General features: G+C 34.3%; 2 protein-coding genes and 2 pseudogenes across 5 annotated transcripts; 2 read left to right on the plus strand and 2 right to left on the minus strand.

Moving 5' to 3' along the window:
- Positions 1-8,925: 8,925 nt before the first annotated feature.
- On the minus strand, positions 8,926-187,660 carry LMBR1 (limb development membrane protein 1). Of its 4 annotated transcripts, XM_031939545.1 has the most exons (17): positions 187,379-187,656; positions 152,165-152,237; positions 147,600-147,639; positions 138,979-139,118; positions 102,340-102,443; positions 70,428-70,554; positions 69,265-69,333; positions 66,573-66,637; positions 64,059-64,131; positions 49,547-49,627; positions 40,072-40,148; positions 39,577-39,654; positions 35,410-35,483; positions 35,065-35,155; positions 33,664-33,730; positions 14,984-15,145; positions 8,926-11,756 (listed from the first exon to the last, which is right to left on the minus strand). In XM_031939545.1, exons 1-17 carry the CDS (start codon positions 187,442-187,444, stop codon positions 11,671-11,673), a joined length of 1,473 nt encoding a protein of 490 aa, XP_031795405.1. In that variant the 5' UTR covers positions 187,445-187,656; the 3' UTR covers positions 8,926-11,670. The 4 variants fall into 4 exon arrangements, with proteins under 4 accessions (XP_031795405.1, XP_031795408.1, XP_031795406.1 ...); XM_031939548.1 differs by lacking the exons at positions 152,165-152,237; positions 187,379-187,656 and adding an exon at positions 145,923-146,194 and having other exon boundaries at positions 147,600-147,628; XM_031939547.1 differs by lacking the exons at positions 8,926-11,756; positions 14,984-15,145 and adding an exon at positions 23,572-23,723 and having other exon boundaries at positions 187,379-187,660.
- A 19,610-nt stretch (positions 187,661-207,270) lies between these two features.
- Positions 207,271-208,270, plus strand: LOC100925806 (annotated as a pseudogene).
- A 21,182-nt stretch (positions 208,271-229,452) lies between these two features.
- LOC100926068 lies at positions 229,453-231,440 on the minus strand (annotated as a pseudogene).
- Positions 231,441-256,016: 24,576 nt separating this feature from the next.
- Positions 256,017-279,162, plus strand: NOM1 (nucleolar protein with MIF4G domain 1). The gene is made up of 11 exons (XM_003771801.4): positions 256,017-257,183; positions 259,028-259,149; positions 261,126-261,321; positions 269,407-269,730; positions 270,261-270,371; positions 271,812-271,976; positions 273,367-273,488; positions 275,975-276,107; positions 276,713-276,844; positions 278,219-278,328; positions 278,677-279,162. Exons 1-11 carry the CDS (start codon positions 256,101-256,103, stop codon positions 278,846-278,848), a joined length of 2,670 nt encoding a protein of 889 aa, XP_003771849.3. The 5' UTR covers positions 256,017-256,100; the 3' UTR covers positions 278,849-279,162.
- Positions 279,163-288,358: the final 9,196 nt, after the last annotated feature.

The following is a 288,358-nucleotide window of genomic DNA, read 5'->3' on the forward strand; positions in this document are numbered from 1 at the left end:
CTGTCTTTCATTCTAGCTACACGACTGATCTTCCTAATGAAGCAGGGAAGAGCCCAGACCCTGGAAAGTAAAGACCATTCCCCTCCTTTGCCATCTTCAGCACAGCAGTAGAGATCCACTTCCTTGCTACCTGTTGTTACCTGCTAGTACCACCATCTCTGGGACACTGAAAATCTTCTCAACTGCTTACGTCATCCATCTCCTCAAACAGCACTTCCCATTATGTCCATCAACCTCGATCCTATTCCTCCCATGCTCCATTCCGGCTACTTCCCATTATGCCTTTTCTCTCACGCTCCTTCCATCTTCTGGGGATCACAGACCTCCAGTCCAAGATAAGAATGCATCCCTCTAGCACTGGCAGACCTCCTCTCATACTTCCCAACACAGTGATGGGGGGGAGGGTGAAGAAGAGGGACAATATTCCTTCTCCTCCACTGACACTTCTAAACTTTGCTTCTCATCATTGCTCTCCACTGAGGTTCATTCTAAGAAAACTGCCGCTCAATCTGGAACCTGATGGCACTGATGCACTGGCGATTTCCCTGCCTTTCTAAATGAGTTCTGTGTCTGATTCAGTCTTCCTTTTAAACCTAACATCTGCCATACCAACAGACATCAGGGTGCATGTTAGTCTCCTAAAAATCCTTACTTTCAAGTCAATTCCCATGACCTATTAGTTTATTACATTTAAGGTATATTCCTGACCTTACCACCCACAAATGTTCCAGTTCCATGATGAAGAATAATGAAATTTCTCAATCTGATCACAATTTCCTATCAGTTTCACAATGCTTTGTTTCAATTGCCTTGACACTCTGTGACCTCATTTTCATGGCAGACATTAGAGCGGTTTGCCACTTTCTCCTCTGGTCCATTTTACAGATGAGGAAAGTGGGGCAATTTATGTTATGTGAACTATCCAGGGTCACACATCTATTATGTTGAGGCCCAGATTTGAACTCAGGAAGATGAGTTGTCTTGACTCCAGGTTGGTGCACTATCCGCTGCATCACCTACCTACCTGCCCTTCCTATGCCCTACTATCTAAATGTCACCATGATATCCAATACCTTCACCCTATCACCCCTACCCCAGCTTTTTTCCCAATTTCAATAGTTCATTAGTTCAACTTTAGTTCATCCTCATCATAATTCCTTATGTCCCAATAGTGGATTATTCCCACCATCTTCCTCTTCCACTCTTTATATGCTTCTAAACAGAGCTTGAGGAAAGATCATAAATGTATGGCTGAATTTTCTGAAATTGTGGTTGGTAATTCCTTTAAAGTCATAAGTCCTTCAAAGTTGTCTTTAAAATTGTGTTATAAGTGATTCAAGACAATTCCAATAGACTTGTGATGGGAAGTGCCGTCCACACCCAGAGAGCAAACAATGGAGAATGAATATGGATAAAAGCATAATTTCACCTTTTTTTAGTGGTGGTTTGCTTTTTTTCTTTTGTGTTTTTTTCCCTTTTGATCTGATTCTTTTTTTTTTTTTGCACAACATTACAAATATGTATATGTTTAGAAGAACTGCACATTTAACCTATATATCAGATTGCTTGCTGGTTTACGGGATGAAGGGGGAGGAGAGGTAGAAAAATTTGGAACAAAAGGTTTTGCAAAGGTGAATGTAGAAAACTACCATTGCATAAAATACTATTAAATTTGTTTATTAAATTTAAACAGGAAAGAAAACATTGAAATATTTAAGATAGGCATAAAATTTATCAACTATCATGGTAAAGAAGTTAAAAGCTTGGAATATTCTGGAAGAATATGGGATTACAAACAAGAAATTTAGGAAAAAAACATCTAATGAAATGACTATTCAAATATTCTTGATAAAAATACCAGTGCTGAGTAGAAAATCTTTCGAACACAAAACTCAAAAACAGCATAAAAAAGGTAAAATTTTAAGGGACTCAAAATTGTAGAAAAAAATCTCCCCCAAAAATTATTATATAAATTGTTCTTCTGGTTCTAATTTTACATAGTTCATACAAAGCTTCTTAGGTTTCTTTGAAATAATCTCCTTCGTTATTTCTTATAGCACAGTGGTATTCTATCGCATACATCAAAACTTGTTCAACTATTCAACAATTAGAAGGAATCTCATTTCTAACATTTTTGCCACAAAGCTTAAATATTTTTGTATATGTTTAAATTTCCTTTTGCTTAAAACTAATTACTAATTCCCCATCAATCTACTTCCTCTTTTTTCTTTTCCTTTCCTCCAATCACCCACCTATTGGGTGAAATGTATTTCTGAATCTAGCTACATGCTTATTCTTTCCTCCTTTGACCAGTTGAGTGAAGTTCAAGTGTGTGTCACCTACTACCTTTACTCCTTTCTCTTTGTTGTTCGGACTTGTATTTTAAGTAATTTCTCCCATTCTTCATATTGAGCATCCACACACACACATTACTTTCCTTCTTTCTTGAAGCATAAAATTATTGCCAAGTCCTCTACTTATTAGACTCTATAATCCCTGATAATAAGGTTCAAGGGCACTTAGAATACAAAGTTTATCCTTTAGATCCTTATGATCGCTTAACTTATGTTGACCTTTTTATGCTTCTGTTTTTTGAGTTTCATAGTAGTTACTCAGTTCTGGTCTTTTCATCAGGAATTCTTACATTGAAGGTTCATCTTTTCCCCTATTAAAGTATACTGTTTTGTTGGCTGTAAGCCTACACTTAATTGTCAAATCTAATGACAATTCTGAAACCAAATCCAAGGACCTTTTCTCAATTTTTCTTTCTTGACCTCTTTTAGACTTAGCACTGTTAACCACCCTTTTCTGTTACTCTCCTCTGTCTGGTTTTTCTCCTATCATACTGCTGCTTTTCATTCTCCTTTCCAAGAACTTCATCCAGGCCATACCTGCTAACAGCGTTGTCCCATAGGGTTCTGCCCTAGGCCAGTTTCTTTCCGCTCCCCTTCACTTCATGACCCTACAAGCTTCCATAGATTGGTCTAATGCTTCCTATCCAGCCCTAACTTCTGGGCTGACCTAGCCTCGCATCTCCAAATCCCTATTAGGCATCACTTCCTAGAACTGGATGTCCTGTAGACATCTTACACTCAACATGTCCAAAACTGAATTCATTCTCTTCCCTCCAACTTTATTTACACTCTTCCAAACTTCCTTATTATGGTCAAGGACAATCATCATTCCCCTAGTCCCTTAGGTTCACAACTTACGTATCATCCTTAATTCCTCTTCCTCTCTCATCCCATACATATCTCATCTGTTGTTAAGGCCTGCTCATTCTACCTTTATCTCTTGTATAAGTCTGGTGCAGGCCTTCATCACCTTGTACCTAAACTGTTGCCAATAGCCAATGGCTGGCCTCCCTGCCATGAGCTTACAGTTCCCCTATTCCAGCTGTCAAAATGATCTTTCTAAACAGGTCTGGATTGCAGCAAATTCCCACTCAACAAACTCCAGGGGCTGGCTCCCAGTCATCTCCAGGACTAAATAGGAAATATCTAGTGTTCTTGTGTTCAAAGCCATTCTTAACTTGGTGTCCCCCTTCCAGTCTTCTTACTCCTTGTTGCCACCCCATATACTCTTTGATCCAGTGACACTAATCTCACTGATAATTTCGAACAAGATAGTCCATTTCCCAACTTCCATTTTTACTGTCACCCTGTCACCCATACATGGAATGTTCTTCATCTCTATCTTCTAACTTTCCTGAAATTCCACTTTCTACAGGAATCCTTTCCAAATTCCTCTTAATTCTAGGGTCTTCCCTCTGCTTTCCAATATATCTAGTAGGTAGTAGATAGTTATTTACACATTGAGAACAGGAGCTTCTTGAAAACAGGAACTGTATTTTACCTTTGCTTGTATCATAATAATGTAATATATTGTCTAGCATATAGCAGATGCTTAAACATTTATGTTTGTTGCATTATGTTTAATTCCAAGTTCTCTGTTCCTTTATGGTGGTGGATTCTAAATCATTTGGGGGCCTATGGCTCTTCAGTATTTGAATTCTTTCTGATTCTTGCACATTTTTTTCTTTTGACTTAAGAGTTTGAATTTTAGTTATAATGTTCTTAGGAGTTTTAATTTTGAAGTTTTTTTTTTTTAAGGCAATGACTGCTAAATTTTATTTTCACTTTACCTTTATTCAGAATTTCTATTCTTTTTTAATCATAATTTTCAAACCATCTATTGATTGTTAAATTTTCTCCTACATTTATTTAGATCTGTTGTTTTTACTATGACATATCTTACTTTTTTTTTTCTATTTTTCTCAGCCTTTTGACTTTTCAGCATTTGTTTCTTATGAATTCATTTAGCTTCTATTTGGTCCATTCTAATTTTCAAAGAGTGTGCTGCTTAAGCAAGATTTCTAACTGTTGATCTTTCCAATTTTCTTTTGTAGTTCTCATTTTTTCCCCAGATGCTTTGATTTCACATATAAAAACATTTTAAACAGTTTTTTAAAACCTTGCTTCATCTCTTAAAAGAATTATAGCTCAATTTGTGACTGAGTTGTATTTTTGAGAATTTGTTAGTAAGCAAACTTTTATGAAATTTTTTTTAAAAAATTTCTATTGAAATTAGCAATGTTAACTACTGAAAATAAAAGTTCTTTCCATTAAGTAATTTGCATTCTATACATAAAAGATGAAAACCAGAGGAAAAGGGAAGGAGGAAAGCAAAAGGACAAGGTAAAGTTCTATGGAGAGTCAGGAATGCAATTTGGAAGGAAATGAAGATATTCATCTTTCTTAAAATGGAGATTTGGGGAGGAACCAGCCAATCAGAAGGAAAGAATACAGGGCCAAAGGGGATTTCCAAAGTGACAAGTAGTCCATGGGAATAATAAGCTTCCACAATGAAAAGGTTTCTGGGGCAAGATAAAATCCAGTGAGAAAGTCTTAAGCCTTAGATGATGTTTGGGTAGACTTTTGGGAGTCATTCTCTTGCTATGTGACTTGGGCATGTTACCTTAACAGCTCTTTATAGCAAGGCTGTTTTTTTGTTTGCTCATTTTTTCAGCCTCCTTCAGATATTTTCAGAATTTATTAGCAGCACAATTTCTGTGCACTTGTGGAAGGAATGTCTGGGCTGGTCATGCTGTTATTTCTTGAGGATGTTAAATATTGCATTAGTCCAAGATCTTAAGGACAGAACGGCTTATGCTCCCAATCACAGTCTGATCCAGGGTAAAGTTGAGCTCTGTAAGTTCCTGACCTAAGTGTGGAAATGAGCAATAGTCTGTAGATTTACCTACAAGGAGTTTCAGGATATTGCTATTGGACTCAGCTATTATCTGCCCACTGGAAAGTTATGCTGTTTCAGTGACAGAACCTTTCTGGATCGAAATTCGTGCCCTGGTTATTCTTCTACAAGCTTCAGACTTGGCTAGATGCTATACTCTTGGGATATGATCCATACAGCTACTGCTGCCTTCTAAACTTTCTCCATGCTCATTACTACACCACAGTAACACTGAAAACACTCTTTACCCCACAAGATCATCTCTAAAAGTCCTCCCTCTTCAGTCCTCCCTAGACCTACAAACTCAGAACTGGTGAGTGAGCTACAAAGCTGCCAACTGGCAATTCCTGCATCAGACTCAAGACCTCTCTTTGCTGGATATGGGAATCTCTACTTGATTTGGTTCATTGACTTTCCTGGAACGCGCCCTGGAGTACTCCCAGCAGACTCCCATCTGCAGCATCTGCAGGCCTATCTCTCTTTGCCAATCTGGGCTAAAAAAAACAATGGCCCATTCTTTTCTTGGATTTCCCAATCAGGCTTTAGGTTAGTGTGTTTTATAGATCTGTTTGGAAGAGTGAAGAAAAGTTAAGGAGAAGCAATCAATGGACAGAGAGTGAAGCAAGAAAATGAATATGACAAAAGAAGCAATTTATTTAAGATGGAATGACATCGCATGCATGGAGTTTGCCCAAGTAAAAACAGCATGAAATTAAGAGATATATGATCTCAAATATAACACTCTCACTGGGTTCTGACTGTATATGAAACAATTTTTTGGAGAGTGTTTAAAAGTTTGCAAAAGGAAAATTTTAAAATATGGAAAACACTTTCAGTGGCTGCAAAAGATGTTGATATATAAACTGCAATTACATTTTTTGTTTATACTCATTATGAATACTAAATTAAATATTATATTCTATTTTTAATTAGTTATTTTTGCCAAAGGAAGGAAAACAAGTAATAATTATTATTACTCTTCAGTGGTGGTTCTTGAGGTTCTAATATTAATATTTGCAAACATTAGATGTGGGGTGGAGTATGAGATTGAAAAGTTAAGGACTAACAACTAGGTTGCTTAACCTAGTTGATCCTAAATTTCCATAAAATAAAATAAAATGTATTATGATAAAATGGTAATATATTTTTTAAACTTACAAATAATTTGAGTCCCAAATTCTAAAGTAAAAAGTAATTAGTAAAGTGACTAGAATATAGAGTTAAGATTCTATTAGGCTGACACATTAAAAGTAACATGAAGAAAATAAAAATATATTCTTATAAACATCTATTATCTGAAAAGCAAATTTTTAATTTGGGTGAGTTGAAAAGGGAATGTTAATAGTGGTAAATAGAATTTAAATCAAACAAATGCTTTTTCAATGGTATAACCATTTAAATACCAAAATTTAAAATAATAAATAAGGCAAATTAGGAAAAAATATTTCAAAGATTCACTTCTTGCCTATTGAAATTTTATCCATTTTATGGACAAAGCCACAAAAAGGAAGCTAAAATTAGCTTATAGATTTAACATATGTGTGTGTATATATATATGTACATATATATAAATATATTTATGTATATATGATAAATATCAAGGAAGATACAATATTAAAACTCAAAATTATCTTTCCTATAGTTGTTCTAGGCTTTTTGCACAGAAAGCATCAAACTTTTATAATATTATATATGTTTTATATGATTTTTATATCATATATAACAGGTTTTATAACATAATTTTAAGTAATATTGTATTTTTGGAGATTTACCACAAACAAAGAAATTTCAATAAACAGTTACTGACAAGGGGTCTCACTTCTAAAAATTTCTAAGGGCTAAATATTGAGTAAATAAGGACTGACTGTTTTTTACAGTCCTACCCCCATATACACAATAACATTACTGTGATTTTTTTAAAAAAAAGGTTATCTTATAACTCTTATATAATCCAATAGTGGCCAATTTTTGTGATTATTTTTATGTTTTCTAACTGCAAACTAGAACATTGAATTAGCCAAATCATGAAAGGGAAAAGACATTACCAATACAGGCACAACTTGCAAATCTCTGATGGACATAATCAATTGTTAGGACATTGGCCATGTCCTCTTTATATAATTTCCTTCTCATTTATAATTCGTGATCAAGTTCCTTATAGATTCACTTTCATGGATCTGATGGACCTAAAAAGAATAAGAGAAACTGGAACTGTTTGGATATTTCCCTAACTTTTTGGCTGTTAAATCATGTTGGACAATCACCCCTACTTCTAAAATATCTATCAGTACTACTCTCAGATACAGACTCTAAATGGATCATGGGTCTATTCTAATAACCTGGTTAATGGAGATTTTTTAATGCTGAGATACATAGGCCCACAGATTTACATTTTTTAGCACTAAGATTTTGCCTATAATAATAATTTTAACTGACTTCCAAAATTAAATTATTTCAAAAGTTGACTGAGTTATAGACCAATAAGCCTTTTACAGTAACTATAAGTTAAGTTTAAGTTAGTAACAACTATGTTAAGTTAGTTATAACTGTCTAAGATTGATATATCCTTATCTAATGACAGTTGAAATTTGAGAAACTTCATTTATTCCCCTTCCCTTCAAAGAGGGATCAGTGATAGAGATAGTTTACTTTTCTAGTTAGCAGAGTTAAATGGGATAGGGGAGGACAGGATGTGGGAACAGAGGCTTGAAGTCAGGAAGATTCATTTTTCTAAGTGATACTTCTTAGCTGTGTGACCCTGAGAAAGTCACTCAACTTTGTTATCTCATATTTTTGAAGAAAATGACAAACTACCCTATTCTCTTTACCAAGAAAACCTAAATGAACGGTCCCAAAGAGTCGGATACAACTAAAATGATTAAACAACTACAAAAGAGATGATTGACCATTACATAATATAAATCAAAATAACCTGTAATACATTTAAACTTTTGTTATGGTTGTATTTAAGATTAAAAATTTTTTTTCTTTTGTACTTCCAAACCAAAATATGAAATGACTTTTTGTAAAACTTTAATTTCTAAGACATAGTAAATCAGTCACACTCAAAAAAGTATCTCAGAGGAACAAACATGACCAAAAGATAAAACATCACAGTACAATCTATAAACAAGAATCATTTACCAGGGAGTTCAAAAATTTGTAAAGTAATATCACAACAGTGTGATTTTAGTTTAAAAGTTTAAAAAGTCAATACTGTAGATGTACTTACATTTTTCAAACGAAACAAAACAAAAAAAAAAAAAGATCATATTACAAGAGTCCTGCCATTGTGCATAAAATACTGTGCTAAGAACAACAAAAAACCACATACTATTTTGGTCGTATTTACGGTACACTGACAAGAGCAACAGAAAAAAAAAAAGACTATGTATCACAACAAATGAGGCAGATGTGATGTCACTAAGATCAGCTGCATAAGCACCTTTAATGTAACTTAAGAGAGAAAGGAACTAAGAACATATTACCTACACCTAGAAGTAATTTATGATAGTTCCAAGGATATTTTAATGAAATATACATGAATTGCATTGCTTTCACACTTAGCTCTGAAAGGAATTTTGTATGGAGAAAAGGTTATTTGTATACAGAATGTACATTAAGCTGCTTAAATGGATGTCAAATTTGGGTAATATCATGACAGAACAGTAGAAATTGGTTCAAATGTCTTCAGCAATTTATTAAAAATAGCAAAGAACCAATTAATAATGATCTAGCATATTACACTGCCTTCTCTCAGGTTAAAGTGTCTTTCTCCCACTTAAGTGTGCTAATCCAAGAAACCTTTGTGACTAGAGTGATTAGCATTCCATTTAGTAGATATGGGGACACAGGAAGGCATGATAAAACAACCACTAGATTTAGTATAGCCTCCTATCAATGCCTATCCAAAAGGAAATGAAAAATACATGTAATTATAAACTCTGGGCCTCTTTTCTGTAGTAATACCTCTCCTTTTCCATTTAACAACTGAGAAAAAAAGAAGATTATGATGGAAACACTCAGTCATAATGCTTTCTTATCCCTCCTGTCATAGATCAGTGCAAAAAAATAAAAAAAAAAGTGTGTGGCATGGAGGGAAGGGCTCAAACAGATGAGTTTTAAAAGCAAATGTCTCAGAAGCAATTTGAAAAACAAATTTTCTAAAATATAGTGGTTGTTTTTAGGATCCAAATCTCTTGTGATTATGTAGTAAGCTGTGAATCATTTAATGATCTGTGCTCATCACAATCACCATCATCACTTCTGAGAAACATTAAAAAAGATTAAAACAAGAAAAATTTATCTCTGCGTACTTTATATTACTTGCTTCTTCCTCATATCAATTTTGGAAATTAAAAATCTCTAGACATTTCAAAAACTTAATAAAAAGAGACAATTTCTGAAAAGATAATTTACTCACCATTTTTTTTGACAGAACTCTTCCCTTGAGTGTACAATGCAAAAGCTAAAATAGACACTTTTAATGATCACACAACATAATCATCTAAACTTTTGAGTATATTTCCCCTCTTATAGTCTTAATCTGATCTTATCTATTAAATCCAGTTTATAAATCCTTTAGGCAGGGACTGTAATCCAATCTCCTATATAATGCATTGCACATAACTGATGTTTAAATTATTATTAATAGTGAAATAAGAAAGCAGTAGCAAGACAGCTGATCTTTATTAATAATCTATGTACTTAATATTCGTGGTACTATTTCTATTTAAATGAGACCACTTCAGGAAATTTCACTAGTCCTAAATTCAGTGTTTAGAAACAGTGGGTTTTTTTTTTTTTTAAACAAACTTATATTATGTCTTTGACAAGCTTTGGATCTCTCTGAAGGGAAGGGAAAACAGAGCAGTAGCAGGCTGCATGGAACTGGAGTCTTACAAAGTTAATGTCATTTTCTTATCATTGGGTCTAAATAAAAATTTTAAATGCCAAATATACACATTCCAGTTTTATGGAAATACACACACACACACACACACACACACACACCACTCACTCATACACTTCCTCAAGTTCAGCAATGTGAAAAACAATCATTTTAGTAACCTCGTCTGAACACAGACAATCTATTCCCATACACATAGTGCAGGTGTGTATATATAAATTGCATATATATGAATTGTGTGCAAATGTGTCCATATTATACATTTTTTCATGCAGAATTCCGGGCATTTTACCCATATATGATAATGTTGAGTAAGATTTTCTATTTTTCAACAAATGGCATTACAGTCAGCAAAATCATCTGATAGAAATAGATAATTTAAAAAATTATTACTTAGATCCCACTGCACTGCAAAACTTTTCTTACATCAAGTCTGTTTATGCACTGATTGTAGATGCCAGATTTAAATCTATAATCCTGACATTTGAGTTATTAATATATGAAATACTAACATAAGGATAAAAACCTCAGTGATAAGAGGCTTATTACACCAAGTACTTCTGTTGTATCAGTTTTTAGGCCATATAAGAACAGGGAAATGGTTTTACCTTACCTAAGGACCAAGATACCCACAAGTACTTGGAGCCTATGAGGTAAAATCATGATTACAGTGGAATTCCCACACTGGCCACTATTACAGGAGGTAATATTGACTAGAACAGACACAGTTTTATTGAGTGAATGTGACTACATACTACTTACTATAGCTTATTCTAATGCAAAACATAAGACATTTCTGTGGCTCTCTAACAAACACAGAAGGCTCAGGTTTAAGAAGAAAGTTTGTCCCTTAGGCTCATCGGCTGATCCACACAGTCTCTACTAATTACCAGAAACATAAGCTTCTATTATTGAAAATTAAACCTAGAGAAAACTTTAAGAAGCCATTTCCAAATATTATTCTGGAATGCTCATCATTAGTTCTGATGTAGCTTACATTACAATAACTGGCATTCGTGAGCATTTAAAACTGCATTTTGGGTAAGATCTTCACTTTTACTTTCAAGAACACCTTCTATTAATGTTTATATAACTTTTGGTCCAGTTTGTGATGGACATTCAATGAATCTGTTAAGTATCTCAAAATCTGTTATAAAGTACATTTTCATATTAGGCAAAGACAGGATTTTCCTAAATATGGTAATAAGGATGTTACATCCATTGATGTAACATACTCGCAGAAAAGGAATTCCAAGTTCTTCTGAGGTTCCAGTCTTCAAGGAATCTGTATAACACGTAAGTACAGAGTAGATCAAAAAGTCAGACTAGAAAAAGGTGAATCTGAAGTAACCAAGTTCTCATGAGTACAGTGTGGAAAAATGGCATTTACAAGCTGGAGCTCAAAATATGAACCAAAAATTAGTACAAAAAATATTTTGATGACAGTGACAGGAATGTCATGAGGTCAGAGTTTTCAGTTCTTCTAACTGTAAAAGATTATCAATTGTCTCTCACAGTGATTTCTGATGCCCATTTGCAGAAGGTTTGCTTGTTTCCGAGTCTCTTGCATTGTTTGAGAGTTGAAGTTTGTGAAGACCTGCACAGACATTACAGATGGTGAGAAGAGAAAAAAGATATTAAACACAAGCTATCTCTGACTTTTAGGATCTGACAAAGTTTCATGGCAAACTGAACACAAATCACTAGCATCACCATGAGGTTACAGTCATTTCCCAAACAATATGTTTGCTACTCTGCACATGCTTGGTTGCTCAAGAGAAAGAACAGGGTGACAAATATTCTCTTTCTTTCTTTCACCAGGAGAATAAGGAGGTGAAATCAAAAGAGAATGCCCATGCTAACAAAGTTCTAAACACTATAATAGATGTTTTACAAAATGTAGGAGGAAAGTAGTTTTTGCGAGCTTTTTTTTTAAACAACTTAAAATTTGCTTGTATCAACTTTATTTTCTAAACATTCCAACAGATTAACTTTCCTTACTGATTTCTCAGCAACAAATCATCTGAAACAAGGTATGGAGTAAGAAGAGAGCTGAATTCAGAGTCAGATGGCCTGAATTTGTGTCTGACCCCACTACTTTAGCTTGTTGTACAGATTCTCTTGTCCTCAAATTATACATCTGCAAAATGAGGGCAGTGAATTAGATGATCTCTAAGGTCCCTTCAGCTCTAGAATCAATGAATTGGTTCTTCCTTTTCCTCCAAATCTGACATCACCTACTTCACTGCTCAAAAAGCTGCAGTTGTTCCCCCTTAAAAGAAAACATCTTCATAAAATGCCTGACCCTCCCACCTTTCTAAAAATATCTCATATAAATGCCCACACACTCTGGGTTCCCATACATGCTGCTGCCTGAAGAAGGCCTCTCCCACACTCCTCACAACCATCATGGGAGGGAGGTACTAATATTATCCCCATTTTTCAGAGGAGGAAACTAATGTCAAATGATTTGCCTACAGGCACACGGCTAGTGCCAAAGGCTGAATCTGAATTCAAGTCTTCCCAACTCCAGTCCCAGCATTCACTCTATCGCACCATCTATTATGAGGAAACAATAGAGAGACTGAAAGGCAATTCATTCCTCCAAGGCACTTCTAATCCTAACTACGTTTTGTAGAACCTGTTTTTATAAAACAGCATATTTGCCCAAAAAAATTTAAACAGCATCAAAACAACTTAGCAAAGAAACAAAAAAAGGATTCTACTAAACCAAAAATTAGGAGAATGCCAAATATTACAATTCATGAATCAGCTACTGTTGTAACCATATTCGAAATCTAACATTTAAAAGTAGCATACTTGAGTTCAAATGTATAATTGTAAATGTGATGTAAAATTAAAAACAACAACAACCATGAATCCTACTTTGCCCACAACTCTTACAGATTCTGCTGCCCCCTTTATCCAAAAGGCTGACATAAGCACAGGTTACCTTTGATCTTAGTTAAGTAGTATTTTACCACTTTTATGGGGCTTTCTTGGAATAATCCTTCATCTACAAAATGATCTGTCTAAAACCCTTCATTCCTAAGGTAAGGAATCCAGTCTAAGCACAATTATTCTCACTCTTGAAATGGCTGTACATGTTTGGGGGGCAAGGAGTAGGGAGAGAAGATCACCAAACATTCTTAGTCTTGGTAAATTACATGAGGAGTGAGGGTTTGATGTTAAGAACAGAGCCAAGTAACTGTTAAAATGTTCAAATACAAATAAAGGGATTGGTCAGTGGATAGGAGTAAAGGAAAAGGTACCAGCTTAAATGGAATAAGGGTGAAAGCTCTTCTTAGATTTATGATTAAATGCAATCAATCAGCAAACAGTTATTAAATTCCTCCTATGTGGCAAACACTGTGCTAGGTGTTGGGGAAAATGATCTTCCTTGTTAAATATTTCTGAGTCAAATAACACAGCAAGGAGGTTGGCCACCTATGATTGAAATAAAATGTAGGTGTGCATTTTCTGACTCAACTTTTCAGGGTAAAGTGGAAGGACTGAGTGCTGCACTGGGAATCGCCCTAGATCTGGGTCACAATCCCAGGAGTAAGTCACTTGCCAAGAGGTATAGGCCTAGATAAATTGCTTAATCAGCTTTTTTTTTTTGGATCATAAAAAAGAGGAAGTATATGTGTGTCTTACAGGGTGGCAAGCCTTTGAGTTCCTTAAGATTCTGCTTTCTCTTTTGTGTGCTGTCTACTGACTATTAAAGTGCTAACATAAATGTCAGTTGCTATTATTATTGCATAATACTTTAGGTACATGAAGTCTTGGGTTTGTTTGGGTTTTTTGAGAATGTTAAAAACAAAAAACAAAACCTGGAGCCAATATGGAAATAAGTATGACATAAGATTTATACTTTCTACCAGAGTTTAAAAAAAAAAAAAGGCACCCAACAACTTGATAATATCAGCAAACATTTACTATGGCATTTACTATGCCAGGTACTATACTTCACTCTATAATCATTATCTCATTTGATGTTCACAACAACCGTGGGAGGTAGGTCCTATTATTATATCCATACCACAGATGAGAAAATTGAGACAAACAGAGGTTACGTGACCAGCTTAAGTCACACAGTTCCAAAATATCTGAATCCAGATTTGAATTCATGTCTTCCTGACTCCAGACCCTTGACAATTTTAACAGTGATTATAAGTCAAATAACAGAGAATTCCCTCAAATCTGAAATAAACTTTGTCCCTAGATTATAACAAAATGCTTATATTTTTACATTGGAATATTATTTTATGTACAGAATTATGGTTCAGCTACCATCATAGAATATCTATGCTCTGAGACCTCAAATCACGTTACCCAGGTATGGGAGTGGCCTGAAGCTCTTTAAAGTGGTACCAATAAGAGTCCAAGTTCTGGCATGTTTTAATAATAAAGAATATATAATATATTAGAATAAAGAATAAGAAATACAGATCCCAATTAAAGTAACTGTCCAAGGAACTGATGAAACTACATAGTTAAGTCAAGGGGAGTGTTATGGTTTTATAGTTGAGTACCTAATAGCAAAGCTTTTCTTTAAACTCCTTAAGTATAAATCATCCTAATTTGGACTCAAAAAGCCTATTACCAAAAATTAGATTTATTTAGTTTATAAAGAATGTCATATTAATGTCATTACTCTGAGGCTTTTAAAAGCAAAAGAACTGCACTTTGGGACCTGGCTGGATACTTCAACAAGGTTTTATACACTCTGATCTCTGGATTACAGGAGACTTAAAATTAACTAAAAAGTCATGAATTAGCATAATAAACACATACATCATTCCCCTTTAAACCCCAAATTACCTAAGGCCTTGAAAAGTTCTTCCCTTACAGCAGAGGTGAACTTTCTGACTAGACACAAAGTTGTCACAATAGCAAACAGCAAATTGTAGGATAATACAATGTAGAAATTCCCCAGCCAGTTAAATCTTCCAAAATCTCCAAGAAGATCAAACCTAGTAATTCCTGTTAAATAAACAGAAGAATATGACTCAATAAAATTCAGCATAAATATTTATTAACAATATTTAAGATTATAATGTAGGACAGTATACAATTGTATGCTTTTTGTAATTTTTAAAAAATCTTTATTACTTTTGATTTTCTACTGGGTCGTTTAAGGCATTTGATTAAATTTGTACAATTAAGAGGAGATCCATAATAATTTACTCCACCATTAACATCAGAGTTATTTACAAAGCAACAACGGGAAGGACAGGTGCTTAAATATCATCCTCAGATAGGAATTTGAATTAGCGTAGGATGTCATTAGTAAAAACTATGCTTACTGCAACCCAAATTCCCTAGGGCAGCAGCACACACGTGCAGGATGAATGATGAGCAATTCAACTACAGGATGATCAAAAATAAAAGAGTGGGATGAGAATAAGAGGATTTTGAAGAAATACAAGGAAAAGCAATGAAGAATAACTGTAGAATTCTCTGAAATAACCATGAAAACAGTCGAACTTAGAGTACAGAAATCTAATAGCTTGGGGAACAAAAAGGCAAAGCTAAAATTATATGCTTGGCCAACTTTAACCATAGCCAACAATTAAAGAGCAGTTTTCACATAGAAAGAGCACTGTATGGACAACTGATCAAAAATTAATTGCTTTTCTGTTAAATCCACTATCATCCTGAAGAGAAATGTCAAGTCAACAAGTATTAAGCATCTACTATGTGCTAAGTGCTGGAGACATAGAGAAAGGCACAGCTCCTTACATCAAGGAGTTCCCAGACTAATGGGGGAGACAATTTACAAACAACCATTTATTATATATTAGACAGATACAGGATTACTGGACATAATCAATAGTGGGGAAGCATTGATATTAAGAATGCCTTAGAAAGGATTCAAGGAGCGAAAAAGTTGCAGACACAAGGGTCGCTGAAAATGGGGGGTTTGTGTAAGGAAGAAGGAAGTCAGCATCACTGGAACCAAAAATAAGGGGTTAGTGAGTATAAGGTATAAGGAGTCCAGAAAGGCAGAGGGTACCGGGCAAGTTACAGGGGTTAAAAGCCAAACAGAAGATTTTGTACTCGATCTTGGGGGTAATAGGGAGCTACTAGAGTTTACTGAATAAGGGATTGACATGATTAGATGTGAGCTTGAAGATCATTCTGGTGGCTGAATGGAGGATGGATTAGAATAGAGAGAGAGACAAATCAACAATGACAACATACTGGATGTAGGGAGTGACATGTTGAAGAATTCAAGATGATTCCTAGGCAGTAAGCCTGGAAGACTGGTAATATAGTGTTATCTTTGACAATAGGGAAGTTTGAGGGGAAGATAATGGATTGAGTTTTGGACATAATATTGAGTTTAAGAATCTATAGAATATCGAATTCTAGTTGGAGATGTCCAATAGACAATTAGAGATACAAGACTAGGTTAGCAGAAAAGTTAGAATTGGACAAGTAATTTTGAGAAAAATTAGCATAGAAATAATTGCATCCATGGGAGTTGCTGAGATCCCTAGTGTAGTATAGAGGAGAAAGAGAAGTGGGCTTCTGCTACAGCCCTGTGGCCATCAGCTCTTAGCACGTGGGACTTGAATGAAGATCCAGCAAAGAGACTGAAAAGGAACAGTCAAAAGGTAAGAGAAGTACTGGAGAGACCAATGTCACAGACAATAGAGAAGAAAATTATCAAGGAAAGGATAATGATATGGTCAAAGACTACAAGGAGGAGAACTGAGAAAAGTCCACTAGATTTGGCAATTAAGAGATCACTGGTAACTTTGGAGAGCATAATTTCAGTTGATATCAGAAACCAAATATCAGAAAGGCCAGAAGACCATGAGAGGAATAGAAACAGAAGCACTTTTATACACCAATTATCACAAGATGTAGAATGAAACAAAAATGTTCAGGCAAGGACAATGAAGCAATCTGTTTTATTTGACTAAATTGCTTACAAAGTTTTATTTTATAAAACATGTTTGGGAGAGAAGGGAAAGAGAAAGCAGTCTAGTAACAAGTTTGCCAAAAAGAAAAAAGAGGGATATTGAAGAATATTTTAAATGCACAGAACAGAAAGAAAATAGAAAAGCAGAACAGTTTTGAAAATTACATACTGAATTTATCATTTGCTTAAAAGAACAAGTTGGTATAGAGATTCATATTTTGTTGTTCATTCCTTTTTTTTTTTTTTTTTTTTTTTTAATTCAGTTGTGTCCAACTTTTCATTACCCCATTTGGGTTGTGTTTGTATTGTTTGTTTGTCAAAGATATGAAGTGGTTTGCCATTTCCTTTTCTAGATAATTTTACAGATGAGGAAATCAAGGTAAAAAGGATTATGTAATTTGCTCAGAGTCACACAGCTAATCAGTGTCTGAGAGCAGATTTAAACTCAGAAAACTGATATGAACTCTGAGAGAGGAGCCTCTCCCAATTCTTAGGCTAGCATTCTTTTGCGCCACCTAGCTGCCCAGAGATTCATATACAGTCCTTTTTTTTCTGTTCTACTTTGTTTATGGAAATATTCATTATGTTGGTGTTGGGTAAAAGTAGAACAAAAATAAATAAAACTTTCAAATGTGTGTGTGTGTGTGTGTGTGTGTGTGTGTGTGTGTGTATATATATATATATACACACACATATGTATATGCATACATTTGAAATACTAAAAACACTGATGACAGTCATGTATTATAGAGGTGTTCAAAGTAACATAATTTAAGAGTATAAGTAGTATGGCTAGTCAAGAAGAAAAATTCTTGCTTAAAAGAGATCCAAATACTATTAACATTTCTTAAGAATTCTTAGTCTATAGTTCTAACCAGTAATCAGGCTGCACATCTATAAAAGGTAATATGTGTCAAAATACAGATGGTCTTCCAAAATATCATCCAAAGATATTCTTTTCCACTAAATTCAATATGCATCTAATCAATCATTTCCTTCACATTAAGTTCAATTTAATTTTGTGTCATTAGTTCTCTGACTTTGTGACATATTCCCAACTCTAAAAGTTTCCACAAGCTTTGTGCTGTACATCCTGGGCACTTGATACCAATCTCTCTACTCCAGTGGAAGTTCAATAGTCTATAACTATGCAACTTAGTAAAAGTTGTGCCAGAAAAGGAGAAGGAAGTTAGTAACAAGAATGAGTTGACAATTCTATAAGAGTTGAAAATTATGTCAAACAAGAAAAAAAACTTTCTACTAAGAGACCTGGGGGCTCACTACCTTTTGTAATTCCTTACTTAGTTCCAAGGAGTCAGGCTCAAGTAGCAGAAGGAACTATTTAAACAAAGATTCTCTGTTTTATAGGCTTATTGGTTTCTAGGAAAACCAGGAAGAAGAAAAAATAGTCTTTTCAAATATTAGTAAAATCAAATTGAGGCCCATAAACCCTTACACTAATAATCCCTATTAAACATTACATTGAGAAAACCTCTATGTAACTCTTCAATTTTGATAATTTTCTTCTAAGATGAGATATTCAATGTCCCCATTTAATGGAATTTATAATCTTAGTGTCTAAAATGATAAAAATCTCTAAGTGCGGGGGGAAAAAAAACTATGTTGTTTAACTAAAAAAAATAATTCAAAACTTCTAAAATGCAAAATACATTGAAAACCAGTACTCCAAAGCCTATATTGTTATATAAAATTAACATAAATTAGGACATTGCATTTTAACTTTTCTTACTGATTTTTATTTTATATTTCCTACTTAGTGGTATATGACTACATATTTTCTCTTTATAAAAGTTCCTGAAAATGATGATGAATAACAAATCTTAATCAGAAGTTCATTCTATTCAGCTGTATTTAACCCTAAAGTCAGGGTGACCTCAGGGTATGGCCAACAAGACAAAACTCTCTTCTATCACATATATAACAATAACTTCTTCCCTGCATCACACTCAAATACGTTGTACATACAATTACATGAATGACAATCACCCTTCTATTTCAATCCACAAAGAAAGAATATATAGAACCAAACTTTTCATTTAAATAAGATCTTATTACTTCACTCTACAATACCACAAGTCAACAGAATTTATGTTTAACCCACCTGAGTCAACTTTTACTTTCAGCAAGCATATTCATGTTCATAACTAGTAAAGAAGTTGATGTAATCTGTATATTCTAATACTATAAAATGCTCATTAAAACATGACTAATAAATCATATTTTCTCAGTGTATTACAAATGCAAATAAGATGGTCACAAATTCATTTCCATAACATGATAACAAGTTGTTCTCAAATAACTAATTTTCAAAATTTCTGATTTCTGCAAAGAACACACCCAAACCTTTTACAAATCAATTTATAAATCAAAAATTAGGCATGAATCCATTCTTCCTTCTGGAAACTCAAATATTTAGTTTGAGTATTTAAAGTGTTTATGGTCTAAAAATTCTAACAACTATGTGTTCTCAAAAAATATTTTTATTTTCATAAAAGTATGATGTTTTATTAGAAACTATGAAATAATTCTGATATTACTAGTTTTTTTGTAAATTGGCTTATTGTTAATCATTTGATTAACTGAAAATAAAAATAGGGGGATTTCTACTTTTGATGAAGGAAACTTTTTTTAAAAAGTGCCTACTTTAAACTTTTACTAAATTTGCAAAGTCTACAAACATACAATGAAAAATACAATATTCTCATTAGCTCTTAAGTCATTAAAAATACCAAGCAGTGATCAAATTATGAGGATAACACTTTATTAGGATTAGAAAAATGCAAAAATCTTTTTGAAAAACAAAAAATCTTGAACTTCCAGAAAAGGAAAAAAACTATGGCTGAAGGGGGCATAAAACTATCAGAAATTTAATTTCTAGGCAATTTGATATTTTAAAAAACCCAGAAAAGTAGATCAGTGGAACAGCCTAGATAAGCAAAAAACAAAACAAAAACAAATATCATAACCAACAATAATCCAGTGTTTGATAAATGCTATTTGTTAAGAGGATTCCCTTTTTGACAGTCATATTTGGAATACTGGAAAGCAATTAGTCAGAAATTAGATTTTGACCAATATTTCACACAACATAATACCAAAATAAGTAAAAATGGATGTAACCTAAATATAAAAGTTTGCCCATTAAAAAAATGAAAATGCTAAAAATCAAGCACCTTTTAAAACTATGGCTATAATAAGAATCCTTAACCATACAAAGAAGGGATGGAAGTTATGAAATTTTAACTACAATTTTAATTATATAAAATTTTAAGTTTTGCACAAATAAATTCATTTAAAGTAGAATTAAGAGAAAATGGTAGATTTCTTTTTCTTTCTCATAGTTTCTTACCCTTTTGATGACTTTTCTTGTGCTGAATAACAAATATGGACAAATATTTTAAAGAATTGCACATATTTAGCACATCAGATTGATAGTTGTCTTGGGAGAAGGTGGGAGGAAAAATTGTGATACAGAGTTTTGTGAAGATGAATATTGAAAACTATGTATTTGGAAAAATAAAATACTATTTTTTAAAAAATGGCAGAGTTGAAAAATATTTGTGCCAAATACGATTGTTAAATCACTATCCTAGACTTCAATTTGGAATAGAGAAAGAAATGAGTAAAACAACCCTTTTGGCTCTCCAATCTCATTATTGGGCATATACCCAAAGGAAATAAAACCAAAAATAAAATGCTATACCAAAATAAAGTTCGAATATAGTAACAAAATATTCATAGCAGCACTCTATGATAACAAAGAACTGGAAACAAAGTAGATGACAATATATTGTGTAGGAGATGTAAAAAAAAAACTATGGTATGTAAAGATAATGGAATATTATTTTGCTATAAGAAATGGCAAATTTAAGGAATTTAGAAAAATGGGAATATTTATTATGAATTGATTCAGAGGGGGAAAAAAAACAACCAAGAGAACAACATATTACAACAACTGTGACAAGAGTAAACAAAGTTAAATTGAAAAAAAAATGGAGGAATGGTCAAAACTAATTAAGATCTAGGGGAAAAAATAAAGCCTACCTCCTTCTTAATGGAAGAAAGGTAGGTAACTAATAGTATAGAAAACTGTATACAATGTCAAGGTATGACAATGTGTTTGCTTATTTGTTTTTCTATTTTGCTTCTGATCTCTGCTTCCTTTAATCTACCCTCCCTCCTATCAATCTCTCCCTTTCTTTTTATCTCTTTCCCCTCATATTTCCCTATAGGGCAAGACAGATTTCTGCTACCTCTTTGAGCCAATTCTATTAAGAGTAAGATTGAACTGTTGCTCCCCACCTCTACTCCCCTATCATTCTATCCAGTGTAAAAGTTCTTCTAGTCACACTTTTTTTTAAGTGAGATGATTTACCTCATTCTATCTCCCTTCCCTCTTCTCCTAGGGTATCCATCTTTCTCACTCCTTAATTTTAAAAAAAATGATCCCATCACAGTCAACCTATACCCATCCTTCTATCTGTATAAATTCTTTGAATTAATTAATTATAAATAATGATAAACTTCTTAGAAATGTTAAGTATCATTTTCCCATAAAGTAATGGAAACAATTTAAACATTGAATCCATCATGATTTCTCTTTACATTTAAGCTTCTCTTAAATCTTCTATTTTAAAGTCAAATTTGGTATTCAGCACCACTTTTCATTCATAAAGAATGTTTTTAAATGCTCTATTTTATTAAATACACAAATACAAACCTTCTTCACCTTGGAACTGTGAGCAGGACCTCTATATTCCGCTATCACAAGTGCTAATGAGCTCCTCTTAGCTCTTGGTCTGTGACATGCAACGATTACACCCACTCCCAAGAAAAAGTTACACCACTCCCTGTAATCTAATCTTTTGGCTACTTGTCTGACCTCACTATTTGCAGGTTGAAGGCTCCAGCTAAATCTGCTGCTGGCATTGCCAGGGCATGACCAATGCTATGCTCTAGGATTGACCACCATTCCACTGAGATGACATTTCCTGCTAACCTAACTTGTCCTAGGCTGGACATCCTTTTGTTGCTTCTGACACTCTAGAATTCAATTTGAGATGTTATTTTAAAATCATTTGGAAGGGTATTTGGGAGAGATTAGATGAGTTCCTCTGCCATTTTAGTTCCATACACATTTAATTGTTTTCTAAAGAAAACTCTTCCCAGAAGAAGATGGGAAATGAGACTTTGATATAAAGACACAACTTTTTATTTAACATTAAGCAGTGAACCACTTTTTGTACAGCTCAAATTAAATTTCACTAGAAAGATTGCATTTAGTTTTAAACATTAAGTAGGGCCAAAGTTAACATGGGAGACTATGAAGAAAGAGTAGGTACCTATCTCACAAATACCCTTTGAAATAAATAGTGGAAGGATGATTATTTCTATTTTATAGATAAAGAAAGGCTTAAAGATAGTGTCTTATCCTTGATTAGACAACCAGTAAATAACTGAATTGTGGTTAGGAAGAGGAGGAAAAGGTGGGTTAACAATAAGTTAAGGACTACTTTATAGATCTTTTCATTTCTGTTTCAATCACTTAAAACTTTACTTATTCAGAATCATTATTGTGATTGGCATTCAATATGCCCCCCCCCCACTAGAGCTCTCACCTACCTTTTAGGTCTAATTTCAAATTATTACCTTTCAATCGCTCTCTAATAAAATTTACTTGGAGGCTATTCCTCATACAGGACTTCCACTTCTATACCCTTACATGAAGAGTTTCCTTATGTCTTCAGTGCCTTCTCTGCTCACCTTTAGAACAGACAGACACGAACATGTCACATCCTGAGCTTCTTGCAAAGTATAACTTGGGTATTAGCTCCAATATATGGTCTCACATGACTCCCTGCTGAAATATATGTTCTCTCCATCCTGAAATTACTTTGTATATATTTTGTATTATTATTTTGTATAACTTTTTAGTACCCCATTCTCCCAATGGAATATGAGCACCTCTTAGGTTGATATAGCTTCAGTACCCAGCACACAAACTTAACAATACTTTGTGAAGTCTATGTTTATTGCATTGTTTAATTGAGATCTGATATTCCATGACTTAGTTATTATTGGAAGAATACTAGTATTAAAAAAGATGATCCTAGATTGTAAACAGGTGACGGGGTTCATTAAAAAATCTGCACAATTTCTCCAAAGATCACTAAAAAGGAAATGAACAAATTATACTTGGTTAGACAGTATAATGAAAAGAAGGCTGGGCCTGGAGCCAAAAAGTCCTGAGTTCAAATCCCACCTCAGACAATTATTATGTAACACTGAATAAATCGTTTATCTTTGTCTGTCTCAGCCTTCTCAACTGTAAAATGGGAATAATGATGGCTCCTACCTCCCAGAGTTGCTATGAGGAACAAATGAGTTTTTTTATTTTAATTTTCATTGTTTATTTTTTATATTTTTAATGGTATTTTATTTTTCCAAATATATGCAAGACAGTTTTCAACATCCATCTTCACAAAACCTTGCATTCCAAATTTTTCTCCCTTTCTTCCCCCTTCTTCGTTCTTCAAGTCAGCAAGTAATCTCATATAGGTTAAACATGTGCAATTCTTCTAAATATATTTCTATATTCAATTCATCATGCTGAGCAAAAAAAAAAAAAAAAATCAGATCAAAAGTGATAAAACATGAGAAAAAAAGGAAAAAGCAAAAAAACCCCACAAGCAAACAAATAACAAAAAAGTGAAAATACTATGCTTTTAACACAGTGCCTGATACATAAGTTCTTAATGACAGTTTTCTTCCTTCCTCCCTCCATGATTCAGAGTCCATATTCTCTGTATTTCTCAATTCATTTGTATGATCAAGAAAAACAGCTTAGTACAGATGTCATAAGACTTTATAATGTAGAGACTGTGCTTTGATTTCTGCCAGTATCTACATACCATAAGCACTTCATAAATATTTAGTAGATTGAGTATTTCCTATAATTATTATATATTATAAATTATAATTATTGTTATACATTAATTATTATATTGTATTATAAATTATAACATAAGACAATAAGTCACATATTTTTAGCGTTCTTTGAGCTAAACAGATTCAACAAATATTTATGAAAGGCATACTGTATGCAAAGCATTATTTTAGGTTATTAGAAAGATAAAAAGTTTAGAGAATAAAATGTTCCTGACCTCATGGGACTTAAGAGTTTCTTAAGAGAATAAAAAACATGGCATTCAGGACAAGGCACAATAAATGTATTTGGGAAATACAGAACAAACTGGTACATGAAATGAAGTCTGAGAAGGAAGGTTGTCTTCCACCAAGGGAACTTGAGATGACATACAGGAGGAAGTCTCACATAAGAGTAGGACATTAAAGGATAAGTAAGAATTCAACATTTGAGGAAGGGGAAGGAGGACATTGCAGGATAAAGAACAGTGTAAACAAAGGCATGGTAAATGAAAGTGTAACCTTTTTTCAAATAGTTTGTAATTTCTTATCTGTGTTTGACAACAGACTCTTGTCAATTTGCTCATAACTTTTATAAAATATCCTAAGATTAAACATACTACTTCTTCAAAAATAAGATTCACATATTATATAATATCAGAATAATTTCTCAATTTTTGCTTGTATTTTTTGGCAGGGGACAGGGAACGAAGAGTTGGAGGATATCAAAACTCTTTATTTTATCAATGAGTAATACTCCCAAAATGGGGCACTTCCTTCCACTGAACACTTTTTAATATTATGATGACTTTTTTTTCTTCCTCATTGAAAATACATAATCTATTAATAGTCTCCTTAATTGGTCTGAGCTCTTCTATGACTTCTAGTTCTTTCAGCATTCAATATTCTTGGTAATGTTTCTGTCCACAGAGCACAAACTTTTATTTTTTGTTTAGCCAATTTAGGCATATTTCAGTTTTTCACAGTCAATTTGAATGTGTTTCTATCTTTAAAGAAAATAAACTCACAATTTAATTATTTTAAAATTTTACTTACTCTGATTACTTTTTCTTAGGAATATCCACTTAACTCTCATTAGTTTTCTTAATTTTTAATCTTAATTTTTAATGCTATTTAAGTATTTAATAATGCTAACTTCATTCCTTTCTAAATTTTCATTATTTTCCCCTTGAGTGCATTATATTCTATGTGGAAAAAATAGAGCAAACTTCTTTTCTCCACTCTTCTTAAAATGATTGTTAAAATGTTATAAATATCCAGAAGTAGGTTTTTGTTAAGTTTTCTAAAACTTGAAAATGCTAGTAGCTATCTAATAATTGCTTTATTAAAAATAAATAAAAATCAGTCTCTTGAATACTATACATTTTACCATACACTTTAACATTTAATAGCTAGTTTAAGAGAAAACAATTCCTTATGTTAGATATCATAAAACTTCCTGAACTATAAATAGACTATTATCTCTCAGGCTGATTCCAAGCACTTTCTTAAGTAGAAACGTTTTTTTTTTTTTTTTAAAGTTTCCTGATTCACACTTTTATTAATGCAATAAACTAATTCTAGTAGGAAGACCAGGAAACTACATGTTTTGGTTAAAAATAACATTCAGATATCTAAACTCTAATTTGGGGGGAGGGGAGAATTTCAAATCTTATCCACTTCTATCTTACACTGGTCTGAACAATGGCAAGGAAAGGAGAGGGAAGGGAGTAATTAAAAATAAAGCATCATTGTAGAACACCATGCAGTTCCTATAATAAGGACTTTAAAATATACTTGAGATGCTCAGATGTATGCACAGACAACTACAAAAAGACTACACTGAAAGACAAATAGAAATTGAAAACAAATAGAAAAAAAAGATTCCTACATTCTCCAAGGAGAAGTAAATATAGGAGTTGGCAACTGTCAATTTCATTATTTGTTCAAATGCAATAAGAATATAATTTTATGGGGCCCTAGTCATCTTGACTTGTATTTATGAAAAGCATACACAAAAAGACCACCATAAAGATAATTGCAAGGCATGTGCCAATATATATGACATTTAAAGTAGAGAAATTAAAGGCCTGACAAGAATACACAAAAACCAAATCAATATGTAACTTGACACTTGGTTTCATTGTGAAAATGAACATGAGAGAGCTGTGAAGAATATTTTGGAAAACAGCCTCATTAATTTCTTAGTCCCAAACCCTATAAACTATCAAAAGCCCCACTTATTGTATACCACAAAAACTTTATTCAAGACAAGAGTCAGAAAATATTAGAAATGGCAAGTATTAATTATCACAATAAAATGTAATGGGCAATTCTTGACAAACAATTGATTATTGACAAGTTTATCATTTCAGAATCAGATATTTATGTATAGTCAAATCATCAAACTAGAGTTCAAAATGAGAGACTGTGTGTAATAACAATAGCTCCAAACTGAAAAATGGGTAATTAAATAAAAAGCTGATTCATTTTCACCATTTCTTTCAACAGCTTAAGCACCAAAGATCTTTAATTATTCTTGGCATAAATCACACCTTACCTTAATTTCTGGTTCTGATCTCTACATTTTTACACATAGTCCTGAGTCTGACTAAATTACTTCCGAAGAGCCTTTCCAGTGTGATCCTTCTGCAAACTCTTTTCAAGTGAAAAATTCAAATTATTTCTAAAACAATTATGGTACAGACAAAAATCTAAGTAAGGCTTTGCTTTCCCCAATCCCAACCTCCTAACTCCTAAAATTGGTTAATGTATTACTCCCGTGGTACTCCTAATACTGCTTGCCATTTAACAAGTGGTGACTGAAACAAAACAAACTGATGCTATCTAATCTCAAAAAAGTTACAGTTGTTGGATAACACTTCTTTTTTTTTTTAATTTTTATAATCAGTTTCCGAAATTACTGTTCCAAACTTTTTTTCTCTCTTTAAATCCTATTTCACTTCATTTCTCAGTACATGAACTTTTCAATGAAAAGACTAAGATCATATAATGAGGAAATAATCAGGTTTTTGTGATTTCATCTTCTCTCTCAATTCTTCTAAATGTCTGAAACTTCATTTATTTATCTCTTTCTTCCTCTTCCAGCCTGGAGGGAAAAGGTAGCCTTCATCTTTGTGAAGCCTTCTAGCTACATCAATGGAAAACACTTCAATATTTCCGCTCAAATGGATCCTTCTCCAACCTATAAAAAAACTTGTATTTCTTAAATTCCAAACAAAAAAATCCTTTCTTTGACTCTATTTTCTAATCGTATTGGTGGCCATATACTCTCTCTTATTATTAAAATTCTTCATTGCAAAACTTGTTCTTCTTTAAAATTTTGTTTTTAATTTTTATAAGTATTATTAACCTGATGAACACTAAACATAAATTTACAAAGAAGAGAACAAGTTTATATACGTCCAATCCCTAAACACTTATTAAGAACCTACTATGTGTTGGCTCTGTGCTAAGTGCAAGGGATACCAAAAGAGATTGAGAAAAGTGATTTGCCCAAGGTCACACCACTAGTGTCTGAGGCTGGATTTGAACCCAGATTTCTCTGACTCCAAGTCCAATACTATCTCCGCTATGCCCACCTATTACCTCTAGCTTAAGAAGATTTCCAGTAAAAAAGGAAAAAAACCCAAAATTTTAGTGGAAACTTCAAAGAAGCCAGGGAGGACTGAAGGAAGGAGTGTTTCCCAAGCATGAGGAACAGCCACAGAGAATACCTGGAGCTGAGAGATGGAGTGTTTTGCTCAGGGAACATGCAGAAGGTTAGTGTCACTGGATTGAAGAATATGTGTCAGGGAGTAAGATGTAAGAAATTAAAGAGACAGGAGGAGGTTATTAAGAGAAGGTTTTGAATGCCAAACAGGGAGCAACAATGCAGCAATAGGGAGTCAACTGCAAATCTTTAGCACATAATTTTTTAAAGTGTGTAATAAAATTCAATACCTCAGTTTCAATCCTGTTTTATCTGACCCTCTGAACTTTTTCTCTTCTCTTTACACAATTTAATTAATGTTTCATCAGTGTTCTTGTCTTTTTCTTCTTCTTTTTTTTTTTGCATCATCATAACTAGCCCAGATGTATCCCATCAATTCTCCACCCAAACCTTTAAAGTCCATCCATGTAGCATATGTATTGGCCATATTTAAAAATATACATCACGTTCTGCAAGTCCACTACTTCTCAATCAAGAGATGGCAAGCATGGTTTACCACTTATCTTCTGGAACCATGGTTAGTCAATACATTGATCATAGTTCTTAAGGCTCTCAGAGCTATTTTTCTTTACAATACTTGAATCATCTTAAATTTTTTTCTCTTTTTGCTCCCAGTATTCTGCATCAGTTTTTATAAGTCTTCTGAAGTTTCTTTGAACTCATCTCTTAGAGCAGAGGTGTCACACTTGGAGCCTACTGGCCCATAATTCAAAGCACAACACGAATCAGATTAAAACATAATTGAGCAATGTTTAAAAATACAAAAATTTTAAAAATAAAATACAGATAATCTTAATCTGAGTTTTCCTAAATTAAATGTAGCCTAGAGGGATCCATTTCTATTTGAGTTTAACACCACTGCATTATAGCACAATAATATTCAATGCATTCCATAATTCAATAATTTGTCAAACTATTGCCCAATTAATGGTCATGCTGATAGTTTCCAGTTTTTTGCTACAAGGGAGAATATTAGGTGGTGCAATGACAGAAAAACAGGCTTGGAGTCAGAAAGACTTATTTTCCAAGTTCAAAATCTGGCCTCAGACATATATTAGTTGTGTGACCCTGGGCAAGTCAATTAACTGTTTGCCTCGGTTTCCTTATCTGTAAAATGAGCTGAAGGAAATGATAAACTTTCTCTTTTGCTCCTTTATCTTTGCCAGAAAAAAAAATAGGGTCACAGAGAGTCAGATATGACTAAAAACCACTTAATAATAGAATGCTATCAATATTTTTGTATACCTGGACTCTTTCCTTCTCACTTTTATCTCTACCAAATGTCTAAAAAGAATAATTCATACTAATCACCTTTACCTTCTTTCCATCCACTTTCTTCCTTAACTGTTTGCAATCTGTTTCCATCCCCACCACTCTGCTGAAAAGGTCCTTTCCAAAAGGCTGTGTGGCAGTATTCAGTTACAGTCATTTCTTTATAAGTATGAGCTAGCAACAATGGAAGCTGACCATCTACAACTAATTTTGGGGAATGTGAAACCACCTTCCACTTCCAGCAGCTAGTTCTAAAAACACACACCAGAAAATCTTAATGCTACAAATTTTGTGTATTATATGGAAATCAAACAGCTGTGTGTCAATATTATACCCATTAAACTGAACCCCTGAGCACCTGTGCTATACACAACACTGGGCTTGGAATCAGAGGTTCTCCATTAAAATCTAGCTTTTAGCACTTACTACCTGTGAGAGACTGGGCAAGTGATATTTCTCTGTGTTTCAGTTTTCTCGTTTATAAAATGAAGGGATTCCAGATGTAAATCCTCTAATCTAAATGCTAATTCCAAAATGAAGCCTTCCCTGAATCCATCCAACCCCAACCTGGAAAGTAGTCTCTCCATCATCAATCTCATATTATTTTGACTAGTTCTCACCTTAGCAACTAACTAATCACATTCTCCCTTCTAACACTTATTTGTGTATATATCTTTCTTTCCTTTTAGTTTCTAGAGGGCAATATCTGTGCTGTATCTATGTTTGTATTATAAATAACACACAGTACCTGACATATAGTTGGCTCTTAATAAGTTGTGAGTTCAATTAATCTGAATATTTGTCAACAGATTTCTGATCATACAGAGCCAATCAGCCTTACTGTCCCAGGGAATTTCTCAAAATTTTATGTCCTTAAATTTGAATAGTCCTGAATTCTTAATTATCAGAATTTAAAGAATTAAAGTTTATTTAGACAATTTCTTCTAATATTTATCTACAGATTTTTACACTCAGAAAACATATGTTTAAATGGTCTACACAATAATTCAAACATATATACTCATGTACAGTATACATACATATAATTACACATATGTGTGTGTAACATTGTTTATCTTTAGCCATGAGCCATAAGAACCAACAAGTGACAATCAAGAACATAAAATAAATTTGTTTCATGTTAATGTATATATACTTTTTTAATGTTATTAATGATTTTTCATTATGAATACAAATAAAATCTTTGTTATCAATCAAATGTTATATATTCATTTAGCAATTAAACATTTGGTCACTTTTATTTTTCATTTTAAAAAGTATTTGTGAAAGAGTCATTTCTTCCAGTGTTAGATAAAAAGAACTGGAGAAGGAAAGATTTAGAGATACATTTACAAAAGCCCACATAAAGCCCTTTTCTAAAAAGACTGGTTTTTAAACAGACTCCCCTCATAAAGGAAACAAAGAAGAATAATCCACTTTATCTCCCTTAAGAAGATGACAGATTGTATGGGCACTGGAAGAGAAATGTGTGAGGAGGTGATTAAAACAAATTTAAGGAGCATTTGGGAAACTGACAGAATTGTTGTCTAAGAATACAATATTTAATTGTATCTTATATGCAGAAAATATATCAGAAAGAAAGCAAGGTAGTTGTTAAATAACGATTAAACAGAGGAGTTGGTCAAAATACTTTAAAATCTATTGATATAATTTTAAAAATGTATTCAAGAATTTTATTTTGACACAATGGAGACTTTCCTAGAAATATCTATTTGATCTAATTTACACATGAATTATTTCTGGGAATCCTTTTCACCTTTAGTTAAAAGAGATTTTGAAATAAAGCGTACAAAATATCTATAAGTGTTAGTTATATCCTCAAGGCAAAACACATAGCATGTAAACAATTAAACAACTAAAAACATGCTTTTTGGTCAGAATTTATTTTTACTCAGAAAACTTAATATTAGAAAAAACTGGACATTTGTATACATTGACAAGACTATGATCACCTACTATGGTCATCTGCCAATCAATTAAACAAATTAACAAATAATATAGCTAAAAAGTCCTACTTATAAAATTTTGAGGCCATCAAAATCTTAATTCTAAACATGTCTAAATATCCAAATAAGCTAAAAATGACATCTTTAAAGAATTTTAGCAGACATTTAAAATAATGTTTCTTTGTACTTTTAGTGGACTATAACATCACAACTATTATTCATTTCATTCATAAGAATGTAGCTATGAAAAAAGAATGTAGATATGATTAACACAACTTAATTCTCAATGATATATGCAGTATATTGAAAATATTTGACAAAGGTTTCAAATGTTCCTGAAACTAATATATATTTTTATAGTTCCATTTTTCTCTTTTGTGTGAAAAATCTATCAATAAAACATGATCTTTTCTTCTTGAAAAAAAAAAACTAGATATCATGATAGTCACCAAGTAAAATAACTCAAAATTATGTAATTTAATTCTAATAATATGTTATTCATTAGCTATTGACTTGTTTTTAAGGTAAACATAGAATGCTTTGACTTTTGAAGCAAAAATATCACTGCTTCAAACTATTTGCTCCAATACAACTAATATCCAAATTCATTTCAGGACTGTCTATAATTTAAAAAGTAATTATTTTAAAAGGAAAAACTCATGTTATTATTTTTCTCACTATAGCTTACATTAGGTCTTAGTTACATTTCAGTCTAAACAATATCGTACTGTTAATTGATTTCAGAGGCATATGACACTACACTGATGACCAGGATTTACTGGGAAGAAGCTCTGAAATAAAGAGAACAATTGTAAAGCTTGATATTCAGTTGTATTTAACAACTCTACCCCCTATCTCGTAGACAACACTAGATGATCAAAAATCCTCAATTATACTTAAGTACAATATTCACAATTGCCTACATTTTATCTTCTTAAATTCAAATACTCAATTCTAAAGGGTTAATATTTGAATTATTTGATAACTTTCTCTAGTTTGCCTTTCCCATAATTCTAAAACCCAGGGTTTTTTTTCTTTTTGCCTAGAATCTTGCTTTTTTAATACTGTGAAAAGCCTCTATGAATCTGTTTAACGTATTTATTTCTTTTCATCTATTCAGTGCCATTGGGCATAACATGTAATGCAATCCAAGTTGATATTTTGCAAAGCACCACATGACTCACTGTACTCTAATGCACTCTATTAATCCTGTTTGGACAGCTGGGTCTGGGCATTTGTTAGCTGCATTTTAATTGTCCTATCTTTCTTTTCCTTTCTTCTGTTTTATTCTTTTATTTATCTCTATGGCAAACTATTCAGGAATTTCATTTGTTGGTCTTCAAAAAGTGAGTTTTGTCATTAATTTGTTTTCTTTGTATTAGCAACAGTGCACAGTGTGTGCACTTTTTTTTTTCCAGAGCATCAGTTCATATTATTACCAACAGTTAATCTTAAATTACAGTGCATAAATGAATTATACAAGTGCTAAAATGGCATGGTGTGTGCAATACCACAAAAGTTATTTGTGAAATGTCATAATACAAATAGTCAAATTTGATTTCCAATCACTAAACTGTATATATTTCACATTTCAGAGATAAACACACCACAGGCAGATGTCAAAACAATGACATACTATACTTAAAAGCCAAGGTAATAGAAAAAAAGAGAGAGAAAAGAAAGCCATATTAGCATTTAGAATAGTTCTTTGTCATGTTTATACAAAGTTTTAACTTTTACTAAAGATGAAATTATGTGTGAGAATTTTGGGCAAAACTACAAAGCTTTGAAATTTCTTGGCACAATCTACATTTTTCCCTGATAGATGAGTTTTACATAAACAACGGAAGTTCTATAAAAGCTTAAAAACTAAGGCCCTTAATATCATTACCAACTTTAAAATTATCAATTCATCTTATTTACCTAATGGCATTTCCAAAAATTCCCACAAGTTAAGGTGTATAGATTTTTAGAATCTAACATAGTTTAAGTAAAGAAAAAATTTATTTAGAAATAACGTTTTGTGAAAGATTCAAGAAGGAAGCATTCTACATATTGCTTTGTAAAAGACAAGCTGATAAAAAGACTAGTTCAAATATGTGTACACAAAGGAAAATTTTTCTTTAATTCAAAATATCATTGAAAATCTCTGTAAATCCAAAAATTAAAACCATTAATGACCTGCACATCTCTATGATGGTAAAATATACCTTTACTCAGTATTAACTTCCTGAAATTTTAATGTTTTCTGAATTTAGCTTAAATATTATTTCTTTTGTCACAAACTTTAAAAAATGTTTCTATTATATTTTCTTCCCATTAAAGAATCTTTGGGTCTATAGTTTGTTCAATAGAGGACTGTAAAGGTGATATGGTCATGTGAAAACATTCATATAATTTGATGAGACAGCACTACCATGTGAAAAATGTTTGATCTTTACTTTAGAAAGTTGCTGGTCTTGTTCCTATCATTTCCAATTCTTTGCAGGTCAAATTGTGATTATATAAGAAGTAAGTATAAAATAAATAAAATAATGATGATGTGTTTCAGGAAGTGATCAAGTTTTTAAGGAAAAAATTCCTAACTAAAGATCACATGTCAAAGTGTTAACCAAAGTTCTCAAAAGTAGAACGAATTTTCAGTTAAACTTACCCAAGGTTCTTGACATCACAGGTAGTGCAGAACTCAAGACCAAGAGTGAAACACAATTTCCAATTATCTGTTTCAGGAAAGAAAAAAGAATTGATAGTTAAATAGTAGGTGGAAGAAAAAAAATTATTAGCTAAACTTCTAGAAAATTTGTAATCTTGAATAATTTTTAATGAAATTTTATAATTTTAATATAGAAATGAAAAGCCAGTAAGAAACCCTTTTTCTGAGCATACACTTAACATTACATCCTGAATTCCTAAAAGATATTTCAAAAATACCATATTAAAGCTATCACTTAACCCTGTCACTTAAGAGATAAAAGAATATGATTTATGGAAGTCAGTACTGATTATGAACTTGATGTTAATTTGAAAAAAATTGGTGTTGATTTAAAATATATATATATATATATTTTTTATATTCACTTAGATGTGACCTAGACCAAAAAAAATCAAAATAGCATCAAATATTCTAAATTAATTTCCACTAATTTTCTCATTTCTTTAATACTTATAACTTAACAAATAATCATAGGAACAAACCCACATATATTCTACAAATTAATCCCCCATTTATACCAAGCTTTGTAATTATCTTATATTTTGAAATACAGTATATTATTAAAACAGATTTTTATATTAAAATAATCAGAAAATACTAGCATTTTCAGACAGTTAAATCAGATGTTATGTCTCTCTTAAGATAGATCTAAACGTGTCTTCCAAAATGTTTTAGCAAAACAAAATCAATACTTTTAGGCTTTCTCCAGAACTTTTCCAATAATCAAATAAAACCATCCATATGAAACAATGCAACAGGAAAATGTTAATTTTTCTTCTCAATTTGTTATTACTTTAACAAAATGTTTGGACATTTTGTTTGAATTACTATATAAGATTTTGGGTTTTTTTTTTTAAACCAGTGTCAAATTGGGAAAGTCAAATTAACTTCAGGTGGCAAAATGTAACTGAATAGAACCCTTTAGTCTTATTTTAATTATTCAAATTTGAAATGCTTTGTCTCTACTACTTGTAGCAACTAAGTTCTTCAGATTTCAAACAAGCTCCTGAAGTACAGTTAGCACAATCAAAGTTACTCATTAGCAATACGTTTTCATTGAGGGGTCTGGGGAGGGGGGGAAGGAGTCCTTTCACTAACTTTTCTATAGCCGGTTAACAAGCTCTGCTATTTCAGGCGTTTTACAAGTGAATGGATGCCATCCAAACTAAACAGAGCACATCCTTTTTCCCACTCATTCAGCATTTTGAAAATCTTCCAGTTTGTGTTTGCGCAGCTTACAAACAAATACTGATCGCAGTAAATGAGCCATTCAGGGCAATTACTAAATAAAACAGTCAGTATGTCTTGGGTGGCAAATCACCACCTCAGTCTTTACCTTACCTTTGTCATAGTTGTGTCATCCTTCCTGGGAGTAAAGCTCCCAAAAAAGCGGAGGCTGTAGAAGCCAACGACAGAGGACACCATAAGGTAACTGTGAGAATCAAGGAGAAAAGCTCTCCAAAGGAATGCAAGTTTCACTTCGGTTCTCAGCAGTCTCCGAAAAGCCTTAAGAACCAAAGGAAAAACAAAACAAAACAAAACAAAAAACACTTCGAGTGCTTGAGAAGAATTGTGCTGGTCTATTCTCCCCCTTCCCAGGAAAGTGTCTTAGTAAACTACCAGTGTCCCAGAAAACTAGACAGAATACTTGCTAGCAGACAGAATTCCTACTTTTAAAAAGGATACAAAATCAAAATTATTTCAAGTGCTGCTCCCACAAAACCAAAAGTAGAAAGGGAAGCATTTCCTATGCCGGGTCCCTAGAAAGAAAAAACATCAAACCTTTCAAAATTTCAGTGGTACAGACATTTAGTTTTCTAAATTTAATAACTTTGATACATGTTGAACTTTTATAAGAATTATTACTTTTTGGGGTAAAGAATCTTCTAAGGACAAATAAAACAGGATATTTAGAATACAGCTTCTTCGTTTCACTCTTTAAGATTTTGAATTACTTCATTATACTAGCATATGTAATTTATTTACTTATCATGTAAGGTGCTCAAGTATTAACATACTTTTAAGAGAGAAAAGGGGTTATATTGCTATTTTAGAAGAAATTGGGGATGGGAAGAGCAATCATTGAGGGAAAAATTAATAAAAACTAATATAATCCCACCATAACAGACTGCGTAGTCTTGATGCTGAAATGTCATAACAATGATGCAATTTAAAATATAAAGCACCATGCACATTTCTTTGTGACAAACAAAAACTCCAAAAGCAAATGGGTATGACCAATTTGTTCTTGTACTTTAAAAAAGAAAACAAATTTGCTATTCCCCAAAGCTTTCTTGAAACACAGCTCAAAGGCTAAAAAAAAAAAAAAAAGAAAAAGAAATATATCTCCCTGTCTTAGTTATTCAGAAAATACATGAAGAATACCTCAAAGCATATCTTCAACCATAATATAAATTTTTAAAGAAGAAGGAATTATGTCCGTAATTTAAGAAACCAGAAAACAACACAAATATTAAAAATAACAGAGACTAGTCAATCAAAAGAAATTCAATGTTTAAAAATGGGAAAAACTATGGAGCCAATTCAGTTTGTCAAACAAGAGGAATATTTTTACATATAACAAAAAGGATTGTTCATGAAAGTTTCTATACCAAAAAACTGATTAGCCTACTTGTGATTTAATAGCAACTATTAAAAATAGCTCATGGTCATTTTATCATTATTATAAAGTGTTTTTTTTTTTAAGCCTCAGAATGAAATTTGAAAGCATAGCAATTCTGGGCTAATGAATAAAAGGGAGTCTCAATATGAAATTCTAATGCAATAATCATACATGGAAGAGAGAGAAAAAAAAATAAAGGGAGTTTGGGTCATATTAGAAAACTCAATCCATGTTAACAATAGGATAAAAGCTAAATGTCACATAAGCAATCAAATATAAATTTAAGACTAATAAATAAGTCATATTGGATGTAAATACAACAGTCAGGTTTAGTTAAAAATCAAGGAGTAAAACCCATGACACAGACTAGGAATCTATCAGCTTTCCTTTAATCAAACCAGGGTAGAGAAGAAGGAATTTCAGGAACTATTTAAATGATGGGGGGAAAGCAGTTCAGTTGTCTGGGAAAGAAACATTTCAAAATTCCCATAGCATAAGTGGGACAATGTACCTCTGCTGATCAAGAAGCTTCAGTGGCTTTCTGTTGCCTTCACAATAAAATACAAACCTGCTTTTGGCATAGAAAGCTCTTTTTTACACTCATGACTCTGAATTCCTACAGAGTGATACCCTATTATCCCAATTTATATCCCATTACAATATCCCACTGTAGGTGCCCTTACATAGTATTTCATATACTGCCTTTGGACCAGCTGTCCCCTTCATCTTGTTATGTTCTCCCTTTATTCAAAAGTTTCTTAATATTCCTAGTTCCCTTCAAAGTAACCTCCTACATAAAGTCGTCCTGAATTTCCTCACAGACCTTCTGCTCCTCTGGATTTATTGCTTATATATTTCCTTCTTACTTACTAATATGCATTTTACTATGCCTAATTCTCCCCACCCAGAACATAAGGTCTCTAAAGGCAACTGGAGTGCTTGCTGTTTGTCCCTGGGTTCTCAGCATCCAGCTCATGCCAAACATGCAATAGAAATTCAATGATTTTTTACTGAGCTGAACTGAAAATAGCAAAACTAAGGAAAAGGCCTGGAGAAGAGTGAGTTCATTCATATACCCATTCTTCTTCAATGATTCATTGGATCCATGACCTTAATAATGTGAGTACTTAATATCTACACTTTCTCACCTTTGGTAAGACTGATGCATGCCATGTATCTAGCCTGAATGATAGAGGCCTTCTTCTAGACCTCTTAATGTCAAGTAGGGGATAGCATAGTCAGCAGAATGTCTATCTGTAATCCTTGACGTTTTACATCATTCTGTATTTTTTATGGTGGTGTTTGCACACATCATTGGTAATGTGCTAAAGATTATTTATATATATTTATATATATATATAACACATATATTATATATACTTATATGTCTATATCTATACCTATATCTATATATATCTATATCTATATCTCTATATATATACATATATATATATGTGTATATATATATATATATACATATATATATATATATATATATATATATATATATATCTTAGACATCACTCCAGTGACCTACAATGTTGGCTCTTTACAGATTATGATATTTTCTGACTTGCAATTTAGAACACTGGTAAAAAAAAAAACTAATATTCAAAAATAGGTTTTTGTTTTATAGAGAATTCTAAAGTTTTGTTGGGCTTTTTTTAAGGTATGAATCTCCCAAATGCAATCTAGCTCTCTTCCTCCTATTAACTCTAAATCCAATTCAATATTTACCTATAATGTCCATCCAAGACAGAGATATTGATGCATCAGCTCAGCCCCTCCATTCAGCAACCATTTATTGAGCCCATATATAATATGCAATACTTAACTGACTACTGCGTACCTGCTTCTCTCTAAGAGTACAGAAGGAACATGAAGCCTGGGAGAAATGAAATAGTCTAGAATACTTTTTTGGAAAATTTTGTGTCAAGTTAAAAATTTAAACTATCTACTATGCAGCAACAAGGTGTTATAATAAAAAGAGGACAATAGTCAGAGATGGAGAATTTTTAACAACTAAATTTGTTTTAATAAATATTTACTGGGAACTCACTATATACAAAGTACTAGAGAACAAAAAAAACTAGTCTCTGCCCTCAAGAAGCTTACATCTCCAAGAAAGGGCTTTGAGAGTAGAAGTTAAAAATAATCTCTCAAGACATCAGTTTCTTCATCTATAAAATGAAAGGGTTAAGGTAGATAATTCTGAGGTTTCCTCTGGTTTCCTATATTTTGCTCCTAATATAGGTTAGGAATTTCATAGTAGTGACCTCTGTCTTTAGGCTATAATAGTAGGGATGGAAGTGAAGGAGATGAAGAAGTAGCAGGATTTCAAAGTTCAAACACTAAAATGAGCAAAAAAAAGTACTCAGTGATTCCTTTTTAAAGCAGCCACTCTGATAATAATTTTAATGATACTGTTTACAAAAACACAATAGAAAAATTGCTTATCTGAGTGATAACTAGTGATTAATCAGCACTCATTACATAATTATTAAAACTTCTCTACAAATAGGAAATTTTGTGGTATTTATTTTATTTAGTATCTACTTTATTTAGACACAAATATGTGTGTGAATATGTATTTTGTGTTAAGTATCTTCTATATCTTCCACAAAGTCTTAATAAAGACTAAAATTAGTGGCCAAGTTCTCGAAGGGACAACCATGTTGGAAAGATCCAGTAACAGACTTAGTGGTGCACAGCAAAGAACAAAAAAAAAATTTATAAAAAAGCAAAGAAAAGATGAACACTTCTGAATAAAATGTGTAGTATTTATTAGATAGGCTTTCTTGGAATGGGAAATTAATTGTGTCTTATTTTGAATCCTCTCTTATACTCCACTGTATATATAGCAATGATTTTTTTTCTATTTTGTACTTAAGGTTTAAATAAACAAAAAAAATTTTTTAAAAAGAAAAAGAAAAAACTAAGTTATGCTGTCTTTAAATGGCAAAATAAATTCTAGACTATCTAAATATAAGCCATATATCTGAATAAAAATGATACTTACCATTCCAATAAAAAAGTATATTGGGAAAGAGGATAATAATCGTAACAGGCTATGAAAAATTCTGATTTTTGCACAAAGAAAAAGATATTAAAATTCTCAATATATTATGTTAAATAGATAAAAACTTTATTTCAGTTTTACTGTCTGAAATACTCCAAGGACAAACCCAAGTACTTCTGTAAAATAAAGGGGTGGTGAAGTTTTACTTTACCCTTGATCCCTTTGGCATTGCAGTTTCATCAACCAAGAGGCAAAGAATGTTGCAGGCAACAAGCAGGACTGAAATAGACTGAAAATAACAAAGAGGATGTTAACTATGGTAGAATATTATTCAATTAAGCTCATTTTCATTATAAGGCAAGACAGCTGATTTTGCATAACTTTCTTCAAGTAATATATTAAGCAGATCCCTTTGAGATAACTGGCAGATATCCATTACAAGTGAAGAAATCTGAAGCTCCCAAAGATCTGAAATCTACATTCAGTTTGTGAAGAAAAACTTTTGGCATGCTGAATAAGATAGATATATTCAAACTTTTCAAGTGAGAAGATACTTTTATTGAAAAGAATACTAGTAAACTACACTTTTACTTAAAAGTTACCTACTACAATTCATTTTAGAGCCAATCTGAAAATAAATGAATGAATGAATGAATGAATGAATAAGCAATGTTTTGCTGTTCCCAAGCCATAAAGAAATTCTTACTGTTTCAATCAGAAGAAGAACCATGACAGCAGGATACACCAAATTTCGTTCCCAGGCTGAAGCCTTTTTTCGTCTCTCTTTTCAAGAAAAGAATGAAAAAGAAATGTAATGATTCAATTTCAGTATTTACTGTAATATTTGCAGTTGATCATAGATAAAGAAATTGCTTTAGGTTTCTTTCAACCAAGTTACGGAATAGAAATCAAGAGATTTTTCCCCCCATTCAACAATTTGACCCTGTAATGACTGATCTCTGAAAACATGTTTAAGGGTTTTTTTTTAAGTCACCATATTGAAACAGAGACAGGATTATTTCCTTTAAAAACTACAATTCTAAAAGCAGTATAGTCTAATGCATGAGTAGATGACCCAAAACTTGTTAATCATTAGTAACTTTTCACATTTCAGCTCATACACCTGACTCAGAACTAATTCTCCTTTTCTTTAACTAAAGAGACTCATTCCTTTCCATAGAATGTAAAAAATTAGTGTTCTAATTAACTTGGGAGATTAGCTAACCCAAATAACAACCGAAAAGATCATTTCTTCACCAACCAAAAGAAACTTAGGACAAATTGCACATTATAGCTTTTCAATTAAATAAATTTTACTCTTACCCTACCTAATCAAATCCAGGATAAGGCAATAATTAAGAAAAAGGTCCATTCCCACCCCACACAAAAAAGTATTTTTATATCATAATTTTCACTAAAACAAATCCATGAATACAGATCTTAATGAAAATCTTTCAAATGCACTGATGGAAGGAAAAGTACTGTTTCTTTATATATTTTTCTATATTATTGAGTTATCCATGGCTTTTTAAGGCAAAAAAGGGAGAGAGTATTTAAATGATTTTGGAAGAACATACATGATAAAGTAATAAAAATTCTCTCCCCTTCTACTCCTTCCCATCAAGGAAAATTCCTCAAATAGGTTTGTTGCATTAGAGAAAGGGATAATCACAGCCTAAGACTTAACCAAGAATTAAAGAAAGGTGACTTCTTACAACTCTCTCCTACTGCCAAGCAAAGGGCTTTAACTCAGTCAGCCAATAAACATTTATTAAGTACTATGTGACAGATGCTGTGCTAAGTGCTTGGAGATTAAAAAAAATAAGTCCCTACCCTCAAGGAGTTCACAATTCAATGGGGAGACAAGAAAACAGACATGTACAAGTTCTATGTAGGATAAATGGGAAATTATTAATAGAGGGAAGGCACCAGGGGGAGGGCAGGATATGTTTGGACCTGTACTTTAGAAAATTCCTTTGTCACTGAATGGAGCATATAGTGGGGAGAGATTTGAGGCAAGCAGACTCACAAGCAATCTATTACTACAGTCCTGACATGAGATTATGAAAACTTGAATGAGAGTGATGGCAGTATTAAGAGTAGGGCATGTACCCAAGAAATCCTATGAAGGTAAAATCTATATACTCTGGCAACAGATTAGATAGGGGAGGGACAGTAAAAAGCTGAGGTTGTCTCCTAGATTATCAGCCTGAGGAACTACACTGATGGTGTTGCCCTCTATAGTAATAGAAAAGATAGGGATGAAGAGGATAGCAAAGGGAGAAAGATAATAAATTTAGCTTTTTAGACATATTGCATATAAGATGTCATTCATATCAAAAAGTCTGAAAGGAGAGATTGGAGGTTAGCACACAAATAGATTTGAAAATCAGCAAAGACATAATAATTAAATCCATGGGAGCTGATGAAATCCCCAAGTGAATTAGTACTTCAGAGAAGAGGCCTTGGATAGAACTCTAAGAAACCCGGGTGGTCAGAGGAAGTTATCTGGATGAGAATGTAGCAAAGGAATCTGAGGAACAGTCCGAGGAGGAGGAGAATGAGAAGAAAGTGTTGCCCCAAAAAAAATCTAGAGAAGAGAGTAAAAAGGAGATGATCAGCAGTGTCAAAGGCTGCATAGAGAGGTGAGAAAGAGGCCTGAGAAAAGGTCACTGGATTTGGCAATTAAGAAATCCTTGGAGAAAGCAATATTGAAGGAATGATAAGATTGGAGGTCAAAAAGAGAAGGAAAGGTGAGAAAGGAGAGACATCTGTTGTAAACAACCTATCCCAAAAGGCCAAAGAGCTACAGAGTATTAGCTAGTGAGGATAGAAGAATCAAATGAAGGTCGTTTGAAGATGAAGGAGACATAAGCGTATTTGGAGCAGGCAGGGAAGTAGCTGTAGATGGTGAGGGATTTAAAATAAGCCAGACAACAGGAATCACAGAGACAATTTGCTAGAAGAAATGGGATGGGATGGGACTGATTGCTTGTCCATGCAGAAAGGTTTGTCTTGGCAAAGAATAGGGTCACCTCTTTGTGTGAGACAGGGTCATTAGTCAGTGGGGAAACTCTAGGTGAGGTATAAGACCCTTTAGCCCAGAGGAAACCTGCTAACAATGTCTGGTTCAGCCCCCATCTCCCCTAAGGGCTCTCGGTCTTCCTGAGAAGTCAGAGGACGGTGACAACCTGTGTTGTGATTGAAGCAGAGTGATAGCAGGTGGAAGTAATACCAGGTGGTAAACTACATACAATAGCAAGTTGTTTATGTGGTCCCACGTGCTCAGTGTTGTTTTTGTTACATTATAAAAAGGGGAAAGTCCTTGAAATAAACAGACTCCATTTTTCCACCATACTCAGGAGTCCCACCTCATCACTTCGGGCTCTAGAAAGCAGGATACAAAGGGTGAAAGAGGAGATAGTGGCAGAAGGCATTTGAGTGACACGAGATCATGAGGAACAGAGAAGGAGCTCTGAGTCAAAGCCCCAATTTTTTCAATGAAATACAGCATAAGGTTCTCAGTTGAGATGGGAAGGGTAAGGGAATTATGTAAAGTTTGAAGAGAGATGAAAAAGATTTAGAAAAACCCCTGTGGAGAGTGGAATAATAAGTTGATAGGGAAGCTATGGCAGGATCATCTAGCAGTAGTAAAGGCTCAGTGGAGGTTTCATAACATAAATCTGCAGCAGACCCAGTCAGAAAAGTTGTCGGGTTTTCTTCAACATCAGATTATGTGTAGGAACAAATGCTACAAATGGTGGGAGTCCTCCAAAGCTGAGGCTCAGCAGATTACAAGCACTGATGTGACAAAGGAGCCAGAAACTAAAAAGAGGACAGTGTAGAGCTGAAGTAATCTGGGCAGGGGTCAAGATGAGGAAAAGAAAAGGGACTGGAAGAGATCATGGTGTGGGCAGAGGAGGATTTGTATGGGAAAGCAGGAGGAGAAAGGGAAGCCACGAGATTAAGGGCAGATGAGGGGCTTCAGAGGTCTTGAGTCTAACATGGAGGCATTTGTGAGTGATGGCAATATCAGGGATTGTCCTTTGTATATGGCCAAGGTAGGATGTAGGTCTAGGAAATGGGGAGGTCAAGAAACTCGGCAATTGGGTGTTGGAAGGCATTTCAACATGTACACATCATCCACTGTTATGAAAGCACGAGTCAAGAAGAGAGACTACAGTACAAATATTGAAGTCCTTGGAAAAGGAAGAGGGTCCTGAAGGTCTGCTGTAAGACAACAGCTAGTAGGACTTTGGGTAGAAAATGTGGATTGTATGAACCTCAAAAGAAGCAAAGGTTATTATCCTCAGCAACGAGATCAACCAAATCATTTCTAATGGAGCAGTAATGAACTGAACTAGCTATGCCCAGAAAAAGAACTCTGGGAGATGACTAAAAACCATTACATTGAATTCCCAATCCCTATATTTATGCACACCTGCATTTTTGATTTCCTTCACAAGCTAATTGTACAATATTTCAGAGTCTGATTCTTTTTCTACAGCAAAATAACGTTTTGGTTAGGTATACTTATTGTGTATCTAATTTATATTTTAATATATTTAACATCTACTGGTCATCCTGCCATCTAGGGGAGGGGGTGGGGGGCGGTAAGAGGTGAAAAATTGGAACAAGAGGTTTGGCAATTGTTAATGCTGTAAAGTTACCCATGTATATATCCTGTAAATAAAAGGCTATTAAATTTAAAAAAAAAAAAAAAAAAGAAAAGAAGCAAAGATTATTGAGTCATGGGGACAGGGAGACAACACAGAAGTCTCGATGGGGAGCAAGGAGCATTCTAATTTCCCCACCTCAATTTCTGAGCCCAGAGGAACAGAGGAAGAGAAGAGGGTAGCCAAGGAGGACATGTCATTGCAGAAGTCAAAAGATAGAAAAACTGGAAGAGGAAAAGACTTTAAGATAAAGGCAATTCTGTTGCCTATGTACAACAAGCAATTCAGAGAACATGGTGGAAGGGACAAGCAGTTGAGATTTGGTGGTGAAAGGATTAAAGAGATAGGAATAATAAATCAGGTAATAGGAAATGGGTTTTGAATGATTACCTAAATATGTTCAAAATTACCAAAATGGACAGAGTATGACCAAGTATGAATTGCATTCAGTCATTTTTCCAGTCGTGTCCAACTCTTCACTGACCCCATTTGGGGTTTTCTTGGCAAAGATACTGAAGTAATTTACCATTTCCTTCTCCAGCTCATTTTATAGATGAGGAAACTGAAGCAAACAGGTTAAGTGACTTACCACTTAGGGTCAAGCAGCAAGAAAGTGCCTAGGCCAGATGTGACTCAAGGCCCAATCCTGTCCCCTGAATCACCTAGCTGGCATCCTGTATGAATATGCTTAACCACTAAATGGAAGACAACTTTCCCTTTCCCAAAGGAGCTGAACCAGGTATGTGATTGCAGCATGAGATCTCTCTTCTTCTCTTCCCTCTACTGGGAATGGGAGGCAGCAGCAGAAGATGTAATTTCCACTTGCAGCCACCTTTCCTCTTCCTTTTTTATCAGGGGATATACCCAGCAGGAGATGGAAGAACATAGCATTTTACCTATGCTCTTCTCATGGGAGGCTGGGGATCAGTTAAATTCAAAAAGAAATCCAAGTCTTGCTGCATAGGGGAAGGTCACCTAATCATGTCCTGATCCATGAAACCTTTCCTCTTCCCCTTTTCTCAAGTAAGGCTATTCACAACAGGAGGGAAAAACCTTGGTGCCCATGATGAAAGAGAAGATAACAACAAAAGAAGAGACCCTAATTAAGTGTGACGCAGTAAAAGAAAGGGATTCAAGACAAAGAAGACCAAAGTAAACGTCTTCAATTTAGTCTAATCCCCAGTATATAGGGAAACCTAGAATTTACCTTCTGAGGTCTCAGTAACTGCTGAGATATCTCTCTGCATATGTCTACATCTAATCAAATATTTCAGGCCCCTCTGGCCATCTGGAAAAGCTAACTATTAGGAATTATATACAAAAAATTACTAAAATATGCATGCCCTCTGACCTAGAAATACTCAAAAGAAATCAAAAAAAAAGGGAAAAGTCCTATAGATATGCAAATATTTATAGTTATTCTTTTATAGTGGTGAAAAAAACAACTGTAAACTAAAAGGATGTCTATCAGTCGGGCATAGATGAACAAATTACAATATTTAAATGTGATGGAATATTGTTGTTCTGTAAGAAGTAAGGAAATTGGTAATTTCAAAGAAACACAGAAAGACATATGTTAATTTCTTCTCTGGTTCTCAATTTCTTCATCTATAGATTGCACTTAATTTAGCTAATATCTAAGGAAGTTAAATCCTCATTTTTGGCTTCTTAGGTTTTTTAAGCTTACATAGGGAAATAATGGGTAACTATTCAATAGTAAAAGGCATAAAGCCATTTAGAAAATATTTTATTATTATATCAATTACATACTCTAACCAGCACACAACCTTAGTGCAGCCATAGAAAATGTAAAAACCCATAAAGAAATTCCTGTCAATACAACACAAGTTAAAATAGATGCAGAAAGATCTGTTGAAGAATCTCTTTCAGCTACTCAAAACTAAACTATAAACCTGCTCCAAAGATAAGTAGGACATGCTGCTTTACACATGTTGTTTTCTCAGTTGATCCTCACAACAAAAAAGTTCTAGATTCACCAGACTCTTGGGCTCTAATCTATAAACATAAAAGCCCTGTTCTCCTGGAAACCTTTAATATACGGAGGGACCTGGAAATAAGTTTAGAAAAACAAAGTCCAATTTTTATCTACCATAATATTTAAAACATTTCAAGGAATAGAAATATCATTTCTTTTACTTTTTCATTTAAAAGTGACAAATAACTTTTAATATCCTAATTTTACCTATAAGCTATATAACTCAATAATGTTGGTTGGGGAGCAATGCTATAATGTTGAAAGATCACACAACTTGAGTCAGAGACCTTGGCTTGAATAGAACATAAGTTCCTTGAGGACAGGAACAGTTTTATTTCTATCTTTGTATCCCATAAATCTATGATAGTTCCTGAAACATAGGAAGTACTAAATAAATGTTTCTTGACTACCTAAGTTTTAATTCTGTCATTCCCTTAGGTAAATAGTCTAGTAACCCTTTTAGACCTTAGTTCCATTATCTGTAAAAACGACTTTGAAAAGATATACTAAATCACCTATAGGCTATGATGCTAATAATCAAAATAAATAGTAGTGTGGGAAGTCACTGTTTACTAGTGCCCTCCTGAGGAGATACTACCTAAAAGCAACTCAATTATTTCAAGATCACACCTTCCATTTATATTTCCAATCTGACATCCTATATTCTTTTCCTTGACTATTAGAAAATATCTTTTCAGTAAAATGCATGCATACATTATATACATTATGTATGTGTGTACATGTTAGAAATCTTTTCCCCACCAAAAAGATGTTAATTTGCCCATAAATCTACAAGGAGGCAAGAAAAACATGCAAGAATAATACAGGGTACTAGAATAACGAGAGAGAGGAATTGGGAACTGTTAGGAGAAGTCATTTCACTCTTCTCTGCCAATTACATGTAATTACAACTGATCCTAGAAAACAATGACTTTGGGTGTTGCCATCATGACGTTGCTGTAGTTTATTCTGCTCTCAAAAAGCATCATGACATTAAGGAGGTGATGGCATGACATGCAAGTGAGTTGGATTTATAGAAGGGAGGGCTGTGCAAGGTCACCTGCCTTATTTTTCCCTCCAGAACCACCTGGTCCAGTAGCCAGATACAAACCAGGACGACTGAAAATGGTCCTAGATGCAATGGGAAACTTTGACCTTTTTAAGCTAGAGTCTTCAATGGGGGTCTCAGTCTGATTGAGGCTCACCCAATCAGTGATTAAGGATAGGGAGCAAATGAGGCAAAGGATCTCCTCTTTCACCTACTACAAAAAAATCTACTAAAGTAAATAAATGAATGAATCTGGGAGGGAAGACCCTCAAGAGTTTCCACTGCACCCAGCTGGGATAGATGGGAAGAGAAAGTTATTGGACTTGAGTAGACTAAAGAACTAAGAGGTAAGGACATGTGATGTAGCAATCCCTGTTCCCACTGTCTTTCTAGTCTAGGAAGCAGCATAGCAAACTGGAAAGGAGGCTAGATGCAGAGTAAGCCCTGGATTTAAGTCTCTTCTCTCACTTTTCCTAGCTGTATCAGAGGACAAGTTATTTAATTTCAGTTTCATCAACTAGAAAACAGTAATTACAATTTTACTCCTGTCATACAGGGATCATACAATAAATTTATTCTATTCTAACAACCTAAGTTTTTACCATATTACATTTTCCCAAAATATTCTTCTTGGTAATTGCCTCAGTTCTTTCTTACACTTGATATGCAAAACTTTTTTGAGAATATCCTTTTCATAGTTAAATTAAAGAGCACTATTGTTAATTCAGATTTCCTGCATGAATTATCAAGGCAATTCAAGGTTACATCCCCTAAATGTCATCCAGAAAGGTTAACATTAGAAAGTCAAACAGGGAAGGAGCTGAATTCAAAATCTAAGACAATATGCTTGTCCATGTATCTTTCATTCTCTCAAGTATCAAATACAAATATGGGATATTGTACTAATCATCATTTTTAAAAATTATTCTATTTTTATCTTCAATCATTCCTCACAAATTGTTTCCCAACCAAAATCCCATCTTTTAGAAAAAGTCTTTCCCACACCCTCTTAATTCCAGTGCTTTCCCTATTATTTCCTATTTATCCTTTACATAACTTGCTTAGTATTTATTTGTTTGTAAATTGTCTTCCCATTAGATTGTTGCTCTCCTAGAGACAGGGACTGTCTTTTGTCTGTTTTTGCAACCCTACTGCTCACCACAAAATAAGTGCTTAATAAATATTGGTTGATTGGTTGGTTCAATATATGACAATATATTAAAATAAATTAAAATCAAACATTTAAAACTTTTCCCTGGGTAAAGAAAATAAAACTCCACACTAGGAAAACCTTAAGACATATAAAAAGTCTATTTGCTATAGCTCAGAGGTATGAAAATGACTTCTACTTCTAGTAGCCATTTGATTTTAACACACATATTCCATATCTAAGAATACCTTGGTATTATGACTATGTAATGCAGACAGCCTCAAATTAACAATTAAAAAATATTTCCAGGTTGCAATACAAGTAATATAATGAACCTTTCCCTTCCCTCTCCCCAGCCTGATCCATGCTCCATCCTTCTTTCCCCTGAATTAACCTTTCTTTGGTTAATATATATTTAAATACTATATCCTGGAGCTCTATAAAAATCTCAGCTAATTTAAAAAGTTACTTCGGCTCTAAAATCCATGATGATAAAGAAAGAAGGTCTGTGAAAATATAGAAACACTAAAACACTGTTAATGGAGCTGCAAATTATTCCAACCATGGGACAACAAGGGGGCTCCACCAGCCTGAAGTCGGGAGGACCTGAGTTCAAATCTAGTCTCAGACATTTAATACTTCCTAGTTGTGTGACCTTAGGCAAGTCACTTAACCCCAATTGCCTCAGCCAAATAAATAAATAAATAAATAAATAAATTACTCTAACCATTCTAGAAAACAATTAAGAACTATGTGAAAAATCACTGCTTAGAACTTGTAGAGTACAATATTGTTCTCATGCATACTCCATGGAGGTAACCAAAATAAAGGACACATATAAGTCAAAATATCCATAGTAACATTTGTTTTTTCAGTAACAAAAAAATTATAAACAAAGTGGTGACCATCAGTTGGGAAATGACTAAGCTGAAGAATATAGTTAAAAACAAATATGAAGAATTCAGAAAGAATACTGGAATACATGTAGAAATTAGGCAAAGTAAAACAAACTGAACCCCATTAGCAATGATGCCAATGAACACAATACTAAAAGGAATTTAATTGCAAATCACAAGAATCAGTCTGGTCTTAGAAAAAAGATATGGAAACACATTTCCTTTTTAGTTTGGCAGAAAATTATAAGCATATAGTACAAATTCATCCCACCATTCCCCCAAAAAATCATTTGATGTCTTTGGTCAGGGTGGAAGCTTTTAACATTCCATAAATTTTTAACTTTTTATTTTTTATCCAAATAATACTCTTCATTAAGATGCAGTAACAAGCCAATATAATGCAAAAGTTAAATACCTAATTTTGACTTCATTGCCTTCACATTGTCAAGTTCTTTTTCCAGTTCCATTACATTATACTCCACTGAAGAAGATAACCCTGTTCAAAGAAGTAATATTTTAGAAAAACACCAAAATAAACAAATGAAAAACATAAGATCATCCTTTGAAACAACACCACAAGGCATATAGTGCTTATATTCAATTAAAATCAATTGTAAACTATTTCAAATGCTGTTAGGTTCTTCCACATCTTGGTTTCAGAATAAATACAAGTATTTAAGATTATTTTAAAAAAAAAAAGATTTTTCTTTAGCATTTTAATATAACTTCTAAATATATTATTCTTACTAAGTCTGTATGTGTCCAAGAAAATATTACCTTTTTACTGGAACTTACTTCTATGTACTATTTTTAAAATTTCTTATTTTTATACTAAGAACATTAAAACTACAAATAGTGCTTCAGAAAACATGTAACTAATCATTAATGAATAATTGTTATTTAATATCAGTGTTGTTCACCATTTATTAAGTAAGATTTTGTAAAACAGTAACTAGTACACACAAGTGTATGAATTCTTTTATTATGTCATATTACTATATAATAACATTGCTGTTATATATTATATTACTATAAAACTGGGTACTTTATCTTTAAATGAAAAATTTAATACAGATACTTCATTCCATTACCTAGAACTTTTCTATAACAGATTCTTAATGGAAAAGCTAAAACATGATATCTGAAATGAAGTTAAGATAATGTGATCTATACTATTTTAGTAATAAATACATTTTCTTGCATTCTAGTTATTTAAAACTTCACGGTAACTTATTACTTTAGGAAGAAGCATGCATGACACTATGGACAGAATACTAGATCTGAAGGTAGAAGAAATGGGTTCCAATTCTAGCACTTCCACTTGTTACTATGTAACTTTAGGCAAGTCATCTCACTTTACTAGGACTTAGTTTCTTCAACTGTAAAGTGAGTGGATTCAACTGAATGAACTCTAAGATGCTACCTAGTTTTAAATCTATAATTCTTTGAATTTGAGATTAATTAGAAAAATCAATTATCCAACCATAATGGAAATTACTATGACTATAAAATCCAAATCCAGAATTCATTCCCTGTATTTTATAGACAAAGTCTCCAATATAATAAAGATTAAGAAAAACTTAGGGAGTTCTGTATGGCTTTTGAAAGGAATTCACTTTGATCATATGAATGAATGAATCAAATTATATTTATTTATAATATATTCTATCAAGAAATTATGTGAAAACATGCAAATAACTTTCACATTTGATCCTAAATCACATGTCTAGACTACATGTAAACATAAGGAAGGCCAAACATGATTTTTTTAAGGATAACACTTAAAAGAGATCATTTTTGAAGCACTAATTTTGAAAGGCACACATGTTCCAGGCACAAAAGAGGAAGTTTGTAAAATAAATTAATATAAAATTTTCATTTAATATTATTTTATCTTTTCAAGCAAATTCTGCTTTTAAAAATAGTCAATTTCTCACAGCATAATACTTAACACTAAAAGCAAAAGTTACCTTTATGAGTATAGAGTATTACATATTACTTCACTTACTTCATTAGAAAAACGATTTTGTTTGGTAGAATTTTGACTTAAAATTGCTAATAAACAAATAAGAAAATGGCAAAATGCATATAAAAAAGATGAGGCAAACTAGATTTAAGCATCATATCGTAATTACATTATTTCAAAATGCACCTAAAAAGTTCAATGTCAGCATTGTCTAGCCAATAAGTCAAATTGGTAGACAAAACCTGTATGGACTAGTCATGAAAAATTAGAAGGGATTCTCCAAGAAAACCACAAAGCAGCTCATTTAAGGTCAATTTAACGGTATTATTCTGTTTTTCTTCCAGCCCCGACATAAGATTTCACTACCTCAAAGGAAACTGTAAGAGTATCTATTTGCATTCCCCTAGGTGATTGGCAGTTCAACACCAATTAGTTCAAAATTACACTGTTACTAGCGTGCAATAAAAACAACACCTTTCATCTTTCTTACACAGGTAAGAATACCTTCAGAGCCAATAACTTTGATCAAGTAAGTATTTTTGATCCTGCCCCACCCGTCTCTTTGGATTCAGGAAAACTAATAGCTAACAGCAACTTTTCCCAGCTTTATTCTTCAGCTAAAAGACTGATGTGGGTATTGAAAATATTTCTGCTTCCAAGATATTTTAATTTCCCAAGGTCCAATATTTCTTGAAAAAATGAAAGTGCCTTCAAACTGATACTGTTCAACCATTATACTATCTATAAAAGAATATAACTTTTTATTTTACATTATAACTTCCTATTACACATTATGGTTAATTTTTAAAAACTGTCAGTTGAACACTAACATATACTAACCTAACCTAAACAAATAAAGACTAGGGAGAAATGTGTGAGTAATTTGTTAAAACAACTCTAAACAACCAAATAAGGAGTTCCTAATCTTTAATGTTTCATGGACCCCTTAAGTAGTTCTGGTGAAACTGATGAAATCCTTCTCAAAATAGTATTTTAAAATAATTGAAGAAAATACTAATTTCCAATTAAAGATAAGAGAAAATAAAAATGTAATCTTTTTTCCCCATACAAGATCATGGACCCTTTAAAATTTATACATATATCTCACCTTGGAAATCCATAGAGGAAAAGTTAAGAACCCCTGAATTAGAACCTCCCAACAAAGAACAAACCCTTTAAAATAGAAAAGATTCTCTTCACATAAGTTTGAGGTTATTATTGAAGTTTTGTTTTGTTGGGTTTTTTTGGCGGGGGGAGAGAAGAAACAGTTCTAGAAAAGTAGAACAGAGCATCCACTATTAAAATACACTTATACATGCTAGAAGAAATTTATTTTTTAATATTTTTATAAGAAATCTCTTTACAAAAGATCATGATGTCAATTCCAAAACTTTCAAATGCTAAGAATTGCTTTGGTTCACAATTTTCTTCATAATACCTATTATCCAAAATGCAACAAATTTACTAAACCATCACTTAGAAAAGACAATTTTCCTCAGAGTAAATGTATTATAAAACTTAGAAATATTGTTTATTAGTGAAGCTTTGATAAGCATTAAAAATGAAAATCTATAAGCTGAGGGCAAGAACTATCACTTTTTGTTTTTATATCCCTAGCATCTACCACAGCACCACTTATCATAATAATCAATTAATAAATGATCTGTTGATTATACATAATGTTACATTTATATACCAGATCCTGGCTAAAATTTTCATGAGGGAAGAAAATCAGGAATTGTCTTCTCTACTCCTATTTTAACATTCTAACATATTCCAATATGTATTTAAGTACTGTTTTCTGTCTAGAGTAAAGGTAAGAGTTTGGAGACCCTAGCTATCAGATACTAAATATAATTCAAAATAAAGTGTGAAATATAAATAAATTTGAATTTTAATGAAGACAAAAAGTATTAAATATCAGTAATTTTGAAATGCAGCCATAAAGAGGAATTTACTTAGTGTTCTTTTCTACTTAAGACATTAGCTGGTACTAGGTCTTTCACATGCATATACACTCATGTGTACGTATGTATGTATATATATGTGTGTATATATATATATATACATAAATAAGTATGTATTTATGTATATATATATATATACACACATATATATAGAAGTACATATACGTTGCCCTTCATGGGCTGAAAATATTATATGTCTTAAAGGCATCAGCAAGTAAATGTGCATGTAATATTCCATCTAATTAAGTCAGTCAGTTATTATTAAACACTTATGTGCCAGAGCACTGTCAAGTGCTATGGGAACAAAAGCAAAAACATTTCTAGCTCTCAAAACTCCAATTCAAATGTGGGAGATAAGATGTAATAATTAGGTACATATAAAATGGAAAGAGTTGATAGAAGATAACTGCAAAGGGGAAAGGCATTAGCAGCTTGGAAGACTAGGAAAGATCTCCTGCAGAAGACAGGATTTGAGCCAGGCCAACTAAGAATCACAGAGGTGAAGAAGAGAAGCATTCTAGGAATGAGAGACAGCCAGTGTAAAGGCACAGAGTAGAACATGGAGGCAATGTATGTGCCAAAATGTTTGTGGCAGCCCCATTTGTAGTGGCTAGAAGCTGGGAAATGAACGAATGCCCATCAATTGGAGAATGGTTGAATAAATTGTGGTATATGAATGTTATGGAATATTATTGTTCTGTAAGAAATGACCAGAAGGATTAATACAGAGAGGATTGGCGAGACTTACATGAACTGATGCTGAGTGAAATGAGCAGAACCAGGAGATCATTATATACTTCAACAATGATACTGTATGAGGATGTATTCTGATGGAAGTGGATTTCTTCAACAAAGAGAAGATCTAGCTCAGTTTCAATTGATCAAGGATGGACAGAAGCAGCTACACCCAAAGAAAGAACACTAGGAAATGAATGTAAACTGCTTGCATTTTTGTTCTTCTTCCCGGGTTATTTATACCTTCTAAATCTAATTCTCCCTGAGCAACAAGAGAACAGTTCGGTTCTGCACACATATATTGTATCTAAGATCTACTGTAACCTATTTAACATGTATAGGACTGCTTGCCATCTGGGGGAGGGGGTGGAGGGAGAGAGGGGAAAAATCGGAACAGAAGTGAGTGCAAGGAATAATGTTGTAAAAAATTACCCTGGCATGGGTTCTGTCAATAAAAAGTTATTAAATATATATATCAATACTAAAAAAAAAAAAAAAAAAAAAAAAAGAACATGGAGGCAAGTGGGACATGGAACCTGGATCAAAGAGGGGTAAAGTTTAAGAGGACTTTATTAACAACAATGCTATGTGAAACTCCTTGGTAACCTTCATAGATTATATAATGCCTTTACTCAAAAGATCAATAAAATTTCGCTGACATAATAATGTGCCTATTACCATGCCATTAAACAAACTTCTATTAAATGCCTATTGGATACAAGGCACAGATAGGAAAAAAGGAAACCACTTTCCCTCCCCCCTCAAAGAATTTATACTATAAAGCATATAAGTAGATATAAAAGTAATACAGGCAGTAGAAAGCACCAAAAGCTGGGTAGTTCCAGAAAAGTCTTCTCTAGGAGGTGGTTACTAAGCCAAGGTATGAATTATATCAAGAGATTTGGTAAGAAGAGAATTCATTTTGTTCCAAATTTTCCCTTCCTTCCCAATTAAAAAAAAAAAAAAAGAAGAAGAAGAGAATTCATGTCAAGTATCCAGACACTCATACAAAGGATGAAGTAGGATGTAACGGGTAAGAAACACAAAGCAGCTAAAATGGGAGTTCTGAGTGAAAGTAGAATTCATAAAGGTGATCAAGAGAAAGTAAGTGTGAAATGGTGGAGGGAAATACCATGGTCAGATCTTTTTCTTGGGGAAGCTTTTTTTAAGCTTCTATAAGGAAGGTGGATTAGAGACAGGGAAATAATTAAAGAAGAATGTCCATCAGAAAGCAATTACAATAGTTGAAGTGAGAAGCCATGTGGAGTTCTGGTAAGTAGAAAAGAATTGACATGGAAGTAAAATCAAAATGACCAGATACGGGTGGGCAGAGGGGCAGTGATGACAAGGGACCTAAGAGTTTGCAAACTTGAATGACTAGAAAGATGATGGTACCTTCAACAGAATTGGAAAGTTGGAAGGAATATGGGCATCAGAGAAAAATAAATGAGTTTCATTTTGGACATGATGTGTATGAGATCCAAATGGGACATTTAGTAGCAGGGAGCTAGCAATGTTGGAATTGTATTTCAGCAGAGAAATTGCTATGCTTTGGACTTTTCTATTTAGAAGTGACAAATGAATTCTTGGGAACTGATAAGGTCCCCAAGAGTGAGAGCAAGAGAAAGAAAAGGCCTGGGACAGAGCTTTGAAGAATACTCACACTTACTCTTCCTCAATCTTGCACTTTCCCAGTAGTTTATAAATTATTTCCTGTGCTTTGGGTTGTCTGTTCCATAGTTCTCCATCTACTAAAATCCTTCCCTTCCTTTTAGCCTTAATATAGTGACATCTCTTCTAAGAAACTTTCCTTAATTTCATTAGTTATATTCTCTCCTTTATCCCATACTGCATAAAACTGTGCAGATTTTTCCTTGTGAAAGAATACTATAATAGCTCAGATGAACAGCAATGAAGACCCAGGCTAGTTTTATCTGTAAAGAATAGGCAATGGAAATAAGAGAAGGTGAGAAGGTAAAACTGACAAAATTTGTCAACTGAGCAGTTACAGGAAGGTGAGAGGAGAGAAAAGATAAGGAAAAAATATTTAGGACAGAAATAAAGCAATCTGGAAAATAGAAGATTTATTGTTGGTCAGTCATTTCAATCGTGTCCGACTCTTCATCACTCTATTTGGGGTTTTCCTGCCAAAGATCCTGGAGTGGTTTATAATTTCCTTCTTCAGTTCATTTTTATAAATGAGGAGACTAAGGCAAAGTTAAGTGACTTGCCCAAGGTCATACTGAGGCTACATTTGAACTCAAGTCTTCCTGAATCTAGAGCTGGTGTGGTATTCACTATACCTCCATTACTTCCCCAAAAGTTTTTAGGGAATGATAAAAATTTCTGGGTTTGGACATCTTGAATTTGACATCACTATGGAATAGCCAGTTGAGATTTAGAACTGTAAAGATAAGAGAAATGAAGGCCAGATATGCAATTTAGAAAGTCATGTGCAAAACAATCATAATTAAATCTATGGGAATGGAAGATGTCATTGAAACAGTATGGAGAAAGAAGAGGACGCAGAATAAAGTTCTAAGACACAATCACATTTAGGGAACACAAAATAAATAATTCTGATAAAGAAAATGAAATGGAGTAATTCAGAAATTCAGGAAAAGAATAACAGATAAGTGTTCTAATAAGAGAGTCAACATGTTGCACATTATAACTTACCCCATCATGATTTCAATATATTGTAGATCGGCATAAGAATTTAATGGGAATTTGGGGGAAGTTTTATAGAAGCCACAGAAAATCTAGCAGACATCACAGAGGCTATGAGCAAATACTTAACCCAAACTTTATAATAAGATAAACACCCCATAAAAGAAAAAATTCAGACTTCTCCAGTATGAAGGGATGGCCAAACAAATTTATGCAGATTTTCCAGAGTTCAGGGACTTGTCCTGAGGAATTGTCCTGAGGAAGATCTGACCATGGTATTTCCCTCCACCATTTCACACTTACTTTCTCTTGATCACCTTTATGAATTCTACTTTCACTCAGAACTCCCATTTTAGCTGCTTTGTGTTTCTTACCCGTTACATCCTACTTCATCCTTTGTATGAGTGTCTGGATACTTGACATGAATTCTCTTCTTCTTCTTTTTTTTTTTTTTTTTTTTAATTGGGAAGGAAGGGAAAATTTGGAACAAAATGAATTCTCTTCTTACCAAATCTCTTGATATAATTCATACCTTGGCTTAGTAACCACCTCCTAGAGAAGACTTTTCTGGAACTACCCAGCTTTTGGTGCTTTCTACTGCCTGTATTACTTTTATATCTACTTATATGCTTTATAGTATAAATTCTTTGAGGGGGGAGGGAAAGTGGTTTCCTTTTTTCCTATCTGTGCCTTGTATCCAATAGGCATTTAATAGAAGTTTGTTTAATGGCATGGTAATAGGCACATTATTATGTCAGCGAAATTTTATTGATCTTTTGAGGAATTTATCTCCTCAGAGATAAATAATCAGGAAAGATAAAAAGTAATCTCAGAGGAGAAAACATTAAAATGAGGAAAATAAGAAAAGGCCTTCTACAAGAGGTTGGATCTGAGCCAACTTACAAGAGAAAGGTGAAGAGGAAAAGGCATTCTAGGAATGGTGGAAACAGAGTAAGGGCCCAAAGACAGAAGACAGAGCATCATCTAAGAGGAACAAGCCCTTTTGAGTAGCTAAAGTTGCAGAGTGTTACAAATGTGAGAAATTGTAAGATTATGAAGAGTTTAAATAGCCTTTACATTTGATTGCTATGCATCAGAAAAGCACTTTCGTAGCTGAATCAAGATATGGGAAAAGACTTAGGCAGGGAGACAAATTAGAAGGTTTTTGCAATAGTCCATTGGATGAGAAGGATCTGAGAGAAAGAAGTATGTATAAGAGATGTTAAGGCAGAAATAATTTTTTAAAAACTGGCAATTGATTGTACACGTGGGTTAACGTGAAGAGTTAAGATGACATCAAAGTTGTGAACTTGAGTGACTAGGATGATGCTAATGCCCTCAACAGTAAGAGGGAAATTCAGAAAAGGAGAGAGGGTTGAAGTATATGAAAACGAGGGAGCAAATAAAGAGAAGGAACAGTCGTGACCTTGAATGCAATTTCAGAAGACCAGTCATGACAAAAAACAGATTTCAAGGGGTTGGTAACAGAGATAAGAAAGTGTGACCACACATATAGACATGTGGCCTAAGGAGTCTGACTGTTAAAGGGAGGAAAGATTTAAAATAATCATTTGAATGGATGATAGGATCAAATAAAGAATGGAGATTTTTTTCTTAAGATTCTTGAAGACTCCTTAACTATGAACAATATCTGAAGATGACTGTGAAGGCAGCAAGAAAAGAACAACTCTATAAGAAGAGGCTGAAAATTAAGAGAGAAAGGCTAATTAAAGGGGAAAGCTGCTAAGAAATAGGAGGGGATAGAGTTCAAAGGCACAAGTTTAAGCTTTGGTGTAGGTTAAGGAGAAGGACCAAATCACCCTCTGAGACTGAAGCAAAGGAAAATAAGATGTTAATAAATTAATAATAGTGAAAAGATCTTGAGACAACTAGGTGGCACAGTGTATAGAGCACTGGCCCTATAGTCGGGAAGACCTGAATTCAAATCCAACCGCAGACACTTAATACTTCCTAGCTGTGTGATTCTGGACAAGTCACTTAATCCCAATTGCCTCACCCCCAAAAGATGGTATAAAAAATTTTAACAGAAAAAAGAAAACATCTCTTTACAGTTTTAAATCTCAAGTATCATGCTTAAAAGTGGTAAAATCTCACACATATTATCAGGCAAACAAAAAACACTTGCAATAGTCAATAAGGTACTATCATAGTAAAATCTAGCAAATATGGCATACTGTTCTAATAAGTGTCTGCTGATATTAATTATTAATTCTACCTGATCAGCAATCAAATTTTTTTCAAATAAAGATTAAATAAGAGCCAAGAATTCTTATAAGTTATTGCTTTTTGCAACTAAAATTCCAATACAGATTAAGAAATATTGACCCTAAGCATTTCATAAATAAAACTCAGTAGAAATAATAGAAACTAACACAAGGAGGCAAAGCAATTTCTTACTTTTCACAAAGATTTGATGAAATGCATAACTAGATTACACTGGATACAGGTGTATGTTATCCAAAAGAAATAGGAAAAAGAAAAGGAAATGAGGCTAGATTAAGTTTTATTAAGAAGATCCATTCATAAGGAAACAGTGGAACCAGAGAGAAGTATAATGAATAGATAAAAATCAATGAGGGAAAAACAGAAATGACTTCTAATTAGCCAGAAAGAGGAAACTAATGAGGAATTTAGAAATTGTCTAATGTCTAAAATAAGGAGATAGTGAAAGCATTAACATGCCCTTGATGAACTCAAGTCACGTGGCCAGGATTAACTAGATTCATCCTGAAAGAACTGGCTAGCATAATTTCTGAACCAGTCAGTGATATCTGAAACATCACAGAAAATGCAAGTGGTAACCCAAGACTGGAAAAGAGCTGATGTTGCCCTTTTTCAAAATAAAGAAGAGAGTCTACAAATAGCCAGTGAGTTTGCTTTTGATTTCAGGGATGATTCCAAACAGGATAATGAAAAATATGGTTGACAAATATCTAGATAGAAAAAAAAAAAAAGATTTTTAAAGGGGACAAGAGAATCATGGCAGACTAATTTCCTTCTTTAACAGGATTACTAAATTAATGGATGAAAGAAATGTTATAGATATAATTTAACCTAGATTTTAACAAAAACTTTTGATAAAGTATCCCATACTTTTCTTTTAAAGAAAATAAAAAGATATGGACTATATAACGTAGTTAAGATAGATTAACTGATTCCATCTGTTTAACTGAATGGTCAGACTCAAAATGGACTTAATTCATGACTCAGATGTCAAGGTGGCAAGAAATCTCCAGTAGAGAATCGGAGGGATCTGTGCTTTGTCATTTTAACCTGTTTATGAATAATATATAAAAGTATAGTGGGCATGCTCATCAAATTTGCAGCAATCTAGGAGGCAAAGTTAATACACAGGATAACAAAGTCAAGATCCAAAAGAACCCTAACAGAATAGAGTATTGGGGTGAATCTAATGAGATGAAATTCAAAAGAAATATCTTACATTTTGGTGTAAAAATAAATAAAACAACCCCAAAGATACAACTTTATAACACAAGATGGAAAGCATAGTAGAATAACACTTGCTCTCAAAAAAGATTATAAGGTTTTAGTGATGACAAGTACCGTATGAATCAGTAGTATGATGTTAGCAAAAAAGCAAAAACAACAACAACAAAAAAAAATAGAATGTGATCTTCAGGTACATTAAGATTCTAGGCATACATTCTCCAACTGATAAATGGTCAAAGGATATGAACAGACAATTTTCAGATGATGAAATTGAAACTATTACCACTCATATGAAAGAGTGTTCCAAATCACTATTAATCAGAGAAATGCAAATTAAGACAATTCTGAGATACCACTATACACCTGTCAGATTGGCTAAGATGACAGGAAAAAATAATGATGAATGTGGGAGGGGATGCGGGAAAACTGGGACACTGATGCATTGTTGGTGGATTGTGAACGAATCCAACCATTCTGGAGAACAATCTGGAATTATGCCCAAAAAGTTATCAAACTGTGCATACCCTTTGACCCAGCAGTGCTACTACTGGGCTTATACCCCAACGAGATACTGAAGAAGGAAAAGGAACCCACATGTGCAAGAATGTTTGTGGCAGCCCTCTTTATAGTGGCCACAAACTGGAAACTGAGTGGATGGATGTCCCTCAATTGGAGAATGGTTGGGTAAATTGTGGTATATGAATGTTATGGAATATTATTGTTCTGTAAGAAATGACCAGCAGGATGAATACAGAAAGGCTTGGAGAGACTTACATGAACTGATGCTGAGTGAAATGAGCAGAACCAGGAGATCATTATATTCTTCAACAACGATACTGTATGAAGATGTATTCAGATGGAAGTGGATTTCTTTGACAAAGAGACCTAATTCAGTTTCAATTGATCAATGATGGACTGAAGCAGCTACACCCAAAGAAAGAATACTGGGAAATGAATGTAAACTGTTTGCATTTTTGTTTTTTTTCCCGTGTTATTTTTACCTTCTAAATCCAATTCTTCCTGTGCAATAAGAGAACTGTTTGGTTCTGCACACATATATTTTATCTAGGATATACTGTGACATATTCAACATATATAGGACTGCTTGCCATCTAGGGGAAGGGGTGGAGGGAGAGAGGGGAAAAATTGGAACAGAAGTGGGTGCAAGAGATAATGTTGTAAAAAATTATCCTGGCATGGGTTCTGTCAATAAAAAGTTATTATAAAAAAAAAGATTCTAGGCATAATTTTCAGACATGGGGAAGTAATAGTCCCAATGTATTCTGCTTTCATCACTCCTCATTTGGAGTATGTTCATTTGTAGGTGTCACAGGTTTAAAAGGAAATTAATGAGCTGGAGAATGTCCCAAAGAGAGCAATCAGGCTAATAAAGGGCATTGAGACCATGTTTTATTAGGATTGGTTGAAGGAATTGGGAATGTTTAGCTTGGAGAAGAGAAGACTCAGGGAGCACCTGATACTATCTTCAAGTACTAAAAAGGCTGTCATATTGAGAAAGAATTAGATTTGTTCCTTAGCCCAGAGGATAAAGTCAGGCTTGATTTCAGGTAAGGCTCCCTAACAATTAGAGATAACTCTAAAAGGAACAGGCTGTGTTAAGAGGAGCTGGTTTCCTTTCCTTGCTGGATGTTTACCTGTTAGGTGTGTTACAATGGGTATTTCTTTTATGTACAGATTAAATTAGATAGCCACTGAGTTCTCTTCCATTTCCCAAATTTTGTGAGTATGTATTGTCTTACTGATATGTCCACAATTTTTAATGAAAAGCTTGCTTCAAAATATACAACATAAATCTCTCTCCATCACATAACTTTTAACATTAATCCTGTACATTTTAGTTCTCTCTAACTTTTGAGATAGAATAATGAAAACATTCAATCCATGTAACAATTATTTACCTAATTTTGACTTTTTTGTCATAGAAATATTCATATAATACCATAAACATGCTTCTACTAACAGACCTAATATTTTAAGTATTTTACAGTAGATAAATAACATCAAACAGTAACCATAATAATCACTCTATGATGTCTTCAAATAGGCTCAGTGAACACATTTTTGTAAGTTATTAAGACAACTTATATAGTAGTAGAGCCACAAGCAAAATATGGCCTATCAAAATGATACAAAACAAAAATGTGCTGTTGAAACCATCTTAATGACTTAAAAATGTAAAATCTATTATTTAACTAACTTTTTATTAATTTAATTAATTTAACTTATATACACTAACTTTCTTGCTCCACTTCATTTAAAGATACATTTGGCCTCTTAGCCAATATTTTTTTTCCTTACCAAATGATACTTTCAAACTTTAGAAGAATTCTTAAGCCTTAGGATTTTAAAATTATTTTTAATTAAATATTTTTTGGCCACTCCAGAAAAAATGAGGGCAGGTAGGAAGTAAGACTGACAAAAAGAGGGTTTATTTCAATCATTATCAGTACCACTACTATCCGTGATACAATTTGTCTAATCTCTTTGAATTCTAGTTACTGATTTGTAAAATATAAATAACATACATCTCAAGAGTACTCGGAGAGGAGAGGAAGGAAATTAAATCCAATATGATAAAATTAAATACATTCTACACTGCTGAAAGGTACATTTATCTTAATTCTTGGTAGTTTATATATATTTATCACATTTTATCATGGATATCTATCTACAACAAATTCTAAAAAGATTTATAAATTTAGTGCAATAATGTGAAACTAACACGGTTTTTGAACAAAATTTGTAACTCATTTATTTTTAATTACAGCTAACAACTAAATATAATGGTACATAAAAGTGGTATTAATAGTATAATAAGTCTAAGGTATTAAAAGATCTAAGAGTTTGTCCCTTGATATTTTTGATGTCTATTTTATTTTTTTTGTACAATGGTTCCAACTCTATCCTTTACAAAAAACCAAAAAAAAAAAAAAAAATCCCAGGAAAAAAACCCTTTAAAAATAAATCTAGTATCAGATGTTGTTTTTTTAACTAAACAAATCTTTACATATAATTTTACTTAAGATACATCAGAAGTATACAGTTTGGTGAAAATGACACATTTCCTGTAACATACTATTTATTTCTGAATTAAAATTAAATGTAATTTGTTGCTAATTATTTTAATCTTGGGAAAAAATTATTTATTTTATAATACAGTGAGAAACCAGCTCAGGACAAAAAAAATCACTAAAATAAAAACAAATGAAGAAAAAATTTTATCTTCATTCTTTACTAATTTCCTTTTTTTCTACTAGAGACCAATAATGCTTTATGGTCTAGTTTAAAATTACCTTCAAAACTTTATAGCAAAAATACTTTACTTTCAAGGAATAATTAAGAAATTAAGGAATAACACACAATAATTAAGGAAAAAAATAATTTTTGCACCTTATGGATACAGTATGATATAGAGGTTAGCATGTTGACTTTGGTTTAACATCTGTCCATGATGCTATTAAACAATGAATAAATCTCTTAACTACTTTAAGCCTCAGTTTCCTAATTTGTAAAAAGAAGAAAATATACCTGTAGTATATCCTTCAAACAACATTATACAATATAGGTATACTGTGTAATGTATAATGTATATATGTATAATGTATAATGAATGTACAATGTATATTGAATGTATTGTGTATAATTAAGCTTTTTGTAAACCTTAAAGCATCATATAAATATTAGCCATGATTATTGACAGTTCTGTAACTTGCCTGGATGCATGATTTCAGAAAATAAAGAATTAGAAGATTAACTCAAGCCATCAACAAGATTACATGAAATGTATAAAACTTCAATAGCCAATAACTAAAAGTTTATCTTTCGATAACAAAGGCTGAGACTTTACAAAGATGCATCAATCTGTGAAATGCATCTGCTCCATAGCTGATAATGGCACAAATTTGAACGCCTCCCTCTGAAGCCAATCACTTTGATTAAGGAAAGAATTGATGCTTCAGTCACAGGGCTACACTGTTAGGCTATGGCCTAATCTTCCCAGTTCTGATTCAAAATGTCAGATAAGAGTATTTTTGCTTATATCCTACACTATGGATTTACATGATAATTTTTGGTCTAAATATTTAACACACAAATACCATTTAGTTTCCTCTGAAGTGCTTCTTCTTCAAGTGTAATGATGTAAATTTGTTCATCCAGGTCTTCAAGAATCTGAATACAGAAATAAAATTATTAACTGATATAGTAATGTAAAATAAGTGATCATTATCTTTTAATTTATGTACAAAACTCAAAATGCTATTAAATGTTAGTTATTATTAGGCTATAATTCAGTCAAAACATTTGCAAGCTAAAGAATATATATATATATATATATATATATATATACACACACACACACATACATATATATGTATACACAAACACATTACTAAATATACAAAAAAATTGCCCCAAATGTTTACTTTACTAATTTGCATTCTAAAGAAGTCAAAAGTTATTTCTTTATCAAGTAATCTGCATTTATTTCATTTGCCAAAAGCTGAAGCTAAAGAAAACTATGGTTTTTTAATAATTACCAAATATAATAATTTCTAAAGACACATAAACAAACATTATATGCTTATACATGCTTCAAAAGTCATAATTTAAAACTAAAAAGGACCTAAAATATTTAGCTCAATAATTATTTTCTTCCTTGTATATACCAGCCTGTTGAACATTTACTTTAATTTGGCACAAATGAGCCATAAAATTCAATAGTATGTAGTATTTTGCCATTTTTTACTTTAAAAATACCATTTTGAAATTTAACTGTCCTTTATCAAAGTCAACCTGTAATGAAGCCAATTAATGAAATGCAGGAATTTAAATTTTAATATCATATAATTCATTTCCATCATGTCATAATTCCCTCTAAATTAAATGAAAATAATATTAGTCAACTTGATTATATGTGCTACCCTTCCAACCCCCTCTCCACCCTCCAATGCCCCGGGTAACAGTTACCTGACACATAGTAGATACTTGTTGATTCAACCTCATTTTTGCATTTGACAACGAAAAATCAGCAATATATTCTTTTAATTGTTGGCTTTGTTTACATCACATTGCATCTACTTAATCTTGTGATGTACAGTACAGCAATTCAAGTCAGAAGTCTTTGGTTCTAAGATCAACTTCACCTCTTTCTAGCTGCTTGATTTGGAGTTAGCCATTAAACCATTATAAACCTAAGGTTTCTCATTGGTAAAATGAGAAAAATAATACTGCCCTGACTATTTCACAATGCAGATCAAATGAAATAATACATGTGAAAGTATATTGCAAACTGTAAATCACAACACAAAGATAATTATTGTTATTCAGCCCTTGTTCTAACAGAAAAATACTTTAAAAACCACATACTTAACTATACCCCTCACTCCAAGGAAGATCTGAGAGAGGACAGAATTGCTTGAGATTAGTATTTTGCATCAGTCTAAGAGACAAACTATTTATTTCCAAAATGGAAGACCCTATCAGGTAGAAAAAGAGAATAAAACTGCTTATTTTTTAAAGTTTCTCTGAAACCAGGTCTTCACTGTGTAGTTTCATAATTTTATATAAATAGATTCCTGAACAATATAATACATATCAAATGCAAATGCAAAAAAAAAAACCCCACAAAGCCAAAAATGACTGATTTTTACAAAAATTGTGCCCTCAATCTCCTGTCAGTACAAATAATCAAGACCTTGCTTTTCGAAGTCTAACTAGATAAATAATCAATCTAATACAACATATATGTCAATGATATTGACTTAATGAAACATACTTCTAGAAATTATATTAAAATGAATGTACATTTCTTTTAAAAATTTGTACTTCTATTTATCCATACATATGAAAACTCAATTTTATGAAACTGATAAATGAGATAAAGTTAATTCATACTACATATGGATTTTTCCATTTATAAAAAAGATTTACTATAGAGGAAAAATTAATAAATTCCACTAGTACATCTAAGTCCATCAAGTAATAAATCTGCAAAGATCTACTAACAGAGAAATTATTTAGAATCACTACCAATTGAAGATTAATAGTAAAAGTCTTCTATAAATTAAATTTAAAATTGATGAAAAATTTAATTCATAAAAATAAATTGTTATATGATACAAATACATATACATATAATATGTGTATTTTGTGTGTATTTTTTAAGAATAATTCTACTAGGCAAAAAGACTAGGTAAAAAATATCCAAGTTTTCTATATTAAGTCTTGAAATACTGCAAAATTTCTATTTAGGAGAAAAATTGTTCAGAAATCATCTGCTGACTCTGAGCAATTAATTTTACCTTGCAGGATCTCAATATCCTCTTCTGTTAAATAAATATAAACATGTGATTTTTAAAGTTCCTTCCACTAAGATCCTATGATTCACCTAAAAAAGCAGGATGCTAGGCTAAAATAGGCTTATACCTTTAAGAATTAAGAAACTTTGATTTAAATGAAAAAGAAACTTTTTCCAATAAGGCTTTTAATCACAAAATCAAGGATTGCTATTATACATACATCACTAAACAGTAAGTTAAAATATAATTTTTAAAATGTTCAAATGCAGTTACATTTATTTTTGTAGAAAAAAAAGATTGCAAAATACTTACTGTTGGTTTCACCAACAATTGACCCATGACTGTAAACATTCGTGAAAGCCCAACTGGTGTGCATACTATAGAAGATAAATTGTTTACTAAGAGACAAATTTTTAGATTTCAAAGTAAAGATAAATATATTACTAATCTACGAAGGCTATGACACACTGAAAGTAAGATGATCCTTTTTAGCATTCTTATGGACTATTTAGATTGTCACTTTTAATACTGGCAAATATCATATAGCTATTTTTAACTCTTGCCTGGCACAAAATAAAATGACAAACTATTATATTATCAAAGTGAAAACATTTTAACATCAATGATTAACAATTGCTCAATGCCAACAATTAAACAGTGCTCATCTCGTTGATACCTCTTCTAAGTTAAAAGTACATTTAAGTATATTAATGGAATCACATTCTTAATAGAAAGGTAATCATGGAACATTTTAAACAAATTAAAGTTCAATGTGAGTGGAATAAGTGTGATACTGAGAAAAGTCTACATTATCATCCATGTGACTAATAACATTTTAATTTTCAACATAAATAAAAATAAATAGAAATAAAATAATACACTAGAACTTCATTCTAAGACATGTTAAAGGACAAAACCTGGTAGTATAGGTTATAGTGAGAAAAAGATACATTATGTATCAGTAGGTCAATGTGAACTTCAATATAATCAAATAAATTTTCAAACAATTGAATCTGTCTTGATTATATTCAGCCAATCAGAGAAACATGGCTTAACCAATTTTTACTATTTTTTCTCCCTAAAAGATTTCTTAAGATATTAGAAATAGAGAAGTGAGACATGCTAAATAAAAAGAACAAAGTTGCTATTTAGTGCAATAGTTAACCACATTTTTGGAATTTAAATCACTGCTTCTATAAACTTGTAATTTCTATAAAACAAAAAAGTGCTAAGATAAACTTTAAAAAATATCTTTAAAATGTTTCAGTTGGAGGTCAAGAATAAGACCTTTGTTAAAGGTGTTCCACGTAATAAAGGTCTGTATTTCACTATGCACATGAAGGAAGGCATTATCTGAAATCTAAGCATTACAGAGTTCACTCTTGACTTTGCATATATAGTGTATCTACAGCAAATTTTAATCACAATCTAAACATTGCTAGAAAGAATCTAACATAGTTCTAGGCTGCTTTACCACACTGCAGATATGGGAATGGAATTTAATTTTAACCTCTATTAATTAAAAAAAATTAAAAAGTAAAGCTGGAGGAAGATTCTTTACAAAAAACTGAAATAATTTCTAAATAAAAAGATGTCTTAGATTATGTGTACTCTCCTAATAATGCAGGTGTGTAAGTGTTGAATATATATTTAAAATTAAGAACATGGGGTTTACAAGGACAAGTTTTAACTCTACTTTTAAATGATTTTAAGTTTTTCTTGCTTTGGATCATTTAAACAGATGCTATCATTTAAAAAATAAAACATTTTTGAAAGTACATATGTTAAGCTGAAGCTTAAAATAAAATGCAATATTTGAAAACCTAAATCATTTTTTCTAATCTACTACCATATAATATATTAAATCATTACTTATATACTCAGATTCTGGCAAGTAGCAATAAGACAGAATTTAATATTTTAAAAATAGGAATGATTTTATTTATTCATTTCTTTTAAGTAATATAATTGCAATTGTATTAATACTAAATGTACTAAAAAGACTAAGCTACATAAAATTCTGAAATACATATATGAACTTATAAAATGGTAATTTTTTTACATTTACATATAAAACTATATAAAATATGAGAAAAGCTGGTAGCTAGCCAAATTTCTTACTAGATAGCAATTTCAAATGAAAATTATTGCTCATTTGGATATAGTATAGAGAATGGAAAGAACTGATAGAAATATTGCAAAATATTACTACTTCAAAGGAAAAAAATCTCTATTTAATAAAAGTAATCTTAGCAGGGTCAAGAAAAGCTAAATGAATGCTCAGGAAGGTAGAGTGAAATAGATGGGAGGTAACAGATTCAGGGCTAAAAGAAGACAATGATATAGACACAATTCAAAGCTTACATCAAGATTTGACTCTACACAATGAAAGAAAATAGCTATTGCTATACACCTAAAGCTAGACAGAGAAGAAAGCAAATACCATGCAAGTAAAGTGATTTATCAGACTAGAATACTGAGGAACCAGCAGCAAATGGAAACTACATTTTTTAACTCTTAAATTATGTATATATACAATAAGACAGATGTCTTCCAAATTGCAAGTTTTCCAATGTTGCATACATATACATGTTTAGTGTGTATATATGTTTTAACTCAATATTCTTAAATTTTGTTTTAACTAATATGAAATAGAATAATTTATTTTGTATTTTAGCTCTATATTTTTTAGCTACTAAAATAGCAAAAAGACCAACTTATATCAAAGTTCCCAAATATCAACAATCCTTCTTTTTGAAGTTTATTTTTAAAATGAACGCTATTAGATATATGAGAAACATAATTTAATGGATTCTTGAAAGAAAATGCAATTAATAAAAAAAATAGTCGAAACCTAGAAAAGTAAGAAAATCTGATCTCAAAAAAATGACAAGTTCCTGGAATCACAAGTTCCTGGAAATCTCTATTAAATTTGAGTCTTAGGATATGGGCTGATGGAGTTTGTTAATAAAACCTGACTTCCACTAATCAGAAGAATACTTACAAAGAAGTAATAAACATCCCATTAATGATATACAGGAATATAAATAAGGTAGGTAGAATTCCCAGAGATCTGTAACAAAAATATTTTAACATATGCATTAAATATTGTATATACATGTTAAGATATTAAACATTAAAAAGTTATTTAAATCTGATGAAATTAATTCAACTCAATCAAAATTTGTTAAGTGTCAACTATATGTAAGACACTATGTTGGTGAGATAAAAAGACAAAAACAAAATCTTCACCAAATTTATATTACACTGATACATACAATATGTAACATAATAGAAAGAAAATTGGCTATGAAATCTGGACCTAGGTTAAAATAGTACCACTAGTTAATAAAATCATTACTATTTATATAGCACTTTAAGGTTTGCAAAGGACATTACAAATATTAGCTATCCTCACAACCACCTTGAGAGGTGCTGTTATTATCCCTATTTTACAAATGAGAAAAAAAAAATTTTAAAAAGAGGTTAAGTGTCTTACTCGGGTCATACAGATATTAAGTGTCTAAGACTTCATTTAAATGTAAGCCTTTCTAATTCCAAACCTAGTACTCTATCCACTGGGCTACTTGAAGGTCTTTAGGTGAATCCCTTCATTTCCCTGGGCCTTTGTTTCCCACAATGCAAAAGGACAAAATTTGGTTAGATGGCTTTCTGAAGTTAGGGCTTTACAGCCCTAACTCAATGATTTTACAGATATGTAAATATACAGTAATCTGAGGAAAAGCACATTCACTGCGAGCAGGAATCTGGAAGAAGGAAGAGAAAGGTTACAGAGTTTGTGCCAATGCTCCAAAGCAGCACTGGAATGAAGAGAGTAATGGGATGTAAGACTAAAAGACAGAATGGACCAAATTAAGGACTTTATCTTACTAACAATAGAGTAAAAGGATTTAGAAAACAGAAAATTTTTGTAAAACTTTACAGAGGAAATACTTTTGTGGCATCTTAGAAACAAAAGGCTATGATCAAAACATCCTGGAAGGGTACTTCAACAATCAGCAGTGATATTAAGTATGTGGTAGACACATGAATAAACTATGCTGGAAATCATTTTCAAGTGCTGATTAAAACATATTAGAAGAATGTAAAAGTATATAAAATGGTGACCTGCCACTGAGAAGTTATTTAAAAGAAATAAATTCTTACCATACAGAGATTCCATACTGGCAGCATCATTGTCAATGAGAGCAGATGCTACCCATACTATTCCAAGAATAAGCAATGCAAGAAGAATCAGCATAACAACAGTTTCCAAAATCCGTGCTCTGATTCCCTGAAAAGTATAATCAGAATAAAATTTTAAATATCTTTTTCTATCTATTAAGTTAATTTAAAACTGCAGAATAATTCTTTACAGAGGAAAAGATGTTCCTTTACTGCAGAGGAAAAAAATCTTAAGTGCTTACATCTCTTAAGGATTCTCTAGTTGATTTTTCCTTTTAAACCCATGGGAAATACAATCACCTTAAACTTAGAAATAAAATACATTCCTCATTAATCTCAAGATTCCATAAAAACATTTTTATAACATAATTTTGCAAAGTCATTTTTAAAGATGGATTACTTAACACTTTCAGCTAAGAAAGGATATTAGCACATTTTTATCTATGATTTCAATCAAGGGAATGGAAGGTCAATTATGGCATGTAGCCAAACAACTTAGCCAGCATTAAACACAATTTAGGTACCATGTATCACTTAAGAATAGAATTTCCCATTGTAATTAGTAATGTATACTCCTCACAGTCTACAGAGCCCTCAAGTGTACAACTAAAGAACTGCTCATTTTATTTCTATACTGCTATTACATTAGTTTTATAGATTACATCATCCTTTCTCTGCACTGTACATGACATTAACTAATTCACAATAATGGGAGCATTACTTTATTGTAATTGTCATATGTATATATATGTGTGTGTATGTGTATAATTATAATTATTTTAATATAGAACTAATTTTGAAGATCAAGATGCTGTAATTTAAAACTGAGATCTAGCCATCAAAATAAGAAGAAAATAAAACAAAACTAAGAGAAAGTATTTTATTACACAATCTGAAAAATGATGCCAGAAGACTGAAAGAACATCAAAATTTTAAGACCAATATAAGCATTTTAAACTGTAATACTTACTCCTAATAATTAAGTTTATAGTCTAGTTTGTTATAAATTATAAAGCAATATGTTTTTAAGTAGGTAGAATTTATTAATAACTGAGTTGAAATTTCTTTATTCAAGAGTCTTGGAAAAAAGTTTTTTTTCCAGTTTTTGAAGGAGTGAAACCAAAATGATAAGGTACACAATTAGAACTATTATTATGGCCTAGGCACCTAATAAGTGCAAATAAAAGAAGAGAAATAATACTACTAACTAAAGAGGGCTGGAACTATGCATTGAGATCGGGACTGCTGAGCGCTGGAGGCTAACTTCTGATTGGACAATACTCTATGGGCATATGCTTGGAAAATAGTCCTTTCCACTACCTGTATTGGCTCAATGATTGGTATATAGAGGATTGTAGGAGGGACTAGGGGGTGCAGTAAAGCTAGCCAGAGACACACTCTCTGCTGTAGACGAGGAGGAAGGCGGTCGCAGAGAATCTGCTTCCATCCTGTTCAATCCTGGGTCTGGAAACCGAGAATAAAGATTAAGGACTTTTGCTTATCCTGACTCCGGCTGATTCTGGGGTGTCCTGGGTGCTAGCGCAGTCCTCACAACTAACAACAGGTATATACATAGCAGGCTTTAAGATTGGCAAAGTTTTTAACACACTGATCACATTTAAGACTCACAACCATGGGAGCTAAGTATATTTTACTGTATGTGCACATTTTATTTTCAAAGGTTTTTTTTTTCCAAATACATGCAAAGATAGTTTTCAACATTCACCTTTGCAAAATCTTATGTTCCACAATTTTCTCCTTCCCTTATCTCTACCTCCTCCCTCTCCTAGATAGTAAGCAATCCAATATAGGTTAAACATGTGCAATTTTTCTAAACATATTTCCATATTTGTCATACTGCTCAAGAAAAATCAAATCAAAAGAAAAAACACACAAGAAAGAAAACGAGCAAACAAACAACTAAAGGTAAAAATACTCTGCTTTGCTCCACATTCAGTCTCTCTTCCCATCATAAATCTATTGGAATTGACCTGAAAAACTTCATAGATAAAAAGAGCAACGTCTATCACAATTGACCCTCACATAATCTTGTTGCTGTGAATAATGTTCTCTTGGGTCTGTTCACCTCACTCAGCATCAGTCCATGTAAGCCTTTCCAGGTTTTATCTGAAATCAACCTGCTCATGATTTTTAATAGAACAGTAATATTCTATTATATTCATATGCCATTCCCTGACTGATGGGTATCCACTCAATTTCCAGTTCCTTTCACAGATAAGAGAAATTAAAGCACACAACTGATATTACTGGCCAAGTGTCACTGATCTTTTAGCTCTAAATTTTGACTATGATATTCCTGGTAGTTTTAATTTTGGAGTTTCTTTCAGGAAGTAACTGATATATTCTTTCTATATCCACTTTGCTCTCATGTTTTAAGAGATCTGGGAAATTTTCTTTGTAAAATTTATTAAAATATGGCATGTATGTTCTTTTTTTGGTCATGATGTTTATACAGTCCAACGACTTAATTTTTTTCTCCTCAATCATTTAGGCCAGCTGTTTTTCCTATGAGATAATTTATTTATTTATATATATATATATATATATATATATATATATATAATAACATATATTAATATAATATTATATTGTTGTGTGATATATAATAATAAAAATATTAAAACAAATGCTTAGATACATATACATATACATGTGTATATATATTAGCATTTGTTTTAATATTTCTTATTACATCATGCAATCATTGGTCTACTTTGTCTATTCTAATTTTCAGGAAGTTTCTTACATAGGTAAGATTTTGGAACAAGTTCTTGTACCAAACTGAACAACCTTTCCAATTCTTTCTGATTGCTCTCTATTGTTCAATTTCTTAAGTACTCACAAGTCATTTATTAAAAACATTTTAAAATTCTTATTTTTTTAACCTTTGCTTCATCGGGCATTCTAGACAAGCCTGTGTCGAGACTGTTTTTCTCTGAAGAATTGCTTGTAAATGCTTTAGAGTTATTTTCTGTGTCAAATGTTTCTGCCACTCTAATAGCTTATGATGGTGGCCGTTTGTGTGTTGTTTGCTCATTCTTCCAGCCTACTTCCTAACATCAGAGTTGATAAAAGATCTACACATTTTTGGAAGGGAAATCTGGATTCAGATCGTTACTTCTTTCTTATTGAGTGTTGTATTATTTCAGGATCACAAGAGCAGTGTCAACTGAGAACTGCAAGTTTTCCCATATTCCCAAAGTAGTCTGAACAAGAGCAATCTCATTCTTGTTCCCTTCCACTCTCCCCAGTCTGAGCTCTCCAAGTCTTTGTCCTGAGTTTGGACCTGAACAAAAACTCCTATCAGCCCCTTAAGAATGCTTCTGGATCCATAAGACGAAACAAAGGGTTCCCCTTTGGCCTAGGATTTCTGCCTTGATCATTCCTCTGGCAGGCTAGGTTAGATGCTACAAGTGAAAATTCTTCAAGCTTGGGGTATAAGCCACCTCATTGATATTGGCATTGACCTCTAAATTTCCTCCTTTTTCTACAAACACAATCAGGACCTCTCTATCTAGAAATGCCACTATACTATGTAGATCTCCTTTTTGGTCACATGATACATTTGTGACCTGGGAGTATGGAATGGATGACAAAGTTGGTACAGATTATTTGAGCAGCAAGGTCAAGAAGGAATTAAAATGAATAAAGACCAAAAATAGATGCCTTAAACAAATAACAAATCACCAATTCCATAATATCAAATTCTAATATCTGACAAAAATTCTCTAAAATCAAAAATACAAATATAAAATTTATATAGTGCCATAAAATGAACACTTTTTTTTAATATACCAACCTAGAGTTCAACTATCCTACAAGATATTTGCCATAACAGAAAGCCATCACTTCCCCACCAAGTTCTATTTCTTCTCTGCTACCCTTCATCCCAGGTGAAAAGTACAGCATCTTCTTTTCCAAGGGATATCTCAATCACCAAGCATTTTCCTAGATATCCCCATAGAGTTACCAAGAACAAAGAACACTTAATATATTTCATATAAAGATAATATAATCCTAGCTAGAATTTTCATTTGGAAAATAAAAAATTTTGTCTACAATCTTAATTTTTATTCAGAAGATTAAATATTTTCACTTAAAGATATAAGTATTTAGACAGAATTTTAACATATGTATTTTAAAATTTTAATTTATATAAATAAAATTTTATTTTAAATGAGATCAGGAAAAATGTTAGCTAAATCTTAATATATAAAAATACATAAAACAAGCTGAAATTCAGAAAACAGTTAAGAAACATGATTAAAAATATTGAATTTCACCTCACTAACATGTTATGTTCACTTTTTTTCCTTCTATTTTTTTCTTTTGTGGTTTTTCCCTCTTGTTCAGATTTTCCTCTCCCAACATGATTCATAAAGAAATGTGTTTTTTAAAAAAAATTAATGTATATGTGTAACCAGAAAAAAAACCAAAAAATTTTTAAAAGATTTTTATATTTCAATTTTTTCCTATTTTACCTACCCCCTTCCCAAGACAGCAAGCAATTTGACACAGGTTATATACATCTTTAAATGCTATTTTTAACACATTTTTAAAAACACATTTCCACATTTGCAATGACTTAATTTTCAAAGAGTTTTTCTTAAAATCTTGGAGCAATTTTCTATGGGCCAGTAATTTTAGAAATGAAATAAGTTCTCCCAATTAGAAATGAAATAACTTCTCCCAACTAATACTGAAAAAGTTTTTATTCAGCAAGTATTGATAAAGATGCCTCTTTAGTGTGATCTATTACTAGTAAATTTGAGGTTTCTGGTTAAGAAATAGGAATAATTTGAGATATGTTAACTCCTTACAATATAATTGTAATATTTCTCAGTTCCATGCCATGAAACTATAATGTTTAGAATGAATCCTCTAGAATGAAGTCCCAAAAGGATTGATTTGATAATGAATATGGCAAGTACCATTCTCCAAAGTCCTAAGAAGTCTTAAACAATGCCACTTGGCAGCCCTTTTTGTAGTGGCTTGGAAACTGAGTGGATGCCCATCAATTGGAGAATGGCTGAATAAATTGAGATATATGAATATTATGGAATATTACTGTTCTGTAAGAAATGACCAACAGGATAATTTCAGAGAAGCCTGGAGAGACTTACATGAACTGATGCTGAATGAAATGAGCAGAACCAGATCATTATACACGGCAACAACAAAATTCTATGATGATCAATTCTGATGGACATGGCTCTCTTCAACAATGAGATGATTCAAACTAGTTCCAATTGTTTAGTAAAAAAGAGAATAAGCTACACCCAGAGAGAAAACAATGGGAAATGACTGTGGTCCACAATATAGCATTTCCACTCTTTTCTGTTATTATTTGCTTGCATTTTTGTTTTCCTTCTCAGGTTTTTTCTTTCTTTCTAGGTCCGATTTTTCTTGTGCAGCAAGATAAATGTATGAATATGTATACATACATTGGATTTAATTGTATATTTTAACATATTTAACAAGTACTGGACTACCTGCCATCTAGGGGAGAGGGTAGGGGGAAGGAGGAAAAAATTTTGAACAGAAGGTTTGGCAAGGGCCAATGTTGAAAAATTACCCTTGCATACATTTTGTAAATAAAAAGCTATAATAATAATTTTTTAAAATGCCACTTGAAACCACAAAGAATAAATTTACTACATCTTCAACATTACTAAGCTTTAGATAATTGAAGGCTTCCTATCATGCCTTCTTATTCTGCCAAATTTTCTTGTCCATAGGCATTAACCTATTTGTTCATTAGCATTTGGTTGCTACATCCTCTCACTCTAAGTAGCTTTCTTTTGCTCCAGGTAGTTATTGTTTCTAAGACTTGGGCATAATTCTCCCTATACAACTCATACAAAATGCAGCTGCACCCTCCTTGTTGGATCATATTCTCCTATTAATGAAGCCAAAGAATAAGTCAAGTTAACAACTATTTATTAAGCACTCATTATATGTCAGGCACTGTGCTAAGAACTGAAGATACAAAGTAAGGCAAAAATAACTACCATCTAGAAGAAACCAACGTTCTAATGGAGTGGATGGGTGAGAACAATATTTAAAAACTATGTACATTTAAGACATAGACAAGATAAACTGGGAGTCATCTCAGAGGGAAGGCACTAATATTGAAATGGAAAGGGAAAAGTTTCTTATAAGAGGTAAGATTTTCACCAAGACTTTAAAAGAAGCCATAAAAGCCAAGAGGTAGAGGGAGAACATTTTAGGCATTTTAGTAGCCACTTCAAACTATTTATTCTGATCTTTTAATACAATTAAAATATTTTAATACTAATTATCATTAAGGTTATATATAACAAATATATGCATGCAGATACAGATCGATTGATCTATCTCATTTGGGCTTCAGAAGACTAAGGAGTTTTGTAGATGGGAAAACTGAGGCTGATAGAGTAATTAGCCCATGATCACATGACTAGAAATAACTGGTTATTAAGTCTTAAGAGCTATGTGTCTTTGGGTAAATCATTCAAACTCCCCAGGACTCAATTTCTTTATCTATAAAGTCAGGATAATATCTACAGTCACTACCTCACAGGATTATGGCCAGACTCAAATAAGATAATGAAAATAAAAGAAACTCTAAAAGTTTTTTGCAAACTCTAAAAGTTCCATATTAAGATATTATTAAATACAAGATTTTATAAATTAAAACATTAGTAACTTCTATAAGAGCAACAAATATCCTAAAAAATCATGAACAATCTTTCAAATATTTTAAATCATGAACAATTCATTAGCCATTTTCTAAAAATTCATTTTCTAGACATCACTGAAATTTCAACTTTTAAAAACAAATGCTCCCTTTAATTGAACATAAGTAGTCTCTTTAAATTCAGTTTCATTAAGCACTAGTAAATATGAAATAGTATTGCAGGGCTTACAATAAAAAATGTCAGCCATTCTTGAGTCCTATTAGTTGCAAGCTATAATTTCAAGGGAATTCTACATTTCCGCATTTCACATAAAATACAACACATGGGTGTTTTTCAAGGCTCTGACCTTGGTCCTCTTCTTTTCTATCTCTACATTCTCCCTTTGGCAACCTCATTCATTTCTATGGTTTCCACTACCAATTGTAACATAACTTAGAGTAAATCTGTATTTCTAGCACTACTTCAAACTGCCCATAAACATTTTAATGTGGCTACAACACCTTAAATTCACCATACCACAAACTGAGATCCACATCCTTCTCCCTAGCCTGTGATCTTCTCTGACTTTAGTATTTCAACAGCATTCGTTCTCTCTCTTAATATTTATAACTTTGGTCATTTTTTCTTCCCCCACCCCTCACCTTGCTAATCAGTTACCAAGTTCTATCTCTTCTACCTCATTTGGAGTTGTTCAGTTGTTTTTTTCAGTCATACATGATTCTTTCAAGTGGGTCCACTTAGGACTTTCTTGGCAAAGATATTGGAGTGGTTTCCTTCTCCAGTTCATTTTACAGAAGAGGAAACTGAGACAAGCAGGGTGAAGTGACTTGCCCAGAATCACACAGCTAGATACCAGTTTTGAATTCAGAAGAGGAATCTTCTTGACTCCAGACCCATATTCTATGCACTATGCCACCTAGCTGTCCTTTACACAATCCATTCTGTGTTCTACTAGCACTATTCTAGCACCCACCTAGAAAGCAACATTCTTCCAACAGATCTTCCAGTCTCTACTCTCTCCTGGCTCCAATTTGCCCTATGAGTCACTGCCAGACCAATCATTCTTAAGCATAGATAAGCTCCCAAAAGTCTTTAGCATTTTCCTGCTGTTTATTGAATAAGGCCTTGCACAACCTTGTACCATCTTTTTGCTTCAGATCATGCTATCCTTCCACTTCTTTTCATGTTTCCTGTATTCTAACCAACCTGGACTATACTTGGTCACATGAACACATTTCTATTCCTTCATAATTATGTTGCTTCCTATGTCAGGGGGCTCAAAAGAAGTGAGAGTAAAAGGAGGGTGGTCAGATGAGCCCATCCCATTAATTATGCTCACAATTGGGAGAAAGGGGAGAAGGGAGAATCCCAGGAAGCAAAGCTTATAACTTAACCAGGGGTCCTCAAACTTTTTAAATAGGGGGCCAGTTCAGTGTCCCTCAGACTGTTGGAGTCCCAGACTATAGTAAAAACAAAAACTTTGTTTTGTGGGCCTTTAAATAAAGAAACTTCATAGCCCTGAGTGAGGGAGATAAACATCCTTAGCTGCCGAAGCTGGCACGCGAGCTGTAGTTTGAGGACCCCTGCCAAGCCATCAGCACAAAATTCAACCACCAAAATGTTACCAACATTCCCCGAGTAGCTATAGTACAACCTCAGTCTAGTTCCATCTTTACTTTCCGGGGTGACACCTCCCCCCCACCCAAGTGTGCTCAAAGGAGGAGGTAGTTCTCCAATCCAATCTCTATCATCCAATCTGAGTCAGGCATTGCTCCAATGAAATGATACCTTACTTTGTGCTATGCTTACATCCCTCTGCAGTTCTACAACCTCCAAGAGGGTAATGTCCTTCCCCAGCCCTAAGACAGGGAGTTCCCGGGTCTGGGAAGCCATCCCTTCTTACCTCTATCACAGAGTCCCTCTCCCTTCAAGATGGCACTCAGGCACCATCTTATGCATGATGCCTTTTCTAAACCTAGCAAGGGTTAATGCTCTCCTTCACAAATAACTCTGTGATAAACCACACACACATGAATTTATTCACTTTAATATATACATGTAATTTATATAAATATATAATATATGTACATATATATATGTATATTTATTTCATATTATCTCTCCCAATAAACTGTAAATTTTATGAGTAAGAATTATTTCATATTATGATCCCAGAGATCTAGCACAGTGCCAGGCATGTAGTAGATGCCTAATGTCTGTTGACTAGTTAACCAATTTGTATACAGTACTTACTTAAATGCTTGCTGAGTTGGATTTTGTATTTAGGGAAACACAAATAACAGATTTAAACCAACTGAAATGAAATTTAGGTCCTAGGTCATGTCTTAAATAAATATTATTTCATAATATAGATAATTACAGGATTCTGGAGGATTAAAAAAAAAAAAAAAAAAGATCCAACTGGCTCAACAAAACAAAACCAAGATCCAGAAAAGTTAAATGACTGAATCATACAGCAGCCAAGCCAGTTAATTCTCCTATTTTCTTATACTAGGTTCTAAAACAAAAACTCATTAGAAAGTACCTAGTATAAGTAATCCAAACTATTTCTCTTATTACAGTATGGACAAGAGAACAAGCAGGACTTCAGCAAAAGAGCAAATAGTAGGTAAACAGTCAGCAAGCCAGGGAAATTAGTAATTAGAGGTCAGGACAAGCATGCAAGGACCAGAGTTCAGGAAAATCAGTTAGCTCAAAGATCAATAAGCAAATGAAGTCTTTTTGTTTGAGGGATTAGGACCAGACAATTAGGAAACCAGGAAATAAAGAGTTTGGAGCATTAGCAAAGGGTCTGGGTGCTGAGAAGCAGGGAGCTAAACTAAACAGTGTGAGTAACAAGACAAGAATAATTAGGCAAGCTGTAAGTACAGGTAAGTACAGGGCACTACTAGGAAGAACAAAGCTTGACAGTGGGCCCCATAAGAGAGAGAGTGCTTCCTTGTATACCTGCTCCCCAGAGGCAGAACTTGTCTCAATAGAGATAGCTCTGGGACTAAAGGTACAAGTGGGTATATGTATTACTGGTTAGAGTTTAAGTGGGACTTCTTCATGGTTCTCCCTAGCTGTTGGTGTCTCTTCTAAGTTTTCTTTCATGATTTTTTGTATTTCAATGAAGTTCTTCTCATTTTCCTTTGTTTTTTTTCCTATAACATTTTATACAGGGTATCCCAATCTCATTTGAATCTAGTACAACTTAAAATTGCACTAAGTCTTTTAGGAGACCCAGTATATCACCAATAGCCTAGTCTAAAATTTTATATAAAATTCAACTGAAAATTCACTTTTAAGTTACTTAGCATTATCTAATAAAATAAGATGGGGTATAAATTAACAAATTCTCCTTCTCATTCAATGTTAAACAATTCAATGCATACTTTAAAGTATTTTATCTTAGAATTTCTTCTTCATCACATACACTATAAAATCAAATCTCATACTCAAATGAGGTATAGCATAGCCACTATCAGTAGGATACTGATATCACAAAAAGTAATTTCTGAAATCTTTATTAACAGAAAATCAACTGAGTCAATCAACAAGTATTTATTAAGGTAGAACTTGGCTACATGAAGTGAATTTTAATAGTCAAAGAACTCCCTTAACACAATGTTTCACATCTAAATAGTCCTCCCAAAGAACAGTGAATCTAAAAGAAGCACAAGATATTCTTTCAGCTATAAACCCAAATAAAAACAACTGCTAACCTTAGTTGTTATACAAAACATTACAAAACCTATCAAAATTACTAAGTATCTTTTTACTTCTCTTATGAGTTACTTAAGGTTGTTCTAACAACTGAAAAATTCTTAAATATCTAGTAATTGTAAATACAGAGTTGGAAGAGATTTTTTCTCTTATTAGCTGTATTTTTCAAGTAACAAAGATCCTTTATGTAGTTAGCTATAAAAGCAGCAACTAAATATTATATATATAGGGTTCAGTTGATGGGAAAAAAATTATTTAGCTTTTTTTCTAACAAGCAGAATTTTTATCTTTAGAAAATTGAGAAAAGACATGATGACTACAAATAATCAAGGTAATTTGTTAAATTAATGCATTCAGTTCCATCTGACTCAGTTAAGTGCTGAAAATCAAAGAATAAAATGACTTCCTTTCTTGGTATCATTAAGATACTCAATGCCCAAGAACTACTTGGTTTTTGTAATATGTTGCTTATGATTTATAAACTTTTAGTTCTAGTACTGTGTTGAAATTAATAAAAAGCATAGCAAGAGCTTTTATCATGACCATTAATCACCAGCAGGTCAGCATAAAGACAAAAAAATCTGCCTACTGCTCATCTTTCCATTAGGAGTCAGAAGCTGAAGCTGGAAAGCCCTAAGGGGAAGCTTCCGATCAACTCCATTCTTGCATACAGTGAGCTAAAAGATGGACCAGATGTCAGGATAACTCACTGAAATACCCTTCAAACAACAGTTGAAGTAGCAAAACATCATGGCGGAGAAAGAAGGTCTCTATTGTTCATCTTAAAAAGTGAGGAAAATCTCTTTTAGATAGAAGCTGATGATCTATCATCCTATTACCAGCAATTTTACTCCTAACATATAATTTAAATTTTCAATGCTTAGAAAATTACAAATATGGAATCTTGAATAAAAGTAGTTCAAGAATTTCTGATTTTTAAACTTATTAAGAGTTATTTCCTACAGAAAATGAAATGTATATATTTCAATGAGTACTTTTTGATGAAAAATCTCTTCTGAAAGATGGTAACTCAATGAATATCAAAGGAGAAAGGACAGTTATATAGCTAAGAAAAAACATCAAAATAAAGTTTCATGTGATTAATAATCTTATTAATAAAGGCACAGGGGAGAGGGGGAAAAAGCAAAACTCACAATAGAAGTCTAAATTTTCCTATTTCTGAAACTACTATTTACCCCACATGTTATAAGTTGAACACAAATAATTGTGAAAGAGTGGTAAAGGATTGAAACACACAGATTTTAGTGATTAAAAGTCAAATACCTGAAATGAGTATGACTTACAATTGTTGTGGTTTTAATGCTAGCCAACTACATGTTTAACTATTCTATACTATGCATCAATGAAGTAAAAATTACAATGTACTACAAAAGTTCTAACAATAAGCTGATATGTTTCTATGGTGATGAACATTTAAACACAATCCAGCCTGGACATCTTGACCTCTTGCAAAGTATGTAAACAGTACTTTATACACTATGCCTCCACCCTTTTGGAAAGCCTGGGAAAAATTTCTACATTCATGGCACATTTAAAATAAATATCAAGTCCATTGTTCTCATTTAACAAAAAGGGTTTCTTAGTAACATTAAGATAAGGTTTGCTCAGTATGACATTTAGAATTACAACAAACATAAATGCTGTCATCCAGAGAAGATCGATAGAAACACTAATAAAGAACTAAAAATAAAAGCAGGTATTAGATTTTTAAAGCATGAAATAACTAAAACATGCATTTTTAGCACCTGTCAATTTTCCCCCCTTTGTTCTGAAGTAATCATTGAGAGTATGGACAAAAAGAGCTCTGCTCTTAAAAGTAACTTGAAAAATCTTTGTTTTAAAATTTAAAATTTATTTATATTGAAATTGTTTCACTTAATGCTCTATGTTTTATATTTATAAACACAAAAATGCTTCTTTGAATTGGATACTACAATAGAGTACAAAAAATGACTAAATCTTCTCTGAAAGTCTTTTCCTAGTTCTACATCCAAAGACTCTATAATTCTAGGAGGGAAAAAACCCCAAAACTTTAAGATTCCTGAAAGCCATCAAGAACTAAGAAGAAAATACTTTCACACATTTAAAACTGAAATACTAATAATAATTCCAAATGTATATATATAAAAATAGGTTGCTTGGATACAAGCATGTGATTTTTGTGTGTAGAAGAGTTTTCCCAGTATATAGCTTGCAATTAAAAATGGAAAAAATCTTCCAGATTGCAAACAAATAATTCATACAATCTTAAAAATCTATCACCTTTTAAAGCAAATTTCAAAACTGCCTATAATATCAGTGAAATATGGAGAATACTTTTGGACATTAGACTAAATTCTTTAAAATTATTTTAGGAATGTAAAAAATTCTTTAGTTTATGCTGACACAAAGCTTTCTACAATACACCATAACAATTAATTGTTTGGTCAGTAAAGCTCTTGCCTTCACTTTCAAGATCGCTTATAAACTTCAGGGAGGTTTCCATAGTAAAACCTGTTAAGACAGGCTGACCGAGAGAGAGAGAGAGAGAGAGAGAGAGAGAGAGAGAGAGAAAGAAAGAAATAGGTAAATTACTAACACCATTCCAACACACTAGCAAAGTACATGTGGAACTAATGTAGCTCAGGCTATAATTTTGAATTCATTAAGATCATATCCTGATCTGTGGGGTCAAAATATTCAACCCAATAAAATGATTTAAACACAAAAGAAATAAATTCTAAGACAATAACATACTATTCAGTCTATAAACTGTTCAAGAACAAACATGGATCAAAAAATAAAAGATGTATAGGTCAGATTTTATGATGTCACTCCAGAAAATATCTTAAAGCCAAATTTCCACAAACCTTTCCAATCTGAAAAGATCTTCAAGATCAATCCTAAAATGATGGCAAGAACTATAAGATCTAATGAAACTAGAAACTTATATTCTGATAACCATTCTGGATCAGATCCAAATTAAATTGCACTAATACGGTAATCCATGTTCCAGGGTTAGATTCAGTAAAGCACTTAAAAATGCAGTAAAAACATTACTGATATGAAATTAACAGAATCAATTTAAAAGGATATCAATTCTAAACAAAACATTATTCCCTTTCCACCTCTCTGAAATCACCAAGGCAACTAGTCAGGTCAGAAAGGCATTCCCTGCAGAGTTGCAGAAACTCAGGTACAATTTCTGACACTAGTTCCCACTTGGTTGGATCCTCAAACAAATAAATGACCTCTCTCTACTCTTTTAAAAGACCAGTCCAGCATGCTCTGCAAACGTTGCTGCCTACTGTGCAAGGCACTAGGTACAACTTCCAAGAAGAATAAGAGAATAGAGTTCAAAGGAGCTATCCCTGGCCTGGCCTTTGTAATGAGTGAAGATTGAGTCTTTTTTTTTTAAATCATATTTTGTTTTTCCCCAATTATATGTAAAAGCAGTTTTTAACATTCGGTTTTTTAAATTTTGAATTCTGAATTCTCTCCCTCTCTCCCCACACTTTGCCCCTGAAAAGAGCAATTTGATATAGATTGTACATGTACAGTCAGGCAAAATCTATTTCCATATTATTCATTTTGTAAAATAAAACACAGATTAAAAAACCAACAACACAATACCATAAAAAAATAAAGTAAAAAAATAATATGTTTCAATATGCATTCAGAACTCCTTGAGTTCTTTCTCTAGAGGTGGATAGTATTTTCATCATGAGTCCTTTGGAACTGGAAGACCCAATCTTTATAGAGGTCAAACTCATAAATTCCTAAGTAGAGCTGATGTAGATTAAAATTTAATTGGGAAATTTTAAAAAATAATAATAAGCATAAATGATATCAGTTTGTGGTTTTTCTAAGCCAAGATACAATCTATAGAGCTCTATTTCCATTTGAGTTTCTGATATTGCTTTAGAAGATAATAAACTATACTTTCCTGGCTCAAAAGCCCCCTGAAGGTTTGGTGAGCAAATTTCTAGGCATATGCTAAGAAGACCTTCCCTCCCACTACAGAGTATGAGCAGCTATACCAGGTCCCATTGGCTTAATGCCTGATGATAATTGGCTGCGAAACAAGAACTGTGCCTACAAAAGGTTTGAGTCTAGGAACTCTTATGGCCCCTACAAGGAAGGAAGAAGCATTGCTTGCCATAAATGTTGGTGGGTACCCTCCCAGGCTCCTAAGGCTGCCAGGAGAGTCGTCCTGCTGCCAGCTCTGCTGGGAACCTCATGTTCCTGGCCAAGGCTGTGACTATTCGTGTTTGACCAAAGTTAAGTGAAGAAGTGAGGAGCCCAAGCTGCTTAAGGACCATCACCATAGAGGTCCAAATTCCTTACTATGTCCCAGGATAGGAATGAGGACTGTGCTTTACTACATTCAGATCCATATGACCAAGTTCCTCTACCACACAATCTATTTAACATAAAACTACTCCTTTTCTAACCAATGCACACTAGATACCTCTTTTGACTACTGTTGCTTGACAACACTACACACCTACTGAGGTATCATTTATTCTAATATTCTTTCAGTCTCAATTATTCTCCTTAACTCATCAAGGGACTAGACCTGTAATTGCATTTGAGTATAAAATCCTTCTACCTTCTTTCTCTATGACAGTACCTTCTCTAGAACTTGAACAGAGTTGTTTTCATCACTGAAAGTTTAAAGGGACTTGTTCAGGGAAACAAAGGCAATATAGGTCATGCTTGAACCTAGGACTTTCTGATTCTGAGACCAGCTTGCAGCCTCATTATTTTATTCAGAATAAATCATTTACTTTTTGTTTTTGCTCTGAACACACATACATTCACCTTTTGTGCTTAGTAATCTTCATAAGCCTCAGGGATTTGGGACCCTTACTTAAGCTTTCCTATACTACTCATTAATGGTTTTTCTTCTTTCATTTCCTAAATTATTATATGAACCTATCTCTCTTTAAATTTAAATTTCAGAGGAAGAGAAACTTCCTATGCCTTTGCCTGTCTTCGTTTATCCTAGAAGGTTATTTTAGCATCTCTATCAAAGACAAAGAGCATCTTACTTGATTCCTGAGGAACCTATGTGGGCTAAGAAACTGTGATTAGAAAGAATATTGAACAACTAATTGGTTTAAGATCACAAAAAGAATGTGACAAGGTCATATACTGTCACCTTATTTAATTTATATGCAAAAATCATCATGCAAAATGCCAGGGTAGATGAATCAAAAACTAGAATTAAAGTTGCTAGAGAAATATAAAAAATCTTAAAATTTGCCCATAACACTCTACTGATAGCAAAAAGTGAAGAGGAATTAAGATGCCTCTTGATGAGGGTGAAAGAGGTGAATGTAAATGTAGCCTGAGGCTTAACATCAAAAAAAACTAAGACCGTGGCAATTGATATGATCACTTCCTGGCAAATAGAAGGAAGAGAAAAGGAAGCAGTGTTAGATCTTATATTCTTGGGCTTAAAGATCATTGCAGATGATGACTGTAGCCATGAAATTTAAAGACACTTGCTCCTTGAAAGGAAAACTATGGCATATCTAGACAGCATAACAAAACAGAGAGACATTGCCTTGCTAACAAAGGTATCTGCCTGTGAGAAATGAACTCTAAGGAAAGCAGAACGCTACAGAATCAATATTTTTGATGTGCTGAAGAAGACTTTTGAGAGTCCCTCAGCAGCAAGGAGATCAAATAAATCAATACTTAAATCAATACAGGCTATTCACTGGAATGTCAAATACTAAAGCCAAGTACTTTGGCCACATTATGAGATGATAGGACTCACTAAAAAAGATCTGACATTGGAAAAGATTGACGGCAAAAGGAAAAGGGACAATAGAAGATAAGATGACTAAATAAGATCATACAAACCACAAATATAAACTTAGAAAGACTTCAGGAGATAGTGGAGGATGGAAGGGTCTAGTGTACATGGGGTCATGACAAGTTGATGACCCACCCCAATATAACTTATTTCAGTATCCATAGTTTCAATATTTATAGATTCCAAGACTAGGGATCTGGTCTTGTCATTTGTTTTTAAAAAGCATGCCAAAAAACGGGCAGCTAGATGGCCTATTGGATAGAGCACTGATCCTGGAGTCAGGAGGACCTACCTGAGTTCAAATCTGACCTCAGATACCTAATACTTATTAGCCATGTGATCCTGGGGAATCACTTAACAACAGCTACCCTAACTCTGAAAAATGGCCAAAAAAGATGATGCCGATTTAACTTTTCTACTTATGCTCTTAAACCTACACCTTAAGAGTTTCTTTAGGACTGTGCTCCATCAGTTATTCATTTTGTATTACATGTTCAACATAACCCTCTCCATTGACTAATCTTCATAATTTTTCAAATTGGAAAGAAAGGTTGTTATCTATCTAATCTATTCATTTTACAAATGAAGAAATGAAGGCCTAGAGATATCAAGGAACCTTGTCAAGATCACACTACTAGACAGTGTTAAAGGCCAGGAATTCTGATTCATTTCTGTGTGTTCTACAGTACATGGCACAGTTCCTTGCCTTTTTAACAGGTACTCAAAATAATAATTCAGTGAATCTCCAAGCCAAAAGGTATTTTAAAAGTGATTCACTCCAATACCCAGACAGTGTTGCCATGCCCTATCCTTGGTGTGCTGCCACAGAAGGCATTCCTAAATTGGATACTCTGCTCATATCTCTCCTCTGACAGCTCTAGCAGGTAATAGTGAAAATATTAATTTGGTTCAATGCCATCTTCCCTTCCCACTAAATGTCAATTCTCTCTTCACAGTCCCAAAGTTATCTTTACTTACTTTGTGTGCACATAACTTTGACTTGCATTAAAACAAGAATACAATAGAGATGGTCCTTTTGAATCAGTGACTATTTTGATTTTTGTTCTTTACCTCTAGAACTTGTGCCTTGCACATCACAGATGCCTAATGTTTGCTAACCTGAGTTTTACAGATTAAAATAAGTCCCACAAAGGTCATACAGTAGAAGAAAAAGAGAAGAACTAATACAAACTCATTTTTTTGACTTCTAATCCAGCAAGTTTCATTATATCACTGAGGTTGAGGAGTAAGCTTGCAGGTGAGTACGGGATACTTTCAGGAAGTATGGCAAAAAAAAAAGGCCAATATCTTATCATTTCTGACCAAGTTTCGAGGTCAAGGTAACAAAACTGGTTTATTCTTCCTCAAAAAAAAAACAAAACTATCTTTCCATTCCATTCAAAATAGAAACATTAACCTTTATCTGTAATGTCATATTACATTATTTGCTTTCTTTTTGTTCTGAACACAGACACACACACACACACACACACACACACACACATATGAAGATTACTAAGGACAAGATATATATGTCAGTTTTTAGTTAGCTTTCCTATCCTATTGAGACTCATTGATGGTTCCTGTTTTTCACTTCCTACCTGATTATGTGTATATATTTGTCTTTAAATTTCAGAGAAAGAGAAGCTTCCTGTATAGCCACTTTTATTTAGTTTTGTTCATTCCCCATTTCCTCTAATTGGGATCCTTCATAATTACATGTTGTTGTTCCAGAGTTATCTTAACTTTTAAAGTCTGTGACCAAAAGATCAGCTTAGAAAAAAATCTGTACTTTGTGAGCTTTTCTTTCCTAAATTCTAAATACATACATGAAGCATTCTCTTCCTTGGCTATTATGAGTTTTAAAATCACAGTCATTTTTTCCATAGTTCCTCTTGCTTTCACTTACCAGTTCTATCCTATCAATCAGAGTTACCTCACTGCTGCTTCTACCATTCCAGAGATCAAGCTGTCAGCAAGGTGAGATAAAAATTTATCTTCTTTTAGCAAACTGACACTTATATTGCAATTCTCTGAACAGTTAAGGGTACCCATAAATATTACATTTTTCCTCTGTGCCAGTTTTTAGGTCTGCTAGGGGAAAAGTCCCTAGTCTACTCTCTCTGTTTCTCTCTCTCTCTCTCTCTCTCTCTCTCTCTCTCTCTCTCTCTCTCTCTCTCACACACACACACACACACACACACACACACACTCTTCTGTTTCCTCTTATTCAAATATTTTCATTCTCTATCATTATTACCTTCTCAGGGTTAGACATTTTGGGTTATGCACTTTCTTATTAATGTATTTTTCTTTTAAGTTCAGTTGCAATGGGACAAGTCAGGCCAGTTCCAATGATCTTGTAATGATGAGAGTCATCTATACCCAGAGTAAGGACTGTGGGAACTGAGTGTAGTATTTTCACTCTTTTTGGTGTTGCTTTCTTGAATTTTATTTTCTTTCTCATTTTTTTTCCTTTTTGATCTGATTCTTCTTGCACAGCAAGAAAATTGTATAAATATGTATGCTTATACTGAATTTACATATTTTTTTACCATGTTTAATACATGTTGGATTACTTGCCATCTAGACTGGGGGTGGGGAGAAGGGGAGGAAATTGGAACACAAAATTTTGCAAAGGTCAATAGTGAAAAATTATTCTTGCATATATTTTGAAAATAAAAAAACTTCAATAAATAAAAGAAATTTCAATTGCTTTTCTGCCATATCCAACTCTTTATGACCTTATTTGGGAATTTCTTATGAAAGATATTAGAATGCTTTGCCATATCCTTCTTTAGTTCATTTTACAGATGAAAAAGCTGAGGCAAACAGGATGAAGTTACTTTCCTGGGGTCACACAGCAAGAAGTACCTGAGGCTGGATTTAAACACAGAAAGATAAATCTTCCTAATTTCAGGCTCAGCACTCTATCCAGTGAACCACCTAGCTGACCCTGACTGCATCTGTTTTGAACAAAAGTATAATCTTCAACTGCCACAAGTACAGAAAATTTGATAATATGTTAAATAAGGGCATTGACTATGTTTCAATGAAATGTATTAAAATGTCAAGTTCTTTTGTTAATCCACATGTTATACAGAGGAATTTAGACATTAGATTAAAAAGAATAACAGAAATATTGTCCCTCAAATTTTTAGTTTCCTATGCAGTATTTCAAAATCCTGTGTTTTCTTCTGTCAAACCCACTGGTTACCATATGACAAAAGAAATGAGTGGCTGTAGGTGCTTTGTGACATTTTAAAAACATGGACAAAATAAAAAGACTATATATCCTGGTTAGCATATTAAAACACAAATGGCTACCTCTAAAATCCTCTGAAGATTCATCATCAAAAAACCATTAAAAAATCTTTTCTTCTGGAGACACATTTTCCTTCCATTATCATAGCCCAAGAACACTTATTATTTCCAGGAGAATAGAATTCTGCTGCATTTGTAAAAGTTGAGAATTCAACCTCCACCTATTTGCTGTCAGGTTCTTCTCTCTCCTTTATCACACATTCTTCCACTTATAAAAAAAGGAGGAAAATATTAATTGCTAGAGGTATTTTATGAGAGGACAAATACACTAATACAATGCTGTTAGACCTAAGAATTAACTAACCATTCTGAAAAACAATTTGAAACTATACAGTTATAGCTAAGTGTGAATACTCTTTGATCTATCAATACAACTAATAGGTTTATAATTCAAGAGAGCCAAGGAAAAAAAAGAAAGGGCCCATGTGACCAAAATTACTACAGCAGCATTTTGTTTTTGTTATTGTAATATTTGTATCCCCAATGTCTGGCCCAAATAGTATTAGTCTAATAAACTACTTGATTCCCTAATTGTAAACAAAGTGGTTAACCATCAACTGGAGAGTGGGCAAACAAATTATCAACTGGAGAGTGGGCATTTTAATACAATGGAATATTATTGCGATAAATGTTAAGTGGGATAGGTCTAGAGAAACCTGGGAGGTTCTAAGCAAACTTATATAAAATGATGTGAGAAAAACCAAGAGAACTATTTATGATTATAACAATGTAAAAGAAAAACTATGAAATATTATGATCAATGTCATGACCAATCACGATTCCAGAAGACTGATGATAAAATCATCTTCTCACCTCTTTGCAAAGCGGTAATGAACTTAAGTACAGAATAAGACGGATATGTGGCTTTTATTTTACATGACTATGCTTACTTGTTAAAAAGGAAAGACTTTTATTTGGAGAGAAATATTAATATTAGAGAATATATGGTAAAGATACTAAAAGAAAGAAGAATGTTAAGTAATGATTTATTTTAAAAAGGGGAACAAAAGTTCAGAAGATAAAACACATGCAGGAAAATGCTGGAATTACCATATTAAATTTTAAATATATAAAAAATATGCATGTAGAAATTTATTATTTCAAATTCAGTGATCTTTTTCTGATCATTATATAAGTTTTCATAATAATTTTTTAAAAAGGAAATATGAGATACCAAATCTTATGTGTTAGACTAACTGAACTGAGGTCCCCTTTCAACTCTGGTTCTATGCCCTAACTCACTTAAAGTAACATTCTTCTTTTCACTGAACTAAGTTTATCTTAATTATTTCTCATATTATTTTCACAAAATTGCTTTGATGCTCCTGAACCCAGCAAAGACTGCTCCCAAGATGATAGTTTCCCCAGGTCCTGAAATTACTAACTAGAGTTATGAACCTGGCAACTCCACACTCTTTATTGGATCCTCTATTAAAAACCTGACAACAGCTAAAGTGCATCTTATCCTACTATCTGTTATAGCAGGAGTATGGGAAAATGTACACAATTGTCTTCTAGGATGGTCTCAGAAAAACATGGATTTATCCAATCAGAGTGTATCCCCTGGAATTATTATCCATAATTATCAAAGCTCTTAAAGATTCTTTACATTTTCTGACAATCATAACCTCTAAGTGCTAAGTGGACCTTTCTTTTACTTATTCTCTTCAATGTTCAAAAGGTATCTTCTAGTTCTAATACTGTGTGATTTAGGGAAAAGTTCACATTTTCCACACATTCAAATTTAAATACCTCATATTGTAGGGCTATTATACTTTTCCTGAATTATAATAACAGAATGGTAACACTCTAAGTTTAGATACAAAAAAGTTTTATAAATAAAATTGCATGTTTTCTATTGTTTCCAGTATTTTTTATTATACCACCCAGAATTTTAAGGTTTTTATAAAGCTGTCTTCTGTGAATAGTCTATAATGACTAGTTACAAATGATAAAGGAGATCTACAATTAATAGTTCAAAATCTATCACCTATGATTTCATAAACATGGGTGCTTTCTGTCTGTGCTTCAATGAACAGTCCTTCTCATAGGTTATGACTAAAAAAGATTCCTTCACCTAGTGGTAAATCTTTTGATTATGAGAGAATAAATATATTCAAATTTTTAATTATAAACTTTGTGCTTTCTCATACTTGATCTTTTCTCATATTTATATACCCATGCAGAAAACCTCAGTGGTAATATCTAATGACCAGAAAAATGTTATTGTCGTGTACAAATATATTTCAGTTCATCTATTACTCCAAATCATCTATAAACATTTTAAATCAAATTGGCCTGAGATATTCCACCACTCTATACTAAACAAAAAAAAAAAAAAAAAAAGCCCAATCCAATAGGTTTGATTCCTAAACAGCATCTCTCTCTCTAAAAAAGGGAGGGTTTTGTTTTTATCCAAAATTATCATTAGTCTCTCAACTGCCAACTCTAAGAGCCTTTATTTCTTATTTTTCTTGAGTAGCACTTTGACCATCCTAGATATTCACTTCACTCTGGGTTTTCAAAACACAGCTCTCTTGATTCTATTATGTGTCTGATTTAATTCTAAGTCTCTTTTCCTGAGTCTTCAGCTGTCATCAATAATCCTAGATGGATATACTCCCTGAGGCTTTATGCTGGCTCCTTTTCTCCTCTCTTTCCATACTATCTCATTTGGTCATCTCTTCAACTCCATGGGTTCAATAAACATAATACTAATTAGTATATTTCTTTCCAAACTCTATACCTGACCTTTCAGACTTTCCTCTCCATGTCATAGCAGTCTTCTCACACTTTTCAGTTTGCTCTGATCCTAGCTTCTGCTTCTTCCCCTGGAAGTTCACTTTACCCCTTCAGTCCTTTTTTCTAAATGACCAATTCTTTACAGTAAAGTTCTCAGGCCACCCATGTCTTCATTCTTCTCTAGATTCCCCTCCTATCTTTCTAGCCTTTTTTCCCCATGGTCCCCATACAATAATATTCCCATATACTTTCCCCAGATGTTCATCTCCTTTTTATTTGTCGTTTTCCCCCATTATAATGTAAGTCTCTTGAGGACGAGAACGTATTTGTTTTGTATTTGTATTCCTAGAACTTAGTGCAGCACCTGGCACGTTGCTGTCAACCTTCATTCAATATGAATTCGAAGACTAATGACATCAGGCGGGTGATGTCTTGACTTCCAAGTGAAATGGATTTATGAGGAAGAGATGTGCAGTCACTGGTCCTACTCGCTCCTCCAGAGGTATCAGAGTCCAGTGGCAAGACGTAGATCAGAACAACTGATGTCAGCCCAGAATGGGAGACCTTGGTGTTTTTAAGCTAAGGCACATTGTAAGCTCTAAATGCTTATGTACTTGACTCTATTTAAATGATTATCAGATATATTTATTCATCTTTTCCCTTACCACCAAATGCCTATTGGATATCTTAAACTGGATGTCCTATCTTAAACTCAACATGCCCAAAGCAGAACTCATTATTTTGCCCCCAAACTTCAGTTAGCTGTGTCCTACTATGTTGGCACATCCTGACGCAAACATTTTGACTAGCTCTTCCCCCTCTCCTCCATTTCAAGATTTATTATCCTGTTTTTCAAGGAATTTTATATAATTTTGACATATAACTTTTTGATGTAAAACAGTCCGTAAGGCAGCATTTTGAATGAATGATGCCTTTATTAATGCTTACTCTTTGGAAAATACTGTGCTAGACACTGCAGATTTAAGTGAAAAAGTAAAAAAATCAAAAGAATACCCCTCTTTTTATGGAGCTCAAATTCTAATACGAGAGTCAACACATATGGAAGGTTTTAGAGGCAAGACAAAAAGAAAGGTACCATGGAGACTTCCTTAGACTATGCAAAACAAATAGAAATGCCTCTTCTTGAATATCATTCCTACTAATAAAATGACATATTTCTCACTTTGATTCACCTGACAGTTACAAGAACTTTGGTAGCAAGAAAGTTCTTTTTGGAATCTTCAGAAATTATAACAAGGACATTCTCCCCGGATGGTGGCTGCAGACAATGAGAAAAGTTGTTACGCCAATGGCTTTTGGGCTCAGGGTCTTAGCCCAACTCTATTGGAATATGAAAGGGCATAGTGGTCAAGGAAATGGTAATTTAACTTGCCTAGTACATGCTGATTCCTTTCTCTCCTTCAAAGTGTCCCACTTTTTCACCTATGCTAGTTTCTTTGCTATGAGGGTAATCATGGCTGGCATTTGTTGATCCCCCTTTCCACAGAATTTGCTTCTTTTGATGACTGCTGTGAAGCTTGGGCTGGCAGGGGGAGCATGTTCTCATGTTCATTTTACCATTGGTCACCACTAATCAGCAGTTATTAGTAATGATAGGGAAGGTGGGCCCTTTCTCCACAATATCTCCCCACAATAATGATAATGACTGAACAAAGAGGTCCAGTTTGGGGAGGCATTTTTTAAAGATATGCTATCTCCTGTCAGTACCTCTGGATATCCCCCTGCCCACTAGGTTGGCATGTCTGCTATGTGGGCAATATTTGATTAGTGGCTGGTGGGAATGACTGATTTCTTTCCACAAAAATTGCTTCCCTCCTGGTTGACAATGCTCTTAAAGTACAAACAGTGATAGTCTAATAGGACTCCTAATACCTATCCTTGATTGCATTTTGCTCTGCAGAATCAATGCCTTTTTGAGTTAATCAACTATAAGAACAGTGATATCTTGTATTATCCACACCAGGGATTTTTTAAACTTTTTTGTATCACAGGACTCTAGATGAGCCCACACATAGTAAAGCCTATGGACTCTTTCTCAGAGTTATATTTTTAAATTCATAAAAATATATATGATTAAAAAGATTATCAAAATATTATTTAAAGCATACAAGCTCAGGTTAAGAACCCCGATTATATACTTTTCAGTTTGCAAACTGTAGACGTTGATGTTCCCTCAGTTTCTTTTGTATATGTTTGTAAATAAGTTCTCATGTTTTTTCCATACTATCTTTTTCCCCTTTCTAATATCGACTCTAGCACAGAACTCTTATATTCATTTAATTCAATTCAGTCACTTTTCTAATCTTTGCTCTCTTCAATACCAGGCCTTACTCTTTTATTAACATATTTATGAACATACTGTTAGAATTCTGGTGAAGTAGTTCCACTGTTCTTGATGACTAAAACAATTTGCTACAAAATTTTTGCAGGTGCTTTCCACTGTTCATGCATTTATCCTCGGTCCAATTTCATCCCTAAATGTCCCCAGGATGACTTTGCCTAGTTGGGTCTCTGGCAAAACTTTCTTTAAATTGGTTTTGCCTTTCATTGTTTGTCTTATCGAGCAATGCTGCTCATAAAATTTCACCACCCTTCTCATAACATTTAACAAATAAATCTACATTTTGCTTTCTAAACCAATAAAGCCCTTGGCCCCATATCACATTGCCTGGCTAATCAATCAAGTGTTTGCTAACTAAGGTGCATTAGATTCTTTTAGAATTGTTAAGTCTTATCAAGATGCAAAGATTTTTGCTTTTGCTCAGCAGCACAATATTGTTAGAGAACCTATCTACATTTACAGAAGCTTATCACCAAATTGGCTGCTAAGTTATGAATTTTTAGCCATGGCTAACTTCTAAATAGAAAACTAGTAGTCGATAGAGAGGTTTTAATCTGCTTTAGTGGAAGTAGCATTCCCACTAAGGAAAACAGATACTTTAATTTTAAAATATAAATACGACGTACAAGGATCAGTCAAGAAGGCCAACAACAAACATAACTTTGAAATACTTTGTTTTTTAGAAACATCAACAAAAGTCCTAACAATTTAACATTGCAAAAATTGAATATTACAAATTTATTTAGAATAAGGATGTATAGTACTTTGAATGTTATAAATTATGTATATTTCCCTTTTTCAAAAACCTTATGCTTACTGACTCTCCCTCATACATATATCAGTTGTCCTATTACAACTTTTTTTCTCTACCCCTCACCCCTTGGAACAATAAGAATTTGTCCTTCTTGTAAATAAATTCTCTTTTCTAAAAGAAAGTGTGTAAACTAATAAATTTTTAAGTAGTTGAATTTTTAATGGCCTGAGTTTTGAAAAAGGGTCTCTCATACCTCAATCTAAAATGTTAGCTCATGTCAAAACTACCAAACAACCCTGTCGCCTTTGATGTCTCTGATTAAACAAGCTTTGTCTCTGGTTACTAATGGAATGAGTAAATGGGTTGTAATATAATGTAGCATGACTCTGTTATATACTGGTAAACATTTCATGGAGATCAGAGCATTAAAGTTGAAGTTCATGATGAATGAATGATTTTATAGGCAAATAAATATGAACTTAAATGCCAAATAAACTTAAGATTTTAACAATCCAAACTCAAGCCTATTTGGTAAGTCCTATTCACAGAGGCCCGTGGGCATCCTAATTTGAACAGAAGTTCTCGAGCCACCATTAAATGTGACATTCAATTTTGGTTACAAATAAAATTCACCCCACCAATTTTTTTCCCAATTTAGGGAATTAGAAACTGAAAGGTAGCAATAATTTCTGTTTTAATTGCTTCATGAACACTGGTCTATTGTAGCCAGTGAGTTTAATTAATAACAAAATTGTTTTTTGCTCACACCCTACAAAATTGATACCTTTCTACTTTTAATATAAATGCCTAAATAATGGCATCATTATTCTAATCACATAAAATAAATGTTAAGACTTAGTTACCTATTTAACATAATATGTATGTTAAAACATGTCATAAATTTATGTAAACAAATTCTTTTTCCTTAAACATTGTTTCAAATTCATACTAAACAGTCACAATGCTGTTTCAATACTATATACAAAAAGAGATTGTATATCTATTTTTCAGATGTCTATTATATGACATAAACATAACTAGTACATGACACATATAAATTAATCTATCCTTACATTTTAAAGTTTCTTTTTTTATAAAGGGAGAACATGTAAGGATAAAACATTTGAAGCAGGAGCCAAATCTGATTGATATTCCATAATATATATTTAATAATTTTTTACAAAACAATGTTGAAAATGTTTTAGTAATAATCATAAAAACCATTCAAGTTTTTTTAAAAAGTTTTGAATATGTAAGCATTGTTTCCTAAAGAGTACATTAGGTTTTATCAGCAATGATGCCCCCCCCCCTAAAAAAATGAGTAAGAATAGGGTGTTAAATTCTTCTTATTAGGAGCCCACATAAAAAAATTGTAAGATTGTTAAATACATTTGGTTAACTAAACACTCTTCTTTGCAAATGTGTCTAGGTTACTTTAATCAGAAAACCAATATTCTAAGTTTCAGTCTTTTAAAGGTCTATTAACAAACAGCTCCTTATTACAGTAGAATGGGAGCACTAATAGAAACCTCAGCAAAGTAGATTCTCATCCTCTTTAATCTGGGGGGGGAACTGGTTTGTGATTTGGGGGTTTAATTTTTTTTAACTTTTTAAAATTATATTTACATAAATTAATATATATTTTTATTTATTTTATTTATTACATTCTTTTACAGCAAATTTCTGAATAAGATCTTTCTTAAAGGTGAAGGGAAGACTGAATTAGCACATAACAATAGCTGGTGAAATATTACTCTATTTTCTGTAATAAACACCATGATCAAAACATCATGTAAGTTAAATTTCCTTGAAAGGTTCCCAGCAGGAGTTTTCCTTTTTGTATGTGATTTCCTCTCACCCACCAAAACCATACCAAGTATGTGCATGTGCAACTAACACTAAGCAGCACTTCCTTAATCACTCATTTCCAACAATTTATGGATGATCAGTGGCAAAAACAAGCAAAAATAATGAAAGAATGCAATGAAAGCTCAATGAGACAAACAGGCTAGGACTTCCTACTCATTTCTGTGTCTCTTTAAGATGGAGGCCTGATACAAATTAACCACTGGAAAAAAAAAAAGTCATCTGGTCATAAAATACAGTACAAGGTCACTTTTATGTAAGTTTGCCAAAAGGGACATAAACCAGGACAATTTCAAACTGTGACACAGGATAGAAACATATTAAAACAATCTTTGTTCCTCCTCTATTGTGCTGTCATGTTGCTCAGCTTTATAGACATTCTAAGCACCAGCACAGGCCTCTTCGCTTCCACCTGGTTCACCTAATTAATTAAGCAAGGAAGTTACCTCAAATTTTTCTACTATTTGCTTTTATTATCAAGCACTTCTTTTGAAGTTATTGGAGTTAACCTCTTAATCCTAAAGACTCTGTGTTGTGCTCTGAACATTTTGGGATGTCTGGATAATTTGGATAATTGGTCAGGATGTTGCTGTCGCTTACGTTAAATTTTATGCTGTTACTTCAAATACAAAGATAAGCATAAAGGTAAAGGTACCATGAAAATACTTCTGGAAAATATTTTGGTTTATCAATCTATTCTTTGACTTATATTGCCATCAAGTGGTTAAAAAGGCTAATGTTTACTAAAATTATTTAGTCTTAAGTCTTCTAAATATTTTAAATTCAAAATAAGAGCTAAAATAATACTTAAAACAAGCACAATATGCAACAATCACATTTCCACTTTCCATTATAAAAAACATTAGTTTGTGTTCATATCTCAATTTCAGAGCTCATCATGATTAATAAAATATATTTCAATATGAATACAGGTAATATTAAAGGAAGGAAGAATTAAACAGCTGTTCTCTGGACTACAGTTGTGTTGGCAAATACTTGCCTAACCTTTGGGCTCAGAGACTATATAGGATGATAATCAATATCAAAGACTAAAGGAAAATACCAGAACCAAAAACAACAATAACAAAAAAAACAGGAAAATAGTCCAAGGTTAATAAATTAATACAGGTCTGTGTGAGCTCACAGACAAAATTTATTATGACATATACAAATTTAGAGAATATATGAAGTGCATTCATCTCTAAGTTTCTCAATCATAAAATGGATTTTGCTTATTTATTAAAAACCTATGCTTTTATCAATACTCTTTATATGTTCTTAATTCTTAAGACTCTAAGGTAACGTGAAAGAGATGGTAGTAATAAAATAGAAACATACACAGTAGTAAGAAGAGAGAAGAAAGGCCATTTAATTTAGCCTTTTAAAAAAGACATAGTTAACCCCCCAGGCCTAAAATGTCCTGTTTGAATTAACATAGTCGTTTAATTAAAAACTAAGCAGAGAATTGTGCTTAGTTTGATTTTCAATTCAAGCACTGCATCCGCCCATGGTGAGTAGCCAATTTCCGCATCAGTGCAATATGCAAGGAACTGTTTTTAAAACAGTTGCCCAGGGGAATCAATAGGAGTATGGTGGGGCCATATGCCATTTAGAGAATACACCAGAAACTCAAGAACAGTAAAATAGTACTACTAGGAGGGTGGTCAAGGAGGTGGGGGGAAGGAGGAGGGAGGAAATCTGACTTAGCCCTGTTATAGGTTTGGCATTAGTCAAATGATTCTACCTAACCCACCAATTTATAGTTTCCTAACATAACTAACCACCTCCTTTTATTGCTACTATGGAAACTGAACATTACAATATCAGTCCAATACATTTCTGGATTTCAGAAAATCGGGAGGAAGAGTTTTTGTTGATATGCTAGTCAACCTATAGTAATACTTTCAAATGGTTAATATGCCTATCGCTTATCACAGCATTAAACATAAAGAAGCAAGCAATGATAACCAAATAGAAATGAGATATACAGTAGTAGTCATTCATCTACTGAATTCTGGTTATAATTTAACCTATAAGTAAAAAAGAATAACATCTCCAGGTAAATGACATCTCCAGGTAAAATACAATTCAGAACTCATACAAATTAAGTCCCTATGACCTCTCATCTTGGAAGATGAACACCTTGGAAGTAACAAAAGAAAAGCATGGTACTGCTTTTATCCATATACTTCACCTATATGGCTTTAAATATAAAATGGTAATGATTCTTTCAATTGTCATTGGGTCATTTTAAAACTGAATAGTGTGAACATTTTAAATAAACTAAATCTTCATGTAAATACTTCCTAAGTCATAATTTATACTCATTCAAGAAACTATATACTTAGCTAATTGAATTTTCTACACTAAGATTATAATTCTTTAAACTATACAATATTTATTTCACATAAATAATTTTATTAGCCTCATGCTTCTCTTTCACTAAATAAATTAATTTTGAAATAGCCATTCCAAGGGAAAAAACTCAATAATAAGCTTAAATAGTAGTCTATAGGCAAGCTGTTATAGATATCCAAGTACTTTATTATATTCCCCATATAATCTGTTTTGTAGATTATACAGAGTATTATGTATATGTGCCCACACTGGCCTGTGGTTGGTTCTTTTACTAATATGTCAACCCACAAATTAAAAATATATTAGTTTTGAAATACTCATGTCTAAATTCTCTATCATATCATTTTCAACAATGTTTATTATCTTCTTTGAGACTCAATACCCTCCAGCAATCAACAAGAATTTATTTAAGCTTCTATTATGTATTAGACTCTGTGCTAGATTCTGGGAAAACAAATACTATAAATTAAGCCATCTTGACTGACAAGGGGCATTTAAAATCTAATAGTAGAGACAAAAAAAAAAAAAAAAAAAAAACATAAGACCAAATGTGATGATGAAAAGCAAATATCCTAAATATAAAATGTTGGGATAATGATTTTGAATACATAAGAAAGCACACTCAACCTGAAATTAGAAAATCCACAACAGAATATGTGAAAATAATTTGCAAATTTAATTTACTATATAAATATGCTAGTATTATCAGTAACATACTAATAACAGACATTTACATAAGTGTTTTAAGATTTATAAAATATTTTACATGTTTTATCTCCTCTGATTCTCACAACATCTCTGAGGTAGGTGCCATTATTATCCACATTTCATAATTAATTCAGTAACCACAAGTTATTGACAATAGAGTGGTTCATCAAATTCTTGGAGTTTATATGTATTACATGATTTGTTATATATGTATCTTGATATGAATAATACTGAATTCCATAAACTCATACAGTATAGTCAGCTTCCCATTACTTCTAATTCTAAAAGAAGTCATCAAAGCCTATACCACTATCAGCCATTTTCAAGTTTTGTAGTTATTAGGCACTATTAAAAGAATTCAGAAAACTGGCAGGTGAAATACAAAAAGTGAATCTGAATAATCAAAAGTGATATCCTGGAAAGTCACAACTTAAATTCTTGAGAACTACACAAACAACAATAATTCCAGAAAACTGAGGATAAAGTATGCTCCCCATCTCTTGACAGAGGGGATGGATTCAAGATTCAGGATGGACTTACATTTCTGAAAAAGGATTAAGGTGGGATTTTTTTTGTTTTGTTTATGAATATTTAAAGGTTTGGGTTTTGTTTTAAATTCGGGTGAGAGATGAGAAAGAAAATAAATGCTTATCAGTTGAAAAAGTTAAAAAAAACAAACCTCAATCCAATCCAATAACATTTAATCATAGAGCACCATATCAGTCCCAAAAATCATGATACACACACACACACACAACACACTAGTCATTCCAGTTTAGTGATTTTACAACACAGAAATACAAAATTTTAAATCATTTACTCAAAATGACTGATACTCTTTGACTCTCATGAGAAACTAACATTTTTAAAGTTCAGTTCTTTCTATTTATGTCATATATGACCCATTCCCTTTTTAGCTCAACCTAAAACTAAAGTACTTTAAGCTCCTTTGCTCTTAGAATAAGGCCCTCATATCATGTCATATATTGATAATCTCATGGTCTTGAAGAATCTGCCACTTCTTTGCAAGCTTGACCAGAGCTTAAAAACCTGACAGGCTTTCAACTTAAAAAAGGTAATAGAGGTTCACAAGCAGGATAGCCATGGAGCATCATGAATTCTTCCAAGATTATAATAAATTTATCACTCTTTGATTTTACAGCTCAACTCTCAAAAGATAGCGACTGTTTAAAATGTATTAATGTATGTATGTATGTATTTTAACATGATTTGGACAAATATGTAATCTTCAAAACAAAAATTTAATTTATAGTATACATTTTAATGTAATTATAAAAATATTAAGCGGGTAATCAAAATAGATTAACAGATCTTTTTATTTCACATAAACAAAAGAAATAAAGAAATTCAGATATGTTAAAACATTAATCATAGAAAATCCTAAAAGGTAAATTTTTTCTATGAACACAAAACAAACTGAAGTTGTTTGAGACAACCATTTTTCTAATATAAATTGAAATTTACTTTCTTAACTAAGATATTCTAGAAATATAAATGATATTTACCTTCTTCAGCCCAGCAAAACCCTCTGATTCCAGAAAGAAAAAGGCAAAAGGCATCAACACAAACAAACAAAGGTTGGAAAAGAGAGAGGCAAGATTCCACAAACCTAAAAAAAGAATGGAGGGGAAAAAATTATTTTAAAGGTTCATTACAGAAATGTTAAAAGAATACCTTCAATTGTCCAATTTAGCAATAAAGTATCCTTGTGGTCATAATTCCATAAGTGTATTAGAAATACATAAAACCTTCATTTGTAAGCACATGGATACTGATCATTCACCATACATACCCCTAAAGGTGAAAACAGGTTTACTATACAATAAATGTGATCAGACTTTCAAAGACACAAGCTGTTGAAAACAAAACATCATAACTGCACATTTAAATTTTCTCAATAGTCAATCTCAAAAGTTAAAAGGAAGAACATCCATCCAGAAAGATGCAATTCTAAGATAATTCATGTCTATTTGACAGCAACACTGGCTAAAAATAATCTCTGAAATAAATTTGCCAATGTTGCCAACAAAATGCATTAAATTTCAAAGCATATGGTAGCTTTAGGTCATACAAAATTATTGCCTACAACAGAATAATGACAATAAACACCAAAATCAAATATCACAAAAACACTACATTGTATACAAAGCATTTAAATGCTTTCTTAAATATTTCTTAAATATCAAAACTGATTATATTTAAGGGATATCAATCTAGTTCAAATAATTTATTCTTGAATATTGAAAACTAGATAGGCCCTAACAAATTATCATTAAGTGAAAGTAATTTATGATAGCATGTGCAGCTCAAAACTTTAACAAAAAATTTTTAAATGCTGACTTCAAAAAGTGATAATACTGCAGTAGCATATGGATTGGTTACAATGTGAAATGAATCACTGGAAAGAGTATCTATATAAGTTTTTAGATCTATTCAAATACCAAAGTAGTTTAAATAATAAGTATATTTCACTATAGCATAATTCTTTAAAATTTGGTGACTCATATGATATATGTAAAACTTTAGTTAACCAAAATATTTGGCTTACTAGGTCAAACCATTCTTCAACAATTTTAACTAAATGCTTACCAAAATGGAAAACTACAAAGCAAAATGAGATTACTAGCAATTGGTACAGGTTTCCTAAGAATTCATTTCATTTAACAATATGATATAACTAATAAAATCAATCTACTTATTATATTTCTACAAAAATATAAATAGATTTTTATCACCAAGGATAAATATATATATATATATATATATATATATATATATCCATTATATTCAAGGAATAAGCTATTTAAAATCACTTAATTTGTTTCTAGATAATATTCATATTTTAATAGCACTCAAAAATAGAGTAATTGTAATTATTATCTTCCTTTTCTTACAGATGAGGAAACTGGCTCAAGGATTAAGGAACTTGTCCAATATCACACTACAAATAAATGGGAGAGATAATATTTGAATTCAGGTCTCAACTCCAACTTCAGTGATTCTTCCACACCATCACATAGATGAATAATTAATTCATTTAAATAGCCTTTAAATGTTTTGTTTTGACCATTTTAATGGAGGTTTTTCAAAAATCTACCCAGGAAAAGGAGAAGTCAAATATATCAAATTTCTTTTGTAAGTGTTAATATCCAAGATATATAAGCAATTAACAAATAAAACTAATAGCCATTCCTCAAGAGGCCAAAAGAAATAAACAGTTCTCCAAATAAGTACAAAATATTAACAACCACATGAGATAACACCCCAAATAACTTTTAAGAGAAATGTAAATCAAAATAACCCAAAGGGGAAAGAACCGACATGTGAAAAAATGTTTATAGCAGCTCTTTTTGTAATGACAAAGGAATTGGAAATTTTATGGATGCTCATCAATTAGAGAATGGCTAAATAAGTTATGGTATGTGAATATAATGGAACATTCTTGTCTTTAAGAAATGATCAGCAGGCTGATTTAAGAAAAGTCTGGAAAGACTTACATGAACTGATAGTGAATGAAGAAGAACCAGAACATTGTACACAGTAAGAGTAAGATTATGTGATGATCAATTATGATAAACTTAACTCTTCTTAGTAATGCAATGATCCAAGATAATTTCAATAAACTTGGGATGGAAAGTGCATCCAGAGAGAAAACTATGGAGAGTGAATGTGGATCAAAGTATAATATTTTCACCTTTTTTTGGTTTGCTTTTTTCTTTCTCATGGTTTTTTCCTCTTTTTCAGATTTTTCTTGCACAACATGACAAATATGAAAATATGTTCAATATATAATGGAATGTTTGTGGTCTTGGGGAGGAGAAGCAGGGAAAAAGAAAAAAATTAAGACATAAAATCTTACAAGAATGAATGATAAAAACATGTATTTGGAAAAAAATACTATTGAGAAAAAAATTTGTAAAGAGAAGCTAAAAAAGAAAATGGTGAATAAAAATAAGATGGAGGTAAATGTGTAATTTTGCATATAAATGGACATAACTCTCTTTGTACTATCAAAAAACTGCAAACTGCAGGAATCCCCATCAGTTGGGAAATGGGTGAATAAGCTGTAGTGTGTGATCGTGATGGAATACTAATATTCTATTTTAAAAAATGATGAATTCAGTGGTCTTAGAAAGGTATGGAAAGATCTTCATGAAATTATGTAAAGCAAGTAGAATCAAGAGAAAAGTGTATATAATTAACATTTCTTTAAGAAAGACATTGAGCAACCAAGTCATTGACTATTATAAATATACAAAGTAAAAAATAAAGGATGCATCAAGAGAAATATTATGTGCATCCAAAAAAAAGAACTGATAAACAGGAATATATATATGAGAATAATTTTTACATACATATATAAATATACCTATTTCTGTCTAATGCTAACCACCTCTAGGATGAGAGGAAGAAAATAATTTACATGATAACTTTGTTTTATATAGGAGGAAATATCAAATTGTAGATGGCATATTTGCAGTTTCATATGCTATCATCTTTATTATAATTGCTATAGAAATGCTTATTTTGTTCTATGAATTGAAAATAAAATAAATTATTTTAAAATAACCCTTAGATTTCACCCCACATCTGCAAATTGGCAAAGATGACAAAAAATGGTGACAATAAATGTCAAAGAGATAATGAGATGATAGACATACTTGTGTATTGGCAGAGTTGTAAAATGGCAAAACCATTTTGGAAAGTAATTTGAAATTATGTAAATAAAAAACTAAAATGTTATACATTTGACCATTTCATTATTATACTTATATCCCAAGAAGTCATTGATAAGAAGAAAGTTGTCATATACACCAAAGTATATGAAGCAACACTTTTTGTGACAGCCAACAAAATAAAATCTCCCTGACCAAATAATGGCTAAACAAATTGTGGCACACAAATGTGATGGAATATTAATGTACTATAAGAAATAATGAATGCAATAAATAGAGATAAACATGGAAAGATCTCCATGAATTAATACAAAGTAAAGGAGGCAGCCTCAAGAAAATATTCACCTATATAAACAAAAAGAAAAATCACACAAAAAAAATCAAAAGTGAATACATAGCAAAATTATAAACATCACACATGAATTGGAAGAAATCCAAGATGACACCTTCCAACCCACTCCTTTACAGAGCAGAAGGTCCATAGGTGTTACACAGTACACGTTTTTAGACTTTGTCAATATATTGTTCAGTACTACTGAATTTTTTCCCTTTTTTTGTCTTTTATTTGTTAAATAGGATGGCTTTCTGGGAAGGGCAAAAAGGGAATACTGAAGAAAACTATGATAACAATAAAAGACATCACTAAAAAACTTACTTTTAAATATGTATTCCATTTTTATCCTCTTAAATATTAAGAATACCATTTAATCTTTTTATAAATGATGACAATACAGATTTGAGCAGTCATTATTATTCTGTGCTATCCTCAAGGCCCATTAAATTGCTTAGGGTTGTTTGTCCCTCTATTAAATTGAATCTATTGCTGATCATTTTAAAGAGGAACAGTGACATCACAGATGATAGCTTGACTTGTACATGAAATGAATATAAGTGAAGCAGAGTTGCACCAAGTTATTAGCCTTTCTGTTCCAGAATCATCAAAGTTCAGTGGCAAGATAAAAAATCAGGACAACTACTTCTTGGAGCCACAGGTGAGAATATGTAGCAGGTAGACACCAAACGTGGATAAGCAATCATAAAAAGGGCTAGACAGATCTTACACAAGAGCTACTGGTCTTCCTTGCAAACTTCTATACCCTTTCTATACTAAATAACTCCTACTAAGTAACTTTTTCTTGAATTGAATCTACTTTTTTAAATGAATTCTTTATTCCTTTTCTTATCATAAAACTATTACTGTACCTACCTTTAACAACACACTCCTTTTCCTCACAAAATTTCTGAGAATCAAGATATTTGTAAAGTTCTTGGCTCATGTCTAAAACATAGTAGATGCTTGACGGTTACTCCCTTTCCAACTTAGCAACTTAATACCTTCTTATTTCCAATATACAATATGATCTAAACAACCTAATTATCAAGCTCATTCAAATTTTGTACAGTCAGAATTTTGTACAAAATGACATCCAGACAGGTACCTCTCCTATGAGAAAAGGTTTGATTTCCAGGCTTTGTGAGACTTTTACTTCAACAATTCAGGGGCTTTTTTGGTCCTCAGCTTTGTTCAGGTTGGTTGGGGTGTCAAATTTATTTAAAAGAAACATATATACATGTCATCCCCCAATTGATAAATAGTCAAAGGATACAAACAACTTTCAGATGATGAAATTAAAGCCATTTATAGTTATATAAAAATATTCTAAATCACTATTGATCAAGTTGGTTGGGGTTGGTGAGATATGTGAGGCAGATAAGTGAAATGTAGATGGAAGTAAAATGAGATGGTTTTACTGGGGTGTGACACTATGTATGTTACAGAGTCACCAAAAAAAAAAAAAAATAGCTAAGAATATCAAAGGATCTAAGGAAATATAATGATTACATGTTATTTGCACAGGTTCAAAGGTAAAAAAATATTAATAATTGTTTCACAAATAAAAACATTTCGTATTTCCCAAAGAAAAACTACCTTTTACCCTTTTTCCCATTATATAATGTTGCTTTCCATAGTCATGTGTGGCCTAGAAGAATGAATTAAGTGATATCTTATTAGTTAGATTATCTAATGATTAAATCTCATCAGGAAAATTTACAACAAAATCTTTATCAATTATGCCAAGAGAAGGCATTTATGACACAGGCAAACTAAAAGTCATTTATATTTGGCTCTAGAAAGTATTGGTAATAACTAAATTTGAATGTTGATTTGCTTATCATTTTTCATTTCATATATCTTTGTTTAAAAGTCCAGTTCCAACAAGATATAATTATATATTATATAGTAGTTAAGCTGTCAAGTCATTAAATAAGGAATTGCACAGTTGAAATTACCATTGAAAAATATTTTAAACCACTTATAAAGAATAGTATGTTATCTCCAGTGTTGTCAGTAGAAAGGACTTAGGATCTCTTTAAAAGAGAACAGTAGTTTGTGTAAGAACGTAAAGATGAATCTGAGATGATAGGTTTAAAAACAAGCACATTTTTTTAAATTTCTGAACTTAAACACAAAAAAACAACATTTTCATGATTACAAAAACAAAAAAATTTCATATGAAACACTCAATTCTTTTATATCACTTTTTTAAGAGTATATAACAAACTCCATACTTTTAAAACAGTCCTGTGTTTCCTTCTGAACTTTCATTTTATCCTCTTCTGTACATTTTTAAACATGTTTTAGCAATCCCCCTTTTTGCATCAATATTAATACTCTCTTTTTAAAAAGGGGGAAGGAAAAAAAATCCCTGCACCAAGTATGGTCAAACAAAACTAACCTATCTAATGGCCACACTCAAAAACAAATGAATGTACATGTATCTGCAACTTGAATCCTTCATCTCTCCCTCAGGGCATATAAGAAATACATTTTATCATAGGTCTTCTAGACACATGGTCAGTGCATTTATCAAAGTCCTTAAGCCTTTCAAAGTTATTTTTCTTTACAACACTGCTGTCTTTGTATAATTGTTCTCTGGATTCATCTCACTTCATTCAGCATTAATTTATATCAGTCAGGATTCTCTGCAATCATCTGTTTCATCATTTCTTAAAGTACAATTAATATTCCTTATCACAATTTGTTCAGCCATTCCCCAATTAATGGGCACCCTTTGAATTCAATTCTAGTTTTTTTTCCTTCCTTTTAATTCTACCTGCAGGACAAGGAAATTTATTTTTTTTCTGGCTATTTCTGTTTTGCATCCATCTTAGCTATGTTCCCATTCCCACTTATTTCTCTGTTGAATTTGATGTATTTCTTTAACAAAATGGGGGAGGGAGTAAGGTCCTTTCTCTTTTGCCATTTTCAGAGAAGTTTACTTTCACTTAATTTTCTATTCTATTTAATTCTTCTTCAAAATCTTTCCTCCAGAACTTTTATTTTAATTATTTCTTCCTTGGCTTCTTATAAATATTCATGAAATTCTTGTGGAAAATCCATTTTTTCCTTTGAGCCTCAGCTTATAGGTATTAGAGAGTTACTCTCTCTGGGGTGAGGGCTTGATCTAAAGTATTTTCTATACTGGTTAGTATCTACCTTTGTTTCCTTCTCTCTCCTACTTCACTTCCTTTGGGGCTTTATAACAAAGTCAGGCTCAGGCCACTGCAGCACTTTTGGATGGAATAATGAGTTTTGTTTAGTCTTTCCCTAAGCCCCTTGCACAGACTTCCACACACCTCTCAAAGATCCTCTAGCTCTTTTGAGTTTCCGAGCACTAAATTTTCACCACTCTATGGTATCTCAGGACAGAAACCTAAAGATTTTGGAACTTTAAGATGACTTAGTCCCAGGCAAGAACTACAACTTGATCACTGCTGTACCCCAGACCTCTTGAGGGATCCCTAAGGATAAACAACCATCCTGGGCTTTCTCTAGAAAGATTTGAGTACAGAGTCTTGCAGACTGTTCTTGTCTATAGCTTTTATCTGGTTTCTCTGAGAAGCCTGTTTGCCTATACTGGCACTAGTTTTGTTTTGGTTTTCTCAATAGCATTTTATTTTTTCAAATACATGTAAAGATGGTTTTCAACATTCACCTTTGTAAAGATTTGAATTCCAAATTTTTCTACCTCCCTCCTTTACTTCTCCACTCTCCAAGATAGCAAGCAATCTGATAGAGGTTAAACATGTGCAAATACTTTAAACATATTCAATCCATATTCAGTCCCCACATTTCTCTCTGGATGTAAATGGCATTTTCTATTCTAAGTTCATTAGAATTGTCTTAGATTGCTGCATTGCTAAGAAGAGTCAAGTCCATCACAGTTGATCATTACACAATGTTGCTATTATTATATACAGTGTTCTCCTAGTTCTGCTCACTTCACTCAGCATCAGTTCATATATGTCTTTCCAGGATTTTTTGAAATCAACTTGCTCATCATTTCTTATAGAAAAATAATATTCTATTACATTCATTTACCATAATTTATCTAGCCATTCCCAAACTGATGGGCATCCATTCAATTTCTAGTTCCTTGCCATTATAGAAAGAGTACTGGCACTAGTTTTTACTGTTGGTCCATTTTCCTACTCCCCAGATGCTGATAACCAATTTTTTGTACAGTCCTAGTGTAGAAGTAACTTATTATACTCTTTACTATATTACTGGGGGCAAAGGAGGAGGAGAAGGAAAATAGAAAAGATATGGGAATTTAAAAACTAGAAATCTCTGACTGCTTTAAAACTAACCTTTCCCTATTATCTGCTTATTGTTCTAATTTCCTTCAAAACAAAGATCCTTACTGATAACCTCCAGTTGCTAAGTGATTCCCTTCAAAAACCATCTTGTATTTTGTATATCTTTTACAAAGTCATCTATGTAATGGTGCCTCCCCTAATAAGGGCAGAGGGCAAAGACTGCTTCACTTTTGTCTCTGAATCATCAGCACTTAGGTCAGTACTTGGCAAAATCTAAATATTGCATATTGATTAAGAAATTATATATTTGTTTAATGGAAATTATGTTACAGTACTAATCAAATTCAAAAATATTAAACAAAAAATTCTTTTCTTAAATTCTATTTATTTGCTTTCTTATTAGTATACTATATCTTGTAACTCCAATAATTTCTTTTTCAAGACAAGGGAACATTTTACATAAGCCATATTTGAATTATGGTAAGGTGAAGAACTCTATCTCAATTCCAAAATATCTTCCAAGATTCTATATTATTCTATTTTTTAAATCATTAAATAGGCTACATTACTATAGAATCTCTCTTCCCTTCCTTAACTGAAAATAGTTGATCCAAAATAAAAACATAGAAAAAACTTGATATGTTAATAAAATAAAGATGTTCAAGAACACATTTTCAAATAAAAAAAAAGTTTTTGCTTCTTGGTTTAAATTTCCTCAAATCTTTCCCCAAACAAATGAATGAAGTAACCTGCCACTCACAACTACAAAGCATTCTCTTAAAATCTGAGGAATATATACATTTCTAGAATTGGATATTCTTAAATGTAAATTCTCTTATTATCTTTCCCTTTGGGTACAAATATCAATAATAGAAAAGCAAATTTTGTATAAGAAACCAACTATGTGGAAAATTTATAAATGAGTCATAAAAGTAGTCATTAAAAGTCATTAAAAAAAAGTATTTTAATCAAGGTACTAATTTCGAACAAAGATATCAACAGGCTAAAACAAAGGTTACAGATGAGTAAGAGACTAAGATTCCACTAAAATGTTAGTTATGGAAAATATCTACTTAATATATGACTCAAATTTTGAGTCCTTAATGTCAAGTTTGATTTGTACAAAAAAATCATCTGGAGCAGTAATCTTAAAAATGTTGAATTGAAATTAATATTTTTCAAAGTTTTAGTAATTAAATACAAATTACTAGTTGTAGATTTAACAAAAAGGATATATATACATGAATACTTTAAGCTTTGTTTGTGGAAAGCTTTTAAATGCTAACTCATTAACAAAATATACTCTGTACTAAGAAAAGGAAAAGGAAAGTTGTTACTTGTGTCTCTGATATTTAAACATTTCTTCATTTATGAATGGGTTTTTGCAACTTTTCAAAATTAAATTTTGAGTATTTAATATATTTAAATAACTTAAAATAATATACTGCTTACAGAACTATGCTATTAATATTTTATACTTTTGATAAAGAATTAATCGGCATAAGAACTCTTTTGGGTATATACTTGTCCTAACCATTTAGGAATTGGATTTGAAAATAAGAAAAAATATAATTCAAAATTAGTCACAATCCTTAGATTTAGCTTTAAAAATCTGCTGAAGAGAATATGAAACCTGGCATGGTGAGCAAAAAACTGTCCTAGACACCAAAAAAAATTAGATTCAAATCACACTTCTGGAAAATATTCAATGTATGATTCGGAACACATAACTGCTTTAGTTCTAGGCAGCTTTCTAAGATTATAATTTATTGCAGAAAGGCAGTAATATTAAATAATGAATTCTTTTCAGATCATGGTATAATAAAAAATTATATGTAATAAAGAATCATGGAAAGACAGACTTTTAAAAACTAATTGGAAACTAAATGAACTGAGAATAAGTAGGTCAAATAACAAATCATATCAACAATAATTTCACAAAACTATAATTTGCCAGGAAAGTGCTAACTTAAATTGGTAGAACAAGTTTTCTCATGTGGAAGGTCCTTCTACCAGTTAAATAAAAGTTCCAATGGAGAAAAATGCACATGCCCCAAAATACATTGATTGACAAAATGAGTAATCATGGCAGTCACAATCATGGTGCTGAAAGAGGTCTTAAAAATCATTAAATGCACCTGCTTTTCATTTTAAAGATGAAGAAACTAAGACTCAGGATGCTTAAATGATTTGCCAAAGTTTGGGGTGACATAGGATATGAAAGGTCTGGGACTAGAACTAAGGCTTTCAGACTCTAGAACCCAGTATTCTTTCCATTACACCACATCATTAAACCAATATGGTGGTTCTTTTGAAATAAATTTAATCCAGAAAATGTCACTGAAAGAGAAAGTAGGGGAGATTTATTCAGAAATTAATATGGTATAAAAACAAATGGGATTAATTTTTTTACATTTTTAAGGATTCAATCCTTTAAAAAATTATACAAGAATTTTAAATGGTCATTTAATAATCTCCCTAAATAGCTTTAAACATTTAACATCATTTCTTCAGGAGGTACACTTTATACATTTTCATGCTGTCTAATCCTGCCTAACCAAAAGGGAAAATCAAATGTTATTTGTCAACTTTCCACAGCATATATTAACATCTAGCTCCACCTGCTGGATGACATGAAATATTTTATATTTCAAATACATGAGTTTCAAGAAGCAATTTCTACTGGTTACCAAAAAAAATAATAATAACATCATAAAACAAAATAAAGTATACATTAAATTTGTCAGGTCTATGTCATGTTCAGAAGCAAAACATAAAAGAATCAATAAGTGTTCAAGTCTATGGCATAAACAAACAAAAAAAAAACACACAACTTTGAATTTAGGAGACATGTGACTAAATCACCAAAATAGTCTATCCTGGACTAGTCATATCCTCTATAACACAAGTTTCTTCATCTGCTAAATGGGAATAATACTTGTACTACTTATTTCACAATGCTATTAGAGAGAAAAGTTTTATAACTTTAAATAAGCATATAAATGTTATTTCAAATGAAACAAAATCATACAAAGTTCCAAAAATGCTATAGTTTCAAAGAAATGTTTGATAAGATAAAATTATATCATGCTATCATAGTCTCATTTGCTTAACCGATGACCCTCATAATGAGATCAAAGCATTATATCATTATCAATTCAATAACTTTTTCATTATTCTACTCCACTCTACTGAGTGGTATATCATTCAGTCATTTTTAAGATGTGGGTCTTAATTGATGCATTGTTGGTGGAGTTGTGAACGAATCCAACCATTTTGGAGAGTAGTTTGGAACTATGCTCAAAAAGTTATCAAACTGTGCATACCCTTTGATCCAGCAGTGTTACTAGGGATTATATCCCAAAGAGATTATAAAGAAGGGAAAGGGACCTGTATGTGCACGAATGTTTGTGGCAGCCCTTTTTGTAGTGGCTAAAAACTGGAAACTGAATGGATGTCCATCAGTTGGAGAATGGCTGAATAAATTGTGGTATATGAATATTATGGAATATTACTGTTCTGTAAGAAATGACCAACAGGATAATTTCAGAAAGGCCTGGAGAGACTTACACGAACTGATGCTGAGTGAAATGAGCAGGACCAGGAGATCATTATATACTTCAACAACAATACTATATGATGACCAGTTCTGATGGACCAGGCCATCCTCAGCAATGAGATCAACCAAATCATTTCTAATGGAGCAGTAATGAACTGAACTAGCTATGCCCAGAAAAAACTCTGGGAGATGACTAAAAACCATTACATTGAATTCCCAATCCCTATATTTATGCACACCTGCATTTTTGATTTCCTTCACAAGCTAATTGTACAATATTTCAGAGTCTGATTCTTTTTGTACAGCAAAATAACGTTTTGGTCAGGTATACTTATTGTGTATCTAATTTATATTTTAATATATTTGGCATCTACTGGTCATCCTGCCATCTGGGGGAGGGGTTGGGGGGGTAAGAGGTGAAGAATTGGAACAAGAGGTTTGGCAATTGTTGATGCTGTGGAGTTACCCATGTATATATTCTGTAAATAAAAGGCTATTAAATTAAAAAAAAAAAAGAAAAAAGAAAAAAAAAAGATGTGGGTTTTAGTCACAAAAGTATGTACAATTTAGTGCATATTTGCCAATACCAATGGGGGAAAAATAGCATGAAGTACAGTACAGAGGGTCTGCCTAAAGTCAAGAAGATATAGATTCAAGTCTTGTCTTTGGGGGGAAGACTTGTCTTTGACCTATATTGGCTATGCAACTATGAGTAAATTTACTTAAACATCTCAGTGCTCCAAAAAATTTTCTAAACAAATTACTATGTTTCATTAGTAAATGGAGTTTCAGCAACAAGAATTTTTCACATCATGAAATCATAGGTTTTACACCAACAGAATCTCTGCTGAGAGTTCATCTCCTGATTCTACTCAAGGAGCTAAAAGAATATCAATATCCTACCTACTTTTCATGTTTTATTATCTTCCAAGGAATTTTTAACAATTCTTTTATTCTGAAGTTTAAATCATTTGAAAAGTACAGAAAAACAAATGTCATTAAATATTTCAATTTTTTATTGCTTTTTAGTAACTATTATTCAATGAGCTATTTAATTCCTATATTCTTCTCACTCAGCCTCAATTCCAAATCACAACATAAACAAGGATTATTAGTATAATACATTAATTAGGTCATTTAAAGCTAAGAGTATATAAAGGCCCTGTGTTCCAAGTAGTACCTTATTTTTTAGTTTTAGTGATTTTATTTTTATAACTTTTGATGCCTTCTTTTCATATTGTCAAAGTTTTTCCCCACTATTCTTTCCTCTTCCCTACCCAAAGAGCTTTCCCCACATAACAAATACTATTTTTTACAATAAAAAGAGAAAAGGAAAAAAATTCAGATTAACCAATCACTATATTATAAAAATCTCAAAATATGACCAATGTACAACACTTGTGGACCTTCCAAAAAGGATAAGACTAACTTCTTTAGATCTATGTTTGTTCTTTGTAATTCTGCAACATTCAATTTTTTGCACTGCTACAGTCATTGTAGATCTATATTGTTTTCTTGACTCTGCTTACTTCATTCTGCATTGGTTCATGTAGATTTTTCCATGCTTCTCATTATTTCTTATACAATAATACTCCATGGCATTCATGATGCAAAATTTGTTTAGCCCAATTTCCCAATGGTCATCTACTTAGTTTCTAATTATTTGCTATCACATGACATGCTACTATAAATGCTGGTATGTATGGATATTTCTTCTTATCAGTAGTATCTTTGGGGTATAAGTCTAGCAGAGTCAGAAAATGATCCACCAGTTTTGAGTGGGGTTTTTTATTTTGTTTGTTTCTGTTTTTGTAGAAAAGGATCTGAACTTGTAATTTCACTCATATAGAAAATTCTTATTGTCAAAACTCCCTACACCAAAAGAAAATTGTAATTTATAGATGTATTTCTTGGAGCACTGAAAGATTAAGTAAATTTACCCATAAACATAGAGCCAGCCTGGGTCAAAGAGTATAGACAGAGTTACTTTGTTTAATTCCAAATTGTTCTCCAAAATGGTACTGATTCATACTCTACCAACAATGCACTAGTAGTGTGTACTTAACTTCTCCCTTCCACTCCAACAGTGACAATTTCTGTCTTTTATAATCTATGCCAATATGCAAGTTTGAGGTAAAATCTCAAGAGTGTTTTTATGTACATTCCTCTTAAAATTATGATATGGAACAGATGATTGTTAATAGTTTGTAATTGTTCTTTTGAAGACTATTCACTTCCTTTCACTGTTTCCCATCTATTAGGGAGTGGCTTCTGGTCTTTCATATGTATATACATGTATGTATTATATATGTTAATTGCTTCTATAATTTAGAGGTCAAATCCTTATCAGAGAAATGTGATCTTTTTTCTTATTTGACCACTTCCCTTCTTATCCTATGTACGTTGATTTTTTTTTTTTTGCACATGAGCTTTTCAATTTCATGTAATCAGAGAAATTCACTTTTTATAATACATGAAATTTATAGTACCATAAATGCAGGAAATAAAATTCTTAAAAACTAAAACATTAGGGAGGATTTGGGGACAATAGTGGAATAGGTCAGTAAATTTCACACTCTTCAGATTCCCCCCACAAACAGAACAAATTTGCACCTTAAGGTGAACACTGACTGGTGAAAAATTGGAAAGACTTGACAGAACAGGGGTCCTGGGACAAATCAAGATCTCAAGGAAGATTCCAGGCCAGGGATTAACCTGTGTGAAGTACAAATACCTCCAGGCTAGCTCTAAAGATACTCTAAGTGAAAAGCCCTCAGACTAGCTAGGTTTGGTTCTCAGCAGAAAGCACAGAAACTTTCATCTCTAGGACAACAAACTGGGGGAGCCTCAGATGATTATAATGTCAAACTCAGGTGTGCTGCTGAGACAAGGCCCTGGGTGAGAAGCACCCACGAGTCTACAGAGGCAACAGGACAGGGATGCTGTTGGCTATGGGCACTTGCTGGAGGGTGGGGCTCTTGGTTTGGGATTCCAGATCAGACAAGAGAGATAAAGTGAAGCTAGAGGCACCATTCCCTCAATCCCACCATTAGAGGTGCTTATACTAATATTTCTTATTTTTAAAAAATGAACCAGCAAAGAAGACAGACCCCAACTATAGAAAACACAACTACAATAAGGAAGACTGAGGTTCATTTTCAGAAGAAGACACTGAAGAATAATATGAAAGGCTCCCTGCAAAGAGAGAATTTATAGAAGAACTCAAAAAGAAATTTCAAAATCAAATGAGACACATTACTGGAGCTACAATTGGAATCATACAGGACTTAGCAGCCACAAAAACCCACAGATCCTGGGATCATAAATACTGGCAATCAAAAGTAGGCCTGTTGCAAAAACATCCTGTCCAGCAAAATTATACATAATATTGAATGAAAAAAAAAAGAACACTCAATCAACTTAACCGATTTTCAAGACTTTCAACCAAACCCAAACTTAATAGGAAATTTAACATATAAGAGCCAATATCAATTTCAAGGAGCTTCACATGAACAAACATATACCATATGTTTAAGAATGACATCAGTACTGGGTAGCTCAAAAGAAACACTGGGGCAGGCCTGAGTATGATTTGAGTCTAAAAAAGCAAAACCATCCAAGAAAATGGTAAAAAATAGTAATTATGTTATACAAATGAAATGCAGAAGAAGACACAAAGGCATTAAAAGGGAGAGGAGGGCTCATACTTCGGAAAATCTACTCACATCAGGAATGGGTTAAATAGACAACACTACCTATATACCATGAAGAGTATAGTACCCTCCAAAATCTATAAAGGAATAAAGGAGGAGAGATGAGCTGAGGGAGAGGCAAAGTATGAGGCAAGAAAACAAGGAAGGAAACTGAGGGTGGGGGAGAGAAGTTAAGTTAAAAACAAACAAAAGTAAAACATTTTTTGTCTGAACCATGCTTTTCAGTCAGATGGCAATATGAACTCAATGTACCATATAATATACTGCTATAAATTTCTCTACTTTGGTCACCCTTTGAAAACCAAGGAATGATTACTAGGATATTAGACACTACTATCAGAAGATGCTGAGACTAGTGAGGGCTCAATGTAGCCTTAGAACCCAAAGGACTTGCAGTATGCTTTGGGAACATAACTGCAACACAAAACTTGATTTTTAAAGGCAAACAATGAAAAATATGTAAAAGTTTAGGGAGCTCTTTATAATAATATCAGAATAAACAAGACCAATGAAACGCCAAATAGGGTAACAGCTACTCCATAACTTATACACATAATACTTTTTTCCCTAGTACATGTCTTATTTCCAACTTCTGTACCTTTCCTTTAAACATCAGTCTCCAGAAAAACTGCATTTTCCCTTCTTATTGAAATAATTTTCCTCAATATGTTAAGAATTTCATTTTTAAACCTTCCCTCCATCCCTCTTGAAATGACTACCCCTCAAGTATTTTACTCTTTGAAAACCTCTTTCTTTTTTTCTCAAGGAAAATTGCTTTTCCAAAATCTAGGGTACATGAATGACTATCCTCAGCTTTCCTGTCCTCTATCATGAAATTTAGTCACTTCATTTCTGGGATTCCTACTTGCTACTGAGAATCAGATCATGAATAGAATTTCCCTTTATTGGTTTCTTTTGATGGAACCTTTTGATATATAAGATATATATATATATCTTTTGATCATAAGACTTACCTTAGGCAAGTCAAATTTTTCTAGATGTTCTGCTCTTGGCAGAAAAAGACTTTTAGGAGAGGTTAAAGAACTGATATCCTATTATCAACACTATACTATTGCTCTACAATAGACTAGACTGTTTCCCAAACTTCTCATCTCTTGTTCTTTCGATAAAGGTAATAATCCAATGAAAAAAACAATTTTTTTCCTCCACTGACCTTCGTCCAAATGCCCTCTATAGACTTGGAACCCCTCTGGTTTCTGGATTTCCTCACCTGAAAATATCAGCCTAATAATGTAATACTGTACTACTCTTTTAGTTTTTCCTTTCTTTTAAACTAGATATATGCATTCAAAGCTACATTCCAACCATAAGTTTCTCATTCCAGTCAGTGTAAATGGCCATCTTATGAGGTAAAATTTGCCTCTTTTTTAATGTCTATAGGCTGTTTCCTACACTGTGAGAATTTTTATATATATATATATATATATATATATATATATATATATATATATATATATATGTTTATTTTACTGGTAGTTTTTAGAAGAAGAAACGTAACCTATCAACTACCATATTTTAAATGCTAGAGTATTTTAACACTGCTTCCTTCCAGGAGTTTTTTTCTCCTCTAAGGCATCTTCTTTCTTCATTATCTTTGAAATGAACCATAATCATCCACATCAACTCCATTTTTAAATTCTACTTTCTAATTCAAAAATCATTTCCTTGGCAGATAAAGCAAGAGCAAAATCAGAAGGCAGCTCTTCTTTCTCTCTTTACCATCATCTATTCTATCTACCTCTAGCAACAATTTTATAACTCCTCTGATCCTCTCAATGTAGAAGAAAGAAAAACCTTCTTAGTAGCTTTCTTGACCAAATCAAATTATTCTTAATTTTAGCTCACTATTCTTACAGGATTATACTACAATTTTTCCCCATTTAGGGAAATGTATTTGTTTTCCAATCACATGTAAATTAGTTTTCAACATTTGTTTTTACAATTCTTATTTCTATTTTTTTCTCCCCGTCCCCCCCTTTCCCCTTCCCCAAGACGGCAAACAATCTGATCTAGCTTTCATTTTCTATACATGTCTGTTTCTTTTTTTAAATTTATACTAGTAGTTTTTAGAAAACAAAATGCCATCTATCAACTATCATATTTTAAATATTCTAAATAATAAGAGGAGTGGCAATTAATATGAATATTTAATATCACCTTATCATTTATTCAATAAACATTTAGGAATATGAAGCACTATGCTAGGCAATATAAATGAAAAAAATACAAATGAAACAGTCTACACTCAAAGAATTTACACTGTATTGAAATAAAATAATATTCATCCAGAAAATTAAAATAAAATAGATATAAAATAGACAAAAAAGAATTTTAGAAAAAAGTACTGGCAACTGAGATGAGGGGAATCAGGAAAGGATTCCTGCAAGAAACAGCATTAAAGTTGACCTTTAAAAGAAAGAATTGGTAAGGGGAGAGTGCATCACAAGTACAAAGGAAAGTAGAATGTTGTTTCTAGGGAATAGCAAGCAGGCCAGTTTAACAGGAATGCAAAATATGTGAAGGAAAATAATAAGTACATATCTGGAAAGGTGGGCTGGATCCAAATTGTGAAGGAACATCTTCAAAAGCCAAATGTCAAAATGTATATTTTTATCTTAGAGGCAAATCAAGTCACCCAATAAACATTTATTAAACTCCTACTATATGCCAGGCCTATGCTTAGAAATGAACGGGGCTCCTTTAGTAAAGACAAGACAATTAGATCTATTCTTTAGGAACATCAATATGGAAAAAATAAAGGACTAAATTTGGCAACTATGGGGGTGGGGAATGAATTAGACCTAAATTGGCAAAAATGGAATTGTAAATATTAAAGAAACTTTGAAAATATATAAACATCAATATGTTATTGAAAATGTTGTGAATTGAATTCTAAAAAACAATCTGGAATAATCTAAGAAAAGTAATGAAACTTCATATCCTTTGATTTAGTGTATATTGCTTCCTCCTGAAACAGTAGATGACTCATATATTTATGAAGTGTCTAGCACAGTGCCTGAAAAATAATTAGGGCTTAATAAATACTCTCTTCCCTACCCTATCAGTTACTCCTTGCTCCTTCTCTATGACCAATTCACTTCCTTCTCAGTAATAAATCTCTGATTATATTCTTTGCACAAAAGGTATCAAACAAGTTTGAAAACTCCCTGAATGGGACCTAATCAAATTAAAATATAACTAGGAAATGCTTAACATTAATGAAATAAATTAAAATACAACAATGTTATTTTGGGGGTTTTTCTAAGTCAATATGCTGTCCACATGAATCCATTTTTATCTCCCTTTGATATTACTGATTTACACTCCCCAACTTATCATTAGTATGTCATATCCTTTTCATGTTCACAATCCATCCTCAATGACCCTGGCAACTACCTTTTTCTCCACATTTTTTCACATGACTATAGATTGCTTTAATTTCTTCATCTGAAAAATTTTCCTATCCTTTGACCATTTATTAATTAGGGAATGACTTGTATTATTATAAATTTGATTCAGTTATTTAAGTATTTTAAAAATGAGGCCTTTATCCTTAACACTGGCTATTTTTTTTTCCAGCTTTCTACTTCCCTTCTAATCTTGGCTGCATTGGTTTTGTTTATGCAAAATTTTTTTTAATTTAATGCAATCAAAGTTGTTCATTTTGCAATTCATAATGTTCTCTAGTTCTTCTTTGGCTATAAATTGCTCCCTTCTCCAAAGATTTGTCAGTTAAACTAGTATTTGTTCCCCTATTTTGCTTATATCACCCTTTATGCTTAAATCATGTACCTATTTTTGGCCTTACTTTTGTATACGGTATGGGATGTAAGTCTAAACTAAATTTCTGACATATTATTTTTCAGTTTTCCCAGCAATGTTTTTTGAAATATTGAGTTCTTAACCCAGAAACTGGAGTTTTAGGGTTAATCAAATAACAAATTATTATAGTCACTGATTATTGTGTCACGTGTAGCTAACCTCTTCCACTAATCCACCACTTTATTTCTTAGCCAATCCTATTTGGTTTTGGCCTGGTACTGTTAGGCTACCATCAGTTGTAATAGGTCTTGTGGGCCTCTGCATGTGATCTAATTTATCCCATTTTACCTCCCCTTTCCTCTTTTTCCAGTACAATTCTTTTTCCACTCCTTAATGACTTTTTCTTTAATATAATCACATCAGAGTCAATTTATCCCCATACCCTCTGTCTAGGTATGCCCCCTCTAACTGCCCTAATAAAAGATACAGTTCTCAAGAGCTACAAGTATCATTTTCCCATCTAAGGATGTAAACAGTTTGACCCTTTAAATAATTTTTTTTCTTTTCCTAGTTACCTTTCTATGCTTCTCTTGAGTCCTGTGCTTGAAGACCAAATTTTCTGTTTAGTTCTAGTCTTTTCAAAAGAATTGATTTTAAGTCCCTTATTTTATTGAAGATCCATCTCTTCCCCTGAAAGATGAGGTTCAGTCTCACTGGACAGCTGATTCTTGATTGTAATCCTAAATCCTTTGCCTTCCAAAATATGGTAGTCCAGGCCCTCAGACCCTTTTTAGAGGAGCTGATAGATCCTGGGTAATCCTGACTGTGGCTGCTCAATACTTTGTTTTTCTGGCACCTTGCAGCATTTTTAACTTGAGGTTATAATTCTGGAGTTTTGCAACAATGTTTCTTGGGGATTTCCTTGTAGAATCTTTTTCTGGAGGTGAACCATTCTTTCAAAGATTATTTTGCTTTCTGTTTCTAGTATATCAGGGCAGTTTCTTTGAAGTTTCCTTGAAGAATGCTATCCAGGCTCTTTTTCAATGGTTTTGACCTTCAGGTAGAGCAGTAATTTTCAAATTGTCTCTCCTGGATATATTTTCCAGGTTGGCTGTTTTGCCAATGATGTATCTTACTTTTCTTTTCTCTCATGTTTTTTTCCTTTTGTTCTGATTTTTCTCTCCCAACATAATTCATAAGGAAATATGTAAAAAAAAAAGAATGTACATATATAACACAAAAAAATATTGGTTTTTTACATGTAATTGGGAAAAATAAAAACTTTTTTAAAAAATTTCCAACTCAAGGAAGTCAGACTAAGTCTTTGATTCGAGTAAGGCCAAGGGCTTCTGGCTACAATATTCTGTCTTCAACTTTTATAATACAACTGAGACTTTAGCAACATATGTTTTCACATATGCAGTATTATAAGATTCTGACATATAATGAGAGAAACTTTATGAGAGACTCAAAATCAGTGTTTTACTTTCCTGAAGTCAAATGCTTTTTAATACTCAACAAGTAAAATAAAATCTTGTATTCTAATCATCTTATGAAAAACTCTGGGATAGCAAAGATATGCTCTAATATGGAATATTATTTATAAAACTTTTGTTCCCTCAGTGAAACAGCTGTCCCATCAATAAATATACTGAGAAAGCCCTCAATCTATGTGTAATTCTCAGGAAGGAAAAAAAAGAAAACAGATAAGTAGACATATGGATTATCAGAATTGTTGTTCTTATGACTACTTTATTTGAGCAATAATAAGATTTGAAGGATTTTAACCATGTTTTCCCTCCTTCAGTATCTTTAGAATCAATTCCTCAAATGCCCTCACAAATATGTTACACCTAACACAGGCCTTTTTCCTATATATTTGCTTTAGTCCAATTCCTTTTCCAATTTTTTGTTTTGTTTTGTTTTTTTCAGGGTCCATGTTTACCCTCCTCTCCAGAAGCACACCTAAGTTTGTGTTGTTGATTTGGTAGTTACACTGTTTTTAATGGAAAAGCAAGTTTATTTTAAAAATCTTTGCTGAGCTCTTCCATCTTTCTCATTCTCCTTTCAGCTTTAAATGTTCTATTTAATATGGCTCTACTTGATTAATTTTCTTGGTCATCTTTAAAGTAATTTCTCTCCATTACTTCTCACTATCTTTAGAGGCAAATATGGTTATAATTCTCCATTCTTTTTCAAATACACTCTTAGTGTATTATAAATCACTGGTGACCTCGAGTGTCATCTCTCTCCACTTAATAAGCAAGTCAAATATTTGCTTAAAAAGTAATTTTTTTAGGTTCTTTTGGTCTCCACAGATTTATACCACTTAAATTTTGGAAAGGAAATTGTAGGAGATAACAACTTCTTCCATCTATTTTCCAACTTTCAGTATCAATGACTTTTAATTTTAATTTATTGCTTTATTTTTTCTCATTGTTATTCTTTTTTCTATCTTTGTATATTAGATTTAATCTATTTTTTACAATTTTCTTCTTCTTCGTTCTCTATAACAGATGTTTATACATAAGTCGCCATTGTTTTCATGGTGGCCTTTTGGCAAATACTTAATATAAGCACATAAAAACAAAATGGCCAAATTCTACATGATATGGCATTTCTTGTTGCCTTTGAATTTCCAACAAAACCAATTCCACCAACTACATTATTTCTTTTTCCAAAAAAAAATCTAGGTGCTCTTCTTTCATTTAGCTTTACTTTCTTTTTTTATTTTGTTTATAACGAGAATACCAATATTAACATGATTCATTTCCTTCAGTATTTTGTCAACTCATGAATTTTCATATACATTTTCTCGTTTGATCTTTACCTCCTGTGGGAGATAATACATATCCTTACATATCTCTTTTACAGATAAGGAAACCAATTCAGAGTGGGAGAGTTTAATGACATACACATTGCTAATAAGGGACAAAGCAATTCTCAAAAATTGGTCTTCTACCCTATCCAGTGTATTTACCACCACACCACAAATAGCAAATGCATAAAACAGAGATAAAAAAAAAAGGATAGGATATATATGAAAAACTTTTTAGCCGTAAATGTTATTTATAGAGTATGTGCTGTATCCCTGAGTAGAATATCAAGCAAAATAGCTAATCTTCTTACTTTTGTTTCATATTCCCAAATCCTAACATAGTGTTTTAAACACTATAGAAGGCATCTAATAAATATTTCACTGAAATGGACTAAGCTGAAATTTCAAGGAACTGTTTTCTAAAGAGACACTGCCTGTGTGACATTGTTTAGTATAATTCAGGGACAATCAGTTGAATCCCAAGGAATTTCATCATCTAACTCTGCAGTTTTCAGATAAAAGGACTTGCATTCAACTCAAATCAATTTTCTATTATATTTGATGGATTCAACCCTCTAGTATCACTAGGAATGTTTTGGGATATCTTATCTTCTGTATTCCCCAACATTGCTTTGAGACCAAAAACAGATTCATAGATGCTATGATTTTGAATATTTTATGGTTACAAATTGCTACATGCAAGGGGAAAACATTCAATCAACACAAAACACAAAAATGGGTTTATAATCTCCTTGATTTTGATGCTTCTTCCAATAATGCAATCTGTATCAATTACTGTTCTTTCCATGATATGTTTATGTCCTCCATAAATTCATCATGAGAGGTCCTTCAAAAGTACTGGTATGTCCTCAAATTCAATACTATACTATTCATTTTCCTGACAGAAAATATTTGGACCAAAAACATTTAAATATGTATAATAGTACTTATCAACCTAACAGAAACTTTGGACTACACAACAGAATAGTACTGGAATAAAATCATTCCAAAACAAGTTAAATGTGTCATTTTTTCCAAAGATTTATCTAACCAGGGATCATGGCAGATTCCATTTTTGAGAATTTTAGTTATTTAAATTATCTAATTTCACCTTTTAATCTAGATACTTTATATTTTGACAAATATTCATAGATATCACTTAAATTGTCCTTTTTTATTAGCACATTTTTACAAGTTTTTTGTTGTTTTACTTTTTTGTAAATGGTATTTTAATTCTTCCAATTATATGTAAAGATGGTTTTCAACATTCATTTTTTTTAGTAAAATTTTGAGCTTAAAATTTTTTCTCCCTCTCTCCTTCCCTCCTATTCCCCCTTCACCAAGATGGCAAGTAATCTGATATAGGTTATATAGTGCAATTAAAGAATAATAATTTCCTTTTTTCTTCTTCATCTTTCAATTAATAAATACTTATTATGTACTTACTATGTGCCAGGCCCTGTGGGAGTCCAAAAAGAATAAAGAAAAAACCCTACCCTCAAGAAACTAGATACCTAATAGAGGAAAAAACAAAATATATACAGAAAAACTATATATAGGATAAATAGGAAATAATTAAAAAATAGGAGCAGAATTAAGAAGGGTTAGGAAAATTATCCTGTAGAAGATGGGATTTTAGTTGAGACTTAAAGAAAGCCAGTAGACAGAGACAAAGAGGGAGAAGATTCTAGACAGGGGGACAGAGGAAATGCCTGGAGCCAGGAGATAGAATATCTTGTTAGTGGAACAGCAAAGAGATCATTGTTATTGGATCAAAAGCACATAGCAGAGAGTAGAGTATATGAAGACTAGAAAGGTAGGAGGGGACTAGATTATGAAGGATTTTGAATATCAAGGAGAACATTTTTTATTTGATCTTGGAAGTGACAGGATACTACTAGAGTTTATTGAGAAGGGGTAAGGATGAGGGAGCATGATCAAACCTACATTATAAGAAAATAATATTGGTGGCTGAATGGAAGATGGATTGAGTGAGGAAGAGATTTGAGGCAGGAAGACCCACCAACAGGCTACTACAATAATCTAGACTTCAGATGATAAGAGCCTGCACAAGAGTAGTGACAGTGTTAGAGTAACGAGAATGTATTGTAAAAAAAAAAATCATAAAGGTGAATTAATTGACAGGCCTTGGTAACAGTTTGGATATTTGTATAACAGTATTAAGGAAGAGGAAAGAAGGGAGAAGAGTTTAAGGAGAAAGATAAAAGTTCAGTTTTGAGCATAATGAATATATCTACTAAATGTACAGTTCAAGATGTCTCAAAATCATTTGGAAATGTAAGATTAGAGGTCAGCAGAGAAGTTAGAGCAGGATAGATAGATTCATCTGTTATGAATTTTTTTATATTTTCGCTACTGGTTATCAAAGTGTTATAGGCATACCTCTAAAGCCAGCACCCTCTTAATTCAAGTTCAGTATTAGGACAAAATCAGGCCCTTGTAAGTCACTGAAAATTTTACAGAGGAGGAGATTTACTCTGCCTTAACTCAGCAAGGATATGCAACAAGTGGCTATTGGCTTCTCCGGCTGTGGTCTCCCTTGTCTCCATCTAGAATTGCATTTGGTCAATCACTCATCAGTGCATGGAAACTCATGTGGTCTTGTATAACCACCAAATCTGAGAAGTGTTAACTATATGAAACTGGAACTTTTTACATTCCCAGATCAGTAACCTGCCTTAGAGAAAGAAGGGTCAATCCGGGTTGTGTCTGAGTCAGGGAAGCTGCTTCACAAAACCACTCTGGGCCTATCATACCTTGTCTATATCACCTTTCAGTATCATGTAATTTTTCTGAATTACAGAAATTAAAATTCCTTTAAACATGTCTATTTTTTGGTATTATTTATCCTTGAGATCTCAATTGCTATCCTTGTTTTTTTGAGTTCAGCCGAATTTTCTTTGCATCTTTAGGTTTCAAGTGTGTTTCTGATAAACATTTTGTTGGATAATGTCATTTTTAATATACATACTGAAAAACAGTATACATAGTAAGCAGAGAGCTGGTTTGGAGATAGGAGGACCTGGACTCTTTTACTGGCCACATGATCCTGAACAAATCATCTAATTTTTTGCTGTCCTTGACAAATTTTAAGGGTATAATTTGGGGGGAGGGAGGGGAGAAGAGAAGAAAACCTTTGTCATCTGAATTTAATTACCTGTTGTTATATTAGATAATAAAGAGAAGGTAATGGTCTGCATTGACAGGAATTTCTTCATCATCCAAGAGCTCTCTGCACAAGTGAAATCAAAGCATCTGTACCTACGTGTACATATCTGTTTTATTTCCCTAAAAATGAATGGGTTACTCCCATTAGCTATTATTAGATAACCTCTACTATTATCTTATAAAGTTCCATTATGGTATTACAACTTAACTTTTTAGGATTTGTGTCCTACTCCTTCAGTGGACTAGAGATACTTAAGTCAAGCTTTTTCAGATTTCCCTCTTCTATTTGTAGTACTGGTCCTGAAATATAGTAAGCCCAAAAAGACACAAAAGTTTTCTTATTTCCCTCTCTCCACAGATTTCTATTTTATTGGGAGTGAGAGAGACTGTTCTTCTGTGCTCTGTCCCTTTGCATCTCATAACCTGAGGCTTCATTTATCTTCAAAGACCAGAATCTGGTGGATTTCCCCTGAAGAGTAGTTCCTGACTTTGCCCTGCATTTTGCTAACAAATCTCCTGCCCTTCCCCCAGCTAAAAATCTCAATTTGGACTAGAAATGCAGAGTAGCTATTCTTAATTGATCCATGCTTCCCATCCTCTGATGGTTCAACTATATAATCAATTCACAATAGCATGACATCTCTTTGAAGGCAGAAGCGATTATTTCATTTGTTTTTGTTTCTTTAGCACCTACCAAAGTAATTTGAATCAGAGCTTAATAATTAAATTGGTTCAGTCTGTTTATATTTGGAAATAACATTCATCAACAAATAAATAACTAAAACTATTATTTTAAAATGAATGTTCAAAACTATCTTTATATATAATTGAAAATATGAAATATTTATCAAAAAAAGTAAAACAAAACAAAAAAGAAACTATTATGCTCAAAAACATGACAATAAAAATGACAATTTAAGTGAAATGGATGAATCTTTACCAAAATATAAATTAGAACAAAAGATGAAATAGAAAATTTAAATAACTCATTCTCAAGAAAAGATATTAAACAAATCATAAATGAACTCCCAGAGATGAAAAACTTAGACAGATTTACAAGCAAATTTTATCAAGTATTCAAAGAATAATTTCAACATTACTCAAACCATTTACAAAAACAGCAAAGAAAGGATTTTATCAGATTCTTGCTATGACATGTATCTCTTAATACATAAACCATATAGAGTCAAAACAAAGGAATAAAAACTGTAAGCTAATATCACTAAAGAATAGTGATGCAAAAACTAAATAAACTGTTACCAAAGATGCTACGACAATGTATCACAATAATTATACCCTAAAATTCAGATGGATTTATACCAGGAATTCAGGATCAGTTCAATATTAAGAATTCTGTAAACATAACAGACCATGTTAGCAAAAAGAACAACAAAAAGCACATTTTTTTCTTTTTTTTTTGGGGGGGGGGCTTCCTTTTTGCTGAGGCAATTGGGGTTAGCTGACTTGCCTAGGGTCAAATAGTTAGGAAGTGTGTTAAGTGTTTGAAACCAAATTTGAAGTCAGGTCCTCCTGACTTCAGGGCTGGTATTCTATTCACTGCACCACCTAGCTGTACCAAAAAGCATGTAATTATAAAAATAGATTGCAGAAAAGCTTTTTATCAAAATATAACATTTTAAAAAACTAGACAATATAGGAATAAATATGTCTTTATTAATATAGTAATATCTATCTAAAAATTTAAAAGCCAGCATTATATGTAATAGGAATAAAATAAATCAAAGATCAAGGGATCAGATCATCAAGAACAGGATTAAGAAAACGTTAGAAATGCTTGCTATAATAAGAAAGCAAGAAAAAGGGGGAAAAACAGTAAATGCATATAGGTAGAGAGGGAAAAAAATTTAAGTTTTATAAGATGAGATGAGAATGTATTATAAGATGAGATGAGAATGTATTATAAGATAAGATGAGAATATATTTAAAGAACACAGTCAACTAAAACTTAATTGAAACAGTCACTTCAGCAAAATTAAAAATAAATTCACATACATCAGCTTTACTATATATTACCAACAAAACAGCAGAATGAGAAATTTCACTTAAAATAATGAAGTCTACCTATCTACCAAGATACACAGGAGATATGTGAATACAATTACAAAATACTTAATGTTATCTAATATTCCAATATTAAATAATTGGAGAAATAATAACTGGTCAAAGAAGAAGAATAATTTATACAATGAAAATATTGTAAAGACAAACAACTTTGAAAGAATTAAGATTTCAGATCAACAGATTTTCAGACCAACCATGATTCCAGAGGACTCAGGATGCTACATAGCTATTATCTATGCTGCCAAGTTCCAGATAGAGAGGTGATACATTCAAGATGCCAAGAAACATATTAGTTTTGTACACAATATGAGAATGTATTTTACTTAACTATGCCTGTTTGGTATAATGCTTTTGTTTACCTATTTTTTAATGGGGAGCAGCAGATAGAAAACAAATAATATAAAGGGTTGCTCACTGAAATTTCTTAAAAAAAAAATTGTTAACTGAAAAAAAATGGGGGAAAAAGAAATATTAGTTGTTTACAAATAGGCCAAGCCAAATAATATTATCTAAATTAATTTGTTTAATTAGCTTATTTTTAATTAACTTAATTAATTGATTAACTTATTTAATGCCATAGCAATCAAACTACAAAAGAATTAATTTGTAGAGCTTGAAACATAATTATTAAACAAAGGATCAAGAATCTAAGGATGATCTCGTTTTCTCCCCATCTTCTTTAAGGTGGCACAAGTGAAATTATGTAAAACATTTCCATAACTCATGTTGTAAAAGAAGACAGATCTCCCTTCTATCCCTCCACACACACACAAAAAAAAAAAAACTCAAGAAAAATAAAGTTTAAAAAAGCAGTATGTTTCACTCTGTTAAAAAAAAATTCCTTCTCTGGTTATGGATAGCATTTTTCATCATAAGTTCTTCAGAGTAGTGTGAATCACTGGATTGCTGAGAATAGCAAAGTCATGCACAGCTGATCATCCTACAACACTGCTATTACTTTATAAACAGTACATTTTCACTTTGCTTGAGTTCATGGAGACCTTTCCAGTTTTTCTGAGAGCATTCTGCTCACCATTTCCCAGAGAACAATAATATTCTATCATAATCACATATCATAATTTATTTAGCCATTCCCCAACTGATAGGCATCCCATCCCCTCAATTTCCAATTCATATGTTTTGATCAGTTATCAATTAGGGAATGGCTTTCTTTTTTTTTTTTTTTAATAAATTTAACTCAGTTCCCTATACATTTGAGAAATGAAATATTCATCAGAGAAACTTATTTCAAAATTTTTCCCCAATTATTACTAACTGTATTCCCCCCATTTATTATTTTACCCTGTTCTCAAAAGTGTTTTGCTACTACCACCCCCTTCCCTAATATGCCTTCTCTTCTCTCACTTTACCCCCTTCCTGTATCTTCTTCACTTCCTACTTTTCTGCAGGATAAGATAGATTTCTATATCTATACTAAACCCTCTTTGGGCCAATTCTGATGAAAATAAATTTTACCCACTCCCCCTACTTTCCTTCTCTCCCCTCCACTGTTAAGAGTTTTTTCTTGCCTCTTTTATGGTAGATAATTTATGGCACTCCATCTTTCCTTTTCCCATTCTCCCAGTAAGGTCCTCTATCACTCCTTAATTTTATTTTTGAGATATTATCCCTTCATATTCTGTTATCTATCAATACATATATTCCTTCTAACTGCCATAATAAGAAAGTTCTAATAAGTTACAAGTATCATCCTTCCTACATAGGAATGTAAACAGATGAACATTAAGTCCCTTATATGTCTTTCCTGATTATCTACTTATGCTTTTCCCAAGTCCTGTAGTTCAAAATAAAATTTCTATTCAGCTCTGGGCTTTTCATCATGAATGCTTGAGAGTCCTCTGTTTCATTGAAATTTTCCTTTTCCCCAAAAGGATTATACTCAATTTTGCTGGGTAGATGATTCTTGGTTGTAATCTTAGTTCAGCTACTCTCTGGAATATCATATTCTAAATTCTCTGATCTTTTAATGTAGAAACTGCTAAATTTTATTCTATCCTGACTGCAATTACACTATATTTGAATTATTTCTTTCTTTCTGGATGCTTGCAATATTTTCCAGAACTTGGCTATAATATTTCTGGGAGGAATATAATATCTTTTTTAGGAGGTAATCAGTGAGTTCTTTCAATTTTTGTTTTACTCTCCAATTTGAGAATATCAGGATGAATTTCCTTGATAATGTCTTGAATATGATGCTCAGGCTCCTTTTGATCATTGTTTTCAGATAGATTAATAATTTAAAATTATTTCTCCTTGACCTGTTTTCCAGGTCAATTATTTTTCCGATCAGATATCTCACATGGTTTTTTTTTTAATCTTTTCATTCATTTGGTAGCGTTTTATTGTTTCTTGATTTCTCATGAAATCATTCGCTTCTATTTGCTCAATTCTAATTTTTTTCTTTTTTTTAGGGTTAAACAAAATTTTTAACCTTTACTTTTTTCCAATTAGTTAATGTTTTTAAACATGCATTGCTTTAAGAATCATGTTGGGTTTTGGTCGGGTATACTTATTGTGTATCTAATTTATATTTTAATATATTTAACATCTACTGGTCATCCTGCCATCTAGGGGAGGGGGGGGGGGGTAAGAGGTGAAAAATTGGAACAAGAGGTTTGGCAATTGTTAATGCTGTAAAATTACCCATCTATATATCATGTAAATAAAAGGCTATTAAATAAAAAAAAAATCATGTTGGGAAAGAAAATCGGAGCAAAAGGGGAAAACCATCGAAGATTAAAAACAAAACAGAAAAAAGAAGTAAACATAGATAGCATGTGTTGATTTACATTCAGTCTCCTTAGTTCTTTTTCTGGTTGCAGATGGAATTTTCTGTCCAAAGTTTATTGGGATTGCTTTGGATCACTGAACCACTAAGAACAACCAAGATGGATGATCTTTGCACATTCTTGATGTATTGGCTCTGCTTGTTTCACTCAGTATCAGTTCATGTAAATCCTTCCAGATCTTTCTAAAATCAACTTATTCATCACTTTTTATAGAATAATATTCCATTATCTTCACATACCACAACTTGTTCAGCCATTTCCCAATTGATGAGCATCTATCTACTCATTTTCCAATTCTTTGCTCCCACAAAAAGCTGCTAGAAACATTTTTTGCACATGTGGGTCTTTTTCCCTCTTTTATGATTTCCTTGGGATACAGACCTGCTGGGTCAAAGGATGTGCAATTTTATAGCCCTTTGGGCATAGCTCCAGATTGTTCTCCAGAATGGGTGCATTATTTCACAGCTCCATCACAATGGATTAGAGTCCCAATTTTCCCACATTCCCTTCAACATTTATCATTACCTTTTTCCTATCATCTTAGTCAATCTGAGAAGTGTGAGGTGGCATCTCAGAGTTGTTTTAATTTGTATTTCTCTAATAAATAGTAATTTAGAGCATTTTTTCATATGACTATAGATGGCTTTAACTTCATCATCTGAAAATTGTCCATATCCTTAGACCATTTATCAATTGGAGAATGACTTGTATTCTTATAAATTTGACACAGTTCTTTATATATTTTAGAAATGAGACCTTTATCAGAAACACTGGCTGTAAATATTTTTCCCCAGCTTTGTACTTCTCTTTTAATCTTGTTTCTATTGGTTTTGTTTATGCAAAAACTTTTTTAGTTTCGTATAATCAAAATTGTCCATTTTACCTTTCATAACATTCTCCAGTTTTTCTTTGGTTATAAATTCCTCCCTTCTCCAAAAGATTGGATGGGTAAATTATCCCTTTTCTCCTAATATGTTTATGGTATCATTCTTTATACCAAATCATACACCCATACATATACTGTACTTTGGTATGGGCTGTGAGGTACCGAGTTTCTGATATATTATTTTTCAGTTTTCCCAGAATTTTTTGTCAAATATTAATTTGATTTGACTTTTAAGAATTTGTCTTATTCCAGAAGCTGAAATTTAGAGGTTTATCAAATACTAAATTGCTATAGGTCTTGAGTATCGTGTCAAGTGTATCTAATTTATTCCACTGATTCACCACTCAATTTCTTAGCCAGTACCAAATGGCTTTGATAACCGCTGCTTCACAATACAGTTTTTGGTTTAATACTGTTAAGCCACCATCCTTTGTACTTTTTTTCATTAATTCCCTTGATATTCTTGACCTTTTGTTCTTCCCAATGTATTTTGTTATTATTTTTTCTAGTTCTGTAAAATAATATGTTGGTAGGTTGACTGGTATGGCAATTTAAGAACTGTCATTTTTGTTGTATTAGCTCTACCCAGCCATAACAACTGATATTTTTCCAATTGTTTAGAACTGACTTTGTAAGTGTTTTGTAATTGCATTCATATAGTTTTTAGGTTTGTCTTAGAAGACAGACCCCCTTCCCCCAACTATCTTATTTTGTCTACAGTATTTTTAAATGGAATTTCTCTTTCTATCTCTTGCTGGTGGGATGTCAGTAACATATAGAAATGCTGGTAATTTATGTGGGTTTAATTTATGTGGCTTTAAGTTCTAGTGTGCTAAGGCAACAAAGTCCTTCCTCAGTGCTAGTAAAGAGACCTCCTGTGAGCTGAGGCCTCCAGAAGCTGTCACTGACACCACTGTCTGACACACTTTTCCTGCTGACCTTTCAAGTCATTTCTTTGTGTCTCTGGGCTGAGGAGTATGGAAACCACGGTAGTGCCGATGATTAAGAGGCCCAAGACCTAGTCTGGCTTGCTGGCACCGGAGCTGCAATGGCGCAGCCTGTGTTGGGACTTCATGCTAGACTCCCACCTTAGTGCCACAGACCTTTTCAGATGACCTCCTAAGTTGTCTTAAGCTAGAAACTATTCATTTTGTCTTTTTGTGTGTTCTGATACTCTAAAATTTGTTTAGAGTCATTATTTAAAGGAATTTAGAGCAGTTTGGGGGAGAGCTCAGCAAGTCCCTGACTTTATTCCAGAATCTTGGCTCCACCTGCATATTTACTTTTTTAAATAAAAGCTTTTGTTATATTCAAGTGGCAATGAAACTGTCTATACTGTGATCCAGCAATACCATACTAGTTCTGTATCCCAAAGAGATCATACAAAAAGGACCTATGTGTATAAAAATATTTAAAGTATCTCTTTTTGCAGTGCCAAACAAATGGAAATTAAGAGGAATGGCTCATCAACTAGGGAAGGGCTGAACAAATTGTGACATATAAATGTAATAGAATACTATTGTGGTATAAGAAATGATGAGCAAGGTGATTTCAGAAAAACCTGAAAGAATTATTACATAATGCAAAGTGAAGCAAGACGAACCAGCAAAACATTGTGGCAGTAATATTATATGATGATCAACTTTGAATGATTTAGCTATTCTCAGTAATACAATAATTCAATACAATTCCAAAAGACTCATGCTGAAAAATACTATCCATACTACGCCCAAAAGGTTATAAATTTGTATATACTCTTTGATCTAGCAGTGTTCATTATTGGATCTGTATCCCAAAAAGATAATAAAAGAGGGAAAAGGACCCACATGTGCAAAAATGTTTGTACCAGTTTGTCTTGTAATGGCAAAGAAATGAAAATTGAATGGATGCCCATCAATTGAGGAATGGCTGAATAAGTTATATGTGAATGTAATGGAATAGTGTTGTTTTCTAAGAAATGATGAACAGGATTTCAGAAAAACCTGCAGAGATTTACATGAATGATGCTGAATGAAGGGAGCAAAACTAAAAGTATATTAATTATACATATTAATAGCTGTGTATAAAAGATTATGTGATGATCAGCTATGATAGATTTAGTTCTTCGGAAGCAGTGATCCAAGACAAACCCAAAAGACTTGGGATGAAGAATGCCATCCTCAACCAGAGGGAAAATTATGGAGACCGAGTGCTTATCAAAGCATATACTATTTTCAAATTTTTTCTTTGCTTTTTCTTTCTCATGGTTTTTTCCCTTTTGTTCTGGGTTTTCTTTCACAGTATGACTAATGTAGAAATATGTTCAAAATGACTGTGTCCATGTATAATCTAAATCAGATTGCTTGCTTCTTGTAGAGGATGGAGATAAAGGAAGGAGGGAGAAAAAAAATTGGAATTCAAAATCTTACAAAAATGAATGTTGAAAACTATCTTTAGAAGTAATTGTAAAAATAAAATACTATTTTGAAAGAAAAAATAAAGAAAAATGTTATCCACATCCAGAGAAAGAACTGGAGTCTAAATGCAGATCAGTGGATACAATTTTCACTTTATTTTGTGTGGGTTTTTTTTTCCCTTTTGGTGTATTTCTTCTTTCACAAAATGACTAAGATGGAAATGTTTTACATGACTACACATTTATAACCTATCAAACTGCTTCCCATTTTATGGAGTGAAAAGGTAAAGAAGAGAGGAAGAAAGTTTGGACATCCAAATTTATTAAAAATAAATGTTAAGCACTGGAGTCAGGAAGAACCGAGTTCAAATCTGGCCTCAAACACTTAACACTTAGCTGTGTGTTCCTAGGCAAGTCACTAAATCCCAACTGCCTCTCAAAAAAAAAAAAAAAAAGAAAGAAAGAAAAGAAAAGAAAAATGTTAAAAATTGTCTTTACATGTTATTGGAAAAAATAAAATACTAGTTTAAAATGTTCTGTTTCCTTTGTTAATTAGAGTAAGCAAGAGTTGGAAAGGACAGAAAATAAACTGCGTATATATGCTTGTACCTGTAATCTTTATTATTTATCAAACATTAATGCCACTCCTAAATATGTGATGTTGATTTTAATATAGAAGAATCTATATCATTCTTCATTCTGACCTTCTTTATTTTATTTATATATGTGAATTTGTTGCTATTATTGTTTCTTTAACTACTTGGATATGGTTCTGTTTTATTCTCTCTCTATGATGTCACACAAGTATTCTGATACAGTTTCTCACTTATGGGTCGCTAGATGGTCCAATGGCTACAAAGCTGGGCCGGAAATCAGGAAAACTTCAGACACTTATTAGCTATATGATTCTAGGCAAGTCATTTAACCATTTTCTTTGCCTCAACTTCTTCAACTGTAAAATAGGGATAATAAGAGCACCAACCTGCTAAGGTTTTATATGGATCAAATGAAATTATATTTGTGAAGTGCTTAGCATAGTATTTAGCACACAGAAAGTGCCATGTAAATATTAGGTAACATTATTATTATTTATAATCTTTCTTTCAGCACAAAATAAATTTTTCCAACAAAGAGGCCAAATCATATAAGCACATTTAACCATATATATCATAGCTAAACAAAAATATGAAACTAAAGAGCATAATCCACTCTGATGAAACCTTCTGCAAAAGTTCATCCATTCTTCACTTAGAAAATGTTCCAAATTGAAAGGGCAGAAATATATCTCTCTTACTATAGTGGACTCAGAAATATCTTTAACTCTAATTTACCAGTAGTATCTCTTGCAAGGCAGGGCATAAAGTCAAGAACTGCAGCAGAGTAAGAAGTTATCAGATGATGAAGACATCAGGATCTCTTTCCACTATGGATGCTCAAGAACAGATAAGTTCCAAGATATGCTCTGATTAGCATATTCTTTTTTATGGGTCTCAGATACTGGCCAGCTTGCTTTCTTTTCCTCAAGCCACCCTGTCCTTCTGTTCTTAGAACAAGCCACTGTTCTTTACAAGATTATTCTAAAAGTTTTTACTATTAGTTTCAAAAAAAAAGGAAAATAGGGCAGGAGAAAAAAGTGATTCCCCCATATAATTTTTCCATTAAAATTCTACTCTGATTCTCACTGTAATATGGAAGTATCCCTATATTCTCCAAACCTATGCCACAAAGATACATGATCTCATACAGGAAAAGTTTGAATATAGTACTTTACTCATAACAGGTATTTGATGTTTGCTGAATTAAATAGAATACGGATTCTTGATCTATTGTGCAAAGGCCAGCATGGCTAAATTCAGAGAGGCTCATCCCTAAGCCAGGCATAAGGCAAAAAATGTTTTGTTCAGAAACTCTCAATTATATATACCTATTAAGTTATATAAGGATTTTTAACAGTAATAATGTGACAGCATGTTTAGATTACCTATGAATAGTATAAGAAATTTTTTTAAAGGAGTGAAAGGAGGGAAAGAAAACAGATTTCTGTTCATTTAAAAAAAAAATAGGGAGGAGTGATATAGATGTGAAATGATCCATGAACTTTCAGATGATGTAACTGAGTTATGTTTTAATTCTTTTTATCTTGTTACAATAGCCTTCTGATGAAATTGAAAGCAATATGTAAATATATTAATGTAAAAACTAGACACATCAATAAAACTGAAAGTGACAAAAGAGAAAAAGAAAAATGTGGGAAAGATGTGGTAGACTTAGAAACTACATGAATTAGCAACAAATTGATTTTGAAGGGTGGAAGAATGAATAGTCAAGTATAAAAACAAGGTCATAACTTAGATTGACAGGAAGAAGTAGTGGTATCTTTGTCAGAAATAGGGAATTTTGGAAGAAATCTGGGTTTGGAAAAATAGGGAAACTCTGTTTTAGGTGTATATATAACGAGTCTAGAATATCCCAAAATGAAGAAATCAGAAAGATAAGAAAAGAATAAATAAGGGGACAGGAAAGGGAGAGCAAAAAAGAAAGGGAAAAGAAGGGAGGGAAGGGGGAAAGCATTTATTAAGCATTTACTATGTGCATTTACTATGTGCCAGGCATTGTACTGACTGCTTACAAACATTACTCATTTGATCCTAAAATAACTCTAGAAGGTAGGTGTTAGAATTATCCCCATTTTACAATGAGGAAACTGAGGTAAACAAAGGTTAAGTGACTTCCCCAACATCACAAAGTATCTGAAACAGAATTTGAACTGGGTCTACCTGACTCCAGGCCCAGTGCTTTACTCTTTGCACCATCTACATAGAGATGATTTACATCATCTCAAGGAAGAAAGGAAGGAAAGAAAGAATAGAAGCAGGAAGGGAGAACTTATGAATCTCTTTCTCAGTATGAAATGCTGTACACTAAGCTCTCCAGGAGCTCCTAGTATAATGGGGGAGACAGCCCATCTAGGAAGCTTTAGAGGACAGTCAAATGCAAAGGTCCCATGATTCGTAGGGGACAGCAGTAAGCAGAAAGTCATGACTCTTCTTTCCTGTTACTCTTTCACCATCAATTTCTGGGTTGAGCCATCTCCAAGGACCATGGTGACCAGAACTTTTTTTGCTAGGTTTTCACTAACTATGCTACAACTCTAGAGGAGCAGCTTCCAAGGATGATGATGTGGCTGTTCCCAAGTCTCGTGGGTCTGGACTGTCTCTACTAAGGTCTGAAGGCAATGGTGCCACTGATGGCATGAATTGCCTGGTACATGTTGACTCCTGTTTTTCTTCTGAGAGAAGAGTTTCTTCAACTAGGATGACTTTCCTATTAAATGGGGTACAATTGATTGGCAGCTGGTCCTTTTAAGAAGAGCTGTGATGTTTAATTATCTTTATCTAGCACCTGACAATGTCTTGCATATAGTAGGTTCTAAATAAATCAATCTACCTTATTTATTTAAGGAACTCTTAATTTTTAAAAAAATGTATTGATTGTAAATACTTGACTACTGACAAAAGTGAGTTTTTCACAAATATCATTTAAATTAGTGACAGAATAACAATAACGAGGGGAAAACTTAGAAAAATAACAATTTTAAATCATATTTGTAAATATATGCATATATACTAACCATGAATCAAGGAGCCATTTAACCATTGAATATAGTAGTTTTGTGGAAAAGAAAGGAGGATTTCATTGCTGATTATTGAGAAAGGAAGAAGCAAAACAGCACCAGCTGAAACGGCTAACGTGAAGGTGCTCAAAAACAGCCTGAAAGGGAAAAAAAAAAAAAAAGTTAGTCACCACAAAGATTGAAAGAAGCAAAGGATCTATATATAATGCAATTTTTTAAAAATATGAACTGCATTTCGTACTTTAAAAACTTCATGAAAATGAAAACATCTTTCTTTAAAGGATAAGAATAGGGTAAGTTATTAGACTTGCGATTTCATCAATACAGGAATGAGAAAACTATCTCTCTTTGTCTTTGTCTCTCTCAATACACCTTCTCACAATCTTAGAGAATTGTGCAGTTAAACACCCTAATATGTTAAACACCCTAATATGTCAGAAGCAGAGCCTCAACCCAAACCTTCCTGGTCTTGAGGGCAACCCTATTGATGATACCACAGTGCCTCTCCAATCTTTACAATATTCACCAAATTCATATTTTTGGATAGGTTAGTGTCCAAAAAACACTAAGTAAAATTGAAATTTGGGGCAGATACAGATGGGGAATAGATGATTTCAACATTCCTTTTAGCACTGGAACTCCATGGCTCTGCAAAAATAATGTGGAATGTAAAAATGGGGGCCAAAAAACATAGACATGTACTAAAGTAAAATATCATCTGATCACTGAAAACAAAAAAAAAAAAAATATGTCTTAACAAATATGAAATCTAATCTTTAAGCAAACATAATTATTTCATGATTTTATCTGTTTACCTATATAGCAACACAGTTACAAAAAAAGTGTGACAATTATTTCAAGTGATTAAAATGCATGTCTACAAAAGTCATTTATAAGGAGAAATATCCATAAAGGCAAAATCTTACACAACCACTGGTGTAGAATGGACAAATGAAAGGAAGACTAGAAAGTATACCAACTGAAAATTTTTAAAAAATAAAACACATCTTCAATTAAAGCTTTTAAAAAGAGGAATCTAAAAACAAATACAACATATTTAAAAAAGTAATAGCAACCAAAAATCCATGCCAAACTCCTAAAATACCTATTTTAAAATGTGACTTTGAAGAAAATGCCACCTTGTGGCAAATAATAGAACTATTTTTTCATCAGCAACAAGTGATTAGGTGTGGTCCTCTGTTCTAAAAAACAGGATGGCAAATGGAAAAGGGAAGAATCTTTCATGTTGTATGAAAATTAAAAATGTAACTATAGGAGAAGTATTTCAATCATCTTTCCTGAAAAGGCATATGCCATTGAAGAAAAAGCACAAAACATTCAGTAACACAAATTTTAGTACTGGCTCTGACCCATCATAGAACTGAAGGTAAGTGACAACTATCTGTTTCTTAGACTCCTCAGTGAAGCTAAGGAGATGGACTAGAATTCACTGCTGTCAAACTCAAACAGAAACAGATTCCTATGGGCCCATTTTATGGACTCATAAAATCTCAAATTATCATTACTTATGCTTTATGGTGGGGCAGGTAGATGGCAGTGTAGTGGATAAGGTGCTAGACCTGGAGTCAGAAAGTCATCTCCCCGAGTTCAAATTTGATTTCAGATACTTACTAGCTATGTGACCTGAGAAAGTCACTTACCCTTGTTTGCCTCAGTTTCCTCATCTGTAAAAATCAAGCTGAGGAAAGAAATGGCAAACAATTTCCAATATCTTTACCAAGAAAACACAAAATGGTGTCATAAAGTGACAGATTGAAAAGTGTTTGAATCCTAACATATTCTATTGTATTTTTATTGATTTTGTTAAATATTTATTCATTACACTTTAATCTGACTCTTTCTACACTCCTGACTGTTTCTACCTACTGGCTCAGAGTTTGATGTTTCCGGACTAGATGACCTACAAGACCTCTTCCAACTCACATATGCTATGACTTATGAAATGGAAATGTCACCAGTACCAGTAGGAAGTATAAACTTTAAAAAAATTTTTATTTTAGTTTTCATTGATCAATTAACATAATCCTGTTAACATGTCATTAACATAATAACAACAAATCATAAAGCCAAGAGTCCTAGGGCACCTAATCTAGTCCCCTTATTTTACAGATGAAATTGAAAGACAGAGATGAGAAATAAGTGGCTCAAATTCACAGAGAAAAGTGACTGATGCAGGACTATACAAGTCCTCTGAGAGTCCAGTCTACACTGTGATTTGAGGACCCATATCTATTAGCAATGGTCATTCTAGGAATATTGATTTATTAAGGGAAGGAAGCAAAGTCTGGAGGAATATACAGAAGTGAGGACTGGAATTTATAAACAGAAGCAAAACATATTGGGGCAAAGGGACAAAAAGTAAAGGTAGCCAATCAAGCCATTAATATCACTAAAAGTGAACCTAACTTCCTCAGTTTTCAAAGCAATTACAGTTTATCAACATATCTAGACTACATTTGTTCCAGTTTCTTGTGATTATAAGTGATAAATCTAATTTCCCAGCAGCAAAAGCAGCTTCACTGCACCAGAGAAAGGTTTAATTTACCACCCTTTAGTAAGAAGCATGTCAGGATTTAGCACAATTGGTTGGTTCACAAAGTAAATTCAAAGTAGGATTTTTAGTCCGTGACCACCTAGGTACTAGTCTAATATACTTGTATTCCAGAAACTAAACCAAATAAAAAATCCAAGGTACATGGGATAACTAAGTTTAAATGGCTCTCTAAAAAGAAAAATCATTGGTTACTATTACTCCTAGGCAGGTCAATTTTAGTACATAACGAAAAATATCATTTATCTTGACAGGATCATCTACATTTTAAAAATATATAAATATCATCCAAAAAACTCAGCACTTCTGAGCCACATTGCTGTGAAAAGAAGCATTAGTGGAGGCAGCAGAGTGTTGTGGAAACATAGCCTGACTTAAAATCAAGTCTTGGTTTCACACCCGAGCCCTAATATTTACAAAGTGGATTCCCTCACTCCTTTGAACCTTACTTAGCTCTCTCATTTCCAAAACTGGGGAAATAATTTGTGCACAATCTATGCCATAGAGATGTGAGAAAAGTACTTTTATAAACCTTAAAGTGATAAAGAAATTAGCAATTATTGTTGTATTTTCCTAAACTAGATATTTCAGAGTATGTTTTCTACCTTTGTCTTCAGCATTACTAAATGAAATAGCACCCGAATTCAATGTTCAAGAGAACAATATTGCAAAATCCCTTCCAACATAATAAAGATTAAACAGTTTCTAAAAATACCGATCTCTTATCTTGGTTATTACACATTCACCAGTATCTTCTTGATATTTAGAAAATTCAAAATTCTTCAAGAAGTAAAATTAAATTATTAATCTCTATTTTAATAAAATATCCTATGTATCTTAGAAGCAAAAGAATAGTGTCATAAAATCATAAGGTTAGGAGAAACCTAGGAAATCATATAGTCCAACCTACTCACTTTCCAGATGACTGGCCACTATTATATAATATGTTAAGGTTTACAAAGTCCTTTCCTTTCCTTTACAAAGTTCCTTTCACAATCATGTGAATATTATCCTCATATTCCAAATGATACAATAAAACCTGAAAGGCTAAAAGAACTGTTCAAAATAATTCAGATAGATAAAGGAACCAGAAAGGGGGGCTTTTGATGAATTAGGAAATGCTAAATTTTGAAATGTTCATTATTGAGAAAAACTGTTCAAAAATAGTTAATTCCCATATAAACCACTAAAATACTTTCTAAGACTAAACTAAGTCTGTAACACTCATAAATGAAAATGAATAAAAAGCTCTAAAATTGTTTCTCAAAATTTTTAAAGTTAAATTATATTTAAATACACCCAGAAACCTGAGAATTTTAAGACACACAGTTGGCGCCACCTCCTGGAAACTCAATTGTACAATCATTAAGGTTAAAAACGGAAAGCTAAAATGCTTCCACATTGATGCCAAGAAGATAGCTTCGGTTTAGAGAATCAAGGATTTCTAGTCCTAGTTCTATCAATGATATCTGTGAGAAATCTTAAGTGAATAATGACTCTTCTAGTTACTATTTTTCCCCATATAATAAGGGATATTTTATATTTACCTCAACCAGCTATCATTAACTTTCTATTACAGGATATTTATTGTGTCTATAATTATCACATACACATCAAGGATAAATGAATGAAAGAAGGTATCCAGATCTGTAATTTCATCATTATGGGAGATCCCAGTTTGGAAAATACTTCCATCAGTGCAGGTTAGCAACCTCTATGAAGCAAGTCTTGAGAGTTACCTGAGGCTAAGAGAGGTTAAGTGTTTTGTCCACAGTCAAACCAGTATGTCAGAAGTAGGACTTGAACTTAGGTATTCCTGAATCCACATCTCATCAACTTGCATCTGAATCATAACTTCCACTATAAATACCTGGTATCCAGCCTTCTTTTAAAGAGCCTTCAATGACAGCAAACTCTCTGTACCCACTTTTAAAAATCAACTAATTGTGAGAAAAATTTTCTTTCTATAAATCCTAAATTTGCCACTACCTTTCTACACAACAGGTAGTTGTTTCTGACCTCTGAGACTAAAGAGAACAAGAATAATCCATCTTCTACATACTAGTTTTTCAAATACTCAAAGACAACTATCATGTAACCCTCAAGTATTTTATTCTGCAAGCTAAATTGTATTTGTACAACTGATCCTCAAATGGTTCATTCATGGTGTTTCCCTGTCTTGGCTGCCTCCTTCTAATAATTTTCTGGTTTTATCAATATCTGATCAATCAAACTACTACCCAGTATTCAATACAATACTCCAAATATTGGCTTATCAGGAAGAACATAGGAAGATTATCACTTCTGTCATCTCATTTTATATATGTGTGTACACACACACACTAATTTTCTTGGCTGCCACATCACAATGGTACCAAATCTTAAGCCTTTAGTCCACTAAAGTTCTTAGAATTTTTTTCATATGAACTTCTATCCCACCATATCTCCATCTTGCTCTTGTAAAATTTATTGTTGGATCGCAAATATAAGACTTTACCTCTTTTAAATGTCATTTTGTTATATTTGGCTCAAAGTTCTAACCACTCAAAAATCTTTTTGAATACTGCCTTTGCAATTCTATTAACAATCCTTCCCTTAAAATTTGATCATCATACAATCTATGTATGCCTTCTTCCAAATAACTAGTGAAGAATTCTACACAGCAAAAAGCCAAATATAAAATGCCTCCAGTGGCATGCTAAGAGATCTCTTTCCAAGCTAATACCTACTCTTAATGACCATTCTCAAACTATGTTCAACTAGTTCCAAACCCATCCAACTAAGCTTATCTCTCTCCATTTATTTAGTCTCTACAAATGCTACCTACAGGAAATTTCATCAAATGTTTTTGCTGAATAAGTAAAAATCTAAATCTAGACTTAGCAGTCAAGTAACTATCTAAAAAAAATTAAGTATAAACTATTTTTGATGAAACCACATTGGTTCTTTATCATTATTACTTGCTCTTCTAGATTTCACTCTTTTAATTTTCACATCTCTTTTAATACTATATTCTAACTGAGATGTCACAGTAAGACCTCAATAAAAAGATTCTCAGAATTAAACATAAGAAGTAACTGACAAAAGTTTAAGTTTGATTGGGGAAGTATACAACAGCATTTTATACTTTAGCATCTGTATTTCTTCTACAACCCTAAATCCCTTTCCCTTGTCTTGGGTTGGGAGAAGAGTGGCATGAAGAATCCAAGGCAATACGTTAAGATTGGAGGACTGTAACTTGAAAGGTAAGAATTTCCAGAGAGGGAAGATGCTTGCCTTATTAGGAACCCTGAGCTCTTTCAGGCAATACTGGAAGCATGAATGTCCCTGAGAAGAAAACGTTAACCAGAAGCAGCTAGCTGGTGCAAGGGATTCCCTCCTGGAGTCAGGAGGTCCTGAGTTCAAATTCTGGACTTGGACACTTAATACTCAACTAGCTGTGTGATCCTGGACAAGTCACTTAACCTCATTTGTGTCACAAAAAACCACCATCACCACAATCACAAAATTAATAGTATCTTCAACTTTTGTTGTTGTTGCTGTTTGCTTGCTTTTTTTTTTTCTTTTTCCTTTTTGATCTGATTTGTCTTGTGTAGCACGATAAATGTGGAAATACTTATAGAAGAATTGCACATGTTTAATATATATATAGGATTACTTGCTGTTTAAGGGAGGGAGGTCAGGGGAAGAGAGGAGAAAAAATTTAGAACACAAAGTTTTGCAAGACTGAATGTTGAAAACTATATTTATGTGTATTTTGAAATTAAAAAGCTATTATTAAAAAAAACATAAAATAAAAAACCTCTTTTCTAAAAATGGGGACATCTGCCATTCACCATAAGTCCTGTGGTATCTTTCTCATTTTTCATGATGTTTCAAATACAAACAATAGTGGCTTGACAATTACTAATTCTTTTAGTATCCAAGAATATAGATGAGATAGGTGAAGTAAGTTAACTCAAAATCAAGCAGCTAGGTAATCTCTTACTATCCACTTTTCTTGAATAAAAACTGTCTATTATCCACTTGGGTTCTGTCCTCTCCCATCCAAAATTCATTTTCCTTCGAGAAAAGAGAGTAAATTAATAGCTGAAGGATCTCCTTCTATCCAGTTTCCATTGTGACTGTCCTATATACCTGAAACAGTGATTCTTTTTCTCGCCTTTGGTCCTTCTCTTTTGCTCAAAGTAACTTTAAAAAGTCCTTTTCCCTAGCTTTCCTTATAGTTTCATCTCATTCTTTGCTTTAGCACTACTGACACAAGTCTTATAAGACTCATGAGTAGAAAGTTTCATTTTGTTTTCTATCTCCAATGCATAGCACACTGCCTAGCACATGGTAAGCTCTTAATAAATGCTACTTTACTTACTGTCATCTACTTTTACTTCCTTTTCTGGACAGTGTTCTTTTAAAATCCAATCCAAGTTAGGGGGTACTTGCTCGATGTATCCACAGTAATCTCTTTAGAAAACTCTCTTCTTCATTAGAATTGCTTATCTGTAGCTTCAGAATTTCATTCTTGAGAACCCTCCATCTTTCCTGGGCCAACTTGTCCTGTAAAACTGGAAGCCATGGGATTCCAACCATCTTTTCTCTGTAGCCTCTGAAGATCATTTTCCAACCAAGACTATCCTGAGACTCCTATCACCTCCAAGAACAAATACAAAATCTTCTGTTTGGCGATTAAAATACTATCCCCCTTCCACTTTTCCAATCATATTCCTAATAGAATGGCAATGGTAAATGAGTACTCTCAACTTCTAAGAGAAATCCTTTCAGTGCCACCCCAGAAATAAGTTCTTTCTTATCAATGAGAATTAGATCCAGAAATGAATTTTCCCTTGTTGGATCCTCTACCTCTGAAGTAGTAAATAGCCAGTAAGGTAAATAAAGACATTAATAACTGCTCTACTCTGGAAAGAGGGCTACAATAGATGTCAAGCTAACTAAAATTCCATGTTGACTTTGGGCCAAGTTTATGATTGCTTTAGTATATGATGCTTTTATCATGAAGATACTTGCTTTTGTCCTCCATTCTACTTGTCTTTATCCAAGTGTTCTCCACCACGTTTCCCTGCTGTATCTCCTCATACAAACACACAACTCTCCCTCCTTTTTAACCTATTTTGTTCTTTATGAATAAAGTATGCCTTTCCAAAGCCATATTTCATGTATAATTCTCACCTCAAATTTTTCTGATATCATGAGGTCAAATTTGCTTCACTACATTAGGATTTCTAGTTCATTTTTCTTATTACCCACAGTCTAAACACTCATGCATCACCACCTTTCTGAGAGTTCATCCCTGTTGACATTCAAATTTCTCAACTGCTACTTCTTCCCTCATTGTAGTAATTCTCTATGGGAATCATATATGGTGGAAACTTATAGACAAGTTTCTTCTTGTTTTTTTTATACTTTAAACCCATTTTGATTAAATTTTCACAACTCCAGATGACATTCTCTTACCACTTTGTTATATGTGCTATCGTTACAGCCAGGTGCATTTTATATTTATGATTTAAAATGTGGTCTTATTTTGTCTGTGGCCCAGATGCAATTACTTTAAATCTTCCAACCAGGAAGGAACTTTCATACAAGAAATAAAAACAGAAACTTCCATGTACATAACAATGCACTGTGTTAATCTACTAATTTAAGCAATCATATCTTATATTTGAGTTTAAAATTTTTTATACATTCACTAATGAACTTGAGTGAAAATACTTGTTGAACACTAAATTCCTGCATATTACCTGGGCTTGTCTATTTAACTTAATACTTCAGTTAACATTTAAATCAGAATAGTTATGTCAATATAAAAGAGTAAATAATCTTTTTATTTTCTCTAAAAAAAGGAAATCTCAGTATTGGCCTTCTAGAAATTCCTTTTCAGTGAGTAAATCTGAAGGTAACCAAAGTAAAGACAGAAAGATAGGAAGAACACAGTCATAGAGAAGACAGCCAGATTATTGGCTTAAGAAAGTTTGGCTTATTTCTCATTTACAATATATCCAACAAAATCAGGAAATCTGAATATACATACGAAATTCTGTTGACTATGGCATCTTCATCTTCCTGTTCATCTGCAAAAATATTTTGAAAAATATTTTAGCTTTCTTTTATTTCTCAAAATAGCTGCATTTGTAATATACTACAATAAGAAAATATGAACATGAAGAATTATTACATAAATACTGATTTTCAAATATCCACTGCTTTTGATTGAGCATAGACCTAACTTCAGTATGTTTACATCAGATAGAACAGTAAATTATGCTGCCTAGTAAAACTAAGGAATGGTATCTACTGTGGGCAACAAGGCTCTGGTAGAGGTAGAAGACAGATTAAGGAGAAGGAATAAGCACTTATTAAGCAGCTACTATATGCCAGGCATTTTGCTAAGCACTTTGCAAATGTTATCTCATTTGATTATCACAACCCTATAAAATAGATGCTATAATTATCTCTAATTTACAGTTGAGAAAACTGAGGAAAACAGAGCTTAAGTGATTTGCCCAAGGCAATATAACTGGTAGGAGTCTGAAATTAGGTTGCTTCATGCTCAGGGCTCTATCCACTGTAGAAGGAAGCTGTCTAAAGGAATTGAGAAAAGTTAATAATTAGAGCAAGAGACAGGTAATTGAAGAGGCAAACTATTGTAGTAGATGTTATTGAGGGCACACATAAAGAGAAGGATTTCAATAAAGGAAAGGGTCACCTCATTATCAGAAATTGAAGGAAAGAGAAGTAACTATGGAATAATATCAAGAATTTTTTAAATGAAGGGAAAAGAGAGTGATCTCAATTTTCTTAGAAAAGGAAAAGTTGAGCTCCTTAGCTAAGGGAGGGCAAGAGTGATATGGGAAATCTAAAGAGAGAAAATTTGGAATAGATTGTGTGGGGAGTGTTATAGTTAATCCATTAGGAAAGAATAAAAGGACTACCTGGTTGCATTAAATACCAGCCTTAGATAACATCAGCATGATACTCCAGCTCTATTCAGAAGCCTGTGAAGAAGAAAATGGTAATGGGAGGCTAACAAGGAACAAGCAGTGTTAAATTGGGAAGTCAAGATAGTCAAGATAGGGAAAGGAAGAAAATGAAATTAAAGAAGGAATGATGAATGACCTTGATAAAGTATTGAAGGAGAGAGAAACTGGTAAACAAAATTAATGCAAATAGCTTTAGAAAGGACAGGCACAGGGAAAGCTTCTGATAAAAAGATGGTGCTCAAAAAGAGGAATATAAGAAAATAAAATACAGGTAATGGTGAGACTCAGAGTGTGACTTTATTCATGTGTAGTTAAGGGAGATGGAAAGGAGTAGGAATTTCAGTTAGGATCTGAAAGATAAAGATTATCTTTATTCATCATCATGAAAGTCTACCAGAACTACAGGAGTTGGGGAGGAGAAGAAAGCAAATTAGCTGAGTATAGAACTGCTTGAGAAAGAATGAGCTAGGAGCACGTAGATAACCATCACCATGACATGAGGCTAGAAGCTTCAAAAGAGGAGTGTTTGTCAAATAATGGTGATAGAACCAGAAGCAGTGTGAAGCCCTGCAGGATTCGTTAGTGCATTGCTTGGGTTTGAGTACAGATACAGTCAGTACTGAAAAGCATAGACAAGGATGGAGAGCTACATGGGGAAAACCAAAATTTGAAGAGAACAATTAACAATTAACAGGAAAGCCTTTTGTGAGAGCTTTAAGCACAAGAAAAATGAAAGTTATTATTTTGCATAGTAGTCCTCTCTAATGTTTTTTTACTCCAATGATGAAATGGAAACTAGGGTCATCAAAGAAGTTTCTTCACAAGAGTCAATTTGTGCCTCAAACAGCCAAGCTGCAGCATTTTAAACCTATCACCAGCTAACCAACTTTGATCTGCAGGTCTTCAAAGTGTTAATTAAACTGAAAAGTCTACAAAGCTTTCCAATTGGCTCAGTACGGGAGACAACTATAGAACCACAACAGTACCCACACTAGGAAAATAATAGTTTTAAGGCTTAAAAAACACTTTCCTCCCAGCAACCATGTTGAGTAGGAAGGTAAAATATCATTGTGCAAATTTTACAGATGAGGAAATTGAGGTTCAGAGATGTTGTGTGAGTAACTAAGGTTATATAGCAAGTAAATGTCAGAGCCTAGATTTGAATCCAAGTTTCCTGACTCCAAGGTCGGGGCTTTTTCCATGGCAAGACAACAGAAACTTCAATGGAAAGAAATCATTCACATCAAGATCAACATAAATGAAGGATATATACTTAATTAATAAATATTTATAGGACATTCACAAGCCCAAGATCATGCTAGATATTATAAATCTATAATGGAAAAAAATGCTAACAATGAAATCAGGAAGACCTGGGTTCAAACCTTAGCTGAGATATTTACTAAGCAGGTGACCAAGTACAAATTACTTGACTGATAAATGTCAGTTTTTTCAGCTATAAAATAGGGATAGTACTGGTTGTACCTCTGCAGCATGGTATTAAGAGAGATCCAAACAAAAAAGATTGAGATTCCAGTCCTACTCATGACACATACTGGCTTGGTGACCCTAGAATAAGTCACTTAGCCTCTAAAGGCCCCAAGGCCTTCTAAGGCCATAAGTTATAAAGAAGATGTAGATCAGCTTTGGTATAGGGAATTCACCATCTAGATCATCCTTATCTCCATCCAGTTCCTTATCCGAATCATCTACTTATTAATGTTCTGTGATACACAAATGAAATAGTAAAAGTATGCTGTTTTGCATACTTTAAACTGTCATATACAAATTAATTATTTGCTATTATAAATGTATTGTTACATTGAAAGTAAGAAAATATGATCCCCAACTTCAAAGGCTTTATATGTCTGTTACAATGATGATACATATGTAGGAAAAAGAAAAAATATTCATAATTATTAATAAAGAATATATTTTTTTAAAACCACTAAATTTTGTGATATAAAAGAGTAGTTCTCTTATTTTGGGTAGCAGAATTACAACAAAGGCCCGTAGATTTCATTGGCAAATTCACAAATAAGCAAAAATAACTTCTTAGGATGGAATATTTCAACATATATATAGGTTACTGTTTTTCAAATGTATACAGATGTTATTATAGCTAAGAAAATACTTCATTTAAAAGTATTACTGGATTCATAGTAGCTTCATGTCATTATTTACTTTCTCCATCAGCATCCATTATTATTACAACTACTAACAGGTAGGTTCCACAAAACATTCAATTTTAAACAGAGGTCTTAATATTTTAAAAGTTTGGGAACTACTATTAGTGCTTTGAGGCTTCAGAGAAAAGAAATTATATTCTTACAAGTATAGTAGTCAAGGATGGAGCCAAGATGGCAGAGAGCAGACAGGTCTTTGAGTTCTTCCTAGCTTCCCTCAGCTCAACATCAGATCATGCCTTTGGACTGGTTTTGGAGTGACAGAACGCACAAATATTTGGAATGTAACTAATTTCTAGCAGAAGATATTTTGGAAGAACTTCAGGAAAGGTCTGTTTTAATCAGGCATGAGGGGGTAGAGTGGGAAGGAGGCAGCCCAGCACAGGTGTAGCACAGGGATCCAGGGAAGTAGAATTGGCACAACTGGAGAATCTCCTGAGAAGCTCTTAGCCAAAATACAGCAGTGTTGGCTACTCTGTCCTGGTTCAGAAGCTAGTGGATCAGTAGACTAGCTGTGAGATCTCCAATGCAACTTCAGAAGGCAAATAGTAAGCCCCTGAATGCAGAATAACACAAGACTTGACCCCACCTACCCAGCCCAGGAAGGAAGGAAACCAGTGGAGGTGGCAGCAGTGGCCCCAGGGTAGCATGAAGCTGTGTTCTCTGGGGGAAATTTAGGATAAATTCCTCTTTGCCTAAAAAGACCTCAATCTTTAAAAATGAGCAAAAAAGCAAAAAGAGCCCTGACCACAGATAGATTTTATGGAGACAAGGAAGAACAGACCTCAAACCCTGAAAACAAAGACAAAACACCTCCAGATGAAGCCTCAATGGACAATATTAGTTGGTCTCCATCTCACAAGAATATCTTTAAAAAATTCAAAAAGGGTCTTAAGAGAAGAAAAATGGGCAAAGGAAATGAAACACAGAAATTATCTAGAGAACTCCTTAAAAAACAGATCTATGGAAATGGAAAAAGAAAACATCTCCAAGTAGTGGTAGTAATAGCAGCAGCAACAGCAGCAGCAACAGTAGTCAGCAAAGATACTTCACAAAAGAAATAGAATATCATCTAAGACTTAAAGGATACTTAGAATTTGGATATGCAAAGAAGAATAGTTGAACCCAGATCACAGCCAATCTCAGAAAGCTCATTTCCAATTAAATTATAGATGGAAGGTATTTATTTGATACTCAGTATACCATAGATATAGCAGAAACATGCAGAGTTGAAACTCTGCTATCAGCTTGTTTTCCTCATAACAATTTACTAAACGCCTTAAGCTATCTTTAATGATATTAAAAAATGCCAATTATAAATCTATTTAATATATCAGAATGCTTAAGTATTATAACTATATTTAGTGTTCCATACTCATAATGATTAGGCACAAGAATGAAAAATTTAAGTTAAAAGCACTTCCACTTGCCTGATTTCCTCTTGTACCTTGTGATGATGAAGTATGAAACAATGTAGAGAACAGCAAACAGAAGAAAGCATATCTGAAAAAAAAATTTAACAGATTACCAGGTTAGTACGTAAATCTCCAAAATAATGCCCACAATAAAAGTTTTTAAAACAACTTCAAATGATTAAAAATATTTAAGTAGAAGATAAGGTCAATAATTGAAATTGTTATTTTTGAAACATAGCAACAGTTTTTGTGATTGAAAAAAAAAAATTAGAACCAAAGTAGGGAATTGCCTGACAAATCAAATGTTTGAACAAACTATGGAACACTGGTATTATGGGATATTATCAAAATGATGAATATGAGAAACTGAGAAAGAAATGGGAAAACATATGATGAAGATATAAAGTAAGCAGAAACAGATTAATACAGATAATAGCAATAATATAAATGAGAACAACACTAAAAAGAATTATAATGATCAATGAATGATTACTATAATGCCCCAAAGGACATTTTGGTAGCGAATTAATTAATTATAAGTACATAATTTCACACATACTAACAAACCTGTCATCTATTAGTTTTACTTTCTCCTTATTACAATAAGAAAAGTATATCTGGAGATGACTATGATATTAAAAACAAAAGGTATCTCAAAAACTTGTTTTTTCTAAGTATTACGTTAAGAGAATGTTAATGTGAGCTATTACCATCCTGGTTTCATTCATGTGACAATTTGATGCTCTTTAAAATTTATAATTTAAATTCTAAACATATAATAAGAATCTATATTTCTGGAGTACTTAAGTCGGTAGGCTAGTAGATTATTTTTGTATCCTAAACTATTATCTATTGTAATGGGCTGAAGCTCAAGTTGATACACTGAGGTCCAAGCACGTGAGGTTAAATATTAATTGGACCATACTCTATTAATATATATGCTTGGAGAAAGAATAGCCCCGGCCCACTCTTTGTGCAAGTCCTGATGTGTTGTATAGGAAATGACGATTTTGGTGGGTGGAGGCAGAGGGGCAGGAAGAGAGGCGGGGAGAGATTTCTGGCTGGCTTCCTGTTGCAGCTGCACACATTGCAATTGTGATCCCCCCCTTCACCTCCAATCCTTCTTCACCTCTACTGAGAATAAAGATTGAAGATTTTCCCTTAACCTGAATTCCTGATTCCGGTTGATTTTAAAATACGCGGTCATCACAATCTATATTTTTCAAATGAGAAAATTGAAGATCAGAAGACCATAAAGTCACAAAGCTAATAATACAAGTCCAAAATTAGAGTCCAGGCTTTCTGCTATTTCTCATTTAACCTGTATACATCTTGTTCGTACATAACTGTTTTCAGATTGTCAAGTCCATTTGCTCCGAATTCCTCAAGAACAGATTGACTTCTCTTTTCTTTGTATCTCTAGTTCTTTTTTAAGCACAGTACCAGGTACACATAGTAGATGCTTAATCTTTTCATTTACAGGGCCTTTTCCACTGTTCCATGCTCCTCAAGAGAGAGATAAAAAGTAGTAAAATCACCACATAAAAGTAAGTTTTCTCTTACCTCCAATTTGTTTGTAATTCTCCAAATTGTCAAACTAAGGATACTAAAAATACTACTTCATATCCCTCAACAGATACTTGTTATTGTAAACCACAATAATTTCTATAAATGTCATCAGTCTCCACTGGACTCTTAACTAGTAATGATAAAGTTCAGAATGAAGCCTTTCTAGCTTCTTTTCTTCTTTGTTTTCTCTGAATTCATTGAGAAATTGATATTATTTAGAAGATATTAGAGAAGAAAAATCAGCAACCTACTTTCTCCTGCTTTGTTTTACATAACAAAGCAGTTATGTAAACATAGTGTTTCTCATTCTTAATCTCATTCTTAATAAGGCTAATTTAATATATTTGAATACCACATATCATGTAAAATTTGGATACTAAGCCCACTAATATCTACAAGCATTTTAGTCTTTTGTGTATTGTATTCTTAAAGTATCCATCAATGGGCATAATAATTCTGAAATCACTGAACATCAGGAATGATAATAGTTCTCCCCTATGGTGACTCCATCTCACTCTTTTTTTCCTGTTTCTTTGTCTCTATCTCAAGAATAAAAAGAAGCATAATAAAATATATATGAATAGATGCAAAATAAAGTAAGCAGAAAAACAATCTGCATAATGACAATAATATAAATTTAAAGATAACAACAAAACTCTAGTTTAACTATAATAAGCATGTTTAGCCCTGAAAAACAGAAGAAAAAATAAATGTTTCACTCTCATTTGTTGATGTAGGGAATTATGAGTGTAAAACACTACACATTCTGTCTGACTTGGTTAATGTCTTGATTAGTTTTGTTGAATAGCTTGTTTCCTTCCTACTTTTTTGTTAGAAAGAATGGCTTTCTAATATGACAAGTATACTTAGAAATGAAGGTGATATAAAAAGCAAAAGATGAATAAATTTAAATTTTAAAGTGATTTTCTTCTTCAACTTATGCTGACCATCAATATCACTGACTTTCAATCTGAACATGTAATTGGAATATTTGTATGTCAGTGAGGACCAATTTTTTTTTTTTATGTATAAGAATTTGATTACTACTCATGCCATTTTCTGCAAAATGCTTTCCCTTTAGGTGATGAGCAGAATGCTCTTTAAAAAAAAAAAAAAAACTAGTAAAGATAATGAGGAATGTTGGAGGGGATGTGGGAAAACAGGGACACTAATACACTGCTGGTGGAATTGTGAATATATCCAGCCATTCTAGAGAGACTATGCTCAAAAAGTTATCAAACTGTGCATACCTTTTGATCCACAGCAGTGTTACTACTGGGCTTATATCCCAAAAAGATACTAAGGGACCTGTATGTGCCAAAATGTTTGTGGCAGCCCTGTTTGTTGTAGTGGCTAGAAACTGGAAAATGAATGAATGCCCATCAACTGGAGAATGGCTGAATAAATTGTGGTATATGAATATTATGGAATATTACTGTTCTGTAAGAAATGACCAGCAGGATGAATACAGAGAGGCTTTGAGAGACTTAGATGAACTGATGCTAAGTGAAATGAGCAGAACTAGCAGATCATTATATACTTCAACAACACTACTGTATGAGGATGTATTCTGATGGAAGTGGATTTCTTCGACAAAGAGAAGATCTAACTCAGTTTCAATTGATCAATGATGGACAGAAGCAGCTACACCCAAAAGAACAGAACACTGGGAAATGAATGTAAACTGTCTATACTTTTGTTTTTCTTCCCAGGTTATTTTTTACCTTCTGAATCCAATTCTTCCTGTACAACAAGAGAACTGTTCGGTTCTGCACACATATATTGTATCTAGGCTATATTGTGACATATTTAACATGTATAGGACTACTTGCCATCTGGGGGAGGGGGTGGAGGGAAGGAGGGGAAAAGTCGGAAGAGAAGTGAATGCAAGGGATAATGTTGTAAAAAATTACCTAGGCATGGGTTCTGTCAATAAAAAGTTATAATTATTCAAAAAAAAAAAAAAAAACAACCTAGAAAGTTCTTCATTAACTCAAGCAATGTGAAATGTATTGTAAACAAAGTAATAGTAATGTTCAGGAATGACCATCTGTGAATGACTTTGCTATTCTCAGCAGTACAGTGTGATCCACAACTACTCTGAAGAACTGATGATGAAAAATCCTATCCACACCCAGAGAAGCAACTGATTGTATCTGAATACAGATTTAATCATATATTTTATTTTAGAAAATATTTTTCTTGAGTTTTTTTTTATTAGGGTGGGAGATTATGTTTTTCACAACAATGATTTATATAGAAATATTTTTTCATAACTTCACATGTGGTTTCTTAATGGATATGAGGGGTGGGGATAAGGGAGAGAGAATCTGGAATGTGAAAGTTTAAAAAAAAAAATAAAGCAAAAAAAATTGTTTTAAATGTAACTGGGGAAAATATAAAATAAATAAATAAATAAGAAACAACAACAACAACAACAAAAAGATGTTTTCCGTTTAATTGAACTATCAGATTTTGTAGAAAGGCTTAAGTAGCCTTAATCATTTCTAACTGTAACCAGCTTCTCTTTTAATTTGAATTTAATTCTTCCAAACAGATACTCATTTTTTCAGATGACTTTGTACTGATTGTACCAATCATTCAATAGGATTCAAAATAGGATTAAGGTAAAATAAGAGGTTTATATTTTTAACTTGTTTCAATAAAAGATGTCCTCCATTTGTCTGTTTAGAATATCTGATCACTTAATTCTATTTTGAGAAAAATCAGCCATCAAGACTTTCAGGTAGAAACTAAAGGACTTATTGCCTAAGAAGTGCCAGTCACTCAATGCCCAGAAAAAAGGAAATAGGCCTCTGAATTGATTCAACAAATTATCTCTTTCATAATTTCTCTGGTATATGGTAGCATATGAATATGCATATTTTCTAAAATGATAAGTAATATAAAGTTTACAAATGGTAGTCAACTAAAAAAGATGTAACCAAAATTTCCTTTTCTAAAAAAGAACTGGTGGAATATATTTGATAATGGCCAGAGGAACTGTTGACCAAATGAACAAATAATTTGGAATGCTGAGTATCCTTAAAGAAAACACATTATTTGCAGTGTCTTCATCATCTAAAGTGTTACAAGAAGAGACTTCTTCTATTTTGACAAGGTAACCTCAGGCAGTCAGATTCTCAAGTCAAATGAATTGTATTACCTAAACCAACAATTTAAAAAAGAAATACTAAGTCATATATCTCAATAACAAAAATTAAATCAATTTTTAAATTGGCATAAAGAAAAATTTAATGTGCAAGTAATTCCTAGTTTGGAATTTCTGTGTGAGACACAACACATCCTGGAAGTTTTTGTTTTTGTTTTTTAAGGAGCTTTTTTCTCCTTGGCCTTTACAGAAAGGCTTGTTTTAAAACTGGGAAGCTAGCAGTTAATTTGTTTGCCACAAGGTGGCAATTCTGAGTTGACAATTAGGTGAAATAGATTTTCTCAGACCTACCTACCAGAACTTTAAAAATAAAGGAGTTATTGCTCATGAAAAGCAAAATATGAACCTTTATGAAGTTCATTTTTTGAGTACATTCATAAAAGTCCATTAAAAAGAGAGATCTACCAATATAAAGCCTTATTTTCTCTCCAATTCACACTTTAAAATATTATAGAAGTTAAATTCCTCAAAAGGATCTAGAATGAAAAGGACCTTAAAGTTCACTTAGCTTAATACTTCATTTTGCAGATGAACAACCTAAGGGCCAGAAATGAAAAGTGGCTTGCTCAGTATCACTCTGCTTAGTAAATGGGAGAACCAAGATTCAAAGCCAGAATTTGACTGCAAATTCAGCACTCTTTCCTTTGCCAAGGAACCAAAACTCATTTATACATATCCCACCATAATTATGATTTTTCCCCTAAGAGAACTGTATTCAGTATACATTATTTTCAGAGATTCCTCCCAAAAAATATCTAAAATTTTCCAGAAATGTAAAGCAAAGAAATTGTGTTGTTTTGTTTTTAATTCTAACAGGAAACATAAGCATATAACTTTTGATAATTATCCACAGCAAATACTATCTATTTTATTAATACTATTTACAGAACTGTAGTAACAATAACAACAGTAACAATTCAGGTTTCTATAGCACTTTAATGTTTATGAAGCCTGGTCCTTACAACTACAGGAGATGGATCTTATAGACTTTTTTTTTTAAATCCCTGCCTTATTTTAGATAAGGAAACTGAAGTTCAGAGGTATTTATTAAGGTATTTTCCCAGAGTCATGCAGAGAGTAAATTCATAAACTGGATAAATAGCTCCACTGACATTTTACAGATTATACATATCTGCAAAATCTATACAAAAAAACCTACAATGCAACTTCCAAATACATTAACAAAACATTTTAAACAATCTGGTAGACAGCCTGATGAGAAATGCCCATCTGCACTTTCCCACATGCAGAGTTAGATTGTAACTTACTACTTGAGGCAGTAAACAACAAACATTCTGTAACTGCTAGGCACAAAACTAATAGCAATAGAAATAAGTCCCAGTTCTCACTTCTATTGAGCTGTCAAGAATCTGTCAAAGCTGTCAATGCCTCATCTCATCATCAACTTAGTACAGATTAAAAGCAGTTTATCAGTGAAGCAGGTTATGTACACAACATACTGAAGTAAATAAAAAGAGTAGCCTAGTATTTGATAAACCCAAAGATCCCAGCTACCAGTGTAAGGGAACATTAATTAATAAAAATTGCTTAGAAAAATAGAAAGCAATTTGGAAGAAATTAGATAAGATAAAGTATATCCCAGATCTTCTTATCAGGATAAACTTTAAGTGGGTACCTGATTGCGAAAAAAAAAAAATTTAATTTTTTTTTTAAAAAGATGCATCATAAACAAATTAGGGTTACAAAGTGGTTGAGAGAAGAGTAATAGATTTTATTCAGTGATAAAAATAAAATTTAATAAAAAACACAAATCTTGGTGATTTATACTGATCACATAAAGCTTCAACAGAGATGAAACAAACAGATTGAAAAAGTAAGACATGTTTGAAGAGAGGAAATTAGAAAGACTCTGTGTAGAACTAGATTAGAAAGAATCATCTTTGATGGGAGAAAAAAGATCACCATTATAAGTCAATAAATGAGATGTTAATACCACAAACAAAAAAAAAAAAACTTTCAGTTGTATATAACTTCTTAGGAACATAGATTTACAAATTGAGGAAACCCTTAAAAGCCATCAAATCTATCCTCTGATGTTTCAGGATTGTCCAGGATCATATAGCTAATAAGTCTGTGAAAGCAGGTGGAAACCCAGGCTTGGTCTTCTTGACTCTAAATCAGGGTCTACTAAAGATTTTTGCATTTCTTTGTATTCCAAGAGCTTACCACAGTACCTGGCATATAATGGGCACTTAATAAATGCCAGTTGACTGACAATATGCCACCACAGTTAAAGTTAAGAGGGGAAAGGTGATGATAAAGAAATATGCACATAGTGTGGGGAGAAAGGGGGGTTGCTAAAAATAGATAGGCTCCAAACACTCTAAAGCCTTTGGCAGTTATATTTGCTATTTCCTAATTCATCTTCTCATCTAGAATAGTCAGTCACTAAAGTAAATTGTCATTTCTTTTCATTGGTTTTTTTGTTGTTGTTTTAATTCTGGTAAATTACCAGAATTTTCTGGTGATCTATTCTTATTTTCAATGTCTTAAGGAGGTAAGCTTAAACAACTAATGTTTATAACTAACTCATTTAATTTTTTTTTCTTTTTCTTTTTTTTTTTTTAATTTAATAGCCTTTTATTTACAGGATATATACATGGGTAACTTTACAGCATTAACAATTGTCAAACCTCTTGTTCCAATTTTTCACCTCTTACCCTCCCACCCCCTCCCCTAGATGGCAGGATGACCAGTAGATGTTAAATATATTAAAATATAAATTAGACATACAATAAGTATACATGACCAAAACGTTATTTTGCTGTACAAAAAGAATCAGACTCTGAAATATTGTACAATTAGCTTGTGAAGGAAATCAAAAATGCAGGTGGGCATAAATATAGGGATTGGGAATTCAATGTAATGGTTTTAGTCATCTCCCAGAGTTCTTTTTCTGGGCATAGCTAGCTCAGTTCATTACTGCTCCATTAGAAATGATTTGGTTGATCTTGTTGCTGAGGATGCCCTGGTCCATCAGAACTGGTCATCATATAGTATTATTGTTGAAGTATATAATGATCTCCTGGTCCTGCTCATTTCACTCAGCATCAGTTCGTGTAAGTCTCTCCAGGCCTTTCTGAAATTATCCTGTTGGTCATTTCTTACAGAACAGTAATATTCCATAATATTCATATACCACAATTTATTCAGCCATTCTCCAACTGATGGACATCCATTCAGTTTCCAGTTTTAGCCACTACAAAAGGGCTGCCACAAACATTCGTGCACATACAGGTCCCTTTCCTTCTTTATAATCTCTTTGGGATATAATCCCAGTAGTAACACTGCTGGATCAAAGGGTATGCACAGTTTGATAACTTTTTGAGCATAGTTCCAAACTACTCTCTCAGAATGGTTGGATTCGTTCACAACTCCACCAACAATGCATCAATGTCCCAGTTTTCCGCATCCCCTCCAACAATCATTATTATTTTTCCTGTCATCTTAGCCAATCTGACAGGTGTGTAGTGGTATCTTAGAGTTGTCTTAATTTGCATTTCTCTGATTAATAATGACTTGGAGCATCTTTTCATATGACTAGAAATAATAACTAACTCATTTAAATAGAGTTTTTAAGGGTTTCAAAATATTTCTTTTACATCCACCCTAAGAGGGAGTCTTATCCTTAATGTGTCTAAGAGGAAACTAAAGCTGAGAGATGAAAGCCTTGCACTTGAGCACCAGCCATGTCATATTCTGTCCCCTGTATTCCATGGTGTGGCCCTCGTGAAGCGGGTTGTGGCCCTTTAAGAAACTGATTTGTGATCCTTTCAAATTGATTTGGGATTCAGATTGATCCCAGCCCCTCCAGGCTGATGCATTATCAATTCAAGCAGCTAGGACCTTTGATTCACAAATCCTGGTCAAAAGCACCCCTTTTGAATTCCAATAGGAGATCTGGGCTTGTCCCAGCCCCCACCAGATCTGAGCCAACTTGGGCTCTCACAGCCCCATGGGATCTGAGCCAACTTGGGACTCCACCAACGGGCCCCCTTTAGCTAAATTTCTCATTATAAAAGAGCCAAACTGGAGTCCTCTCTTCACAGAGGTTCCAAACATGCCAGCCCTCTTGGCACCCCTAGGAGCTTCTGCCCACTGGTATACTGTTTCCAGTACCAATCTCTCTTTACCCTCACCCATTTCCTTAACTAGACTTTAACCTTACTTCCCTCCATAAAAAAACCTCTTTTATCAATCTAGGTTTTCGGGTCTGTAAATTCCTTTACAGGGGACTCTTGCGCTGCCAGAAAGGGAATCCTCAAAACTCCCTACCCTTGTGCCAAATCTAAAGGAATTACAGGGGAGCTCCATTTGACTCCCTGAACTACGAACCTGCCACTAGACCTCATTTAATTCCCTGACCACCAGAAACCCTAATTTCATTTGGGTACACCAAATGTAAACCTCATCACTCCCACCATAGCTATCCCAAACTCTCACTCCCCTACACTCTCCACTTCTTGCCTTCTCACATTACACTGGCATCATCCCCCACATTCTCTTCCACACCACTCTCTAAGGCCCTTCTGCTTGCCAAAGCCAACCCCACTTCAAGCACTCTTGATCCCATTCCCCTCCATAATCACCCCCACCCTCTTTCAAATATTCAGTCTCTTCCCATCTACTGATTCCTTCTACTACAACCTACAAAAATATCCAAGTCTCCCTGATCTTTAAAAAAAACCCTCACTTAGATGCAACATCCAACATGGTTATCACCCCTCCTCCTGGGTGCACTCTTCTCTAAGGATTTTAATAACTCTACTCTCTCTTGGTTCTTCTCCTGTTTGAATATTCCTTTCTTAGTCTCTTATACTAGATCATCAATGTCACATCCACTAAATTTAAGTACCCCCTCCCCAAGGCTTTGATCTGGACCATTTTCTCGTTTTACTCTCAATCTTTCATTTGGTAATCTCTTCAGCTTACACAACTTCAATTATCTCTCTGCAAAATAATCTATAGATTGTGTTATTATTATCTAGCTCTAGTCCCCTTACAGAGATGAAGTCACCAATTCCTTTTGACATTTCAAACTGTCTCAAATTCAACATAAGCAAAAACAGAATTTACTCTTTCCCATGAAGTCTTCCCCCTCTCCTGGACTTTGCTATTATGTCAAAGTATTTTATAGTGCTTCTCTAAGAACATGATAATTTAGGATTATGGAGAAATTTGTCAGAATGTAACAGACTACAGATACATCAGTATGTTCCTCTGTAAAATAACAAATTTTCACAAAAACGGAGGAAGAAAATGATTTCCTCCCTGTTACTAGATGCTAATATATCCAGAGAGATAAATTTTCTACCCATACTTTGCAATGTTTATGTGTATACATGTATGTATCTGTTTATATACATACACATATATTGTCTCCTGAATCTAAGTATTAAAAAAATTTTACAAAAAGAACACAGTGGCCATATATTTAAAGACAAAGTAAAAGAAAACAAAGTCTAGGAAATAGTTACATCTGAAAAATGCTACAATATAAACTGACACTATTTAGAAGAAAATCTGGCTGCTATCCAGTTAGATATAGGGGAAAAACCAAAAAGATTTGAGTTGCAAATGTGAAGACAAGTCTAATGGCAAATAAGAAAGAATAAGGTTATAAGGTTAATAATAAATACAGTTTACTAAAGATAAGGAAGATATAGGAAAATGAGTAAAGACATGACAAAAATGTAGATTTCTATTTCATGTCAAATCCATTTCCAGTAACTAAAATATTTTCATCCAATTTTTTTTCCATACTCTAAATAAAAGGGGTTGTTTCAGTAGAAAAAAAAATCTTAATTTATATGTATGATCACATGATGTGATACAGTATATATGAGTTCAAGATTAAAAGCCAACATAATGGATACACTATGATTTTCAACATATCCTAAGTTATATAAATTTCCCTTCCTTGAAAATAAGTATAAAATTATTTGCTTCTTCTCAACTTCATAGAAGACTTTGCTTTAGTAAAAATTAGTAAACCAATACTTTAAGCTATTTACAATAAAGTTATCCCATCAGTACATTTTAAGAGTATATGAAAAATTAAATTGAGGTAATTTAGTAGGCTTTTCTCATCAAATGCCAAAAACTTTTTTTCAACAAATTTCATAATTATGGAGTCAATGCCCACCAAATCAAAGTAAGTTATAATATTTTGCATTGGTCCCATTTCATTTGCCAATGTAAACCCAAAGCTCCAAGAAAAATTATATCAACTGTCGAGGAATCCATACTAACAGCCTTAAAAATGAATTTGGAGAAGACAAAGTGGTTTCACAAAAAACAAGCAGCAAAGCACATTATACCTACTTAACTTAAATACATATTCATCAACTGTAATCACAGTGATAGAAAAGGAGCCAGGAAATACAAATCTACCTAGAAGCTGAGGAATAGTTGGGGTCCAAAGCAGGAATATTCAACTGTTGCTTACATGAATTTAAGAGCATTGAAAAGCCAAAAGCAGCAAAAAGCAGCAGCTTGTAGTAAACCAGAACAGAACAAAAATATTTTTTCTTCCTGCATAATTTTATGACAAATGAAGATTTCCACTAAAACAAAAGAAAAGCAGAAAGAAGGAAAGCAATTTAGAGATGATGAATAGAAGCCTCAACTAATTTAAAGACTAGAACCCAACCCAACCCAAGAGGCCCAAACTTTACAGGATGAGGCAATAATCTGATACTTTGGAAAGAAATGGAATCACTAAACACAAGATGGTTCAGACATTAAGTGAAAATTTCTGCTCATCCCTCTGAGTAAAAATGTATCTAAATCTAAATTAAACCATCAGATGGGGAATGACTGAATAAATTATGGTTCATGAATGTTATGAAATATTATTGTTCTATAAGAAACGATTATCGCGATGATTTCAAAAAGACCTGGAGAGACATGAACTGAAACAAGTAGTGAGTAGAACCAAGAGAATACTGTGCACAGCAGCAACAAGATTATGTGATGATTAACTCTGACAGAGTTGGCTCTTTTCAACAATGAGGTGATTCAGCCCAATTCCAATAGACTTGTGATAGAGCCATCTGCATCCAGAAAGAGGACTATGGGAACTGAATGTGGATCGGAACATAGTATTTTCGATTTTTTGGTTGTTTACTTGCTTGGGGTTTTTTTTTCCTCGTTTTTTAATTTTTTTTTGACTTGATATTTCTTGTTTGGCATAATAAATATGGAAATATGTTTAGAATTGCACATGTTTATCTTATGTTGGACTGCTTGCTGTTTGGGGGATGAAGGAAAGTGGGAGGGAGAAAAATTTAGAAAACAAGATTTTGCAGAGGTGAATGTCGAAAACCATCTCTGCATGTGTTTTGAAAAATAAAAAACTATTATAAAAAAATTTTAAATTTCTAAATGATCCCATTTTTTGCCTATCATGTTTCTACTACATAGGCCTTATATACATCTGTATATAAATGGTATTGGTTCCTTATGAAAACCTTTTACTTATCATAACAAAATAAAATAAATTCTGTCTAGGAACAAAAGGAGAGATTCTCTTAGTCAGGGAAAATAAATATAAATAACAATTAAACATAAAATATGCCAATAAAATAATTTACTTATGTATATAATATAAATTAAGAACATTTTCATAAGCCTCCACCCACTAGATTGTATCAGTTACTGTGAAAAAGTATTCTTTGAAAAGCTATTTCTTGTCTAATGATTCCCAATACTCTTATTTTCAATGAAAGATTACTAAAACTATCAAGCAGGCCAAAATAATATCAAACAAAAGCAAAATGGTTTCATCAAAAAAGATATGAGTACTGCCAGATGTTTTTACTTGTTTTTATTTCATTTTTAACACAAACTTGACAAAGAAGAAAAGAAAAAAAAGGACTGTGACTCAATCTCTATTATACAGGTCCTCAAACTATGGCCCGCGGCCAGATGCAGCAGCTGAGGACGTTTATCCCCCTCACCCAGATCTATGAAGTTTCTTTATTTAAAGGCCCACAAAACAAAGTCTTTGTTTTTACTATAGTCCGGCCCTCCAACAGTCTGAGGGACAGTGAACTTGGCCCCCTATTTAAAAAGTTTGAGGACCCCTGCTCTATTATATATTTGTTGAGTTTTCTATCCATAATTTTCAGTGTAAATATACTACCAAATATATGCATTTATTACAGGTGAGGGAAGATTTTATATGGGATGGTAAGAATCCAAAGACACAAAAGGATAGGCCAAATGAAGTGGTTGTTAAGATTCCTTCTAGAACTCCTCACTTTAATCTTCACCAGGGCAGCCAAGTCAAATACTCCCAAACTCAGATAATTCTTCAACCTTTGTCTTCACTAATGTCAAATATACAAATTTGGTGGTAGTTGTTATTTGTCCTTTGTTCTAGAAGACATCCATGACATCAGGGAGACATCCATGACATCAGGGAGACATCCATGACATCAGAGAAGTGATGCCATGACATGTAAGTGAATTAAATTGAAGTGAAGGAGGGCTGTGCCAAATCATGTGGCTCACTTCTCCTATCAGGCAGCCTCAGTGGCAGGATATAGATCAGGAAGACTGGAGATGGTCCTGGATGAAATGAAAGGAAATAAGAGGCCTTGGCCTTTTTAAGCTAAATGGACTCAGACTGAGTCCATACCCATTCAGTTATCAAGGCATCAAATAAGGAAAAGGAGCTCCTCTTTAGCCTAGTACCAAATAATAATAATAATGATAATAATAATCTAAATAAATAAATAAATCTGGGAAGGGAAGACTCTTAGGTTTCTAGCTAAAGCAGAAATGACTGCTATTTACACAGTTGTGAGCTGATTGTTGATGGAAACCTTGAAGCTAGTGGGACATTAATTTACAAAAAGAATTGTTAACTTGACGTTGATGATGGCAACAGCAATACTGATATCACATCAGTACAGCAGGCAGCAGATCATGTATTTACCCTGACAGGAGTCAAATTTCACCATCTGGCTAGATTGGGCATTAGAAATCCCAGCTACCAAGAGTTACTCGTGATTGCCATTCTTAATAGAGACAGACAATAAGCAAATAGGTAACCAAAGATGATAGAGTTGAGCATAAAGCACCAGATTGGTATGGAACTCTTTAAAGGACATAAAGTAACCAACTGCAGGAAATCAGACTTTGGCTAAAGAGCCCAATTAAAGTTGGTGAGTCATTTTCACATCCAGGTTCAGAAAACAGGTAGCCTCATTTTCCCCACAAATGCACAATTCTAGTCTTGCAATATGATATGAGTGGTCAGGATAGAGTTGCAGGATTCCATTGCAGTTGTGGATACTTTTGGCTTTGGGGGCTGTCTTGGACTTCTTATTGTAATCAACAAAGAGCATCAGAAGGGAGAGTGAAGCCTCAGCCTATACTGACCCCAAGGCTATGAAAATATCAACAGTTTTTTAATGTGCTCCAACAAGAATAATGACCTTCTTCCCACCAATATAATGACCCCACCAATATAATTACTGGCAATACCCTCCTTGCCAAAGATATTTAGGATAGAACTTACAGATACTAGTAGTAACTTCCTCTGCTATGGCAAACTCCAAGTCTACAAAGTTTGCTCTGTATATATGCTTCCCAGCCCCTCTGGCTAGGCCAGAGTGTAAGTATATACAGATATACTCATGCATAGTTGCTCTGATGTGTAAAAATATAGGAGGATATTATTGACTGCAGATGGTTACAAGTTTCTGGCAAAACTAAAAATCCCTATTAAATTTAATATGGTGGCATCAAGAGTGACCTGTTTATTTGTATTCCCTTCTGAACTTCTTTCTACTTTCTTCCATGTAGTTTTTATTATTTTATTAATATTCTTTTTTTAAGAGCTTTTTTTGTATCATTGTACTTGTACTTTCCTAACTTTTCCCCACACCCTACAAAAGTCCTCCCTTATAATAAAAAAGTATAGGCAAGCAAACAAATTTGCACACTGGTCATGTATGAGAACATATATCTCATTTTGGACCTCTGATCTATCACGTTTTTACCAAGAGATGGGACAGCAAAATTTATCAATAATCTTCTTGAGTTCTGATTGGCCACTGTACTCATCAAAGTTCTTAAGTCTTTTAGTAATTGTCTTTTATAATGTTGTAGTCAAATCATAAACTGTTCACTTGGTTCACTCTACATCATTTCATACATCATAATAATACTACATTATATCAATAAGCCAAAATTTGTTCAACCTCCCCAATTTAAGAATGTTCAATTAGAGAGAAAGTAATTGTTCATGGTTGGGGTATGCCAATATAATAAACATGGCAATACTATCTAAATTAATTTACTTATTCATTATTATACCATTTTAATACCAAAGATTTACTACATAGAGCAAACAAAAAAAAAATTTATTCATTGGAACAATGTATATAATGAGGAAGGGGGACATATTAAGGATTATATGTTGTACGAGAACCTGGAAAGAAAGTTAACCTCATCTCTCCAGCCAATGGGAAGATGGGGCAGAAATTTTGTAGCAGGAATTAAGGATAAAAGACAATATTAATATTATTTATTATTATGTGTAATATGTAATATTACAAAAAATTCTTGCCCTGAGAACTGTGTGTAGGCTCATTTTGAGTTTTTACACTCAATCCTGCAGCAACATATTAAAAGTTTAAACTATTTCATTCATCCTAAGGTTGTTCATTTACTACTTATTTATTTGGGGTTCAAAATTTTGTTTCTACCACTCTGGAAAACAGCATCATGAATAAGACTGAAGTTTACAATAGTTTAGTCTCTACTCCAAAATGAGAAGAACTCAATTTTAACATAAAGTTCAAAGTGAAGAAAAATGAGCAAACAACAAAAAAGAAGTTGACTACAAGAAGTTCCTATGAGGGGAGGGAAGACTAAGACAAACTCAGAAGAAGACAAGAATGTGAAAACAGCTAATAGCAGAACTTCAAAGAAAATGCTAAATGGACCCAAGGGCAGCAAGAATTCCTAAAAGAAAAAACAATGGAGGAAAAATTGGGAAAAGAAATGAGAATAATTCAAGAAAATTCTAAAAAGAAGAAATTGGTAAGAGGCACAAAATAATAAAATAAAGAAAATAACATCTTAAAAATAGAATTGGCCAAACAGAAAAAGAGATATGAAAAATTCACTGAAGAAAAGAATTCCTTAAAAATTACAATTGGGCAAATGGAAATTAATGACTTAATGAGGCATCAAAAAAAATAATAAAAGTCAAAAAAGACAGGGGGAAATGGAAGAAAATGTGAAGTATCTCATTGGTAATAAAACAACTAACCTGAAAAACTTATCAAAGAGAAATGATTTAAGAATTATTAGACTACCTGAAATCAGCTTTGATTAAAAAAAAAAAAAAAAAAAAGGCCTGGATATAATCCTTCAGAAATAAATGAGGACTTCAAGCATGCCTGATGAAAAGATAGGAGCCACACAGAAAATATGACATTCAAAAATAAGACTTGGGACAGCTAGGTAGCATTGTGGATAGAGTACCCAGCCCTTTAGTCAAGAGGAACTGAGTTCAAATTTGACCTCAGGCACTTAACATGTCCTAGCTATGTGACCCTGGGCAAGTTACTTAACCCCAATTGCCTCAGCAAAAAACAAAACAAAAAACACAAAACTTAAGAGGATAATAAAATAAATATGAAAAAGTAAATCATCATATGGGGATCATCAAAGGTAAACTATTTATCTTCCTATATGGGAAAATAATACATATAACTCTTAAGAGCATTATCATTATTAGAACAGTTAGAAGGATTCTACATAGAGGGTATAGGTATGAGTCAATTATGTTAGGGTGATCTCAAAAAATAGGGGTGAGAAAGAATGTCCTAGTAGAATGGAGAAAATTTTCTCAAGTTAAAGAGGTGCATAAGGAAGAGTTTTTAGAGTGGAAGGCAAAATAAGGGAAGGAAAGAATTCAGAACTCAAAATTTAAAAACAATATTTAAAATAAACAATAAATCAAAATGTTTAGAAGAATAATAACAAAATACATTATTCCCCTTCCCACATGTTACAGTCTAACTAAAATGGCCTTCTTGCTATTCTTCAAATATAGCTCTCTCTCACCTTTGTGCCCCCATATCTGGAAGATACTTCCTTTTAAAACTTCACATCATAAAACCCTCAGCTCAAGCATTACCTTCTATTTGAACCCTTTCCTGATACACCCCACCATCACCTGCTAATAGCCTCCCTCCTTAAACTATTTTGCAATATACCTATATGCACATTTATACATTTTGTCTCCCCTAAAAACATTTAAGTTCCTGGAGATGTTCAGTTTTGTCTTTGTATCCCAGTATAGAGCACATTACCTAGAAAATAGCAGAACCCATCACCATTTGTATTGCACATCAGGGTGACAAATGCAAAAGATAACACTGAAGTAAATGAGGTGATGGAGCAGAGTGGCTAACCATGAGACTCATCACAAGATGAAGTTTTTTTGGTAGTAACCTATTTCTAAATACTGTTATCCCATCTTAGAATCAACCTTGTACATGAATGGATAAAGATGATACAAGGTATAAGTCTAGGAAGTTATTGTACTGATAGCTTTTCAATAACACACAAGTAATATAAACCATGCAATAAATTTTACATATACTTTTAAAGTCCTTAATAAAAGCACTGGGGATATAAAAAAAGTCTTCATTATGTTCAGTATCAGAATATTCAACAAATCCAAACAAACCTAAGTTAACTTGGAAAATTTTTTACTATTACAATTGACATCATTAAATCTAAGATATTCAACTAAAATCATACTAAAAAGTAAGCAGATATGGGACGGGGTTGGTGGAAAGTATGTGGTTTGCAAAGTCCTTGAGTAGATACTAAGGCACTGAATCAAAGAATCAATGGGTTTTGGTTCTTCCATTTATTTGGTGTAACCTTGGCCAGTCACATAATCCATATGACCCTCAATGTATATTTCTATATAATGAGGATATCATCCCTGCTGTTTTCCTCACAAATGTTTTTGTAAGGATCTTTTGTAGGACAGGATGGTGCTAAATTCAAAAAGTCATGATACATTCTGACTACTTCTAATTCTTACAAAGTCCATAATTCAATTCAACCAATTTCTATTATGATACTCACTATGTTCAGAGTGCATTGCTTGGCATCAGAGATACAAAATGACATAGCATAGCTCCTACTCTCAAAGAGCTTATAATCTAATAGTAGAATGGGGGTGGGGGAGGAATGATGGGGGGTGGTTTTAACGGTTATCACTAAATATGATACAGTCTAATATGAAAACAGCAAGAAGTTCCCAGCAAAGTGATATAAGAAATTTAAGGAGGGAAAGATGAAATAGACACTGAAAGAAGAAATTTCAAGGAACATGGATAGGAGGACAGGAAGGAATCAACTCTACACATAAGGAAGGCATAGGCAGAGGCAAGATGGAAGGAGAGAATAGGATGAAAGTGGGGTGAAGGCAGGGGTCAGCTAATAATTTAATTCACTGAAAGAAAAGAGATAAAGCTAGACAAGAAGGTTCATGTTAAATTGAAAGGCCTTGAATGCCACAACATTTGGTAGTCAATGGGGAAATCACCAGTTTTCTTAATGGAGAAGTAATATGGTCATGTTATAGCAATATATTATGAAGATTATTTATGCAGTAATGTGGGGGAAAGAAATTTGAGGAGAGAGTAAGGACAGAAATTTATAATGGGAGTGGATAGGATCAATCAAACAAAAAAATTTTTAGCCTATTAATACTTTCCTAACCACTGTGGAATCAGTTTGAATTTTCCAGCTGTCCTGTCTCAAGTAAGCAAACAATGCCATATTTTTTTAAATTTATCATGTAATTTTTTTAAACACAACATCTAAGTCTTGGCTACCTCAACTTATGAACCTCCATCAGTCTCACAAGAGGTCTGAGACACACATCCCTCATACAGTACAGAATCGAAAACTTCCATGGAGAGTATCAGGATTTTCAAAGTGGACTAGCATCTGAAGCACATACATTCAAAAGACTACTATGTACAAAAGAAAGATAAAAGTATTTGATACAGTTGTTTATAAATGTTTTATATATATATATATGTATGTGTGTATATATGCATATATATTTTAACAGAGGGTATTTTAATCTTTAGTGCATGACAGTTAAAGGAATGATAACATTTTTTCCATACAAGATTGCTACTGAAATTTTGAGGAAAAAGTAATCCTGATGCCTTGACAAATGATGAAACTTGAATAAATGAAAACCACATTTGATTCAAAGTATTGGTTGGAGCACCAATCTCCCTTTATATTGCACATCAGAGGGACAAATGCAAAGGACAACACAAGTAAATGAAGTGATGGAGCAGAGTGGCTAACCATGAGACTCACCACAAGATGAATTTTTTTTGCGTAGAAGCCTGTTTCTAAATGCTATTAGTCTATCCTAGAATCAACCTTGTACATGAATGGATACACATGACATAGGGTATAAAGAAGGGAATCACTGGGACCAAGAGTTTATGAGTTTTACCTAGTATATGCATTATGTCCAAATTATAAGCTGTCTCTGCCTTTCACTGTAATCAGAAATGCCCAAATCCATCTCTGGCAAGTAGACAGTTGAGTAAATAGATTGTGTGGTCTCCAAGTTCACCCGAAATAAAACAATAGATCAATATCTTATGATTTCTATATTAATGTTTTCATTTATATAAAGGTTATTTGGGTTGGTGTTGGTACCTGTGGACGATTTTAAGTTTTGCAAACATAAGACTGGGCAGATAGATAATGCATAAAGTACCCAACCTAGAGTCAAGAATACCTGAGTTCAAATCTAGCCTCAGACACTTACTAGCTGTGTGATTCTAGGCAAGTCACTTAACCCTATTTGCCTCAGTTACTTTCATATGAAGAATGACCTGGAGAAGGAAATGAAAAACCACTCCAGTCTGTCTGTCAAGAAAACCCCAAATAGGTTCATGAAGAGCTGGACACAATTGATCCAGCAACAACTGGAAAGGTCCTTAGAGGCCAACTAATCCAACTATCTCAGTATACTTATACAAGCTATCTTCCCATCACACTGCTGATAATCCAGCACCTATCTCTTAACAGGAACTCAAGGATCCATCCAGGACCCCTGAGTTTAAATTGATGAGCATTCACTTACTTTGCCTTAATCCAGACCCACCCACATCTCCTTCAGGGCAACCTCTTTTTGGCATTCCCTGGTCACCAGGCTTCTAACTTAACAGAAGCTAAGTCAAGCTCCCAACCCCTGGGACCCAAAGCTATGATTAGTGAGAATATACCTTCTTTACCCAGACCCATTTACTCCTCTTCCTGCCATGTCCATACCATGTTGCCATTTACTTGTCACCTTCCATCCCCTTTCCAATTATAGCTTTGAGATCAATAATCAAATCAACAATACCATTCTTGGAAAGGATGTCTCGGTCAATTGTCTTATACTACCAGTTACCGTTTCCTCTTACTTCCCTGTCCAAAATACTCTTCCCTGACTACCCCTGCCTTGAATGTACTGCTGTCCCCTAAGAGAAAATAAATTCTTTGAGGACAAGAACGGTCTTGCTGGCATTTTTATCCACAGTACCTAATAGATAATTTAACATTTATGAAAGGCTTTTTCATTCATTCATCCCAGATGTATGTAAAACTGAGACCTGGAGTTATGTGATTTGTCCAAGGTGACACAGGTACTAAGCATTAAGAACTCCAAAGTTCTCTTCGCACTGTATCATGTGGCATCCTTACCAAGTCAAGAAGAACAACTGGAGTTGCCTAGTAAAATTCATTCAGGCATTTAGAGATTAAATTGCAAGATATTGCAAAAAGAGGAAGATTACAAAAAAACAAAAAAGATAAACAGTGACACACAAGACAACTGACTCAGTAACTAGTGATCCATGTGCCCACATAATTTTCTCTATCTTTATACAAATGTACTATACAACCATTGAAGGGATGTTCACTAATGAACAAGAAGGGAATAAACAAAATTTTTTAGATGATTTACCAAAGCACACCCTCACAGTGCCCCAGTAAAATGTAAGTTCCTGTATTTTTATTATAACTTTTTGTAGTACCAAAGAATGGCTAAACATATGGTGATACATAAATGTAATGGAAAATTACTGCCTTGAAGCAATTAATATGATCAATGAAGAAAAATCATAGGAAAGACTATTATAAACTATTTTCCCATTAATTTATAAACCAATATCCCATATTCCAGAGGCAGCTATGAGGTAAAGTAGATAGAACACTCAGTCTTAGGAATAATGAAGACCTGAGTTCCAATCTGGCCTCAGAAACTGACTAAAAGACCCTGGGCAAGTCACTTAGTCACTTTCTGCCTCAATTTTCTTCACTATAAAGTGGGGATAATAATGACACCTACTTCCAGAGGTCATTGTAAGGATCAAATCAAATACCTTTAGCATAGTTCCTGGCACGTATTAGGCACCTGACAAATACTTACTGCCTTCCTTTCCATTTAGAGACACCTCAGAATGGTTGCCTAATGAGCAGAGTTAAAGTACTGAGGAACCCTGGGAATTGTAGCTTTCCCAGGCCAGGGAAAAACTACTATTGGAAAAAAATGGAGCTTTTCCCATAAACTAGGCTTTTGGATCATCATGTGTCAAACTGGAGCTGGGAGATGTATGGACAGGCAGAGAACAGAAGTAAAGAAGAATAGTGTATCAAATACACTCAGAATATATGAAGATATCTTTTTATCCTCTGGATACATAAATGGCAACAACAACCTCAGTGAGGTGCTAAGATCCCCATGTCCAGCTGGACCAATCATATCCCCTGAAGAAACACCACTAGGGGCCAAGATGGCCATCTTCCATCTGCCCCCAAAGCAACCACTTTCATCCATATCACCATTAGGCATCTTCTACCTCCTGAAGCCAGTCCAATCTCCTAGCTGTGATATGAAGAACCTTTAATGCAAAGAAAACCCTCCTATCTGCTGCTGTGCTTGTCTTTGAGAGCAGAGGAATGACACCCTTCACTCAAGGATAAATATTGTCATACCTTCACATCCCAGGGACTCAAAACTTCTGCTGGATCAATATCTAAATCCCATTCAATACCCCTTAATGCCTGATCCCTCATTCCTATCTGCTATCTCACACCCCAAAAGTCTCATCCTAACTCCACTTAGTTTTTCCATTGTGGCCTCTGAAAGGCCTATTCCACTAGCAACAAACTTCACTTTATTTAAAATCTTTTCCTCTCCCACTTCTTCTATCTATGAACTCTTATTAAAACCTGAATTTCCCTTGATGACACTCTTTCCAGTACCAGCCACTCTTTCCAGTATTTACTGTAACTTCATTCATTCTCCTCAACTCACTGGTTGAGGTGGGGGAGTTGGAATACTCCCTGCTCCCCAATGACATTACCAGGTGTTACCCCTTCCTCCAACAATTAATGATCTCTCTTTCTTTAAGGATCATGCTATTCATATCTAAAACCCAATCAAAATCCTGATAGCCATTGTCTACAAATGCCCAGGTCAATCCCCTTCCTTCTTCAATGAGTTTAATACCAGACTTACATTTTTGTCTCTCCTCCAAATTCTGTTCTCATACTAGGGGACTTCAACATACATATTTTGACTTCCTCAAATATCCTAACTACTCATTTTCCTCAACTTACTTTCCCCCCCAGAGCTACTCCTCCAACCCAGCTTAGTCACATGCAAAAAAGGCTATACCCCTGATCTTGCCATCCTCCTTTATGTTCAAGAATGTATCATCTCTACATTCAAGAATTCTGAAATTCACACAAATGACCAAAATCTACTGACTTTTCACCTCTCCCTCTGCTTTCCCTTACATAATAATCCTATTTACTCCTCATTCACAGTATTACCTCAATTTCTTGATCCCTCAAGTCATTTCCCTTACACTCTTCTCCCCATTTTGATTCCTTGCTAAACCAAAATAAGCCTCTAATGTCTTCTTTAGAATCTCTAGTCTATTATATTGCTGATTTAGACCCAATCAAACCTCAGCATAGGATCACTCCTATCAGTTGTCTTAATTGAGCCTACATATTTGTTGCTGAATGAAAGTGGAGAAAAATAATACATCTGTTCTGACTGGATCCACGACAAATTTATGTAATATAACTTCAATTGGATCCTCAGTGCTATAACTTCCTTTTATCTCATTATCCCATTCCCCACAAAGGCTCTTCCAAATCTTTTCATCTTTCAGAATGAAAACTTCTTGTCGATCTCCCTCCCCCCACTCTCTTAGCTGAAAACCTTTACAGAAAACAAATTTGAGGCCATTTCCTGTAAGCTCCCTTTTCTCTCTTCTTCCTCATCTATCACTTGGATATTTTTTGCCACTATCTCCTCCTTCATCCATGCTAAAACTCTTTACCTTTCACTTGTTCAAGCAATTCTATTTCAACCTTTTTCCTCCAACAGATTACCTCTGTCATCCCCACTCTTATTTACTTTTAATCTCTCCCTCTGTACTTGCTCCTTTCCTACCTATAAATATGTCCTTGTCATATATAATTGGGGAAAAAACCAACCTCATTTTAGTTTTCCATCTCTGTAATCCTATATCTCTCCTGCCCATATACCAAAACTTGAAAAATCCATCTAGAATGGGGGTCTCCATTTTCTCTCTTTCACTCTCATTAATCCCTTACAATTACTTCCAATCTCATCATTTCACTGAAACTTTGCTCTCCAAAGTTTCTAATGATCTCTTAATTGCCAGAGACAATGGCCTTTTTTCAATCTTCATAGTCCTTAACTTCTCCCCAGCCTTTGACATGTTCATCATCTTTGATCAGTCTTTCCCTCTAGAAACTCTCTCTTTTGTCCTTTTCTCTCTTGGTTTTCCTGCTACCTGTCTCCTTTGCTGGATCCTCCTTCAGATCACATCCTCCTAGTCTAAGTGTCCTTCAGGATTCTGCAGGGTCCCATTCTCTTCTTCCTCTATACTACCACTTCATGATCTCATCAGCTCCCACAGATTATGATTGTGATTCTCAAATTTGCTTTTCCTGCCCCAATTTCTCTGCTGACCTCCAATCTAACATTTCTAACCACCTTTTAGACATCTTGAATTGGATGGGAAGAACTCAATCTCTTTCCCCTAAACCCTCCCTTCCTTATGCCTCCTCTATTACCATAAAGAGCAACGCCATCTTCCCAGGCCATAGGTTTGCAACATCGGAACCATCTGGATTTTTCACTCTCTCTCACCACCCATATCCATGCTATTGCCAAGAGCTGTCTATTTCACATTTACAACATCTCCCAAGAACATCACCTTTTCTCTTCTGACCCTCCCATCATTCTGCTTCAGGTCCTTATCATCTCAGGCCTGGCTTACTGCCATAGCCTGCTAGTGAAGTCTGTGTCTCAAATCTCTCCCTTCTCCAATCCACCCTCCATTTGGCCCTAAAGTCTGATCATGTCACTGACTCTCCTCTCTCCACTCTAAAAACTCCAGAGGTTTCATATTGCCTCTAGAAACAAACATAAATTACTCTGCTTAGCATTCAAAATCCTTCATAATCTTTTTTTTCCCCTACCTTTCTAGTTTTTTCACACCTCAACCCAAACACTTAAGCTTAATCGGGGCCTCTATGCTGTTTCATCTCTTGGCACTGGCATTTTCTCTGGGTGTCCCCAAAGCATGGAATGCTCAGCTCCAACTACAGACTTCCCAGAGTTTCTTCAAATCCCAACTAAAATCCCACCTCCTATAGGAAGCCTTCCCCAAATGTCTCTAAACTCCAGTGCCTCCCATGGGTTATTTGCTATATATGCAAATTGTCTCTTTCAATAGATTGAGTTCTAGAAAGCAGAATCTGTTTTAAGCCTCTTTAGGTAACTTCAGTGCTCAGGTACCAGGCAGATGTTTAATAAATTGAACTGAATTTTGTGAGAAACAACCCAGAACAACATTCCCCGAACTAGGGAATTTAAAAAACTAAAGGAAGACTTCCACACTAGTCTTGGAAATAAGAGTAGAGAAAGAGATTAAAGCAATTAGAGTAGGTAATGAGGAAACCAAACTATCACTCTTTACAGATGATATGATGGTATACTTAAGAGAACCCCAGAGATTCTACTAAAAAGCTATTAGAAATAATTCATAATTTTAGCAAAGTTGCAGAATACAAAATAAATCCCCATAAATTCTCAGCATTTTTATACGTCACCAACAAAATCCAACAGCAAGAGATACAAAGAGAAATTCCATTCAAAATAACTGTCGATAGCATCAAATATTTGGGAATCTATCTACCAAAGGAAAGTCAGGAATTATATGAGAAAATTAAAAAACACTTTCCACACAAATAAAGTCAGATTTAAATAATTGGAAAAATATTAAGTGTTTGATAGGTTTAATATAATAAAGATGACAATACTCCCTAAATTAATCTATTTATTTAGTGCTATGCCAATCAGACTTCCAAGAAACTATTTTAATGACCTAGAAAAAATAACAAAATTAATATAGAAGAACAAAAGGTTGAGAATCTCAAGAGAATTAATGAAAAAAAAAATCAAATGAAGGTGGCCTAGCTGTACCTGATCTAAAACTATATTATAAAGCAGCAGTCACCAAAACCATTTGGTATTGGCTAAGAAATAGATTAGTTGATCAGTGGAATAGGTTAGGTTCACAAGACAAAATAGTCAACTATAGCAATCTACAACCAAGTCAGTTCTAATGGAGCAGTAATGAACTGAACCAGCTATGCCCAGTGAAAGAACTCTGGGAGATGACTAAGAACCATTACATCGAATTTCCAATCTCTGTATTTTTGCCCGCTTGCATTTTTTTATTTCCTTCACAGGCTAACTGTACAATATTTCAGAGTCTGATTCTTTTTGTACAGCAAAATAATGGTTTGGACATGTATACCTATTTTGTATTTAATTTATACTCTAATATATTTAACATGTATTGATCATCCTGCCATCTAGGGGAGGGGGTGGGGGAAAGGAGGGGAAAAATTGGAACAAAAAGTTTGGCAATTGTCAATGCTGTAAAATTACCCATGCATATAACTTGTTAAATAAAAAGCTATTTAAAAAAACCCTATAGCAATCTAGTGTTTGACAAACCCAAAGATCCTAACTTTTGGGATAAGAATTCATTATTTGACAAAAACTGCTGGGAAAACTGGAAATTAGTATGGCAGAAATTAGGCATGGGCCCACATTTAACACCATATACCAAGATAAGATCAAAATGGGTCCGTGATTTAAGCATAAAGAACGAGATTATAAATAAATTAGAGGAACATAGGATAGTTTACCTCTCAGACTTGTGGAGGAGGAAGCAATTTGTGACCAAAGATGAACTAGAGATCATTATTGATCACAAAATAGAAAATTTTGATTATATCAAATTAAAAAGCCTTTGTACATACAAAACTAATGCAAATAAGATTAGAAAAGAAGCAACAAACTGGGAAATCATTTTCAGTTAAAGGTTCTGATAAAGACCTCATTTCCAAAATATATAGAGAATTGACTCTAATTTATAAGAAATCAAGCCATTCTCCAATTGATATTCAGTCAAAGGATATGAACAGACAATTTTCAGATGATGAAATTTAAACTATTTCCACTCATATGGAAGTGTTCCAAATCACTATTGATCCAAGAAATGCAAATTAAGACAACTCTGAGATACCACTACACACCTGTCAGATTGGCTAAGATGACAGGAAAAAATAATCATGAATGTTGGAGGGGATGCGGGAAAACTGGGACACTGATGCATTGTTGGTGGAGTTGTGAACGAATCCAACCATTCTGGAGAGCAATCTGGAACTATGCCAAAAAAGTTATCAAACTGTGCATACCCTTTGATCCAGCAGTGTTTCTACTGGGCTTATACCCCAAGGAGATACTAAAGAAGGGAAAGGGACCTGTATGTGCCAAAATGTTGGTGGCTAGAAATTGGAAAATGAATGGATACCCATCATTTGGAGAATGGCTGAGTAAATTGTGGTATATGAATGTTATGGAATATTATTGTTCTGTAAGAAATGACCAGCAGGAGGAATACAGAGAGGCTTGGAGAGAATTACATGAGATGATGCTAAGTGAAATGAGCAGAACCAGGAGATCATTATATACTTCAACAATGATACTGTATGAAGATATATTCTGATGGAAGTGGATTTCTTCAACAAAGAGATCTAACTCAGTTTCAATTGATCAATGATGGACAGAAGCAGCTACACCCAAAGAAAGAACATTGGGAAATAAATGTAAACTGTTTTCATTTTTGTTTTTCTTCCTATGTTATTTTTACCTTCTGAATCCAATTCTCCCTGTGCAATAAGAGAACTGTTCGGTTCTGCACACATATATTGTACCTAGGATATACTATGACATATTTAACATTAGGACTGCTTGACATCTAGAGGAGGGGATGGAGGGAGGGAGAGGAAAAGTCAGAACAGAAGTGAATGCAAGGGATAATGTTGTAAAAAGTTACCCAGGCATGGGTTCTGTCAATAAAAAATTATAATAAAAAAATAAAAATCAAAAAAAAGGAAGACTTCCTTTGGACCACTTCTTCTCACCCTTTCCTTTTCAATGCAAAAGGGTGGATACTTAAATCCAAATCTGTCTCCTTTTTAATCTGTTCCTTACTATTTGAATAATACTTTAAATCTCTTCCAAACTAAAGATTAAATTCTTTATTGTTTTTATTTACTGCAAAAAGAGTGCAAATGGAAGGAGAGGAAAATTCAAATAGTGTTCTGATGACCAAAGATCACTGTAGATCTCTGGAGAAGGATACTTGAAACAACAAAGTACCGTAAGTATCACACAACTAAGTGTGATTGATGAGATGATGATTCTCTAGTTTACATATACTTAGTACTTAGTATAGTGATATAATGGTTCTCTAGTTCACAGATACTCCGTATGCTGTAATGATGTAATTGTAATCGGGTATTTAAGGGCTGAGAGAACTGGGGACACAGTCAGACTGGGCAGACTGTGAAGAAAACAGACTGTGAAGGAGACAATAAAGACTTTAGACACTATTGCTGACCATCCTCGTGGTGACTATCCTGCTAAGACCAAGGCCTGTACCAAAGACCTCCAGAAAGCTAGCACGGACATTACAGATCACAAATCAGTTAGCTTGAAAAGTTGTAAAAAATTTTAATAAGTAATCTTTCAGGGAGGACTGTGGGGATTAAATGTGGAAAACATAGTGTTTTCACCTTTTTTGTTGTTGTTTGCTTGCTTTTTTTTTTCCTTTCTGATCTGATTTTTCTTGAGCAGCATTATAAATGTGAAAATATTTATAGAAGAACTGCATATATTTAACATATACTGCATTACTTGATGTCTAGGGGAGAAGGTGGGGATAAGAGGGAGAAAAAAATTTGGAACATAAGTTTTTGTAGGGGTAAATATTGGACCATTATCTTTGCATGTATTCTGAAAATAAAAAGCGATTTTTAAAAATAAATAAATAAATAAATGATTTCTTTTAATTCTCAAAAAAAAAAAAAACTGAATTAAAAACTGGATAGGGTTTTCCTTTTCCTTTGGGCTTACAGCCAGTTAATTGTTGTGACAAAGAGTGGTTGTTCTAGCTCCAGAACCACTAACAGGACCCTAGCTACTCAGGGGACTCTGAGGTGTGACCAGGGGAAAGAAAGCCTCCAGGCAACAGATAAGCAAGATCAAAGAGGAATCAATATTTCCCCATTTCAAAAAAGGAAACAGTCAAGTTCTCCTCAGTCAAACTCCAACATACACTGAGTAGGAATCTGTAGTGTTCTTCTTTTCTAGAATATATGATGGTTCTCTGGGAGCAGGTTTCTTGGGGAGGTTTCTGGAGGCAGACTTAGTTTCAGTTCAAAGTAATAATTACCTCAAATACAGCCAGGAGTTAAAATCCAATCTTTTATTGTCTCTTCCAAAATAGCCTAGTTAGCTTTCCTTGGTTCCAAGAGCTCTCGTTGCTAGTCTTTTGCCTCTGCTAGCTTCTGCCTCTAGCTCAACTCCGACTTCTGGCTTCTCAATCCCCTCAACTGAATGACTGACTTCTGGCTTTCAATGTCTTCAACTCCCTTACTTCTGACTCCAGGAGCTCCTTATATATGATCTCTTAAAGGTGTGAACCCAAAGGTTGACTCCTCTTCTGAGAGAATGGGATTGTGGGCTTCTGACTTGTGAATCTCCCCAATTTGTGAACTCTAATGTGTGAGCTAATGTGTGAATTCTCAAAGGTGTAAACTTAAGCATTGTTTCTATAAATTCTAGTGACTTAACACCTTGTTTCAACTTTTGGCTCATAATAGGAATCAGCAAGACCAGAGTTCTACTTCAGACACTAACTATAACCAGTCTGTGCAAAACCCTTAATTTCTTTGTGCTTCAGAGTCCTCATGTATAAAATATGGATAACTCTACCTCACAGGATTATCATAAGGATCAAATAAAAGAAAAATATGCACACATTTATAAAATATATATCCTATTTCCTCTAGACAGCTAAGTAGCACAGTAGGCCTTCTATCAAGATCTATCAAGCCTCAGACACTTATTAGCTGTAAAACCCTGGGAAAAGTATTTAATCTGTTTTCTTCCAATTTTTGTAAATGAGGATTAAGAGTACCTACCTCAGAGGGTTGTTGTAAGGATCAAAAGGCATATAATTTGTAAAGTGCATAACATGGTGCCACATAAATGCTTATTTCCTGAAGTGACATCAGAATTATCATAAAAAGATTCTGTATATTGCAAATTCCTATTAATTTTTAGAGGAGATTATACTTCTAAAGATAACGGAACTAGGGAAATATCTGGAATTTGCCATTCTGAACAAAAGGAAATGACAAGTACTTGAGGGGAATGAGAGAAAATGATTCATGAATTGTTGGTGGATTAGTGAATAGTTCAACCATTCTGGAATTAAGCCCAAAGAGTTAAAAAATCCTTTGATCCAGCAATACTACTATTAGGTCAGTATCCCAAAGAGATCAAAGGAAAAGGGAAAAGATCTATATGTACAAAAATAGTTATAGCAGTTTGTTTTGTTATGGCAAAGAAGTGAAAATTGAGGGATGCCCATCAATTAGAGAGAGAATGGCTGAACAAGTTGTGGTGTATGATTGTGATGGAATACTATTGTGCTATAAGAAATAACAAGAAAGATACTTTCAGAAAAACCTAAAAAGATTTATATGAACTAATACAACACAGCAATATAATGAACCAAGACAGTTTCAAAGTAGTTAGGATGAAAAATGCTACCCAAGAAAGAACTGATGAAGTCTGAATGCAGATCAAAGCATACTTCTTTTTTATTTTTTTTTTTTTGTTTGTGTTTTCTTCTGTTCTAGTGGCAGTGCAGAGAGTTGTGGGAATCCCCTTTTGGTTGGAGGCGCAGGTCCAACATGAATGAATTCAAGAACCCGAAATATTAGTGGCAAAAAAGGATGTTTTATTGGCACTGAAAAGTGAGCTTTGCTAGGAAGGTTCTGAGTGGCAAAGTCCTGTTAGGGAAATAAGAGACTAGCACTGAGAAGAGAATGTCTTTACAGCAGGCAGGAGTCCTGGTAGGCAGCTAAGCATATTCCTACTCCAGACTTCTGCAAAAATAATGAGTTTTAGAATTATCCTTTATATAAGTCTAAGGCTAAAGCTCCCAGTTGAAAAGAAAGCCAATGTCCCTAGGCCTAAATACTTGGGAGTTTCAAGCCACTCATTATCAGACCCAATTGAATGAAAGTGACTTTGAAGGCTTCCTGAATGGGGATAGGCTTCCCAAAAGATCAAGGGAGTGGGGAGGTGATTTGCCTTAGAAAGTCCCAGTCTGGAAAATATGCCTTCTCCTAGATTCTCTGGAGTCTGGGAGACTCCGAATCAAAGGGGACACAATTTCAGAGTGATTATTTTACAGATTAAAGGGGACACAGTTTCACCCCTGTCATTACTAATATGAAAATGTGTTTTATGTGACCATACATGTATAACCTATATAAAACTGCTTGCCTTTTCAATAAGGTTGAAGTGCAAGAGAGAACCTGCAACTCAATTTTTAAAAGTGAGTGTTAAAAATTGTTTTTTATGTACAATTGCAAAAAAATTAGTTAAATACAAATAAAGTACACATAGAGAAGGGAGAAGTATATCCAAGTGTTGATACAGACACCTAATCCCTACCTAAAAGGAGAAAAAAGGAAGAACTTAAGTGATAGCCATGCCCACAATAAACAAAAAATGAACATTATGTGAAAAGCATAGGACTGATGTAAAATTGCTGTATTCAAAATGTAACGTACAATTATTTTATTTTATATTCTCAATTGTGTAATATTTGATGTGTGTGCTAATAGATATTGAAAGTTGATAAACCAACATACCTCAGAAAAACACAAACTAACATTATCTATGCTGTATTGTTATATTTATTTTGTTAACTATTTCACCAAGTACATTTTAATCTAGTTCCTGCTGAACTTGGGAGTTTTGAGGGAAGCTACTTATAGGCCAAGAATTTGACTTCTATGCTCCAGAAGATACAAGATGTGAGACTAGTCATTTAAACCTCTCAGTGCCTAAAGCAATTCTTCAAAGTTAAAATTGTAAGCTTGTATCTGTGAGGGGAGTTTCCAAAAGAGAATGTAGAGTTCTTTATTCCATTGAAACCATAGGTTAAGTCAAAAAACAAAACAAATACAAACACAGTGACATAGCAGTATAATTAAATACTCATGAATAGTATAGTCAATAATAACTTAAGGAAGAGAAACAACAGATCAATTTGAGCTACCTAAAGAACATCTGATAGATTTTATTTAACTTAAATCTTAAAGGAAGAATAAGAAAGAAAAGAGATACAAGGATGGCAAGGAAGATAAAAGCCAAAGAGTAAAGGACTATCAATATCACATTAAAGGGTTTGGACTCTCTAAGTAAAAACAGGCTTAAAGAGGAAAAGAAATTGTTGTTTCAAGATGAATTACTACAGCACCAATGTGCAGGATCCAAGATTATTTTCAGTGACTAGTGATTTTAAATTTAAAAGTGATAACACTTCCAGAATCCTTCTCTGAAGTATTTATTTAAAAGTAGAAGTATATTGTTTGCATGTTTCTTGCCAAGAAGAAACCATAAGTTGCATCAACCAAAGTACTCTCCCCCAAGACTAATTAGCCTCCCTACTGAACTAGAGCTTTTCCCTAAGATTTCACTAGGTACAACATATACTTAGTATTCATCATCCACACTGAGTGCTTCTCATTTTCCCCCTCCATACCCTCCTTCCAACAAAAAAAAAAAAAAAAAAGGAAAAGCAACCTTTGCAATCTTCATAAATTTCAGGGAAATAGAAATTAAATAAAAAGTCAATGCCAGGGGCAATCAGGTAGCTAGGACCTAAATTCAAATATGAGAGAAGGAAGAGGAGGAGGATGTGGAGAAGAGGAGGATTTACTGCACTACAAAAGGATTCCCACTGAGTACTGAAAAAAGACATACTTCACAGCCTGATACAGAAGCATGATGGTACACTATGAACAGTCTCCATCTGAAGTCAGAATGACTGAAATAAGTCTTATAGTTCTGCCACTTACCATCTGAGTGACCCTCATTAATAGAATCAAGGGTACTTGTACTACATGATCTCTAAAGTCTTTTTCAGTTCTAATCCTATGATTTCCAAACCTTTCCAGTTAACCTGAACCTGCTGAAGTTGCTGATCCCCTGGTATAACCCATCCAAGGTCACTTCCAAACCATGAGACACTGCATTAAATAAAGGATGTAAAAAAGTTTTTTTTTTTAAATTTGAAAATTTAGATGAACAGATTCAGATATCATACATCAGGAAGGACCTTGTAATATAGCAAAAAGAACAGACTCAAAATCAGTCTACCAATCATTTAGTAGGTTTGTGATCTGGGGTAGGTAAAAGAATCACAGAAATCCCAGAGTTCAAGGGGTTCTCTGCCTATCCAATTCAACTATACGTGAACAGTAATCTCCTCTAAGAGATTCCAGTCATTTCATCTTTTCTTGAAGACTTCCAGTCAATCATTGTCTTCTAAAGTAGCCCATTCCACTTCTGCAAAGCTCTGTAAGAATTACTTAATTTCTCTATGCCTTAGTTTTATTAGCTAAATCACAGAGTTGTGAGGCTCAAACTAAAGAATATGAAAGCCAAAAAAAATTGTCAAGTGTCATAAAAATTACTATTACGAAAACATAATGACCTTTTAAAAAATTGCTGAGAACTGTAACTAACAGAAATCGGGCATGTCATTTTCAAATCTAATATCCAAAACCATAAGAATCCATGTTTATCAAAGAACTCTAAAAAATCCATACAAATTATGTGAAGTCTTGTATAATAAAGGGGAAAGAAGATATCATACTCTACAATTTACAGAATGTAACTGGTCTTTAGAATACGTTGCTTATTTAGACCAAGACAAGAACTAGACATGTTAAATCATAAAATTCTCTCTAACAATCCAGGCCTGACTCTTCTCTAGGTTTACAATCCTCCTGGTAGAGTTCTTAACCTAGCATCTATAACCTTTAAAAAAAAAAAAACCTATTTTGATAATTATATTTCAATATAATTGGTTTCCTTTGCAATCATCACTTGTGCATTTTTAAAAATATTATTCTGAGAAAGGATCCATAGATTCTATGGGAAGTCAAAAACATAGCAGAAAGAACAGACTCAAAATCATTTAAAATTTTGGAGTCCTAGAGAGTTGCCCAAAGCCCTGAAGGGCTAAGTGCCTTCCTCATCATAAACACTGACAGAATGTCAGAGGCACGACCAATGTTTATGTTGGGGGAGGTCAAATGCACAAAAGTAAAATATAACATCGAAAAGAAAGAAAAGGGAAAAGGAGAAGGAAGAGAAGGAAGAGAAGGAAGAGAAGGAAGAGAAGGAAGAGAAGGAAGAGAAGGAAGAGAAGGAAGAGAAGGAAGAGAAGGAAGAGAAGGAAGAGAAGGAAGAGAAGGAAGAGAAGGAAGAGAAGGAAGAGAAGGAAGAGAAGGAAAGGAAAGGAAGGAAAGGAAGGAAAGGAAGGAAAGGAAGAAAGGAAGGAAGGAAGGAAGGAAGGAAGGAAGGAAGGAAGGAAGGAAGGAAGGAAGGAAGGAAGGAAGGAAGGAAAGGAAGGAAGGAAGGAAGGAAGAGAAGGAAGAGAAGGAAGGAAGGAAGGAAGAGAAGGAAGGAAGGAAGGAAGAAGGAAGGAAGGAAGGAAGGAAGGAAGGAAGGAAGGAAGGAAGGAAGGAAGAGAAGGAAGGAAGAGAAGGAAGGAAGAGAAGGAAGGAAGAGAAGGAAGGAAGGAAGAGAAGGAAGGAAGGAAGGAAGGAAGGAAGAGAAGGAAGAGAAGGAAGGAAGAGAAGGAAGGAAGGAAGAGAAGGAAGGAAGGAAGAGAAGGAAGGAAGGAAGGAAGGAAGGAAGGAAGGAAGGAAGGAAGGAAGGAAGGAAGGAAGGAAGGAAGGAAGGAAGGAAGGAAGGAAAGGAAGGAAGGAAGAGAAGGAAGGAAGAGAAGGAAGGAAGAGAAGGAAGGAAGGAAGAGAAGAAGGAAGAGAAGGAAGGAAGGAAGGAAGGAAGGAAGGAAGGAAGGAAGGAAGGAAGGAAGGAAGGAAGGAAAGGAAGGAAGAGAAGGAAAGGAAGGAAGGAAGGAAAGGAAGGAAGACAGAGAAGGCAGAGAGGGAGGGGAGAGAAAAAGGTTTTAGTTCCAAATATATATATAAACTAGTTACTGAACTTGGATAGAAAGAAAACATTCTCGCCGTGTTGTGTTGATAGAAAAACATCCTCCCCAATCTGAGTCCACCTCTTTTTGCTAACAGGGTTCAAGAAAAATGCATCAATGCTTTTCTCTCTATCTGCGTGGGGTCCGTCTGGTTCTCACTGCCTCTCTGTCGCACACAAGACACAGGTGGAAACATGGAACTTCAGCCCCCGAGGGGGCGGGGGCCGGCTGGCGTCCCCTCCCTGACACCGACGGAGAGGCAGGGCGCCAGCACCCCCGGCCTCGGGACCCGCATGCAAGCCCGGTCGCCCCCGCTGCCTGCGAGGAGACGGGAGAGGGACAAGCTAACGGGACAACCCCAGAGCTCAGGGAGCGCGGTTAGTGCGACGAGCCCTCCAGGCCGGAGCAGAGCCCCAGGGACGCGCGGCCCCGGCAGGAGGAGCCCCAGCCCCGGCCGCTAAGCCGGGCCGGCAGAGCCGAGCGCGTCGGGAGGCGGGGGGTGGGGCGAGGGAGGGGAGGCGGGGGAGGGGAGGCAGGGGAGGGGCGGCCCGCGGGCTCGGGCGCTGACTCTCCGCACTTGGCAGTGGCAGGCCGAGGCTGAGCAGGTGGAGGCGGCGGCGGGTGGCGTTGGGCAGCGCCCCCTCTCCGCTGCCTCCTCTCTCCTCCTTCTCCCGCACTCACCGTGGACTCCCGCACTTGGCTGTGGAAATGCTGCTCCCGGAGGGACACCTCGTCCTCCGCTTCCATCCTCCTTCATGCCCTCCGCCCCGCCGCCCAGATCCGCCGGCGCCGCGGCACCATCGCCCGCCTAGAGGCCGGGGGCTGGGAGCGAGGGCGCGGGCGCGACAATAACAACAGCCGCCGCGGCCGCGGAAGCCTCTCGCGCTCGGGGGAGGACAGGACGCGGGGAAGGGGGGAGGAACCGTTTGGCTCCTCCCCTTTAGGGAAGGGGGAGACGTCGGAGGGGAAGCGCGGCCCGGCGCGCGCGTGCGTGTCACAGAAATGCGCCGCCTCCTACCGGGGAAAGAGGAGAACCGAGAGCTAAATGAAAGAGGCGGGGTGGGGTTCGAGGAGGAGGAGGAGGAGGAGAAGCAAATTAAAAATGGGCGGGAAAGGGGTGTGTCCGGGAAACACCCCCCCTCCGAGGGCGGGGCCTGCGGGGCGGGGCGAAGCCTGGGCGGGGGGGCCGGGGGGGCGGCTTACGGAGCGGGTGTCTTTGCTCCATTAGCGTCCCGGGTTTGGCCCATCAAAGGTTAAAGGAACGGAACGCCGTAGGCTGGACCCCCTCCCCTTTCCTAGTGCTGTTACGCGTCGGTGGCCGGCGCTTTTGCGGGGGCTGCATCGTCCGCCTCCAGCTCCCCGCTCCGCTGGCTCCCGGTCCCGAGCTCGGCTTTGTTTCCAAGTCCTCGGCAGCCCCAAAGGGTGCGTTTTGTTTTGGGCCGGGAGGCCTCGTGGGTGGGTCCCCGGGACAAAGTAGGTGAAAGGTCAACCGCTCCATCCCGAAGAGTCGGCTTCCATCTGTGGATGGGGAAACGCGCGCTCGCTCCCAGGGAGCCGACGAAAGGACCAGAAGTAAGGAGCGGAGGGCGTCGGTCTCCTCATGGGTCAAAGGTAACCACCTACGTGCCCTCCCTGTCCCGGGGCTCGCCCCAGAAGCCAAGGGGTGACATCCTCCAGCGGCTGTTTGTCCAAAATTAAGCGATACTGTGGCGGAGAGACGGACCGGACTAGCTCTGCGAGGAGAAACAGAGCAGACGGTACTCCGCTAGGATCATTTCTCCAAGGTCACCTGTGGCCTCCTTGCGATAAATCTCTGCCCTCTCGACAGCCTCCGAAATCGCGCGCTGCCCCCTCCTCTTGCATCTCTAAAATGATGCGCTGCATACACCAAAAGAGTCATAGCCCCATTTTTTGTGGTGACAACCAGTGAGTGAATCAACACACCGAAATGTGGATACCCTGGAATGTTTTTGTGCTAAAAGAAACGAATGAGAAATTCAGGAAAACATGGGAAGATTCGTATGAATGGGTGCCGAGTAAAAAGCAGAAATTAGGAGAACAATATACACAGTGATTACAATAAGGTAAATGAAAAGGCTGTATAGCTTATTGCCAACACTTTCCCACCTCCTACTCAACCCTTATAAACTAGATTGAGTCTTCAATATGAGATGAAACTGCTGTCTCCGTGAACCTCAATAATCTCTTTATTGCTAAATCCGATGACCTTTTCTGTACATTTGACACTTGACAAACCCATACTTCTTGATACAGTCTCCTCCCTAAGTTTCTAAACACTACTCAGTCATGATGCTTTTCCTGCCTGTATGACCTGTATATCCTGTATGACCAATCCTTCTTAGTCTAGTTTAAAGATAATTATTCATGTCTTGTTCCCTATGCATGGGTGTAACTCAGGACTTGGTCCTTGGCCTTCCATTGAACTATCATTTTCTAAGCAGATGACTCCCAAATATATTAAGACTTTATCTTATTCCTGAACTCTAGTTCCACACCTCTGAATGCTGGTATCTCACATGTAAGATGTCTCAAACAAACTTCATTTTCTCTCCTCCTAAACTGACCTCTCTTAATTTATTTCTTTGGAGGAAACAACTGCCATTGTTTCCAATCATTCAGATTCATAATCTCAAATTTTCACTTTCCCTTACCATTCATGTACAATATACCATGTCATCAGAAAAATATAATAGAGTTGCCATTTTGGCCTTCCTGACAAAACCTGGAAAGGTAGGCAACAAACTGTAACTGGGACTAGAAGCTGGGAGTTTTAAAGCACATGACAACATTGCAAAATGGGAGGTGATAGTGATCCCAACAGTATGTGATCAACCAATCAGAGATGAAATGATGGATCTACATTCCCACCTTTAGCCAACATAGCCAATCATGATATTTGGCTCCAACACAACTATATCAATCCTTCACCCTTTACAATCAAACATTCCACTTATTCTCCCTTAGGCCTCTCATATATTTGCATAAGTATCATGAGGCCATTCTCTAAGACCTTGCCAGCGACCAGCTGGAGAAAAAAGGTGAAGGAGAAAAGGATCATTTACTAAAAAGGATGCATGATTAAAAATGTCTGGAGTCAATCATTGTTCTAAAGTTGGCCTTGCAGGCTTAAGAGGTTCTGCTTCCACCACCCTTTTCCTTTCTATTGCTTAGTTAACTCTGTTAAATGCTCTTTGCAGTTTAACATTATTCCAGCAGATGGTGGTTGTCACCTGTTTTCTCTATGCTAAACTACTCAGCCAGCCGTTCAATTGTTCTCCAATACAGTAATTTCCAAACTTTTATATCAAGTACCATAGCCAAAAAAAATATTTGCATACTCAAGCCCAGTATATGTACAATTATTCATAATTATACCCATTTACTACTATACTTATACTTACTACTATACTATACTTACTACTACATCATTAAAAATATTTTAGAAGGTAAGATAAAGATGAAATATTTGAATCTAGAATAGAATAGAGTCACTAAATCTATTAAACTTAGAGTAGGAAAGTAACATGTGATTTGTGCTTCAAAAAAAAATTTGGGAGCTGTGTGGAAAATGAATTTGCCTGGAGAGAGACTAGAGATAAGGAGGCCAAAGAACAAGCTATAGCAATAGTTCAAGCAAGTGGTGATGAAATACAGTGATGGCTATATCTGATGGAAAGTGAAGTGAGCAGGATCAGGAGAAATACTTATTTCAATAAGATTTGAACAATATTGTAAAGACAAACAACTTTCAAAGACTGAGGAATTCCGATCCATACAATGACCAGTCAGAATTCTAGAAGACCCATAATGAAACATGGTATCCACATCCAGAAAGAGAATTGAGTGCAGAGTGAGACATTTTTTTTTATTTGGACATTGCCATGTGGGAATTTGTTTTGCTTTACTATGTTTATTTATAATAGATCTTCTCTTTCTTGATTTCTCAATGGGGCAACAGAGAGAAAGGTTGAAGGATGAGAATGTAGACCTGAAAATAAAGTTGATTTTTTTAAAAAGTCAATAATTATAATGGAAAATATGGATGATAGACTATTGGTTACTCCCTAGAAATAAGGAAATTTTAAAGAGGGATACATTTGGAGAAAAGATGAGTTCTTTTTTCTCAAATAATATTTTATTTTTCTAATTACATGTAAAAGTTGTTTTCAGCATTCATTTGTTAAGAGTTCCAGATTTCTTCTTCTTCCTTCCCTTATCCGCCACCTTCCAAAGACACCAATCTGATAGAGGTTACATATACAATCATTTTAAACATATTTCCATATTACTCATGTTGTGAAAGAAACATCAGAATAAAAAGGGAAAAAAACACAAGAAAGATCAAGAATGGAAACAAACAAAAAAGATGAAAATAGTATGCCCAGTCTCCAAAGTTCTCTCTCTCGATGTGGATGACATTTTCCATTCTAAATCTGTTGGAATTATCTTGGATCACCACATTGCTGAGAAGAGCTAAGTCTAACATAGTTGAAGATAATGAATTCTTCTTTGGGTGTGTTCAGTTTAAAGTAACAACGTTTGAAATATTTCACAGGGAGTTTATTTTGTAGAACTAGAGTTTAGGAGAAAGAGAAGAGATATGTATAGAAATTCGAGGATTTATCTCATACCCATCATATGGCAAAAATGACAAACAAGGAAAATGACAATTGTTGAAAAGCTTTTGGGAAGACAGGCACACTAATGGAACTGTGAAATTAGTCTAGCCTTTCTGAAAAATAATTTGGAACTATGCCCCAAAAGTTACTAAATTCTGCATTCTTTTTGAACCAGCAATATGATCAAAGAGACAGTAGTTTCAACTGAGTGAGGAATCAAGATTGACAAGGGAGATTGAGACCCCTCTAAAGAAATAAGGATATTCAAAAGAAGAATGGGTTTGGAAGACAAATAATATAATTGTATCCTCTTATGTCTGCTATTCATTCTCAAGGAAAAATTTAAAAGGGTGGCGCATACTCACCAGCTCCAGAGCACAGAGCTCCTAGTGGTTATGAAAATTTAAATTTGAGAAGCAAGAGATAATCTTGCAAGAGACTTGGAAGGGTGTCATATTATTCCTTCTCTTGGGGCCACTGCCCTCCTATAACTACTGAAAGCCAACTGTAGGGAAGGGAGGGGCAAGATGGAGGAACTGTGAAAAGGGATGGTATAGTTGTTTGGGAGATGTAATTGGTTATGGGGAAATACAGATGCAATTCATCTTCCTACCCTCTGATTATTTAATCATTTACTCCTTTGGGATTAATCAATAGCTCCCACTTTGGAAACTACTGGTAAAGCAGATAATGACCATTTTTTCCAAGAGATCAACTTTCTAAACTGACTTATGTGGAGACAAGTATTCCGTAGTATTTACATGTAACTAGAGAAAATAAAAATTAAAAGAAAAAGAAAAAAAACATTTCTACTGTCCTTAAACCTTCATTGGTACTATCAATCATAACCCATGTCTTGGCAGGAGGAGGAAAGAACATGTGGGAACCTCAGCTTGCACCAATGAAGGAAGTCTTTGTCTCCAATATATGTGGATTTAAGATTAATCTACTTACTCCCTTTCTCCCCCAGCTTGTTATTTCCTGTTCTTATCTAAACATTCCCCTGACTCTCAAAGTTTGGGGGAGCCCCCCTCCACTCCCCTCCTAATTGTTCCTCCATTACCTATCTTCCCACTAGCAAAGCTGCTTCCCAGAACATCTTTAAAAAATGAGAGATCCCACCAGCTTTAAAGAGACTTTTAGTCTCTGCTAGACAAAGCAAAGCAAAATATGTTATCACATAGCAACTGTGCCATTTCCTCTCTCTTTTCTTCTCCTTTATGAGTGACTAGACACTAAATTATCTTAATACATCCTACTTCTCTTCAAACTCATGAAAAACTGAGCATCTAATATTTTCACCCTAACAGCTATTTCTTTGGATAGCTAACACCTGCTCTTCTTCATGTACTACATTATATTTTGGTTTCTATGCAATTAAACAAGGTACTGTTTGGTCTTAAGTGAACTAAGAGACAATTTAGCACTATTTCTGGAGGCAATATCATAAGTAGACATTACATTTACTGTATGTTGATCTCTATCAGTTTTTATTGTCTGGTAGCGATTCAATTATATATATCAGACTCTAGGCTATAACTGTCCCCTTCCCCAATCACAACACAGATTTGGGGATGGGAAGGAGTAAAAGCATGAAAAGACATAATCATTCTAATTCTCCTATTCCAGTCCCAGAGGGGGCAAAGGAAAAAAGGGTAAGGGATGGCAAAAGGAGATAAGGAGAGGGAAAGAAGGAAGGAAGGAAAAAAGGAGGGAAGAGGAGAGGGAAAGAGGGATGAGGAAGAAGGCAGGAAACAAATTATTCAGCTAGAGTAATTATAGCATTTTAGAATCAGAAATAACCTTAAAGATTCTGCCTACCTCTCATTTTACAGATGAAAAAACTGAGGCTCAAAGTGATTAAATGATTTGTCTGGGTCCATACAACTAAATAGTGGCAGAACTAGGAATAAAAGCCAAATTGTGTGTCTCTCAGCTCTTTTTGCTCTAACAGAGTGCCCTTCTTGAAAAAGTTTTCCCTTATGATTTCAGAAAGGCCTGGAGAGACTTACATAAACTGATGTTAAGTGAAGTGAGTAGAACCAAGAGAACATTGTACACAGCAACAACAAGATAATGTGATGATCAACTCTGATGGACTTGGCTCTTTTCAGCAAGGAGGCAATTCTGGCCAATTCCAATGGTCTTGTGATGGAGAGAGCCATTTGCCTCCAGACAGAGAACTGTGGGAACTGAGTGTGGATCACTGTAATATTCTCTCTAAAATGTAAAGTTCTCTTTTGAGGTTTTCTTGGGGTCTCTGGAGGCAGCCTTTGTTTCAGTTCAGTAATCACCACATGAGTAGCCAGGGGTTAAAGTCCAAATCCTTTATTATCTCTGTCAAAGTCTTATCTCTTTTCCTGAGGCTTCGGCTAACTTTCTTGGACACCTTCTACAGTCTTGGTTCCAAGAGCTTGAGCTCCTGCCTCTTTCTCTGGCCTCTCAATCTCCGAATTCCAAGGGTTTGTGCTTCAGCCTCCAGCCAACAAAGGTAGAAGATGCAATGAATCTGTGTCAGCCTCCAAGAGCTTCTAGTAAGTTTGTCTCCTTTGGCCCTGAGAGCTTTTAGTTTATATGCTCCACCCTGAGTACACACCAATCATTATATTACTAGGAAACCGTTATTTGTTGTAGGATTAAATCAATGCTAAACTAGATTTAACCATTGTCTCTTAATTCCACTTAGTACCTTGTTTAAAGTACTGCCTCACAACATCTCCTTGTAGGATTAAATCAATCATATTGAACCAGGCTAAATTAGATAATTATTGCCTCTATCAATTTCACTGACTTAGTACCTTGTGAGAATCCTTTGTTTCAAGTTCAGAGTTCTGGTCCATAACAGATCATAGCAGTATTTTCACCTTTTTTTGTTGTTGTTTGCTTGCTTTTTTTTCTTTCTCATTTTCTCCTTTTTTATCTGATTTTTCTTTTTTTTTTTTTAATTTAATAGCCTTTTATTTACAAGATATATACATGGGTAACTTTACAGCATTAACAATTGCCAAACCTCTTGTTCCAATTTTTCACCTCTTACCCCCCCACCCCCTCCCCTAGATGGCAGGATGACCAGTAGATGTTAAATATATTAAAATATAAATTAGATACACAATAAGTATACATGACCAAAACATTATTTTGCTGTACAAAAAGAATCAGACTCTGAAATATTGTACAATTAGCTTGTGAAGGAAATAAAAAATGCAGGTGTGCATAAATATAGAGATTGGGAATTCAATGTAATGGTTTTTAGTCATCTCCCAGAGTTCTTTTTCTGGGCATAGCTAGTTCAGTTCATTACTGCTCCATTAGAAATGATTTGGTTGATCTCGTTGCTGAGGATGGCCTGGTCCATCAGAACTGGTCATCATATAGTATTGTTGTTGAAGTATATAATGATCTCCTGGTCCTGCTCATTTCACTCAGCATCAGTTCGTATAAGTCTCTCCAGGCCTTTCTGGATATCTGATTTTTCTTATGTAGCATGATAAATGTAGAAATATGTATAGAAGAATTACATATGTTTAACATATATTGTATTACTTGATATCTAAGGGAGAGAGTGAGGGAAGGGAGGGAAAAAATTAGATCACAGGATTTTGCAGGGGTGAATGTTTAAAGCTATCTGCATATATTTTGAAAATAAAAAGCTTAAAAAAAAAAAGGAAAGAAAGAAAGAAAAAAAAGAAAAACCTAGCTTTCCCTTAAGCTTTTTTTCTCCTAGGGTCAAGTAAATTAATATTTTAGTATCTTGTATTATTCCATAGTGTAGGACAATTGTCTATACACCAAATACACAGTAATTCATATAAGACTCGTTTGCTTTTCTATCATTACTTTTCATAAAAAAGCAGAATGTTAAGGGACAGGTAAATTCTCCGAGAGCCTCCACAGCTGTGGATCATAACACCAGAAGGGATTGCAGGGCAGCCTTTGCTAACATAGGTGTTGCAGATTGGGAACGAGATAAATTGGAGGCAGAGGGAAGAGGAGATAACACAACATCCTCTCAGTCAAAGAAGAGCAACTGCCTCCCGGTCTACTTGTATCGTCCTCTCACAAGAGGAGATCCAGTTTGGGTTGGATCACCAAGCAGCCACTATTAGGTGGCTCCCATGTATTCCAACAACAGAAGAGCTTAAAACAGAGGAGAAATAATCATAACAGATGTGCATTGCAAGAAACAGTTTCACAATACTAGACAGATGAAATAATCCTATCCAGAGAAACCTTAATTTCCTAGAGTACAGAAGTTGGCTGGCTAGTCAGATTTTTCACTTCCCAACCAGAAAGAAATAACAGAGACATACTGATAGGAAAGCCAGAAATGACTGGTAGATTTCATAAAACATAGCCACAGTGTCCCCCAAAGTTGTACCAAATCAGGTGTACATTCTTGCCGGCCTTATGTTTGGCATTTATCATCCATACACAGTATTTCATTTTCCATTTCTGAACTTTGGCAATATTGTACCCCATGCCTGGAATAATCTCACCTCTATCTCTTTTCAAGACATAGTTCTTTATTTTTTATAGGAAGTTTTTAAAAATCTTCTAAACTGTCAAGGCTTTCCCCTCCCCAATTACTTTGTATTTACTTTATACCAACTTAAGCATCAGGTGGCACTGCTAGCCATTAAACTGATCCCTTCAACCGGGAAAGTTAACCTGGTGTAAAACCAGGTTACTAAGACAGAAACTTTTGCACCCAAAAATTAGTAGAAGGAACTGGGGATTTATGGCCTAGGAAGAAGACATGGGGTATGGGAAGTTGAGAGGGAAGTAGAATATACAATATCTGCTTTCTTAAGTTGATTTGCAGAGAACTGAACATTCTGGATCTTGTCTGATAAGAGTAGAAAACAACAAAACAATCTCATGCCTTTTCCTGGACAATATATTTCCATTAAAGTAGATTAAGATAACGTTAGCTTTTTTGGTTGCCCTACTGCTTCCATTTCTTCAGTAATCACTTGCTCCTCAAATTCTTGCAATTTGGTTTCAGTCTTCATTCTGCTGGTGATTAAATTATGCCAATTAGTTAGCCTGAGGAGAACAAGTACACTAATGCACTATTAATTCTCAAAAGGGTGTTTATAAATTAGGAAATGGATAAACAAAATATGATTTATAGATATAATGAAATATTATTGCACCATAAGAAATAACAAATGGGTTTTCTTAAGAAACCTGGAAAGAATGATGTAAACTGATGCACAGTAAACAGTCCTTGAAAATTTTATAGAATAAGACTTCAAAGGCTTTGAAAGACTTAAGATGTCAAATCAGTGCAATGGCCAACCACAATTCCAAGAAACTGATGATGAACAAAGCATTTTATCTACCTACTCAAAGGCCACTAAAATTTTTTTGTTTTGCTTCACTATGCATACTTGTTACAAAATTTTGGAGTTTTTCTCAATTTATAAAGCTTAAGACATTATATAATGTTAGTTATGTGCCCCAGAAAATGAATGTGACCAGTATGGCATAGCCATGTTCAAACTAGGCCAGTCCAGGTGCCCAGGGATCTGAGGTCCCCTTGTACTTTGTTTTTAATGCAACAGAGAGTCCTAAAGACCAAGTACTCCAAATCACAAAGATCCAATGGGGCCCAACTTAGGAAGGTAGAGGTCAGAGCAGCAATTTGGCCAATTCAAATTGAGTACAAGTGGGTAATCAGCTCATCCAAAAATTACAGAAGGGGCAGACCCTAGTCAGAGACAAACACCCAATTTAGAAAACAAAACTGAAGAGATGAAGAATCCCAGGATGATACCAACCAGAGGGTAAGGTGAAAACAAAAAGAATCCACTGAGGATTTTCGGAAAGGAATTTCAAAAGGAAATGTCCCAGCAGTGTGTTATGACCAAAATAATCCAAAGAAAGTAAACTCTTTGGTCTTGAAAAGGAAATCTAAAAGTAGTGGTGGGAGAAGTAGGGGAATGAGGACTGAAATAGAAGAATTTAAAGCCAAGGTTATGCAAATCATATGGGTAATAGCTTAGTGAATCCTGATATGGAATGTCAATGGAATTGGCAAAGGAGACAATTATAGAAAATCTCAAGTAATATCAATCAAGGCAGAATGAAATAAGCAATCGTAGAACAGTTTTTATCAGGACAACACCACTGCAAAGAAAACCATCTTGGGAAGGAACTCTGATCAAATTATTTCTGGATCATCTATGTTATCTATCTTCTGAAAGCAAGATGATGCATTCAAAGAGAGAGAGAGAGAGAGAGAGTGTGTGTGTGTGTGTGTGTGTGTGTGTGTTTGGACACGACCATTGGGCAGATTCATTTTGCTTAACTATAATTAATTGTTAAAAGAGGTTTTTTGTTTATGTTTTTCCCCTTTCTAAAGGTCTTTTAATTGGAGAACTTAGGAAAGAGAGAACAAGTTAATGATAGTGTTGTACTAAAAAATGAGCCATTGAAACATTTTTCAAAATTCACAAAAGAGGACAGAAGAAAGTTAACAAAAGGCAAATAAATGACAGTTTTGAAAATATTATGAGGAATTGATTATATATTTTAAAAGGAAGTGGCATGAGATATTCACATTTTCATATAAAATTTTTGTTGTTCTACTGTGTAGTGGGAAAACTGTTTTGTGTAAGTATGGAATTAAAAAATTAATATAAGAATCAATCAAAGGTTCAAAGAATCAGATCACCAAAAATCTGATGCTAACAGAGTCAAGGATAATCATGATTTGAATTTTTATCGAGTGTTCTTAGATTACTTTAATAATTATATAACAGCTCTATAGCTGCTGGAAAACCTACCTCTACTCAAATCCTAAAATAAGGAAGATTTTATAAACTTCTTCACATAACAGTACTGATCTAGGTTTTGAAAGATATTTGGATGGGAAGAATTTTTCTTCAACCAAAGTTTTTTTAGTCTTGGTGTTTGCTCTGTTGTACAAATGCAGCTAAATAAGAAAATTTTGTAATTTAAACCTGAATCTTTCAGATTTTAAAAATGAATGCTGAGCTACCATCAGTTTATCAGCACTTCTTGCCTTTCGATTTATCACCAAGTATTAAGTATTAAGTCAGAGTTTATCTGGTTGTAGACATCATTATACCTATGAATAAGTCCTAAGCTACCAGCTACCTAAAACTAGTAGGCATTTAGTCTGCTTTTTGAAATGACTTCCTTTTGCTACCTTTCTTAAGCCTCTAAAAGTCTGCTGCAACTCCAATAAATTATTGATTGTCAATCTACATCTTCCCTTCAAACCTTTTCGAAGACTGCATTCCAACAAACTGCAACACACTATATAAGATTTTCTGGGTTTGCCATGTAGATAAATGGTTGGAAGAAAGCTACAACAAAAAGGTTGTGAGGCTATTGGCTATTCTACAACCTCCACATCATTGTTCTAAATTCTAATTTTTTCCATGCACGTGTGTCCTGCCACAAACCTCTACAAAAGAGAAATAAAACAATGAGAAAAAAGACACTCAATTTCTCAGCTTCAGGGATTTTCTCTGGCTGTTCACAATGTCTAGAATGCTCTTCTTGCTCAACTCCAACTACTGCCATCCATGGCTTCCTTTTAAGTCCCAACTAAAATCCCATCTTCTACTAGAAGAGTTACCCAAATCTTCTTAATTCTAAGACCTTCCCTCTTTGAATTATTTCCTACTTATCCAATGTTTAGCTTGTATTTACTTGTCTCTCCCATCATAATCTGTAAGTTTCTTGAAATCAAGGATGGTCTTTCCCCTTTTTGTATCTCTAGTACTTAACACAGTACATGGAAAAAATTAGAATTTAGAACATGTAAGTGCTTAATAAACATTTACTGACTTATTGACCAATAGGATGTTCATATATTTCTCATAAGATACATTTTTATAGGAAAAGCCAAATGTCATCTTTCAACATGTCAAAATCATAGATACATAGGATATCAGTGCTGAAAGAGATCATCCAGTACAACCATTTTAAATTTGAGAAAACTGAGGCCCAAAGAAAAAAAAATAATTCTCTAAAGGTTTAGTTTAAGAAAAATACTTTTGTATGCATATAGAAGATTTTGGGGGCAGCTGATAAGCACAGTGGATAGATCGCAAGGCTTGGGCTCAGGGAAGGTTTATCTTCTTGAGTTCAAATCTGATCTCAGACACTAGTTGTGTGACCCTAGGTAAGTTACTTAACCCCCTTTGCCTCCATTTCCTCATCTGTAAAAATGAACTGGACAAGGAAATAGCAAAGCACTCCAAGAAAATCCCAAAATTGGGTCCAAAAGTTGGAAACTGAAAAACAAAAACTGGCCATTTTAACTTAAAGGGAATTTCAAAGTAGCGCTTTAAAAAAGGATTAAATTATTCCACAAGATTTTTAACCACTAACACTAAAAGAAAAGTTTTATTATTGGGAAATCTCAAACTGGGGTTCCTTTTAAAAACTTGAACAGGGCCTTCCACTTTCCTAATTTTAAAATTTCTTAAGAGAAAGGCCCCCATAAACTGACATTTGGTCCTGTTTTTCCTTTTAATTTATTTTTCCTTTTGGGTGGGAAATTTAAAAGGTAATTTAAAAAGGGGGAAAATCAAATTTGACAAGGGGGTAAAACCCGAATTTTCCTTTGAATAGAGAGTAGACCCCTACCATAAAAATATAATTTGGAAAATTGGTAGGACTGTTTAAAAACCCTTAAACACTTTTCCCAAAAAAAAAATTTAAATGTTTTATGTCAAAAATTTAAAAAAAATTGAACCCTTTATCAAATTTTCAGGGTTATTAAAAAGGAAAAAAAGGGGAAAACCTGTTGAGTGTTTGGGCCCTTTTTTATGGTAAGAACGAAACTGAATGGATGTCCACAGTTGGAGAATGGCTGAGTAAATTGTGGTATATGAAAAAGGAATATTGCTGTTCTGTAAGAAATGACCAACAGGATGATTTCAGAAAGGCCTGAGAGACTTACACGAACTGATGCTAATGAAATGAGCAGGACCAGGAGATCATTATATACTTAACAAAATATTTGATGATGACCAGTCCTGATGGATCAGGCCATCCTCACAACAGATCAACCAAATCATTTCTAATGGAGCAGTAATGAACTGAACTATATACCCAGAAAAAGAACCTGGGAGATGACTAAAAACCATTACATTGAATTCAGTCCCTATATTTATGACACCTGATCTTTGATTTCTTCACAAGCAATTTACAATAATTCAGAGTCTGATTCTTTTTTGTACAGCAAAATAATGTTTTGGTCATGTATACTTATTGTGTATCTAAGTTATATTTTAATATATTTAACATCTACTGGTCATCCTGCCATTTAGGGGAGGGGGTGGGGGGGTGAGGTGAAAATTGGAACAAGAGGTTTGGCAATTGTTAATGCTGTAAAGTTACCCATGTATATATCCTGTAAATTAAAGACTATTAAAAAAAAAAAAAAAAAAAGAGAATGTGTTCCCAAGTTTAGAGGGATATGTCTGTACTGTTGTTCTTTCTATGTCTGCAGTAAATATCTGAAAAAGCCATTAACTTGTTAATGCAACTGGGATATTAATTACTGGTGGCTCAATGTGATAAGAACACATTGGAATGAGGGTTCAGACATAGTACTAGAGAAAGACACCCCAATTGTAATGACCGCTTATTTTAAAATCAGCCGGAGTCAGGAATTCAGGTTAAGGGAAAATCTTCTATCTTTATTCTCAGTAGAGGCGAAGAAGGATCGGAGGTGAAGATGGATCTGAGGTGAAGGGGGGATCCTGATAGCAATGTGAGCAGCTGCGTCAAGAAGCCAGCAGACAAGAAGCCAGCTCTCCAACTCTTTTCCCTCTTCTCTCCGCCCCTCTGCCTTCACCCACCAAAATCATCATTTCCTATACAACACATCAGGACTTGCACAGAGAGTGGGCGGGGGCCATTCTTTCTCCAAGCATATATATTAATAGAGTATGGTCCAATTACTATTTAGCCTCACGTGCTTGAGACCTCAGTGCATCAACTCAAGCTTCAGCCCATTACACCCAATCCTTTAGGAGTACTTCTTAGAATGGTAAGGGGAAATGGGTTACTGGTTTTATTGAACCTAATTTTCTAACCCCCAGGTTAGAGGTGAAGCTCATATACACCTAAAGCAGAAATCCTCCATATGCTTCTTTGAAATGGAAGAACTCATTATGATCCCCAAGTCTGATATATCTTTGACCTTTTTCTGCACCTTTGCATACTGATTTCCATACTTAGAATGTAATTCTTAATCCCCTCTCCTGTTTAAAATTCCTGCCTTCATGTAAAGCTTAATCCAGATTCTGCCTCTCATCTGAAAGCTTTCTTGATGTTCTCCAGTTCTTAGTGTTCTCTCTCCTAAATTACTTTGTAAATACTTATTTCTGTGTTGTATTTCTCCCCACTCCCAGAAGAATGAAAGTTCCTTGGGGAAAGATTCTTTAATATTTGACTTTGAATCCCCAACACTTAATGCCAGAGTTCATTGCTGATAAATGTTCATTGAAGTGAATTGGATTGTATCTCTATTCCCTTAGACAGAGAGCAGACTCAGGCTACCCTAGCACCTTTTAATTTTATGCAGCCTTGTATATTTATAGCAAGCAGGTTTACTATGACATCAATAAGCCTCAGCAGCAGAAACTGTTCCCATCTGTTGCCTGTAAACCTAACAGGCATAAACCAAGTCCCACTGCCAAGTACTGCTTAGAAAATTGGAAAGGCTCACTTCGGTAACTAATAAAAACCATTATGTGGACACCTTTACCTGACCTTGGACTGCAGTGTTCCCAAATATCCTGCTGCTAATTCTCTTTTTGTACATTTTAAAGCCAATTTTCAAGTGAGTTCCATAAAAAAATCACTCAGGTACAGGAAATCAGAGATCCAGTCAGCTCTACGACATAGAGTTCAAAAGAGAGATTCAAGGGGATGTGGAGATATTCCAATTCTTTATGACTGTGTGCTCAGCTGAAAAGTCTGAAAGATCATGAGGGTGTTTGGGACAGAAGACCAGAAGGAAATGGTGCTTAACTACTAGAGCTGCAGCTCTTTAGGATTTTATACCATCTGTTAGATCTGATCCCGGGGAGCCAAGGCTTCAATGTATGAAGGGCTCACTAACCTATTCCATAACCAAATCAATCAATAAGCATTTATTATGTAGCTACAGTGTGCCAGGCACTGCACTACACGTGGAAGATATAAAGATCAAAAAAACAAGAATAAAAAACCCAGCCCCTTTCCCTGTGGAGCTTACATTCTATCAGGAAGCAAATAAACAATACATAACATATAATCTATAAAGACTATAAATCTTCTGCTTTTAGAGAGGCCTGGAGAGACTTACATGAACTGATGCAAGTGACGTGAGCAGAACCAAGAGATCACTGTATTCAGCAACAAGATTATGCAACAATCAATGCTGATGGACATGACTCTTTCCAGCAATGAGATAATTGAAGCTAGTTCCAATGACTTTGTGATGAAGAGAGCCATCTATACTCACAGAGAGGACTGTGAGAACTGAGTGTGGATCACAACATAGCATTTTCACTCTTTTTATTGTTGTTGGCTTGCATTTTGTTTTCTTTCTCATTTTTTTCCTTTTTGATTTGATTTTTCTTGTGCAGCAAGATAACTGTATATGTTTACATTTATTGGAGTTAACATATGTTTTAACATGTATAACATATATTGGACTACTTGACAGTTAAGGGAGGGAATGGGAGGAAGGAGGGGAGAATTTGGAGCACAAGGTTTTGCAAGGGTCAGTGTTGAAAAATTATCCATGCATATGTTTTGGGGGGAAAAAGCTTTAATAAAAACAAAACAAAAAATAATTTTTAAAAAATGGAAATAGTCCAAAAAAAAAAAGAGTTTATTTTCTTGGGAAGGTTCTCCTTCCTAGACAAGCTTGTCTATATATCCTTGAGAACTTAGTGTTATCCTGGGATTTCTAAGTAATTAGTAATATTGATAGGATACTCAATTTAGAGGGAATTTCCAACTGCCCTTCACTCTTGCTTAGAAAGAAAAGTTAAAATAAGTCTCTTTTTTCATTCCCAGAATCCAAAATAAACATTTTTTTTTAAAAATGTTAATAGCTACATCATGATTAGATGGCTGGCTCCTTGAAGGAACTCTTTCTATCCATAGCACCCTGCAGGATATTTCAGAGGCTTAGTCACTATGGAGCAGACAGACTGTTCACCTATTCAACAAACTTTCAGAAAAAGATAACCTTTCTCCTTTAAATATACACCAATTGGGGGCAAAGCACAGCAAATAGAGCGACTGGCATTGGACTCAGGAAGACAATTTAAGTTTGGCCTCTGATATGTATTGTATCTTATGCAATTGTCTAAGTTACAAAAGAGTTGCAGGTCTGCATTAAACAAATTACATTTCCGGACCAAAAAACCCAAACAATTAAAGTACTGACATTACACCATTGCCATTTGTATAGTTATCAGGAAATTGTAGTAATAAAAAATACTTTGATGATTTCATTGACCTCCCTAAAAATGTATAAATAATGCATGTTCATGCACATTAAGAAATATTTCATAGAAAATTAAGTGTTTTTTCTATTGAAACACACAAAGGCCTAATCACTGCTGGTGTCTCAAGTTCCCACTGTCTTTGACCTCTAAATTTACTCTAGCAAAGTTAAGCAAAGAAGTTAAGCAAAATCCATTTTTATTGTTGTTTATAGTAATCATCAAGAAAGTTACTGTGAGCTTGGCCAAGGCTAGTTACTGTGAGCTTGGCCAAGGCCAAAGGAATGAAAGCTTGGCCATTCATATCCTTTGAGATCAGATCAGAATCTCAATCTTTCTTCCAGGTTTTTCCAGGTATGTATGTGTGTGTGTGTGTGTGTGTGTGTGTGTGTACTTTAATGTTGGAATTCCAGATAATAATTTCCATTTTTAAAAAATTCAACAATTTATCCCATTATCCCATGTTTGTTTATAAATTTTCCTTAACATCACCGATTTTTAGAAGCAAAATCCATTTTTGTTGTTTCTAGAAATCAAGAAACGCACTGTGAGCCCTAGCCAAGGCTAGAGGGCAGCAGTGCTACATCCAGAGCTAGAAGGATAGTTTGCATTTGATCATTCCTACTCTTTGAGACTAGATCAGAATCAGCCTTTCTTCCAGGTTTTTCCAGGGGGAGTATGTGTGTATATGTGTGTGTACTTTAATGTGGAATTCCAGGTAATAATTTCCATTTTTTTTAAATTCAGCAACTTATGTTTGTTTATAAAATTTCCTTCAAATCACAGAATTTTAGAATGAGAAGAAATTGTACAGAGAGATAACCCAGTACAGGAATTCTTAACCTTTTCTATGTCATGGGTTTCTTTGCAAGACTGGTGAAATTGATGGAACTGTTCTCTCAAAAATATTTTTTTAAATGCATGAAATAAAATACACAGTATTATAAAAGAAACCAAATATGTCAAAATATAGTTATGTATTTTTTTAAGTTTATGATCTCCAGGTTAAGAACCCCTGATTCGAGTTCATCTCATTCCCTATTTTTAAAAGGGTAAAGTAAACTGGGGCAGAGATCAAGTTAATTGCCAAGATCTCCAGCCTCCAGGTAAAGTTCTCTTTGCATTACAACCTTTTTTATTTATTTTTTTTTTTTTTGGCTACCCGTTTAACCTGCCCCTTTTTATATCCAACTATTTGTTTAGAACTAATTTAGAACTTAACTTTAGAACTAATTTATTGTATTTAAAATTTTATTTTTCATTTAGAATAAATTATTGCCTTGTGTAGTATACATACATATACAGGATTACTACATGGAGAAACAGGCTTTAAAGGAACAGATTAACTCGACAGAAATAAAGAGTTGAGGCAGGATTGGAAACGACCTGAAGAAAATGGAATCTAAGCTGTCTTAAAAGAAGTCAGAAAAACCCAGAGATAGAAGTGAAATAGGAGAAAGGTTTCTAGGTTGAAGGGCCGGTCATTTAGACTCTCATACCGTCTCTAATTTAGACTGTCATACACTAAGGCAGAGTCAGGAGGTTGTGCAAGGAGCGGCAAGGATGACGGTACAGCGAGTTCACAGCAGAGTAAAGCTAGAAAGACTGGAAAGGTAGGAACAGGCCAGGTTGTAAAGGATCTTAAATGCTGAGTTTTTGTATTTGTTCCTGGAGTTTATAGGAGTCACTAGCGTTTATTAAGTGAGAAGCTTCGCCAAAGAAATGGTATTTGATGTAGGTCTTGAAAGGTGGGCAGATTTAATAGGCGAGGAAGCTGAGCGAGGCAGTGGCGAGTGGCATTCCGGACATGGAAAATAGCATGAGCAAAAATACAAAAATAGGAATCTACAGGACATTGAAAGCTTATGGGCAGAGTTCCCGAGGCTCTCCCGAAACGTTCCGCGTGGAACGAAGAGATGACCCGCAACAACCGGGAAGCCGCGGTTGACTAGTCCAGCAGCCTCCGCGGCGTCAACAGCAGGAGTCGGAGTCCCTCCCCTCCCGACCGCGCCAGCCCATCTTGGCACTTGCCCCGAACTGTCGGGTCTGGGCGGGTCCCGAGCCTGGTCAGAGAAGATTCTTTGGCCTCCTAACCCCACCCCGCCAATCCTCCCCCGGCTCTGCGGGTGTGTAGCCAAAATTGCGAACTGAGGCTGCAACAGAAAGCGGAGAAAGCTCCGGGTCTTGTGTTAGCCCCTGCGCTAGCTCACCTGTAGCCCAGGCGTGTGGGGTCCCGAAGAGGTGCTTCTGAGCCGAAGGGCTGCGGAACTTCCCTCATCTTCTCGGAAGAAACTTTTATTGGTTCTGTGTATTTTAACGCCTTTATCTTTTCTCTAAACGGCAATGTTGTGTGGGGCGTGCATAATATTAGAACATTTGGCTAGGAAACCCCTTTGAAAACCCCTATTTGTTTCTAGAGGCAACTGAATGAACAGACAACGCTGCTGCTACCAAGGAGAAAGAAGTTCAATAGCGACTACCTCCAAAACAACTGGAGATTGCCCCTGTCACTTATTTTTATAAGAAATAGGGGCTGACATGGTTTTACTCCTGGAATGAATTATTAGCTGAGCCAAAACGTTTGCCGTTCCCTTTGTGCCGCTCCAATAAACTGTCGTTTGTGGAATATTGGTGTATTGGTTTACTATTTCACATGTTCCATACAGACATCAAGTATTTCGAATTCATCACTGTTTATATACTATAAAAACAAAACAAGCTAACAAACAAGCAAACAAACAAAAAGCCATCAAGAATAACAAACAACAAAATCCAAAAATATTTCAAAAAATCAGCAAAAACAAACCCAGATGACCAGTGTGTCTACAGTTTAAATTGTAATTAATAGAGCCTGTCCTCCATTTCCCACACACATACTCATGCCCCTACACCCAGAGAAAAAGAAATGTAATTTATGCCAACTAGGCTGGTTCTATGTGTGTTTATGTTTTTCTTTGGGTGTGATGCTCTTATTCTACCGGTATTTCTTTTAAATTAGAAATACCTTTCCTTACATTTGAATCCTAAGTAGGAGTGAAACTGTATTGCTTTTACTGGACCTGTGATTTCATTGAAATAGGGAGTTCCTGGTAAGAGATTTCCTCTAGAATGCTATCAACATCTGCTGGGCAAATGAGACTTGGGAAGTTGCCTGGGAGTACTGAGAAGGGTGATGTAATCAGCATACCTGAGGATCATGTGATTCTCCACTAGCAATTCTCTAAGTATCTTGTCAGGTTCTTTTAAATCTTTCTCAGTTGCAGTTACCTTTCTTCAACGTCTGACAGCCAAAGACTCAAGTACACCCAATCCCCCAGAAATAACTTCTGAGCCATACTCAGAAGTCATTAATGTGGAAGCAACTGTTTCCAATAGGGTTGTCTCTGGAGCATCCATTTCCTTTTTGCTACAGCCAGGAGAAGTTTGTGCTCTTAAAGATATGGGTCTTGATGTACGGTGGAAGGCCTTGATATCCATATTGTAAATGCCTATGTAATTCATGACCAAGAGTTCACTGTGGAAATTGAAGTTCCATATCCAGATTCAACACACAGCTACAGAATGGCAAAAGATTTCATCATGAAATCTTTTTCATGAGTCTCCAAAAGGCAACTATAACACAATTCAATACAAAGTACATTGAAAGGGTAGTATGGAAATTACCAAAGGGAGATGATGTAATGGACTTCAGTACAGAATTTTTTAAAAATCTGGATAAATCAAGGAACTCAGTATATCAGTTGTTGGTTAACAGTTGTTGCAGATGGGCTTTTTTCCAAGTTCAGGAATAATCTGGTTTCCAGTAAAGTGTCATTCACTTCCTATTTTGTTGCCTTCCTTATGAAACATGTGCCACAATTTAAAGCAAATCTTGCTGAACTTATTTTAGCAGATCCTACTCCAATTCTCATCTATCATATTTTATCTAATGAAACTGGAGTTCTTACTGATATTCACGAAGAAGTGCCAAGATTCTTATGAGATTAGATAGTAATGAAAACAAATCCACAGTTATCTAATCACATAAACCATTCCTGCAGGAAGATCAGAATGACTCTGAGGTTCATGCCTGCAAGTTTCCTTCCTCCTTTACCAGTAAATAAAGAGGCTTTCTTCTTTTCTGAGATGCCTATAATATTTAGAACCCTCTTACTGGTAGAGGAATGAGTGTTATTTTCAAACCTACAAAAATATGCTAGAACCTGCTAAAGAACATCCCCAACCTTTATGAAAAGAGAGTGCTTCTCCAGACCCAAAGTCATTCTATGTTAAATAAAAAAGTCCCACTCATTTGTTGTGAATGTCCTTCCTCGAGCTCTTGATGAATATTTTCTGACACCACTGAGTCCCCGTATCAGTTAAGAAAAGCATGCTTCCTTAACTTCAAGCCTGATGGAAAATGTATTGCTGGTCCAATTAATTTGTTCTCTAATTCCTAATTCACCTAATTTCATTAACTCATAATAACTTTTTAAAGAACCTACCGGGTAATTTTTTTTAAAAACTTATCCCTTACTCACTTCTTTCGATTTTTCCCTCTCCCTCAACCCCTCCCTAGATGGCAAGCAGTCCATATATTTAATATGTTGCAGTATATCCAGATACAATATTGTGGCAGAACCAACAGTTCTCTTGTTGCCGGAAAATTGCATTGGGAGGTAAAAAACCGGGAAGAAAAACAAAAATGCAAACAGTTTTTTTTCCGTGTTTTTCTTTGGGGTTGCCTTTTGTCCATCACTGATCATTGAAATGAATTAGGTCTTTTTAAAGAAATCCTTCCCATCAGCATCTTATACAGTACCATTGTTAAAGTATATAATGATTCCGGTTCTCTCATTTCATTAGCATCAGTTCAAATTAAGTCTCAAGCCTCTCTGTATTCATACTGCTGGTTCTTTCTTAAGAACAATAACATTCCATAAGATTCATATACCACAGTTTACCCCAAATTCTCTTGTGGGCATCCATTCATTTTAGTTTCTTATTACAAACAGGGCTGCCACCAACATTTTGGCAACAGGTCCTTTCCTTCTTTAGTATTCGTTGGGGTATAAGCCCAGTAGTAGCACTTTGGATCAAAGGGTATCATTTGATAACTTTTTGGCATAATTCAGTTTCTCCAGAATGGTTGGATTATTCCAACTCCATCAACAATGCATTAGTGTCCCATTTTTCCCTTTCCTCAACATTCATTATTTTCCTTCATCTTAAGCTAATCGACGGTGTGTGGTGGTATCTCAAATTGTCTTAATTTGCATTTCTCTGATTAATAGTGATTTGGAACACTCTTTCATATAAGTAAAAGTTTCAATTTCATCATCTAAAATTGTCTGTTCATATCCGACCATTTGTCAATTGGAGAATGGTTGTTTCTTATAAATTAAGGTCAATTCTCTATATTTTTTGGAAATAGGGTTTATCAGGACCTTTAACTGTGAAGTTTTTCCCAGTTTTGGCTTCCCTTCTAATCTTGTTTGCATTAGTTCTGTTTGCAAAAGCTTTTTAATTTGAAATCAAAATTTTCTATTTTGTGATCAATAATGGTCTCTCGTTCATCTTTGGTCCAAAATTTCTTTCCCCCTCCACAGGTCTGAGAATAAACTATCCTATGTTCCTCTAATTTATTTAAATCTCGTTCTTTATACCTAAATCTGGCCCATTTTGATCTTATCTTGGTATCGGGTGTTAAGTGTGGGTCCCACCCTAAATTTCTATATAATTTCCTGTTATCCATCAATTTTGTCAAATAATGAATTTTTATCCCAAAAAGTTAGGTTTTGCATTTTCCAAAACTAGTTCTATGTTGACTATTCTGTCTTGTGACAACCTGTTCCACTGATCAACTAATCTTTTCTTAGTCAATACCAAATGGTTTGGTGACTGCTGCTTTAATAAATCTTTAGATCAGGTACAGCTATAGGCCGCCTTCATTTGATTTTTTTCATTTTCCGGAATTCTTGTTTTTTATTCCAATGAATTTTTTTTATTTTTTTCTAGATCATTAAAAATTTTTCTTAAGTCTGTTGGTTAGCACTACATAAATGATTAGTTTAGGGAATTGTCATTTTATTATATTCTCTCAGCCTTCCAAAAACATTATTTTCTTTTTTAAGTCTGACTTTATTTGTGTGGAAAGTTTTTTGTAATTTTGCTCATATAATTCCTGACTTTCCTTTGATAGATAGATTCCTAAATATTGTATGCTGTCGACAGTTATTTTGAATGGAATTTCTCTTTATATCTCTTGCTGTTGGATTTTGTTGGTGATGTATAAAAATGCTGAGGATTTATGGATTTATATTTATATTTATATCCTGCAACTTGGAACTCATTAAGCCTTAAGAGGCTTTTAAGAGGACATGTACTGCTGAATGCCAAACTTTTACTAAAACACAGACAGAAGCATCAAAATGGAGACCAGTTTCTTTTATTTTGGTTTTTTACCTTCTTTGTGTATAAAGTTATAAATAAATGGCACTTTGCAACTTTAAAAAAAAGCCTAATTTGGCTGGAAATGAGAGTATGGGAGAACAGTGAGAAATAAAGCTGGACAGCATCTATTTAAAACCATCAGTAAGCATCATGTGTAATGGAGACAAACTGCAACCATTCCCAATAAGATCTGGAGTGAAACAAGGTTGCCCACTATCACCGTTACTATTTAATATTGTATTAGAAACACTAGCTTTGGCAATAAGAGCTGAGAAAAGTTAAAGGAATAAGAATAGGCAATGAAACCAAATTATCACTCTTTGCCGATGACATGAAGGTATACTTAGAGAACCCAGAGATTCTACTAAAAGTTATTAGAAATAATCCACAACTTTTAGCAAAGTTGCTGGTTATAAAATAAATCCACATAAGTCATCAGCATTCTTATATATCACTAACAAATCCAACAGTCAGTTACAAAGAAATTCCATTTAAAGTAACTACTGATAATATAAAATATTTGGAATCTATCTGCAAGGGAAAATCAGAAACTTTATGAGCAAAATTACAGACCACTTTTCACACAAATTAAGTCTGATCTAACCAATTGGAAAATATTAAATGCTCTTGGATAGGGTGAACAAATATAATAAAGATGACAATATTACTAAACTAATCTATTTATTTAGCCTATACCAATCAGACTCCCAAAAACTATTTTAATGACCTAGAAAAAATAACAACAAAATTCATATGGAAAACAAAAGGTCAAAATTTCAAGGAATTAATGAAAAAAAAATCAAATGAAGGTAGCTTAGCTGTACCAGATCTAAAATTATATTATAGAGCAGCAGATTACCAAAACTATTTGGTATGCTAAGGAATAGATTAGTTGATCAGTAGAATAGAGTTAGGTTCAAGGGATAAAACAGTCAAAATATAGCAACCTAGTCTTTGACAAACCCAAAGACCCCAGCTTTTGGATAAGAACTTACTGTTTGATAAAAATTGCTGGGAAAATTGGAAACTAATATGCAGAAACTAGGCATTGATCCACACTTAACACCATACACCAAGATAAGGTCAAAATGGGTTCATGACCTAGGCATAAGAATGAAATTATTAATAAATTAGAGAACACAGGATAGTTTACCTCTCAGACCTATGGAAGGGGAAGGTCTTTATGACCAAAGAAGAACTAGAGATCATTACTGATCACAAAATAGAAAATTTCGATTATACCAAACTGAAAAGTTTTTGTACAAACAAAACTAATGCAGACAAGATTAGAAGGAAGCAATAAACTGGGAAAATATTTTTATAGTCAAAGGTTCTGATAAAGGCCTCATTTCCAAAATATATAAAGAATTAACTATAATTTATAAAAAATCTATCCATTCTCCAATTGAAAAATGGTCAAAGGATATGAACAATTCTCAGCTGAAGAAATTGAAACTATTTCTAGTCATATGAAAAGATGCTCCAAGTCATTATTAATCAGAGAAATGCAAATTAAGATAACTCTAAGATACCACTACACCTGTCAGATTGGCTAAGATGACAGGAAAAAAATGATGATTGTTGGAGGGATGCGGAAACCTGGGACATTGATGCATTGTTGGTGGAGTTGTGAACAATCAACCATTCTGGAGAGTCGTTTGAACTATGCTCAAAAGTTATCAAACTGTGCATACCCTTTGATCCAGCAGTGTTACTACTGGGATTATATCCCAAAGAGATTATAAAGAGGAAAGGGACCTGTATGTGCACGAATGTTTGTGGCAGCCCTTTTTGTAGTGGCTAGAACTGAAACTAAATGGATGTCATCAGTTGGAGAATGGTTGAATAAATTGTGTTATATGAATATTATGGAATATTACTGTTCTGTAAGAAATGACCACAACAGGATGATTTCAGAAAGGCCTGGAGAGACTTACAACTGATGCTGAGTGAAATGAGCAGGACCAGGAGATCATTATATCGTCAACAACAATACTATATGATGACCAGTTCTGATGGACCTGGCCATCCTCAGCACGAGATCAACCAAATCATTTCCAGTGGAGCAGTAATGAACTGAACCAGCTATGCCCAGAGAAAGAACTCTGGGAGATGACTAAAACATTACATTGAATTCCAATCCCTATATTTGCCTACCTGCATTTTATTTCCTTCAAACTAATTGTACAATATTTCGAAGTCTGATTCTTTTTGTACAGCAAAATAACATTTTGGTCATGTATACTTATTGTGTATCTAATTAATATTTTAATGTACTTAACATCTACTGGTCATCCTGCCATCTGGGGGAGGGGGTAGAGAGTAAGAGGTGAAAAATTGGAACAAGAGGTTTGGCAATTGTTAATGATGTAAAGTTACCCATGCATATATCCTGTAAATAAAAGGCTATTAAATAAAAAAGAGAGAGAGAGAGAAATAAAGCTGGAAAGGTAAATAAGAGACAAATTGTGGTGAGACTGAACGAGGTTGAGTTCTTCGGCTTTATAAAGTTCGATGGAAAAAGCTATTGAAAGTTTCCGAGCAATGGCACAATGGGAACAGATCAGGTCGTTAAAGTATTCTATCAAGAAGGTGTTTTATCTGTTAGTGATTTGTAAGCTATATTGGAAGTGCTCTAATCTATTGACATTAAGTCTTCTAGTACTCCTCTTGCCTTGGAACTGCTATTTTTATTGAATGCAAATAGTTAGCTTGAAGAAAATAAGTCTATGACTTATCTTTGGTACTCTTTGGCCACACATTGCCTTCTTCATTTTCACACATCCTGTCTCTTCTCCTTACAATGATGTAGTCTATTAAATGTCAATTTTTGCTGCAAGGGTGCATCCATGAAGTTTTATTGTATTTAAATAAATAGTGTAGCTTATGATGACATGAGATGCACACGTCTTCAGTAATAAGTGCCTCAATCTCATCAACTATGTATACTCCTGGAAAATATATACTTCCAACGTTAAAACAAATGGAAAAATTTGGAATGTTTTAACCAGTGGTTCTGTGTCTGTTTCCTTGGTGTTAATTGTTAAGCAAAAATTAGCACAAGTAGCAGAGAATCGATCTATACTTTTTACATCTTTCAGCTTCAGAGGTTCCACTGAGTGTGCAATCATCTGGGAACAAAAAGTTGCACACCATCTACTTTGGTATTGACTTGTAGCCTTTTCAATTTAAATAATTTACCCTCAATGTAGTAGCTGACCATGATGCCGTTTTTGTCTTCACTGAAGGCATCTGACAACATTGTAGAAAACATCATGCTGAAAAGCATAGAAGCAAGCACATAGTCTTACTTCACTCTAGTAGGGACTGGGAAGTGCAAGAGCATCACCCAAAACCTATGCAAACATGCCATCATGAAAATGATGTATAGTACTCATTGATTTATCCAGGCAACCAAATTTTGACATCATTTCCCATAAGCCCTCATGAATAATAGTAAGAAAGACCTTAGTCAGATTGTCAAATACTGTATGTGGATCTTTGTTCTGCTCTTGATATTTCTCCTGGAGTTGTCATGCAGTAAATACCATATATTAACCATTTTTTGGCTCTTTCTGAAGCCACAGTTGTTCTTTTGTAGGTGGCCATATTCCAAATGAAGGATCAACTTATTAAGAAGGACTCTAGAGAGAACTTTGCCCGCAACGACTAAGAGAGAGATCCGCTGTTGTTTCCTGCTTTCTAGAGCTTCCAAGTTGGGATGATAAAACGTACCATTGTTTTCTTGAGCCCCCACACCAGGGTGATTAAAATATACCTTCCTAAGTGGATTTCTTCAACAAAGACAAGATCCAACTGAGTTTCAATTGATCAAGGATGGACAGAAGCAGCTACACCCAAAGAAAGAACACTAGGAAATGAATGTAAACTGCTGGCTTTTTTGTTCTTCTTCCCAGGTTATTTATACCTTCTAAATCCAATTCTCCTTGAGCAACAAGAAAACTGTTCAGTTCTGCACACATATATTATATCCAAGATCCACTGCAATCTATTTAACATGTATAGGACTGCTTGCCATCTTTGGGGAGAGGGCGGAGGGAGGGAGGGGAAAAATTGGAACAGAAGTGAGTGCAAGGGATAATGTTGTAAAAAACTACCCTGGCATAGGTTCTGTCAATAAGAAGTTATTTAAAATATATATATATATATATACCTTCCTAGTGGAGAAGTGATGAGACAGGACTCCTGAAGATGGTGGGAAAATGAGTCCATTTATTTCAAGAACTTTCCCCTTTTTATAATGCAACAAAAACAATACTGTGCACGTGGGACCACATAAACAATTTACTATTGTATGTAATTTGCCACCTGGTATTACTTCCACCTGGTATCACTGCTTCAATCTCAACACAGGTTGTCACCACCCCCTGACTTCTCAGAAAGGCCGAGAGCCCTTAGGGGAGATGGGGAGCCTAGCAAGACATTGTTAGCAGGTTCCCTCTGGGCTGAAGAGTCTTACCCAGAGTTTCCCCACTGACTGTGACCTTCTACAATCCACTTAGTAATTGTCACAAGACAATCTATTTCTTTTACCTTTACAGAGATGAACAGTGAAGGAATTCTTTAACTTCTGGGGGATAATCTTCTCTTGCTATATTATTTGGAAAATTTCAGTCAACTTTTATATGAGCAGTGGATCTCCTGCCTTGTAAATCTCAGCTAGAATAGAATTAGCACCAGGCACTTTGCCATACAAAAATCATCTAATGGCATTCAAAACCTGTTCTTCAGTTGAAAGTTTGGCTACAGAGGGCATATCTTCAACCTAAAGTATATAGCCAATGGCTTGGTTGATAATGACCTGTTAAGAACACTATGAAAGTGTTCAGCCCATTTCTCTAGAATGCTGTCCTTATCACTAATCAATGTAGCTCCATCAACTGAGTAGTTGAGATGCACCATAGCTTTTTGGCCTTAAAGTAACCTTCAGAGCATCTTAAGTTTTGGATTGTTATGGTCAATGTAAAACTGAATTTCATCTTCCTTCTTCCTAAGCCAAGAATTCTACATGTCTTAAATTTCACTTGTACTTTGCTTTTGATAGAGTTAAATGCTGCCTTCTTAGAGATAGCGGAACTATCCTGCTGGTAAAATCCTGTGGGTTTTGGGAGGGGAAAGGTTGCTTAGCAGCTTCTAAATTTTCTCATCATTTTTATCAAACCAATCTTGATGTTTGTCAGTGTTCTGGCTGAGATGCACAATTTTGATACATTCTGGCTCAGATGAGTAAATTTGATACTGTATACCAAATCTCTGAAAGCTGCCCACTCCTTTTCTGCGCCACTGTTGCCAGATATTCGTAGTTAACAACAAGTTGTTCCCTCTCAAAGAAGTGCTCTAATTGTTGTTATTAAGTCTTCTGATAGTCCTCTTGCCTTGGGAGTGCTGCAATGCAGATATATAGCTTCAAGAAGATATGACCAGCCCAGCACTTTTTGGCCATACATTGCTTTCTTCGTTATCACACCCTGTCTCTTAAATATCAATTTTTCCTGCAAGGGTGCACCCATGAGTTTTTATTACATTTAGATAGACAGTGTAGGATATGATGACACAAGATGCACAAGTCTTAAGTAGTAAGTAATCTTTAGTGTTGCTGTTTCTAAATCCATTTCTTCCAAGGACTACCTGCCGTGTCTAGTGGTTTGTCCATGGTCTTGCATTGAAGTTACCCAGAATTATAAACTTGTCCTCTTTCAGCACGTTGATGATACAATGTCAGCAAGTCTTCATAAACTTTTTCTTTACTCTCATCAATGTTCATCATAGTAGAATTATACACATTGATGATGGTGACTGGTGCTTTCATGCTAATGGCAATAACACTGTGATGAATCTTTTTCTCTTTTTGGTAGGCATACAAGTTTGTTGATTATATTAATTTTGATTGCAAAACCTACACCTCCATGGCATTCCCCTTCATTGTGGCCACTCTAGAAAAACAGTACCAACCGTTGTAAGTTGACCTTCATTTGCTAGCTGTTTCATTCAGGGCTGCCATTTGAATGTGATATCTGCTGACAGCCATCTGTCACAACAGGGTCTGTTTATCGGTTTCATGTTGTGCATAAGTGTGCACACTTTCCATGAAGAGATGGTAAGTGGAATTATCTTCATAAAAAGTTTTTGTGTATCTTTTTTGTTTCAACCACAGGGTGAGATTCCTGCCTGCTGTGGTAAACAGGCTAGAGTTGGGTGAAGCAGTTTTTAGGGCTCCTTTTCTAGTCTTTTCATTTTATCAGGAAGTGAGTTGTATGGATCCCTTAAAAGAGTTACTCAGAGACTGAGGAGGCTGTCAAATCCCACTGCTGTTTCATTCCAGTGAGATGTCCCTATGGCCTGGGCCACTTGTGTCAAGGGTTCTCCAGCTCTCAATGCATCAGCACCTGCTGCTTCATCACTTGTCTATTGCTACAAGACTTTGAGGTAGGTCAAAATGATATAGGGGGTGTCTTTTGATTCTCACATAAGTTGGATTTGTGAGGAAGAGTTGCACAAAGTCACTGGTTTCACTTGGTCTTTCAGTCATCAAAGTATAGTGACAAGACAAAGGAAAGACATCTGGGATAACTTGCAAGCTCTAAGCACTCCACAATGCTTGCTTCAGCTGCCTTCATGGCTGTTGGGACAAACTGTCTTTATGCTGCTGGGGGAAGTCTTCACATGCTTGAGGCAGATATTCTAACTGTGTGAGGTTTGCAAGAAGCCGTCAGTCCTCTCCTGGCCAGTCCAGTGCAAGGAGGCTGATTTTATAGAAGCAAAAGTGTTGGTTTTGTAGCATAAAACTGTAGATCACCCACCACTCATTGACCTTAAAATTGATTGGTCTATACAGGTGGAGGGATGATAAGCTGGCTAAATTGGCTTGGAAGGGGCATTATTTGCATAAGGGGATTTCCAAAGTTTTGTTTCTTCAGGGTCGTGTGATTTCTAGGAAATCAAAACTGAGGCCTAAGGTTTCACATACTTTAGCAAACAGTTTCTGAGAAAATACATTACTTGCCCTACACATACTCACCACTGGTTTTGGAACCCCTCAATTGCTCTCAACCTGGTTTAACACATCAGCCAGAATAGTTTAATGCACATGCTACAGCTTCTTGGTGCCATAGGTGAAAGTTGGGTAAATCAGGTGGTTATCAAAAGTGAAAAACAGCTCAGCAGCTCATACACAAGAAGTTCTTCTAGTCTTCCCTGAACACCCCCCACTGCTCCCATCCAGAAAGTACTTTAGATCATATATTTCAAAAATGTCTTAGCACAGTGCCCGTCAAATGGTACCTGTTATGTAAATGCTTATCCTATTCCTTCCCACTTAACCCTGACTTGGAAAAGCAGATCAAGAGTTCAGAAAAGATGTCAGAACTGAAAAAATTGGTTTGGAAGTCATCCGTATATGAAGATGATCTTTGAAGTCAGGATGAGCTCGCCAAGAAGAATATAGTGAAAGGATAGAAAAGGTTTGAAGATAAAGCTTTGAAAATGCCTAAATTTAAAGAGAAATCAGCATAAGAAAAATATAAGAAATTATTAAAGAAGTTGTGGGGGAAGCAAGAAAGCATAGTGTTTTTGGACGATCAAGGAAATAAAGAGTAAAAGAAGACAAGTGTCAAATGCTATCAAAGGACCCTGATTTTAAAGATCTTCTTTCCTCCTCTGAGAAGGATGCCACAGAAAGCCAGTAGAGGAAAGATGATCTTAGGAAGGAGCCAGGCAACAACAAAATTATACAATGATCAATTCTCATGGACATGACTTTTGTCAAAAATGAGATGATTCAGGCCAGTTCTAATGGTCTTGTGATGAAGAGAGCCATCTACACCCAGAGAAAGGACTGTGGGGACTGAGTATGGATCATAACATAGTATTTTCACTTCTTTTGTTGTTGTTTGCTTGCATTTTGTTTTGTTTTTCATTATTCTTCCTTTTTGATCTGTTGTTTCTTGTGCAGCATAATGAAGAAATATGTATAGAAAAATTGCACATGTTTAACATATATTGGATTACTTGCCATCTAGGGAAAGGGGTGGGGAGAAGGGGAGGAAATTTGGAACACAAGGTTTTGCAAGGGTCAGTGTTGAAAAATTATCCATGCATATGTTTTGAAAATAAAAAGATTTAATTTTAAAAAGTAAAAGAAAAGAAAGAAAGAAAAAAGAAAAGAGCTAGGTCTCAGTATCAGAAGATGGAAGTAGTGAGAAAGGAAAAAGTTTAAGATGAAAGACATTTTTTAATTATGGAGCATGCATTCCAGAAGGTATGGAGAGTCTGAATCTCAAGGAAGAACCTCACACTCTCTAATCACATTTCCCTCAATAAACCTCTTTCCAATCATCAGTACTCTTTCTGAATCTAATCCTGAATGATTAGTATACTCCCATCCCCTTTTACTCATCATACCATTGCTTCTGAACCCCAGGCTGCTAATGTATAACCCTTATTCCCCATCCCAACTGGCCTCTCCTTTAGGCAAACCTGTCCTTATTTTATGTTACAGAGTCCAGATCTGCCAGGTCTTTCCACTATAGCCTCTGAGGAAATTACAAAACTATAATTGAGTCCACAACAAGTGAACTCTCATCACTGGCCCTCTTCCACATAAGGAATTAAACAAGGCAAAGCTTACTTTATATTCTTTGAGAAAGAAGATCCCATTGTTCACATTATATCTACATGTTATATCTACGTCTATTAAAATATAAGTTCTTTGAGGGCAGAGATTGTTTTTGCCTTTATATAGCCAGTACTTAATACTTGTTGACTAACTAACTGATACATAGAATTCAGGAGAAAAATTAGGGCAGGATATAGAGATTTAAATAGCAAATTATCTCCTTTTCAGGTTTTCCAACAAGGTGTTCCCTATGTATACATAAAAAACACTCAAAATTCCTTGAAAGCGAAAACAACAAAAATAACTCTGATTAATGATTCTCTTATGATAAATATGAAGCAAAGAATAAAATAGAGAGATGCATGTCTGTCAAGAGTACTTACCACTGTGGTGGAGGAGATCCAGAACCAAATCAATCATCAGTCAGTAAATAGTTATTAAGTGCTTGCTATGTGCCAGGTATTGTACCTAGGGCGGAGTTCAGGTTGAAGCCATGCTATCCTACAGGTGCTGCTGTTCATAGAAGACATTGTGTTGATTGTATCAATATTTTAAACATTGCTGAGGTCTATGGAAGAGATCTATAATCATTCAAAAGAATTTGGACTAAAACAAAAACTAAGGATGAAGAATGTCTGATTAGGGAATGCATTTGAGTAGGTGTGCTATATATCTTGCCTTTCAATATGTATAGTTAGGAAAGTCATTATAGATTAAGAACTAATTGGGCCAGAATTGAAGAGGAGGAGGAGAGGGGGTTAAATTGCAAAGATCCTTTAAAATCCCTATGCTTCCCATGGAAACAAAGGCCCCTAATTTTAATTAATTAATACAACTAATTCTACCATTATTACTGTTTGACCAGCAAGACATAGAACATGATAGTCTCTGAAAAATTAAAAATAATTATCAAACAAAGGGCAATAGAAGGGCCCATGGTGGGCATAATCAGGCTGCAACTTATAGATAATGCGAATTATAAAGAAGAACTGGAGTAAAAGATGTCATTAAGGGAATCTAGGACAAGAAGAGAAGATGGAATGGTTGCATTGAGGGATGATGGGGAGTAGTAGATTGCTTCTCTGGCATCTCCAAGATGTTAGGAGAAAACAAGGAAAACTTTCAGGATACAAGTGGATTTTCTGCATGGGAAGACATGGATAAAAAATCACAGAGCATGGGCAAGCAAGCATGGATGGGTTATGATTTTCATTGTTGGAGTTTGAACTCACAAATCCTTTGGGGTATTTACTATTTAGATTTGGGAGTCATTTGCATTAAGATTTTAATTGAATCTGTGGGAACTAATGAGATCACAGTGAGAGACTATTCAGAGTTTATTCTTGCATCTAATAAGCTCCTCACTTCTAAAGGCACCACCATGTTGCTAATTCAAGCCTAGATTGACATCCCTCAGTCTCCTCTCTCTTCTCATTGGAGGGTTAGAGGGCAGAATACCAAATGCCATTCAATGACTTCCTTTAAAGAGGACAAAAACTGGACTCAGATTACTGCATTTTACATCTACTGTCCCACTTGGTTTCAACTCCATTAAACAAGATGCCACACAGTATTCTATGCCCTGTTCCCTGCCGCTTTTTGTGTGAGATAGATTGTAAGCTATTTGAGGCAGGCACACTCCTTTTATTAATTGTATCCTCAATGCTTAGGACTCTTAGCACCTAGTAAGCACTCAATAAATGGCTATATCCAGAAGGAAGTGATTAACAGGGCCAAAAACTGGAAAGAAGTTAAGAAGTCAAGACTAAGATACCATTAGATTTTTAAAAAGATCTAAGATCATTGATTACTTGGGAAAAAGTCTTAGATTCAGAGTTTCTCCCAGTGCCACTGAGATATCAGTTTCAGTTGAGCGATGAGATCAAAAGTCTGTGTAAGGAAATGGAGGCAAATGGAGGATTTCTAGGAGTTTGGCTCTGAAAGAGAAAAGAAATATAAGATGAATGTAAATGGAAAGGTCAAATAAGACTTTTTTAAGCGTGGAGGAGATTTGAGCATATTTAGAGGCATCAGATGAGTCAGTAGAGGAGAAGAAATTAAAAATTATAGAAAGGGAGATGATCAAAGAAAGGGGCAAACTTCGGGGAAAAAAAGAAGTCATAGGATAAAGGTCAAAAGTGAATGAGTTAGCATTGGCAAGAAGTAGGGTCTCCTGTTCCTCATAGATTACAGCATAAGAAAAGAGAATAGAGGATAAAGTAGGAGGCTAGAGAGAGTTAAAATTTCTATATAGGGTAATTTGGAAGTAAGACATAGTTAAAATATAAATTTATATATACCTCTAGGTGGCATCATGTACTATACAGTGAAATTCACAATAAAATATTCATGAAAAATTTTAAGGAAATATAGTTTTTCTAAAAAATGTCTGTATTTGTTCCAGCATCAAATATACTTTTAAGATTCAACATTCATTTTTCATAGTGGTTGTCCCAAGGTAATTATTTGCCTCTTCTCCTCAGTAATACACTTACTATCAACATATTGCATAAAAGGATTCATGTGAATTCAAGGTTTTTATTAGATTTATAGCCCTTTCAAGTGAAAAAGTGTTTTTCAGAGGTGCTTCCGATTTCCAGTGTCTGGGGAAATCTTCCCTTCACCATCAATAATGCCACCTGCAGAAATCTAGCTTCATATAAATCCAACATGACATTTTCTATAATGTACAGTGCAAAAGAGTGCTCTTAGGGCAAGGAATAATATCTATGTAAATTATATTAGGCCAGTATGTGGAAAAACATCTGTCTCATAATTTATAGATTCAGGACATTTCTAGGACATATTTCAGTGCACCAAATAAATTTTGGTGTTTTTATATTAGTTGGCTATTTAAATGAGTGTTCACTACAAATGATGCTGACATCTAGATAATCTTTTCTGAAATTCCCCTTTTAAACTTGTGGCTAATGTTTATTACTCATGGGACTATATTTACAAAGTCTACTTGCAATGCTTACCCAATTTTACTTTCTTTATTTAATTTGGCAGTTCTCAAAGTGTGATCTGCAGACCCCTGGAAGTCCCTAATACTTTTTCAGAGAGTCCAAGATAGCAAAATTATTTTCATTAAAGTACTAAGATTATTTGCCTATTAAAATATTCCTCCCTTTTCCGTCTACATATCTGAGTAAGGCTAGGTTTTATTCATATACTTCAACCAAAACAACATACATAATACATTGAAAATAAAAGCAGTTATAAGAATTCAGCTGTCTTCTATTTAGCTAGATGTTAAAGAGATCTGAAGATATATATATATAAAAGTAATTCCATTGCCCTCACTAATTTTTACTTTGGAAAGTATATTTCTCTTTTTTCCCCCCAGTCATCTATATTTTATTTTTCCAAGTTATATGTAAAATCTATTTTTTACCTTATGTTTTTAAAAAATTTCACATTCCAAATTCTTTTCTTCCCTCCTTTCCATTTCCCTCTCCGAGACAGCAAGCAATTAAGATACTGATTATACATGTGTAGTCATACAAAATATAGAAAAAATTTTTCACAAAAATGTTATTTATGTTAACATGTAATGCATTTATTATTGTTAATTTAAATGAATACATTTTAACACGTTATTTAAAATTTCTAATCATGACAGATATAATGTACACAAACAAAAACATATTGGGGTCTTCAATAATTTTTAAGAATATAAAGGGATCTTGAGACCAAAATGCTTGAGAACTACTGATTTAATTCAATTCAATTTAGTTTAATTCAATAGTAAGTATTTACTATTCACCTAACTCTTGTAAATACTGAGGAATACAGAAACAAAACAGTACCTACCTTCAATAAGCTCACATTCTATTTTAGGAAAACAACATGAGCACAGAAATAAATATAAAATATATATACCAGAGAATAGGGTAGGAGGAGGGGGAGTGAATCAGTTAAAATGTCCTTAATTAGTAAGGAACACTTGCACTGAGCCTTTGAGAGAAACTAAGGAGAGGCAAGGGTGTGTTTGTATATGTTTAATAACAGCTTTTTCGAGGGGGAGGGAGAGATAATGCCCGACACAATTAAAAGTTTTATCTGCTTTATTAACATTTTCTTCATCACTTTTTAAAAATACTACACAATCAACAAATTAATAAGTCAAGCCTTTATTTGTAGTGTTTGCTGATTTCTAAGGTTTAAATACTCCTATTGAAAATTTGACATTCGAGCCCAGAGGTGAGAAGGGAGCATATTCCAAGCACAAGTGGCAAATATTTATTAATTGCCTACTATATGTCAGGTACTATTATATGATAATTCATATATAACTATTTCCCATTAACGGTGCCATCATTCTTATAGTCACAAGGTCCAGTAATTCAAAGCAGAGAACCAACTATGAAATCCAGAGCATCCATAGAAAAATGAGAAATATCAACATTAGGAAGGCAAACTCTTTCTTTGGATAGTATGCCTAGTGGATAGAGACCCTCAAGCATACTGGCTACATCATCCTGAACTTCTGTACTCTCAGGCAACTTCCCAAGTCTATCATTTGCCCAGCGGATGGTGCTGCTGTTGATCAGCACTCTAAAGAAAATATCTTACCAGGAGCTCCCTACAGCAATGAAATTACAACTCCACTAAAAGAAATATAATATCATTCCTACTTGGGATTCATGACAATGGAAGAGTATTTCTTATTTAAAAGAACCAAGGAAGAATACCTTTAAAATTTCACATTAATCTATCATATCCCTTTTTTTTGTAATCAACAAACCATTAATATGAGTATCTTACTCTTGAATCATTTGTGCATCTGTGAAGAAGTGATTTGCTATGGAAAGCATATTTTTTTTTTATCAAGGATACACTCAATATTTGCATAGACCATTCTCATATAAATTTTATATGTATGACAGATGCTAGGCACATGATAGGTGGTTGCTAATATACAATCATATCCTACATGTATGAATCATTTGTGTATTTAGAATGAGATAATATTTGTAAAATGCTTAGTAGAGTGGCTGGCACATTAATAGTCATTTAATAAATATCTGTTCTCTTCCCTTTGCCCTTGTCTTTTCTCTTATATTAATACAGTAAACACCTTATGATCAGGAACTATTATTTCATTTTTATATACCCAGTACCTAGCAGAGTATCATGTATATAGTAAGTATTTAATGATTTTTTTTGCAGTTGTTTTTATATTGCTATTCATTCTTGTGATATTAGTGGGATGGGTGTTTGATGGGGAAAGTATGTTCCAAAGAGGCTAGATTACTAAAATAATTTTACTTGCTAAGTTAATGAGCCTTTGATTTTAAAAGACTTTGCTTTGGAAATAGAAGACCAATAAAATGGCTCTGGTAATCTCATCAATGAAAAGGGCAGTGGTAAAAGGGCAAGGACTAAATCTTGTCTTCTTTAAAATTCTCTCCAGGATGAGCTGACATGTCTAGAGAGAGTAAACGGGATGGTGAGGGACCTCAAGATTCTGCCCCAGGAGTGGATGCCTCATCAGTTGGAGAATGGCTGAATAAGTTATGGCATATGGATATTATGGAATATTATTGTTCTGTAAGAAATGATCAGGAGGATGATTTTAGAAACACCTGGGGAGACTTATCTGAAGATGCTGAGTGAAATGAGTAGAACCAGGAGATCACTGTACATGGCAACAAGAAGATTATATGATAATTAATTCTGATGAATGTGACTCCTAACAGTGAGATGATTGATAGTCTTGTGATGATGAGAGCCATATACCCAGAGAGAGGACTGTGGGGACTGAATGTGGATCACAACATAATATTTTCATTCTTTTTAATGTTGTTCACTTGCATTTTGTTTTCTTACTCATCTTTCCTTTTTGATCTGATTTTTCTTGTGCAGCAAGAGAATTGGTTTTTTTTTTTTTTAATTTAATAGCCTTTTATTTACAGGATATATACATGGGTAACTTTACAGCATTAACAATTGCCAAACCTCTTGTTCCAATTTTTCACCTCTTACCCCCCCACCCCCTCCCCTAGATGGCAGGATGACCAGTAGATGTTAAATATATTAAAATATAAATTAGATACACAATAAGTATACCTGACCAAAACGTTATTTTGCTGTACAAAAAGAATCAGACTCTAAAATATTGTACAATTAGCTTGTGAAGGAAATCAAAAATGCAGGTGTGCATAAATATAGGGATTGGGAATTCAATGTAATGGTTTTTAGTCATCTTCCAGAGTTCTTTTTCTGGGCATAGCTAGTTCAGTTCATTACTGCTCCATTAGAAATGATTTGGTTGATCTCGTTGCTGAGGATGGCAGCAAGAGAATTGTACAAATATGTTTACACATATTAGATTTAACATATATTTTAACATGTATAACATATATTGGATTGCTTGCCATCTAGGGGAGGGGATGGAGGGAAGAAGGGGAAAATCTGAAATACAAGGCTATGCAAGGGTCAGTGTTGAAAATTATCTGTGCATGTGTTTTGAAAATAAAAAGCTATAAGGGATAAGGGAAAGGAGCAGGAGTTAGTTAGCCTGAAAAGACTAAGGTTAGGTGTCTTCCGCATCTCAAAGGCTGCCTAAGGACACAGAACAAAAAGAAAACTGGGTCTTGAGTAAGAAGACCCTAGTTTGAATCCTGACTTTACCTCTTATTACTTCTGAGCAAGCCACTTAACTCTAGACTGAAATTTTCTCTTTTATAAAATGAAGAATTGATCCTAAGGATGGACAACAGGGGCTGGGGATTCCCTACCCAGAGGACAAAATTGGGAACAATAAATAGAAGTTGCAAAAAGATACAAAGATGTTTGATGTTTATGAAAATCTTCCCAATAATTAGAATCTGTCCTTACTTTCCAGCAAGGAAAATATAGGTGGGCAAGGAAAGTGATCCAAAGAAAATACTCCTGCTTTGGTACTGGCATATTGCAGGAAGTGGGTGTCTACTGTATGCCAGATATTATCTCATTTGATTTGAACAACAATCCTCTTATCCCCACTTTAAAGTTGAGAAAAACAGATTAAATGGCTGCCCAAGATGTCTGAGATTATATCAGAACTCAGATTTTCCTGTCTCTGGACCCAGTGCCATCTAGATGACTCAAGAGGCATCTGTATAGATCAGAGATTGTCTGATATATCATTATCCAGATACTGATATCTATCCACTAGCCAGATAGATCACTAAGGCCCAGAAGGCTAGAGCTTTGGTTTTTTCCTAGGCTATCACAGCATTTAAACTTCTTTTGTTAGGTTAATCCCAAGGGCTAACCCATGTATGTAATTAGCAGTAAATTTGAATCACCCAGCACAAAGTTATGAGGCAAATCAATGAGGCAATGTCAGGGGACAAGGAGAATTCATACCTGTCAAAGGGACATACCTGGTCTTCCTTGTTGCACAGTTCTAGGATCATAGAATCATAGAGCTGAAAGATATATCTAAAAATTATGCAGACTGATTTTTCTTGTACAACATGACAAATATGGATTTAGAAGAATTGTACATTTATAAACTGTATCAATTGCTTGCCTTCTTTGGAGGGAGGGAAGAAAAAGATTTGCAACACAAAATCTTACAGAAATGAATGTTGAAAACATTTGAAAAAATAAAATACTATTGAGGAAAAAAATATATCTAGCCCTTGCCTTCAGACTTCATTTGAATCAGGATGTAACCTGTTTCTTTTCCTAAAGATCCCAACAAATGGCAGCAGGGAGATCAGTGCAAAGGATAGTGCAATGACTCTGAAATAGAATCATGCTTTGGCCAATTACGCATGTGTTAACCTGGACAAGTCCCTTCCTTGCTCCTTCTGCTGGTAAAATGAGAGAGTTGGATCCAGTGACCTGTTTGTCTCTCCCAGTTCTAATCCCTGTTATATATCTCTGATGGTGATCAGTGCTCCCAAATCTCCACCATGAAAACACCCCAGTTATACTCCATGTTAAACCAGTAGATGGATAATATGTTGGAAATGTTTGAGATCATTTCTGCTTCTTGAGATTTTATGATTCTATGTGATTTCACCTTTGCCATTTGTGATACCTCAGAAGCTCAATTCATATTAATTATTGGAGGATAGAATTCAGTTCATTAGCTAAATGATTATCAAGTTAGCCAACATACAATGAAATGTTCTAGCTTCACAGAGATCCAAAATTAAATTAGGAATTATTTTTCTCTCTTGGAGTTTACATGATCACTTTGTTCAATTAAAGTATTGATAAGAAGCCATAGACTATATATTTTCTGAGACTTTTTCCAGAAGCATTAGAAAATCTAAAGGATACAAATCAAGTTAATTTTCACAATTAAAAAGGGCAGAATTTATTCTGAAATTATGGATGTTCTGTTAAAATTAAAATCAAATTCATTTAATGCCTCCCAGGCACATTAAGAAAATAAATGACTTTTAGGGAAACTTTAATATCTTTGAGGCTTAGGCTTGTCAATAAGTCTAATGGTAACTTAAAAAGCCTGATGATCAGTATCTAACATACTTAGATCTTCATCTTCTATCTCATTACAAAAAAAGAACAGGTTTGTCTTTTTGTTCTTTTTTTAAAGAATTCAGTGTTGTTCAGGGGCACTTACAAGAAACTTCAAGGATTTCATTCATCCCAAATTGATGTGTCAGCTTGATTTACCTCCAAAAATAGAGAAATTCTTGCATTCTTTTTGCTAGAGTGATCTCTTTGGCTAAACTTGTCATTAGTCAAAGGAAGAATGGGCTCCCTGTGGCTAGTTGCCTACACAACCCTTTGCAAAGAGGGGACCTTTCTTCTGTCGCCTCTCTCCTTCATCCACCATGCCCCCAAGCAAGGCAAGGACAATTCTGCCAGGCACTCATCAGCAAAGCAGCATTTAAAAGCAGAACAACTATAAGCCCTCATCACAGTGGGCCAGCTTCCAAATAGGATCAGAGCTGCAGTGCTGAAAGCACATACATAAGATCACAGAGGCATCTTCATTCAGCTCAAATATTCCTCAATGAATTTGGGAGATGATTCCATCTCATGTAAAGGGACAATCATGTTCACGTTTCCAGAATCCCATCAGGACAACAATTTGAAGAACCCAGATCCTTGTTTTTCTATATTACTAAGTCATGCTATCTTTATAATGCTAAATAAGATGCCATTCCAAATTCCTCATCTAAGGAAAGTCAAGACCTCTGGGATCATATGTTTTTCTCTTTCCTGTATTTGAGAATTCTCTTACTCTTCTAGGTCTGCTTCCCCTTATAGCCTCCCCCATCTAAAAATAACAGAAGATAAATGGGTGTAAGATTTAGCTATAAAAGTCCATACCTTCCACCCTTTGATGCAGCTAAGGCAACCTAATGATAACTTAGAGCCTCAGTGAGCTAAGTCACTGAATGGTAGGACATTCCCAAGGTCATACAGTCTCTGTATCAGACATAGGATTTGAACCCTGGTCTTCCTGAATCAAAGGTTAGCCATCTCCATTATGCCATATTCCAGTTCAAACATATTTCTATTAGTTGTTTTTGGTTATGTCCAAATCTCCATGACGCCCATTTGGGTTTTCCTAGCAAAGATGCCAGAGTGGTTTGCCATTTCCTTCTGCAGTTCATCTTACAGATGAAGAAACTGAGAAAAAACGAGGGTAAATAACTTGCCCAGGGTCATATAGCTAGTGAGTGACTGAGGCCAAATTTGAACTCGGAAAGATGACTCATACTTATATTACAAAGTGCTTTAATGAGAAATATTACTCTATTTGATCTTACAATAATTCAGACTCTGGGATTTCAGAGGATCTATGAACTTCAATGGGAAATAAATTACATCTTTATTTTAACCAGGCTCTAACTGAAATTATACAAAATCATTTCCCACACTAAGCTAGAAAAATATCAGTAACAACTCAATGAAAAATGAGCTAATCAATCACTGCAATAACCATTACCTCCAACTTGATTTCCAATAAATGAAGTTACAAAACTTTTGGTGCACCTGAAGAGAAACATATTTCAATCTTGAAGCATACTTTCATGGCTTTAATTCCCTTTACAATAACTTATCTCTATAAATGAAGATTCTCAATCACAATCTTAATAAAATCCAAAGGAAGTACCAAAATGAAGGCTGAATGTGATATGCGGGTATCTCTTTCAAAAACCACACCATGAATAAAAACTGTTGGTTGACAAGAAATAGAATTAAGGTTATTGCTAATTTATTTGATGATGTTCTGGCAAATATTTACCAAATTTATTTTTTTTAAGTTATATACCAAATAAAATTTTCTTTGTGAAAAATTAATGTTTATGTTATTTCTTATTGCAAATATGTAAGATACACCCCAGAATTTCTTTCCTTTTATACTAAATAGAGGATCTGGGAAGGTTTATTGAAAGCCATGGGATTGAAAAAGATTGGGACTTCCTTACTTTAAGTCTAGTATTTTTTTCTTTTATTTAACTGTAAGTTCTGCTTTATTTCCATTAGGTGACAGCATGGGCCACATGCTAGATTAATTTCTTGTTTTAGCAGCTGAGGGCAAGCAGGGACAAGAAAGAAGTATGGAATTTACTTACCCACAAAAGGTAGATAGATGCTCAAGCAGGACCTCTGGTGCTTCCTTTAATGGTCTGTGACATACGTGCACTGGTTGCTGTAGTTGACTTTCAGAATTGAAGGGCAGCCACTAGAAGTTCACGTCCCCCACCTTTATAGATGCAATGATGTGACCCTGCTTGACTACAACTTGAGGAGCAGTCATTTTTGGGAAAGCCCTTGGAGTGTTCCAAGTAGAATCCACTGGAGTATAGACAGTCCTTTCAAAATGATGGTGGTGGCTGAAAGAGAATGGAAACACATTCACCTTGTGGGCAGCAGCTTGATTGTTAAGCTTTTCACTGATAATCACATATGACAAGCTCCTGTCTTTCCTTGAGAGACCATCAGGAAGTCTGGTGAGAAACCTGCTTCTCTCCTTGACCCTCTTCTTAAGAACTGCCTCCCCAGATTCTGCTCTGGACACCCTCCTGCTAGGGATTTAAGTAGTCCCTGTTCATGAGCACCTTCTTCCATTCCTGGAGTCTCTGACAGTGTCTGTATTCTCTCTGGCTTTTCTTTCTCTGGCTTTTTTCTGGGCAAGGGTTCCTCCTCAAATGGGACAAATTCCTCTCTCTGGGCCAGTTCTTTGGGACTCTGGCAGCTGACCTCCCACTTTGCTTCCTTGTCTGGCCTTTTTGATTTTTTCAGCTAACAGGCCCTCATGGTCTTGCATTCTAGGTTCCTTTGCCCTCTGTTTCTGTGACTCCAGGAGGATGCCCACCCTTTTCCTAAGGACCTTCCTCTTTTAAGTTCCTGTAACACAGACTTCTCCTCTGTTAGGACCTTTTCATCTTCCTCACTCTCATATTCTTCATTGGTAACAGTCTCTTGGCTTGAGTGACATGACTTCTCTGCATCCAGGGACTCAAACTCCTGTCCCCATCTTCACTCGATCTTCTACATCTTCCTCTTGCTTACTATCAGATGGCATCTGAGGGTTCTGGGTCCGTTCTTTGTTCCTGGATTTCTTTATAGGTCTTCTGGCCATTCTTGGCCATGGCAGCCCTTGCCTTAGCCCAGTTCCTTTTGTCCTGGTGATGGAGGCTCATTCTCTCCACCATTCTGGCCACTTTTCTCTTTTCCAGCTCTTTTAATGGGGCAGGAGGACTACCAGTCCCCCTGAAATGCTTCAGGGCTTCTTTGGCTTTCTTTTTCTTAGCAATGATGAAACTTTTTGCTTTTGATTTTCTTCTGTCTTTGAGCCCTGGCTTCATGGTAGGACTGCAGGGCCCAGGGTCTCTGAAGCTGTTGGGCCTCCTCTAGGCTCATGGCTTTGAGGGAGCCTTCTTCTCTGGGGTCAATAGAGGTCCCTTAGTGGCAGTTGGTTCTTATGGAAGAGGTTAAAAATTTCCTGTTCCAGGGCAGTTCTTGCCTTCCAGTCACCCAGGACTCAATAGGGACAAGTCGTACTTGTTTCTCTTCCAGGGGAAAACCCAGCTGTTGTGCTCTTCTGTCCCACTTGGTCATGGTCTGGGAAGTTTCACTGCATGCAGATTCTCCCACTATCTGCTCAGTTTTCTCTTTGCTGAGGAGCAACTCCACAGCCTTCTTGTCTTTAACTCTCTTTAGCTGTCTTTTCACTTTAGCCAATGAGGAAGAAGCCTTGATTATATTCAAGTGGTTCAAAAAGGAAGGGCCAGTTTTTCCTCAATCCATCAGTGCTGATACTGAATTCTGACACCTGCAGACTGGCCTCAAATCACTTAGTCCATTTCTGCCTGTTCTTTCATCCAGGCCACTGACAGCCTCTAGGAGCTGTAGATGCTTTCTCTCTCCATCCCTGTCTTCCTCATCCTCACTGGCACTTAAGGGATAGTTGTTCAGAAAACCCATTATTTCTGGTGCAATGTCAGAAGGGTGCTCTACACTACCAGCATCTTGTTCATCCTGGCAGGCCACTGGTCACTCCTTATGCAGGTTGCCCTTTAATTCTCTTTTCACAATGCCAAGTTTCCTCTCAGTACTACAGGGAACAAAAATAAATAAAACATTATGAAAATGTTCTAAAGGAAAAATAACATATAGATCCAGGATGTACCCTTACAATTCTTCTTCTTCTTCTTCTTCTTTTTTAAAAACAAAGCGATAGAGAGCATGGGGATACTTGACCAGCAAAAGGTCAAATGGAAGCTCGAAAATTTAGACCAGTGATGTCAAATTTAAATAGAAACAGGGGCTACTAAATCAGACACAAGGATGACTGAATACACTTTGACTGTTTTACTATATTTTTATTTATTTTGATAAAAAATGTTCCAACTACATTTTAATCTGTTTTGGGCTGCTTTCAGTTTTTGACTCTAGTCTTGTGGGCTGCATGAAGCCTGTAGGCTGTATATTTACACCTCTGGTTCAGTACTGAGATGAATGAAAAACTCAGAGAAAACAATTTCTGGATAATTAATTATCAATGCATTAATAGGCTAGCTGGCAATCAATAAATTGATGGGCAATGATTTCTCTGGTAACCAGACACACAGGAAGGGACAGAAAAGCATTAAATTTCATTTGAAAAGGGACTCCCCTGCCAAGTGAAAAATCAACCCTGACTGATGGACATTTAATAAAGAGGTATACTAAATTTTCAGCTCCTCTTGCTGAAAATGTGGCTTGATCACAAGACTCAATTAGGAGAAGTCATCTGCATTTGGACCTCCTTCATGGGCTGGGTCACCCTATATTTTAAGGGAGGAGATCAAGGGCAAGGATTTCTTTCCCCAAGATATGGGTTTACCCAGACTGGATTCTGTTAATGCTCTAAATAGAAAAAAGGTCCCCCAGTTGGATGATGTCCAGCCCCCAAATTTTCAAATATGCTCCTTGAAGGCTAGGAACTATCTCCTCAATCAATCATGACCTTTAGGAGCAGGAGCTAGGGCTTTATAGAAAGTAGAAGGAAAAAAGATGGGTCACACTTAATAATTAGTTATTAATAAAATAATACAGTATTCATTTCTCTCACTACATCATAATTTATCTTTGGCTACTTCAACTGGAACATAACTTCTTCACACTTTTATAATGATACAAAAAACCTAGACACTGATGGATCACAGATACATTACCACTTCCTGAAGATCTTATGCAATGTCTTATTTATAAGAGAGTGCCATGCTAGTACTAGCCAGGCAAATAGGATTAATATTCCTTTTATGATATATATAATTCAGGTCATCCATTGGCAAAAAGAAATAGAACTTTTAGTCAGTTATCTGAATGAGTTTGACTCCATCTTTTGTTCTCAACCTTCCTATCTGCCCTCACAAGCTATCAAGTCATTGCTTATTTGTGAATACAATGGGAAGATTATTATTTTGGCGAAAGTTGATTTTGTCCACATTATCTTGATAAGTATGTCAGTTTTATATGCTGCTTTACCAATGGAGTTTAGTTATCAATAAATTTCTGTTAAAATAACATTCAAATTAAAAAATAAAAATTAATCATTGTCCTAAAAAATATCATTTTTAGAATTCTTCTCAAGTAAGTATCAAAAGAGGACATAGAGGGAACCCTTAGAGACTGTACTAAACCACAAGAAAAGTAGTGGAAGAAGGTGGTGTAGAAAAAGTGTGGCACAAAGGAAGAAGGAAAAAGGGGGTAAAGACTCCTAAGAACAGAAATGTTTCTAAGCCTTTAAACTAAAGGAGGTATAAAGTCAAGTGAAGAAGAGAAGTAAAAAGAATAAGGACAGATGATATAAAGAAGATGGTCACAAGTTGGAGTTCAAAAGAAGTAACACTTCCCAATGTGTCATTCAATTGATTTTAATGTTAAGTTTCTAACAGAGAACTTTATGGAGGCCTAACATCTATGCATTTTATGCTTATTTTCTCTCTCTCTCTTTTTTTTATTATAGTTTTTTTATTTACAAGTTATATGCATGGGTAATTTTACAGCATTGACAATTGCCAAACCTTTTGTTCCAATTTTTCCCCTTCTTCCCCCATCCCCTCCCCCGATGGCAGGTTGACCAATACATGTTAAGTATGTTAAAGCATATATGTCCTAACAGTTATTTTTTATGCTTATTCTCTTATGAAAATGGAAGCCTTTTTTTTCCCCTCCATAAAATGGAATTTGTATTCTAGTCTTAAAGATCTTCTTAAAATCTATTATAATTCCATCTAATCTGAGCAATGACAAGTGTGACTTAAAAGTATTTCATCTAATTCCTCACAATGAAGAGAAATGAGTGTTTATCACTCCAAATTGTAAACTAATATGGCTTTTATATGGAACTCATGCCAAACCTTAGCAAAAAAGTCCTTATATTCAATTTGACATATCCTAGTAACTTTCTCTTACACTCTTATATACTATAATGTATTATACCATCTTTGCTATTATATTTTTGATAGTTTTAAGAAAAACATTATCAAGTATTTATTAAATATTAAATTTATTAAATAAACAACATACATTATGACTAAAATCCATATTTTAGGAGGAAAGCAGATGCCAAGAGAGCTGTTGCAACAGCACCACAAGACAGTCCCTCTCTCTAATACCCTGAATTTCCTGTTGAGGATTTGTGCCATTTTCTCCAATGTCATGAGAATCTTGGGGGGGGGGGGGGGAGGGGGGGGTTTAAGGGGAGGAATTATTTCCACTAATTTATGAGGAGTTAAGAAAGACTTGATTATTTGAGTTTTCCTGTTAGTAATATTTTGCATATTTCAATTCTCCTGGATCACTTCCTTGTTGTGGCAGAGGGGTTTATATAGCTCAATGAAACTGAACTATGCCATGCAGAATTACCCAAGATGGACAGATCAAGTGGAGAATTCTAACAAAAGGTGATCCACTGAAGAAGAAAATAGCAAACCCACTCCCATGGACTGTATCAAAACAATTAAAGATATGACACCAGAAGATGAGCTCTGCAGAGGACAACTACAAATGGCTACAGAAAAAAATGAAGTGTCTGGGCCAAAGCTAAAAGGAAGCTCAGTTATGAATGTGTCTGGAAATGAGATTTATGAACCAAAGTAAGTTGGAGAAGACAATAGATGGAAAGATTAACTTTTGGGTATCAGTTAACCTAAATGGAAAGGAATGGATGAATTCGGCCTTGCAGTACAAAATGAAACAGAGCAGAGACTAATAGAGTTTTGTCCAAATTACTTATTGGTCATAATAAATACTCTTTTTCAACAACCCAATGATGACTCTATACACGAACATCACCAGATGGTCAATATTGAAATGAAAATTATTATATATTTTTCAGCCAAAGGTAGAAAGGCTTTATTTAATCAATTAAAACAAAACCTGGAGCTGATTTTGGCTGGTTGATAGAGTTGTCTGAAGAACTTATAGACAGAGATTCATAATATTGTATAGGAGGCAGCCACAAAAAACATCCCAAAGGGAAAAAAAGGAATATGAAAGCAAAATAACTGTCTGATAAGGCTTTACAAATATCTGAGGAAAGAAGGAAAGAAAAAGGTAAGGTAGAGTCAGAAAGACATACCCAACAGAATGCAGAATTTCAGAGAAAAACAAGAAGAGATAAAATTTTCTTAAATGAGCAATTCAAAGAAATAGAAGAAAATAATAGAATAGAAATGACAGGATAGCTCTACTAGAAAATTAGAGATATAAGGGAAATTTTCACACAAAAATGGGCATGATGAAAGACAAAAATGGTAGGGACTTAAGAGAAATAGAAGAGATTAATAAAAGGTGGCAAGAAGATGCAAAAAAAACTATAAAAGAAAAAATTTAACATTACCAATAACCATAATAGTTTATTGATTTAGAGCCATTCATCCTAGAGTCAAATGGGCATTGAAAAAAATTGCTAACATTAAGGCTAGTGGAAGTGATGGAAATCTGAGGTATTTAAAATCCTAAAAGATGATGTTATTAAAATGCTGCACTCAATATACCAGCAAATTTAGAAAACTCAACAGTAGCCAATGGATTAGAAAAGTTCAGTTCACATCCCACCCTAAAGAAACACAATGTCAAAGAATGATCAAATTTATTAAACAATTGCAGTAATTCTATACACTAAAAGGTTGTTCTTAAGAATCTGCAAGCTAGGCTTCAGAAATATGTGAACTGAGAATTACCAAAAGATCAATCTAGTTTTCAAAGAGGCAGAAGAACTACTGACCAAATTGACAAAATTCACTGGATTATGGGGAAACAAGGGAGTTCCAGAAAAATATCTTCTACTACTTCACTAACAATACTAAAAATATTTGACTATGTAGACTACAACAAAATGTAATAAGTCCTCAAAGAGATGGGAATACCAAATCATTTTGCTTGCTCCCTGAGGAGCTAAAATATGGATCAAAAACAACAATTAGAACTAACCATGGAACAAATGATTGGGAAAACAATTGAAAGACAAGGCTGTATATTGTCACCTTTTCTTATATGCAAAATACACTATGTAAAATGCCAAACTGGATGAATCAAAAGCCAGAATTGGCATTACCGAGAGAAATATCAACAATCTCAGATATACAAATGATACCATTATGACGGCAGATAAGATGGCAACTGGTCCTATCACTCCCTGGCAAATAGAGGAAGAAAAAATGGAAGCAATGTCAGATCTTATTTATATTCTTGGGCTCAAAGATCACTACAGATGATAACTGCAACTGTGAAATTTAAAAATGCTTATTTCTTGGAAGGAAAGCTATGGGAAATCTTTTTAACATATTAAAAAGCAGAGACATCACCTTGCAGACAAATATTCCTGTAGTTAAAGCTAGGGTTTTTCCAGGGGTAATGTATGGCTGTAAGAATTAGAAGATAAGGAAAGTAGAATGCTATAGAATTGACGCTTTTGAACTGTGGTATTGGAAAAGACTTTTGAGAGTCTCTTGGACTGCAAGAAAATCAAAGCAGTCAATACTCAAATTAATTCAGACTATTCATTGGAAAGACAAACACTGAAGCTGAAGCTCAAATACTTGGCCGCAAAATGAGAAGACAGTATTTATTGGAAAAGACCCTGATGCTGGGAAATACTGGAGGCAATGGCAAAGGGGAGGGCAGATGATGAGATGGATAATGTCACAGAAGTGATACACATGAGTTTGGATAAGTTTCAGAAGAGAATAGAAAGGCCTACTGTGTTGTGGTTCATGGAATCATGAAGAGTCAACAAATGGTTCACATGCAAACTTTATTATTTAATTTCTAGGCATTTGCCTGGTCTATCAGTACAATATGTCTGAGCTGAAGGTGTGTCCCAGAAACACCAATATGTGGGAAACTCCAGGATGAAGTAGGAGGTTACCGTTACACAGCAATATTAGCATTTTGGAAGTGGTGGTGACCAAGCTCTGGCAGATGCGAATTTAATTCATTTCAAGAAACATTTATTAAGTGCCTATCATGGAAGTAGAAGGCATTATATGAAAAAATTGAAAAAACATACATATCAGCTCCAAGTAGTAAATGGCCAAGTAGGAAAAAATAATGATCTAAAACACACATAATAAATACGATATAATCTAAATAGGAAAGAAGGAATAGCTGGGGGAAATACGGAAGGCTTCATGGAGGAAGTGACAGACTTGGATTTAAATCTAGGTCTCCTGACCTCTTGCCATGAAAACACATTGGTCTTTCTTCACAACAGCCCTTTGAAATAATTAATACAAATAATACTATTCCCACTTTACAGATGAAGAAACTGTACTAAGGATCTGGGAAGTTAAGAGACTGGATCACAAGTTGCATACATGGATATATGTCAGAAACAGCATTGGAACTCAGATTTTAGGGATCACATGGTCATAGACTTAAGACCTGAAAGAAACCTCAGAACAACTCACAAATCTGGAGTTTTTGTTTATACAGTATGCTGCTTGCTTTCTGTCTCCTGACCCAAATTTTTTTTAGATATAGAGGACACTTAGTAAAAATGTACAGAATGAGTAAAAGCATAAACAGGAAGAGCTGGATTTTAAAATTTTATTTATTTTATTTATAGTAGAGTTATATCCAAGGCAAGCTGCTATAGTGTTTTTTATTTCAGGAATGATTTTTTTTTTTGTTTAGTGTGAAGAAAAGAGAAGGAATAAATGTAAAAACTCAAATCAAATGAATGCTCTAACTTCTGCTTTAGACCACCACACATCTCAATCAACCACTCTCTAAAATGACACCAGGGAATGTACCCTGCGTAAGCATTGAGATTTTTACGTTTATTTCTTTAAGCTTTGTGCCACAGTCCCAAGGGCATCTCTGCCTTTTTTCTAGATGATCTGTCTCAGAGATCTATATGCAGCATAGAAAAGGCTAAAGAAATGGATTTAAGATTCATAATAAAATCCAAAATGATGGTCTCATTCACACATTTTAGTTAAAAAGACCTACGTGTGCTAATGAGGTGAAATCAAATCATTCAATATTAAAAAAAATACATTTGTATGTAATGGTGAATTGTTCATTAACCAAGGCATCATCATAATTCTCTTTGGTCTTAGGGGCTCTACAGAAAAACATATATATAAAATATTACAGATTATATTGAATTGACTAAAACAGCTTGTGTATGAGTAAAATAATGGATGAGACTGAGATGCCAAGATTAAACTAAACTAGATTAGTGACAGAAGCCTCGTGTGTAGTTTCAATGTAATTAAATTGATGATTTAATGTGTTTTTTAGCCTAGAATCATTTTAAGAGGTTCTGTATAGGAGCACAGAAATGGATGTGCACTCATCCAAGTTGCAAACGAATAAGAGCTTGTAATATTTTGGAGTCCTCTTGGCAAAGTAATCCATTCTCATCAATCTTAACTCTATGGGAGAAAACAAGGCAAAGAGATTCTTTACCCAATTATTTATAGGCATTACCTAATATAAGAGAACAATCACAGTCCTCATTAATATATTAACCTATGGCTCAAGACAGCTTTGCCGTAAACAGCATGAGAACACCTGACAACAGCTGTGTCCTTGACCCATTCCATCTCTTCATTAATGAAAGAGAGAGGGCTTCTCTGGTAGAATTCTCTAGTACACTGGCAGGGTGTAATGTGGAGGTAGTGGTACTTGGGAGCACCTGGCACAGAATTCATATTAATCTTTGACATTTTCCTCTGGAAGAAAGCTATTAAATGCCAATTCTGGTAAGCCAAGTAGCAAGCATCATGAAACTTTTAAGTTACAAATACTAGATTTTGGGTTTTCTAGGGCAAGTAGCAGGAAATCATGAAATTGTAGACTCTACAATTAATCATATTAACTAGAGAGTAAACTCTGCAAATGCAAATATTCCCTTTACTATGCCCAATAAATAATGATCAACATATATATGTATATATACCTTATATACAACCATCTCATCTGAAACTGGTTCCAAGGATATAACAATTTCCATTTTATAGTTAAGAAAACTGTCAGAGATGGTCATTTGCCCCATCACAAAATGAGTGTCGGAAGAGGGATTTTTTCCCCAGGTCTTCCTGACTTCAAATCTAACATGTTGTCCAATAAATTATGCTGACTCTCAAATAGTACCAAATGAGGAGCTAAGAATGAATAAATATCTATTAGCTAACTGGTTAATCTGAAGTGTTTATTTGACTTATTCCTCTGAAGCAAAGCAAGTTTCACAATCCTAGTAGAATCAAGGAATTCTACAACTAGAGAACACACTTAATTATCCTCCTTGTTTTCTGCAACACTACACCATATATATCTCACAAGGAGGTGACTCTTTGCTATTGTTAGATTCTTACAGAAAAAAAGATGCCAAATGCTTCTTCAGAATTATACTACAAGGCAGCTAGTTGGTGTAGTGGATAGAGCACCAGCCCTGAAATCAAGAGGATCTAAGTTCAAATCTAACCTCAGACACTTAACATTGCTTGGCTGTGTGACCTTGGGCAAGTTAGTAAACTCCAATTGCCTTAGTAAAAGGAAAAAAAAGACCCAGGTCTCCCACTGCTTCCAGGGCCATCTCCAGAATTACACTAGAATCCTCACTGTTCGGGAATTCTTTCTTAAATTTGCCCTAACTCCTTCCTATTACAATGTAAATCTATTTCCTCTTGCTGTTTACCTAGCAGAGATAGAGAATAGTTGGCTATCATTCTTAGAATAACAATCTCTTAGTGTCATATAGATGCTTTTTTTTTTGGCCACTATTTTCTGAAAAATAAGTTTGTTTGACATGGGACTTTCTTTATGTTACAATTTTTTAAGCCTGTAATCTAAATTCATTCTAAATAAGCATTTTAAAGTACCTACTATGTGTCAGACACTCTACTAGATATTGGGGTAAGCTAACACAAATAAATCTAATAAATGTAAATGATGGACTTGTATCTTAAATGAACCACTGAAATAGACAAATTCATAATTGTTGTGTAAATATTTACTTGAATAAAATTGGCATCTTTTCATCAGAAAAGTAATTAAGAAATTAAGGTTCAAATCATGCAGATTATGCAGACTAAAATCTTTTGGGTCTTGGTAACATCACCTACCTTTTCTCTAGGCCTCAGTGTCTTAGTGTAAAGACTTATATTACATGATCTATATGATTTCTGACTTGGGTTATTTTCCAGAAATCAGATCTTGACAGTGATCTCTGGCCCTCCCTCATTTTCACCAAGGTATGTTTTCTTCTAATCCTCGCAAAAAAGATCCTCATCTTAAACTGTCAGGGTAAAACCTAGGTAACAGGAAAGTCAAGTTAAAGCCCTGAATTTATAAGTAACTTTAGCATGGCATAATCCAGCAATTATTATCAGTCAAATAAAGAAAGGACAGAAAGCAAAGTAAATTCGCCTTTTTAAATGCTTACTGCTTGAGCACTAATGAAAATTGCACTATAAATGACAAAGTAATGGGCCAGCTTCTGTAGTCCATAAGAAGGAAAATGGACAGCAGGATCAGACCCAATATCTGTAAGTGTTCCCAAGGTGAAGGCAACTTTCATCTCCATGCTGAATCTCACCAAACAGGAAGAATTACTTTCCTTGGCAACAGATAGATTAATTGTATAAATTACACAAAGAAAATGCAAAGTTCCATAATATAAGACATTGATTAATGATGCTTTCCTGATTTATTGTTGTATATTTTTTAAACCAAGGCTATTTAAAACAAAACTAATTTAAAAGCTAGTATTTAGGCAACATTTGATTATTGCTTAAGATTTACTCTTAAGCTAACAAGAAAATTATTCTGACTACATTTTTCCAGTGTCCGGGTCAAAGGCTGAACAACCAATAAAGTGACTGGCCAGATGGTTAAGTACTCAGAGGTTATTTTTTTATGTACCCATTTCTTTGTCTCTTTAATTAAAATATTATTCTTGAGGATGTTCTTGAAGTCTCATTCAACAGAACCAGTTCTTTCATTGTTATTAACAAATAGAAGCTTTATATTTATTTATGCAAATGTCTTTTCTTCTGTCTAGGAAATATCTTCTCTTCCCTTAAAAATCTAGTTATGACACAAATCACACTATCTTTGAATTAATAAACAAATCTTAAATAACTGCCACAGTGTATTGAGATTCACTGAATTATCCAGACTCACACAGCTATTTAGTATCAAAGGCATTATTTGAACCTATGTCTTCCTGCCATCAAGCCCAACATTCTATATCTGTTACACCACAAATAGATCTTAGGTTTCAAAAATCAAGCAAAATTTCTTTTCTGCATATATATAAAATAAGCCCTGATAAAATTCTCCCAAAACGTTTTAAATATGTTTATATGAATAATTAAGCAAGATATGAAACTCAAAAGATAGAAAAGGACCACACTATTTCACCAATGCTATGTCAAAGTCTGCCATATAAATCAGTAGAGTATATATGCTCAACCTAGTCTTAACACTCCAATTCCAAAGGGCTGTTTTTGTATTCCCATTGATAGGCAATCCAGAGGAGGAAAACGCTTATAAATTGTAGCAATGTGTGGCAGACACACAATCTTCATGATTCAAAAAGCATAACACAGATCATGAATAGCAAATGTCTATCAAGTAATAAGTAATCTGATCTACCCTCAATTCCTAAAGCATAAATTGATGTCCTGAAATCAAAAACTGGGAAGCAATTTTTATAGTAAGTGTCTCTGAAAAAGGTTTCATTTCTTAAATATATAGAGAACTGAGTCAAATATTGGAGAACACAAATCATTCTCCGATTGATCAATGTCAAAGAATATGAACAGGCAGTTTTGAAATGAAGAAATCAAAGCTATCTATAGTCACATGAAAAACTGCTCTAAATCATTACTGATTAGAAAAATGCAAATTAAAACAACTCTTAGGTTTCACCTCACACCTATCAGATTGGCTAATATGACAGAAAAGGAAAATGATAAATGTTGGAAGAGACCTAAGAAAATTGAAACACTAATGCATTGTTGTAATTTGGAACTATGCCCAAAGGGCAAACTGTGTATATCCTTTGATCCAGTAATACCACTATCCCAAAGAGATAAAAAAATAAAAATAAAAAAGGAATACAAAAATATTTATAGCAGCTCTTTTTGTGGCAGCAAAGAATTGGAAATAGTAGGGATACCCATCAATTGGGTAATGCCTGACTAAGTAGTTGTATATAATTATAATGGAATACCATTAGGTTATATGAGATGATGAACAGAATGATTTCAGGAAAACTGGGACTTAGATAAACTTATGCAAAGTGAGGAGAACCAGAACACTGTGCACAGTAACAACAATATTGCACAATGATCAACTCTAAATAACTTAGCTTTTCTCAGAAATACAATGATCCAAAAGAATACCAAAGGACTCATAATGAAAGATGTTCTCCACATCCAGAAAAAGAACTGATGAAGTCTGAATGTAAATTGAAGTATACTATTTTTCACTTTGTGGGATTTTTTTTATTTATGTTTTTGTTTACAACATGACTGATATGGTAATATGCTTTGTATGGTTGCATATGTATGACCTATATATCTGCTTAGAAAAGATGAAGGAGGCAGAAAGATAACTTGAAACTCAAATTTTTTTTTAAATGAATGTTAAAATTGTTTTTACATGGTAGTTGGGGAAAAAATTAAATGTTATTTAAAAAAAAAAAGATTGTCCTGAAATTATGAGTCTTTTCCAGCCCCTGTCCAGAAAAAGAAGGTAGGCAAAAATGTAATCTAAGTGTAGAGGTTGCACACTAAGAGCATCTGCACTAAACACTTGTCTTACTAGCAGGAACCAGTAAATCACATGACTTCTCTAAGTCTCATTTTCCACAGCTAGAGTAGATAATCTCCAAGACCCTTTCTAGCTCTAAAATGTTATGATCCTTTGATGCTAAAGCATGCTAAACTGGCTTATGATATAGTACCATTAGAATATCCTGAATGTATTCTTTAAAAACTGCTCATGGGAAATAAATTGCATAGATAGAAATATATACATATAAACAAAACAGCCCAGCACAAATAATAAACAGATCCATAATCAAACATGACATGAAGACAGTTTAAAATACAGCTCACAATATGCAAAGTCAAATCAATGGGACATCTGGTATGACCAAGGGAAAAAGCACTGTTTAGATCAAAAAGGTGAATTGTACCTGGAACAGGAGTATCAGAATCCCGTAACATCTGGCATCTAGATCAGAGGATGTCTTCATGCAAATGGAAAAGTGTCTAGATGAAACATGAAATATCTAAGGAAAATTAATGATACATCTGAGTTTCAGCCAAAATCAGATATAACTCCACTGTACTCAACTGAACAAGAGCTGGCAGGAGAAGGATCTGAGCCAAGGGACAAAGACTTTGCTTGAACTTTGGTAATAGTGACTGAGATGGATAATCATAAAGAGAGCCATGACATTAATAATGATGGGGATCAATGACACGAACAAATCTAATTTAAAGATCATAACTTCAGTTGGACACTTAAGGAATTCCAAATATTAACTGCTGTTCTGTTTTGTTTTTAATTAGGTACAAGTCGGGGTGCTTGTGGTAAGAAACGAAATTGGCTTTTAGAAAAAAAAATACTGAATATTACAATGTCCAATTAGTTATCATATTTCCCATTTTTCTGGCACAAGGACTATGAATATAGATCTATGGTCAAGAGACATATCCTTTCCCAAATGATGGATGGTGTGAAATGGTGAGTAGACCCTCCATTTAACTTCTATTAAGCAACAGAGGTAAGACTCTTCTCAACAAGTTCAGACATGCCAGAGGTTTATGATATACACTGTTTATGGAAATGTTTTTCTGATGTAAGAGTTAAGTAGCACACTGCTACTTAGTGCCAGCCTACTTGGAATGAGAAACTCATTCCAAAAAAGGTAAGTTATCTACTATCAAAGATAATTAACCTGTAAAACAAATTAAGGACATATAGTTTAAGATTCATTATTCAGACTTCTTGAAAATCATGAATAAGAACAAAACAAAGAAATGAAAAAAACCAACTGAATACTTTAGAAAAAAAATAGAAGCAAACACTTCTCATATCAATTAAAACCAGAAAACGAAAGGAAAATCTACTAGACATTTCCTGACAGAAATTCTAAAATGAGAACTTCCAAGAAATGTTGGAGACAAAATCCTGGGCTTTCAGGTGAAAGAAAAAAAAAAAACACCGCAGGTAGCCAAAAAGAAAGAATTCAAATTCCAAGGAACTATATCTGATAAAGATCACAGAAGACTGGATGTCTACTATTATAAAGAAGAAATCTTAGAAGTTGCTGTTGCAAAGGGCAAAAAATAATGGCTTGAAATCAAAAATATCTCACTTGGCAAGACTGAATATGATCCTAAGGGAGGCCTTAGAGAAAGACCTCAAGTGGAATCAAAGACTTTCAAGCAATCCTCCTAAAAAAAAACAACTGAGGAAAAACTGCAAAGTCAAGAGAAGGTGGGGGAAAGCAAACAGATAAGAGCAACTAGAAGGAATTAAATGAAGGGAAGGAAAGGAAACAGGCATTTATATAGCACCTACTATGGGATTGTCACTGAGCTAAGCAGTTTATAAATATTTTCTCATTTAATCCTCATAATCACCATGGTGCTATTATTTTTATTGGCATAGGTGCTATTATTATTGTTCCTTTACAATTGATGAAAGTGGGGCAAATTGTGATTAAATAACCTGGCTAGAGTCCCACAGACAATGAATGTCTGAGGTTGAATTTGAATTCAGTTCTTGACTTTGGGTCCAATACTCTACCCATTGCCTCACAAGCTGATGACAAAATGTTTATGTTCTACTCGGAAAGAAGAAAGTAGGAATTCTCAAGGGGAAATAGAAGGAGCTAAATAAGACAGAGTCTAAGGTGATTTTGTTCAGTTTTGACAGTCTTAAGAAAAAAAGGGAGAGGTGGAATATACTAAGAAAGAAAGACAAAAGAAGGTAACAGAATTTATATCCTTCATGATGAAGATATACAGGAAGGATCTATCCACATAGAAGAAGAGTACAGGAGAGTAAGCATCAAGTAAACCCCAGTCTTACCTGAACTGAACAAAGGAAGGTTTTACACACATGTACATGAATTTGGTGTGGAAATACACTAAACTCAACAGGGAAAACATACATGAATCAGGAAAAGGGGAGTTAAGAAGAATTCTCTAAAGAGTAATGTAAAATGGTTCCCCGCCCTGAGAGAATTTATTTATTTTTTTAATAATAGCTTTTTATTTACAAGATATATGCATGGGTAATTTTTCAGCATTGACAATTGCAAAACTTTTTGTTCCAACTTTTTCCCTCCTTTCCCCCAGAAGGCATGTTGACCAATACATGTTCAATATATTAAATTATAAGTTAAATACAATATTTGCATTCATATCCAAACAGTTATTTTGCTGTACAAAAAGAATAGAACTTTGAAATAGTGTACAATTAGCCTGTGAAGGAAATCAAAAATGCAGGCAGACAAAAATAGAGGGATTGGGAATTCAATGTAATGGTTCTTAGTCATCTCCCAGAGTTCTTTCACTGGGTGTAACTGGTTCAGTTCATTACTTCTCTATTGGACCTGATTTGGTTCATCTCATAGTTGAAGAGGGTCACGTCCATCAGAATTTATCATAATATAGTGTTGTTGTTGAAGTATATAATGATCTTCTGGTCCTGCTCATTTCACTCAGCATCAGTTGATGTAAGTCTCTCCAGACCTTTCTGAAATCATCCTGTTGGTCATTTCTTACAGAACAATAATATTCCATAATATTTATACACCACAATTTATTCAGCCATTCTCCAATTGATGGGCATCCACTTAGTTTCCAGTTTTGGGCCACTACAAAGAGGGTTGCCACAAACATTCTTGCACATATGGGTCCCTTTCTCTTCTTTAAAATCTCTTTGGGCTATAAGCCCAATAATAACACTGCTGGATCAAAGGGTATGCACAGTTTGATAACTTTTTGAGCATAGCTCCAAATTGCTCTCCAGAATGGCTGGATGTATTCACAATTCCACCAACAATGTACGTGAGAGAATTTATAAAAGAACTCAAAAAAGGATTTTAAAATATATAAATAAATTTTTAAAAATGAGAGACACTGAGAAAAAAGTAAAAAAAAAATCCAAGAAAAACAAGATTATGAAAAAATTTAACCAACTAGAAAAGGAGATACAGAATCTCAAAGATGAAAATAACTCTTTGAAAATTAGAATTGGTAAAAGGGAAACCAGTGAAGCTATGAAAGACTAATAAATAATAAAAAAGATTATAAAGAATGAAAAATTAAAACAGAAACATCTTTTCAAAATAATTTTTATTAAAGCCTTTTATTTTCAAAACATATACACAGATAATTTTTTAACACAGACTCTTGCATAGCCTTGTGTTCCAAATTTTCCCCTCCTTCCCCCATCCCCTCCCCTAGATGGCAAGCAATTCAATATATATTATACATGTTAAGATATATGTTAAATCCAATATATGTAAACATTTATGTAATTATCTTGCTGCACAAGAAAAATCAGATTAAAAAGTAAAGAAAATGAATAAGAAAATAAAATGCAAGTGAACAACAACAAAAAAAGTGAGAATGTTATGTTGTGATCCATACTCAGTTCCCACAGTCCTCTCTCTGGGTATAGATGGATCTCTCTTCATCACAAGATTATTGAAACTGGCCTCAATTATCATGTGAAACATCTTATACTAAAAGCAACAGATTTGTAGAACAGATCAAGAAGAGAAAATATAAGAGTAATTGGACTAAAAAAAGAATAATTGGACTACCTGAAAATTGTGACCAAAAAAAAGAAAAGAATCTTCACACAATAATGCAAGAAATAATACAAGAAAATTGTCCTGGAATAATAGAATATGAGGGGGGAAATCCACCATTCACTACCCCCCAAAAAAATCCTTTGTGGACAATACAAAGAAATATTATTGCCAAACTTCAATACTACCAGATCAAAGAGAAAATTCTGCAAGAAACAAGAAAAAAAAAAGAAGACAAAGGAGGGATCCATGAGTCGGGGGAGGTTAAGTAATAGCAAGGCAAGGAGCAGAATTAAAGCAAAAAGTCTATCTACCAAGATAAACAGAGAATTATATGACTCTAACTACAAAACAATCTTTATAGAAATATAGACAATATTATTTGCTCATAGATAGTATTAATAAAATAATATTACAAATTACAATTTATAAATTAATTATAATTGTAATTATAGTTACAATTTGGGAAAATTTTTGCAGCAAGTTTCTCTGAAAAAAAGTCTGATATCCTAGTTATGTAGGAAACTGACTCAAATATATAAGAATAAGAGACATGTCCCAATATAAAAATGATCAAAGAATAGGAACAGGAAGTTCTCAAAGGAAAAAAATCCAAGCTACTAAAAGTCATATAAAAAAAAATTCTATAAATCACTAATAATAAAGGAAGTGCAAATTAAAATAACTTTTACATTTCACCTCATTCTCCAAAAATTGGTAAAGATGACAAAAAAGAAAAATTCAGAACTGCAGAAGACAACAGTCTCTAAGGGAATTTTCCGCATAATTTTCTTGATTTGATAATTCTGGAATTTAGTACAATATTCCTTGGAGTTTTCATGTTAGGATTTCTTTCAGGACTCATTCAGTGACTATTTTACCCTCTGGTTCTAGGATATCAGGGCAGTTTTCTTTGATGACTTCTTGAAAGAGAAATCCAGCTTATTTTTTTGATCATGGCTTTCACATAGACCAATAATTCTGAGACTGTCTCTCTTGGATCTGCTTTCCAGGTCAGTTTTTCCAAAAAGGTATTTTACATTTTCTTCTGTTTTTTTTGGTTTTTAAATTTTGTTTGACTTTTTCTTGACATCTCATTGAGTCATTCACTTCCAATTGTCCAATTCTAATTTTTAATGAATTATTTTCTTTGATTAGCTTTTCTACCTCCTTTTGCATTTGCCTAATTGTACTTATAAAGGAATTGATTTGTTCTGTATATATTTTTTCCATTTCACCAAATTCATTTTTTAAAGAGTTGTTTTCTTTGGTAAAATTTCTTGGGCTTCCTTTTTCAAGCTGTTAGTTTTCCCTAAAAACTTTGATAATTTTCCTGCATAGCTCTCATTTATTTTTTCCATTTTTCTTCTTTTTTAAAATACTTTTTGAGCTTGAGAGTTCATATCCCCCTGCTATATGAAGGCATTTTTATCATTGTTATCCTTTTCTGGGTTTGTGTTCTGATCTTGCCTGTCATCATAGCAGCTTTCTATGGTCAGAGATCTTTTTTGCTTTTTTACTCAGTTTAAAAAGCTGAGCTCTGTATCCAGGGCACAGGGGAAATTATCCCAAGCATTTTTTTTTTTTTTTTTTTTTTTTTTGCTGGGGGACAAGGGCCTTTCACTGACTTACCATCCCACTGGGTCCAGTTCTTGTAGCATTCCCACTGAGCTGGGTTAGCCTAGCCCAGTCCTGCCTGTTACCTTAGAGTTCAGGGGCTCACAATTTGCCTTAATATCAATATCTTAATGACTACTTAATGATATCTTAATTACTACTTAATTAATATCTTAATGACTACTTCTCCTAATACAAAATCTATACATTATGAGTTTTAGCTGGAATATCTCACTTGGACATTTGTAAGAATATGTTTAATAGATGTTTAACTATTATGTTTTCATGCCCAATGGGAAGGAAAATGAAGCACAATTTTTTTCTCCTCTAATCAAGATACTATCATTTAAGCATGAACTTGGAGTACTCCAAATGGAATTCAGATTTAATAAGATGAAAGCATGACAAGAAATGTCAGATCACTATGAAATAGTTATGTTTCAGAAATCTAATTTCTCAAGAAAAAGTTATAAATGGCTTCCTTTATCCATCTCATTTAGGAGAGCTCTGATTTAAATTGTTCTAAATAGGTAAAATAATACTTATTTTGTTTAATTTTTGAAAATATATGTAATATCACTAGTAACAAAAAAGTATGTTTTAGATTGTTTTTATTTCTGTATTTATAAAAATGAAGGGGCAGGGTAGATTTCTGTTTTTAAGGCAGCTCCTTCATGTTACATGTGACACAGTAAAATATTTCAGTCTTTCATATTACAGTATTATGATAATATGCTGCAGTTTTAATTGCTGTTCTAAGTTTTTTTTTTTAATGTTCTTTTAAAATCATTCCTCTTCACCATTTCATGTCACCTAACTTCAGTTAAACAAAACAGATCACCATGTTGATCATGTCTGAAATGCATGCCTCATTTCAAGCCCATATATTGTCACTTCTTTATCTAGATTGCAAGGATTCTAACGTAGGGGTCAATGAACCTTTTAAAAACATTTTGATCATTGTGTTTCAATAGAATTGGCTTTCTTTGTAATTCCATGTATCTTATTTTATACAGTTAAAAACCTTATTTAGAGAAGGGATCCACAGGCTTCACGTGATGGCTAAAGAGGTCATGAGATAAAACAAGAACCCTTGGCTTTTAGAGACAAGAAAGAGCTACTTTATTTTCAGCACACTGAAGTTAATATTAGTCACTGTACTGTTTAAAATTCTCAAGTATTTTTAATAATTTTCTGTTATCAGTGTATAAAATATTCCCCTCATTCTTAATTTATTCAGCACCACTTTTATGTCTCTCTAAGTTTCTCTGAATACTTCATATGTCTTTTCTTATAGTACAGCAAAATTCTATTATATTCACATACCACAATTTGTTCTGCCAGTTAATGGACATTCACTCTTCTTCCAATTCCTTGCTACTACAAAATAGAGCAGTATATTTATGGAATGATGACACTTTTCCTAGCATTCTGATCTCCTTAGGGGTAACTGCCTACTAGTGGTATTGTTAGGTCAAAGAATATATATCATTTAGTGACTAGGAGCTGTTATGCAGAAAGATTAGACCAATTTACAGGTTTGTCAATGGTGCTTAGTGTACCAGTCTTCTCATAGCCTTCCCAACATTGGTTATTTTCATCTTTTAGTAATTTTTTCCAACGGGTGTGAGATAGAATCTGAGAGTTGCTTTAATTGCAGTTTCTTTTCTTCTCTTTTCTTGTTTTCAGTTATGTTTGGATATATAAGGTTACTGGAAAACAGACTAATATAGTGGAACATTACTAAATATTATGTAATATTCAAACCCTTAAGGGGTTTACATAGGAAATATATCAGGATACAATCTATTGGATCTTTCCATCTGACTTAATGGAGATTATGAGACTCAAAACAACACAGGACTCAAAATAACGTAGGAAATATAGGAAAAATTCTAAATCTAGACTAAGACGAATGGGTACATAGTTGCCTTTTTGAGGTCCTTTGGAATCAGCTCTTTTCTGGGTTTTTTAAAAATAGTTTTCAAAGTCTTTAGTCCACAATATTTATGGGCTTGCTTTTATGGTACTGATCAGTACCTCTAGTCTTGAAAAGCACTCTTCAAATCTATTCTCATTTGATGAGTGGTCAAAGTTGAGATCCTTGATTGTGGAAGCTGGGCTGAGAAGAAAGGCTTTGCCTTTCTGAGATTTTCAACTCCGAGGAAGTTTCAGTCAATGATACCAGCTTTTTGCCTACATTTTCCCACTTGATGAGCATCTCTCTAACAAAATTGATTTTTCATTAAGTACTCAGTCAATGAATAAACATCAATTAAGCCTGATATACATGCCAGGTCCTGGGCTAAGTGCTGGAGATACGAAAAGAATCAAGATAGTCTCTGCCCACAAGGAGCTTATAATCTAATAAGGGAAATATATACAAACAAATTATATGCAGGGAAAATAGGAAATAATTCAAAGTGGAAAGGCATTAGAATTAACGTTGTGAAAGGTTTACTACTGTATAAGACAGGATTTTAATTGGGACTGAAGGAAGCCAGTAGGTGGAGATGAGAACATTTCAGACGTGGTATCTGCCCAGAGCCAAGCAATAAAGCATCTTGTTTGTGGCCAGGTCAGAGCCACAGAATAGAAGAGTACAATTTGGGAAGCAGGGCATAGTAAGACTGGGAAGGCAGGAGTGGGGTAGATTATGAAAGGTGATGCATGCCAGCCAGCTATTCTGTAATGCTAGAAGTAAGCCCCTAGAATTTATTGAATAGAAGGGTTACATGAAAATCACTTTAGTGGCTAAATGGAGGGTGGATTGGTATGGGGGAAAATGTAAGTCAGGCAGACTACTGCAATAATTAGTCACAAGGTGATAAGATCCATACCAGAGAGGTGGCAAAGTCAGAAGAGAGGAAATGGGGTTTGAGAGATAGTGAGGAGTTGAGGACACCTAGCTTGTAAGCCCAAGAGACTGGGAAGATGATGTTGTCCTTTGCAATAATAGAGAAATTAGAATGGGAGTTTGGGGTTTAGGATATATTGAGTTTACTGGGATTATATCCCAAAGAGATTATAAAGAAGGGAAAGGGACCTGTATGTGCACGAATGTTTGTGGCAGCCCTTTTTGTAGTGGCTAGAAACTGGAAACTGAATGGATGTCCATCAGTTGGAGAATGGCTGAATAAATTGTGGTATATGAAAATTATGGAATATTACTGTTCTGTAAGAAATGACCAACAGGATGATTTCAGAAAGGCCTGGAGAGACTTACACGAACTGATGCTAAGTGAAATGAGCAGGACCAGGAGATCATTATATACTTCAACAACAATACTAGATGATGACCAGTCCTGATGGATCAGGCCATCCTCAGCAACGAGATCAACCAAATCATTTCTGATGGAGCAGTAATGAACTGAACTAGCTATACCCAGAAAAAGAACTCTGGGAGATGACTAAAAACCACTACATTGAATTCCCAGTCCCTATATTTATGCACACCTGCATCTTTGATTTCCTTCACAAGCTAATTGTACAATAATTCAGAGTCTGATTCTTTTTGTACAGCAAAATAATGTTGTGGTCATGTATACTTATTGTGTATCTAAGTTATATTTTAATATATTTAACATCTACTGGTCATCCTGCCATTTAGGGGAGGGGGTGGGGGGGGTGGGGTAAGAGGTGAAAAATTGGAACAAGAGGTTTGGCAATTGTTAATGCTGTAAAGTTACCCATGTATATATATCCTGTAAATTAAAGGCTATTAAATAAAAAAAAAAAAAAAAAAAAAAAAAAAAAAGGATATATTGAGTTTAAGATCTCTACTAGACATCCAGTTCCAGATGTTTGAAAGATTAGAGATGAGACTGGATGTCACAGAAAGACTGGTACAAGAAAGGCAATTTTGAGAATCAGCATTATAAATATTAATTAAATCCATGGGAAGCTGATAAGCTCACCAAGAAAGCTGTATGTAGTGATAGGAGAAGAGGACCTAAGACTGAGCCTTAAGGACACCTATAGTCAGAAGGCCTGATCTGGAACAAGATTCAGCAAAGGAAAGAGAGAGAGGAAGTTGTATGGGTAGGAGGAACCAGGAAAGAGTGGTGCCCCAAAAACCTAAAAAAAGGGAAGATCAAGGAGGAGAAAATGATTAACAGTACAGAAAGGACAAGGAAAATGAGGATCAAGAAAAGGCCATTGGATTAGGCAGCTAAGAGAGCATTAGCAAACTACCTTCTGACCCAGCAAAACCACTACTAGGTCTATATCCCAAAGAGATCAAAGAAAAAGGAGAGGACCTATATGTATAAAAATATTTATAAAGCAGTTTTGTGGTGGCCAAGAATTGGAAATTGAGACCATTAGCTGGAGGATGGTATATGGGGTACAGAGATAAGAGTTTATTGAATAGAGAGGCTACATGATCAGACAAACTTTAGGAAAATCATTTTAGTGGCTGGATGGTGGGTTGGTGTGGGGAAAAATGTAAATCAGGTAAACCCACCAGCAGACTACTGCAATAATCAGTCAGAATGTGATGAGGGCCTGCACCAGAGAAGTGTGGTAAGGTCAGAAGAGAGGAGATGTATTTAAGATGCTTGCAGATGTTGCAGAGGAGGACCAGACAACAGGTGGTATGAGGGTTGAGAGATGGGTAGTGAGTTCAGAAGGACACCTAAGTATATGACTGAAATAAACAGAATGTTCTCAGGAAAACCTGAATACTTCCATCAACCAACACAAAGTGAAGTAAGCAGAAGCAGAACACTACATAACAGCAGTATTATTTGATAATCAACTGTGAAATGACTTAGCTATTTGCAATAATATGATGATCTAAGGCAATTCTGAAGGATTTTTAAAGGAGGAAAAATGCTATTCTTCTCCAGAGAAAAGAACTGATATAATCTGAATGCAAATCGAAGCATATTTTTCAAAATTTTATTTTTCCTGCTTTTTTTGGTTTTTGTTTTTAGAACATGACTAATATTGAATTGTTTTGCATAAGAGATCAACCAAATCATTTCTAATGGAGCAGTAATGAACTGAACTAGCTATACCCAGAAAAAGAACTCTGGAAGATGACTAAAAACCATTACATTGAATTCCCAATCCCTATATTTATGCACACATGCATTTTTGATTTCCTTCACAAGCTAATTGTACAATAATTCAGAGTCTGATTCTTTTTGTACAGCAAAATAACGGTTTGGTCATGTATACTTATTGTGTATCTAAGTTATATTTTAATATATTTAACATCTACTGGTCATCCTGCCATTTAGGGGAGGGGGTGGGGGGGGGTAAGAGGTGAAAAATTGGAACAAGAGGTTTGGCAATTGTTAATGCTATAAAGTTACCCATGTATATATCCTGTAAATAAAAGGCTATTAAATTTAAAAAAAAAAAAAAAAAAAAGAATTGTTTTGCATGACTACAGTTGTATAGCCTATTACTAATTTATTGCCTTCTCAGGGAGGGGAAAGGAGGAAGAAGAGAATTTGGAATTCAGAATTTTAAGAAACACATTAAAATGTGTTTTATATGTAATTGGGAAAAATAAAATATTTATATTTTAAAATGCAGTATCCATGAAGTACAATAAAGCACAGTAAAATAAAACAACATATACCTGTACTGAGTCTTATTTCTGGCAGATTTTAGTACAGTTATCTAGAATTCTTTGCAAGTGACTTGGAACCAGAAAAACAAATCCATTTAGGAGGAGCTCTCTTCAGAGCTGCCCTGAGAAGAAGGCCTATTCCAGAATACCCAAAAGATGTTTTCAGGTTTCAGACAACTTGTGATATCTGAGATCCAAGATGAAATGTGCTGATTAAATATACTGGGAGAGGGTTACAAAGATACAAGAGGCCTCAAATTAATACTGATAATCATTTCAATACTTTGGTTTTTTGTTTCATGGAATTTATGTTTGCTGAATTTTCTTGGTTATCTAGGTGACATTCAGATCTCTCTCTTCAAATTAATCCTTGGTGAATCCAAATACCATGAAATTCTAACTGGAAATTGAGATGCTGGCTCAGGACTCTGATTACACAGAACTTAGTGGGGAAAAACTGAATAAGGCACGATATACATCTGAATGCTAACAACTGTCAGTCTTTTTATTATCTTTGTGAATTTGGGGGGTGAGAGTGTCAGGCGAAATTCAGAGCTATTTTAATTTGCACATTCTATTATATTATTCTCTTCTATGGAGAATTTACTTTCATATGGCTGTTGGTTGATAACTTGGATTTCTGTTGTTGAGAACTGTTCTTAGCCTTTGACCATTTCTTGAGACATGGCTGTTATATTTGAGTCAGTTTCCCATATATTTTACTTAGCAAACCTTTATGAGAAGAAGTGGCTATAAAGATTTTTCCCAAACTCCCTAAGAAAGGGGTTCTTAATCTGGGATCTGTAAATTTTGATAAATATTTTGATAATTATGTCATGTATTTGCTTAGCTATTTATTACTGGTTTGTTACATTGTTTCCTCTTTAATCCTATGTACTTTGTTTTATGCTCTTAAAAACATAACTCTGTGAAAAGAATCTACAGGCTTCACCAGAATGCCAAAGGGGTCCACCACACAAGAAAAAGGTGAAGAATCTGTTTTCCAACACGTTCAAAACTACATGCAAACACTTAATAGCTGGGAAAGATGTGGTATTCTCTTCTTTTTCTAGAATATGATGGTTCTCTGGGAGCAGGTTTCTTGGGGAGGTTTCTAGAGGCAGCCTTAGTTTTATTTCAGATCAATAATCACCCCAAATGCAGCCGGGCTTCTCAATCCCCTCAACTGACTGACTGACTTCTCAATCTCTTCAAGTCTCTTACTTCTGACTCCAGGAGCTCCTTATATATGATCTCTTAAAGGTGTGAACCCAAAGGTTGACTCCTCCTCTGAGAGAGTGGGATTGTGGGCTTCTGACTTGTGAATCTCCTGACTTGTGAACTCTAACGTGTGAGCTAATGTGTGAACTCCCAAAGGTGTAAACTTAAGCATTGTTTCTCTCAATTCCAGTGACTTAACACCTTGCTTCATTCAAGTTCTGGCTCATAACAGAAAGACACTTCACGCTGCCTCAGTTTCCTGACCTGTAAAATGGGGATTAAAGATTGCCCAGAGTTATTTTAAGGATTACTTTAGACAGTATGTGTAAAGGCCTTCGCATAACCGTTGGTACATCTTAGTTATTTAATAAATGGGGATTTCCTTCCTTCCATCTCCCTTTTTCCTTTCTGCCTTCCCTTCTCTCCTCTTTCTCTTGTCGCTCCTTCCCTCTTTCCTTCTCCTTCCTTCTTCCCCCCTCTCTCCTTTCCTCCGCTGCCTCCCTGGATAACAATCGCTGAGAAGGTGCCGGGTCGGGGGCTAACTTCCAGAACCGCCCGGTTTAAAGCGCGGACCCTAAGCCGGACGAGGATCCCGGCCCGCCATCAGCGCCTCCCACCAGCCCACTAATACCGGCTGTCAGTGGCAGTCCCGAGCCTTCTCCCGGCCCCCGCCCCACGATAATTACTGTCTCCGGGACAGAGCTTCCCCCAGTCCTGCCCACCACGATAAATGTGGCCGCGGAAAGCCCGGGGAAGTCTCGGTCAGGGAGGCCGGCCTCAGTCCGACCCGTCTGAGCAGCCGGGGCTTCCTCCCTCCGGGCCACTCGCCCTCCCGCCAGGAGGTGACGCTGTGACGCGCGCCCTCCCCCTTCCCCGCGGATGGACGGCTGCCTGCCGCTCTTCTTCCGCTCGCGAGCGCCTCCGACGCCATGAAGATGGCGGCGCCCATCTGCGCGTGGTAGCGTCGGGTCCGGACTAGGGCCGGTGGCCCCGAAGGAAGGAGCCATGAAACGCAAAGCCGGCCAGGGCCGCCACGGCGGCGCGATGAAGCGGCTGCGGCTGGCGGTGCAAGAGTTCGTGCACGCGGCCGCGGGGGACAAGGCCCCCGGCGGCGAGGAAGGCGCGGGCCACGCCGGGCGACCACGAGCGGCCCCGCGGCCCGGCGGAAAGAAGCGCCGCAAGGAGCAGAAGAAGGAGAAGCGGCAGCTGAGGAAAGCCCGCCGGCTTCAGCTGGCCGGGGGGGCGGCCGAGGCCCCGGGAGACGCTCAGCTGGGGAAGAGTAAGAAGCCGGCGGGCGCAGCTGCCCCGGGAAAGCCGCAGAAGCCGGCGGGCGCAGCTGCCCCCGGAAAGCCGCAGAGGCCGGCGGGCGCAGCTGCCCCCTCAGCCCCCGCAAAGCCGCAGAGGCCGGCGGGCGCAGCTTCCCCCTCAGCCCCCGGAAAGCCGCAGAGGCCGGCGGGCGCAGCTGCCCCCGGAAAGCCGCAGAGGCCGCCGCCGCCCCCGGCCAAGGACAGGCCTCTCCGCGAGCCCGCGCAGGTCCGGACGCCCGGTGCCGCCGCCGCCGCGGCTCGGAAACGGGCCCTTCTGGCGGCCAACGAAGAAGAAGAGCGCGAGATCCGCAAGCTGGAGCGCCGCCTGGGGCTGAGCAAGCGCCGCCAGAGGAAGAAGGGCCAGGGCGAGGATGGCTCCGCCGCCGCGGCGCTGCCGTCCAGCTTCGTCCGGGACGGCTTGGACTACATTCTCGGGGCGCTGGGGGCCGGCGGCGCCTCCGCCTTGTACGAGGAGGGGGACGGGGAGGGGACCGGGGTCCCGCTGCCCTCCGGGGGAAGCTCGGATGAAGGCTCGGGGACGGACAGTGAGGATGGGGACGAGGAGGAAGAGGAGGAGGAGGAGGAGGAAGGAGACGAGACTATTCTGGAGGAAAGTCTCCTAGAAGAGGAGGAAGAGGAAGAGGAGGAGGAGGAGAAAAAGGAGGAAGATGACGCAGACCCTCGGGTAGAAACCGAAAAGAAAAAGGCGAAAAAGCGAGTGCGTTTTGCGGACCCGGAGAGTATGGACTCCTCCCCCGAAGATGACAGCTCCCCCAATGAGGTATGGTGCCAAGCGTGGGAACTTGGCGTCGTCCTCATTTTTTTTGTTTCAAGTGACCTTTACTAATAACCTGTTTGGGTGTTGCTCCGTCTTTAAGGTATTCGATTCAACCAGCCTTCCTTTTATGTGTGGGGTATTTGCGAAGAACTTAATCAAAAGTATAGAAATAAGTTAGATAGCTTTTTTACCAGAAAAAATCTAAATTCGTTTGTAAGTTGTTTTTTGTCATGTTCTTAAACTATTAAAAAGTTAAAAGTGAATGGTAAGTTTTTCCCATTAACTCCATTAACACCTGAGGGTGCTTGCCAGCCTAACGGGAATCCTCGGGTGTTATGCCTTGTGTCCCGCCACGCAGGTATAATTCAGCGTCTAGGGAGAGCGGTACTCGCGCCTCTGAAAGGGTCTGGACGCGGATGTGTTTGGTCCCATCTACCTTGCAAGCCCTTTGTAGTCATGGTTTCTCCAGGTGCATCCTCCCAAAAAATGCACTCATAATCTTTGAAAATGAACAAATGAGGGGGAAAAACCAAACCTTATTCGAACTGGTTCCGTGTGAGAAGCTCCGTGCAGAATTCTGGGGAATTGCAGAGGAAATCACCCTCTGGCAGGCGCAGAGATCACGGCATCATCATCATCCTAAAAATGATGCCTATACTTTTTTCCAGGATCTTTGTAGTTTAATTTGACTCCCGTGACCACGAGGGAGGTCGGTGCTATTATTGGTGCTATTATTATCCCTGTTTATGGAAACAATCTGACAGATACTAAGTAACTTGTCCAGTTCCATGTGTCTGGGCTGGATATGAAATGGGGCCTTCCTAACTCCAGGCCCAGTGCAGCTGCAAAATCCCCCATCTAGGGATTTTGTTACAAGTGTTTTGTAGAGTAGCAAGGTAGGTATCTCTTCATGAGTCGTTTTTATTAACAAGTGATAACCACTTTCTGATGTTGAATTAATTGGATATTACCAAAGACAGTTTTCTCCTTTGGGTTTTTGTAATAGGGACAAAGGTGGGCGATGCAGCCACTCAAAGCAGTGGCCAAGTCATATTTCTACAAGGGATTGCCCCTGTTTATAAATTCGGGAATTTATTGAGCAAGAGGTAAATTTTTGGGTTTTGTGTGTTGGTTTTATGGGCAAATATTAAATTATTTCAAGGTATTTTTGCTCTAGAACTATGTTAGTGAACTGAAGGTACTCTCAGAACACTGCTGTGCATGCAGTACATTTAAGATGTTATTGATATGGAAGAATCTCTCCTGTGTGCCATTTAAATCTGGTTTAATACTGGATTCATGTGTACTCAATGCCAGCTGGTAAATAAAGGATATTAATTAACATGTACGTGAAACAGGCCATTGTTGAGAAGTAGATGTCCACTCTGTATAAGATCTTATGTTTAACTGTCAGTAATGACAATTAATATTTAATTTGCAGGAAAATGTTTCCTAACTTTAAAGCCCGAAGTGCGTGTTTGTTGTTTTGCCTCTCTATAGTAGATAGATCTAGAACTTGCAATAAGGATCAAGATTTGATTTGAATCCCAACTTTGATTCTTAAATTCCGTAACACTGTGGAGAAATCATTTTATCTGAGCTTTAATTTCCTTAGTAAAATGGAAACAGTAATACTTGTATGACCTACCTCACAGAGCTTTTGTGGGGGATACCCTTTATAAACCTTAAGGCACTACATAAATGTGAGTCTTTATAACCTTTCCCATTAATTTTTAGCTCTTTAATACTTTAATGGGATTATGACAAAAGGCAATTTGCAAATGAATTTGGAATTTTTTTATAATAGAAAATTTATCACACTAATTTATTTCTATCCTTTTAATTAGGTTCTTTGTAAAAGTACAAAGTATATTCCGCCTCATGTGAGAAGATTTGAGGAAACAGTGGATGCCAAAAAGAAAGAAGAACTAGAAAGGTTAAAGAAAAATGTGAAAGGTCTAATTAACAGGTAATATATCTCAATTCTTGAAGATTCTATTGTATCTTGAAATTAGCTAAATTGTTCATTCTTCATAGAGAAAAAGAACATTACTTTTAAGTGAATTAAATTTTAAACATCAGGAAGGAAAAATGATTACATCATTACTGAATACTTTCCACAGGGAAAGCAGCACATTCTAAGCCATGAATTCTCAAATTTTGTTCATCCTATGAATCCTCCTCTTTGCATCTTCCTCTCTTAAAGTTCTTATCTCTATTTTTTCCCCTCTATTCTAGCCAAAAAAAAAAAAAACCTAAAGTAGATCATATGCCACAAATCATCTTCACCTACTTTGAGAAGGGTTGATAGAAAATAGCCTTGTCCCTTTCTGGGAGGCAATAAGAAATAGTGTGGTTTTAAGTCATCTCTAATTAAGTAAATGTTATAGAGTTTCCTGAGAAGTTGTGTATTGCCCATGATCTCAAAGCTAGGATCAGTAGTAAGAATAAATCCAGATCTTTCCACTCTACAAGTCTCCTATTTTTGAAGAAGTCATAGTTTTGGCTCAGATTTAGAGAGCACCAGCATTTCCACCTCTGCCCGGGAATATAACTCTTGCCCTAAACATTCTGCTGTCCTTTCCTGTTTTTAAGTTGTCATGTTTAAGTTATAAGGTCCACATAATTCTTCTTAATTTCCTTTGATATGATGGGGTCGTTGAAAGAATAAAAATGGAATAATATTAATTATGTTGCTTTCTACTTTAGATTTCCCACCCACAAAGATTTTAAGAAATATGGTTTATATGGGACCTGGCTAAAGAGTTTATGGTGTTTGAAATCCAGGCCACCCTTAGTGGAAAAAAAACCCAATCCTGTTCAGTGTGGTTACATGTTGCTTACAGGATAGCACCCTGAATGGGGAAAAATAATTGAACATTATTTATGGATTGTTTTGTTTTGTTTTGCTTTTTGTGGAAAACTTAAAAAGTCTACCAGATTTTATTCTATATGTTACTCTATTCTAGAGCTCATTTTAATCAAGAAGATATTGATACAAAGTCCTTCTTGGCATCCTGTTTTTAATAAATAAATCAGCTTAAACTCTCTCCTCAGTTTAAATTCTAGAGCAGATGTCCATTACCTTGTTCAAAAAAAAAAAAGATTTTGATAATTTTATTTAAGCATGATTAGATCCTTTTGAAATCATATACATTTTATTTATGCATTTTAAAACATTCTGAGAATAAGTCCATAAGGTTCTTCAGTCTTTCAGAAAGTTCTATTGCACTAAAAAAAAAAAATCTGGTCAAATTTCTACCTCCCAAAAGTAAAAGAGTGAAAGACAAAATTAAACGAACGCTATTTTTTAATTCACCTTTGTAGCACTCAAGACATAATAGAAAAGGACTATTTGTGGACCTTTGTTCTTCTAAAGGGAGAATAGGCATTTTCAACAGAAGGACCATTCAGAAAGTGACAGTGAATGATCCCATTATTTTAGCCTCAGTACAGCATTCTTTCTACAATAATATCTGATAACATGAACTGTAAGAAATGTATTGTTTTGAATAATATGTTTTGAATAATATATTGAATATGCTAAAATTTCTCCTAGTGTAATACAAGTACTATGACAGAGGGAGTTTTATCTATTTTCAGTACCTAAATAGCGTAAGGGTTTAATAAGTATTTCTTAAATAAAAATAAAAGAAAGTTTAATTATATTGTTTAGAGTCTATTTATAGTAAGCTTTTCATTCTAAAGTAAAAATGTTTTTTAAATAGAAAAAAATACTCGGAATTAAAGGTTGTGGTGTTTTGTTTTATTGGTTATTTTAAACTTGCATCCAGGAACTTTTAAAACAATAGAATTTGAAACTCTGTGAGTACAAAAAAATAAAATTCATTGTCTTGAGAGTATCAGAAATTTTATAAGTAATTATAAGTGAAATTTATAATTTTTAAAGATTTTTTTTTTAAAAAGAAACAATTTTTACTATAGGTTGAGTGAACCTAATATGGCTTCTATAAGTGGACAGCTTGAAGAGCTATACATGGCGAACAGTAGAAAGGATATGAATGATACTTTGACAGATGTTCTTATGAATGCTTGTGTAACTGAAGCTATGATGCCTGCCAGGCTGATGATGGAGCATGTCCTTTTGGTTAGCATTCTTCACCATACTGTAGGAATTGAGGTGAGAAGTTTTTACCTTTCTCATTTTTCTTCTAATGTCTTCACTGCATTAAAGTTTATCAGTCCATTATTTACATTCTTATTGAGAATATTTTAAATTTCATAATTTAATTTTTTGTAATGTCATATTCATAATTATTTTACTTCTAGTACTTATAATTCATAATACCCAAATTAGTACCTTATTCTGCCTTGTGTACTTCTCATTGATCCTTTTATATTAGCCTATCTCATTTTAGGTATAGGGAAATATAGGTATATAGATATAGCTCCCTATAAGGAATCTTCCTTTTTACCAGTGTGAATAGATCATTTCTTCAGAACAGTTGAGTATCAATGGCTTCAAGAATTTTCCAGGACTTTGAGAGATTTAAATGATTTGCCAAAGGACAGTGTCTATCAAGGGTATACTCAAGTATAAAGTTTTATTTGAACTTATTTTTGTAACCAGCCTGCAAAGTATTTGAAAACAGGAACTATATTTTATAATTGTCTCATATAGTCCAAAACAAGGCAGCTGGGTGGTATAGTAGATGGAGTGCCAGGCTTAGAATCAGGAAGGCTAAATTCAAATCCAGCTTATGGCACTTAGTAGCTGTGTGACTATGTGGACAAGATACTCGGTCCTCTCTGTTTCAGTTTCCTCATCAGTAAAATGAGCTGGAAAAGAAATGGAAAACACTCTAGTATCTTAGCCAAGAAAATCCAAGCGAGGCCGCAAAGAATCAGACATGGCAAGTGACTCAACAATAAAACTCAGTCCAAAATACACAGTAGATGTTCAGATCAGTGGCTCAAATATTTACTTATCAGCTGTTTCCAGTTTTCCATTCTGTCCTTTCTAATTTTTCTTCATCTGTTACTCTAGATTTCATAGATTTTCTTAGTTAAAAGGCATCTCAAAGCTTATCTAATCCAATTCCTTAACTGAAAAAAGAACTTCTAAATATTCCTTGAGTGGTCATCTAGCTTTTACTTGAACATTTTTCTTACTATTCTGAGATAGCTATTTTACTTTTTGTATAGTAGGATTGTGTTACAAGAAAACCCCAAATGGGTTCATGAAGAGTCAGGCACTAATTAAAAAACAAAATTTTGGAGAAATTGTTGGGAAAAATTTGTTTCAAGCCGAAATCTGCCTGTAACTTCCATAATTTATCCTAGTGTAGCCCTTTTGAGTTCAAGTGTCACAAGCAAGTCCAATCCCTCTTCCATAGGACAGTTTTTCCCAATTTTTTTAAACCATTATCCCTACCTAAGGTTTCTTTTAAACAAGTAAGTCATCTTCCACTCTTCATTTGAATTTCTTATGATATGATTTCAAGTTCCCTCAACTATCATAATAGTTTTTACTTGAATATACTGGTGCTTATTAAGGTCCTTCCCAAATGTGTCACTTCAAACTGAAATTCAGATATGATCTGACTTTGTTATAATGGGATTATTACTTTCTATACTCTAGACACTGTTTCTGTAATGCAGCATAAAATCATTTTACTTTTTCTGATAGACATTTTTCCACATTTAATATTTTAATTAACCCAAGCCCACAGATACTGTGGTTAGTTTCCCCCCATCCCCCAAACAGGAACTTTTTTCTCCTGTATTTGGACAGTTGATTTTTTTTTTCCTACTCCTGTAAGATATAACTATCTTTATTGCACTTAATCCTAAACATTTATTATGTTTTAAATATTTAAGTACTGAGCATTTAGGGTGTAAAGACAAAAGTAAGAGTCCATGTTCTCAAAGAATTACTGGTATTCTGAGCAGAGATAATGTGTTACTCATATAAGCAGATGCCCAATATAAGCAAGATCTTTTTGAGTTCGGCACATTATTCCAGCTCTGACCCTTTAGAGTCTAGATTCTCCCATCCAGTGTGTGATCATTCTTTCCCGCTTTGTGTCATCCCTAAATTTGATAAGTACTCCATCTATACTTTTTGGTCAGTTGTAACAATTTTTAACATTGGAGTAAAAGACAGAGCTTTTGGACACTCTTCTTACTGACTGCTCGCTGCTTTGGGACTTCTCTTCAACTTTTTTTTTTTTTTGTAATTGCCTTGACTTTTCTGTATTTTGTCCATTCTGTTGTTATGTTCATATTATTTTGTTTTAAAAGTTCCGGTTGTCATCATCTGTATAATTTTGCTGCAGCCCACATTTACCTAATCACCCATTCTCATAACCTGAATATTATCTTTGATTCTTCCCTTTCTTATCAAAACCAGTGAATTGCTATGTTTTTTTGAACTGTTCTTTGATAACCTCTCACATCTTTATCTTCATATCTTTCCTAGTGTCATCAATGCTTCCTGACTAGACTAAATTAAAAGAGCCTTCTTGATACCCAGTTCCCTACCTTCATGTTTTCCCATTTCTAATCCATCCCAGGCAGATAGATATTATCCTCATGTGTGCTTTCAAGGTTCTATACAATCTAGAAGTACCCAGTGTTTTCAATTCAATTCCATAGATACTTATTGACACCATGCACTCAAGATGGAAAAATTAAAAACATAACAGTTCCTGCCTTCAAAAGAGCTTAGATTCTACAAGGAGGAAATACATCATGTACTGAAAGTAATTATAATACTAAAAAGAGTGTGACAATACTAACACCTGGAAAAATCTAGGAAAGCTGTGTGGAGTAGATGGCACCTACACTGAGCCTTTAGGACTGAGGTAGAGATAAAGATGAAATGCATTCCATGCATGGGGAAATGGCCTGTTTGATAGGCAACAAAGAGCCAAGCCTTATTTCATTATTATGCCACATACTCTCTTCTCTGGCCAATTTGTATTGCTGTTTCACATTACTCTGGGCTCAGTCTTCTAACCCTTACTTAGCTACTCAAAAAGTATCTTCACTATTAGGGTATGGGGTAATGATGAAGGTTTGGGAAATATTTTTCAAGTACTAAAGCCCCTGGTATATGCCCCCTCAATTTGCCAACCAGAGTTAGCTTTTAAAAATGGCCTTTTATTAAAGTGGTAAAATAAGAATAGTTAGTACAAGTATAATGTCTTTAGCCCATTTTCCATCTGTTTGAAATATTACCTATCCTTCAAAATGCTTCTCAAATTTTGCCTTTTGCATGAAGCCCTCTCTGAGCTCCCTCCTCAGAAATATTTATTCTTTTGCCTTCGATTAGCAATTCATACCAATTTCATATTCTTTTTTACACAACAGTTGCATTTTTGTGATACAGTATTTCATGTTATGCATGCGTTATATCTCCCTGTTAGAATCTGATCTGAACACCATGAAGTTGGAGCAATGTTTTAATTATTTTTATCTCTTCTCAGAATCTAATAACATATTTTCTGTGGTACAAGTGACTATAAAGTGAGTGAGAGAAAAAAACAAATCAAAATGTATAGGTAATTTCCATTGTGAATAATCTGCACATAAATGGTTAGTAATTACCTCTGTGTTTTAAATTATCTTTCATTTCCAGGAGGTATACTCTTTTCTTCTGTACTTTAATGTTGTAAGTCCGTTCTTCCTGTCCATTATGAAATGTAATGAAACACCTGAATGCCATTCTTAGTAACTTTTGATTGCAATCATACAGTGCCATTATATGGCCATTTCTGGACTTGCTTAGGTCTTCCTAAATCACATTGTTACACTTTTGAGCAAAGTTACTATCAGGTTTTACCACTGATAGCTTAGCATTTCAGTGAGTTATGATAACTATGGACAATAACCATTCATAGCATGTCAAGAATTTACTTTATCTGCAAACATGAGATTATTAGTCATACTTATCGTCTGTACCTTAGCTAATAGCATGAAAGACAGTTGAAATTACTTGTTCCAAAGGGGAAGTCATTATAGCAGCTTGGCTAATGACATCCACTGAAGCTTTTGCCAAGGTATAATGAGCTATTTCAGGATGCTAGTTCCATTAAACTTTCTTTTAATTCTATAATGGCAGAAACATCCTCACAGAAACCCATACAAAAAATGTAGTAAAGACTATGGTGTCATTTGATGAAATATTTTTATTAGTCTTTTCTGAATTAAAATTAAATTCCGGATGGATGTAAACTTTCTTAAATTTCCCATATTAGAAATAATGTGTGAAGTTAAATAAACTTTTAATTCTTCCAATTGTTCATGTAGTAATATTGCTAGTCTTTATATATTGTATTTGTATTGCTAGACTATGTGAAATTTACTTATATTTAATGCATAATTTTAAAATGCAGGCTTAAAAATAAAAATTTTTAAATTCTGTTCTGTATTTAAGTCCATTCAAAAACAAAGCATGCATGTGAAAGGAAAGGCAGAATTATTTAGCCACAAAAACATTCACATGCATCCTTTGTTGTTTACTAAAAGATTGAGTTCATGTCAAATGGCCTCAATGTCCTTAGCCACCTTTTCCTTTTTCCCTCATTTTCACAGAGGAAGAAATAGCCCTGTAATTTACCAAAACTGACCCCTCCGCTTGTGTCTTTAATTGTGTCATTTTTTTCTGTAACTTTGTTCCATTAGTAATTATTTCATGCATACTTAGTTGTTTCCCTTTCTTCTGGTTCCTTCCCCACCACCTATTAGCAACGTAGGTCTTCTCTCTCCTACGAAATTCTCCCTTTCTTAGATTTCTTAGATTCTTAGATCTCCTCTAACCAGTATGTTTTTCCTTTCTCTGCCTGTGAGTTTCTAGCAGGAACAACCTCACCACTAGAACAGCTCTTCCCAAGGGAAATAATGGCCCTTGTTGCAAAATCTAATGGTTTCCTTTTCACTTTCCTCTTGACCTGCCTATGATAACCATCTTGACACTGCTCTTGGCTTTTGTGACACCTTTTGTGGACCACTGTACTATTTCTGAAAATGACAACACCTCCCTTTGGTCACTCAGCTTCATGATCTTCCAGGCTTTTTCTCTCCAATCTCTTATTTTAACTCCATGGGAATCTTTGTGTTTCTGGCACACCACAAGTTGTCAGATTCTTTTTGTTTTCTAATCCATAATTTCCTTGTATCTCCTTCTTGTCTTTTTTCTGTGTCTTTTATTTTTATGTTTTCCCTGCCACTTCTTTATAAAGAAGAAAGTGTGAAAGAGAAGGACTGTGTCCATGAGCACCAGGGCTCCAGGACAGATCATTTGCTTCTGCTCCTGTGCCTTTCATCCCTTTCCCTCACTCAGGGCCTAACCTTGGGTTCTTTTCCTTTATTTTAAACTCCTCAAGATCCACCCTCCTCAGATTTTGTTTTACTGAGGACAGATTCTTTTTTTGGCTGTCTTCTCTCTTATTCTCTCTTCTCATATCTCCCTTTTCTCTACAGTTTCATTGTTCACTTCAGTTTCAAATGTGAACTCTGTGTGTGTGGTGATCAGTTCATGGGAGTGATGTTCATCCTTTCCCTCTTGTATGGTCTACTTTCCCACTCTGATTATGTGAGGTCATTTCCCTCATCTTCTCTCCCTTTTCTCCAACTAGTGTATTCCTTTTCCAACCCCTTTTTCTTCTTTTTAGATCATGAAAACATGGCAAAACCATCCCTAAAATCCCCTGTCCTGTGAGTCTCTCTGTGACTCTTGGTGATAATAAGGCTCCACAGGGCTACATGCATCCTATATTAGAGTATAAACACTTTATCCTTGTTGAAGTCCCTTATGGTTGTTTCCTCATGTTTACCTTTTTAGGTTTCTCTTCACCCTAGCTCAGAACTTTTCATCAAATCAGTAATGCTTTGAAAGTTTTAATTTTATTGGGAGGTCCATTGCTTCCCCTGTCAGATTATGCTCAGTTTTGCTATTTGATTCTTGATTGTATGCCGGGGCTCTTTGCATTCTGAACTATCATATTCTAAGTTCTGTCCCTTTTTAGTGGTAACTACCAAATAATGGGTGATCTTTACTGTGGCTCCTTGTATTTCAATTCTTTCTGGTTGCTTCTTGTAGCTTTTTAAATTTTTATTATTATTATTATTATTAACTTGGAAGTGCTGGATTTTGGCTATAATGTTCCTGAGAATTTTTGTTGTGGCATTTACTCAGACTTCTAGTTCTTTGTGCTGATTTAGAGAAAAATAACTCTCTATGACTTCCCCCCCTAAATTTCCCTACTATAGGCCTCTCTGTCTGTTTGTCAGTATTTTCTAGATGTGAATGGAGGAGTTCTGGGGGTGAGCTTAGCTGTGTTTCTTCCTGCTACTCTGACATCTTGGCTTCACTTCTCCCATGGAGTCCTTTTTTTGATTTTAAAGTTCTTTTACTCAGTTGTATAGTCGTCAAGTCTTTTGTTTCCACCTTTGTAAAATGTCTTGCATCTGACCCTTTGTCTCCATTGCCAGTGAAGACAATAAAATCCTAATCTTCATTTCTTCTTGCTTAGACAGTTCTTAAAAACATTGGATGGCCTCCTAGGCCTTCACACAGGACATTCCATTCCCAACTCAGAGAGAGACACTCCATTCACCCAGTCTCCTGTATTTGAAATCTTGAGATCATTTTTTTTTTCTTTTCTTAACTTCTCATATATATTCCCTTATCAAGTCCTCTTGATTCTACTTCTTCAGTAGCCTTCCTATGCATCCCCTTATTTTTTTCTAACCAATGAGGGCATTCTGGTCTGGCCATCATTACCAGCTCCCCTAACTATTGCAGTAGCTTCCCAGTGTATTGTTATACTTTTAGTCTAGCATTCATACTTCCACCAAAATAATTTTCCTTTCGTATACATCTAATTAAAAATCTTTAGTTGTTCCCTATTTCTTTGAAGGGAGTTAAAAAACTCTTTTGCCCGGCATTCAGGTCCTGCTATAGTTTGACATTCCCTACCTGTAGAGAGCCACAGACAGTGGGGAAGTCTGGGTAAGATAAAAGACCTGCTGACAATGTCTGGTTTTGGGGGTGTCTCACCCTTCCTGAGCAGTGGGGGAGCTGACAACCTGCATTCTACTGAAACAAGAGGTATTTACATATTAATAGCAGAGTTCTTATAGTTAGCACATGCTCAGTATACTGTAGTGATATAACCCTACTAAGGTATTTAGGAGCTGGGAGGACTTGAAATAAACGGACTCCATCTTTGACGATCCTCGTGTGTTCCAGCCTCATCTCTCCTCCACTGAGACCAAGGACTCAGGCTGGTCCCGAGGTCCTCCAGAGAGCTGGTCTGGATGGTATATTTTGGCACCCCACAGTGGGGGCTCTAGAAAGCACACTACACCCACCTTTCCAGCCTTCTCTCAAGCTGTCCCCTTGATTTAGGTAGTTAGCAGCCAGGTGACTCAGCCTGGAAGCACCAGCAGTATGACCTTGGGAGATGGAAAAAGGCAAAGCAGCAAAACCACGTGTTATAAAGTACATGAGGACACGAAGAGTCAAAGGTGATTGAATAAATAACAGTCAAACTAGATTGTTACATGAATACGTCACAGACTTTATTTTTTAAAATTGGGGACAGGGAAGCAGCTATGTGGCACAGTAGCTAGAGCACAGTCTCTGGAGTCAGGAAGACCCGAGTTCAAATTCAGCCTCAAACACTTGACACTAGCTGTGTGATCCTGGACAAGTCATTTAACTCCAATTGCTTTATACCCTTCCCTATCTCCCCTCCCCCTTACTTAAAGGAATGATGTAAATTTACTTACATCATTGGGCAGGAACAATATATTAGCTTCTTTAACATTTGCATAGTACTCTGCATACTGTGGGTACTGAACAAATATTTGATGAGTTTAAATTTGAATAAATTTAAGATTAGCATGTAGATGAAAATTCTGAGGATTTTTTTTTTTTTTAATGTTCTCTACTAGTTTTTAGAAAGTAGTACAACTTTTTAAAAGAAAAGTAAATCTTTAAAATGTTCTGTGGCTATTTTTATTATTTCACTTGCTGAGAAAATTTTTATTAAATATGTGTTGTATAAGACATTGTACTGATGTATTTAACTCTAGAGGTTAAAGTGCTCTGTTGAATCTTAACATTCTATGCTGTTTTTTGTCTATGTTTTTGAGAAATACTTTAAATTTGATTGACAAAAGGGACCCCTCCCCCCAAAAAAAATTATTCTTAATTTTTTAATGTATTTTTTTTTTTCTCCTTAACCGTTTTCAGGTTGGTGCTCATTTTTTGGAAGCTGTAGTGAAGAAATTTGATGAAATACATAAGACTGGTAGTGAGGGAAAAGAATGTGACAACCTCTTTGCCATAATTGCCCATCTATATAACTTCCATGTGGTACAATCTCTACTCATCTTTGACATTCTAAAAAGGCTTGTTGGAACTTTCACAGAAAAGGACATTGAATTGATTCTCCTAATGCTGAAAAATGTCGGTTTTTCCTTGAGAAAAGATGATGCATTGTCCCTGAAGGAACTGATCAGTGAAGCCCAGACCAAAGCCAGTGGAGTAGGCAAGAAGTTTCAAGATCAGACAAGGGTATGATTATATAATTTGAACAACATAAGAAGTACGCCTGATGAAAATTAAGAAAGTCAACTTTTGGCAGACTATTAAATTTAATTTTCTATAGGTAATTGATGTTTCTTCAGCTTATTTTGTAAATTAGATTTTAAAATGTGGAAGACCCAGTTTCTTACAAATATCAGTTCATAAAAATGTTTTTCTGTTTTAAATTCCAAAATTTAGATTTTAACTATAAAGAAACATGGTCTATTAATAGCCTTCTTTGTTTATATAATGAGAGCCTTTTGTATTCTATTAACATTTAGATGATATTGCCTAGAATTTTGAAATATAGTTCAAAACAATTATAAATGTTATATTAAAGCAAATTCCTTACATATTACCTAAAGAAAAGAATTGATATAATGTGGGGGGGAGGGAGAGAGGGGGAGAGAGAGAGTGAGAGTGTGTGTGTGAGAGAGACTGTGTAGCGGTATGTTTTTCTGCCCATATAATAATGGACAATTCACTATAGTTGTGTTTTTCTCTTTTTTTTTTTTAAGATTCGATTCATGCTTGAGACTATGTTGGCACTAAAGAATAATGACATGCGCAAAATTCCAGGCTATGACCCTGAACCTGTAGAAAAACTAAGAAAACTCCAGAGAACATTGGTAAGAAAAAAAAAATATTCAGTGTTAACATTTTTGACTCATGTGCCAGTTAACTCCATACTACTCTGCTCCCTTATTTAGGAATGGAGGTGACCTCATGTCTTTGAGGCTATTCCAGCACAGGTCCAGTTAAGCTAGAAAAGCTCCACTTATGGACCTAAAAAGATCGTATGTCTGTAATCTGAGAACCAACCTCGCTGATGTGAGGAATGATTTCCATTAGATATTAGCTTGTTCATCATGGTACTTTTTGGTTTTAGTGAATGTAAAAGACAATAATCTTAAGTTGCAGACATTTTCTGCATTGGGTAAGGTAATTCTCATGGAAAAAAATTAGATATGCTTAAAATATTGAAAACACTTATTAAATATTGAAATATATTGGTTAATATATATTCATGATTATAGACTCAGAAACCAGGCTATAGGAAAGTAATGATTTTAGTAAGGATCAAAGTATATTGTTTTCAGCTTTTTGTTTAGTTTTTTCTTTTTTGTGGTTTTTCCTTTTTGTTCTCATTTTTTTAAAGATATCTTTAAAATACTCCAAAGGGAACTCTGAGGCCAAACTTCAAATCTTCCTTAATAGGACCTTTTTTAATGCAATAAAAGTTTCCAAAGCAGAAAAAGGAAGAGAGTGTCTAAACTGATATCTACCACTTTTCTTATCTTGGTGTTTGTGAACTTTTATTTTAATATCTTGATTAAGTGTATTTTAGTATAATTGGTTTCCTTTGTAATGGGGGGAGGAAGAGGGAGGTTAGAAGTCTAATGCATTTTAAAATACCTTATAAGCTTCATAGATTGCCTAAGATGTACGTAACACAAAAGTGTTTTAGAAAAACCCCTGCTCTAAAGAACAGTCATATTCATATAGCATCACTAGATTTGAGGTTTCCCCTTGTGATTCATGATAGGACTTCCGAGTGGCTTGGTTTTATAACCATAACCCCTTAAAGAAAAGAAGAAATAAAGGATTACAGAAGATGAACTTTGGCAAAACTAGAGAAGGAGGGAAGGGATATCTAGTGAAGAGGGTAGATGCTTTGACTTATATATTTGAATAAATAGTATATTCTTGAACTCTTCTATGAATAAGCTTCTAAAAATAATAAAATTATATAAGTAAACCTCAATACTGAAAACTTCTAACAATGTAGTCTAAAACCATCAGTTAAAATAGGTATTCCAAATACCAATAAATCTCTGGGATTCAAATATATTCCATACACATGTATTATGTTCACTGCCATGTTTTAATTATTATTTTGATGTTTGTAATGTAGTTAATTGGTCTCCCAAATGCTATCATTTTTAAATGTCTATGAACTAGCTTTAAGAAGATGTTAGTATAAAATATAAACCAAGGTTTTAAAAGTGCAATAAAAATTTGTTTCATTTTTAAATATAGAGTGTTGTTTTTTAATTTTTTAAAAATAGATTCGAAATAGTAGTTCTGGTAAGGAAACTCAACTTCGAGTCTCTTGGGAAAGCCTTTTGAATGCAGAGCAGATTGGCAGATGGTGGATTGTAGGGTCATCATGGAGTGGCGCCCCAATGATCGACAGCAGCAATAATAGCCAGTCGAAACAACTTAAAGGAACGGTAAACAAAATTAATAATAAGGGTTTTTGTTTGTATATCATTTTTATAATGCCAATCTATATTTCCTCTAAAATGTAAGCTTTTTAAAAGAATGACTGACATGTACACCTTTTATCTCCTACACATAGGCCCTTAATACTTGAATGAATAAGATTGCATGAATAAACACACAAACACACATCTTTGAAAACTAAAATAATAATCTGATAATCTCTAATTTTTAAATTTTAAGGTGAAAGCTATGCAATGATACTTATTATTATTATTATTATTCCTTATAAATGCAGGCCTCTCTTGTCCTAGAAGGTTACGGTTGGAAGGGACCTTAACAATTATAGTTAAAGAAGTTAGAATAGGAATATAAGAAATGTAATACTGGTCAGTGACTAGTTTTGAGTCTTGAAAGAGTTCTTTTATTAAATCAAATGCTTTACAAATGATTTTAGTCCATTGTTTTCATTATTCACCTAAACTACACTGTTACTATGTAAGCTTTCCTCAGTCAGGTATGAAATTGCCACTTTGTCAAAGTCTTTTCTTACATGTCTTTTCCTTTCATTTTTAAGGCATCAATTCCTTTCTCTTTTCTCATTGAAAGGTTTCATTTATAAGACCAAGCAATTCAATTCAGCCACTTTTGAGTACCTTCTAGTAATATATATATATATAATATTATTTTTAGCTGCATTAGTTACATCTGTATAACATAAAATATGTTAACTTCTAAACTTTGTACAGAAAAGACATTGGAGGTGTTTGCTTTGAACTTTTACTGGCAGCTTTTGATTTTATTACTTAGCGTCAAATTTCTCCTTATACTTTATTTTGAGGTCAAGAGGCAAAAACAAATTACAGGGATTTTTTTTTTTTTTTTTTTTTTGCTAGAGATTTAAATTTTAGAAACTTCCATAATTCAAAGTATGCATAAATTCATGGATTTTTCCTTAAGAAAAAAAAAGTCTTTGCTATTCTCAATAATATGGTGATCCATAACTACTCTTAAAGACTTATGATGAAAAATCCTATCCTTACTGAGAGAAGATACTGATTGTGTCTGAATACAGATTGAATCGTACTCTTTTTAAACTTTTTTTGTTGTTTTTTTTTTTTGTTTTTTAATTAGGGTGGGAGATCTGTGTTTTCTTTCACAACATGACTTTTATGGAAATGTTTTACATAACTTCTCATGTGATTTCTTAATGGGGGTTGGGGTGCAAATAAGAAAGAGAATCTAGAGAGAATCTAGTTGTTGTTTTTTTTAATGTTTAAAAAATTGTTTTAAATGTAACTGGGGAAAATATTAAATAAAAAATGTAATTTTTTTTTTTAAAGAAAAAATTTTTTGTTAAAACACGCTTATTAGGTTTGTTTGTTTTTTTCTTCTTTAAAGGTTAGTTCAAAGATACTTGAGCTTGCCAGAAAGCAGAGAATGAACACTGATATCAGAAGAAATATTTTTTGTACGTTAATGATTAGTGAAGATTTTTTGGATGCATTTGAAAAGCTTCTAAAGTAAGTCTATGTGGGAATTTTCAAGTTTCTTTTGTAATATGACTTTTTGTCTCTAATTAGAACTAAATCAAAGAATTTATTAGTCCTTTCCAATCTTCAAACTGAAAATATTTCTAAAGTGCATTGACTGAGAAAATTTCCTTTGTTTGACAATATTTATTATGTAGGTTTCCTTTTTTTTTTTTTTAATTGAGGTTTTGGGAAATGATCAGGAGAAAGAATAAATATTTTTTAAAATGCATTATTAAAGGTGCAAAGTGGTCTTTGCTGAATTAAAAGGTACTCTGTATACACCGAACATATTTGAATTTTTTTATTGAGAATGAACTTATAATAAAAACTTCAAATGAACATGAATTGTGTTTATACTTGTGTGTCTGTCTGTCTCTTTGTTGAAACAGCTTGTGATCATTGTAGATGCTACACAAGTTTTTAGTTTTGTCCATTTACACATCTATCCACAATGGCAAACTAATAACTCAGTGGACTGACTGCCTCTCCAGCTGTACATCATGATAATGCAAGAGATATTTCCCTGGCTTTTTTTCCTTTGTATATTTTCAAGCCAGGCTCTTGAGAAGCCATATTCTAGTGCTTAATGCAGTCAGCACAAAACCAAACTGTCCAAAGACCTGTTTTCTTCTCTACTGTCTTTACCTCTTTTTTGAGGCAAAACTTGCCAATTTTCCACATTTTACCAATGATTTTTGTGCCCTTAAGCCAGTGTTACCCTTGGCTGCCATGTCTTTCTCTTGTATTGGCTAAGAGATTAGGTGTTTTGTTTGAGGAAGCCTTTTCTGAACTTCTCCTATTCCCTCTGTTAGAAATGGTATAGACTAAGTCAGTATCCTTTCCTTTTTCTATTTCTTGTTTTTCAAGGTTTGAACAAGTCAGAATAAAATAGTTGTAATTGATGACAGTGTCTGTTCATCATCATTCTAATTTGGTGTTCATTTTTACTTTTGCTCTAACTAGTGTGTAGATTGACTACATACAAATAGCTGATTTTGAAACTACTCCAATACTAATAATACTTCTATACGTTGAGCTATAGTTCAATTGAGTTTATGTCATTTTCTTGAAATGTTTGGTACTTCCCATTTCTAGTGCCTTCCTATTTTCTTCTTCTGAAATAATTAAATGCTATACAAACATGAAGCTTTAATTTAGCCTCTTGTTTCTTAATCCCAACCTACTTTTTTTCTCATATTTTTTACTGTCTTGGTCTGTACCCATATTTGCATTGAAGTTACTAAGGACCAAGGTATATGTGTTGGCCTGGTTTTCAGAATCTTGTCAAATTCTTCATAGGATTTATCTTCATCCTCAGTATGATGTTGACATATGAACTGCAGTGATTTTCATGGTGATCTTTATGCTATGGGTGACATAATGGTAGAAAGAGTATTAGCTCTGGAGTTAGAGTATATGGGATCAAATCTCATCCCTGGTGCTTAAAAACTGAGTGACTTTGGACTTCCCTTGCACTTGATAGTATCTGGGGTCCCTTCTAGTTATATATCTGTGATGATCCCATATTCATACATACTGCAATACAGGATAGCCAAAGGTCCCATAAAAGGATGTTTCTTATTTCCTATGAGCATATGAAACCAATTCTTCCAGTTCAATATTTGCCTCTCCAAGTAGAATATCTCCATGATTAATCATTAATCTTTCCATTTAGCCATATATTTCCATAAGGCCACAATTTCCTTATGTCTTCAGGTTTCTTTTAAATATTAGAAAAATTCCTTCCTCTTCTGTTGGATCTTTGTACCACTTACTGTGGTTGCCTTGCAGTAGTTTAAAAAGTAAACTCTTGGCACAAAATAATTAGCATTAGTTTATCAGCATTTATATTGATGTTGAGTGATATAGTTGTAATAGGTTGATATATACAAAGAAAAAATTTATAACTTATAAGTGGTTGGGTAGAAAAACTTTAATGAATTTTTTTTTTCTAACTGAGAAGAAACAAGAAAAAGGTTTCTTTCCCATGGCTTCAGGACTTCTGGAAACCCTATTCCGATAGTCAGCCAACTTTCATCTTTTGGGATGAAAAACATTAACTGGCCAAATGATTGCTTTAAGTTAGATCTAACTCAGTCTCACATATGATTTGACATCAACATTGATCTGGCCACAATTAATTCATAAAATCATTGAATTTTAGAGCTAGGAGAGACGTTAGACATTTGTTTTAACCTCATCTGAGGCTGAGAAAAGTTTAAAAAAAAAAAGATTTTTGTCTGTGATCATACAGATAGTAACAGATGCAGAATTTCAATCTCTGGCTCCCAATCTGTTGGTTTTAATGCTTCCCTCTCCTAACAGATTTGGTTTTTTTATTCTTCAGATTCTGTTTTTGAAATTTACTTCAGGGATTTAATTCTCTTTTACTTATGTATAAATATTTTGTCTTAAAACAGTTAAAATTTTGAAAGTCAAATGATTTTTAAGCTATTGTTATTTATTACTTGCAGGCTTGGACTCAAGGATCAGCAAGAAAGAGAAATAGTTCATGTCCTCATAGATTGTTGCCTACAAGAGAAAGTATATAATCCTTTTTATGCATATTTGGCTAGCAAATTTTGTGAATATGAAAGGAGATTTCAGGTAAGTTGAATGTCTTATAGCTATTTAGATATGTTCTAGTCAAGTTTATTCAAATGTGTTTTTCTTTTTCCTTCCCATTACACCCCCACTCCAGATATGGCATAAAATTTACAGTAGATGGGGGTTAGTTTCAGACCAAGTTTATAACTTGAGTTCTCATCACCTCGTTGTGTAGTCTTCTACTAAAGGGTTTCTTTAGTAGTATTTTATATATTTCAGTTCAGTGTATTATTGTCTATTTTAAATTAGGAAACTAAGCATTGAAAGATATTGTTTATAAGAATTCTTAATCACATAAGAAACTGGCATATTTGCTTTCAGAATCCTTGATATGCTTAATAGTATTAAATACATTTTAATTTGCTATTAATTGAACAATTTTATTTTGTAGGAGCAATGTGATAGTAAAGATCACATTCATAAGTGCTTTTTATGTCACTTTTCATTGAAATGTCAAACAAATATATTTAATCATAAATCATGTTTTATGATAGCATTCTTTTATTGAGAAAAGAATAAAATTTTATTGTATGATAATATGTTACCTCCCACTTTTACCTGTGTATTTACTGCATTGTGATTATTTTAATTTTCATTTGGAGCAGATGACATTCCAGTTCAGCATATGGGACAAATTTCGGGATTTAGAAAATCTGTCAGCTACTACATCTTCTAATTTTATGCAGTTGGTGGCCCACTTGCTGAAGAAAAAATCACTTCCACTTTCTATTTTTAAGGTTTGTAATTAATGAATTAATATTAACCTTTAAAGTGCTGTTGGTTAAGTATACATTTTTAATGACTTTAAATAACTTCTGCTATTTTGTTAAATTTCTTTATAATAACCAAACATCGTATGTGTAGCTAATGAAAAGTATGTTACTAATCTTGATCAGTGCTTATATCAGAATTTAGTGTTAATGTGTGAGTCGTCATTGTAACTTATCAAGTTGGTAATCTCCATGTTACCTTGAGATGATGGAAATATACATATGTCACTGTTTAGAGAAAGTAAGGAAACTTAGAAAGAATGGGTAATGGAGATAGATTAGTGTCTTGGGGATTTTGCCATTTGGTCTAAAAATGGAAGTATTAGATCATGGTCCCTGATGTTCATCCCTCCCATCTCTATGTATGGACTCCATTTACATACAGACTGGGGCTTTTCTGAATCTAAGCAGATAATATTGACTGACATGGATAGAGGTTATGGCTTGCTTATCATCTGGATTATCTATCCTCATGTCTAGAAATAACCTTTGGTTCCTTCCTAGTTAAACTAAGTTTCTGAGACTCAGCAAAAGAAGTAGAAAATCTGGCCTATTTAGACAGGCATGGAAAACTGGACCTGCAACATCACTGATCTAGGGGACTCCCAGGGAGGAAGCTCCTTCTGTCAGTGAAGATTGGTCCCTTCTCTGAAGCTTCTTGAAGCTACTGCCTCAAGGACTATGAGGTTGGGGGACAGGAAGTACCAGAGTAGGATTTGGATTCCAGCTTTATCTTCACTTTGGTCAAGCTTTTTCCTGGGGAGAGGAAGGCAGTCTTGGGAGGACTGCAAGTCAGTTTTGTATTCCTGAGAATGGGATGTCATTTCATCCCTTGAAACCAATTGAACTTTTCCAGCAGAAACTCTGAGCTTCTGTGTATCTGATAATGGGCTTGAGAATCTATCCAGAGCATCTGAGAAATATTCTCTTCCTTGGCATCTCTGTTAATAACAAATTACTCAAGTGGCTTCTTTTTGTCCACCAAGTAAAGTTAAATTTAATTCACAACCAGCTTAGAGTGTTGTTGCTTTTCAGGGTAGGAAGGATTGTAAAGATGTAAAAACTTAACTTTTTTAGTTAAGCATTTATAGTAAGGGATTTAAAAAAGATAAAAATCATACAGAGCTGACAGAGAGAGTGCCAAATTCCTCTCAGCTCTTCATTGCACAATTAGAAATGTGGCAGTGATAACAATTACATTGTTATCTGATTGATCATTTCATAAAGCAAATTGATAACATAGCTTTGTTCTTTTTCCATTGCATATATCTGGAAAGTATTTTTAAAAAAATTTAAATTGTATTTAAAATTCTTTTTCACATGTAATTAATGTTATCGTAGGTAATCGAATTCAGTGAATTGAACAAACCTAGAGTCCATTTTTTACGGAAAATATTATATGTGTTATTAATGGAAACAGAAGCTGAAGAACTTACCACAATATTTGGCAGGTATGCAATCAAGATTATTTGTTGTGAGAAGAATATGACTTGGAGTGAAATATTCCTTGATTTGTTTTCAGTTTAATTGATCCCATTTGCAAAGTTAAATTATATTTGAAAGAAAGTTTTGAAGCTTTGTTTTAAATAGATATTTTAATTATATTGCCACAAAATTTTTGCTACAGATAATAAAACAACTTAATACTAACCTGTCATTACATAAAATGTTCTAAACTTAGTAAAGAAAATGACAGTTTTGTTGCAATATTCAATCCTTAGTATTTTTTTAGTAGAGAGAGGTACATAAAGGAAATTGGTATTGTTGATTCTCACATTTTTACACTTTTTTTTCCCCAGAGTATCTGACAACCCGAAGCTGATAATGTTGAGGGAAGGTTTGAAACTTTTTATTAGCCACTTCTTAGTGAAGAATGCACAAGCCCAAAGTGCCGAAGAAGCCAATTTACTTAAAGAAAGAGCTGAACTTGCAACAAAATCTTTACAAGGAAAATCATCCTTAAAAATGTAATATTGGGGAAAACTGTCATGATTGTTGGTAAAACCAGAAAATCTATAGACTTGCGAGCCAACATTTCCACATATAAGAACTATGAGTGAGACTATACAAGAACTTATTTATTTTTAAATATCTTTGTTGTATGTATATAAAGTATATTAGGTATGACATATACAGTTTTTATACTGAAAATGGTTTTCTGTTGCTGGATGTAATGAGACCTTCATACAAATTAAAGAGTAGACCACTAGATGGTGCAATAATCCTGAAAAAAAATCAATGTCGTTAGTGACTAGATGTTTTTTATTTTAAAAAAATTGTTTCAATAAAATTATTTAATTTCTCTTATATTTGTTTGTTTGTTTTTTTAAACCATACTATTAGGTACTCAATGTATAGATCTTTTTTTCCTTTTATCTCTTTTTAAATTTACAGCATTTGTTTTCTCCTAGGATATGAGAAGGAAGTCTTCAAAGAGGAAAATGAAAAAAGATGTAAAAAATTGAAATTTTTAATTGAATAGTAAACCTTAGCTTTCAAAAAGCAACCAGATCAAACTACTTCCACTTGGGGGCCACTTGTTATTATTGGCCAGATGGCCATAAATAACTTAAGTATGTTATTGGCTTCCAAATGTTTTCTCATACTCAAAGGACTTAAGACAACTGCATTAGTAGAATTGTATTAGAAATTTTGCTGACTTGACCAATTAAATGAAGAACTGGACATATTCTGAACTAAAGATAAACTATCTTTAGCTGTCTCCATAGTCTAGGACAGAGGATTCACAATTCATTGTCCACAAAACTCCCCAGTACAGCCCAAACCAGATTAAAATGTGATTGAAAAATTATTTAACAAAATAAATTAAAACAGTGCAAATTATAAAAAAAGAAAACTTCATTTAATGAAATAAGAACTAATAAAAGGAACTCGCCTTAATAATATTTATTGTTAAGTACTTCTGTCTCCCTACTCAGAGCTCCTTGAAAGCAATAACTAAGGTATCTTCAATGTCTAGATGTAATAGGTTCTCAATGTATTTTTATTAATAATTTCTGATTTTTAATAAGCATCCTATTTTCAACAGTATGATATTAAGTGCTGTTAAATTTAAGTTTATTTGACAGTATTTTGACCTCTTTGGAGGAAAGATACTCCCCATAAGGCGTCTCTTACAAGTTACAAAATTGAATTTTCAAAAAAATTTTTAATAAATTTACTGATATTTCTACATCCAAATGAGTGTTTGTTATATCTATCATAGTGGTTATCTTTAGAGGCTATACATTTAGGAAAACATTTTTTTAAATTCTTGGTTTTGGCTTCAAAGCCAGCATGTAATATGTTATTTTAAATACTTCTGATTTAAGCAAAATTTGTCCTGTCTGGACATCACAGAAATCGTATGAATAAAAAATGGATGATACAGATCAGTGGTGCATTTGTAGAGTTAAAAAATTAGATTGAGGACTCTTTAAAAAAGGCTTCCAAAATTATTCTGAATGGTATTATACATTGGAATAATTTGAATACTCCAACACTCCTGTAAACATACACACAAATACACATATACATAGATATGTGTGTGTGTGTGTATAACAAGTTTGAGTTTTGAGTGTCCATTTCATTTCTTTGTAATCATTTCTTATTAATCCATCTTCCATACCAGAACCACCTCATATTCTCAGGCTGCATGTATAAATGTGACCACTTTATGATGAATCTTTTGGTAAATAACCTCCTTTGAGTAAAATAAAAAAAATTTTTTAAAAAGGCCTTTATAATGAATTTTATTTTGTAATAAGTAAAGTAGGTAAAGCAAGCATCTAACATAATAAAAAGCTGATGTTAAATGTCAGTTTTACTAATAAGCTTTGACATGAGCTATATCAGCTTAACACCCACTGCAGCTATTTTTAGACTATCGTGAGCTTCTATTTTTCTTTTATTTTTATTTTAATAGCCTTGACAGGTTATATGTATGGGTAACTTTACAGCATTGACATTTGCCAAACCTCTTGTTCCAATTTTCCCCCTCCTTCCCCCCACCCCGTCCCCCAGATGGCAGGATGACCAGTAGATGTTAAATATATTAAAATATAAATTAGATACACAATAAGTATACATGGCCAAACCATTATTTTGCTGTACAAAAAGAATCAGACTCTGAAATATTGTACAATTAGCCTGTGAAGGAAATCAAAAATGCAGGCGGGCAAAAGTATAGGGATTGGGAATTCAGTGTAATGGTTTTTAGTCATCTCCCAGAGTTCTTTCCCTGGATGTAGCTGGTTCAGTTCATTACTGCTGCATTGGAAATGATTTGGTTCATCTCATTGCTGAGGATGGCCAGGTCCATCAGAATATATCCTCATACAGTACTGTTGTTGAAGTATATAATGATCTCCTGGTCCTGCTCATTTCGTTCAGCATCAGTTCGTGTAAATCTCTCCAGGCCTTTCTGAAATCATCCTGTTGATCATTTCTTACAGAACAATAATATTCCATAATATCCATATATCACAATTTATTCAGCCATTCTCCAATTGATGGGCATCCACTCAGTTTCCAGCTTCTAGCCACTACAAAGAGGGCTGCCACAAACATTCGTGCACATACAGGTCCCTTTCCCTTCTTTAGTATCTCTTTGGGATATAAGCCCAGTTGTAGCACTGCTGGATCAAGGGTATGCACAATTTGATAACTTTTTGAACATAGTTCCAAATTGCTCTCCAGAATGGCTGGATTTATTCACAATTCCACCAATAATGTGTCAGTGTCCCTGTTTTCCCACATCCCCTCCAAGATTCCGCATTATCTTTCCCTGTTATTCTAGCCAGTCTAACAGGTATGTAGTGGTATCTCAGAGTTGTCTTAATTCTCATTTCTCTGATTAATAATGGCCTGGAGCATCTTTTCATATGGCTAGAAATAGTTTCAATTTCTTCAGCTGAGAATTGTCTGTTCATATCCTTTGACCATTTAGCAATTGGAGAATGGCTTGATTTCTTATAAATTAGAGTCAATTCTCTATATATTTTGGAAATGAGGCCTTTATCAGAACCTTTTGACTGTAAAAATATTTTCCCAGTTTATTGCTTCCCTTCTAATCTTGTCTGCATTAGTTTTGTTTGTACAAAAACTTTTCAGTTTGGTACAATCAAAATTTTCTATTTTGTGATCAGTAATGATCTCTGGTTCTTCCTTGGTGAGCTTCTATTTTTCTAAACTAGAAAGACATTCCTCACACTGAGGATACAAAAGTCAGTTTCTGTCACTTTTGTTTCACCTTATTTTTTGGATTGCTCAAAGAGCAGTCTGTAAAACTGTCAGATCTTAGACTACATAAAGAGCCCAAGAACTCTTCCGTAGTACTCATTATATGCCAATTGTCTCTCTTCAGTGGCAGCCTCAGAAAGCAGTCCACTCTGTGCCAAATTAAAACTCTATGTATGCCCCTCTATCAGGCTCTGGGTTTAGACAACAAAGAGTGGAGGCTGCAGGTGTTAGAAAGAAGTGAATTAAGTGAAATCCCACCAGTTACAAGTAGGCTTTTATTACAAGCTCCTCTAGCCAAGCTCCTAGGTGGTTTTAATGGTAAAACACAGACTGAAAGAAATGAATCACAGACACAGCTGTCAAAAGCAGAAATAAACCAGCACATGACTGGAATAATACTGTCCAATTTCATCATCATGTAATATGTATGAGTTTTCCCCACTTAACAGAATAGATGAGTTCTATAAAAATACTGTTAAATTTCATTTAATGAATCCCATTTTCATGTTGACTCATTGCACATTTGAAATTGCGCCACACTGTTCCTTAGAATGAAGCTTTGATTTGACCTATTTCTTAATAGATTTTCTGTTAAGTAAGAGCCACGTATATATTAAGCCCATGTTTGTATAATATACTAAGTGCCATAAAAAATTGCTCAAAAGGGTGACTTCAGAGCACCTATTTTCTGCTAGATGTGTCTTCCATTTTTAAAAATGGGGGAAATTTTGTATATTTTATTTAGTTTAAATTTTCACTAATTTTTTTCTGAAGGAATATTTTTTGGTTGATAAACAAGGTTAGGTGAATATTTGGTTATCTTAATTTCATTTTTATTTAATTAAGAAATATTAGAAGGGAGATGAGTTTTCAGGTCAATTAAAAAGGTGAAGATGATGTTTGGCCTTTCTGACCTTTTTCTTAAAAAATACATTCTACTAATGCCTTTTGTCTTTACATCAGTCATTTTCCACCAATTCCTTCAGACTGAGCCCTCATTTATGACAAAAATAATTAAATAAAAACATCAGGTTCAGAGATCAACAATATATTTTTTTCATGGAGCCCCAAGTGAAGGAGAAAAACATTTCATTATCTTGTCTCGGACTCCTTGTTGTATTTTTCCATTTCACAGGTGAACCTCCTTTCAGTGATCTTATCATTTTATTTACTGTCCTCTTGGTTTTGCTTGTTTTGACCTCAATTAAGTAAGCATGTATTAAAAGTTGCTGCCATATGCCAGAGGCTATGCTGGGGGAGAGCCATTCAAAGACAAAGTGGAAACTTCCCTCAAGGAGCTTATGCTCTTTTCAAAGAAAACATGTATGCAGAGATTTAAAAACAAAGTATATATGAGCAGGAAAGCATAGGTCTAACCATTTGTGAACAATAAAACAGATTCCAGACCTACAGAAAGGTAGGTAGCGTAGGATAGAGACAAAGTAGCTACAGGATTGATGAATGGTTATGAGAGAAGTGGTGGCCAGGGAAGGAAGCTGGGGGTTCTGAGCGGGGCTTTTTAATGGTAAGGTCAGTTTGATTAAGAAACCGTGAACAAGGATTCAAAGAAGGTAGGGAGCCTTCTCTTTAGGGGAGTGGCCATAGGTAACTTGGGACAGTCAAACAGATTTCAAGCGCCTAATCTTGAAGATAGCAATACAATATCAAGTATACATGGTGAAGATATGCAAAACATTTCCAGGAGTAGTCATGTTGCAAAAAATTAAAAGCAAGAAACAAAATGATTCATCAATTCTCCCTGGAGGTAGAAAACATTTTTCATCATGAATCCTTAGGAATTGTCTTGAATCATTGTATTAATCAGAGTAACTAAGTCATTCACAGTTGTATTATTGTACAATATTGCTGTTACTGTTTACAATGATCTGGTTCTGCTCACTTCACTTTGCATCAGTTCAAGTTTTTACAGTTTTTCAAAAGCTATCCTGTTTATCCTTTCTTATAGAACAAGAAGGTTCTATTACAATTATATACCATAACTTTATCAGCCATTCCCCCACTTGATGAGCAACCAACTCCTCCATTTCTAGCTTTTTTCTTTAACAAAAAGCTGTTATACTTTTGTACATATTCTTCAATCTCTTTTAGATGCAGACCCACTAGTGGTATTGCTGAGTCAAAGGGTGTGAAGTTTTATAACCCTTTGCATGTAGTTTCAAACTGTTCTCCAGACTGGTTGGACCTGTTTACAATTCTACCAATGGTGCATTTTTTTACCTATTTTTTCACATCCCCTCCAGCATTTATCATTTTTCTTTTCTGTCATGTTAGCCAATCTGGTAGGTGTGATATGCTTTAGAGTTGTTTTAATTTGCATTTCTCTAATCAATACAGATTTAGATGGGTTTTTTAAAAATGTAGCTATGTTTGATAGCTATGATTTCCTCTTAAAACTGCCAGTTCACATCCTTTAACGAGAAAAGGGTAACTAAAACACAAGGCAGTCCGATGTGTAGTGCTGGGGTTGTCAGGAAAAGCCTGTTTCAAATTATGTCCTACAACACTGACTGGGATCCCAGGCAGGTCACAACCCCAACCACCTTCCTGAGTAAAGGAGGCAGTTACCTAAACTGATGAAATCACATCTTCTATCTAGAAATAATAAATGTAGGTAGATCCCTTGTAACTGCCTATTATCTTAAATCTTAAACTGAAACTACAATTAGACAGTTAAGCCACAATACCAATCCTTATTATTTAGTCTATTTCAGTGGATCCATTTTGGGTTTGTTTGTTTGTTTTGTTTTTTGACAAAGATACCAATTAATTTGCTATTTCTCCAGCTCATTTTTCAAATGAGGAAACTGAGACAAGATGAGTTAAATGACTTGCCCAGGATCACACCGTTACAAAATGTCTAAGGGAAGATTTTAAATGCAGATCTTCCCAACTCCAGGCCCAGCACTCTATCCACCGAGCAACCTTGCTGTCCATCTCAATGTTAATAGAACTTAAAAAACAAACAAACAAAAAAAAAACTAGTTAAAGCTTTATTTGTCTTCAGTGGTCAATGGTTCCATAATAATTAGGGGACTGGGACTGAAACTGTCTCTATTTCATTGTTAGAAGAATTTCAAAGATGAGGAAACTCATGAAGGCCTGCAATTTATAGTCTTGTAGAATTACTTATTGCATACAAATATATACACTCATACCAATCTGGTTGTAATGATAGCCATCCCTGAGCTTCCTATATTTTGGGGATGAGGGGAAGAAAAAAATATTTAAATAATTTTGTTGTATATTTGAAAGGAATAGCAAGTTGTGCATAGTAGATTTTTGCTTTTAAAAATAACGATTTGGTCATGTATACTTATTGTGTATCTAATTTATATTTTAATGTATTTAACATCTACTGGTCATCCTGCCATCTAGGGGAGGGGGTGGGGGGGGGGTAAGAGGTGAAAAAGTGGAACAAGAGGTTTGGCAATTGTTAATGCTGTAAAGTTACCCATGCATATAACCTGTAAATAAAAGGCTATTAAATTTAAAAAAAAAAAAAAAAAAGATTTTTGCTTTTGGATGCAATCATTTTTTTATTGTACTAAGTTAGGGAAATACTTGTTTTATTCCATAAATTAAAAAAAAAAATAAGAAAAGCTTAGAAAAAGAGAATTGCCTACAGCACTAAGAAGTTAAGGGGACTTACTTTCCCAAGATCATACATGCGATTTGTGTCAAAAGCTGAACTTGAACCCAGATATTCCTAGCTTCAAAACCAACTCTATCTCCTAAACCATTATACTTTGAATTTCAAGGACTCAGAAAAATGAATTCAGTTTACTGGTTACCTAATATTTTTTATTAAAGAAGAATATCTTAGTCATCAGAGGCTGGCAGTTGTTTTAAATCATACACTGTTTTGCACTAATAACCATTATTGGCTTTCTGGTGTGTGTTGAAATGGATTTGGCTTCATCTGGTATGAATTAGAAAGATTTAACATGTTTAAAAACACCATCTCCCACATCTAACAGTAAACAAAATAATATATCCTTTGCCATAGCTTTAGAGGAATATTTTTTATTGCCCATAGAAATAGCTTCATGCTTTTTTATGGTTTTAATTACATTAAGAGTAACAGTTTGAGCCATGGTGTTTCAGGTGATGTCCATCAGAGCAAACAGATTGACTCACCCTGTGGGGGTGGAGGGGGTAGCATTCAGATACCATTGTAGATCTGTCCGCCATATTCCCCTGCTTTCCAAAGTTATTAAGAGTAAATGAGATGATGTTTGAGAAAGCACTTTGAAAACTATAATGTGGTTATTTTGCATAAGACCATTTTTTGCTAAAATTACCTTGGGGGGAGAGGGGGATTACAAATCATCAGTCTTTGTGACTTGAGAGAAAAGCTCTTAATTTGTTTTTTCAAAAGCTCTTTTAGCTCATAGGCCAGTGGTTTAGCAAAGTAGAAGATTAATAAATAAACACTTTTTTTTTTCACTTAAAGCATTTAACAGTCATTTATTAAATGCCTACCACACCAATAAATAAGAAAGAGTACTTCCTCAAGGAGTTCAGCAGCTAATTGAGGACATAAGATATGCATAAAACTATAATATAAAGCAGAATTTAGTGAATATGTATGAGAAGGGAAAGTGCTGTTAAATTCAGAGAAGGGAAAGAAATATCATCTTGAGGGAAAATCATGAAAAACTTGAAAGTGGGAAAGATGGATAAGAAATTTCAGGGTAGACTAATCACACAAGCAATGGTATAGAGAGGGAGAAATAATGGTATGTCTTCAGAAAATTCTGATTATTATACTTTATCTAGATCATAAGGCAGGAAAGTATTGGGGTATAGGGATAAAAAGGTAATTTGAAGTTGGAGTAAATGCCAAACTAAGAAGGCATTATGGTGAATAGAATGGCATGTTTACGATCAGAAAATCTCGTTTTAAATCCAGGTTTTATAATATTGTGATCATTTAGCCCTCTTTTGGCCTTAATTTCTTCCTCTAGGAAGTTAAGGAGTTGGACTATATAATGTCTAACTCTTAATACCATGAAATCTATGACTTTATTTAGCAGGCAATGAGGAGCCATTAAAGATTTTTGAATCGGGAAGTATGCTTTTTGGAAATTAACTTGGCAATTCTGGGTGAAGAGAAAATTTTGGAATCAGGTGATGTGAGAAAGTTCTTGGATAGTCTAGGTGAGAGGTAATACTGGTTTGAACAAGTATTGATGGCAATGATGATAGAAAAGAAAAGAACTTCAACTAATTGATTATGGGAAGTAAAAAAATAACTCAGAATCTGAACCATGTAAATAGTGGTACCACTATCAGAAACTGGGAAATGAAAAGGAGGAAATTTCAATCAATTAAGTTTATTTAAAGTCATGTTATATGCCAAGCACTGAGATACGAACACAAAAGTGAGAGTTTCTGCCCTCAAAAGGCTTACATTCTAATAGGGTATAAAGCACATAATGGAAGTGGGAGGGATAGTTCGATAGAGAGTTGTGATCTAGATAGGGATTGTCATAGAAGAGGACATTGTGAAACCCTAGTTATACTGAGTGGTAGTATTTTTCTGTCATTTCTCCCCCCTCCCAGAGTTATAAGAGAAAAGGAAGAGGGGGAAGGTTGTATTCAAGCATCAGTAGAGCAGATGGTAAGATATCCTCACTGCTTTGGTCCCGTTGTCTTAGTGGAAGGCTACCTAGGAAGGGATGCATGAACTGGGGCCAGCTCGGTATGATTAGGTGATATCTCACTCACTTATCAATCAGGACAGCTCAGCCAAAAGGTAGAGTTTCATTGTTAAGTAAGTGGATTCATGCCTCTGGTGTTGGAAGAAACATGTTCTCTGGAAGTTCAGAGGTTTGATATTCCTGGTGAGAAGATTACCCAGTGGAGCTGTAGGTAGTTTAAAAGTTCAGCTGTGCCCAAAGGGCTATCAAACTGTGCATACCCTTTGATCCAGCAATGTTTCTATTGGGCTTATATCCCAAAGAGATCTTAAAGAAGGGAAAGGGACCCACATGTGCACAAATGTTCGTGGCAGCCCTCTTTGTAGTGGCCAGAAAATGGAAACTGAGTGGATGCCCATCAGCTGGAGAATGGCTGAATAAATTGTGGTATATGAATATTATGGAATATTATTGTTCTGTAAGAAATGACCAGCAGGAAGATTTCAGAGAGGCCTGGAGAGACTTACCTGAACCGATGCTGAGTGAAGTGAGCAGAACCAGATCATTGTACACAGTT

This window comes from Sarcophilus harrisii, chromosome 5 (genome assembly GCF_902635505.1).
Source record: "Sarcophilus harrisii chromosome 5, mSarHar1.11, whole genome shotgun sequence".
Classification (NCBI taxonomy): Eukaryota; Metazoa; Chordata; class Mammalia; order Dasyuromorphia; family Dasyuridae; genus Sarcophilus; species Sarcophilus harrisii.

What these genes read in the sequence shown, in the direction of transcription:
- LMBR1 (XM_031939545.1), bottom strand. Translation starts at nt 187,444, where the DNA reads ATGGAAGCGGAGGACGAGGTGTCCCTCCGGGAGCAGCATTTCCACAGC. An exon ending in TTCTTCTTCTGATTGAAACA is followed by an intron (nt 39,655 to 40,071) that starts GTAAGAATTTCT and finishes TGTTATTTTCAG; the next exon opens with TCTATTTCAGTCCTGCTTGT. An exon ending in AGAACTTTTCAAGGCCTTAG is followed by an intron (nt 11,757 to 14,983) that starts GTAATTTGGGGT and finishes ATGTCTGTGCAG; the next exon opens with GTCTTCACAAACTTCAACTC.
- NOM1 (XM_003771801.4), top strand. Translation starts at nt 256,101, where the DNA reads ATGAAACGCAAAGCCGGCCAGGGCCGCCACGGCGGCGCGATGAAGCGG. An exon ending in ATGACAGCTCCCCCAATGAG is followed by an intron (nt 257,184 to 259,027) that starts GTATGGTGCCAA and finishes CCTTTTAATTAG; the next exon opens with GTTCTTTGTAAAAGTACAAA. An exon ending in AATATGAAAGGAGATTTCAG is followed by an intron (nt 276,108 to 276,712) that starts GTAAGTTGAATG and finishes CATTTGGAGCAG; the next exon opens with ATGACATTCCAGTTCAGCAT.